General features: G+C 41.3%; 9 protein-coding genes across 20 annotated transcripts in view; 6 read left to right on the top strand and 3 right to left on the bottom strand.

The window, feature by feature from the left end:
- Positions 1-36,474, top strand: part of sh3bp2 (SH3-domain binding protein 2) — a 61,462-nt gene extending 24,988 nt beyond the window's left edge. For 3 of the 6 annotated variants that reach the window (XM_028601780.1, XM_028601778.1, XM_028601779.1), the window contains 12 exons: positions 25,465-25,604; positions 25,809-25,911; positions 26,973-27,090; positions 27,475-27,542; positions 28,830-28,915; positions 30,079-30,159; positions 30,950-31,667; positions 31,767-31,890; positions 33,297-33,352; positions 33,682-33,757; positions 35,405-35,464; positions 36,035-36,474. In XM_028601780.1, coding sequence (XP_028457581.1) covers positions 25,469-25,604; positions 25,809-25,911; positions 26,973-27,090; positions 27,475-27,542; positions 28,830-28,915; positions 30,079-30,159; positions 30,950-31,667; positions 31,767-31,890; positions 33,297-33,352; positions 33,682-33,757; positions 35,405-35,464; positions 36,035-36,166 — 1,758 coding nt within the window. In that variant the 5' untranslated portion in view covers positions 25,465-25,468 and the 3' untranslated portion in view covers positions 36,167-36,474. Of the gene's footprint in view, positions 1-11,131; positions 11,501-22,158; positions 22,308-25,464; positions 25,605-25,808; positions 25,912-26,972; positions 27,091-27,474; positions 27,543-28,829; positions 28,916-30,078; positions 30,160-30,949; positions 31,668-31,766; positions 31,891-33,296; positions 33,353-33,681; positions 33,758-35,404; positions 35,465-36,034 lie in introns of those variants that run through there. The other 3 variants (XM_028601777.1, XM_028601774.1, XM_028601776.1) reach the window with 3 other exon arrangements.
- Positions 36,475-46,793: 10,319 nt separating this feature from the next.
- vldlr (very low density lipoprotein receptor) lies at positions 46,794-106,901 on the top strand. 3 transcript variants are annotated; one of them, XM_028600988.1, is made up of 20 exons: positions 46,794-47,310; positions 62,101-62,220; positions 64,122-64,244; positions 70,917-71,039; positions 74,706-74,914; positions 79,091-79,253; positions 79,480-79,602; positions 80,311-80,433; positions 83,521-83,640; positions 85,159-85,284; positions 87,721-87,892; positions 88,815-89,039; positions 89,135-89,253; positions 89,808-89,947; positions 92,714-92,855; positions 95,004-95,153; positions 100,361-100,420; positions 104,373-104,447; positions 104,791-104,960; positions 105,634-106,901. In XM_028600988.1, the coding sequence occupies exons 1-20, from the start codon at positions 47,190-47,192 to the stop codon at positions 105,667-105,669; spliced, it is 2,640 nt and encodes an 879-aa protein (XP_028456789.1). In that variant the 5' UTR covers positions 46,794-47,189; the 3' UTR covers positions 105,670-106,901. The 3 variants fall into 3 exon arrangements, with proteins under 3 accessions (XP_028456789.1, XP_028456791.1, XP_028456790.1); XM_028600990.1 differs by lacking the exon at positions 100,361-100,420 and having other exon boundaries at positions 104,376-104,447; positions 105,634-106,321; XM_028600989.1 differs by lacking the exon at positions 100,361-100,420 and having other exon boundaries at positions 46,795-47,310; positions 105,634-106,321.
- Positions 106,902-109,771: 2,870 nt separating this feature from the next.
- kcnv2a (potassium channel, subfamily V, member 2a) lies at positions 109,772-122,252 on the top strand. The gene is made up of 10 exons (XM_028602128.1): positions 109,772-109,864; positions 112,195-112,375; positions 113,069-113,206; positions 115,224-115,402; positions 115,517-115,688; positions 117,156-117,347; positions 118,046-118,300; positions 118,413-118,529; positions 120,431-120,556; positions 121,357-122,252. Exons 2-10 carry the CDS (start codon positions 112,238-112,240, stop codon positions 121,633-121,635), a joined length of 1,596 nt encoding a protein of 531 aa, XP_028457929.1. The 5' UTR covers positions 109,772-109,864; positions 112,195-112,237; the 3' UTR covers positions 121,636-122,252.
- A 2,057-nt stretch (positions 122,253-124,309) lies between these two features.
- Positions 124,310-141,463, bottom strand: pum3 (pumilio RNA-binding family member 3). 2 transcript variants are annotated; one of them, XM_028601211.1, is made up of 18 exons: positions 141,356-141,463; positions 139,675-139,742; positions 139,377-139,592; positions 138,152-138,335; positions 136,371-136,446; positions 135,728-135,821; positions 134,072-134,138; positions 133,788-133,962; positions 133,369-133,472; positions 132,089-132,167; positions 131,703-131,801; positions 131,006-131,059; positions 128,779-128,859; positions 128,424-128,566; positions 128,059-128,281; positions 127,472-127,559; positions 126,876-126,966; positions 124,310-124,697 (listed from the first exon to the last, which is right to left on the bottom strand). In XM_028601211.1, the coding sequence occupies exons 1-18, from the start codon at positions 141,379-141,381 to the stop codon at positions 124,565-124,567; spliced, it is 2,001 nt and encodes a 666-aa protein (XP_028457012.1). In that variant the 5' UTR covers positions 141,382-141,463; the 3' UTR covers positions 124,310-124,564. The 2 variants fall into 2 exon arrangements, with proteins under 2 accessions (XP_028457012.1, XP_028457013.1); XM_028601212.1 differs by lacking the exon at positions 141,356-141,463 and adding an exon at positions 141,258-141,343.
- Positions 140,435-177,360, top strand: cfap44 (cilia and flagella associated protein 44). Its single transcript, XM_028602175.1, has 35 exons — positions 140,435-140,717; positions 141,700-141,816; positions 142,629-142,782; positions 142,911-143,073; positions 144,203-144,305; positions 144,396-144,612; positions 145,132-145,246; positions 145,760-145,924; positions 146,728-146,883; positions 146,992-147,039; positions 149,105-149,204; positions 149,304-149,398; positions 149,481-149,690; positions 150,785-150,895; positions 150,989-151,141; positions 151,575-151,787; positions 153,098-153,240; positions 154,200-154,479; positions 156,419-156,474; positions 156,667-156,829; positions 158,388-158,518; positions 158,915-159,123; positions 160,546-160,690; positions 160,891-161,068; positions 161,966-162,207; positions 165,210-165,468; positions 165,870-166,073; positions 167,931-168,126; positions 168,212-168,328; positions 169,067-169,197; positions 169,352-169,468; positions 171,254-171,455; positions 173,195-173,317; positions 174,815-174,903; positions 176,952-177,360. Exons 2-35 carry the CDS (start codon positions 141,741-141,743, stop codon positions 177,234-177,236), a joined length of 5,349 nt encoding a protein of 1,782 aa, XP_028457976.1. The 5' UTR covers positions 140,435-140,717; positions 141,700-141,740; the 3' UTR covers positions 177,237-177,360.
- Positions 177,361-181,888: 4,528 nt separating this feature from the next.
- Positions 181,889-183,406, top strand: LOC114571290 (tripartite motif-containing protein 16-like protein). The gene has a single exon (XM_028602174.1). It carries the CDS (start codon positions 181,889-181,891, stop codon positions 183,404-183,406), a length of 1,518 nt encoding a protein of 505 aa, XP_028457975.1.
- Positions 183,407-189,594: 6,188 nt separating this feature from the next.
- brcc3 (BRCA1/BRCA2-containing complex, subunit 3) lies at positions 189,595-191,757 on the bottom strand. The gene has a single exon (XM_028602529.1). It carries the CDS (start codon positions 191,609-191,611, stop codon positions 190,826-190,828), a length of 786 nt encoding a protein of 261 aa, XP_028458330.1. The 5' UTR covers positions 191,612-191,757; the 3' UTR covers positions 189,595-190,825.
- Positions 191,758-194,060: 2,303 nt separating this feature from the next.
- Positions 194,061-196,225, bottom strand: LOC114570923 (E3 ubiquitin/ISG15 ligase TRIM25-like). Its single transcript, XM_028601561.1, has one exon. It carries the CDS (start codon positions 195,953-195,955, stop codon positions 194,288-194,290), a length of 1,668 nt encoding a protein of 555 aa, XP_028457362.1. The 5' UTR covers positions 195,956-196,225; the 3' UTR covers positions 194,061-194,287.
- Positions 196,226-196,543: 318 nt separating this feature from the next.
- Positions 196,544-274,285, top strand: rab27b (RAB27B, member RAS oncogene family). Of its 4 annotated transcripts, none has more exons than XM_028601448.1 (8): positions 196,544-196,603; positions 201,528-201,585; positions 204,153-204,530; positions 260,009-260,180; positions 265,386-265,474; positions 268,726-268,829; positions 268,982-269,105; positions 273,184-274,285. In XM_028601448.1, the coding sequence occupies exons 4-8, from the start codon at positions 260,028-260,030 to the stop codon at positions 273,368-273,370; spliced, it is 657 nt and encodes a 218-aa protein (XP_028457249.1). In that variant the 5' UTR covers positions 196,544-196,603; positions 201,528-201,585; positions 204,153-204,530; positions 260,009-260,027; the 3' UTR covers positions 273,371-274,285. The 4 variants fall into 4 exon arrangements, with proteins under 4 accessions (XP_028457249.1, XP_028457248.1, XP_028457250.1 ...); XM_028601447.1 differs by lacking the exon at positions 196,544-196,603 and adding an exon at positions 198,148-198,186; XM_028601449.1 differs by lacking the exons at positions 196,544-196,603; positions 201,528-201,585 and adding an exon at positions 203,340-203,445.
- The last annotated feature ends 14,073 nt before the right edge of the window (positions 274,286-288,358 follow it).

Below are 288,358 nucleotides of genomic sequence, written 5' to 3'. Positions count from 1 at the left end.
CTGATAGCTCCGGTTCAGACTGGTCCTCATCCTCAACACGTGCGGAAAATACTTTTCAATACTCATCTGGATTGAAGCAGCAAACATTGAGCGTAAGAGTAAAAAATGACATTATTTATAATAAGTTTATTTGATTCACAGCTGCTAGATAGTGTTTTGACCTCGACAACCTACTTTAGATGAAACCACGCCCACGTATATATGACGAAACTCTTAGCTTCTGCGTTCCTATGGTCCAGCCAAATACAGCTACAGTAGCTTGAAAAATAGCACTTTTCAAAGATGACTGGCGATCCCAGTTCTGCAGAGCTGAGGTAATTGATCTGTTAATGTTAATAAACCACAGTTATAAGTTAGACAAATATATAATATCCAATAGTCTAACGTTAATTCTTGCTTCTCATACAAATTTTTTACAGCGTGCCAGACGTCCTCAGTACGAGCAGGTAGCTGTTACGTTAACATCACTAGCTAGATGTGTGTCAGGTGGTGTGGGTGTTGGTTTTGCGGATGCGGAGTGACGGCGATAAATCAGCGCTGTAATTTTGAATAACAAAGTTGAGATTGACAAGTTTGAGAAGTTCCGGTATCAGTTTAAATGTGAATGTTACCCAACCCTATTAAATATTGTTTGGTGGTAGTATATTCTTAATATATAACTTAAAACAGTGGCAAATCATTACCAGATCAATTTGTCAGCAGCTATGTAGCTTACTTAATGTTAGCTCTGTGAGTTGGTAGGACGCTCTGACTGTGATTTTTAACTGTTTCGACCAGTCGAACGACGAACGCCGTGCTTGAGCTATGTTATTGGTTAGCTACTGGTTACATGGCGTTCGTCGTTCAACTGGTTATGACTGTTTTCCCAAGATGGCGCCCGCCTGTATACGTGAACGGTACTGTCTGTCTAAACAATCTTTTTAATAAACTGTCACACTGTCACTGTACACTTACAAAGTTCTCAATGCTTCTGTTTACATGTAGGGACCCTCATTATGCTACCGTGGAAGTGTGGTGCTATTTTGAGCCTTGTTAGTGGTGTAGAAATAGCGATTTCTTTTTACTTTCCTCGTGCCCCGACGACTAGCGTTATAAGCTAGTTAGTGGTTTGTGCTAAAACTGGTCACATTCGATTAGCATGAAGAAAATCCCAGAGAACGGTCGACTCAGTAGGCTTCACATGTTATAAACATTAACATATTAATTTTGCGCTGGATTTGTCCTTTAATCTGTGTTTTGGTCATGGAAAGGTTATTAAAAAAATAATAGGAGCATATAAAGCTTTCACATTTTAAGTATCAATCTTAATACAGCCCCATGCTTTGGCAGGCTAAGAAATCTAAACCTGACAAGCCTACCGTGCCTAGGTTGCTAACATATGATTGGATAATCGCTAGTGAAGGGGTTTAGCTTTGACCCTGAGATTATTTTATATTTTTGTACACATGCAATACTTTTGATATATGAAAATATCTTTATTTATACAGTTGATAAATATTTGTAAAGCTTGTTTGTTGCCATGCTAAGCTATGCTGGTGGTAGCACTGGGGACACAAGTGTGTGTGTTGATCTGTTTTTCACTCTTTAATGGCTTTTTATTGGGTAGTTTGCGGTAAGAAGATAATAAACTTTGTTTACTCTTGTTGAAACACGACTTCACACGACATCTGGTTTATATGAAGTCATGTAGCCATGGTTCTGCTGTTGTCTCCTTTATAAATGGATGTCAAATGTTTTTTCTATACGTGAATGTTAATTGGTAAACTATATGTAGAGTTGGATTTAACTCATTAAATTCTACTGCACTAATATAAAGGAGTTGATTAAATCATAAACCCTAGGACTGTTCTTAATACAAAATAGTTTTGAGCGTATAAGTTCATTTTGGCCTTTGGGAACTTGGTAAGTGCAACAACACAATCCAAACTCACGAGTCCACTTACTAGCTTTCTGAGCTTCCAGCCGTTTCAAAGTGTGAAATTTAAGACGCACAATAACAAGTAGTTGTGTACTGTATTGGGATGGGGATCATAGCCCTTGTCTCTGTTCAAATGTGTTAGATGTGGATCTTTCAGCCGTCAAGTGCATGTTGCTTTCTATCAGTGTGTGCAACAGTGTTATCATAATGTAGCCCTTCAGCTAGTCCTACTGTTATTCTGTAGGTTCTTTCCACAGGTAGGGCTAATGAACCTCTGCATGTACTTGTGGAACACAACTGTAAACATGGAGAAGCCAAGAGGATTGATGTTTTATCCACTGAAACATGGTTCTCTGCCTTTCCTCCCGTTGTCGGCCGCGGCAGGCTACGAAGGCGGGGAGAAGCAAGCATGTTAGCTAGCAGGGCGAGCTAGCTACCGGCAGGATGTCTGAGTTGAAAACGCATCTTGTTGTCACGTAAGGGCCCTGTTCATGTTGCACAGACATTTGAATTGTATTTTGTGTCTGAGAGGCACAAAGGCACTCTTTAGACCATGCCCCCACAACCGCCGTTTTAGCTAAGTTGGAGCTCTACATGTAGCTGCAGCAGCTCCGTGTTACTAGCACCGATTCAGCTTGTTTTTTTTCTTCTATCGACTGTACTAGCATATTTATAGCGATCGAGATTAACGTAAAAATTGGCCGGAGTTCTCCTTTAACTGACCAGAGGCTTGTAGTACAAAGCAAGATTTGGCGTTAACGAGGTAACTTCAGGTTCAACCCAGAGTTTTGTGTATCACAACGGTGGATCAGTTGTTACCAGGTTCAATCGCCGTGGTATCTTTTGCTGAACGCCTAACCTGCTCGGGAGCAGGTTATGTTGGAGATCAGAGATCAACCGGTGTAAAACCACCGTCTACTGACCAATCAATACTTGATTGATAGCGGCGTCACCGTTCTTAGAAGATCAGGTGGAGCTCGGTGCGCAGAGAGAGAGAGAGAGAGAGAGAGAGTGAGAGAGAGAGAGAGAGAGCTGCGCTCAGAAAAAGTTAAACAATTTAGAGACCAACAACCTCGTTAACATTCCCTGATGGGTATCTTTATGAAAAGATATAGATTTTCAGTGGAGGGAATTACGCATAAGCTATTTGTCGGCTTGTTGATCCGTGTGTTGCCAGTGCGCACGTCGGTTTGAATTATGTTTTTATATTTTTTTTTATTTGCTCTCACGATCGCTTCCCACTGCCAGGGTTGCAACTGAAATAATAGGTTAAAGCAACGACAGTTTATGGAACGCACAAGTATAATTATGGTCAGATATTGTGTCTGACTGATGGGGGAAGTGATATTGATAAGCGGTTGTTAGGTCTTAGTACGGGCCTCTGCTAACGCTCGCGCTAGCTGGCTAGTTCGGTTGGAAGAACTCTGAAGACGACATTTCTAGCTGACCAAAATGTTCCAATTAACTTTGATGAAGTGAAAACACACAGTGAGAGGGTCAAAGTTTAAGATGAAAGCATGGACAGTCATAGTAGGCAGTCACTTAATTGATTGGATACAGTACGGGCAGTAACCTGATGCATGAAGAGTGTGTTAGGCCAGCCCGGTATTGCTTTGACTCAGTCTGGTTATGTTGCTTGCTAACTGTGGTTGGAGACTGGGCAGATGACTCACTGTAATCGGAATCCAGTAGTCCTCACTAATATGACTATCATAAGTCACACCATACGCTTCATTGTGTCTCTGCAGTGTGTTACAGCACTGCGGTGCAAATGTTCTTAATGGGCTCATACTGTATGTAGATCTGTAATCTGTAACTGATCATCATTAGTTCAATCTATGTTCAGCTGCAGCTGCATTTCCTGTGGTTAACCAGCATGCTTGTCAGTAATTGCAGTGACACGCTCTAAAGTTAAATTCCAAAACAACTGTAGCCTGAGGTCCTTTTACGTCATCGATATCCTGAAAAAAAAAAAAAAACTATTTTTCTTTTCTTTTGCGATTCTATTTTCTAAGATTTTATACAGGTGTAGGCTACTTGACAAGAATGTAAAGTTTTAAAAAATAGTGTCATAAATTGCTGGTTGGGACGTTGTAGTTTCCTCTTTTGATCTGAATAACCACTCTAGACTTGACTTACATAAAAAAGATGTAATGCCCAAATGTGGGCAAGCACTTCTTTTTGAAATATGGAATCATTTCATTGATGAAAGTTAACATTTTTGGAAAATAACTGACAGACAACCCCCTCCATCTCCAGCATTAATCTTAAAGGGGCTGTACTCGAAATACTGAAAAAACTAAATAATTATTAATACCTATTTTTACGGCCATATGCACGCGCAGCCGGACCGGCTATCAAAACAAAGAACAGAGTAGCTCGAATTACACATACACACACAGAAGGAGTGTGACATTCTCTGCTCAGGATACCATTACTTACTTACACTACATCTTTACATATCAAATACTTGTTTGATGCTATATTAATGTTCTGAAAGTAAAGCCCCTCTAATGAAATCTAACTGGAGTTGAAAGGGATAATTAAGACAGGATGCAGAAAGTACTGGGCACAAGCTTCTTCTTTAGCATTTACCGATCAAGCTTCAGTTCGGTCAACCACCTTGCAAAAAAACAACAAAGGCTTTTGCAAACTTGCATGTAACCAAGTTGACTATCAGGCAGGTGCTAAGCAAACTGTGTGTGAAACTGTTGTTTAGTCGCTTAAGATGATCATGTTACCATAGACCGCCACATCATCTAGAAACAATACTGTAACACTGTAACTGTAAACAAATGTGTGCCTCTTTGATTGGGAGCTTTAACCCAATAAAAAAAGGTACACTTAGGATTGACTTAACGTAGACTTAACATAGCCTTTCTTCTTTTTTCTTTAAAAGATCGGAGACTGGTACATATTCTGCAGTACCCACCTGATCCACACCCACCTGGCTAGTCATCGTCTAGTTGGGGAATCTGAAAAGAAAAGGATAACTTCAGACTGATCAGTTAATCTGTCTTTCAAACAACATAAATTATGAAACTTTTCTAAACGCGATTGTTGAGTCGACTCATCAAAATAGCATCATCATGTAAAAAGATCACAAGATGCCTCACATTATACTGTAGTATATAATAATAATAGTACATAGTACTCTAAGGCATCGCATTCAATTTCACCAGAAATACCCTCTTACCAAACATAATTAAGGCTGCAAAAGATTGGCACGACACACCTGAGTGGACTTTCTTTTCTACTTGGTGTTTCTATTATATAGTTGTGTTTCGATAAATTACTGAATCGCACTGAAAGGATGCTGAAATTTATAGTAACAGTAGATTTCAGGGCTAAAACCGATCGAATGGTAGAAAATGTAGTCCTCATGAGAGACATGAGCACTACATTTTCTACCATTCAATCATGTTTCATTCCAATGCTGTATGGTGCCTGCTTAGACCCATAGACCTAATCTGTTAAGTGCTGCTGAGTACAGAGGACTGTATGCTGTGTGATATAGTCTCTGACACTTTGTCTTAAACCTGGCGATGCAACTGAGCAGCAGCAAAAGTAGCAAGAGAACCTGCTCTTTAGTTGGTTTCAAATTCTAACTTTAGTGTAACACCTCAGTTTTAGCTGAGACAGTGGTCTTGCAACCAAAATTAGACGTTGTCAGGCTGAGTTGTTCATTGTAGTTTGCAACAGAGGTCAGATCACATTATACAAAGCAGCAACTAACCGAGTTGCTTTACAAAATTGCAAATAGATAGATAGATAGATAGATAGATAGATACTGCAATTGCATGCACGCGCGCATTCACACACACACACAGACAGACACACACACACAGTCGATTTGTTTTAATGTATGTATTTATTTAGCCTGTAAATGACTTTGTACTATATAAATTGACTTTACTTACTACTTACTTACTTACAGTAAGCACAATATCCAATTAGGTCATTAAAAAAGAGATTCTTCATGCTGGCAGTCTTCTAGGAATTGAGTGTAACACCACTGGTCTGCCAGCCTCATGACCAGTGGTGGAAGAAGTATTCAGATCCTTTACTTCAGTAAAAGTACTAATACCACTATGTAAAAATACTCTGTTACAAGTAAAAGTCCTGCATTGAAAATGTTACTTAAGTAAAAGTATGTAAGTATCACCTGGAAAATGTACTTAAAGACAAAAAAGAAAGGGGGAAAAAAAAGTCTTTAATCGTTTAGTCATCTGAGCTGGACTTGTAAACCTATGTATTGTTGGGTAGTTAAATTGATAATGAAACTTAGTTTTTTATAACCTACATGTGTTTTGTGTGCAGGTGTGAGTGGCTGCTCGTTGACATGCATATGCATGAATCACTGTAACACCCACATGGCTATTTTAGTTTCAGATTTATGAGGGGCAGGGGGTGCAAAAGCATGCATGGCACCCTATGTTTAAAATTTCCCAATTTAAATTTTGTAAATAAATGCTAAGTGTAATGGTATTTTTAGGTGCACAGACTGCGTAGGTGTTTCCGTGCTCAGCCTCTATTTTGGTTTGTGTACAGTACAGGCCAAAAGTTTGGACACACTTTCTCATTCAATGCATTTCCTTTTATTTTCATGACTATTTACATTGTAGATTCTCACTGAAGGCATCAAAAACTATGAATGAACACATATGGAATTATGTACTTAACAAAAAAGTGTGAAATAACTGAAAACATGTCTTATATTTTAGATTCTTCAAAGTAGCCACCCTTTAGGCAAAGCAGTTGACATCAAGTGGAAAAGGCAGTTTTAAACAGATGTGTTTTGAGTTGCAATTTGAAGTGCGGGAATGAATCGATGTTTCTTAGCTGGGGTGGTAATGAATTCTAGAGACGGGGAGCAGAGCTGCTGAATGCTCTGCTCCCCATGGTGGTGAGACAGGCGGAGGGGACAGACAGGGGTATGGAGGAAGAGGATCTGAGGGAGCGGGACGGAGTGGGAACCTGGAGGAGATCAGATAAATATGGGGGGGGGTGAGGTTGTGGACGGCCTTGAATGTAAACAAGAGGACTTTGAATTGGATACGGAACTGTACCTGGGAGCCTGTGGAGCTGTTGGAGGACAGGAGTGATGTGGTGGATGGAGGGGGTTCAGGTTATGATGCATTCTGGACCGGTTGAAGTTTATGGAGGGATTTGTGAGGGAGGCCAAAGAGGAGAGAGTTGCAGTAATCCAGACGGGAAGTGACGAGACTGTGGACAAGGATGGCGGCAGTGTGGGGGGTAAGGGAGGGGCGGAGGCGATTGATATTTATTGATTATGGAGTCCAGTGTTGTAATGAGAGACCAGCTCATCGGGGGTGGATAGGTTGTGAGGGGCAGGGAGGCAGGAGTAGTGGATACTTGACATGAGAGTGGCAGGGTTGATATTCTTTATATTCCGAAATGAAATAAGGCGTGGTATTTTTGAGATGGAGAGAGTGAGTTTCACTGTAAATGAGAGGACAAAGTGGTCAGTTATGGGGAGTTCATCAGCTGTAAGGTCAGAAGGGGTGACACCAGAGCAGCTGATTAAGTCCAGAATATGTCCTTTGGAGTGTGTGGGGAAAGTGGTATGTTGCTGACATCCAGAACTCTCTAAGCAGGAGGTGAAGTCTTTGGTGAGAGGCAGATTGATATTGTCCATGTGGATATTGAAATCGCCCAGCAGTATTATGTTTGGTGAGAGAGAGGATAAGTGGGTGAGAAAAGCAGCAAAGTCATTTAAAAATTCACTGTTCGGTTTAGGGGGGTGGTAGACAGTAGCATTGATCAGTCCCTCCAGAAAAACGCGATTATGCAATTGCATAATTCAATGCATAATAAGCCAAAGTCCGCATATTTATGCGGGGGCCGCATTTTTTCAAATACGCTGCACTTTCGCTGCATAAATTGCCGATTTCTCTGCAAAATATGCGGGGCTTGCATGATTTCATGATCCCCGCATTTTCGTTGCGAAAAAGTTACATATATAGCAGAAAGTTGAAAAATGTTGTTTACATCACACAAGAGTAGCCATTTTCCCCTGTTGCCATGGGAACGTTATGAAGTGATGTAATTCCGCGACGTGAACATCATCGAAAAGCAGGGAGTTGGGGGAATCAGTTTTTTTTCTCTTTTTCATCAAACTGCAGTTTTTGCAATTTCATCTCATAAAATTGCATAAATACCCCGCATATTCCATTGCATTTTTTAGCTGGAGAGGTGCCAGTTCACCTTCTGGGCACTGCCAAGGTGCCCTTGAGCAAGGCACCGAACCCCCAATTGCTCGGAGCGCCTTTCCATGGGCAGCTCCCTCACTCTGACATCTCTCCATCAGTGCATGTATAGGTTCTGAGCATGTGTGTGTAATTCAGACCTGTGTGTAATAACAACAGAGTGAAAACATTGGAATTTCCCCTTGCAGGATTAATAAAAAGTATAAATTAATGTATCTCGCCTCGGAAATGGTCACATAGTTTAGCAATTAATCGTACACAGCGTTTGTACTGCAGTGTATTTCAAGGATAAGACACCAGACGGTACTTTTGTTAAAAAGAAAGTTGGAGAAGAGGCTATGATGAGCCCTGTTAACTGAAAAGCAGAATATCCACTTATAAGTAGTACCAATCAAATGTGTGTAGACCAGGGGTCTTCAAGGTTTTTTAAGCCAAGGACCCCTTAACTGAGAGAGATGGATCAGGGACCCCCTACATTACTGTTTAAAATTAAGTTGCATATTAAACTGGGCCTACAATAACGTGTAGGGCGGCCTAGAGCCTTTATACATACCTTCTAGTGCAAACAATAATAAGCTATTAAAAAATAATTGTTGGCATGATTTTATGAATCATGTTTTCATAGTAAACATAAATGTGGTACAGTGAATCCTTAGGATAAACTTTATCTGTGGCTACCTTTAGGCCAATCATCCTATCATCAAGGTTTGTTTTTTTTCCAGAAATAGGCCGTCTTTAATTTAGCTAATAATATTTGGATACATGTTGAGACACTTAAGTGTTTGAAAAAAATGTAAAAACTAAAAATTAACAATAATTTGGTGCCCCCCCCCCTGGCAGTAACTCTGAGGATCACCTAGGGTTCCCGGACCCCGTGTTTTAGATCTCTGGTGTAGAGGTCTGTATGGTTATACAGTAGCAGCCTGGTGTCATTTTCAGGCGATTTAATGGTTAGTCTCGCATTGCCAGACCTTCCTCCACAACGCTGCAAAGAAGGTCTGGCTAGTTCACACAGCAATGCGGGATGGGAGAAAAACGTGCTCCGGTCTATTGGCATTCCAATCACAATCATCTTGGCCCATGACACAGTGACGGCGCCTCTGCAAAATAGCCTCAAGAAGGAACTTATTTTGGTGGGACGTGTACGTTTAAAGGTTGTTTTAGTCGTGCAACAGAAAACTCCGATTGGACAGATAGTCTAGCTAGCTGTCTGGATTTACCCTGCAGAGATCTGAGGAGCAGTTAACCATAGTCCTCACAAATCCAGTTTAAAATTCCAACACAAAGAAAGCTCAAGGTAACGGAAATGTGGCCGAAAAAGAAGGGACATCCGGCGGAATTTCCGGCAGCACCTGAATAATTCCAGAAGTAAAACGTTGTTGATATAGACCAAATGAAGGTAAAGCCAGTGAAAGGCCGTGCATAATGGCACTGTGCTCTGAGGCTTCGGATTTACTTGCTGCAGGGATTACATGAATTTATACAGTATAAAGCACATGAATATCATTTCATAAGCATGTTGGGTCAAGTCATGAAAAAAAACAAACTGCAGGATTCCAGGCCAGGTGCGAGGTTCCTAGAGGCGTGAGGCCCCTGTGTGGTCACACACTTCGCATAGCCCATGCAACGGTTCTGGTGCAAGATATGAACAAATAGTCCTAAATGTAACTTGGTCAAATGCAGTGTCGCACAGAAACGTTTTTAGCCGTGATTTAAAAGAAGTTAAAGTTGAAGCCGACCTCAAGTTTTCTGGGAGATTGTTCAGTTATGTGGTGCATATTCTGCATCTTTGTGTGCTTCATAGTTTTGAGTCTGGAGACAGAAAGTAGACCCGTCCCAGACCACCTGAGAGGTCTGGATGGTTGATAATGTAACAGGAAAAACAGGAATTTACACCGGGGGGAAAATACAATACCAGCTGTTTTTTCTCCCACTTCCCGACTCTACAGAATGTGTTGATGTGTAATTGGTCTGCAATAGGAATACAAGATATAAGATAATATGGTACATATAATATTTAAAGTGTGTATGTGTAAAATGAGGACAAGGGCACAGGGAAGTTGTTAGAGACAGTCTAGGCCAACGGTCTTCAACATTTTTTAAGCCAAGGACCCCTTAATTGAAAGAGAGATGGATCAGGGACCCCCTACTACATGTATTGTATACAATTAAGTTGCATATTAAACCGGGCCTACATTAACATGTAGGGCGGCCTAAAGCCTTTATACCCTATAGAATACTAAGCTATTAAAATAATAATTGTTGCCATAATTTTATAAATCATCTTTTAATGTTACACATACATGTGGCACAGTGAATCTTTACAATTTACTGGATATGTGTGTGGCTATCTTAGTACTTACCTTACCTACAATATTGGCCAGTAAGCCTATCATCAGTGGGGATTTATATTTGCTAATAATATGTTGAGATTATGTTAAGACATATTCATTTTTGAAAAAAAACTTTCAAAAATTGATAATAATTTGGTGGCCCCACCTGCAGTGACTCTGAAGACCCCCTAGGGGCCCCAGACCGCCTGTTGAAGATTAGAACTGGAACTAGAAAGAATCCTGCAACTTCACACAGGAACAGCTATGTTTCAGATCATATATATATTTACTTATGTGTGTGTGTGTGTGTGTGTGTGTGTCTGTGTGTGTGTGTCTGTGTACTTGACCTCTGTATTGTTCCATCTTAGGGGATGGAAAGTCCCAAAGCCTCTTTCTCAGGTCCTTTGTGTCCGAGTGTTCAAGGTGTGTGGGGGAGTGTGGGTGTGTGTGTGTGTGTGTGTGTGTGTGTGTGTGTGTGTGCGTGCGTGTGTGGAGCGGTGTGGGTTGTATCCGGCAGCCAACCACATACAAGCTCTGACAAAGCAGGAAGGAACATGTCGCAGCCGGTCGACCAATGAGAAGCCTGGGCTGGAGGAAGAGGCCCCCGTCAGGGAAACCACTGCCAATGTATTAGGGGTTCAGAGCGCCAACAGACTTCCTATCCAACACGACTGATTGTTCTATCTCCCGGTCTATTTGAAGTCACTATTTTCATCTTTTACTCCATCTTTTTCTTTTTTTTTCTTCATCTATCTGTATCCTTGCTTTTCTTCCTTCCAAATCGATCCACCCCTTAAATCTCGAATCTCTTGGTGTCTCTATACCATTCTGCTCTCCATCCAACCGTACATCCGTCCTCCGTCGGTCCACGCGGCTGAAAAGTATGGTGGTACATTGCGCCGTGCTGCCGCCCTCATGTCCTCCGACATGTCCGCCCTGTCCATGAGGAAGAACAAGTCGTTTGCGCGGAGCTGCAAGCCCAGCGCCAGGATATGTACTCGGGAACACAGGGACGTCATGTAAGTTCAGACTCTATCTTGGTTTTTTTTTCCGTGAGCCTGGCACACTTTGTCTCGTTGACTTCATCTTTCGTTGTCCGTCTCGTCTCGGCTGTCAACTTTTTGTGACTAAATGTATGTATGTGTTCCCAGATAAGTTGACTCGAGGTTGTCCTTACCTGTCTTGGTTAAGGGATCAGTTTTACAACAAGTTGAGCCTGATGTAGGATGTCGTACGTTTTCTCATGACCCATTTGATCTAGAGGCATTTTGACAGCTTTCAAATATCTAAAAATATTCTATAAGCAATGTCCATTGTATTTCAAGCAGGCTGAAGAGCAATACCCAGATTGTACTGTCTACACACTGTCTCTGTGCAGCCAAGCAGTATGACACACTGTAAAAAATAAAAGAAGAAGAGAATGGAGATAGGCATCATTGATCTACTGCAGCAGAGCAGAGAGGCAAACACGTTATATTGAATGAGCAGAGATGTAGACTTGAGACTTGGTGACTTGGAGTCGACTCGGGTCACCGTTTTGTTGACCTGACAAAAAATAAATGACATAAGACCCGACTTTGACTTATAAATTAATGACTCGAGACATTAAAGTGCTGTTAGGTGCGGTATCTAAAAGAAAAAAATTTAAAAGCTCTACCAAACACTCAACCAGTGATGACTGTGATGAATGCCTAGTTTACCACTTATTTGAACAAACGTTATATCACTTACAGCACTTTTTTAAATAGTAGGTGGGAATGAGAAATCCATATACCTACCCAAAGAGCTCGATCTGTCAAATAAATATACAAACCCCAATTCCAATGAAGTTGGGACGTTTTGTATACAGTGATTGGCAAATCCTTTCCAACCTATATTCAATTGAATGCCATACAAAGACAAGATATTTAATGTTAAAACTGATAAACTCATTTTGAATTTGATGCCTGCAACATGTTCCAAAAAAGCTGGGACATAGGCAACAATACATTTGGAAAGTTGAGGAATGCTCAAAAAACATCTGTTTGGAACATTCCAGGGGTGAACAGGTTAATTGGTCATGACAGGGTATGAAAGGAGCATCCCAACAAGGCTCAGTCGTTTACAAGCAAGGATGTTTCCAACAGTTTAAGAACGTTTCTCGGCGTACAATTTAGGGATTTCATCATATACAGTCCATAATATCATCAGAAGATCCAGAGAATCTGAAGAAATCTCTGCACGTAGGCAGCAAGGCCAAAAACCAACATTGAATGACCTTCGATCCCTCAAGCGGCACTGCATTAAAACCCAACATCATTATGTAAAGGATATAACCACCTGGGCTCAGGAACTCTTCGGAAAAACATTGTCAGTTAAAAAAGTTCAAACGCCAGCAGATGTGATGGTATGGGGGTGTGTTAGTGCCCACAACAACGTTTATCAGTTTGAACACTAAATATCTTTCCTCTGTAGTGTATTCAATTGAATATATTTTTTTTTATTTTTTTTTATTTTTACATTTTACACAACGTCCCAACTTCATTGGAATTGGGGTTTTCAGATGCATCAAGTTGTAGAATGTTATAATGTGTGATGTTGTAGTTTGTAGTTTAAAAAGTGATAGGGAGGGAATATGAAATAAATCAATACTAATTTGTTTTGGCTTTTGATTACATTCATTTCACTAAATTCATCAGTCATACTTCTTTTGTACTAGTTATACAAACTAGCCAATCATTTTATTAGATGGGCTACTAATACCTTGTCCTTTCTCTTTATAAAGACCGGATACTACAGGTTAGAGTGCTTGACTTGCCTTAACTAAAGGACTCGACTTGGCTTGACGTAACCTGTGACTTGACTTGCACTAAAAGAATAACTGGAGACTTACTTGGGACGTGAGAAAAGATAACTTGGTCACATCACTGGGAATGAGGCCTGAATACAGAGGCTGGATATGATGTAACCACATTGCAAAGCACATTATTACGCACAGAAGTAGGTTGTGCAGTAGGTCACATCCTATTTTTTGGGATATTTCAGACGCTAGTCAATTTGTGAATACAGTCTTAATTTTTGTGTTGTCTTGTTCTGCCCAGTTTAATCCAAAGGGACTTGTTATCTGAAGTTCAGAAACCATGTCTGAGATGTAAGCAGCAGGGTAACTAGGAGAAGGGGGAAGTCACATTAGGGGGAGTTGACAGGTTTGGTTCCCACTAGAGAGGCAAACTTTTCTGTCATTTTGGGCAGAAAGTTGACATCCGTGGTCATTTTTCCAAAACTTTTGAATTGAGAACGCTGTGTGACCAAATCAGTCAGTAAAATACAAAGTGCCAGTGTCACAAATGGGGTTTGGTTTACATATGCAGCCAACGCTTGAATATCTACGCAAAGCATGACGCAGGCATCAAACCTAAATCACGGCTGTCTGGTGTCGTTCTCCTCAGAGACACATTTTATTTTCCAGTAGAGATAAGCACTCGATGCTGGTGCTCCAGTCACGTCACCTGTCAGTTGCCACGGTAATTTCTCAGCAGGGTTTTTGTCAGAGACAGAGAAGAGAAAAGGGAGCATTTACAGGAAATGTGTTCTCATTCTCGACCCCATGTCAGGGGGGGAGGGGAGGGGTGGGCATACAGTCAGGGCAAAATCTCAATGCTGTCGCTCTCTCTTGCTGCCTCTGATTCTCTCTCTACCTCTCTCTTCCTCTTTATACATATCTCTCTCTCTGTGTGTGTGTGCGTGTGCCTGCCTGTCTGTCTGTCTGTGTCTTTCTCTCTCTCTCTCTCTCTCTCTCTCTCTCTCTCTCTCTCTCTCTACAGGAAAATTCCTTCCTGTAGCAGTTATGGAAGTGTGACAGTTCCTGTGTAGTGTAATGGCCATATTTGGACACAGGAAGTGATGATGCATAGGAAAAGCTAAAGGTAGAGAAAGAGGACCTGGTTTTTCAGCTTTCATTAAGTCCACTGTTGCAGGTGTGTGCGTCAAGTATTAAGTTAACTTTCTGTTCTTTTTTTTTTTTTTTGTATTCTGTGTTTTGTTTTTTTGATAAGGAACCAGCAACAATATGTGTAAATCTTGTATGTTAATGTCCACCAATCAGATGACACCAGCAGCACCAGGTACTAGGAATAGACAGATTATCGGCCCTGGTCGATTATTGGGCCGTTTTATTGGCAGTTTGCAGATTATCTGTAACGGTGTTTAATTTGCTTGCTAACTAATAAAGTTGAAAAGTCAAAAAGTGCGCTACTTTGGCTCGGCAACAGCTCCGTGTCTGTCCCTCTGCTTCGGTTCCACTCACCACTGAGTCTGACTTAACCCTCTGAGGTCTAAGGGCATTTTCACATATCTTCTTAAAGGTCCCAAGACATGGTGCTCTTTGAATGCTTTTATATAGGCCTTAGTGGTCCCCTAATACTGTATCTGAAGTCTCTTTTATATAGACCTTAGTGGTCCCCTAATACTGTATCTGAAGTCTCTTTTATATAGGCCTTAGTGGTCCCCTAATACTGTATCTGAAGTCTTTTTTATATAGACCTTAGTGGTCCCATAATACTGAATCTGAAGTCTCTTTTATATAGGCCTTAGTGGTCCCCTAATACTGTATCTGAAGTCTCATAAAGTGACATTTTCATGCCATGGGACCTTTAAATTTACCTTTTAGGGTATTTGCGTAAAACCGATCCCCCATGTGTTTTATATTGAAATGTTCAGAACAAACTCAGCTTTCCGTATAGTGATGCCCAAATGTAAAGAGATAATTTGGCGCTAAAGCTGAAAAGTTGATTTTGTAATTCCTCAATCTCTTCTGAAAACAACCCTTAACTTATGATGTGTTGTACGAATTGTTTCGGTGCTTGAAATAAGTTTACCAATTTGTTTTGTATATTGCATATTGGTTCCAAATATCTGTTATCGGCATTGAAAACCAGTATCGGTCAAACCCTACCAGGTACCCTCACAAATTAAGGTATTCCCTGACCATGGTCATAACTGCGTCAAAACTGTTGCTTCTTGCACACTGGAGATGCAATTTTGTCTTGATTCTTTCCAAATGTTGGCACACACAGACTGTTTCTCAACCTATCATGGTCCATGTCTTGATTTGTGAATGATCTGTGTCACCACCACAGGCTGAAATCATTTGCAACAAAAACAATCAATATTGGCATTTTCAATACCATACCAAAAATTCAAAGTCATCGTTCTAACTTGTTGACTTAGTTTTCCTGTCAGTGTTTACAGTGTGCAACGATCCGTCACAGCCCTGTTAATCATTCGCCTGGACAAATAAACTGATCAGTTCACATTAACCTCTGTGAAAGTACTACTCTCAGTTTCTATTCACACCTACCGTACGTACACGAAAGCAGTGGAGGAACCGTTGTGGTCAGTCGTCAAGGGGAACAGGAAGCTCTTTATGACAGCCTCTGATCCTGGGCAGGACAGACACTTCTCTGTGTGGTGCTGCAGCTCGGACAGCGGTTCACCTACGACCTTTCCATCTGCTCGTGGTCATGTGATTGCATGTGTGTTTCCGGGACGCAGTGGGTGCTTGATGATCAGGTCTGAGCCTAAAACACACACTTTCCTCATAGCACAGAAAAGTCATTGGTTAGCCGCACACACCTGGCAGCTGTTGTAATCTGTGTCATAGCATTGCAGATGTTGAGGTAGCATGTACACATGTCAATTGAAATATATTTTGGCCCACAAATAACTAAGTACAAACAATTAGGCCATGCTGCCAAACAGAACAGCTCCAAATACCCTGTGTGAAATACCCTACGACAGTTGAGAGATTCTATGCACTCCACCTCCAATTTTCATTCAGTCTTCATCAGTGGATGTGGACTTTGCTCCATTTTCCTGCCGACGGATCTGCTGATTAATGATCCCGCTCACGGTTACATGCTATTTTAGGTATCAAATCGAATTTGTGGTTACTGAGAAGTCTGTCTGTTTATTAATAGGCTTCAAAAAATTTCAGACTTAGCAAGAAATCTGCTTATGTTCTTCAGTATTCACGTTGTGTTGTTTATGATGATGCTTTTCAGTTGCAGTCTATGTTTAGTGGACTTTTTTCAACCCGGGTTTTGCCTCGCGGACACACACACACAGGCTGCCCTAATCCCCTGATTAGTGGAGGTTGTCTATTGGACCGTTTGGATTTTCGTAAAGCTATAGTGCGTAGTTTCTGTCGCCCCCCGTGAGGAATTCTAAGTAATAACAACAACACTGTTGGTGCATCCACATGACGCAAGCCTTTGGTGATCGTGCCGCACCCCCACCCCTCCTCCACGCAGTTGCTTGTAGCGTTTATCCCTACAAATCAAGGAGGATTAAAATGAAAACATGACAAACTCTTCAGAAGAGGTAATTATCTTGTAACTTGTATCGTCTCCAACGCTGCTAAAAACGCATCACTCAAGCTGCTGCGCGCGAAAGTCGCTGGACTACTCCATTTTGTAAACATAGCCATACAGAGAAATCCAGAGAGAGTTGTGTGGAGCGGATAGTCTTAATTAGCTTTGTAGCAACTCATTTGGCAACGGCTTGAATGTAACAGACGTCCATTAATATAAAATAATTGCACATTTTAGCTTTAAGTGGGCATGTATGAGTTACTTATCCATAGTCAGTGTATTATTTAGGCCCGCCTAAAAAAAATGGACCTTAGTTTAAGTTATATTCAGAATATTTTCACTGCTTTACTGTCAGACAGCGTTTTACCACAGGGCACTGAAACCTCAATCTTCTAAGCCATCAAAATCTCAGACAAAACTTTTTTTTTTTACCACCAGGACACGGGAGTTGCTAGGCTACCGCTGCCTCAATCAGTTAGTTTGTTTATGTTATTGTATGACTTTGGTGTTTTTAAAGGACACTCTGAGTGTTCTGTGAGGTAAAATATTGGTTGTTTTTTTTTGTCTTCAATGGAGTCTGGTGGCTTTAAACAGAGTATAGATAACGGTTTCAGTTCCTAGTGGGACAGGGCTGTCTGATAGCAAGGAAAAGCGGTGAAAGAAATTCTAAATATGGCGTACACTTAAACTAATTTAGATTTTTTTTCAAGGTGGGCTAAAATACGTTTAGCTGCTGCCCCCATCCACAGCAGTTCATTGCTTTGCTTCTGTGCCGGTACTCCTGTCTGCTTTTCCAAACTGGGTTTGTGCAGATTTCCATCTACTGTAGCTAATACACCGACTATAAATAAGTACCCATGTTCCAAAATTAACTTTTTTGTCCACCACCCAACTGGCTAGTGAATGATCAAATTTTACCAGCCGCTCAATAGATTACCATTGTTTTTTTTTTGGCTGGTTGTTAGTGAAGAAAATCTACCAGCCACTTATATATTATACCGGCATTTGGCTGTTAGGTGGTGCTAATTTTGGACCCTGTAAAGTACCTCATACAATTCCACTTCAAAAAAATCTGAGCTGCTACTTTTAAGGAAAAACTGCAGACTCTATTCGGGGTGCCCAACATGTTTTGATGGTAAAAGAAAATGACAGTATTTGAATATAATATGCTTCCAAAAAGATCAGGTTTGTTTGTTTGTACAGAATGTCCTTTTCAATCTAATTTCACCCAGTTTTTCCACAATATGTGACTAGCAAATGACCAATTTGGCAGACTGAAGGCACAACGCCTCCCAAAACCAGCAGGATGTGATGCAGGCTACAGTCCAGGCCTGACAGAACAACAGCAGGGAAGCATGTGCTGTTGTCTGTAGGTCACAGACTTAAGACAGCCACTGACACCAAATATTAACCTGTGTATAGACTGTGTACAATATGGATGTAAACGTCCTTAAATTAGAGCTTAATGTTAGAATGGGGGTGGTGATTGCTTTGGTGTGGGAGATCTGGATGTGATTCCCACTGCGATACATCAACCAATGTGTCCCTGAGCAAGGCACTTAACCCTGAGTTGCTCCAGAGGCGTACGACCTCTGACATATATAGCAATCTGTAAACTGTCATGTTGTCATGGGGAAATTCAACAGGAATATGTCCTGCGACGTGATTCATCAGGGGTTTTCTATCTCACAGTTTGCACTAGTTTCATTTTCTGTTACTGTGGTCAGTCCATTGTTTGCTGTAAGAGACAGCTTTACAGACTTACAGATAAGAGGTTTGCCAACTCAGAAGAGACACATGCTTTTTCACTACACGACAGCAGTCAGAAAACTGATCCATCATGTTGGGTTGTAAAGCAACTTCTGGAAACGTAGCCTCTCAGATAGGATCGGAGTAGTCTATATCCACGACGTTCCACTTCCGGGGATTGCTCCGTCGCCGCTGGAAATTCCGCTAGATGCGCCTCTTTTCGGCCCTTCGTACCTTCCGCTTCCTTTGTGTTGGCATTCTAAACTCTGGTGGATTTCTGAGGACTATGGTTAACTAATCCTCAGTTCTCTGCAGGGTAAATCCAGACAGCTAGCTAGACTATCTGTCCAATCTGAGTTTTCTGTTGTACGACTAAAATAACCTTTGAACGTACACACATTCCACCAAAACAAGTTCCTTCCCGAGGTTGTTTTGCAGAGGCGCCGTGGCTCCGTCTTTCTTGGTGCCGCCAAAGACGATTGTGATTAATTTAAAGAAATGCCAATTATACCAGAGCACGTTGTTCTCCCATCCCGGAAGGCTGTGTGGACTAGCCAGACCCTCCTCCGCAGGGCTGTGGAGGAATGTCTGGCAAAGCAAGACCCTCCTCCGCAGCGCTGTGGAGGAAGGTCTGGCAAAGCGAGACTAGCATCTGAGGGATGGGGACCTGTTGTCAGCGTGTGTTGTTAGGATTTCTGTAGTGTAGCAGCTTCTTTGCTGTATTCACATTTGCCCTGTATCCATTTTAGTTTTTCATTGGTTCAGATGAAAACTGTTTATTTTATTATTTAAAACAAAAAAACATAACAGAGGATGATGCCCTTATGTTGGTTAAATTCCCACCCCAACATCTGTCAGTTATCTAAACTTTTAAACATTTTTTGTCTGTTGCTGCTCTACAGCCACTGAACTTACTTTTCCATTAAAATGGACTCACAACATCACATAATAGCCTTGAAAACACAGTGTTACAATCTAAACTATGAAGGGGACTTTAAATCCCTGTTGAAGCCAGACATTGTTTTACGTTGTGTGTGTTTGTGTGTGTATGTGTCTAGGGAGGAAATATGTTTGAATGAGTCTGGTATGTGTTCAGCTCCTGTGCTTTCCTTCCGTTCCGGAAAAACTCTGCTGCTCTCTGATTAGCATCTCTGGCTCATAAACCTCTGCAGAGTTCAGGATGCGGAACTTTGAATAAACCAGCAGGGTGAGAGGGTTCAAAGCCACAACACACTTTTATTCTCTTAAAACGCGACATCGACGTATTAGACTGTATTCTGTGACCCTACTGACAGACTTCTCATTTCTCATTTCGTTCATTATTTCCTCTGAGTGGAGGAAGTCCCTCAAGAATGCATTTGAACAAACCGAGTGAATCCCGAGTGAATCCCCTGGATCTCATTCAATTTATCGATGACGGAATCCCTCTTTTCTGTTGCCTCTGTGCTGTTTTTCTTTCATTTGTTAGTTTTGTATAATTTTCCTGAAAAAGAGACTTTTCTTTTTTTTTTAATTTTAACAACATATTTATTTTATTACCCCAACGGTTCAGTGTCACGACAAAGCGCAGAGCTATGTTTTCAGTAACAACAATTTAGATATTAGTGTGTCATATTTGTAATTTTGTAACTTTTCAACATTTCCTCTTTGGTAATAGATAGTTGTAACATCATACAAATCACAACTTTCTTCATTTACAACTATCAGGGCAACTGTTGGGTGGAAAAAACAGATAAAGTCTGTCCCTTGTGTGTCTGCCTGTTCTGTCACCCGAGCACATCTTTTTCCTCTATCTGTGGGAAAGGGACCAATGCTTAAACGTATAGAGTTGCAGGCCACTTCCTCTAGAAAACAGTGCAGTCAGTGTCATCATGTTGCTTCAGTGTTGTCTGCTAAAAGACACAGTTAATCTGTGTGTGTGTGTGTGTGTGTGTGTGTGTGTGTGTTGTAGCCTGCGTTCGCTGGTTAGTCTGTGACTAAAAACTCAGCGACATTATGACAGATTGTCTATGACAGAAAACCATGTGAGAGGTCACTGAGATTACCGAAAACAGGACTAAAATTCATACTTGTAACCCAAGTGTGTGTGTGTGTGTGTGTGTGTGTGTGTGTGTGTGCGTGCGTGCGTGTGTGCGTGCGTGCGTGCGTGTGTGGCCTGCGTGCGCTGGTTATCAGTTTACAAACCGCATGATAACACACACACAAACTACAGGTCACCCAGGGGTCAGAAACTAGCAGCAGCTCCACCCTAGTTATTTATTTATTTATGTCTTACATCAGGCAGGTTTTTCGCCTCCATTTTTATTTTTTTATTTTTATCAGCTTTCCGTTCTCACGCCCTCCTCCTTTTTCTCTCTCTCTCTATTGTTCTTTTTTAATTCTTGAAGCCTGACTCAACGTTGCCTTTTTTGCCAACAGGGTTGCTAAAAGGTACAATTTAAAGCTATTTTTTTATTTAAAGCTATTTTTTTTATTTGAAGCTATTTTTTTTATCCTCCGTGTCCCCCTTGGCTACAAGTAACTGCGTGGAGGAGGGGTGGGGGGTAGCGCACGATCACCGAAGGCTTGTGTCATGTGGATGCGCCGACAGTGTTGTTGTCATTACTTAGAATTCCTCATGGGGGGGCGACAGAAACTACGCACTATAGCTTTAAAATGAAAGTGATTGGTTGAATTTCTTTGAGCAGGGTTTAAGAACAGACGCATTGTTTGGCATGACATTTATTGCACATTCAGCTACATTTAAGTCAGTATTTCTTCATATTAGAGCAGCGCTGTAAAGTTCATCCGCTCGTGCAAAATCGGTGGTGCTGGAAGCTTGGTGATGAAGTGACTACAGGGCTAGGCGGTGAATTACTATAGCTGGCATAACTAACACACTTCCCAGCCAGGAACATGCTGGCCTTAGTCAATCAGAGCAGCTCTTGAGCTGTCACATAGCAAGCTAACAACCTGCCAGTCATTGCATGTCAAGGTCCCTTCACACATAGAACAGGTGGAGAGGCAGATTAGTTTAAGTACACTGCGTAGACAACCATTCCTGCAGGGTTTTATCTCTGGGAAATGGAGTGGATTTTGGTAAGTCCTTGTAAATATTGAGTTCATTATTTCTTAGCGCGCACACACACACACACACACACACACACACACACACATCCTCCCTTCTTCCTCTGAGGTCAGCAGATGATGCTGTTGATAGACTGGAAATTACACATAAACACATTAGAGGATGAAGAACTTCACTTGGGATGTTGATGTTGACTACTGCTATCTCCGTCACTCACACACACACACACGCACACACACACTCTCACACACACACGCACACACACACAAACACAAAGCCTTGAACGCCTAAGTAGGCTGCACTATCTACGTTTCAATGTGTGCTATGTGCGAGGGAGGGCGAGAGAGATAAACATCATCAAAGGCAGCCAGAGAGAGAGAGAGAGAGAGAGAGAGAGCGAAAGAAAGATCATCAGAGAGAGAGAAATGAAAAGGGAGTGGGATCAGAGGAGGCAGAGAAGCAGAGAAAAAAAAAAAAAACCTCTCAGTTTGGATCAGATGAGACGCAACAGTGAACCCACTGAGGACAGAAAGAGAAGGAGTTTTTGGAGTCTGTCATGGACCTGCTGCCGCCGCTAGCGTCTACAGTGTTAGCCTCCGCAGTCAGCCTGCTGAGGGACAGCGCTGCTGTTCAGAGCATCACCAGGAGGCTCAACAGGAGGTAGGCGACGCATGAGCAGGTCAGGATGACTTTCTAAAGAAAAAAAGAGTTTGGAGACTGAGAGATATGAAGTAACTGTCCATAGCATCAGCCAGTAAATCCAAATAACTCCATCCGTCCAATCACTTTATCCATTTATAATAATGACGACTGGAATTCTGGAAACTCAACTGCATGCCTCAAGGTTGTGTTCATGACAAGCATGTATAGTGAATACACACACCCAGTGGTGGAATGTAACTAAGTACATTTACTCAAGTGCTGTACTTATAAGTACAAATTTGAGGTACTACTTTTTAATGCCATTTTCTGCTTCTGCTCCGCTACATTTCACAGAGAAATGTTGTACTTTTTACTCCACTACATTCATCTGACAGCTTTAGTTACTAGTTACTTTACAAATTAAGATTTTTTTTGCACACGAAACACATGTAGTTTATTAAATATGATGTTTTATTACAAATTAAACTACCCGACAATATATCGGCCTACAAGTCCAGCTGAAATGATCAGACCATTAAACACACAACGGTTTGGATCGTTTCCAGTTTCTAAAATGTGAGGATTTTTCGGCATTAAGTACTTTTACTTTTATTACTTTTAAGTACATTTTCCTGATGATACTTATATACTTTTACTTAAGTAACATTGTCAATGCAGGACTTATACTTGCAACCCCTGATGAGTGGATCCTCCATGAACTGTATATCACAAGATCTTGCATGGTGGCTCAGTGGTTAGCACTGCTTCCTCACAGCAAGTAGGCACTGCTAAGTACTGGTTTGGATCCCCAGGCAGGGTCTTTCTGTGTGGCGTGTGCCTTTTCTCCCCGAGTTTCTGTGGGTTTCCTCTGGGTGCTCTGGTTTCCTCCCACCATAAAGACTCCTGCCAATACCCTTCCCTTAGTCTCGCTTTGCCAGACCTTTCTCCACCGCGGCGCTGCGGAGGAGGGTCTGGCTAGTCCACACAGCATTCCGGGATGGGAGAAAAATGTGCTCTGGTTGGGGTCAGCCCTATGTTCCCACATCCCAATGATCCTACAGCCGTATTTTTCCACATTTCGAAAGATTATTTTTTCCCACTGAAAATTAGGCCCTATGTTCCCACAATTCTAGGACATTTTCAAAATAAGGTCTTGCGTTCCTACATTTCCCTTCAAGGGTTTGTGTTAGGGTTAGGGGTTAGGCAAACATAGGGCCTAATTTTGGAAAAAAATCTTAGAAATGTGGGAACATAAGGCCTATTTTTGGGAAAAAATCTTAGAAGTGAGAATTTGGTCCTAAATTTTCAAGCAGGTTGTGTTGGCTCTGAATGTGTCTGACGGCGTGATTTTGGGTTGAGGACTTTAAATTAACAACCAAACATTTCCAATTTCAATCCAAGTTAACTCCCATGTGGGACAGTCAGAAATAATACGGCACAGCCTCACAGGGGCCTGTCATGATGTATACAGTATAAGTAAGTTTGCACCTTGTCAGAGCACAAATATCTATATTACAAGATACAATAAGAAGCCCTTATTGTCATGATTTGACAATGAATCAACGAAATTGCAAATGCCCATCCCAGTGGCGTTTAAAAGAAACTATATTATATTGCACACATCCGTGTTTAGAAGATAAAAAGAAGAAAATTCATTCAACAACCAACATTCATCATAAAACGTCTTGGTTGTGATAATAAATAAATATATAGCACAGATTTTAATACTAATATAACACTACACAGAAAATGAATGTAAGAACAATAATAAAATGCATTATGTGTGTAGATTTAGAGTGTGGACGGCCTTAGGAAAAAAAACTGTTCATTAGTCTGGTGGAAGGTGTTCTGATGGACCTGTAGCGTCTCCCTGATGGCAGGAGGTCAAAGAGATGGTGGCCATGGTGACAACTGCAATCTTTAATGACGTGTTTTTGCTTCAGAAAGGTAGCGGGTGTTTGCGATGTCCTGGAGCGAGGGGCGAGGGCAGCCGGTGATTTTTCTGTGCAGCGTTGAGAACCCTCTGAAGTGCTTTTTTTGTCTGCTGCTGAGCAGCCAGCATAGCACGCTGTGAGGCAGTATGTTGTGATGTTCTCTATTGCAGAGTGGTGGGAGGCTGCCAGCAGCTTTCCACATATCTGATACTGGAACTCGCAGTGAGTGCAGACCCTGCTGGGCCTTCTTGACAGCAGCTGTAGTGTTGGGAGACCAGGAGCGATATCTCCTGATGTGTGGATTCCCAGGAATTTAAAAACTGTTTCCACACTGTCTCCATTTCTGAAGATGGGAGTGTGTGTGGGGAGGGGGGTGGGGGAGATCAGCTCTGCACTTTTGGGGGAGTTTTGTATTTTGCGTTAAGGTTGTCGTCGGGACACCACACCGACAGTTTTTGAACCTTGTTTTGGTAGGCCGACTCATCCTCTCCCAAGATGAGTCCCGCTAAATTTAATAACAAGAGTTGGAGGTATGGATTCCTGTGCAGTCATCATGTGTATAAAGTGAGTACAGTAGTGGGCTCAGCACGCAGCCTTGCGGGGTGCCAGAGCTGAGTGCGAGGGTGGATAAGAGGTGGCGGCCAAAATGTCATATAGGCCTATGTATTAATGATATCATAGTTGTATTGATACCAATGTACCAATGACACTAGTAGTCTAGTAAAACATCTATTTTTTGTCAACTAAAGATAACAGTGGCACACAGGGATTACAAATGCCCCCCCTATATGGACAGTAATGCTGTGTCTTGAAGCAGAGTTAGTTTGTATTGAGTTTGTACTTTTTATATTTAAAGCTTACAGGAGACTGAGGAACAAGATCATTTTTACTGCTAACCCAAATCCAGGTGCAGATACATTTTTTAAAAGACAATGAGGTTCATTTTGAGGTTCTGACTTCTTTTTTTTAGGAACTACTCCACTTCTTTAAATAAAATGTATCCCACATACTAAAAGCTTAGCTGGTTAGGAAGCAAGTTTGGTAACAGAGTGGTTATGGGTTTGAATTCTTTCTGGATTTTTTCTTTTATCCGCAAAACTAACTTCTCCACGAGAACAGAGTTGCTGTTGTTTCCGCTGGGATTCAAGCCTAAATTTCCATGATCTTGTGCGACTCCTGAGGTGATCTGTCACACAACGATGCAATAATGATAACGTCTCCTGTTTCTTCCTCTCTGGTAGAACCATGTCGTCTCTGGAGATGTGCTGGCCGGTGCCGATGCGAGCCATCGGGGCTCAGAACCTCCTCACCATGCCGGGAGGAGTTTCCACTTCAGGATACCTCCACAAGAAGGGAGGCAGCCAGTTCAGCCTGCTGAAATGTGAGTTCATGTTGAAAAAATTAAGTGTGGGTGGACACAATGAGCAGAAGATCTGACAATGTATTGTAATCTGCAGTTATCTTTTTTTTTGCATTCATTTATTGAGCCAGCAACTTTTGCACCTCAGTCAAACCATGTTCAATTTCATTACCCAGGTGGATGGATGGATGGAAACGTTTTTAATATCTGTTGCGTGTCTTACAGGGCCACTGAGGTACATCATCATCCATAAGGGCTGCGTTTACTACTTTAAGAGCAGTACCTCTCCTGCACCACAGGGGGCGTTCTCTCTCAACGGCTACAACAGGTCAGTGAAAATTCTTCAGCTGCTGACAGTCCTTAATCGTAACGTTGTAGGAAATGAATACATAACATTGTACCCTGTCTTAGCACAAAATGACTAATATAGCATAGGTGTATTGATAACAACCAGGGGTTGATGCATAGACTGTGTAAGTGAAGCCAAAACATCCTGCTCGCAAGATTGTTTCTGTCACTTAAGGTAGTTTTGATCACGCTGATGTTTGTTAAAGTGTTAATTTTTGGCATAAGTTTGTTTTTTATTAGTTATTTAATGCTATAAAACTAGGGTGAAACTTCATGATTGAAAGCTGCGATTGTCTTGCGATTGGCTCCACCGCCTGATCACTACTGCGCACACTCTTGCTCCAAAATCACAAGACGGCAGCGCCTGTATCTGGGATATTTTGGCTTCACACTTATACAGTGGGGGGGGGAGTAGGGATGGCATCATCCGTCTTTATATACAGTCTCTGATAAGAATATAAGAATAAGAATAATCTGATAACTCCACCATGTGATGAGATCTGGCTTTCAGAACTCATTCTCACTCCAAAAATAAGCTACTCCAATAAGAAAACAAAAGTTCAGCAGCAGAACCTTCTCATACCAACATAGCAACTGACAGAGTGCTTTTATAGTTGTCATGGTGATAAATTAACTATTCGCTCAGCGTCTCACCAGACTGTGGACATGTCCCCTTTTATGGACATAATGACAGTAGCTGGTAGGGCTGGGTACCAAAGATTGGTACCATAATGTCTTTTTTTTTTTTTTTTTTGCTAAAATGGATTTTATAAAATTGGTATGGAAAAAAAAAAGTTTAGGAACCGGTATCGAAGTCACTGTATCGGTATCGCCATCAGTATCAAACATCTTTGAACGATACCCAGCCCTATCTACGGGACAGACAGCCACCAGTAGAGGTAGTTCATTATGGTAGAATAATGGTAGAAATTCTTGTCTTACTATCACAAGGATGGATTCAGGCTCACAAACAGAGTTGAAATTAGCATATTTTCCTTCGTGGATAGAAATATTTCTTCCCACATTTCTCCTCCTCCACAGAGTGATGAGAGCAGCAGAGGAGACGACGTCCAGTAATGTCTTTCCTTTTAAGATCGTCCACTTCAGTAAGAAACACAGGACGTGGTTTTTCTCTGCAGCCAGCGAGGACGAGAGGAGGGTGAGGACAACCACACATGTACTCATACATACTCTCTGTGTGTGTGTGTGTGTGTGTGTGTGTGTGTGTGTGTGTGTGTGTGTGTGTGTGTGTGTGTGTGTGACGTGTCCCCACAAAGATAGTGCCACAAACCTGTGCGTGTGTGTGTGCGTAGTAGCTCACATAACTGTTATGCCTTTTTAATAATAATATAATTATTAATAACTAATATTACTATTTTTTGTGCCATTTCACACATTGGAATTTGTCCATCTTATACAATGAATTTTCAATTAGTTTCACTAGTGTTTTTTAGCCCTATATGAGCTATTATTGGCTCACAGGCTGTAGGGTGCAAAAGTCACACATTGTCTTCTCAATTGTCCTGTTGTTTTGTTTTTACAGAAATGGATGCGATACCTGCGAAGGGAGATAGATCACTATAACGACAGAAAAGATCCCCAGATTTCAAGGTAACGACACACTCTAGACTCTTAACTGTCATCCCATGTGTGATACGGAAAGTATTTAATATACGAATAATAGTTGTCTTGATATTAGAAAACAGTTAAAGCATCAACTATATACGATACAAGACCCAAAGCACACTTGAACTGAAAAGAGAAAATGCAACGGCGGTGCAAAACCTCAGCCGACTTTATCGGTGTGACCTCGGTCAACCCTAACTCTTGACTAAGAACTTTGCAAACTCATCGATAGGTTGCGACAGCCCAGTGCAACATTTTCCCAGCAGACTAAAGACACTTAAAAAAAAAATGCATTCTGGAGGCTAATTTATAACTTTTGCAGGCAAATAAAATGGTTGTTTTTGATTACTAATCTACCAGCATGGAGATTTTTTTTTTTTATTCAGAACATTTAGCCGTTCATCTGTCTGTTTTGTAGGATATAATGCCAACACGTTTCCATCTTGTAACAGCCTAATAACCAGCATTAATGGCTGCGAAATAGTCTCGTTGGTTGAGCTAGATAAAACTAAACAGAACAGAACAATACAGTAAATAGAAGCCAAAAGTGATTGGATTAGATGTTAGCTTTTGGCTAGCTGGCAAATTGGGATAGTAAATGACATAATGAATAGCATAAGAAAGAATGTGAGAATGAAAGAAGAATGACTTTGAATGAAAGAGTGTGTCCTCTTTTGTAAATCATAATGATGTAGCCAGGGCTGCAACTAACAACTATTTTCATAGTCGATAAAAAAATAATAAATCATAGTCGAGCTGTCGATTGTTTTCTCGATTAATTGATTAGTTTGGTCTATAAATTGTCAGAAATTGGTAAAAAAAAAAATTTCAATCAGGTTTCCCTAAAGCCCTAGATGGACACCCTCAAATGTCTTATTTTGTCCACAAGTCAAAGATATTCAGTTCACTGTGACAGAGGAGAGAAGACACTAGAAAACATACACATTTATCATGCAGGAATCAGAGAATTCTGAAAAAAACGGCTCCAACCAATTAACTGATTATCAAAATAGCTGCCGATTCATTTAATAGTTAACAATTTATCGATTCATCTTTGCAGCTCTAGCTGGAAGCTAAGCTAACTGGCTATCTTATAGCAATAACAGCTAGTTTTAAGAGCAGACTAGCAGCTATCCATATATCTACATCCTGCAGAACATTTCATGAACCTATAACGGCCAATAAAATCCACTCACACTTGATGTATGTACCTTTTTTATTTTTATTTATTTTAAATATGTATTAATGATAACATTTTCTTTGTTGCCATAGTGACTCAGAGTCAGATGCCGACAGTTTCTATGGCAGCATTGAGAAGCCCATGGATATTAAGCACCCCTTCAATAACGCAGAAGATGGTAAGACCACCTTCATGAATACAGTACATACCTGCAGGGTGCAATTCGTGAAGAAAACAGGACGGGGGGGGGGAATGTTTTTTTGATAATGCACAACAAAACAAATCATGCAAGAATTAAATCCCCCTTCCAATTCCAATATCATGGATATAGTGCCACTCGGCCGGCCACGCCAAAACGCTTCACACTTCAATATTCAATGGCAAATAATCTCAAAACGAAGTGGCACAACATGGTGTCAACATAAAACACAGCGCTTTCACTATGCGGCAAAAACACAAATGCTTTCACCCAGGAAACGCTCGTTCGTTCCTCGGGAGTGTTTTTAATCCAAACCACGATCTTTTTCCTAAACTTAACTAGTCGTTTTTGTGCCTAAACTTAACTGTCATCGCCGCATGACGCTCCCTTTTTCTGGCTTAACTCCACCACGTGGCCCCTGAAAGGAGCGTCACCTGGTGGTGCCTGTAGCCGGCTCACAGTCACCTGTTGGCGGCTAAACAACCGCCGCTGGTAGCCGGCGTCCCGGAGCTCTGTAGCGGCTAAATCCAACCAGCAACTGCTGCTCGGATTTTATCGTTCTACGGCACTACAGACTGTTCACGGTACAGCGCTTTACTTAGTTTAACATACGTCTCAGTCCTTCCAGAAAAATGTTTTTTGTGATTGTTGCGGGCGAAAATCCTTGATTATGCGGCACGTTTTTCTTAAAAAATGCGATGGAATATGCGGGATATTTTTATGCAATGAAATTTGGGGTTGATGAAAAAGAGAGAAAAAAAGTGATTCCCACAACACCCTGCTTTTCGATGATGTTCACGTCGCGTAATTACGTCACTTGGCAACAGGGGAAAATGGCTGTTGTGTGAAGTAAACGCATCATTTTTCAACTTTCAGCTGAGATATATGTGACTTTTTTGCAACGGAAATGCGGGGATTATGAAATCATGACTTCGATTTTAGGTATATCATTAATATATGGTCGACGCTATTGGTGAAGTAGATGATCACTTTGAGGAGCGGGCTGAATAAATTTTTTCCGCAGAGGCAGGGATATGTAGATCAGAAAGGGGGTAAACAGCAAATCGCACCCTGCAGACACGTAACGCACCCGTTCTACCTGCGTGTTATTACACTGCGCTATCTCTTCTTTCTGTGTGTAGATTACGGGGAGGATGATGATGACGATGACGATGAGCCAGACTATCTGAAGCCAGACGGTGACTGTTCGCCGACATCGACAGGTGACGCAACCCACCACACATACACACTGTACCGCCTGACTCTCTGACATAAGAACTGATAGTAGTGAGGTCGAAGGTCACGTGAGGAGACACAGAACCCACAGTGTCTTCGTCCCGCACTACCTCTCACACGCTCTGGGACTTCCCTGTAAATGGACTACAAGCTGAGGTGAAAGCGACAGCTAGAGGGAAATAATTTGGTTGAAGGAAGCGAGGACAATAAAGAGAACTGCAACTGGAAAAACACCCACACGTTTTTTGGATATTTTCGTAATTTTCAGTTTCTATTTTTTATGAGAGTATTAAGAAATGTGTGAAGATTTGATTTTAAATATACAACATTTTAAAATGTAAATGAAAATCAATTAGGAAAAATACTGTGTGATTGTTAAAAAAACAACAAGGTTGATTTAACATGTATGTATTGAAAGATTCACACTAGTTGATATTAATTGAGGTGTATTCCAGCTACCACCAGCGGACCTTGTTCACTGTAAAACAGGAAAGATAACCACTTATTTAAACAATCGGCACATTTTTCAAGGAAAATTTATAAAAAATTGGAAATGTATTAAGCCTCAGATGCATAAAATGTGCAGTTATGCACATAATATAATATACAGTAACACTTTATTTTGATAGTCTGTTGACACTCTACCAGTAGCTATTGGACATATAGGGAAAATCAGAGTGCAATAAACATTTAGGGAAACAAACATTTACAAAAAAATACTTGTAACCAAAACAAACTAGTCTGATTTTTATTTTTTATTTTTTTTTACCTCTTCAGGTCGACCCGCGGTGCCGCCCCCCTCCTACCCTCCTCCCCCAGTGCCGGCAGCATTCCAGCTCCGTCAAGACTCCAGTCCAGGTTTCCACAAAGGCCCGCCTCCTGCCGTCCCGCCTCTACACAGAATCCCGACCAGCCCGCTCCCCAAAAAAACCCCGCCCTGTGCCCCCCCTCCCTCCATACTGAAGGACCCCAACAAAGGCCCGCCCCCTCCTCTGCCCTATGCCCCCCACCTGCACAGGTCCATTTCCCCCACCCCTCCGACTCCTCCTCCCCCCAACGCAAAGAAAACTCTTCAGAGCCAGGTGGCATCAGTGGGGGGGCCTGGGAACAATAAGAGAGACTGGAGGTCCCAGACCCCCGCCACTCTGCCCATCTGTGAACAATTAGAGAGCAGGATGGTCCTAAATGGTCCCGCCCACCGCTCCCTTAATGCTTTGGGGAGCCAATCAATGGGCAGCAACCACCACAAGGAGACGAGCCAGCCCCGCAGCAAGCCGTGCCTGCCTCCTCAGGTAAACGTTGGAGGGGCTAACCTCAGACCTGTGATGTCAGACGCCCCGTCACTCAACAAGCCGCCACTGCCCGGCCACCCTTCCCTCTCTCCTCTACTTAGAGCTGGACTACTAAATAAGCCGCCGGTACCTAAACCTCCTCCGCCAACATTGAAACCCGCGCTGCCCGCAGCCAAGTCCAAGCAGCCGGGCACACCGCTTCAGTAAGTCGACTTCAAAGAACACATAATAACAGCGGTGTCTAACACAAAAGGTGAGTCTGGTTGAAGCAGCAGCACTTAAGGCTTTGTCTTCCCCCCCAGAAGAGCATCTCCAGACGGCCAGAGCTTCCGTTCGCTGGGAGACGAGACGCCCACAGATTTCAGGAGGAAACGAGACTCGTCCAAACACAGCGGAGGAGACGACTCCGACGAGGACTACGAGAACGTAAGAGAGACCGAAGTGATGTGACAACTGACACGGGCTTTCACTACGGGCCTCTCAAACACATCCTGTATAGATCCTTTATCCCGCGCGCAGGCTACAAGACTCTTAAGTCAAATGCGGCTCATTTCACACGATGTTTTTGTCCCCGACTGTTGTCCTGTTTACGGGAAGGTGCCCCAACTACACAACTTGCTGGGTTTAGGTATGGGGTCATGAGCCATTTTCTCAGGGGATACCCAGAGTCACTGCTTAAGGATGAAGCTGTCAGTCTTGGCCCCTGGCCATTTGATCACATTCATCACAGCGTTTGTTTTGTTAAGGTCAGCATCAACGTACAGTCTGGGCGTGAATCGAGCGAGTGAACTACACGACCAAGTATGTCGGGGGAAACCGGCAAATCTGGTAGAGCTTCTGACGAGTCATGTTTTGTTGCTCATGATTAGTTGGAAACATTACATAATCGCTAAAGCGCTGACATAACGAAAGAGCGACTGCTCTTATTGCAACACACACACAGTGGATTTATGCCCTTGAATTGAATCACCACCCGGGTTTTGAAATGATTCTGTAGCAAAATACCGTAGCAGCAGACACACTTGTAGAGAAGGACTGAGTGCCCCGTTTCTGTCCGTGTCATGTTGTAATGCAGCTGCCAGCAAGTCGGTAATTCGCAGCATCTCAGATTTTATGGAGGACTTTACACATACTGTACTAAGGGCAAGGTGTAAGATTTAGGTTGTAACTTAGGACTACTTTGGAACTATTTCAACTGGTGCGACCGTTAAAAATGTTAGTTGCACAATAAACTCCGTCCTAAGTTAGAACTTATGTTTAAACTAGTCTACGTTTGAATTTACCCATAGCTGGTGCAACCCAGCGCTGATTTCAGACCAGGTGTACTGAGAGATTATAGCATACAATTTAAGACCAAAGTCTGACACTATCTCATATCTTAAGACTATCTTTCATAATGTCACTGAGTTTTTAGTCACAGACTATACAACAAGACTTTTGATATTGTTGGAGCGTCTAGATGGAAAAAAGAGTTTTATGACCACCTTACACCAAACGATTGAGATGAGGGGAGCGCTGCTCCAACTCTCAGGATTTCATTCCGATATTGGAAATTTGTCTGCGACAGCGGAATCACTTGAAAAGTCGTTAAGCGTAGATGACTGCATTCAATTCTCGTGGCATTACAAGAAAACCACGTGAGAGGTTGCTGAGATTGCCGAAGACAGGGCTAAAATGGATACCTGTAACTTAAATATTTCTACAACTACAATTCAATTCCTCAAACTGAATTTTGTGCATTTCTAAATCTCAGTATCTTAATGACCTATATTTGAGCCAATATCAGTGCTTCAATAAACACATTGTGTTTAACCAGGTGTTTCTATCTGCAGATGCAGCTGCCAGACTCCGTGTTCATTGATACGACTGAATCCAGCTTCGTGGAAAAGTAAGAAGGATGCCCTTTTTTTGTAATATAGAGTTGAATAACTGAAATGTTCCTTCAGCAGGCCCCAGCTCTGCTACTTTGCAGAACATTTCTGCCCTCTAGTGTTGTATTGCATGCAATTATTTTTTTCGACATTGCCTTTATTTCCTTTATTTGTGAGGTAGACGCGTAGTAGTTGCTACATGTATTCTGGTTCAGTCTTTCTTATTTGCAGCAGTAACTTCATTACAGCTCATAGCAATAAAGTAATCTGAAATAAAAGACAATATTTAGCCTGTGATAATGTTTTCACAGTATGTGCCCCTATTGATAACCTGTCACCTGTGCAGGTTGTTCAGAGAGAGCCCCGTGCCTCCACAGGATGGACTGTACGCTATCAGGAACTCAGGAACCAAAACATCAAAGGTAAAAAAAAAAAAAAAAGTGGTTGCTGTGGTCAGTGACTTAAAAAATTATGAAAAGGTTTCCTGTCCACTGCAGAAATGAGTGTCGCTACATAGAGACAGAGTGCAACGCGTCATACTCTGAAAACCACGCCCTCGGGAGGGGAAAACAATCAGTGTCACAATATGCAAGGGCTGAAACATTAGAAAAGTGCCTGCCTGAGGCGCCTGGGTAGCTCACCTGGAAGAGCAGGCGCACGTATATAGAGGTTTACTCCTCGACGCAGCGGTTGCGGGTTTGACTCTGCCCTGTGGCCCTTTGCTTTCCTCCTCTCTCTTTCCACTTTCATGTCTTCACCTGTCCTATTAAAATAAAGGCCTAAAATGCCAAAACAAAAAAAAACATCTCTAGCTAGCTACATGCCGGTAGCTAGCTAAAAACATCACATTTAAGCATGTCAAAGGATTATTTTAGCAACCTATGTCTACCAAAGAGGACAACTTAGCTGTTTGTAAGCTAATGTTAGCTATGTGTTAGCAAGCTAAGGCACCTCCAAACATAACACTATAACACAAGTTGCAGACTGTGTAGAAAACGTTTTAGCTTCACTTACGGATATATAGTTAGCTTAAAACTGTCATTTGGATATTTGACTTGGTAACAAAATGCTTGCTGCACACATAGCATGGGCATGTCGTTGTCATGTTATGGTGAGAATCCCAGTATTTCCATTTATTCTCCTGATTCCTTACACCTGTATCAACTTTTGTCTTCATAAAAGTTTGTTTTTTTCAGTTCAGCAGCTTAAAAAAAAAATTCCACCACGCAGCAACTTTTAGACATTTTCCCGTTGCTTGCTAGTAGACGGAATTGACAAGGAGGCCCCTCCACGCAATACAAGTCAATGGAGAGCCATGAATTGTTTTAAATGTGCTGTCTCCATAGTCATAACACTAGCACCAGCTACTACTCAATTATATTGTGTGTAGCAAATGGTAATGCTTACACGCTAGAATAATCTGGTGAACATAACTTTATACCTGCTAATCATCAGCGTGTTGTCAGTTGTGAGCATGTTAGTATGCTCATTTTAGCATTTAGCATTGTGTCTAAGTACAGCGTCACAGCGCCGTTAGCATGGCTGTAGACCCTTTGTGCTGTTTGAATGACACTTGGTGAATTACTCACAGGCTTCTCCTCTTAGAGTGTATTTAGAGACAGTTACTCCGGCTCAGTGTTCTCTACAGAAAATATACAGAAAATTAATATTGTGTATATTAATGCTCTACCCTCAGCTCACTCTGTACGAAATAAATACTGAGCTCAATTGTGTAGACACAGAGAACCTAAACCCAGTTCTCTAAATGAAAATATCACTCAACTATAACACCGCCTCAAGGGGCCTTATTATTTTTCTTAGACAGATAAATCTACCTGCATGTACCGTACTGTGTAATATATCAAATTGTAGGCCTGCAGTAATTATCACATCCTCATTTAATCACTCCTATGGTTTACTGTATATTCACAAAAGGTCATTACAGAAGGGCAGAAAGAGGAAACTATTCCTCTGATCTATTGTTCTGATATCTAGCATGGCATTAAAGTCAAAACATCACCTGTTACTGACAAATAGGTCCTAATAAAATCATTTGGTGTGTTTTCCAGGTGCTGGTGGTGTGGGATATCAGTATAGCCAAAGCCAGAAACTACCGACTGTTTGAAGAGGTAAGAGGACTGCTGCTCTCTGGCGTTCTTTGACTTATTTATATATAGGCTACAGTTATAATTATGTATGTTTAGACATGACAATGTAACTAAGGCTGCACGATATGAGAAAAACATGCGATAACATTGTTGAATATCACGATAACCGTATCACTTGCAATAAATAATTATTGAAATGTATTCAGTTCTCCATTTCTGCTGCTTTCAGTATTCTCCTAAAATACAACAAATTGCTTGTTGAATTTAAAACAAATAAAAGGAAATCATTTCCAACATTCTTTTTTTTTTATCAAACAAATTGAACAGTAAATTAAATATAAAAGGCACCACTAAAAAAAAGTGACCGTTCCATTTTAAAGTGCCGTTTTTCTACTCATACTTTCTTTCAACTAACACCAAAAAATCTCTGAGTGTCCTTTTCGCGGTGTGTTTATTGCGGCAGTTGATATCGCGATGACGATTAAAAAAAAAAAAAAAAAAGAAGACATATTGTGCAGCCCTAAACGTAACATTTACATTATTAAAGTCTCCTGTTCGCCGTGGGTGTTTATTTTGAATTTTTCTTGCCAGGCGGACTGTGTGTTTCTGGACAACGAATTCACCTTCCCCACCCTGGCAGCTGTGATCGAACACTACTACAGCCATCCTCTTCCTCACCACGGCTCGCTCTGCCTGCAGAAGCCCTACACAAAGGGCTTCTGATCAACACCGTCGATCCGAAGCAGAACGGAGAGTCAGGATGCCTCTCCGTCAACGACACGTGGAGATAATCTCGCTCGCGCAGACGAAATAGCAGATCGTACCTCTCACTGTTCAGTGGGAAAGATCTGCGGTTGCACCAGAATGCACAGCAAAGCTTCATGTTAAACAGCAAGGACAGTAACTTTCTGACTGCTCGGACACCATGGGGTTGTGTACGCAACTTATGTCAACTGTAATAACAAGACGAAGTAGAAAAAAACATTAGCAATTAACAGTTAATGGAACATTATTTAAAGTGCTCTTATTATGCTTTTGGGCTTTTTACCCTTTACTTTATTGTGTTATGTATCTTTTTTGTGCACGTTATAGGTTTACAAAGTGAAAAAGCCCAAAGTCCACCCAAAGGGTCTTACCATCTCCAACAGAAAACACTGTTCACCAACTGCTCCAAACAGCTCTATTGTAGTCCAGCCTTTACTTCAGAGACAGACGTGGTCACTTTGGAACACACGTTATAATGCTCGCCTAGCTGCTAGCATGGCACGCCCTCATACTCTGCTTCTGACTGGCTAGTAGTCCTTACCTAGCTACTGAGCATGTGCGACTCCCAACAAAGATGGAACAGAAGTGCGATGTCTCACTCTGTAGCTAAAACAGAGAGCTCAACACACAGGGTGAAAAGAGGAGCTGCAGCAATGTGCAGTGCAACAAAAACATGGTGTTTTTTTGAAAATCAAACCATGTAAAGCTATTGTGGTACAACCTCTAAATACAATTATGAACCTGAAAATGAGCATAATATGAGCACTTAAACTCACTGTAGAATCATATCTTAACACAGCAAGCCATCGTCATCTTTTGTGCACTGACAAAATCCGCTACTGTAAACTGTAAAGTCCAGGTCAATTATTAAGGGAATATTTTAGTTTTGACAGAGATAAACCCCTTCTAAAATCTATCATACTGTCTGGACCAGAAATCTTAAAAGGGGAACTACGCCCATTTCCAAACTTCATACATGTTATTCCTATGGTCTAAGATAGTCCAAAGCTATAAGTAAACATGAACAACTCTCTCCGAAATCCCAAAAAACGAGAATGCTAAAAGTGGAATTTGTGTTGCCATCAAGTATAAAGCCTGGAACCGCTCCGTAGTTTAGAATTGGGACAGATGTAACACATGACACCGAGAGCTCCCGGGGGAATGTTTTGAGTACACGGGTAGATTTTCTGTTTCGGAACTGAGAACATTACGCAATGGGTCATGTAGAGCGAGTGGGTCATTGTTAACTAAGGGCTGATTCAAGTCCTGCATCACCCTGTTGGTAGTCTGAAAGGATAAAGCCAGACTTGGCCCCTCCGCTTCCATTCTCTGTGTGTTGCTGTTCTCAAACTACATTATCCCGCTAATTACATGGCTACATACTAATGAAATCAATAATTTAACAGAAAACATTGATGTAAAAGTGATTTTATTGATTTGAAAATGGTCTTCCAAAGTGTATGATCTGTGTATGAACTGCGACCACAGCTGTCCATCGCAGTGGTCTGCTATACAGAAATAACAGACTGTAGAATAACTGACCAATCAGAATCGAGTATACAACAAAGCCGTCTTATAAAACAGAATAAGTTAATTTGGGTTAAAAAAAAAAAAACAGAGAACAAAATCAAAGTCTCCTGTTTGTTGTTTATGGGGCAGTTCCAGACATTACACTTGATTACATCACAAGTTTGACACCTCCTCTGGTTTTCGGCTTTGAGAGAGAGTAGCTCATGTTCACACGTATCGACTAACCTATCCCAGGCCATGGAAAAAACATAATGGAATTCTTGATTTAGGCAGTGTTCCCCTTTTGAAACTGTCCTGCTGCTTTATGCCGTCTGAAGACACAGGGTTAACAGGAACGAGTGAAATGATGTGTAGTGACGAAGCCTCTCCCAGAGCCAGTGTGGTCAGATGCATGCGATGTATTTTGTCCACAGAGGGGCGCTGTGACGCCAAATTCCAAAAATCCAATCCAGCTTCACGATAGGATCCTGAGATTCTGTCTCTTGACATGTGTTTGGGTCCGTCCCAATGGCCACTCTCTATATTTGGGAGAAGTCAAGTCCCTCACTTCAACTTCAACTGCAACTGAACTGAAAAAACAAACAATCTTTTTAATGATTTCTGGTTTAATTTAAGAAAAGGATTTCTCCAAATCACAAAAGAAAAAAACAAATGTTTTTACAAATGTCAAATGTGTGCTATTATTCCAAGTCTCATCAATATGAATATATTTTTGATATTTAAGAGATAACTATCTCTGAAAGTTACTACGCCATAACTGCATATTGATTGGACAGGAATCATTTTCAGGGTGAATATCAACATGTCGAAAAAGTTCAACTTTGTTTTGTGTCTGTTGATTTTCGGCAGCCCTTAAACGAACTTGTGGGTGCATTACAGCCAACATCTGGACCAGGGTGGGACTGTGGTGAATTGTGGGAGACACGTACCTCTGAATATCCCTCTGAAGGAGTAATGGGACAATAATAATAACTGTCCTACTAATTGGTGGAGCATGGCAAGCGCTTAAGTCTTCCAACAGTTTGGGTATTGGGATGATCCTGTTGTCTCTTATAGTCTCATCATGTGACCCAAATTGGACCAGTTCCAGGACCAAACCACACAGACTTGTGTCATCCCGAACAGACGCATATACCCCGAACCTCAGAAGTCATAATTGAGAGGGCAGCAACATCTTCAAATATTACACAAATCTTCAGCCTCTCGCCCAGACTTTGTACCTCTGTTATCTCTGTGTAACCTATTTAGTTCGCGGGACACATGCACATCTCTCTTGTCCAAGTGCAGAGTCCAAAAACTAATTTGTGATTTCATGCCAAGGACTTTTTTTTTCTTGCGGGTCCATGGAGGGTAAAAACATCTCACTTATTAAAAAAAAAAAAAACCAGACCATAAATGGTGCTAAATGCCAAACTGAACATGAAGAAACTCAAATTTGATTTGTTTCTCAATTGCAAAAAATGTTGACATTCTGCAAATACAGTTTGTACACCACTGACTTTAATGCTGTAAATCACTATATTTATATGTAAATGCTGTATGTACTGTAAAAATGTAAATATATTGTTTTCTACAGAAATATATATTGAGACTGTATAAAGGATTACGCAGAGCCTCCTGTTGGTTGCCTTTTGTTAAATTTCTGTATCTAAACTTTTGAGCTTACCGATTGGCCTGTAAAGAAGTTATAGGTTTGAGCATCATAACGCACAAACTCGAGGAAGACAACACTAGAAACTCACCCAATGTAAAAATGCTATATTAATAATTTGATTCAAGCTATAGTGCGCAGCTATTTTATATTAATGAAAATCTGTTAACATTCAAGCCATTGCCAAACGAGTTGCTACAAAGCTAACTAAGACTACCAGCTCCACACAACTCTCTCTGGATTTCTCATTTCACAAAGACACATCCCTACAGTCAGGAAACAACAGCTGATAGATAGATAGATAGATAGATAGATAGATAGATAGATAGATTTTTATTGATCCCAAAAAAGTGGGAAATGCCGGTGTTGCAGCAGCAAAAGTATCAGACACGCATCACACATACAGAATATACATGAAGTAAAAGGAAACAATATACATGAAATAATAATAGGATACAATATAAGAACAAATAGTTTATAATATCTATAAAATACAATGGTTGTGAACCTTCACTGGTCTCACGATTCAATATGATTACGATTATCCTGTCAACCATTCAAATCGATTCAATATCACGATGCGTCACCTCAGTATTGTTATATTACCACACATGGCATTCATGGACAAATTCAAGCCGTCGGCCATATATGAAATGAAAATGAAAACTTTTTTTTTATCGTATCTGCTCTCTAAAAAAGACACTTTCTGAATGTAGCGGAGTGTGAAGCTCCTCTCCCTTCTCTGCCACTCTCTCAAAGGGCTAAGAAGTAGAGGAAATAAAAATGAAAATACTGAATGAGCTACCAGCTCCCCTTCGCAGAGGGATAAAGTAACTCCCCCCTTTGGCTACAAACCTCTTCAGAATCCTGGCCCAGATTTGGGCACGATTGTTATCTGCCTTCAGCCGGTGCTAAGAGCTTCCTGGTGAGATGAGGATCAAACTGTTTGGTCTGAGTCAGTGTTGATGTCTGTAGGCTGTGTGCAATTCTCTGCCTTATAAATGTCGCTTCTCAGCTGGATTTCAACATACCGAGACATTTTTTTTTTTTTTGAAAACAAAAACTCTGCCAGAGCCTGGTGTATTTTTGTTTGTTTTTTAACCATCTGGAGCTGAATTCCTTCAATTTTGTTCTGTTCTAGATGAATCTCTGTTCAGCTTGTTTTTATACGACCAACTTTAAAGCTGCTGTTTCAATGCCCTGCTGGACACTTACCTAACATTTCTCTCTGCTGTGAGCAACTCTGCAAGGACAACTTTAACAACATGTAATGTGTCTTAGTCATTTCAGGTAAAGCCTTAACTCTCATATATGTTGCACTGGTCCTTTGCAAAGACAGGAACCCCTTGCTGACTGCATAACACAGTATACAATGTATTTATTTATTTTTTTTATCTAGGGAAAACCTTGGAAAACTGCCACAACATTTGCAGGTTAACATGGACGTGGGGGTGAAGTGGCTGACATGGAGCCATCTGGTACTGTTAATGTTCACCTTGGGCGAGGGACATCTATCTGCCATGTTTAATTAGAGTTTCTTGACTGCGCAGAAAATCATTAAAGGTCCAATGTGTGGGAGTTTCTCCCATCTGGCGGTGAGATCACATATCGCAATCAACTCTCTCGCGCCACGCAGCTGAAAGTACATATGACAGTTACGGTATCTTTCACGCTTCAATATCCTTTTTTTTTTCTTTTTCTGGGTGAAGAAGAAGACTCCTGTTCCTGAAATTTGGATTTTGAATACATGTGGTCCTCCATGTTTTCCTTCTTCAAACTTGCCGGGGCCGGGAAGCTACGATACCCATTAGCAGCTTTAGCAGCACCTGTGAGTTTATCATGTGACAGCGAAAAAAAGCAAAAGGCGGAGCAGTATGTCCTGTATGTCCCTTACCGGCTAACGTAGTTCAAGATGGAGCATGAATATGGAGCGTTTGCGAATGCAAATGTCAAATTTCAAGCCAAAAGGAATACTTGGAATTGATGATGGGGGTAAATATTCATGAAAAAGGACAAGTTTGTGAACGGGCAACACAGATTTTGATAATGAACAACTAAACACGTTACTCACTGGACCTTTAAGCTTCTCGAAAGCAACCAATCAGCTTGCAGCCAACGCAGACTGGTTACAGTCACAGTCATAGTTTGTTTTTTTATTTATTTGAAAGCATTTTTAATCCATGGTATCTCTGTACTCTAACAGGACTCTGAAGTTAGAGGCCACATGCCTCTTTTCAGCCAATGTGTCCTTTTGGTTAGTTTAAGCCACTCTAGGCGGTTTCACATTGCATATTCTTTACCCAAGGCTATACTTCTAGTTGACCCTGGGGTAACTTACTGTAGTCCCCACACAAATTGTTAACCCAGGCCCAGGGCTATAGAGAGGCAAAGTCCTTAACCTTCCAGTGGACCTCATGGCACCTTAATTCGGAAACTAAATATGCATGATAGAGGCAAATTATGTTTTGATCCCGTTTGAATTGAGCCATGGATTACAAATATGAAATTTAAAGATACATTTTTCAACTGAAGAAAGTCTCAGTTTGTCGTATGACCAGTTAGTTTTGTGTGAAACCGCTCAGTGAACTACATCTCTCGTCTACCACAATTTACGTCGCCTTGCTAGCTAGAGACTTAGCTTGACACATCATATGTGTAACTCATGGCTCAATTAAAATGGTGAAAAAAATTATTTGTCTATCTCCATTCACTCCCGCTCATATTTATTCCGAATTAAGGTCCCATTGCGGTCCACCGGAAGGGGAGGGACTTTGCCTCTCTATACGATTCATACTGCACTTTCACTAGCCCTGGGTTAAATGTCCGTTGGAACACGTTACTAATGTTAACATTCTAGAATTCCAATGTTTGATTCGCCCCATTTAAACACTGGCAACTTTTAGCCCTGGGTTTAGTCGGTTTTCATGGGATAATCCCGCAAACTCTGGGCTAACCCTGCTCTGGAGCAAGGCCAGCCAGTCCTAGGCTAAAGTCAGGGTTAGCCCACTTTGGAATGTGCCAGTGTGAAAGCTTTTTGAGCCCCAGGCTAACAGGATAAGTGCAGTGTAAAAAGCTCTTCAGTTGTTGATGTAAGTGCAAAAATAAATCTGAAACCTAAATATACTAAATAACAATTCCGGCGCAAATGATCAGTCGAAAGACGAACGCCGCGTTTGAGCTATGCTTCTGGTTACTGGTTGCACAACAGAGCCTGCTTGTATACGTGAACGCTACTGTCTTGATGATATATCTTTTTAATAAACTGTCTGTACACTTACAACATTCTCAATGTTTCAGTTTACATGTAGGGACCCTCATTATGCTACCCTCCGCCCCCAAAGACTAGCGTTATGAGCTAATCAGCGTTTCGCGCTAGCTTGTTTCAAGCTAGAGACCCATTTGATTAGCATGAAAACATATCCCAGAGAACAGTCGACTCGGTAGACATGTTATTATATTATATATTATATATTATAAGCTTAGACTCTCTGCACCTGTAAACATGTAGCCACTGCACTGTAAAACATTGTGAGACGATTGTGATTGGTTTAAAGAAATGCCAAAAAACCAGAGCACGTTTTTCTCCCATCCCGGAATCCTGTGTGGACTAGCCAGACCCTCCTTCGCAGCGCTGTGGAGGAAGGTCTGGCAAAGCGAAACTATATCGTGACGTGATTTTCTATTTTTTTTTATAGCATTTACATTCAAGAAATAGTTTGGCACTTTGAAAAATATGCTCATTTGCTTTCATACCACTCTCATGGTTTTTAGCTTATCTTGGCACTAGCAATAGCTAGCCTGGCTATGTCCAAACTTTTCAAAATGTGCATTGCAACACCAGGCCATATTCCGATCAACATTAGTACTGCATAAAACATGCAATAGCCTAATATTATTTATTTTATTGAATCTGCTGCATTGGTGCAGTGGCCCCAGCCTTGCTTTTAGTGCAGCGCAAAGCAGCTTCATCTGGCAATGCACTGCTTTGGTCAAATGTGTGCCAACACATGTTCCTGGTAGATTACTTTGTAACAGGAACTTCACTGTTTACCTGCCAATCACAACCATTTCATTTCATTTTTCATTTTATTGTTTATTTTTACAGGGACAATGCACAATTAAAAGTAATTGCACCAGAGTTAGCTAATAGCTAGTTTACATCTGCTGTCCCTGGGCAGGTAAACACATAAAATAACATACATTACATATACACCACATAAAACTTCACAATACATACATATCCAGAAATATAAAGTTTAAAACCAAAATATACCAAGGAGAATACAAATGATTGCTTCTGTTTTAACTTTTCAGTGTTGTAAAATTCTGTCATTATAAACAGCATTATTAACAACTTTGCAGTGTGTCGGTGTCTGATCGGCCTTCAAGCTTATGGATCTATGACAGAAACTTTTTGGATTGTATTTCATTGTCTCCTTTTTACCTGTAGCGACACACACTGCTCTTTTTTTGTTATTTAATGATTAAAGATTGGTTGATTTCACTCAATTCTGGTCTAAGTGTTTTTTACTGTATCTGATCAACAGCCGCATCGCCCCTGCAAATATATTGTGACAATTCTCTGCCATGGGAAGATAAAAAAAAAAAACTCTACTTATTGTTTCTTCAAAACTCTAATTATTTCCAGCAGTTAGAGAGCAAATTATCAAGTGAAATAAGAGTGATCTTCATGGGTTAGGTTCTTGCTTGGGAGCCCTTCAAATAATGATTTTCCACAGTTGATTTTCATAAGAGATAGATTTTTCAACCGTTAGATCTGCAATCGTGTGGTTGTGTGTTTGTGAGTGTGACTGCAAGAAAGAGATGCTGACAGTCATAGAGAGACGGAGACACTTTGTATTTTATTTTTTGTACAGTGGTTTGTGTGTGTGTGTTTTTTTTTCAGGGCATGTAAAAATCTGGGACAGACTGAGCCTTGGGGTGTATCAGCAACCATCAGCCATCGCTGAAGATGAGGTTCAATCCTCTGATAAGAACTGATGAGAGCCTATGAAAGCTGGCAGCACGCGGCCCTCTGGAAAATCCAAAAGGCCCGGTGATCAAAATAGGGGAGAAATAGCATCAGACAGACGGAGGGAAGAACATGTTAAGAGCTGAGTTTTGGTTCCAAGATTTGGTATTCACTCTATGAGACATCTGCTCTTACAAAATGATTGGCAATGAAAGCCAAAACTACTTCCCGCAACACATTTTTGTTCACCTCTGCGTTGGTTCATTGGGTTGACGTTTCAGTCACAAGAACATTTGTCTTGAGAAAGATCATCGTGACCGAAACGTCGACCGAACACACCGAACGCAGAGGTGACAAGTGTGTGGGAATTTTCTTTGTTCTTCTGGAAATGGACCTTCCGAGAAGGATTTAATTCCCTTCTCCACAAAGGAGACAAAGCAAGCGGAGTGAATGTTGCTTTTTCTACTCAATAATACCAAACTAAACACGTTTTTTTTTTAAACTGGTAGCTACTGTACTTCAATCCTTTACTTGCCAAAATGACAACGCGTCATCTTCTGTAGGCCAAGGGCAATTCCAGGATTTTTTTAGGGGTGGCACAGGGGGACCAATAATCAGTCAGGGGGGGGGGGGGCATTTTATCAGAATATAGCATAGAAAATCTGCTTAGAAATATAGGAAATATTGGATAGGATAGAACATAATGCAATTCTGCTGAATAAAACATCACTTGTTTTCATTTTAAATAAATTGTATATCAGAATACAATGCACATTTTATTTTTTTATTTAAAGATACAGATACAAAAAACATAGATTATTACATAAATAACAATCCGATGCCCGCATCACAGTGTTTATAGCCATGGCTAATTCGCAACACCTGTCCCTAGGAGGGCTTTTAACAGTTCAAATTTTGTATAGACTTCCTGTTGTTCCTCTCTTCTAGCCCCACCACTGCTGTAGGCTAATTTTGACATTTAGAATGATGAGCTTAGGTAATTGTGATTTTTCCTATTTGGATAAAAATATCTAATATCTGATAAAAGAAATTTGTTGTCCAATCTTCACTTTGATGAATAATAGAATAAAACTCAATCAGCCTCAGTTGTCCTTACTGTAATATATGTTTATTTTAACAAATCTGACATCAGAGAAGCGTTAAGTATGGACAGCACACATTGGTAGTCTCCACCAAGAAAAACTTAAAGGAATACGCCACCGTTTGTTGAAATAGGGCTTATCACTGTCTACCCTGGCTGTAGATAGGTGGGCCAATGCATTTTTTTGTGTCAGTGCAAGTAATTAGGTTATTTTTGTCTTTTGTTGGCTCACTTTTACTCACAACATGCTAACCGGCAACATAGGATTCCATTCACTACGCTAAGCTAACTAGCGGCGGCACTGCCGGTGTTGCACCGGACTAAAACGACGCATGCACAAAAAATGCGTTGGCCCACCTATCTACAGCTAGGGGAGACCGTGATAAGCCCTATTTCAACAAATGGTGGCATATCCCTTTAAATTCTTCTTAAACTTATCTCAACTTCATATGATACCTACGCCTTAAAGAAATCCCGCCTGAGGGGCAGACCAGTGTCTGTGATGGCCAAGACCAGTTCTCATCCGTGCTTATTATGAGGATGAGGCATCTCCAAGGTCTTCAGCTTATCTACCAGACAGAGTGAAGGTCCTCACACACAGTATGCCAAGGGTCAAGGTCCCCCTGAGTATGTGGCCGCGAGTCCTGTTTGACAGGAAAGTCAGAGAATCTTGGGAAACGTATGGAAATGAAATGGGACACTGTCCTGTAATTAACACTTATGGTCATAGTGGCCACTGTTTCGTAAAGAAATTTTATGTTCAGCAAACTACTTTTCTACTGGTGGAGCTTAATTGCAGTACAGTAGCCTAATTACAGATTTCCACATGAGCCGATCAACACAAACCAAGGGATTGCACTCTTTGCCCCTTTGTGGCTGAAGGTGAAGGAGTGATATATATATTTTTTAAATTAGACTATTGTGATAGTTATAGAAGGAAAATCTGGAACTAAAGAAACGTGCTGGGTCGAACACCTAATCATTAATCATTCCCTGGTTATATTTTGCAACTGGTCCAGAGTAATTGATAAATAAACTGTAAACTGTAAGCTGATAGATAGATAGATAGATAGATAGATAGATAGATAGATAGATAGATAGATAGATAGATAGATAGATAGGCCTACTATTTAGCTATCTATTGATTTACAAATAAATAACCACGAAATATAAATAGAATTGCGTAACTCTGTAATTATATATAGTCTAATTTCTCCTATTTTATTGAGATTTGTGTGTAAATAAGATCTACTTCTTGTCTATCATTTATGCGGATGGCGAAGGGTTAACAATGTTCCAAGAACTCCTGAGGGAGGAAGAGAAATCCTCCTCGGCTGTGACGGGCTCTGTGTAGCACCACTAACAGACCGGTTACCGGGGACCGCTCGTTACCGTCAACTTTAGGAAATGGATATCCGCTCGAGAGGGGTGAACGGGAGCCCGAACGGCCCCCACTGCGCGTGTGTGTAGGAACGAGCTCATAAGGCGCGTGGTCTGCGCTGCGGCCGCCTCCAGTTTATTTCTCACTGCTCCTCTTTCGGGCACGGTTCTGTGCTGCTGGTCGGTCGGTGGCTTCGGCAGGTGCGGCTGTGGTGTTCGGTTCCGCTCTGTGTCTATGAGCGCTCGTGTCTGTTGTCTGTATGTGTGGTTTGCGCGTGAACCGGCAGAATCAAAGTAGAAGCAGGCCAGCGCGAGCCAGCAGAAAAGGCAGGCAGGCAGGGCAGAGATGCAGCCCGCGAGCGCTCAGCTAGCAACCGTGCGTACACTGAAAGAGATGGTCACGTCCACACCGGGGATCCTCTTGCTGCCCATGCTAATATGTCTCCAGCACTGCATTAACGTCCACGGTAAGTCTCGAGTCCTCCGTGTGTGTATTTGTTCGCTTATGTGTCCGTGTTTGTGTGTGTTGGGGAAACACGCACTGTGTGTCCTGTGAGGTTAGCTAACATTACCGAGCTGTACACCTGTCTTGGCTGCTCTTCTTTGAGGGAATGACCGTGCTTGGCTACACCTTGGGCTAATCAAACTGGCTCTTCTTCTTAGCATAGACACCTCCTTAAATAACATAATTCGGGGGCTGGAATTAATAATTTTCTGCCTTTTGCGTGCTTTTAAATTTATTTATAAGGAATGTGTTATGTTCTTAAATTAGTAATGCGTGTTTCAGCTCAATAGCTGTCCCTGGAAATGAAAAGGGGGGGCGATGGAGAGGCCCGTGTGGTTTGTGTTGCCTGCTGTACAGCACTACTTGTCGCCACTCATTGCTGGCCAATTAGCCCTGCGGTCAATTAACGTTAATTTTGCCCCTGAAAACACGCAGTCCTTCAGAATAAACGCCCGGCTGTTGTACAGTTTTGGTGGTTGTGCGTGTCCTGATTTCTCGTTCGCTTCCGCTGTGGGATTTTCTTCTGCCGTCACACCACCCCCAGCTAGGTTGGTAATTTATGTATTTATTTATTTAAGTCCTGAAGTGGAAACCGACAGCGGGAGTGGGGTGGCAGGGAGAAGGAAAAAAGGGGTTACAGTGGACTGATGTATCAGCGATAAAACCGGGTATGAAGCAGCAGCAGGTGAGGAGTGACCGGCCAATTACCGACCGCAGGTGAACCCAATGAGGGCCTAATTATGAGCAGAGTGGCCAAGTGGTGGTAATCCATCAAAAAATAAAATTGATGTAAAGTTTTGCTGACCTCGTCTGTTTTTATATTACGATTTTGGACCTTTCTGTTTTGAGATAAACAAGTAATTGTTGGTGCAGCCCTACATGGATATTCACATTTGGGATTCTGAAAGCAGCAAATGTTGGGTGCTTTAGCTTGATGATTTAGTTATAGAAAAGTGTTTAGTTTTTTTACTTGATCAACTAATTAATTGCACTAATTCACATCCTAAATGTTATATTAAATATGTTGCGAACCAGCCCTGATCCAAGAATATCTATAACTTAGTGAAAAATACATGGTTTTACCAGTGTTTTTACCCTATTTGTGGAAGACTTAGGTGCCCTTATTTGGCAGGGGATTTAGGGTTGTAGTTTTTTTTTTTTAAGTTTTTTTTCATTTTGGACCATTGTTATTACCATATCTGTTTCTAAAACTGTGAAAAATAGACGGATTATACAAATTAACACTCAAAAAGCTTAAAGACAAAACTTGCTAAAGAAGTCCACTGGGGACAAACTACAACCATTAGATAGAGAAAAGTATTTAGGTTACATTTATTCAGCTTAGGTGATGCCCAAAACGGCTTCTGTGCTGCATCTCTAACCCTTATAGTGGTATTGGGTTAAACCCTGTTTACTGTAAATTGAAGAGTCCCTTGTTGGTTAAGTTAAATTGTGATTTATTTAATTACTTTGCACTTGCCTAATGTTGTCCCCCCTCCCTTGCTGCTTAGAAGATTGGCTACAATCCAAGGATTTTGTTATCAGAGTTGGAGATAGAACTGTAGGACTTTTCTTGCCCCAGGTACATAGTTTTTTTTATTTTTTTTATTAATGCAGTTACTATCATTTCAGCAGTAGTTTGCACGCAGGCTAAATCACATTTCAGCAGTATACTTTGCACAGGCTAAATTATGTAACCGCTCAGAGGCAGAGAGCGGTGTTGGCTGCCTGTGTCTTATACAGATCAGTCTCTCGAATTCCTACCTACTGTGGGAAATGGCCTTTGAAGGGGAATCGGTGAATCAAAGCTAGTCCTTTTTTTTATAATGTGCACACACTCCCCATAACATGCATACACCCACCACCTCTTTCTCATTCTCAGTGGGAAACCCAAACACACATGTACACGCACACACAGATTGAGGTTGTGTGAGCCTATTTGAACAAGACGTAATGCAAATTGGATAGCGGCAAGAGCAGCAGCAGCAGCAGCAGCAGTAGCAACGCTGGCCTGATTTAAAATGGATGTATTTTCCCTCCACGGTTACTGTGATACCATGCTAGACCCAGATCCGCAGCTATATGAGTGGGGGGGTGGGCTGTGTGGGGGTGCGCTTGGTTCTTGAAGTGGGCGGAGTGGTGGACAGAGGGAGGAGGAGTAGTACACTGCAACAGTTTCTGTTACTGGGGAAAATTGCATTACCATGACCTCCAGTGTGACAGTGTTTTATAAAGCACACAATGATCTATTATTTTGGGATGTAGACGGTTTGCCTGTTGAGTCTGTGGTTTGAAAACCATGGGGAGTACAAGCAGGTGAATAACTAGCATGTGGAATAATCTGTCATTTCAAACTCAAGCCTTTTTAGTGAAGAAGAGTTTGCTCTTTTAGTTAACATACCTACAGTATGATCAACACACGCATTCATAACCTTTAAAGATGGTGGACTAGGGTCTAGGGCTGTGCAATTTATTGGAAATTTTAATCGCGGTTACGATTTTGGCTCCTAATGATCACAAAACCAGAATAATTGAGAAACTACGTTTTGCGAGTATACTTATTTTGTCTTGTGTTCTGAATATAAACATGTTCAAACGGGAAAAGTATAAAGGGATATTTCACAGTTCTAGGTGTTTTTACTGTTTTAACCTTCAGTTGTTTTTTTTTTTTTTTTTTTTTTTTTCTTTATATGCAACATCTTTCCAAAAGTCAGTGAGTTATCCTGTTACATAATTGTGATTATTTATTTTTTCATCATAACTGAGCAGCCTTAATAGTCATTGTAGGACAAAAATTTGATTTTAAAAATTGTTAGGCTTAATATTTTGAGTCTTTTTAATGAGAAATGTTTTGAAAAGTCACAACATTGCAAAGTTGTAATACTTTCACAATAAACTCAGAATATCTTGAGTGTAATTCTGAAGCTTTCTGTGATCAGACGTCAGTGTCTTGCTGTTTGACAAACTGTGAGAAATGAAGAAAATCGAGCTAAAATGGATCCAAACATCGTCCACATAAAGTACACAAAGCTGTTTTCTATGTGGTTCTGGATTCCCCAAATTCTGTCTAGTTAATGTTTCTGAGTTTTGAACTTTATTTATATATATTTTTTTAATTTGTTTGAAATGGTATTATGCAACTATTACAAAAATATTGCTGCATCTAGCTTCCCAAAATCCTTAATTAGCTGATGGGTCCTCATGAGCTAATCTTGAAATAATTTATGCAAAACGATGACAAAAAAGGCACACAAAGGATTTTGAAGGAATAAAAGCACTGACATTTTTCATGCTTTTTTATTTTTTATTTTTTTTCTTCAAGACAAAGTACTGAAAGCTTCCTCAGCCATTATGTGGTAGCACTAGCAGTGTACAGTTTGGAGAGTTTCGACTTCAGGTGTCAGCTAAAAATTTAGTCTGACACTGCAGGGAAAAGGAGAATACTCTTGTACAGGTTTATATACTTGAGGTTGCTATCGGAGTCTGTTATAGTGCTGATTGGATCAAAGTGCAGGGTGTGCACTTTTCCTGACTGTAAGTCAAAGAGACTAGAATAGTAACTCCAGAGAATACACCCTTAAAGAACCAAAACACAGGAATATATCCTTCTTGAATCAGAATCGTTAAAATCCAAACAATGCCCAACCCTACATGTGACCTTTTTTTTTTTTTTTTTTTTTTTTTTTTTTTTTTTTTGCTCAATTTGTTCAATAAAATGTTAAATTATTTTTATTTATTTTTTTTAAATTCAACAAGCGATTTTATTTTAGCAGAATGCTGAAAGCAGCAGAACAAAGTACACTTTAACACCTGTTTATCGCAATTAATATCGTTATTGCGATATTCAACAGTATCCCATATTTTCCTCCTATCGTGCAGCCCTAATCGTTGCAGTAGGTATTGAACAGACTTGAATCAGTCACAGCTTAACCTGCCATCTTAACATATATGGATTTGCTATTTGTCCCAAAACTGTGGTTTCATATTGGCGCAGCTCTGTAGCCGCCCTTGTGAATTGCAAAAACAAACATGGGGGTGGACATGGCTGGATGGACTCAGCAAAATGAACTGCTGAATATTTGAGATTTGTTTTATCTCGAAAACACTGCTGCACCTTTTTTATGATCCTTCTGTGCTTCACATGGTGATATTGTTTTTGATCAACACGGGACTGAGCCGTCACCGGGCGTCTCCGGCTCTCTTTAGATGATCAGCAGTAATCACTGGGTCAGGCTGGTGGATGAGTCAGGACTTGTGCAATATTTCCCTGATGTAACAACTCATGATGATGACTGGTGCGTGTTGGCTACTTTTGGCTTTTCTATATTTTTAGAGTTTGTGCTTTTGCAGCATAGTTTGATTAAGTGGGTTTTAAAAGTAAAAGATGATAGTAAATGGGGCTGGGCAATATTTCATATCAACATAGTGATCGGAGACTAGATAACGTCTTAGATTTTGGATATGGTAAAAGTTTTCTGTTTTTTTTAAAGGCTGCATTACAGGAAAGCGATGTCCTTACCTGAATGTTCCATCTGTTCTATTATTTGTCTTTAACCTCTTAGTCATTAAATACACATTATTGATGATTATATATCACAAATCTCTTTGTGTGAATATTTTTGTTAAAGCACCAAATGTCAACCCTACAATATCGCCGCAATATCGAGGTATTGGGACAAAAATATAGTCCTATTTGATTTTCTCCATATCGCCCAGCCCTAATAGGAAATGCTGCGCAAGGTCACCAATTGCATGCAATTTGTAGAATGGCCATGCTTTTATGCATTCATGTGGAAGTTGGTGTAGTGGAAAGAAACTCTCGGCGCCACCGGAAAATCACGAACGCTACAAGGTCTGATTTTTTCGCGCTATGTTTTACACTTTGTGGCTGGCGCTGATAAGCGAGCTAAGCTGCTCTGTTTTGACTAGACCTGAACGCTTTGCTGTGAAGCCAGCGCTAATGGATCCCGGTTTTACCGTGCAGAATCGGGCTGTACCGGACTCCGGCGGTGACTGGCGGCGCAGCGAGGAGCCGCTGCTGTCTGGCATCAGTATTACATTACATAACCGGTTTCATAACCGGTTAGAACAGTCTCATAGCCGCGTTTTTTAAATGGTAGTCATATTTCATGTTATGTTACAGTTGGTTTTAACACCTGATGGGAGCTGTACAGGAGTACCCATGACTAGTGTAACCACAGTTGCTCTTCATCGGCATTGCCCTGACAACCTAAAGGAGCTCCGGAGGCACCGTCGTCCCGCTCCGTCTCTCTGCTGCAGTACAACTGTATTTCACACTATGACATGCTTGTCGAACTGTAGGGGTGGTCCGTTACACTAATGTATATTCAACATCACTGACAATGACAATTTATTGATCAATAGAATACATTTCAAAATAGAAATCTTACACTTCATAACGTTATGTATTAACAACAGGATTGTATTATTGTACAAATAAGCTACAACCGTAAAAGTTGTTACCTCATGTAAGTTACAGTCAAGCCCTTTTTATTAATGTGTAATGAAGTGTCGTCTGTTCCGGGCCCAGGTCCTGGATGCATAAGCCCCCCCCTTTCTACATAATATTCCATTATTATATTTGTAATTGTTACGTGCCACCAGAATTTCCACCAAAGTTTTCCTTGACATAGACATTTTCACCATTAATTGGTGCCAAAGAAATTATCAGAATGCAGGAAACAAAGTCTTACAATTTCCTGGTGGTGGATACCCAGAACCCCCCACCCCCCCACCTAATGAGCTAATGATTGATCAATCTAACGATGATCCATCACAAAACGGAGAGAACAGACGGAAGGTATTTGTCTGTGTTACTTTTTAAGTAATTATCTACAGATTAATTGCTAATCAAAATAGTTGTTAGTTGCAGCGCCCTGCGCAGGTTCTTGATTAAAAACGGTTTTGTCGGTCTCCCTATTATCTGTCAGTGGGTTTTTGTTTGATGGGTTGATGTACTCATTTTGTTCTGCTTCAAATTCAGGTACGTACGCTGTGATCCGTTAAGCTTTGATTGCGGTGATTGAAACGCTACTGTGGACAAAAGGTCGTCAGCGTATTCTATATTCTGTAACGTGACTGCAAGTACATCTGTAGTCTTGGCAGGCTTTTGGCTGTTCATTTACCTCCTCTGTGCTGAGTGGGCTCGTATCAGGCGTACCAAACAAAGGCCAAATATGTTTGGTTTACAGTGGCGTTTAATCCCATTTGTGAAGCTGCAACCAGATGTTTATGCTTGATGAATGACTTCAACGATTAATCAGTTATAAAACATTGTTAAAGATGAATTCTCTTGACTGTAGGTACACGGTCTGTAGAACCATAGATTTGAGAACGTTGGCACAACTTCAGTCATGCAGGTCTTCAGCTGCGTGTTGCTGCTTCAGTCAAAGGCCTGAAGCTCCTCCAGGTTCAAATCAAACTGCGATGTTTCTCTCTCCCTTAAGGAGCTGCTGACCCACTTAAAAATGCTCTCTTCATAATGGCGTTTCAGTGACTAAATGCAGTTCTTGGAGACTTTTTTATTTTTTATTTTTTTTTTTCATTCTGTCAAATCCCTGCAATCCCTTTGAGCCCTAAAAGGTTTTTGTCTAGTTTGGCAATTGCCCTAAATGTTTTTACAGGGGAACTTTTTATTATTTTTTTTTTTTATGAAAAGTAGTTGACCACTCAGTGGCAAAGCAATATGTGTGACCTCTTCTGGAGCTTCTGTTATCAGTGTGCTCCATTTACCCACCTGGACAGACCCACAGTCCTCTAGACTAAAGCAATCGTCAAGGTCAGACCTGGAGCGGTCACTACCTCCAGTACGACAGACTGCAGTGCAAACGCTACTTTGTACTACCAATGTTTCTTGTTGACGTGGAATTGAATCTTTGGCAGTTTTGTTTCCACTGTAGTTTCACTTACTTCCACAGCACATGAGAACAGAAAATATGAACTGCTTCAACTTGCCAAATAAGAATCAAATGCAGATACACTTCGACTTAAGCGCATAATGCTGCGGAGACGCTTTGTCTTTCAAATATCTCCTGAACCGTTCATCCGATCTACTTCACATTTGGTTTCCTAGGTACCCTATGAACTTGGCGTTTGGAATTCGGAGTAGTTTGGACAGCATTGGACATTAATGAACTGTAAAAAAAAAAAAAAAAAAAACTAAACGACCACACAATAAAGGTTGAGGGGGAAAAAAACCGCTGCTATAATGCTGGCTCTTCCGTGTTTACCCTTCACAATTAAAGCCCATCATAAATTCACTCTGAGCATTCCGCTAAGAGAAAACATTTTTTTTGCCGACACAGATATAAAACAAAAGCCAGACACACGATCATAGGAAGCTGCTGTGAGCTGTCAATTCACCACAGGTGACCGCAGGTCGCAGAAAATTAATATGATCTTCACCAGGCAAAGGGAGCAGTCTTCCTCCGTACGGCTGACCCATCTTTGCCAGTCCAATGTGGGCCGGTCTCTGTACTTGTTCCGATGGTTGATTAATGCATATTGGCTCTCATAACGGACCGGATGCATCATCCGGAGGCAAATGTCTGTGATTACTCCACATTTTTTGTTATTTTTAGTTTGTGATATTTTGATAAAGTAAACTCTGAATCTGCAACCTAACCTGTAACATTTCTCTCAGGTAAATCTAGTAGTACAATGTTTCCCTCCTGAAGTAGAAGTACACAGCGAGTGAGTAGTATACAGTGGAGTGTCATGTTGCTTTGGGTCCTTCTGTAAGTTATTTTGGGGTACAATGGTTCTGGAGAAGGCTACAAGCAGCCATACAGGAGGCCAAGCAGTTGGCCTGTTCCAAACAGGCACGTTTTGATAGGGCACTGTACTAGTTAATAAATCTGTGAATCCCAAATATCTGTAACACTTTACTTGAAGGGATCTACGTAAGAGTGACGTGACACTGTCATGACACATGAACCCTAACCATAACAAAGCTTTGGTGATAAATGATTGAATTATTCAGTTTGGTCTCGATAAGATTGGGTTATGGTTGCTTACCATTATTATATTGAGTTCCCTCCTCCACCCCTGTGAGTATTAGGCCTGCACTATGATAAATATCTGCCATAACATTGGGCTGACCATATGACTGATTAGTGATGCACCGATGTGAAAATTGTGGCCGATAACCAATATTAATGGTGTGTTCTTTTTATTCCAAATAGCTGAATGTGTACCTGAACAAGCAGATTATTGTATTGGTAGTCCCGAACTGCATACTACAAAAATCTAACCGCTGTCTAAGCTACCACAAGCTAATTTTAGCTAACGTTAGTTAGTATGTCAAACGGGATGGTCAGTCTTTAAACTGCTCTGGAGCTAGTAAATCAGCACCTAGGAGAATGTAAAGTCGCACGTCAATGTTAAAATAGCAAGGTGACCAGTAAAACTACAGCAGACGACTACCCTTGGCTAATTAAAAAATAACTTCCTTTAAGATGCTTCTTCAGGTTGGAGGTGGAGTAATTTGGAGCTGAAAGGAGGTTGGTTGCTGGCAAGCAGAGGCTGCACGGCACAGTTAGCTATATTTCATTCTCCCTGTTCGTTCTTTAATGTGAAATGCTGTTTGAATTTCCAAGATAGAAACGTATTGCTGCCCTGGCTCTGTCGTGCCGGTTCCGACTCCATTGTGACTGATCACGCAAATAGCTATTTTTTCTATTTCATATCGGGGCTTCTGGAAAATGCATTAAGTTGCCTTAATTTATTCAGAGTGAATAAACTCGTGAAACAGAAGTATCGTCATGTAATCCATTGATTTTAACAATGTAACTGTATTCTAAATACCAACTATTTAAATTGTAACTGTAACGGAATACAGTTACTCATAATTTGTATTCTGAATACGTAACGCCGTTACATGTATTCCGTTACTCCCAACACTGTTTACAGTCAACCAAGCGCTAATGCTAGTATGCATTAGCTGAACTTTATGTGTGTGTGTGTGTGTGTGTGTGTGTGTAATAGCTAAATGTAGCAGATTATAAACACAGTTGTAAATTTGCGTGAAATGTAGAACGGTCGGCATTTACTAGTCACAAACTTCCCCAGCAGTTAGCATTTAGTTGGATACAAGCAGCTAATTTCTGCACAAGTCCGTGTTAACAAAATCTCCACTCTTACCCGGCGACATGTTTCCACAACAAGAAAAACACAGTAGTCTCTGAACTCGCGATTGGAGTTTCGTTTAAGTTGGATGTACTCCAGTTTGTTGTCTAATGAGCAGACACTTGCAAACAGGATTGATGGAACAGGTGGCTGGCTAGCGTTAGCTTTCCACCTAGCTAGGTCCAGCCCCCGTTTGCTTTTCACCGCTGAGAATGTGATGATTCACATCGGCTCTATTCGTCGGCCCTATTTTTGACATCGGAACGATGCCGATGTGTAAAAAAAAATGACCATATCGGCCAATATTATATCGGCGGCCGATATATCGTGCACCACTAACTATGATAATTAAACAAATATTGATAGTGTGCATATTGGCTATACCATGTCAGCCTGGTTAATTATAATTGAATATTTTAAATATAACTAGGCAGAATGATGTTCGTAGAGCAGCAACAGTATTTATTAAAACAAGTCACTATATAAACTCATGAATGTCTCACTGGAAACATCTAAAATGTCAATAACTATTATTCATGCCAGTCATTCATCCTGTCCTCCTCCCTGAGGTCTGATATTTATTTATTTATTTATTTATTTATTTATTTATTTATTTATTTATTTATTTATTTTTCCGGGGTTGAATCCCAAAAGTTCTGTTCTTACACATTTAGGGGTTCTTAAACGTCTAAGCTGCAGTTTGCTTTTAAACCAGCTACCTTCCTCCTTGACCACCATCCGGCTACGCTTTTTAAAGCTCTCTGGCATCCTGTGGACCTACAATGCTGAACATTGTCAATTTATGTCTCCCGACTGGTGCGGTCTCCACTAGCTTTAAGAATGCTGTGGTTAAACCTCTACTTAAAAAAAACAACAACAAAAAACACACCATGATCCAAGGAGAATAGAGAGGACACGTGCTTCACAACTCGGGCGGGTGTGTGTGTGTCAGTTCATTGTTAACTGGTGATTTTCGTTGTTTATATTCTTCACCTGCGAGCTAAATGGCACGTGGCTGTTGATTCAATAGCGATTGCTGAACGCCCTTGCTCACGTTTGTATTTGAGGTGCATTATTTACATGCTAAAGTAGTTACACTGTATGTAATTTAATAGTGGGTTTATTTTTATTTGCTACAGAATGCTTAGCCTATATGTCAAGATCAAAGTTGGCCTATATAGTAACTCAAAAATTACAGTTCAAGTGTGTGTGTGTGTGTGTGTGTGTGTGTGTGTGTGTGTGTGTGTGTGTGTGTGTGAATATATTTGTTTTTGTTGCAGCAAAGTGTCAGTTCCGTTTCATTGGGGGAGTGGGGGGTGTTCGGACGTGGCCCCACTGCTAAAAAAGAAAAAGGAAAAAAAAAAATCCTAAAGGAAACCCTGCATTAATCAGCGGTTTACATGCATTCCGAATTTGTAATGTTGAGTTGATCCGTATGGAACACAAATTAACTATGGTCCGTTACACAACTGAGAGCTATGGTATGGTAGACCTACTAAAGCAGGGTTGATTGCAACTCACAGCCCTTTGCTGCATGTTATCCCCCATCTTGCTCTTCCTCCTTTCCTGTTTGATGTATACCTGTCCTATTAAATACAAGACAAAAACAAATCTTTAAAAATTATTCAGTTGGTAAATATTTGCTAAGATTCCACCTCGGTGCTTCTGGGACTGGATCCTACTGCAGCTTTTGATACTATAGTACACTAGGGCTGTAGCGATACACTAATCTCACGATACGATACACGATATTCAGCTCACGATACGATATATATTACGATATTCAGCCAACGATACGATTCGATATAATTCAATACACTTACATCATTTTCTGAAAGATTTAAAGGGGACAGAGTGATTTTGGTGACATCTTGTGAGTGTTCCATTTACTTGGATTTAATTAATTGAACTGAAAACATCAATTACACAATATATGTCTCTGACTGGACAGAGAGTCTACAGCAGGGATCATCAACTACATTTTTTTCAGAATTTTTCTAAGCACTCTGGCGGCCGGACTTTCAAATAAAATGAATTTATACCTAATACACCTATTCTTTTTCACTTTCTTACTGAATTAATGCTATTTTTTTTTTTTTTTTTTTTTTTACATGTATCAGTGTGAGCAAACTCCTAAAAAACATGGAAACTCCCTAATGATAACTGGCTCTTTAACTAGAAAAAGATCTCTGACTAGGAGGCAGTTCACTGAGGAGTGATGGTTAAAGTCTGTGATTATGGAAAAATTATTGTAGTATGCAGCATCCTGATTGGTGGAAAATGCTTGCAGAAAGAGAGGCTGTTGTCAGGTAAACATGTCATTGTCAAAGAGGCTTAAGCAAAAAAGTTGAAGTGGAAAAGCCAAAAGCACAGCTTTAATGATGATATGATAAGCAGGCTATGCACTCCCCATGTATGCAATGAAACAATGTTGTTGCAAAATACAACCAGCATCATCATCACTGAACATAATGATCGCGTCATTCACGTGCATATTAAGTAGCTCCAGATTGTCCGATCGAGCGGAGGGTTTGGTTTGTTCAGCCAGCAGTGAGGTTTACAAGAATTTGTCAGCTTTTGTTTTAGCTTGATTGTAAAAATTCGCTATTTGCAGAGTAGAGCTGTGTTTGCGTAAAACCGCGCGGTGGACTGAGCAGATTGAAATATCGCTTTCTACATGTTTATGCCGGTCTACACTAACCTGACTCCGCCAGATGGATTGCTTCGCATTTGCTCGGCATATCCATCTGGGAACTTTCCGTTGGAGGACTTTTGGGAAGGGGCGGAAATACTGGTTAGCTGATCGGATGAACCATCTGTTTATCACCTATGTTGGTGATAGACGGACCAAATCAACCAATCAGATCCACAAAGCGTATGAAAATACAACCACAAGCCTGCCCCTGCTGCTGCAGGCAAAGCATAGCTTGTTAGCTCAGCATGCAAGCAACATGTCGGTAAAGGAGATTTGCCGTTTGTGTAACCAGAATTTAGGAATAAAAGACCATTTCAGGTTCCCGGACCATATTCCAAAAGAAGGATCCAAGAGAAAAAAAGCATTAGCGAGCGGCTAACAGAATTAGGGCTACCGCTGTCTGAAAATACTGGTTAGCTGATTGGATAAACCATCTGTCTATCACCACCTAACCCACCTCAAAACCAACGCTGATTGGCCCGGTCGTTTGGCTAACTGCTCCAAATTTTCTTTGCCTCAAGATGCCAGACTGATCTGCGAGTGGAAAACTGGAGCTCGCGAGATCAGGACGGTCTCATGAGGCTAGGTCTACACAGGTGAGTGCATTGATAAGTATTGACTTTCTACTCTCAAAGGTTTAATTGTAGCCTATTTACAGAAAAGAGACCAGCGTGAGTTCATCTGCCCCAGCGGCCGTTGGTAACTCTGTATCGTTCCCAGTCAGGTGCTGCGTGTTTTAACCTTTAACGCACACACATCTCGGCTCAGCTGTGTGTGTTTTAACGCACACACATCTCGGCTCAGCGGTGTGTGTGTGGAGCTCGGTCATCGCTGTAGAGAATCCCGGCATGTGAATAGAGATGTAAATACAGGGGGCTGGGTTTTTGCTCTAAATGCTTGAAATGATAAATAACGGAACACATTTTTTCCTCTTTACATTTTGTGAATTCATGATTATTCTGCGGGCCAGACTAAAAGCTTTGGCGGAGGGCCAGTTGACGTTGGCTGCTCTTCAGCGACACTAGCGGCTGGCTGACCAAATCGCTCTTCCTGCAACGTGAACTGTGAGCTGGATGGAATGTTTCACTGCAATCTCTGAATGTTGAAGTGTAGCAGAAAGGGCTGGGTATCATTTAAAAATATTCAGTACCAGTACCGTGACTTTGATACCAGTTCCTTAACGATTTTTTTTTTTTTTTTTTTATGCCAGTTTTAAACAATGAAATTACAACCTTACACATTACGAGAGATTTTTCAGAAGAAACTGATCTGCCCATATATGGCATGAACACTATGCCACCAAAGTGTGTGTGTGTGCGCACGAGCCTAAAATATTTGCGCTGTTAAATAACAATGAAATGCTGTGTTGACTTTAGACCAGGTTTTTGTTGGTCAATGGCGCGATCACTTTCTGCTGCCTCAAGATGGCAATACGCCAAGAATTCACCTGAACACATCTCCCTGTAAGACCATGGGCCACAGATGGGCGCCGGTGCATTTGCTATTTAAACGACGTGGGCGCTGGACGGGAAATTGACAACTGCGTCGGTCTCAAACTAGCACAGACACTTGGATCGGGCGCTGCGCCGGGTGCAAGATAGGGCCCTTTTTTTTTTTTTTATTATTATTATTATTATTATTATATAACCATCTGTTTCACAGGCCTGAATAAGCAAACTCACTGGTTGTGTGGGAATTTGAGTCTCAAAGTCGGCACATCTGCCAAATTATGTTTTCAGTGTCACGTGATTACAGTTTGAGTTTCCCGTCTTTTTGGTATGGCGCACATCTAGATGGGCCAAAATCTATTGTGAACCCAAATTGATATGCGGGCCGGTTTAAAATTTGCAAGGGGCTGGATTTGGCCCGCGGGCCTTGAGTTTGACACATGTGCTTTAGAGCCACAGTTGGTGCCTAAAAAGTATTGAATTTGGTACTGTTGGGGATTTCCCTCCTCTGCGTCCCCCCAGTTTGGGACAATTTGTCGGACTCCAAATAAAAGACCTAATATATCCCCACGCATTTGTTGAATTGGAATTACATTGATCCTAAGCAAGAGCCCAATAAGACGATAAGATAAAGTCAGATACATTTGATTAATCAGTCAAGCATTGCAGTTTCAATACACAGATTTGTGGGATCACAAGGCCCGCAGAGACTTAAGTTTCCCTAGCAACAGACAAAAAGCCAGAGCAGGTCCACGTATCTCTAGACTGTCGGACCTCGTGAGCTCCGATCTGTTCTTCCCCTCATCTCTTATACTTTCTTTCTTGGGCCCCATTTTCTTCTTCCGCACCAGGACTGCTATCTATACACAACACCCACCAGGGTGGGGGCCACTGTATTATGTCTCGTCCTCATTTGTCATTATTACTCAATGTACTTTGCTCGAGGCCACTGTGACCCTAACTATCTTATATGTACCGCTTAAGCTAAACCATCTGTGCGTCCGTTGCCTTTGTTTGGGGAACCACCGTCTCGCACAGCACACAACTCAATGTGCAATAAGCGTACACAAAAACACATTTGGTCTCTTATGGAAACCTTTTACAATCTTATATTTCTCTGCAAATAGAACATTATTCTACAGTACCCAGGCCTAGTAGCAGAGGTACAGTTGTTAAAAATGTGAAGCAAGTTGGTCAAGAAGCAAGAAAAACTCAACTTTCTGTGGAAATCCAACATGTGGAGCTGGCATATCTCCACAGTGGCTAAGTGGTTGCTGGGGATCTTCTGCGTGCCAGCTAGTTTGGCTGTAATTTCAATGCAATTTGTTACTAAATTTCAACACTGCAGGGAATGTTGCTAGGACTAAACAAAAAGCAAATTGTAGCTCCCCAAAATATTTATGGGACCAGAATTGCTTCAGTTTTTTCCTCATACCCCCTCTGTGTGTTTCTTCCTCTGTAGGTACTAAGACAGAATGTGAGGCCAGCCAGTTTCAGTGTGGAAACGGTCGCTGCATCCCGTCCGTCTGGCAGTGTGACGGAGACGAGGACTGCACCGACGGCAGTGACGAGAACTCCTGTGGTGAGAGACACACACACACACACACCTGCATTACTAAGACAGCTAGAAATGCATACATATGTACAACTTGTAGGAAAAAGAGTGATTGATCACTGCAAGGGAATGTTTGTGTTCAGTTAAGCAGCATGGGTGAATTAATTAGGTAGGAAGGTAGATTGTTTCCAAATAATGGATGATAGTTGATCCGTGTTCCATACAGATCAGTGCTCATGATTCTGAATGTCGGTAGTTGAGTTACCTAATAGGGGGGCTTTGAGCCGGGTATAGAGCACCGCAAGCTGCCGGTTGTTTCAGTGGACGTTAGGTTTAGGTGACAAAAAGTGAGCGTTATGCAGTGACAACATAACGTTTAGGCCGAGACGACTAGTTAAGTTTAGGGAAAAGGCTTTTTTTTTGGATTAAAACCCTCCCAAGGAACACGCTTTTCCGGGTTGAAAGTCCTACGTTTTGTCCACAGACAGTATAGAAAAGATTGCATGTTCTCACTACTGCACATGTACGCACATAGATGTCACATGACATTCAAACCCCACCATGTTAGCTTGGCCCCACCAGAGACTTCCCAGCATCCCTTGGGACAGAGTGACCTGGTGATGTGAAGGTTGCAGATAAAGCAGAGCTAAATATGGATATGAGTCATACGACAGAGGCATGTGTGTCTCTGTGTGTCAAATACATTTCAGCTCTTTCCATTTTGTTATATTTCTCATCTATCTGGGTCATAGGAGACTGGGAGGAGGACAGAACAAGAGAAGGGAAGGAGGGGGAGAAAAAGAACAGCTGATTGTGCTGGAGGGCGATATAAGGGGAAAAAAATCCAAATAACCAGAAGACCCCTCTAAGATATTGATACATATAATATCCTGAAATTGAAGATGGTAACAGATGAATTCCCTGTACTCTAATGGCTCACATACTATGTTCTATATAATGTACATTTTCATAGCGGTTAGTGCAATGAAGCTCAACACTGCTGATTTTCACAATAAAAGCCTGCCAGAAATGGAAGGGATTATGCTCTTTGAGTAATTAGTGCTGTGAAAAACCATATACATTATACTACATTTATCCAAAGTAAAGGTAAACATGGAGGATGTGGAGTTTACATCCACAGCCAGTCAAATCATTGTTGTCTCAAGGTTCTAAAATTCTAAAATAAATCAGGACAAATTCTTTGGCTAACTGGTCACAGCTTGTTGACATCTTCAACTTGGGAAAGGAGGCTGTAAACATACTGCAATGTAGCTGTTTGCAATATATAATTCCATGATTACAGTGTATCTACAGTAATGTAAAGTATATCAAAATTGCTTTTTTTCTATAGTCCTATAAACCTGGGAGGTGCTCAACAATGTGCATATGCATTGTTTTATCCAATTGTATTCATGTAGAAACAAGATTATTTTAAAATGCAACATGGAGGCGCCTGGTTAGCTCACCTGGTAGAGCGGGCGCCCATATATAGAAGTTTACTCCTCGACGCAGCGTCGTTTTTGTAAAGCAAGAATTCCCATCTAATGGATCTACCTCATGGTCAGGACTGGAGTTAAATTTCCCTTTTATCTGTAAGGTGTGTTTTCAATCTTCCTCCTTTGATGGAAAATGAATGTATTGGTCAAATCTCCAGAGGATAGTTTTCAATAAATTTTCAATGCAAATGTGGAGTTTGAGCTTTGTTTAATCCGAAGGCAACAAATGGTAAACTTGCGACCTTTTCACCTGATAAAAAAGAGGCTTGGTTAGGTGTACTGCATTTCATATTCATGAGGTGTGAGTATTTCTTTATTTTTTTTCCTTCTCTCCCTATTGGTTTCTATTTCTTTGATGGGAGATTTTTCATTAAAGGAGCCCGTCTCCTCTTAAATGTATAATGAATCCATCTCTTTTCTCTCCCACTCCAGTTAGAAAGACTTGTGTTGAGGTGGACTTTGTTTGTCGCAACGGCCAATGTGTCCCGAAGCGATGGCACTGTGATGGGGAGCCTGACTGCGAGGATGGGTCCGACGAAAGCGTAGAAATCTGCCGTGAGTAGAACGTTTCCTCTCCGACATATATCGTGTGTGTGTGTGTGTGTGTGTGTGTGTGTGTGTGTGTGTGTGTGTGTGTGTGTGTGTGTGTGTGTGTGTGTGTGTGTGTGTGTGTGTGTGTGTGTGTGTGTGTGTGTGTGTGTGTGTGTGTGTGTGTGTGTGTGTGTGTGTGTGTGTGTGTGTGTGTGTGTGTGTGTGTGTGTGTGTGTGTGTGTGTGATAAATAAAAACTGCTTCCCAAGACGAACTTGGAAACTTAGGTTTTGCATTGATTTCCTATACCTGTCAAGCAGTCACTGAGTTTTATTTATTTCAGTAATCCCAGAAGTGGATCTGGACTGATTGAAGTGGACTACTTGTTAGGAACTTGGTTATTTCAGGCCTTTTTTTGTCTACTTAATCTTGGTTAAAGTTATTGTTCTGCAGTAACACAGATATATCAGATACTTCATTACTGCGTTTGTGGTTGGGAGATGTCAGAGGAATATTCACTTTTTTTTTTTTTTTTTGTGAAAAGGTATTAAATTCCTATTCTAGTATCAAGTCCATCTTAGACTATTATGCAAAAAAACAATTTTGTCAATTTTATTTTCCCTTTTCAATTTTATTTATTTTTTTTTTTTTTCCTGGCTTCTAAAAATGTAGAGTACAGTATGCTTTTGAGTTGGGTAATGGTACGAATGTTATCAGTAGCAGGTTGAATATATTGCCTACCTTTTTCGTTTTTACATACACATTCATTCATACATTCATTGTATTGTTTTCATTGGATTTGTGACTGTGAGAACAATGTAGAATATCTTAAATTTTATCCTTTTTAAATCATCCACTGTTAGGATAATTATTTCATAGAATGGACAAAATCACTGGAGTTCTTTTAAAAATTTGTTTACTTGCAGCAAGTAGTCCGCTTAGAACACCTCAGCATAAGTACAGAAAGTGACTGTATAGTCTAACAGTAGCTTTTTATAGGGAAGAGGGAGTAATATCACACACAGAGAACCTTGTGTCATCTGTGGTCAGGCTTGACGTCTCCTCTGCATGCCCTTCCCTCGGGAGTTTTCTGTGCTTTCCACAAGGTCAGTGATAATCATGATTATCTCCATGAGAAACGGATAGTTGCACACGGACTTAAGTGTGTGTGTCTCTGACTGACTGTGCACCAAGGGCAGGTTCTCCCATGGGTGTATTCAGAGGCGTAAATGCAGATTAACATTAAAGTATGAAATTAGGACTTGTGCACATGTGTCCCACAGGTGGTCAGACAGTGTCCATTGCTCGGTCTCAGCAATACATGGCTAGTCCATACTGCTCTAAAAGCAGTTTCTCCAATCGATTTGTAGTAAATACCATGTAAGGGAAAGGCTGGCTAATTGCTTTGAGAGGGAAATTGCCTGGTTTTGGAGCTGACAATTGGATGTTTGCTTGCTGCCTTGGCAAAGATTGTCTGTTGCTATGACAAAGATGCAACAGACACAATGAACCTCTATACAGAAGTCCCCACACTTATTTTATTACTAGTGGTGGGTAGTATATAAATACCTAGGCTGTCATGAATCTCATTAGGGTTAGATTAGCTCATAGTGTTTGTCTTGAATAAGCCTGACAGACTTGAAGTGGTCTTTGGTTCAATGTTAACCATGCATCAATATTTGCTGTACAGTTAAAACTGCCTACTTTGTGTATGCAAATTCTTTCTTGATGATCCTGTTGCTGTTGCAGTAATCTTTTCAAAGTTTCCCTTTCTACAGTGGCTTTTGGAGCAGTCAATTGACCAAACTGCAGTTCTTGGGTCATGGCTTTCTATTCGCTGATGAAAACCAAGAAATGCGGTTGAAAGCTACTGAAAGGGCTAGTAAGTGGACATTTATAGTAAGGGTCTGGACCCACAGCCACAGAACCTGCCATCACCACACAACTAGCATACACTAGCATGTCTTAATGAGTTCACCTGGAACTCCCAAACATCATCTACGTTAAGTTAGGTCTGTTTCTCTCTGCCGTTGTGTTTTCACGTAGAGCCGGGCTGGATAAATTTAACTTATGTTGGTTTGGCAGAGGTCCGCTATAACCATAGACAGTATGGCTATAACAAGCACTAGCGTTAGCTATTGTAGAACTGCTTGCGGTTTGGGAGTTCCAGGTGAACAAGCCCTTGCCTTGGATGTGCAGTAAAGCAAGAGGCCTACTGCGGCCAGTGTGCATGGACATGAAGAGCCATTCTGTTAGGCATTCTTCTTTTTTATCCTTTTACGAACGACTAGAACACTTGTAGGTGTATATGCTTTCTCCGTCAGGTCTGAAAGAATTACATTCCCTGACTCCACGTGCACAGTAGAGATTTCTTATCTCACTGTTGCAGAAATTCAGTGGCACTTAAAAGCAGTGTGTGGTGGGGGGAGGGGGGGTCCCCCAGGAGCAGCCCTGTCAAACAAACAAGTTGTTTAAATGGAACTAAGTACCGCTGCTTAGCTTTATACGGTATAACTGTGATGTGAGGCCTTGCCGAGGTGCTTGTTGAAATCAGAGATGGAAAGTGTTTATCCTGAAGTCGTCTTTAATGAGAATATCTCGTCTGCGCTGCCTTTACGGTGTTGTAAAAAACTAATGGACTATAGCTTTTCTTAGGTACAGATAAGCATCACAGGAAAAATCAAGGCACTTCATCCAATGCATGTTGGTTTGATATTTATTGCTTCCTGAATACTTAAAGCATTTTTCACTTAAAGTCAGATAAATAAAGCGTGTGTCTTTCATCCACGGTACTGTGTGTAAATGCTGAACCTCGGGTCTATTCCCAACTTTAAGCACAAAGTACCTCGATGAAACCACCATCAGTGCAGGATGAAGAAGAGGCTCGCTGGAGGGTGGATGAAACGGTGAGCACTTTAATATACCTTAGTCAGCAGCCGTTTATGAAACCCATGTCAGTAATAAGTGTTCTATTTCTTAGATGCTTAACACACGGCAGTGAGCATGATTGGTCCGCGTACAGTAAAAACAATGAGTCGGTTACCTTATTTGGCAGAAATCTATACATTTTCCTGTTATTTCTGACAATATAAACAAATTTATATTATTAACAAATGTGTATTATGCTTGAGTAAATAGAAGCCCAATTAACAAAACTGGTTAAAAAAAATTAACTTGTGATATTTAAATAAATCAGCCCAACTCTGGAGATTTAACGGAGATTAGCGCTCATATTGTTTGGTAAATTGCTCTTAAACACATTTAGAGAGGATTTGAATTGCCGTTTTTTTTTTATTCTAATTTTATTTATTTTTTATGTTCATTTTCCTTTTTGGGGCTAGCTCAAATCTCTTTGGGAGGCGCCAAAAATTCCTCTATGCAGGAAAAACCCTGGATGCACATACTAGGAGATAGAACTGACGATGGTTATCCTATCCAATAAAAGTTAAAGGATAATCTATGAGCAGTGTCTCACAGAAACGGAAGAAAAGACAACAAAATATAATAAATTACACACGAACAAGCCCTTTTTTTTTTTTTTTTTTTTTAAGATAAAGAATAGATAGAAAAGAATATGAACGCTAATGCAACCAATTGTTGAGCCAGACACTGAATGTAAAATAGAACCTGATAGCTATCCACACTTCATCTCATCGTTTGTGAAGTGACATTTGCTAGGCGTGCGTTCTTGGAGTATTATCTTGAGGCAGCGGGAAGCGACCAACAAAAACCTGGTCTAAAGTCAATAACGCAGCATTTCATAGTTATTTTAACAGCGCGTTAGTAAAATGTGCCCAGGCTCGCACACTATGCTTGTTACACACACAGGGACGCAAGTGCAGCAGCACACAAACATGCAAAAGATTAAAAATAAAATTAAAATGGATTAACATTAACCATACACGATTTAATAATTATTGAATTATTTATGCTTTAAACAGTTTTAAATAAAACGTTTGAAGCAAATGTTACAAACCTAGTATTCTTTTTGTATTCATATAAAAGTATGAATGCTGAACTTTTATTTTCATAACCAATCAATTATTTTGGTAATTTATCAAGTTCAAATGGGTCTTATGTAAATTGTGGACAACCTGTCTGCACATTTTTCCACTAGGACGTCTGTCGGTCAACAAAAGTGGTGTACGTGCTGTTAAGCCCTGCTACTGTAGCGGTTATATCATTGTACTGTTTGACCAGCTGTTACACATGACTTGGCAGCTGGGAATGGAATCTAAAGTCTCTCTCTCTCTCTCTCTCTCTCTCTCTCTCTCTCTCTCTCTCTCTCTCTCTCTCTCTCTCTCTCTCTCTCTCTCTCTCTCTCTCTCTCTCTCGGCAGTTTCTCTGTAAAGGTGCTGTCTTTGTGCTTACGTCAGTTGTATTGCATCAGGGATGAATTGAGGAAGTGAGCTGCAGCTTCTATTAACTTGATCATGGATTTAAAAAAGTTCTCCATTAACTCCAATTACAACCTGGGTTTTAGCTGACCATCTGAGTATCATTTACAGAGGCTCACACTGTTGATTTTGTTACACCCAGTGTTTTGGTTTTTTTTGCTTAAAATGAGAAAATTTCAAAAGGAAAACTGTAGTTACATGTTCTGTTCAGTGCCTTTTGGCCAATTCTGGCATTTTTGTTTGTTATATCATGCATGTTATTATTTTGCACTGTCCTTTTCCTAAATAAACTGAATTAAATTCTCATATTTATTTAAAACCTAGTGCAGTGTCCATTGAAAACCCATTGCTTAGACTGTGGTATTGCTGCTTGCAAAACCACTCCTACAAACAACTTTACACTCACACTGCGCTGCATTGAGTCCTGAGAATCTAGTGGCAACAAAGGCTGGCGGTGGCGTCGCCCCACGTCCCCTTTGGCCCAAAAATTGCACTTGACCACAACGCAAAGACTAGAGGCGCCGGCCACCTACCACGTACGTTCTGCACCTGTGGGAGAAGCAATCTCTCCATGCCAGCAGGAGGCTGTAATGCATTTGTCATTCAAAAAAAGCCTACGATCCCTCTGCTGCACCTCATCTGACATTGCAATGTGCTTTCCTACGACGTAAAAGTCACGGTTTGCTTGGTTATTCAGTGTATTAATGTGGAATGAGTTGAACGTGTCCAAACTGCACCAAAGTTAACACAAAGCCTGCCATTGGGACACCAGCAATACACCTGCCAAGTGTGAAATAGATCAGATGAATGGTTCTGGGGATATTGTTTTACAGTTAAATGCAGTGCAGTGAGGATCCAGAAATTTCATACAGCAGATGTTTATAATGTGGACTTGCCGGAGCACGTTCAACCCTGTTGGACCTGCTCAGAGACTCAGTCCGCAGGGTGGTTCATACACTTCACTGATACATCTAAACTGTACAGTACTGGGCTTCATGATCAATCATAACTGAACAGGATTTCAAAAATCCTGTTCTAAAAGGTTGAGAATTTTTATGATCCTCAACCTAATAGTCATACGTTGACCTGAAGGTGATGCTGAGAAATGCATAAAACACAAAACTGGATTCAGAAATACGGCAGCATATTGTTACCTGGCCTATCGACAAAACTACATCCTCATAGTCCAGAATTTACTGTGTTCAGCTGTACGAGCCACTTCTCAATTCACCTTCATCTACTGCGCCACTGAGCAGCTCTTATCACAGTACAGTCGATTTTTCTGTGGCACACGGCTTATCTCCCTCCACAGTGGAAGATTGCAGAGATAAGCTGGGTCTTGAAGCTGACATTTTATGGAAACAAGTAATTTGTAGTAAATGTGTATGCTGAGATAAAAAGTGGATATTAATGATGCAGGAAGATTGAGCGTTTAACCTCCAGCTGACTGATATATGAATGACAGACAAGATGGGTTCACTATTTCCAACACAAATTGTTCTGTCACTAGTTATTGTTGGCCCTGCTGCATGTAGGAAACAAGTTGCGTGTGCGTGTCCGTGTGTGTCCGTGTCCGGAAGGAGGCAGAGATGTTAATGCAAAATTAACTTGATTTGTGCCAGCAGGGCATCAAGGCCACTGGGCATATCATTTTAGAGGGGCATAAGGCCAAACTGAGGAGGCACAGCAGCCATGGTCGTTGTGGCTGCTTTTTAGGCCTTTTATTAGATCAGATAGACAGGAAAGGGTGGTGAGAGAAGGGCCACAGGTTGGAATCTAACTCTGGCTGCTGCCAAGGACGCAGCCTACATGGGGCACCCGCTCTACAGATTGAGCTAGAGGCCGTCCCGCTGTAAACACTTGTGTTAAACTGAACTATTTGATACAGCTGCAGTCAGATCACTTTTGTCTAGGTAGGAGTTATTTTGCACTGATTTGTCCTTTTTAACACAAAGTTCGTACTTCAAACTCTGCTTAGAATGAAGTGTTTTCTCAGCAGCAGCATGATCGACATCCTCCACAAATAATGTGGAGGTCACAGTGAGATTTATATAGATACCTGTTGAATGTATTAATTCCCAGCAAAGACTTGCGAGGTAAGGGACCAATCTGAACCAAAAAACCTTTGTGGACAGTTTTTGGCTGCAACATAATAATCAAAGTCCACTCCATTTTGCACGTCTGTAATATGTCATTAATAAATATATGCGTCTCTTAAATGTATTTGTTTGGTATGAATCAAAGAAAACCACAAATGAAATGATACATTTCTAACTGTTTTGGGTTTTTTGTCCATGCAGACATGAGGACATGTCGTGTGAACGAGTTTAGCTGCGGAGCGGGCTCCACTCAGTGTATCCCCGTCTTCTGGAAATGTGACGGAGAGAAGGACTGTGACAATGGAGAGGACGAGGTCAACTGTGGTAAGTGGACACAGCGTTTAGGACATTCATTTTCTTACACAACATGGTAGAATTAACTTTTCTAACTCACTTTAGTTAATCCCTGGATTTGGACTTAAACATTTGTTTTTGTAGTCAGTGAATAGGGAATATTGCATATCTTTTAGCTGAAAGGAGTGATGGGAACAACAGGCATTATTTTTCCCATGGTACTTAATTGTCCATGCATTGGATCCAGAGCCCATATACTGTAGGTAGGTGTATTAAAACCAGGAATAAACCTTCACCTTCTCCCCAAATGGTGAAACTTTTAAGTTGATGAGGACCTGAATGCTTTTTTTAGGGTTAGGTAAAGTCAGACTTTCAAGTTTATTACCAGGTAGTTGCTGTCAAATGACAAAATGGTAAATGCAGTGGGAAAGCTCATCATTTCCCATGTTTAACTAGGGGTTAGGTCACTTACAGTTTATATTCATCGAGCTTTGATTTACCTGAATTATGCCTGGCTCTCATTACTTGCGTTCTGCTGTGGTTTGTTCATTTGTCCAGATCATGTCCTGCATTTTGATTTATCATAGGTCTTTGAGTCCTAGGACTCAAAGACCGATGACGATGTGGTGACGATGTGGTCCAAAGATACTTAAACCATAGCCTCCTTGCAGCTGAGCTGTATACCCTTCTGTCTCATTTAACTGCCTGATTTGTATACACAAGACTGCTGTGACCCGAAGAAGTACAATGATGCAGCTTTTCAGAAGGGATTGAAATAGTAACAGCTGTTGTCCTATACTTGCTTTAGCACTTAAACATTTTAATGGATGTGTGTATCAATTACTTCTCATCCTCCAGCTGTTTATCCTAAACACTGTGCAGCATAAACACACCAACGGCCTTTTGCGCAGAGCATGACTCTCTGCCTGGACAAACTATAAACTAAAATAATTGGATCTGACAAACGCTAAGCAGCCCGTAGCATGCTGGTACATTTTATACGTCAGTCCAATTTCTCCCATTTATCAGGGGCAGGGCTGCTGTGGCAGCAGGCTGAGCAAGGCAGCTCTTCCTGGGGGGATCTTGAGGCATCCCAAAGCCTGGATGAGAAATACCGGTAGAATGTTATTTATTTTTTTTAAATTAAGGAAATGTCTGATTTAAGAAGACTTATCTGCCCAACTAAATTGACAAATAATAAGTTGAGTAATGATTAAAATAAAAGATTAAATTGGATTTCTAAACTTGACATTACTGCTGACGATGGAAGATTTTAATCACTCCAATGAATAGGATGTTTCATCTATACCGTCCCAGTAGTGAGTGAGTACTGGGAGTTGATTAGCATCAGTGAAATCGGCTACTTACTTTTACTTATACTTTTTTTTTTTTTTTTTTTTGGCTTGTTTTTTTTCACGTAATCTCTTTGTACCAGGATGTGTTACTGCAGTGTAGTAAAGCGCACACACACCTCTTAAAGTGAGCTGCCCCAGGCCAACGCAAATCCAAATCTCAAGACATTGACGGAAAGTGGGGAGAGAGGGGATGACCCGCAACAAAGGGCCCTGGGTCGGACTCTTGACTAGTGCACAAGGACGCACGTGCATGCGGGTAAAACGTGAATCTAAACAAGGCTGGATTTAAATAACAAAAACCTTAAGGAAGGAAATGCGTTAGTGAGGTCCAACACTGATGTTTGGTGATGAGGTCTGGCTCACAGTTGGTGTTCCAGGTGTTGTATGGGGGTTGAGGTCAGGGCTCTGTGCAGACTAGTCAAGTTCCCACACCAAAGTGGGAAAACGATTCATTGACCTGGCTTTATGCACGGGGTTCCGTCATGTTGAAACTGAAAAGGGTCCAACACAAGCTGCTGCCACGAAGTTAGAAGTGCATTTTTGTCTATGTAATTGCGTGCTGTTGCATTTGATTTCCCTTAATTGGAGCAGTTTTTCCATTAGTTTGAGCTCCATAGTTCCAGAGCATTATTTTTCCTCCCATTATTTACAGTTGGCTCTTTAGGCAGGTGTTGTTGTCCTGGCATCTGCCAAACCCAATTCCTTCCTCAGATTGTCAAATGGTGAAAACGTTTCCAATACTTGACCATCCAACTGAAGTGTGCTTTGCATTATTTATTCTTGGAATTGTGCATTGTAATCTCAGGCTTGTGTGTCATTGCTAGGCCATGCAAACACATGGCCATTTTCTACACTACCAGCAATGGTCAGGCAAGAAATTGACTGACTTATTTGAAATGTTTTATCCTGTGATGGCATCACATTACTGAGCTTAAATGTGACCCGTTCTACTGCAAACGTTTGTCAATGAAGATTGCATGGATGTCTACTTGACTGTATCCATCCATTGGTATTAGTAAAGAGTATGGCTGAACCCACTAATTAGTAGGGGTGGGGGGGGAAATTGATACAGCATAGTATTGCAATATTTTCTGTGGCAACACTGTATTGATACACAGATGCCAAGTATCAATCTTTTATTATATATGTGTTGGTCAGTTTGTCTGCTTGACAAACCGTTTTTTGCAGCAATACAATTGAAGTGAGATGAACAAACGTCTCACTTTTTAGATAAAATGGATGTTGACAAAGTTTCCTTTTGGGACATAATTTGTAATATAAGTTGGAAAAAAGTTAATGAATTGCAATATATCGCAGAATATTGCAATAGGTTTAAAATCGCAATAATATCGTAACAGAAGTATCGTGATGATATCGTATCCTTAGTAGGGGTGATTCCCACCCCTACTAATTAGATAATGGTGTCATATACTTTTTGCCACACAGGGATACCAACCTTATGTCCCCTTAAATAATACTGTATGTGTAGTGGTATAGGACACGGGGACATCTAAAAAAAAAAAACTCCAATGAGCGGCAGCAGTTAAAGGCATGTGCTGTAGATGCAGCTCAAATGTCTAAATCATGAGTATTAAGTTCCGTTTCATGATGACCTGCCTTCCATCTGGAAAGTGACCCACTTTATAATTATAGTGGATGAATTGAGTCCTGGAAATGGGTAAATTGTAACCTGTATACAGGATGAATTATCTAGATTTATTATTATTTTTATATTTGTTTATCTGACTGTATTAGCAATTTCCAGAAATAGTCAAGACTTAAATGATCTTGTAAAATGGCTTGTTGGACCTTGTGCTTGTTAATAAATCATATTTTTAAGCATATCAAATTATTATTTTAGCAACCTATGTTTACCAGAGTGGACTGGTTAGCTCGGTGTTTCTCAACGGGGGCGGTACCGCCCCCCCAGGGGGGCGTTCAGAAGATGATGGGGGGCGTTGGAAGCAATATTTTGTTAAGGGGGGGCATTGAGGTGCCCTTGGGGGGTGTTTGTTTGAAAGCTAGTTTAAACCAAAGATTCACAATAATACATGAAAAAAAGCAATCGCTGCGACGTCCTGTTGTATTCTTCTATTCGTGCGTGCGGGTTCTGCTTTTACCCTCTGATAAGTGCCAGCTTGTTTTCCGTTGGAACAATTCGATTTTAGAAAAAAGGACATTCAAATTATAGTCATCTTATGTGAATTTAGTGAAAAAACGCTTGTTGCACACAACTCAAGTTGCTTTTAGCAACTGCGCTGTTAATCCTCACAGCGCTTTTATTTGCTTCCTGTCCCCCCCCCCCCCCCCCCCCCCCCCCCACCCCCCCAACTACCTCCAGGTAACATCACCTGTGCTCCAAATGAGTTCACGTGCGCCAGTGGCCGCTGCATCTCCCGTAACTTTGTGTGTAATGGCGAGGACGACTGTGGTGACAGCTCCGATGAGGTGGAGTGTGCGCCGTCTTCCTGCGGCCCCAGTGAGTTCCAGTGTGGAAACTCATCGTGCATCCCGGCCAGCTGGGTGTGTGACGACGACGTTGACTGCCAGGTAAGATGAACGCAATACAATGCCACATATGCACGGATTCTGATTACAAGTTGTGGACACATAATTTGGAGAGATTTTTATTCCTGCACCATCAGAAGACCGTGACTTAGCAGGAGTTTGGCAAGTCATTTTTACCTGGCCTGGATAATTGTCCTTATGAATTCTAGTCATGCCCTTTTTGAATGCCCTTTTGAATCATGCAATTATTAATGGCAGCATATTTGGACAGAGAGAGTCTGACCATCCTGATTGGATGGTTGACTGCAACCACTGATTAGAGAGGCATGGCAAGATGTGGGAGTGGATGTCACGGAGCTGTGGAAAGGAGCATGAGTCCACTCCTCTGTTGTATAATGCATGGTAGATATGGATTGCTGCAATTCAAAATACTGCACCTCTCCAAATTAAAACCTCAGTAAACCCTGGCCTGTGACCAGTGTTGACTGGCGTCATTCTCATTAGCTCACGTGTTAAAATTGCCCAAATGTTGGTAATTACGGAATTAAATTCCCTGTCTCGATCCGCCACCTCTCTACTTTGTACTACACTTTTTCACCATCGACCTGCTTCTTCTCTTGTCTTTCGATTAATGAGTTTCTAGAGTTTATTTATTACCTTTTAATCAATATGTTAAGTTTCACAATCTCTTTCTGGTCTAAAGATTTGCCACTCTTTAGACTTTTTTTTTTTTTTTTTTTTCCTTACTATGATAAACTGTCTGGTATGATATCCCTGGGCACACACATTATGCACACCGGTTCTACAAGTTAAATTTTCACAACATCCTGCGGTTATTGACCTGCCTCTTGCTCTATCTCGCTCGCTCTCTCTCTCACTGACTTTGACACTCCTAACACGTTTCCTCACATGGCAGAACAAGTTCACTGAGTCGGCAATTTGCCTGTTCCTTGCTAATTGGCTGTGTGGTTATCACTGTGACGGCCTCGCAGCAAAATGAAGGAAAAAAACCCGATACTAACTCTTCATCCACAAATATATAAAGTACTGTGTTCAATGGGAAGGTCATTGTTATTCACTCTCTTGCTCTCTCGCACACCCAGCCAGTCCTGCATCAGTGTTAACATTTATGGAGCTTCACACACACACACAAGAACCCACACATTCTCACACTCCAATAATCTGTTCCTGCATGAGTCGCTGACTTCTGAAATGATTAAAGTTTGAGAAACTCGTCCTGCTGCTCCTCTTGATCCCATTCTGTCTGATTGCCCAGTTTTGATTCTAATTAAAAGGATAAACATCTGTGAGCAGAGTCCTGAAGCTGTGGCATTTCTGCCCTGCACATCCCCCAGATCACCTGTCGATCAAACAACGTGGTTGTATCAGAGCCAGAGCTCATTGCATCATACTCTAAAAACCACGCCCAACTGAGGGGAAAACACTCAGCGCCACAATATGCAACCAAGGGCTGAAACACTTTTTCTGTCCTTTGCTAGCAGGCAGAATTGACAGGAGACCTCTTCTCATAATACAAAAACAAATAATTTTGCCCTCTTGTGGACGAGTCTAATATTGTATTGTAAACTCCTTGAATAGTCGTAAAGACAATTTTGATATTAGTTGACCTGGATTTGGTCAGAATAACATTCCACTTAGCACCTCCCTTGTAGGCATTAGGGAAACTGAGTCAAGCAAGAATTAGGGCTGGGCGATATGGACCAAAAGTCATATCCCGATATATTTCGGCTGAATATCGATATACGATATATATCCCGATATTTTTTTCCGCAAAGTGAGAGCAAATGTTCAGTCAAAGCCAAAATCAAATATGACATGTCACAAGTAGTTTCATAGAGACAGTTGCAAAATCAAATACATAATGAACCGGTTTCTTCACCTGGTTCATGATTAAATGCTCAGCTGTTCAAATAACAATAAAATGTAAACCTAAATACTGTATAACAGGAGTACCTTTTTTGAAATCAAAGCTCCATATTTGTGATTCGTTCCAAAGGTCAATTAAGCTTTTGATATTAATATAATCTACTTTGTTCAAAATGTAATGCCTCATGCCTGTAAGCCTAGGTTTATAGTCCCATTCTTCCACTTGATACTGCTTCCACTTAAGTAAACTAAAAGATGAACTATCGACTACAAAACAAAGAAACTAATTAATGTGTTAATACAAAGAATATTTATTATGATCGGTTCACAGATCCAGAGTCCAAACGGAAACTTCACCCTTCTGAACTAAGAGTTTCTGCTTCAAGGTGAAGTTTAAAACAGACTGAAATGTCCAGGCTCATTCCTCCACTATTTATTTCTGTATGTATTTATGCGTTACATGTAATTTTAACGGGCACTGAGCTCCAGATCCTGCAGCCGCAGACGGTCTCTGCTGCCCGCTGTAGCTTCTCTCCGTCCGCCTGCCGCCGGCAAACTTAGTGGAACTTTCCGCCGATATCGACATACAGGTCGTCCTGGACTACGTGTAAGATCCTACCGATCACCACTCTGTCTTTGGCTGGTCCGATCCGGATCAGCGGGGACCGGCGCAGCAGCGAGGCGAAGCCGTGTTTTTGCCCGGGGGAAGAGACGCTGCGGCCGGCCACGGAGCTCTCCGCCTCCCGCTGCCGCCGGAGCTCAGGTTGCTGGTCGAAGGCGGCATACATAAATCATAAAACACATTGTCACCTGTTAAATGTTATTCATTGCTGTTTGTTCTTTTCATTTCCTCTATCGAACATAATTAAGCAGTACAAAAGTGCGGCATCTTTAGCGTTGATCTGAATGCTTCGCACCCCTGTTCCAAGATGGCGGCGGTTTTGACGTATGTTTAGAACCTCAAGGCGACATCTGTGTATATATCTATGGGAGCAAGGATCACATTTGAACTATATCGATATATGCGATATGGTCTAATTCCATATCTCATTTAAAAATATATCGATATATTTTTTATATCGATATATCGCCCAGCCCTAGCAAGAATGTATTTGAGCAGGGCAAGGAGAGCCTGCATGCTACAGCTTTACAAGAAACAGAAATCCTCTGAACACTTTAATTTGAGCAAAAGTAAACCCAGAAGTTAGGTACTGTAGCACAGCAGATCCCCTTCCTAGTCAACATGTTGGCTGACTTACTTGTCAGATTATTGCATTCGTGCTGGATTGTGGTTTCTTAGCTTGTGTGTATGCTAGAGAAGTAGCCGCAAATGCTAGGATGTGCACATATCCTATTTTCAAAAAATAAAAAGGCAAAATACACACTACGCAGTTTCAACAGCTGCCACTATGTGATACTTAAAATAGACTCCTTGGGCGTAATTACTCTACAGCTGCTGTGTAGTTTGGTACAACAGCTATAGGAATCTCCAGTGGACTACTTTCTGTGTGTAAGTGTGTGAGAGCTGTAAAACTAAAGTTTTTGTAAAGCTGTAGGAAGCTTGCCTAATCAAAGTCATTGTTGCTGGAGTCTGTTTCCCAAATGTCTTAAAGGGAAATGGTGAGTAGAATGTTGCTATAGCCAACAGATATAACATCCAAAAATATGAAAATTGCCAGTTTGACAAAGGGAAAGTTTGATTGTTTTGGAAATATGCTAATTAGCTTTCTTGCCAAAAGCGAGCAAAGAAGATTCATACCACTCTCAGGTCTGTATGGTAAATGTGTAGCTACAGCCAGCAGATAGTTAGCTTAGCAAAGCCTGGCTCTGGCCGAAGGTAATAAAGTGCGCCTACCCACACTTTTTAGGCTCATTGCAGTGACTCGAAGTCACTGTGCCTGGCAAAATAAAAATAACAAACATGCTTCGTGAGCTCGGATTCTTGTATAATCAAAGTAAACACCTTTTTGGAAATAATGAGATTTACTATGTATCTGTATGTTTATGTTCTGTCCCACACATTTCTCTTCACTCAGAGGGCCATACCAGAGCTAAACATCACACACTTATGGTGTTCAAAAATGCTATTAGTTTTTGAGTTGAACTGGTCCCAGAGCAGCGAGTGAAATGCAAATAGAAAAGCTTTCACAACTGAATGTTGGCTAAAACACAGAGCAAAACTGGCAAACTCTATAACGTGACTATATTTTCTTAAAAATTTGAAAATGGCATCCGTACCTTCATCCAAACCAATACATATAAAAGGGGCTAACTCTCAATTGTAGTTTTTCAGACGATGCATGATCAAATCCTCGTCTCTTTCCACTGCAGGACCAGTCCGATGAGTCTCCGTCTCGTTGCGGCCGTCACCCGACGCCGCCTGCAAAGTGTTCATCCAGTGAGATGCAGTGTCGCTCAGGAGAGTGTATTCACAAGAAGTGGAGGTGTGACGGAGACCCAGACTGCAAGGACGGCAGCGACGAAGCCAACTGTCGTATGTATTGACCAGCTGTCATCAACGCATAAAAAATGTAGCATTTTAAGGTCCTAATGGCATTCATTTTTGGTACCACGGCAGATTGGAATTTTTTAACTATATTTGAATGGGTTTATCGTCCTTTCACGGATATACTAAAGATTGCCAATAAGTGAATGAGCCAGTGATTGGCACAAATCATGTGTAACTCAGGTTTGTGTGTCGGTCTGTGTGTCCTTGGTAGCTGTACGCTCGTGTGTTCCGGATCAGTTCAAATGTGATGATGGAAACTGTATCCTGGGCAGCAGACAGTGTAACGGCATCAGAGACTGCGCCGATGGATCAGATGAAGTCAACTGCAAAAACCGTATGTGCTCTTTGTGTTTGCAGCTTTACAAATAACTTTTATTTATTTTATTTTTTATCCTGAGGGAATTTTCAAGGTTGTCTTGTTTTCATTAGTTCTTGCTCCAGTAGCATAAAACTGACTTTGAGAAGTGACAAATTTGTTCCTCATTCTCATTTTAGACTGCTGAAAGAGATTGTTGTCACGATTCGGTTTGAAAAGCCAGCTACTTTTATTAGACTATCTTGAAGGACTGAGAAGAGCCTCAACTGTTGCAAAGCAGAATACATAGAAGCTCAAAACCCAATATTTTCTCACACATTCAAGCCTGTAGATGGTCTGCAGTCTCTTCATATGGAGATGAAAAGTTGTGACGCTTTAATGATTGTCGACCTTAAAGGAATAGTTGAACAAATTTGGAATTGTGGCTATTTGCAAGAAAGTTGAGTGTGATGAGAAGATCGATACTACACACGTCTTTGTATTGAGTATGACGATCGATTAGGAAAGTGCCTAGTTTAGCATATGACTGATCGCAGCGGGCAGCCACTAGCTTGGCAGTTACACATACAGGAGACTGTAAAAGAGAAGTTAAATCTATATGCAATGAAGGATTATGATAGCTTTTCATGTAATTGGATTTTTAAAGGAATGCATTGTGTGTAAGGAATAAAGAATGTTGTGTAATGTGTAAACGGGACGTGTAAAATTGTGTGCATCTCTCGACAGTGACCCAGTGTAACGGACCAGAGAAGTTCAAGTGTCGCAGCGGGGAGTGTATCGAGATGAGCAAAGTGTGCAACAAGGCCCGAGACTGTCCCGACTGGAGCGACGAACCCATCAAGGAATGCAGTAAGTAGAGAATAAGAAAATAGACTTCAAAAAAATCTAATTTAACGCTTGTCTAAAGCCAGAAACACTCTACATTTGTAAATTTTTATTTTCAAGGTTCTACAGATTTTTGTTCTGTGATAAATACACTAGTTATTACTACTGCTATACTAGCTAATTTTATCGATTCTGCGATATAAATCAATTTTTTTAATTCACAAAGAAAGTATCAATTTTTATGCCGCGAGTATCGATACATAAGTCCCATTCAAATCCCCCGTGTTTACCCCCGTTCACGTTGCAGGAAGAGCGTTTTGGTCAGGCAGCCGCTAGTGTCGCTGTAGAGCAGCCAACGTCAACTGGCCCTCCCCCAAAGCTTTTAGTCTGGCCCGCAGAATAATCATGAATTCACAAAATCAAGCTAAAACAAAAGCTGTCGGTTTGTAGTCTAACTGTTTATCTTAGGTTGCCGGCAATCTGAAAATGTTGACAAATTCTTGTAAACCTCACTGCTGGCTGAACAAACCAAACTCTCCGCTAGAGCGGACAATCTGGAGCTACTTAATATGCACGTGAATGACGCGATCGTTATGTTCGAGTGATGATGTAGATTATGCTGATTGTATTATTTTGCAACAACATCGTTTCATTGCAAATGAGGCATACATGAGGAGTGCATAGCCTGCTTATCAGTCAGTCATCATTAAAGCTGGGCTTTTGGCTTTTCCACTTCAACTTTTTGCTTCAGCCTCTTTGACAGTGACATGTTTAACGGCCTTTCTTTCTGCAAGCATTTTCCACCAATCATGATGCTGCATACTACAATAATTTTTCCATAATCAGACTTTAACCATCACTCCTCAGTGAACTGCCTCCTAGTCTGAGATCTTTTTCTAGTTAAAGAGCCAGTTATCATTAGGGAGTTTCCATGTTTTTTAGAAGTTTGCTCACACTAATACATGTAAAAAAAAATTTGCATTAATTCAGTAAGAAAGTGAAAAAGAATATGCGTATTAGGTATAAATTAATTTTGTTTTCTTTTATTTGAAAGTCCGGCCGCCAGAGTGCTTAGAAAAATTCTGAAAAAAATGTAGTTGATAGTAGATGATCCCTGCTGTAGACTCTCTGTCCAGTCAGAGACATATATTGTGTAATTGATGTTTTCAGTTCAATTAATCCAAGTAAATGGAACACTCACAAGATGTCACCAAAATCACTCTGTCCCCTTTAAATCTTTCAGAAAATGATGTAAGTGTATCGAATTATATCGAATCGTATCGTTTGCTGAATATCATGATATATATATCGTATCGTGAGCTGAATATCGTGTATCGTGAGATTAGTGTATCGCTACAGCCCTATTAGCAATATGTGTGGTTTTGGCCCAAATGCAGCATGTAGACAAAATCTACTGTATACCAAATACCTGGATGGTCCGACGCATAATGGAGAATTTATTTTCTCAATCAGTGACAGTCTGTCTGCATACAGCGTTCGTTGGTAGTATGTAGTAGGTAGTTCTGAATACGGCTGTATTTTCAGCTGTTTTTGTAAATGTTAAAGATGTTTTTATAGAACATTCAATTTTTGTGAAAAATGAGGTGATGGTTCATCTGACCGAACTTTTCACTTAAACGATAAGCTGCAGCCTCAGAATCGGAGCAGCAGACACAACTCGGGTACGCAAAACCATAGCTGGTCTTCCCTACAGTCGGGACGGTCTGCAGCTTCCTGGAGTCTTGTAGTCAGTCAGGTTATAGGTTTAGGAACATTGTGCCTTGACATTTTAGTTATTTAGGATATTTTCCTTCTGCCTACATTAATGAGGAACAACTGAAGAGATGCAGAATGGTGTGCCTTTACAGGAAAGTTTTTTTTTTTTTTTTTTTTTTTTTCTTGTTTTTTTTTTTAAAAGCCAAACACTAGAGGACACTTGACAGATGATTATTAAAATATTTCCCCAGCCTTCCCAACCGCGTGGCAGAACAAATGTAGACTGATCAACATGTTTGATTTTTGTATGTTACGTTTGCACTAGAATCTTGGTAAATATGAATTATCTTGTAGTTCGAGCTGTGATCAACCCACAGTGTTTGTCTTCTGTAATTTGCAAATGTCACTTTTATCAAGACATAGTGCTTCCCCAGCTGGCAGCTTTCAATGTCAGCAACATGAAAGTGTTTGACACTAGAAATATTTGAACTTGAGTTCCCAGAATCTGATTCTCTACACGCTTTACACAAACCACACCAAAGCGATTTTTAAAAGAAGGTCCAACATTTAGATTTCACTGGACAGGTGTCTCCGTCACAAATTGCTTTTCAGTAAGTTCAGATGTCTTTTCCTGTGGGCAGGAAAGTGTCCATACCTAAAAGATTTTAATTTGGGCAAACACGGTAAAACTACATGATGTTCCTCTCTGTTGCACATTGATTTATGCTGATAATATGTGGGTTTTTGTATGAAATCCTGCCTTGTGCAGCTTTAATGAGTCCTGCATTTCAGCGTGAGCAAATGAATAGTGCCTCCTAAATAATTCTCTTTCATGGATCAAAGAACTCGGCAAAAGTGAATATGCTTGCCACAATCTGAATACTAAAGTCGGAGTTTGAATTATACTACACTTCAATCATAGAAAAAGATTGGCATATCATGTTAATGGTCAATTTAACAGATAAAATAACTTATTTTTTTCAAGTGTAATGTACTGTTGTTAATGACCTGGATAATCTTGTTTGAAGTATTGGTGCACTGTCTGCTTTGTTGAATGAGGCAAGGGAACGTGCGTTTTTCCCAGGTTTTATCAAAGAACATGGCCATCAAGAGAAATGGTAGAAGTTTGTAAAGAAATCGAAGAACTCACTGCTACGTTGTCAAAATTAGTAGGCACACAAACTAGCATTACAAAATGTACATTTAAAAAAATAATATTTCATGGTTAAAGTAAGCATATTCAACCACAACATCCTCAGTAGGGCCATTTTCAATCCAGACTGATACAGACTGATTACTATTTAGACTGGAATCTACAGTTTGTGTGCCTTGCTTGCAAGATTGAACTGTGCTCTTATAGCTTCAACAAAGCCCTGTTTCCTTCATGTGCTTCAGATCTAAACGAGTGTCTCATGAACAACGGCGGCTGCTCTCACATTTGCAAAGACATGGTGATCGGCTTTGAGTGTGACTGCACGCCGGGACTTCAGCTCATAGACCACAAGACCTGCGGAGGTAGGTGACCTTTACATTCAAGCCATTTGACGAAATATTTGCATTGGTAAATAGTTTATTTTTATTTTTTTATTGTATTGTCAGATTATTTTTTTTTATTTAAATAGCATTGTAGTTTAAGATAGCATCAATCGTAAATACACACGGATTACCGTATTTTCCGGACTATAAGTTGCACTTTTTTTCCTACTTTGGCTGGTCCTGCGACTTATAGTCAGGTGCGACTTACACTACCGGTCAAAAGTTTGGGGTCACTTAGAAATTTCCATTCCACTCCATTCCAGACACAATACCTGCTGAGATCAGTTGTATTGTTTGTTTTAACCAGGGCAGCAGTTTTCAGATTACATTATGTGCTTACATAATTGCAAAAGGGTTCTTGACTGTTGTAGAAAGAAGTGGCTGAAGAAACACTTGAAATTCATGCTTTTTGTCTTTTTTGTCTTTTCCAGTTACATTTAGTTTCATACAGGTTGTAAGCCTATTTGATCATAGACATGTGATTCAGTGAACCCAGTTTAGTCAGTTTAGTGTAAGCTAAACATTGGCAGCATTTTCAACATTACCATATATTTAGGACTCTGGCTCCATTACATTTGTTTTCAGGAGACAAAATAAACCCCACCACTTATTGTTGTTCACTGACATACTTTTGTTTCTTGGCAGCCATAAGCCTCAATTGTTTGAAAAGTAGATCAGACAGAACGGTCTGCTTTAAACATCATGGGGCTCAACATGAATCCCAAATCGCAATGTCCTTGTCAGGTTATTGTCCTGGATGGTTTGAAAATAAAACCTCAAGACTGGAGAGAGACTGAAGATGGGTTACTGCGTTTCTTTCTTAGAAAGCCCTAATCCAACGGGCTGGGTCAGACATACTGTAGGCTGGTGTTGTGACTCGGAGATGTTTGACTTCTGGCTGGTCCGTGTTCTTATTGTGCACTTCTGGCCTCTGAAGGGTTCAGTGTGTAATGGGATTGGATGTGTTTATTTTTTTTCTAAAAGTAGCAATCGTCTTGGTTATGTTAGGGAGGTACTGAGCCGACACGGTTTCATTATTGAGCCAATCTTGGCCTCAAGCACCACTTTGGACATTGAGAAATGTGTATAATCCCATCTGGAATGCACCCCACTGGTAGGCGCTTAATCTGCTCCCAGGTATAAACTACTAAACTCCTGATTTACATTTGATTGTGATGAGGGCATCTGGCTAAAGAGCATTCTGGCAAAACCTCAACCAGCAATTATAGTTGGGTATAATTTTCACTTTGTGTATCCCAAGCTCACATCGGTTTACAATCTCATACAATAGCAATCCAGGGAAAAGTAATTGTTTAAAAAAAAAAATAGAAATCTGTATTTTTGTGTTTGTAGCAGAGCAGTGTGCAAATGTCTGATTACCCAAATTGAAGCATTGAGCGGGCTTGATTAATTAAACATGTCACATACCAGCTGTATTCCCCCTGTGTTCTCTTCCTCATCCCTCCCTCTTCTTTTCGTCGGTCTCTCTGTGTGCAGACATCAATGAGTGTGTGAACCCCGGCATCTGCAGTCAGATCTGCATCAACCTGAAGGGTGGGTACAAGTGTGAATGCCACAACGGCTACCAGATGGATCCGACCACCGGCGTCTGCAAGGCTGTCGGTGAGTCAACAGCCCGGAATACAGTGCAACTCGCTGAAATGTAACAGCTCTCATCTTTTATGATGCACAGTGGGGAATTATTACACCAAATGTTTACTGTTTTTTTTTTTTTTTTTTTTTTTTCTTTTTCTTTCTTTAGTCTCAGGCTTTTATACTTTAATTTCTGCTCAAGAAAACTCAGTGAGCCACATCAGGCTACTGTCAGGCTGTTTTGGCTTGAATGAATTTAGAGATAAAAGGCTGGTGCATTGTAGCGGGTTGTACTGAGAGGTGCCTCGAATATTTTGTCCACCCATTTATGTGGGCAGATAAAATATAAAGTGGTTGAACATGAACTGAACATTTTGACCTTGGCTGTTGTATTACGCCGCATAGATGGGTGAATTCTCTAAATGGGCATTTGAGTGTACGTATAATGCAGCTTTCTAGTCATGAACAAAAGACCCAATTAACCAAAATGCCTTGGAAAATGATGGGTTGTCATAGAATTGTTGTGCTAATTTACTAATCTGGCAATGCTCTGTCACATGACTCACAAGCTCCCAAAGTCTATTTTTGTGTTTAAAGGGGTGATAGAATGCAAAACCGATTTTTACCTTGTCATAGTTGAAAAATGACAGTTTGGTGGGTAAATGGGACATGAATAGAACCTCAAAATCCCATTGACACCTCTTTCCTCTGCAAATCTCACAATTTGAAACTGCTGCTGAAAACTGGCAAATCTGAACAAAGCTAAAAGTTGACGTCAACTTCTCAATTCCTCCTCATTTGGCTCTACCTTCTATCTTTGTAATGCCCCAAAATTTACATAGGCCACTAACTGATCTGAGGTCAGTTAGTCTTCTAAATCTAGGTCGTGCAGATCTCTGCTATTCCATTACAAAATTCACTTCTGAGTCTTTTTTTTTGTACTATGTAAAGCTCAAATATTGGCCGTTTCACAAAAATTGATGGCTAATTGCAAATTTGGTAAGACCATGTCGGACTTCACGAGCTCCACAATCTGCCGGGACAAGTGGTGGCTGCTGGCCGGGTTTGCTGCCTTCCCGGTCGGCCTCTCCCCCTTCACAGACCCGCTGAGCTGGAGCTCTCATGATCTCACACACGAGCTGTGCAGTGTACTTTAGAAAAGAAGAAAGTTTGGAGGTTTTGCAAGGATATTGAAAATTAACCACGGTCGTAAATGCAGTGTTCCAGATTGTACAACTGAATAGCCTACTGGCCCAGAGAAAAGTGTTTAGGAATGGGAGTTGTTGATCTAACGCAGCGCCTCAGAGGACAGGCTCTCCTCTCCCCGCGCTTACTAGCTATGAGGTGAGTTGTGATTCTTTGGAGGGTTTTTGTCGCAAGAGAAACAGCACTAGTTATAATGAAAGTGTCGAAACGTGTGGGTGGTCTCTAATGTATTGTGTGAGTGGTTCCTCAACCAATCAGCACACAGTTTATCTAAATATTCATGAGCATACCATATTTGGAAGAAAAGCGGTCGTTCCAAATGGAGCCATTACACAGGGATGCATAAGGTCAAAAAAAATAGCACCTGGGCCATTTTCAGCCCAACCAATGTTAAATACTTATTAGGAGACCTTAAGGAACAGTGTGAAATACCATATATAATCATTCTATCACACCTTTAAGATTAAATTACAGCTCTGGTCATAGATGAAGTAAAGTTTAAATAGTGGTGGGTCGTCTTTCAGCTCAATACTTAAACAGGCTCCTTGAAATGAAAATCCAGATTTTCTGAATCTGCCAAAATTCAGATTTCAAAGAACGATATCCTTTTCTTGGATACCCCACTGGTCTCATTAAGAACATAGGCTGACCTGATTTTATGTCTCTTAAAGATCTCCTAAGATAAGGGTTTCTAGGTTGTAATAAAATAAAATGTGGAAAAGTATTAAAGGACCTGCATAGGTAAAGTCATTAGCATTTTATTAACGAATTTGAGTAATGGAAAAAAGTTATCAATATATGATAACCATTCAAATATCATCAGAGAGGCTCGAGGTGGGGATGCCATTCTCTAGTCTGGTGATCACATGCAGTCTGATTGTTTCTGCAGTAAAAGGACTTTATTGTGTTGCCCGTTGACAAAGACCATCATTGTATCCTTGAGCATGAAAGTAGTTTTTTTCCTATTGATTTGTCCTTGATCCAATCCTATAAACGGTATTTAAAACATAATTTCTCTTCTATCACACTATATTAATATTCAGACATTGGGTTGCTCTGTTCAGATTCTGAGTGACATGAAGACTCCAAAAAGAAGAGCCCACACTCTTTAACTAAGTGTTGACCATTTGATAAAAGCTTTTTTTATTTAGAGATGTTTTTAAAAGGTTTTGAAATGATCCAGCATCAGCAGGTGGAAGAGAGCAACCTGAGGTACAGTATGAAGACTTGAGCTGTAAACCAAGCCTTCCCTGTCCTCAGGTAAGGAGCCCTCCCTGATCTTCACCAACCGCCGGGACATCCGTCGCCTGGGTCTGGAGAGGAAGGAGTACACTCAGATTGTGGAGCAGCAGAGGAACACAGTGGCTCTGGATGCCGACTATAACCAGCAGATGATCTTCTGGGCTGACGTGGGCCAGAGGGCCATTTATAGGTACACACACCACACAGAAGCATGTGAAGGAACACCACTAACAGAGTCTCATCTGATTTGACGTTTCAATACGACGATTCCACTTTTTCATTCAAGTAGAGTTTCACGTTTTCTAACATGATAGAAACATGGTGGCTGCATGAAAGCAGTGACCCATAATTGTCAGTATAAAGAACTGTTACCTCCTGAGCAACTCCAAAACAACTGTGATCATTCTTTCAAAGTGCATCTAACCTTGGTGTCTGTCTACTGGATGGATTAAGATGCTATTTTTAAATCCATTGTCTGCAGAGAGAGAGATTCCTACTGGTCTTGGTGATCCCCTGACATTTCCTGTAATGCCACCAGCAGGTCTCAACATATTTTAGAGCTTGTCATGAAATTTGGTACACACATCCGTGGCCCCCTCAGGAGGAATTGTAATCACTTTGGTAATCCCCCTGACTTTTCATCTAGTGCCATAATCAGGTCATTTTAATTTGCCAAATACCTGCAAAACTAATGACATTTCAATCATCCTCAGCTGGACTCTGTTTAGTGCTGATTAGCAAATGTTAGCATGCTAATGTTTTAAACCAAGATGTTAGCATTAAGCTCAAGTTTTGGTAGAGTTATCTGAACCACTAACTTTGCCTGAAGTAAGGCATCCATATTTTCCTGAGATTTAAAGGAACTTGTTGTGATAGCAAAGTTAGACATATCCAACTTTTTTTATATCAGGCTTTTTTTATATTAGACTTTTTGAGGCACGATTGGTTAAGACTTTGCCCTGCATTTCTTTCTGAAAAATGTTATTTAAACTAATGTGGCCATGTGAAGATTCAACTGATTCATGTTTAATTGTCAGTCTTGATGGATGATATGAATCAAAAATTTTAGTGACATGGTCTGCTTTTTATTTTTATTTTTTTCTCCTCCTCAGCACTGTGCTGGACAAACGAGGGGAAGTCGGCATCCACAGCAAAGTGATACAGAACATCCAGACTCCTGTGGGAATCGCCGTGGACTGGATCTATAAGCACTTGTACTGGTCTGATCTCGGGACCAAAACCATTTCTGTAGCCAACTTCAACGGAACCAAGCAGAAAGTTCTGTTCAACAGAGGCCTCAAAGAACCGGCATCCATCGCAGTAGATCCGCTGTCTGGGTGGGTGGAAAGCTTGTTTTTGATTTCAGGTGAAAACCTTTAATTTCCATTTGACAATGTACATTTACAGGTCTGTCTGTGTGTTGGTCCTGTAGGTTCCTGTACTGGTCTGACTGGGGCGAGCCAGCAAAGATTGAGAAATCTGGTATGAACGGAGTGGACCGACAGGTTCTGGTGGCGACTGATATCCAGTGGCCTAATGGAATCTCCCTGGGTAGGATCTCGCACACACGCGCACACTCCGTTTAGTTTTTTCTTCTTCTTGTCTTTCAGCTTATACACAAACTCATTTTGTTAGTGTTTACATTTAATCTGCCAATTAAATGTTGTGCCATAGGTTATTAAAATAACTCTGCTCCTGAAATAAATTGAATTCTTTTCTTTTTATTCAACACCTGACCAGATCATATTTTATAATGAAATGCTCTCCTTTGTTCGGTCTTTTTTTCTCTTCCTGTGTTTGCATCCCCCACACTGTAGAAAAGCCATCGATTTTTCCTTAATGACATTTTGTATTGATTTCAATGTCTTTTCTCTCCTTGTCTCATCCTGCCATGCCTCATCTTCTTTCTGTACTCTTCTGCATTCTTTCATCCCCCTATTCCTTAACTCCCTGTTCTCATTTCTTCTGTCAACACTTTTGTTATTCTCCCTTGTATCACTCCTTTCCTTTGTTTCTTTTCTCCCATTTATTATCCATTCTTCTGTTATTTCTTCCATCTCCAATTTCTCACCTCTTCTCATCCTCTCCTGTTTCTTCTCCCCCAGATCTGATCAAAGGCCGGTTGTACTGGGTTGACTCTAAGCTGCACATGCTCTGTAGTGTTGACCTGAACGGAGACAACCGGAAGAAAGTACTCCAGTCTCTGGACTACCTGGCTCATCCCTTTGCTCTCACGGTTTTTGAGGTACAGCTGCCGTTATAGTCTCATTTTCACACACAACTCTTCATTTTTTTATATTTTATTTTCTGACCAACTAAAGGTGGCACACAGGTTATGATTGTCATTTAGTCTTGGCTCATTGAAACAAGTTGGACAGAAACCGCAGTCTGGGTCAGTTTGACAGTCTGGGGATAAAATCGTTTAGGGGTTGTCTAGTCTCGCATTGCAACCGACCTTCCTCCGCAGCACTGCGGAGAAAAACGAGCTCTGTTTTATTGGCATTTCTTTAAACCAATCCCAATAGTCTTGGGCTGGTCTAAGCGCTGGACAGAACATGTATACTTTCTAAAGTTTTAAGTCGTGCAACAGAAAACTCCGTTTGGACAGATAGTCTAGCTAGCGGTCTGGATTTATCCTGCAGAGATCTGAGGAGCAGTTAACCATAGTCCTCAGAAATCCACCGGAGGTTAGAATTCCAACACAAAGAAAGCAGAAGGTGATGGACATCCGGACGAAAATGAGGGACATCCGGCGTCAACGGAACAACAAATGAATCTTCGTCAATATAGACAAGGGGCTGTCTAATTGTCTTCTGATCAATATAATTATTGTATTCGTTTCTTACGACAGGAATCAGGACCCTCAACATATGTAAAACAAAACTAATAAACAGTAGCCCTGAGGACCATCATTCTATGTCGCTAGTCCCATGACCGGTCCTGAATCAGGGCTAAGCTACATTTTTGTGCAGATTCAAAGCTCACTTTGAATGTTTACAGTCCTCCCCCTTTTAATCCAAAATGTTGTTTTCCGTTCGTATCTCTGACTTCTCTGTAGAGATTGCAGTATAATTAAGCACGGCAAACTTTTTGGCAGTGTATTTTGCTGGCTGCCTTGCAAATGTGACAATAATCAGTTGTGGGTGGGTTGCCAGTGGTGTTGTCTGCATTTACTCGTCCAATATGTGCTTCTTTCTGGCTGCTGTGATCAATCTACGTTGATGGAAAATTTAGAACATTAAGAATAGCTTGCAATTTGCATTCTTCTAGTGAGCACACAGCTAGTTAAAGCATGTAAGCTTAGTTTATGTAAGCTGTTTTCTAGTGAGGGGATTAATTCATGGAAAGCAGATACACTTGGTGGATCGCTAGCCTGATGTCGTCCTACTCAGAGTCTAATCAGAATAGGAGTCTGATGCTGCTCCATTGGGCTGTTATAATGGGGTGTGTTTCAACTGAACAAGGTAAGAAAATGCCTCTGCACTCAATTGGATAGACCTACAACCAATCGGAGCAACGGAGTATGTGACATCTGATAAATTAAACTTTTGCCGACTCCCGTAGGAAGGACTGCAAAAACATCTTTCCGATCGACAAATGCCTTGATCGCGGTTCTATGTTCCTCTTTTAAAATGAATGTGCTGTCTGTTTTCTATAACTGACGCGGTGGCGGAATCTACTCATTGCAATTCTCCAACAGCAGCCATCTTTGTTGTAAACGAATTCAAGCCAAGCGCTCTGTTGATCATCTGTCGGTCATCGTATAAAGCCCGCCCTGACAATTTGATTGGTCCAAACAGCTCTGGTTTGAGCATAGTTGCTCCACAAGGGATCAAGTCCAGACTGAACTTCCCGACCTCAAATGTTGTGGGCGGGGCTAAGTTTGGCTGGCATCCAGGCTAGTGGATCACGCCTTGTATCTGAAAACTAGTTTTCTAATATCAAGTATCAACAATGATATCTGCTGGTTAAAATCTGTACTCTTCATATAGTATATGCATGTATAGGTCTTTCTTGCATGTAATCCATGTGGATTATAGAATCGTGGACATGTGGCTCTCTCGCTGTCTCTCTCACCTACACCCACTCACTCAACTGCTAACTCGCTCTCACTCAGACAGATGACATTTATTCACATGCAGACGCTTGTGCTTAACATGCAGCTCATGTCTGAACACTCTGTAGTGCACAATGTTACTAACTGTATACGGTTGTAACAATTAGAAACTTTTAAAGCCATTTTTGCGTCTTACTTTTTCCAGATGATAGAAGTGTGATCTAACTAATCAGTCCATGAAGCGTTTAAGGTTCAGTGCTCTCATCACATGCAGCATCGGAGGTGCTTCATGGGAAAAATCTTCTGCTGCACAGGACGTTCCGTGTTTTTGGGGATAAACCTGAGAAGAACAGGATTAACGTGTTAATGTGAGCAATTAAAGCCACCAAGGCTGAAGAGACCAAAACAGAGCGCAATCTAAATCGGTAGAAAATCCAAGTGGAGACGTTGATTTGACAGACAGCGGTCTCTGCAACGTGTGAAGTGCAGGAACAACACACACATGGTCCTGGCACACAGTTGGCTGAATTTGTGATGTAGTCTTTCCATCCCCATTTAACTCCACGAACATTTTTTTTAAAAAGCCAATATTGGTGAACCTCTGCTCAATCTCCTCCTCACTCTGTTGTTCAGATAGGAAATATAATTTGCAGGGAAAAAGGCTATGTGAGGTAGTGTAAGATCAATGTCTTTGAAAGGATTTATTACTGAAGAAAGATTTGATTATATTGTATTTGCATAATATAATAAATACCACTGACAAAATAAATCTTAGTTGACTTAAGACCAAAATGGCCAATTACTCAACTAATTTAGAGGGGACAGCCCTAGTGCACTTTAGCCTTGTCGGTTATTTTTTTTTTCTATAGAGACGGCTTCAGCATTGTAGTTACACAAGCTTTTAGCTATTAATGGGAATGTAAGCTGTATTTTTTTTTTCTGTCCTCTCTCCAGGATAGAGTCTTCTGGACAGATGGTGAAAAACAAGCCATCTTTGGCGCAAACAAGTTCTCAGGCTCGGACGTGGTGACGCTGGCCAGCAACCTGAATGACCCCCAGGACATCATAGTGTACCATGAGCTGATCCAGCTGTCGGGTAAGAAGCTGCTGGGACGGGAAGCGAGCAGAGAGGCGAGAGGAAAGGATGGACGTTGTTGTGGAATGTTTTTTGAGCCAGAAAATCCTATTCATCATTCCTGTAGGCTAAGTGACATCACCGCAACCTCAAGTTATAAAAGATGTTGCGGACTTTTTTTTAACAGTAGCTGCAGTTACTTAATGAAGGTTAATGGAGAGAGTTAATCAGAAATGACTGTAATTATAGTCATAATTTACACAGGTCTACTAGCCACTGATTTATGGAAGGAAAGGGCAAATAGTTTTTTGCTTTTTAACAAAATAATGTTGTCCTCTAGCTATCAGTTGGATTTTGCTGATTTAAACTTGAAAGTTCAACTTTTAAGCTCTTGAGTTTTAGCATTTGCAATTTCATACCAACTGAGCAAAAGGCTGTGTGATACGATTGAACACAAGCTAGTAAGTGGACTTTTTAATTGTGAATCTGCTGTTTCCAAGGTTAAAGTTAAATTTCAAACCCGGGTTCTTTGTTACACATTTCAATTTTGAGCTCTTTCCTCTGCCATTGAAATCTTCTTGTTTCACTTTGTTTTTCTTTAATTTTGGATAGCAACAGCGTGTGGTAAAGTCCTGCATGTCGGTCTGACTGCCCGGATTTAAAATGTTTTTGTGTATGTGTCAACCAATACGTGACAAGCAAAAGAGGTTGGCGAAGACGTTATCGTGCATTGTGAGAGATTAGCCTGTTCAGCACTGACTTAACACTAGCACCTCCGGGCATTTTAGGCATACGATAACCGGCAAGTCTGCCGCCCGACAGCGTCTGCATCTTTTTGTTATGGCTGATGGGCTATCAGCACATCGACCCTCTCCATCTCTATAGCACTGCATTAATCTCCTATCGAAGCAAAAACACACGCAGCCCCTCGCACACTATTCATAGCCAGATAGCTGATGTAACCGCCGACAACTGCTGTACTCAGCAATGTACAGTAATGTGTGCTATTTAACTACATGTACAGGCTCATCTATTGATTAGGCATGTCCTTTTTTTTTTTTTTTTTTTCCTTTTCATCCAGCCGTCCCACATCCAGGTAGCAGGGATAGAAATAAAAATTTTTTTGTTCACCTGCTACTGTGGCTGGTGGATTCCACAATCTACCAGCCACTTTCTTTGCCTCTTTCATGTGAAAAATAATACAACCAGATCTACAATACTCAAGGGGAGACCGAAATCTAGATGTGACGCCGCCTTCATACACATACGGCTGTGAAACGACCGGAAGTCATTTATTTCCTATGGAGATTCGCAGACCCCATGCGAATTGCGGCGTGAAATGAATCGTGTCCGTTGGTCATCATGATGCGTTTAAATTTGAACTCTTACGACGGGCAACAGACGGTTCCTATCAGACAATCTGAGCAGAAGTTAGCGTTGCTATGGTACTGAAACAAATTTGAATTAACTTTTAAAAAATTACTATGTTGTTGTGTAATCGATTTCATTTTGGAGTATAAGAAAAGTTCTTCGGTTCAGAAACAATGCATAGGATACTTGCTATGGCTAAGTTGGTTAGCAACAGACATCGAACTATTGACATTATACCGCTATATCCCATTTAACCGACCTGACGTATCAACATCCTGGGCAACTTCTCTCCACCCAGCAGCCAGAGGTCATAGAGAATTGGACATTCGGACACTGACTGAATTAATAGTTCTAGTCTCTCTGCCATCTTCTTCCGACGCTTTCAACTGTGTAATACGACGTACACTGGGGGCGCGTTGCGTATTACGGAGCTGATTTCAAGTGCCAGTGTGAAGGCGGCGTAAGGAGGCAGGTTGGGTTGGTGGATGGGTCCAACAACTCAGAACTTTCAGCCAGGAGACCGGGGTTCATAGCAGAGCTGGTGAACTGCCACCGATGAGCCTTCTAGGGGGATGTAGCTCCCTGCCCCCGCTGTGGTGTACACACACACACACACACACACACACACACACACACACACACACACACACACACACACACACACACACACACACACACACACACACACACACCTTTATTTATAGTTAGATGGGATGAAGGATTTCTGTGCTACAACTTGGATCGCCCATTTTCCATATGTTTGTCAAAGTACTGAGAGCTACTGACTCTTGTGTGCAGGTCCTAACTGGTGTGCAGAGAAAGGTGCAAACGGAGGCTGTAGCTACATGTGTCTGCCTGCGCCGCAAATCAACAAACACTCCCCCAAATACACCTGTGTGTGTCCAGAGGGACAGGAGCTGGCTGCTGACGGCTTACGCTGCAGACCTGGTGAGTCACAGCACCACAGTGGTGAAACCGATTTTATTTACTTGCATGTATTAATGTCATGTTTACACCTGAACCAGGAGCACACATTTGCAACGTGCAAGCTACAATTTTCAGTACATAATTTCTCATCCCATTAATTTTGGTTATCACCACTGATTTCCCAAATTGATTTAGTTAGGCATGTTTTATTTACAATACATTCTTTCTTGGATATAAATAAGATTCCCAGAGAACTAATGCTGTAATTTTTTACAAAGAGTCCTTTTAACATTATTAAAAGTATAGTAATGTTTACATTAAGAATTGACCCCAAATAAGAATTAAATGTACTTTTTTTTTTTTTTATAAATTTTTTTTTATTGAACAAACACACTACCGCAGCCAACAAAATGAAGTGCAACTCTGCAGACTTTACAGTCAGTGAGTATCTGTTGACCAGAAAGAAATTGACATGGATGGTACCAATGGTAGCATTAGGTAGTCTTTTTATTTTTTTTCCCCACATGATAGTGTTATCTTTCCTCCTAGCTTTAAAATGGAGGCAGTTCAAATAGATATTGGAATCATTCAGTATACACTACTTCATGTTCTTCTGTGGATCTGGGGTCATCTTGCTTGTTTGGCTATTTTTAGCTGAAACCTTAATAATCCATAGAGAATTATGACCGTATATAGGGACAAATCTGGACATATTTTTACACAAATGGGTCGGGTTAAACCACCAAACGGATGGTAAACCTGTAGCTGGCAATCGTGTTTATGTGCATTTTAATTGCTAGACATCCTGTGCATTCCTCCTTGCTTCATCTTCCCTTTACTGTGCTGCCTGCCTCAAATGGGCCTCTTCTTAAAGAATTGATTAAAAAGAAAAGGCTAAAGAGAGATGGGCTTTCACAGGGGATCCCCCAAAACCGAATCAATTCTAAGAAACCAAATTAATTCATCTTAATTCTTTGGGTGGAACTGGCTTTTAAAGCGTTTTGTCACTCCCTCCCTTTTTCCTCTGCTTCTCAGCCACTCAAGCATGTTTCCTTGGTGTTAGTGTTCCCTCTGTGAGTCTTGACTATCTGTATCCATGCCAGCCGCAAACCCAGCTGTCTGTTTGTGTTAGTAGTCTGACAGCTGAACAGTAGCTGAGTCAGTTAGTGTTTTGATCCAGTTTTTTTTATTTATTTTTTTCCCGGTCTCTTTTGCAAGTCTCAACACCGTGCTGCTGCACATCTCAGCTGCAGCTCTTTGTTTGAAAGTGTCTTTGTGGTCTCATCCTGACAGCTGAGTTGTGTGGGTTCCCGAGATTGATCCTTCTTGAGGCCTTGCTCCCTGTAGCTGGCCTGGCTCACAGTCGGCTCTCCAGGTCATCCCAAAGGTGTTGGATGATTGAGGTCAGGGCTCTGTGCAGGATAGTCAAGTTCTCCCACACCAAACTGGGAGAAAACCATTTCTAAATGGACCTGGCTTTGTGTTCAGTGTCATGTTGAAACGGGAAAGGGCCTTCCCCAAACTTAGGTCACAAAGTTAGAAGTACACTTTTATCCAAAATTATAGTTGCATACAGTAGCCTTAAGATTTCCTTCCACTGAACATAAGTGGCTGAGCCCAAACCATGAAAAACAACCCCAGACCAAAAGTACAGTGTAACGACGGAGGTGTCCTCTTTGGCAGCAAAACCAATTATTTCAGTGTTATCCTGATTAACTGGATAAAATGTTGGCCCATCCAGTCAATGCATTTAATCCACTTGGATCATAGTCCATAGGAAATGTCATGTAAATCTTTGTTGCCAAGAATGAACCCTTAGGGGAGCTCAACATGTCAAAATTAAAGACATGTCCGCAAATATTGAAAATGTTTAAACTGAAGAAATTATTTGCACTTATCCTCAAGCTGTTTGACTCTCTTTTTCGTTTCAGCTTGAGAAGTGCAAATAATTTCAAATTTTTTAATATTTGCGGACATGTCTTTGCCATTATTTTTGCACCAAACTGCAACTCGGCCCTCCATCAGTCTCTTTTTCTTTCCTGTGAAAAGGTTGTTGGGGAAATGCTGCCCCCCCCCCCCAATCTACTCTGTTCCAGTTGTTTTTGTCTTTAGCAGCCCAGCTCCTTTCTGCGCTCCCACAGATTAGCCTTTTCATACTCAAGCAGCATCGGATAGGAACCTGACAGCTGAATTCTGTGCACATACTCTCCTAATTGGACTCAAACTTTAGACCGAGACGCTGGTGCACACAAAGTACTGGAACATCTCCCAAGCAACTCTCTGCTCCGTCCTCCTGCCCTCCTGAATGAAAGTCTGCCTAGTTAGCCTGTTCACTTTTCTTTAAGACTTCTGTTCTTTACTTTCCTTGATTTCCAAGTGAGAACGGAGCGTCTGTTTCCTGAGTTTCTTGACCGCTTGTCTTTTTATTTTATTTTATTTTTCCTGCTCCATTTATATCTGCTTCAAATGGGTTTGTCTGGCTCATGTTGTATATTGGTGGAATAGGTAACTTCAGAGTTCCTCTATTGTAAATTAATTTGGACTATCCTGATGTACAGGGAAAATTCTGACGGTACTTACTGTATTTAAAGTATCATTACAACTATTTATAACCTGGGGCTTATTTTGCAGTAGCCAAGGTTTTACTGAGAAAAAACAAACCGCCCACCTCTTTGTCCCTTTTGTCCTGAATTATAAAGTAAAGCTGTACAGTTAACTGATGCTTTAGTTTGACCTGGTTTGTTCAGTCTATGTGACCAGTGGTTTAATGCAATTTCCCAAATCTCCATTTTTATTTTACCACAACAACCAGTTCTATTTGAATCGTTGAAAATTTCCCAGATACAGTAAGGGTGGTAGGATGAGATGAACTCTGTACGCCAATAAAAGTCTGCCAGCTCTGTATCAGGTTTTACAGCCTGCCTCGTCTACAGAAATGTAATGGCCTTTTATATAGCAAACGTCCGTGCAGCCTGACCCGCCTCCTTATGGCCTGTTTGGGAATCTGGAGCGGCCTCCAGGCTCTTTACAGCCGCTGGGATGACTGAATGTACCACCCAGACTGTGTTTTGTTTTTTTTCTTTTTCCTCTGCATAATTTCATGCAGCTTGTGTGTCTCTTCTGTGTGCGAGTGCATGGTTCCAGGTTGTTTCTGAGCATTTGGATTAATGCAAACTTGTTTCAATCCGCGTGCGTGTGTGCGTTAGTGTTTACATGTGAGAATAGTGTGGGAGAGGTTAAAGAGGGAATGCCTGTCACTTGCTGAATGCTCCTCCACCTTCCTCCGAGTTGGGCTGTAGCCAAAAGACTCTCAGCTCTTTACTAAACCTCAAGCTAACATATTTATCCCATTTTACAGCCATTGCAGCTGAAACAAATAGAACTGTAATGCATTGTGCAATTGCAGCTTTGACTGGCTCTAATCTTGTTAGTAAAAGAAAGTAATAAGCAATGCGTTCACTTCAGGGTTGAACCTGAAACTACCAGTGAGGGATTTATATAACAGCCTTTAGAGGCAACTGCAGAGTGTTTTACTTCAGGCTAAACCATCTCAGGCTGAAATACAGGATGCTGTTGGGACTCCAGTTTGTTTTTATTATTCATCATTACTCTGACCTATCTATAGTTTTAGATTAAGGGTTTCACAGTGAGGTTTTGTCCATATCTTAAAGCTCAATTCTGACTCAAAAATGCTAATCAAATACAAATAATTTCCTATCCTTATTTGCTTTATTTAGTTTTAGCTTTCAGCAGTCTGGTATCCCGTGTTATTTTTCACTGTTTCTCAACAAAGTCTCTCTCTCTCTCTCTCTCTCTCTCTCTCTCTCTCTCTCTCTCTCTCTCTCTCTCTCTCTCTCTCTCTCTCTCTCTCTCTCTCTCTCTCTCTCAGCCGCCCTGTTTTTTCCTATGAGAATGTTGTATGTTTTGCTTGGCTTTGTAATCTTAATATGATGAATTGTATAATAAAGCGGCACACACTTTTTGGACTGTCTGTTCTCAAAGGCTATACAGATGAAAAATGACAAATAGATTATGAGGAGAATGAGAAAAGAGGGCTTCAAACCTTGGCCCTTGTCTCACATGGTCATTGTCGGATTGTGTTTCTGACAATCTGAGGTTGGGGGCTGGCTGGCTGATCCCCGCTGACGTTGGGTGGTACGCCCTCCGTCACCAGTCAATCACAGGGCTGACCCAAAAAGGACGCATTCATACCGAGCATCCGGTAGGAAACATGCAGGCACAAGACAAACCTACAAACTCCACACAGAAGGACCCCTTGCTGTGTGGTGACAGTGCTATCAATTTACCACCGTGTAAGGTGTCAGTTCTCAGTGTTGGTATAAAAAAATAACTTCAAATTGAAGTTGAGGGGAGCACTACTGTGTGGGGGGATAAAAAATTGTGGCTCCAGAGGACCTGGTGAAGTCTGATAAATTGCTTCAAGTGAAGTCTGTTAAGTTAGGAGTTCAATTACTGCTTCTACTAAATCAATTTTGATCTTTTTTGTCTTTTTAAAAGTCCAGTGTGCGTCCGACAATGTTATAGGAGTGCAATGACGCACAATAGTGTCCTGTAGGTGAAGGTTTTGGAAACTGTTAGGCTGTTCAGGCTGTGCTTACTGTTGTATTGGTTGTCAGTAGGTATTTACCTGTAGCAGTAAGCCTTTCCAACTCCTACACAGGAGACCTAACGGCCCTTAGATTTTACAGTAAACAGCCTCACTGCGCTGCCTCTGCTAATCAACGCTGCATTGATTCGCCTGAAAGGATTTTATTGTTGCTGCAGCCGTCTGTCGTGGTTGTACAGAAACTGATAGAGGCGTTGTGATCAATACAGTTTACTGTGCGATGTGGCTTTACACATTTTTTGTTTTTTTGGAATGTTCTCTTACTTTTCCAGCTTTTGTGTACATCTGGCTTGATTGTTAACGGCGAGGAACCATAAGGGTTGTCTTCATGTCAATCTGTAACACTGCTGCGGTTTGTGTATGCTGCCTATGGTGTCAATGACTGTTGGTTTTGTCTTGTCTCTTGGCTCAGTTATTGCTTCTTTCCAATTATACAAAATGGATCCTGCTTTCATCAAGCGTTTATTTACAAGTTTAGTCTCCAGAGATCTGGTCTATTTTCAAAGAAGGCCTACTTTTGTGTGTGCAGTTCAAAAATGGGACAAGTTCTGTAGCCGGTTTTTGTTTTCAAAAGGATGACTCTTGGCCCTCTCTGTGACAGAACATTCTACCAAAGGTCCCTCAAAGGAGGATGGAAAAGCCTTGATACAGCCCCCCCCAGGTAAAACCATCGGCTGTTGCCTGCACCGCTGCCGTCTCTGACTCTCTCTAAAGCATGTTGGGCTTTTTCAAAAATGAAATAACATTTACAGTTTTCCTCCCTTACTGTGGATTCAGGAGGGGCTTTTCATCTGACATCTGTCTTTAATTGTTTTTGGCTGCAGCCTTAGAAGTTTATTTGCCTTTTTCTTTGCCACATTTACCCTTGAATCATTCCTTTCTTAAATCTACTGCCTATATTAAACTGTAAAATCACTTGTGTCCACCGTGCCTTATTGAGATTTTTAACCTTCTGGGTTGAATGTCTTTTTCCTGTCAAACCTATCTTTTAATGATGGCTTCTGGCTGTGCTTGTGTGTTAGTTGACGGTTACATTCAGATGTGTTTATAGGCCTTGGTGCACTTCTAATAAGTAGCCTGAGGTTTTCAATCGGTAATTCCATTCCAGCAGTCTTCTGGTCTATTATTTAGGCAACAAACGGCGCCACTAAACATTATACTTCATGATTTCATTGCCCAAAGAATGATGGAACTGTAGTAGCCAAAACTCAAAAGTGCTGCATATGGCTGTAAGAAATCTTGCTTTACTGGTGTGATTTCTAGTAACGGATTGTTTGAGGCTACAGTTTCCTTTTTTTTTTTTTTTTTTGTTTTATGATGGGGTTTTGAGATTTAATTTCTTTATCTCACTGCACAAATGTTTCCTTTCTTACTTTCTACATGTTTCTCTTTGGAAACATGAAAGGTATTGTGGAGGATTTTCCCGAATTTTAGAAAAGAACCGCCCTCTGTACTTTATGAAAAAATGCACATGCGCAACACTCCCGCTCCCGAGAGGGAACGCCTATTAAAGGTGTGCACGAGAGTGCACTGTTTACAAGTTGCTGTCGGCATGGATCATACAAGCCTACTTTCCAAAAGATTTGCACTTTTTCACAAATTGAGATGTGTACCGTGTGTGCGCAGTGCGTGACTTGTGCCAGGGCTAGCATCGCTAATCATAGCTTACATCAACTTTTACTAGCAGTGATTTTAAATGGATTTCTCCAAATAGCCAAACTTTACCTGTGGAGTAGAAACTTCTCGACTGAGGCATCAGTGGGAAGCCCCACCTGTGCTTTTAGCGCACGCCAGCGTGTGAAATATTTTCCCAAATGCTTCAATGAATGGCTGAAACCGTAGCTCAAGCTCACCACACATATACACCTGAAAGCTAGGGACGTGTACGTACAACGGCCTTACGTAAACATATCACCAGAATGATTGACAACTAGGAGGACCAATAGTCTTGATGATCCACCCGGAAAAAGAAAAGGGTGAGGCTATTTGCACCCCTGGTACAATTAGCAGTATATGCTATTTGTACCGTAGTGCAATTAGAAATGGGTGAGGCTATTTGCACCCCTGGTACAATTAGCAGTGTATGCTATTTGTACCCTAGTGCAATTAGAAATGAATGCTATTCGTACCCTGCCGGTGCACACAGCAATGTGTTCTATTAATACCCTGTCTGGTACAAATATCAATGTATGCTATTTGCACCCTTGTGCATTTACAGTACCTTGGCATATATTTAGTTATTCATACTACTCATGTATTACACCTTTTTGGAATATTATCGCCCTGACATTCTTACCTTAACCATAACAATCCCACTTCTCTTGCCTAAAACTAACCAACCCAACCAGAGCAGGCATATTCATGACTTCCCCTACCATCCTACGAAAAAAAAATCTTGTTCGCGGGTCCTGACTTGCGCAATTGCATGCAAATTATCCAATCCAAATTTAAAAAAATAAGCTCACCACACAGGGGAATCAAACTCCTAACTCCCATACCATAGGTAAGCGTACTAACCACTCACCTAGCAGTTCTTTCAGGAGGTTGAACAACGGTTTACCACTTGGTTTCTTAAAGCCTCGGTTGCTAGGTAACCATACTGTATACAATAAAATAGGTACTTTCACTGAAGACAGCGCAACTGTAGTATCCATTTTCTGCTAGAAATTCAATTGCTATAAACTTTAGAGACAAAACGTTAATATGCCAGTTTCTGCGGTCATGGGAGATGAACGTCCGCCATGATTTCGGTGCACGCAAGCAACGTTTTGTTGTTACGTCACAGGGTGTAAATTGCTCAGCTGTGTGGCCGAGGCTATTCGTACCGGGGGTGCAAATAGACACTCCGAAAAGAAAATCCTCCACTATACCTTTTTTTAAAACATGAATTGTGATTAAATCCAAAGAGAAAACAAACACAGGCTGTGTGCTGTGATCGCAGTATAGTTCTGTATTCCATGTTGTGAATCCAGTACATTTCAGGTCTTTTTTTGCTTTTATCACACCTGCTGAGCCCCTGAGGTGAGACCAGAATCTAAACTGGGAGGCTGATACCACATTTTAATTAATGATTTTAGTGCATGGTATTTAGTCGGGCCTAACCCACGTATGGGCTTTGTGTCCGTCTTAGGTCAGATTTCTGGCTTGACTTCAGCTGCATGTTGATCAACCTCTGCCTCAGAAGGTCGAAATGTGATTAGAATGAAGTGTTTGCTCACTCTGCCCTAATCCTCTGAAAAATGCAGTCGGTGAAGGAGTTCCACATAGAAACGGGGACTTTAATCAGCAACACGAGGAGCACAGACAAAGTTTGCTGATGAGATCTTGTTTGTGTTGGATTATAGCACTTGTTCTCATGACTTTTATTCAGTTAGTTGGACCCTCGTTTTTGTGTTCATGCCAGAATGTTGGAAAAAGCTGTCTGCTCTCTTCTCTCCACACATGGAACGCTGTGGAGGATGCATCTCCACAGGGTGTTGACCATTTCATGTTTTGATCTTTAGTTACTTTAGGATGAGCTGGTGAGGAAAGGTTGTCTGCATATCAAACCACAGTTTAGCATCTAACTCTGTGCTGGCAGATGTTTGTCTGCAAGCGCAGCCCAGGAGCAGCACCTAGTGGTAGCAACAAGAAAGTGTCCCAAATCACCAAAACCATTCTGGATCAGCGAGAGTTCCACTATGGCTCTTGTTAAAAAGTGTTATAGTTGTATTACTGTGAGACATGCAAAGTCTGTGAACTCGGCAAAGACCACCAGGGTGTCCAATCAAGTCCTGATACTATGGTTAAAAGGTTAGAGAAGAGACCCATATTTAAAACTTATGTAAGCAGGTGGATGCCTAAATCATTGTGGAAGTAGAATGTATGGTGTATTTGTACAGTTAATTGTTGACATTGTTTGTCTCGATCCTTTTCTTGGCTGAGGGGCATGTCGATTACGTCGCCAAGCCTTTTGGCAGCAGAGCAGACAAGCTGGCAGGAAGAACCCAACTTAACAAACCGTTTATTTGTCCTGAAGTCTCAGCTTGATTTCAGCCAAGCTGTTTGCCATTCATGTCACTCACTCGTCGCTGACACCAAAACCCTGCAGCCTGCTGCATCAACACCCTGAGACTGGAGGATGACGACGATCCAGGGAAAAAAAAAAAAAACCTTTTCTTTACACAGTGCTGTACCAACGTTTAAGTTTGGAGCCAATGTCAAATTCACAACTTCAACCTGGCGGGATGTGAAAATGAATTTAGATGAGATTTACAGCAGCTGACATTTTCCCAGAATGAAAAAAGTGTTTTTGTTTTTTAACATTTGGCATTTTATTTTGAATCCGCTTAGTTTGCGATCATTGTGGCCCCTCAGTATCCCTCAATAGAGACGTCCCTTGCCTTGAGGCATTTTAGATCAGCCCGTCATAGTAATGCTCCAGCACGCAAACCAGCCGTCTTCTTGACCCGCCCAGCCCCACTCTCCTCCCTGGCCTCCCTGCCTCTCAGGACAATGTGCCAGTCAAACTTGTGACTAAACCTTCTTCCCTTAACATGTTGAAATGCGTGTGCATTCTCAAACTAAACAAGTAGAGGTTTAAAGTGTTGACCTGTGGTTTTGTTTTTTTTCAGAAGCCATGAGCACATCCATCCAGGTGAACTCCACAGCCAGAGGGTCTGCTGCTGCCTGGGCCATACTTCCTGTCTGTACGTAGCTCTCTCTCTCGCTCTCATCCATCGGCCATGGCTTGGTTACCTCAAATAAGTAATATCTGTCTAAAGTTAATCATACTATATGTGCATTCATGCAGTAATTTGTGGAAGCCAGGGTTTTAAGGGTATCTGTGTGTGCTGGTCATGTATTCCGAACACCACTATCACATACCTATATTACCCCGAAGATATTTAATGGGCTGCATAGAAACACGCACAAGTACAGCCTATCTGCCCTCCTGCCCTGATACTGGATGATCTGACAGTTTGTCCCTTTGTCTCCCCCGACCCCCACACACACACACACACACACACACACACACACACACACACTCAGTGCTGCTGGCGATGGCAGCGGCAGGCGGCTACCTGATGTGGAGAAACTGGCAGCTGAGGAACCAGAAGAGCATGAACTTTGACAACCCCGTCTACCTGAAGACCACCGAAGAAGACCTCAACATCGACATCACCCGGCACGGCGCCAACGTGGGTCACACCTACCCTGCAGTGAGTAAACGACCAAACCACCTGAGCATGGAGCATCATGGGTAAGAATGGTCGACAAACAACCTCCAGAGGCTGGATGTACTCATCCCAAAACGCACTTGTCTCCCATCAATAATTCTCAGTAGAGAATATGTGAACTGGAATGCACAAAGTGCTACACACGGCACCCTGAGAGCCCTCTTAAATGATAAAAGGATAAAAAATAAAAATAAAAAATCTGGTGCTGTAGAGTTTCTGAGCAGCCATGCAGTTTAAATTAATTTCATCCTGACACGGGATGGAGACTGAATGTCAATGAGCTCTCCTCTCACCCTGACCTTGTGGCCTTTAGTAATCCTTGGTGCACTGTGGGCCGTCCACAGAGCCCATCTCTCTGTACACAGATTAAAGAGATTAACCTAAACCCGGCCAGAGCCACGAGAGGGACACTCACCTCTGCCGTCTCCAGCTGCAGCAAACTGAACACAGAGAAACTCATTTTTTTACATTTCCCTTTTTGTTTGCATGTGTAACCCAGGAGATGCGGCGTGTTGCTAAATGAACGTTGGAGGTGTTGGTAGCGGTGTGTTGACGTTGGCCAGAGCCAGGCTAGTGGTTTCTCCTTGCATTCAGTCTTCACTCAACTCAAAATAAAATCTTTTTCTCTCCTCCCCCTCCCTCTCTCTGTCTCCAGATTTCGATAGTGAGCACAGATGACGATTTATCGTGATTGCCGGAGCGTTGCTTGGCGCCACGTTGTTCCCATGCCGACGGTTGTCCGTAGCAGCAGCAGCAGCAGCAGCCCTTACAGTACGACCACATGCCTTCTGAAGTGCATTATGTCATTGCCTCTTTAGAGAGGATGACTTGAGGAAATGTTATTATGTGAATACTACAATGAATTATGTGTCCATAACTGTTTTCACTTGGTACGTCCAAAGTGTTCAGGATTTCTTTTCCTTTTGGTCTTTATTATTTTCGGACCACAGCTTTTCTTTTCTTTTGCCCCTGCCCCTCTAAAGAAGTCTGCCATCTTTTCACAAGGGATGAAAGAAACGCAGCGAATTTCCTCAATTTGATCACCTCTTACTGGGCTTTGTGGGTTCAAACTGACAAGAGGACTGCGTACGTTTCAATCCAAACGGATCGACTCTGCTGGACAGGATTTAAAACTGGATCGGAGCTCTCAGTATCCGACGCGACGTGTGTTAAAGACAGCGTGAGACTTTAGATTATTATTCAGAGTACAGAGGGGTCAAGGGTCATCGGGAAGTGAGGCGTTCATGGGCAAACTATAAACCAAACTTTGTCTTGCCTCCTCTGATCCAACAGGCTCAGATGTGTTAATATTTATGTACGATCATGTTTTGGGCAGCAATATCTAAGATGAAATTTCTTTTATTTGCTAATTTTATTTAATGTGTTTTCTTTGCAATGGTACCTCCTGGAGTGCATTCTTACAAGAGTTTTTTTTCAGCCAGTGCGTTGTTGTTGTTGTTATTATTATTATTATTATTATTATTATTATTATTATTATTATTATTATTATTATTATTATTATTAGCTGGGTAAGCATAATTATGGTGACAGCATTTGTAAACATTGTAAATATTTACCCATCATCCCTCAGACATGACCGTCAATCAGGACTCTCTTCAATGCACTTTGATCAAATGTTCCTCCGTGTAAATAAAATTGTATACATTTGACTTGAAATACATTTTTGCTATGGTTGGGCATCGTACCAGGGTTAAAGATCAGAAGTATTTAACAAGAAAGAAAAGCTGAAAACGTGAAGAAAAACGCAACTCAATTTGGTAAAACTATTTTGTATGTTTGTGTGCTGTTGCTGTGAACTTTTTCTAGCCTTGTACAGTAAGGGGGATACTATTACAACTAAAGCTCTGTATCTGTGAAGAAACTGATTGGACCACTTGAGAAATAAAACCTAGTCCACAACATTGTTCAAAACATCGTCCTGTCTCTTCTAGAATGCATGAGAGGATCCACTATGAACAGCGCGGTCTACAAACTAGAACATGTAGCTTTGGTCTGGGACTGTTTTCATGGTCTAGGCCCCTTGGTTCCACAGAATCCAGTGATATTTAGACAATAGTAATTCCAACTTCAACATGACAATGCTCTCATAGGTGAAGTACACCGGTTCTTTGCTGTATTGGTTCCCTTTTTATGAAGTAATCTAAAATTAAAAGTCCTGCATTTAAAATCCTAAAATAAAAGAACATAAGTATTATCAGCAAAATGTACATAAAAGAGCTCTTGTGGCTGAGATATTACAGTGCCTGACAAGTCTTGTCGCTTATCGGAGTTGTAGGAACAACAAATTATAACTTGACTTGTAGTTGATAAATTGGAATCAGAAATGGCTTATATGAAAGGCAAAGTCTTCTGGATTATGCTTATTCTACCAAAATAGTCTTATCATTCATTGAGTTTTATAATTGAATTAGGACATGTCAGATTTGGCTTGGACAAAAGTCTTGTCTCATACAAAAAATACAGTAATGTACAGTAGAAGTTACTTTATTTTGAATACACAAACATGTTACAATAACCTCAGCATATGTAAAGTCACGGTGCCTTGGGGAAAAAGAAAACTAGCTTGGAGGATTCCATCCATACGTCTCTGCAATGACTCCTAACTTATTGATGAAGTCCTCTGGAATAAAATAGAAGGCAGTCTTGCAGGACTCCCAGAGTTCATCAGGATTCTTTGGTTTCATCTTCCAAGCCTCCACCTCCATCTTACCCCAGACATGCTCAATAATGTTCATGTCTGGTGACTGGGCTGGCCAATCCTGGAGCACCTTGACCTCCACTCTGCAGATCTCTTGCACGCCCCCATACTGGATGTAACCCCCCCCCAACCATGATTTTTTTCCCTCCACCAAACTTGACTGTTTTCTATGTGAATCTTGGGTCCATGCGGGTTCCAACAGGTCTTCTGCAATATTTGCGGCAATTGGGATGCTGTTCAATGGACGATTAATCAGAAAAATCAACCTTCTGCCACTTTTCAACTGTCCATCCTTTCACCAAGCTGTGGGCCTTTGCAAATGCAACAGTTTTTTTTTTTTTTTTTTTTTTGTTGTCTTCTGTTTAATGCTAGTTTGCGAGCATTAATTTGGCCATGGAGACCACCGCATGAGAGAATTCCACAAACTGTTCTCATTGATACAGGGATTTCGGGTGGCCAGCCCAGAAAAAGGGCTGGCCCTGGACTTTCGAAGCAATAAACGTCTTACGGGGTTTGCCTGACCTGGCCTTGTCGTGAACTTCACCAGTTTCTTCAAATCTTTTTCTTATCCTTTCCACTTGATGTTTGGATACATTGAAGATGTCTGCCACCTGAGCAGCAGACTTGGTCTTCAGGCTGTTGATCAGCACTTTGGTCTGTGGTTGAATCTTTGGCATATTGTGAGAGGTCAGGTTGCACTTCACATGAAGGTCTGGTGTGCTGGAGTTATTTTTTATACACACCTGGGAATGTGTTAATTACAGTATTTGTCACCGGTATAGCTCTAATCTGTGATTGGTTGAATCTTTTAAAGACAAGACTTTTGTCCAAGCCAAATCTGACCTTTCTGTCCTAATTCAATGATAAAACTCAAATGATACAAGACTTTGTTGGTATAATAAGCATAATCCAGAAGCATTTGCCTTTCATGTAAGCCATTTGTGATTCCAATTGATCAACTATAAGTCAAGTTATTTGTTGTTTGTACAACTTAGATAAGTGACAAGACTTTTGTCAGCCACTGTACATGATTATATCATTAATATTGACTCATCAATGTGCAAATATTTTACTGTTGTGCCATGTGGATCTCCTTTGATCTACTTTGTATATGGTTAGATAGATAGATGTTTTCTTTGTTTTTATTGTATGTTTTATTCTTGGTTCTTAATGTAAAGCCCTTTGGATGCCTGCTGGTTGCTGTGAAGTGCTACATAAATGTTGACTGATTATATAATTGTGACATCACAACTGCACAAAAGTCCTGACTGCTCGTTTAAAGGCACGGTTTCTGAATGTGGGTTATGAGCCAGTGTTTATATAGCACCTAAATCTGCTTTTTAATCAAGACTCTTTACAATATGTAGTCTTAAGTTGTTAAGAAGCGTGACTGAGGATCAGAGACTGGCAAGGACGAGTCAAGAGGAAAAATTCAACTAATTCAAACAAGCTGCACCCCCGCTTCTCAAGGATCGGTTTCAGAGAGCAGGGTAGAGCAAGACGTGAAGACGTCGGGTATCAAACTTAAAAAAAAAAAAAAATCCCCCATCCTGACTCGTCATGGCCGGGTCAGTCAGCTGAAGGATGAACAGGAGGAGTGTTTGTGAAGTGGGTTGAGACGGTTGGAGAGCTGTTAAGTCGTTTTTATTTGGAACGAGTCGGGGCTCCATCAGTTCATTATCCCAGTTTAACTGCAGCAAGGATTAATCTCCACTTATCTGAATACTTGAGTTATCATCAGTGGGACATATACGTCAAACACGCACTTGGATTAAGACAGAGGTCAGATTTGTGGCTCTAAGTTACATAGAAAGGACTGCGGCAGTCTGCCTCATCTACATTTTAAAAATAACATCAGCAATAAAAGCGAGATTGAACCACTTGATGTCTAATTTAACCAAAATAAATGAAGCTTAATATACCCCAGTCTTTAATAACTGTTACATGTAAAATGCATACATTTCACGGGGAATTGCCTTGCTGGCTTTCCAGTATTGTTTTACATACGCAAACAAAGCCAGAAGTTACCTAACCGTAAACTGATAATCCGCCTATCTGCCCTCCATTCAGGACTTATACCCCTCCAGAGTCAGGAAACAGGCAGGACCTACACTTCTTCAGACCCATCCCACCCTGGACCCAACCTGGTTCAGCTTCTCCCCTGAAGGTAGATGCCACGGACACAGGCCCTCACTAGTGTCGGGATCAAGATCTGTTCAATAACCCTCTAACGCAAAGCAGCCACCATTCACTGAATCATATATATATTTAATACTGTTAGAAACATAATTTAAACATGTAAACTCCATAACACCTACCTCTAATATATCCGCAACCTGTTATATGAAAGGTCCCATGGCATGAAAATGTCACTTTATGAGGTTTTTTAACATTAATATGCGTTCCCCCAGTCTGTCTATGGTCCCCCAGTAGCTAGAAATGGTGATAGGTGTAAACCGAGCCCTGGGTATCCTGCTCTGCCTTTGAGAAAATGAAAGCTCAGATGGGCCGATCTGGAATCTTCTCCTTATGAGGTCGTAAGGAGCAAGGTTACCTCCCCTTTCTCTGCTTTGCCCGCCCAGAGAATTTGGCCCACCCATGAGAGAGAGAGAGACATCATGGCTTTCAAATGAGCAAAGTGGCACCTTGCCCCCCCCCCCCCCTCTCCTTCTCAATAGCTACAGACACAGAAATGGCACATCCTGTAAGTAAGGAAAGCTCGTTGTGGGACTAGCTCTAGACTGAATTTTGGGAAAGAGACTTCAGATACAGTATTAGGGGACCACTAAGGTCTATATAAAAGAGACTTCAGATACAGTATTAGGGGACCACTAAGGTCTATATAAGAGACTTCAGATACAGTATTAGGGGACCACTAAGGTCTATATAAAAGAGACTTCAGATACAGTATTAGGGGACCACTAAGGTCTATATAAAAGAGACTTCAGATACAGTATTAGGGGACCACTAAGGTCTATATAAAAGAGACTTCAGATACAGTATTAGGGGACCACTAAGGTCTATATAAAAGACTTCAGATACAGTATTAGGGGACCACTAAGGTCTATATAAAAGAGACTTCAGATACAGTATTAGGGGACCACTAAGGTCTATATAAAAGACTTCAGATACAGTATTAGGGGACCACTAAGGTCTATATAAAAGAGACTTCAGGGGATACAGTATTAAAGGGGACCACTAAGGGGACCACTAATATAAAAGACTTCAGATACAGTATTAGGGGACCACTAAGGTCTATATAAAAGCATCCAAAGAGCACCATGTCATGGGACCTTTAATAACATATTCCAGCACCATTTGCACTTCTGCATTTCCCCATTGTCTTGCTGTTTACAATCCTCGTAGAGCTGTTTCTTTACAGTACATTTATGTATGTGTATGCGCATGCATGTGTGTATGTATCAAAATGTGTGTATGTGTGTTTATGTGTGTATATATATATATTAGAGCCGTCAGTCTTCCTCTATAATATTATTTAAATTTTTTGTTTTTTTTAAATATAGTATTATATTAGTGTATGTGTATTTCTTTTTTTAAATCAACATTTTATTAGGTTTTTAGAACATAAAGGACATTTAAAACAAAATACACACATGACCGCAATCACAGATACTGCATGAGATAATCATGCATTAAAGTAGAAAATAATAATAAAAGAGCAGCATGGTCTACAACATAGGACCTTACATGGACATGTCTTTTAGGACCTTTCCAATATTTGTTAGTGGCACTACACCAAAGAAGTTCCAACGTTGAATAACCAAAACTAAAATGGGAGCGCACACGCAGATATTCAGGAGAAAGTGGACTAATCCCAATTTCACCAATTTATGTTGCACAAATGTGCTTTTTTTTTTTTTTTTTCCTTTTTTTTTAAAACACAAATGTTGGAATGCTAACACACTCAACTAAACAGGGACCATATAAACATTACTTGTTATGCATCAGCATGTTAGCATGCTGACATAGCATGCTAACATAGCATTTAGCTCAAAGGCCCATTCTGCCAGTACAGCCTCGCAGACTCACTACCATGGCTGTAGACTCTTAGTATTGTTCCTTTATTTCATGACCTGTCTGGGATCTGATGCAGGGAAAAAAAATAATAAAATATATTAAACATTGCTTGTAAAACTATGTTGTCCAGTCCGGAACCAAGTAACCAGATTGGTAAAGTTATGATATGTTGGAGTTAAGTGGGAGGAGAGAAAGAGAGAGATCAAGAGATGAATGAAATGAAAAGAGGATAACGGTATTTAAAACTTTAAGCACCCAGATCATCTCAGTCAGCTGCATTAGAGGACGAGAGTCACTTTCTACCTCGTGTGTGTGTGTGTGATGTGTGATGTGTGATGTGTGTGAGAGAGAGAGAGAGAGAGAGATGAAGGTCAAGGCACATGTGCAAGATTCCAGCTGTTCCAGTGTGTTGCTGAGATTTAGGTGGTGTTAGAGCTGCCAGCATGTCTCTATTTGCAGGTTAATTGATTTTCGGTTCATATACGCATACCATACGCGGACCATGCTGACCCACCTCAGGGCCCGAAGCAGGAGTTTGTTCCCCAGCTACAAGATCGGCAGCTGGACCGAAGCCGTCCAGGAACCGGCCGACTATCTGGACTTTATGAACACCTTTGTCAAGCCATGGAACTCCATGCAGGTCAGACACTTTATTTACTCAGAGTTTGATGTTGTTTCTTTTCATTTGTTCCAGTCTTTCTCTAAATTCCTCTGCGCTTCACTAGACAGGATTTTGTTTTCTGATCCGAGAGGGGGAGATTATGTCCCTCTGTCAAGTTAAACTTGAATACATTGACATGGTAGATCCTCTGAGCAAAATGTTCAAAATGCAAGACTATTTTATTATTATTGACATAAAACTCTGTTTCAAAGTCAACACAGTAAGTAAGAAAAGAAAGTAAGAATATAGAAAGTAGAATATTTGTAGTACTGCTACTTATGAAAATTTTCATTATTGATTAATGTTGCAGAGCCCGAGCTTGATTTTTCATTTATAACCCAAATATATTCAATCCACAATGCTATTAAACTGAGAAAAGCAGCAAATTCACCTTCACATTTTCTGATTAACAGACTAATTTAAGGAGACAATCAGTCAGAGCAGACTGGGGGGGAGGGAGGGGGGATCCAACAGAGCATCTCAGACAGAGGGTGATACAGGTGCAGCAGCCATGGGCAGTATTAGGAAAAAAGAAAAAGTGTTTTTTGAATATTAAAGCATGTGTTCTAGTAGAAACACAAAATACAAGTATGAACCTGAATTGGCATAATAGGTCACCTTAAAAATGCTCAATTCATCATCAACATAATGTTTTTTGTGTTATTATTGAAGGATCTGAGCAGAGACATCTATGATATTTATGCTGAGTATGAAATCGATGAGGAGGAAGATGGACTCCCGGTGTCTCCTTCCCACCTGCTGCTCTCTCCAACCAAATACTTTACTCTCAACATCAACGTTGGAGGAACGGTAACTTGACTCAACTTCTACCATGAACATACTGCTTAATTACATATGTTGAAAACCAGACTGACACCACCTTTTATTGAAGTCTGTATCCACGACATTCCACTTCCGAGATTGCTCCGGTGCCGACAGAAATTCCGCGGGATTTCACTCATTTCGGGCCGGATGTCCCTTACCTTCCTCTTTCTTTGTGTTGGCGTTCTAAACTCCGGTGGATTTCTGAGGACTATGGTTAAATGCTCCTCAGATCTCTGCAGGGTAAATCCAGACAGCTAGCTAGACTATCTGTCCAATCTGAGTTTTCTGTTGCACGACTAAAACAACTTTTAAACGTACACACGTTCCACCAAAACAAGTTCCTTCCTGAGGCTATTTTGCAGAGGCACCGTGGCTCCGTCTGGTGCTTAGCGCCAGCCATGACTATTGTGATTGGTTTAACGAAATGCCAATAAGCCAGAGCACGTTCTTCTCCCATCCCGGAATGTTGTGTGGACTAGCCAGACCCTCCTCCGCAACGCTGTGGAGGAAGGTCTGGCAAAGCGAGACTACATTTATTGCAACTCGCACACAAACTCACTTGCGTGCCTTTAACAGGATCTAGAATTTCCACCAGGAGGAGCAGTTCAGTACAGATGTAGATATGTAGATATGCCTCCCACAGCCAAAGAAAGAAATAGCTCCTGTCATTTTTTTTATTTTTGTGCCACCTGCTGGCAATGTGTGTTACAGCTGCAGTTTTGATTTCTTCTTTTATAGCTGCTATTCCACACGATACAAAACATTCTATGGATACGAACAGACCCGGCGGCAGACACAAAACTGTGGGCAGGCATTTGGTTTGCCGCTTTTTATGCACTCAAAACGTAAGCCCTGACAAAACCGTTACCGTAGTAACTCACTCCTGCCTGTGATGCACACGGCGAGAGAGGAGATGGAGGGAGACAGGGTGTGCTGCTGAAGCTGACTGGCATCACCATTAGCAAAAAAAGGTTCTGAAAAGTCGCAAAGTCTAGCGAGATAGTCGGCACATTGGCAACACTGTGTGTGTGTGTGTGTGTGTGTGTGTGTGTGTGTGTGTGTGTGTGTGTGTGTGTGTGTGTGTGTGTGTGTAATATTGATTACATTTAGCTAGTTCGGGGACGCTGGCTGGTCCAGGGCAGGCTGGTCCAGGGCAGGGGGGCAACGATAACCTTCAAAGTCAATGTGACTTCTAATGTGACTGTTATCACCACTGTTCATCACGCCCCCAACCGGCCCGTCAGACACCGCCTACCAAGAGTCTGGGTCTGCCGAGGTTTCTTCCTAAAAGGGAGTTTTTTCTTGCCACTGTCGCAATAGCCACTGCTAATGCTTGCTCTTGAGGGAATTACTGTAATTGTTGGGCTTTTGGAATTTATAGAGTGTGGTCTAGACCTACTCTATCTGTAAAGTGTCTCGAGATAACTTTTGTTATGATTTGATACTATAAATAAAATTGAATTGAATTGAATTGAATTGAATAGTGCCAAAAAGTGAATCCGATGCAGAAGTGCCGAAAACCTGCAGTTCATCGAGTGGCCACTTGAGGCTGGCTCCAAAAGGGAATCAATCACCATAGACCCCTTGTTAAAATGCCCAACTTTACAGCAGAATTAAATGTTTATAGCCTGGTGCGAAAAAGCTATTTTTGGTCTGTATAGCTAAGCTAAACCACCGGGACCGCCCACTTTGTGCTTCATTTTTTTGCTCTTCAGAAACCTCTAGGTGACTGGGAGACTACGTCCATATTTTATACAGTCTATGATCCAGGGGGGGCACAGTTGACTTAGTGGACGGGCCCGGACCCCCAGTGCACCATGCTGGATACAAATTCCATATACTTCAATGTCCCCGTAGAGAAATTTGTCTTGGTCTCAAATGCTTTACACATCGATGAACATTTTAAAAGCCTCCTAGTGTGTTCATTCTCAAAATGGTTTATTTTTTTGGTTTACCTTATACTATATTTAACTTTCTTGTCTTCTGTTTTCCTCTTCCCCAGGTGTACCACTTGCCCTACAGGTTAGCTGCCAGGTACCCCAAGACAAGGATCGGCCAGTTGGCCACGTACACAGACCACAGGAGGAAGTTGGATCTGTGCGACGACTACACCGTCCAGAGCAACGAGTTCTTCTTCGACCGGGACCCTAAAGTCTTCCATAACATCTTCAACTTCTACAGGTTACATAAACATACTTTGCAAAATGAAAGAAGAAATGAGATTCCCTCTTTTTTTCTTTTTTTTATATAATGACTTCTTGAAATAATTCCTCCTATCTCTGTCCTCTCCATCAGAACTGGGGTGTTGTGCATTAAAGACGAGCTGTGTCCTCACAGCTTCCTGGAGGAGATAAACTACTGGGGCGTCAGAATCAAAAACAGCCAACGCTGCTGCCGCATCTCCTTTGAAGAGCGGCAGGACGAGCTGAACGAGCAGCTGAAAATACAGAAGCAGCTGATAGCCGAGGTGGGTCGGCAGTGTGCGTTCCCATTGTTTTGTAAGGGGACGTAGAGGAGCCCGTACCTGTACCCTGGAGACTTGCAGAAGATAGCCTGGTTCCATTTGTTGACGTGTCGACATTTGTCAGCAAAAACCCACGTGGTGTTCTGGGTGAATGGCTGTTTGTGACATTATCAGATAGTGATAAGTGACTGCTTTTTATCAGTGATCATGATACTAAACCATAGATATGAAACTACAATAGAGCAAGGGTGACCAACCATGTGCAATGGAGGGCCAACAGTCTGCCGGGGGGTCGCGAACACCAACCTTATTATTATGGGGGGTGGGGGGGGTCGCGATTCGAAAAGGTTGAGAACCACTGGCTTAAAGTAGAACACCATCACAGAAAATCATACTAGTCAAAGTAAAATCCTCCTGCATTAATCACGTTTTATTTAAAAGATAAAAATAACCTTTTTTGTCACTTACACTAGTGTTACCTATCAATGTATATAGTTTTGGTGTTATTTATTCAGGTTGGAGAGGCCTGCCTCCACCCCAAAACAATGAATGTGAATGGAAATTATTAGTGTAGTGCTGTCATTGAAAAATTACATTTTTAAAATAAAAACATAAAATCAGTGTCCCAGTTGCCACAGACAATCCAAAGAAGCGCAACTTGAACTATGTAATGAATTACTATTTTGTACACACTAATTATTAGCCTATACTCTCCCCATCCAGGCTTTATATCTTTATACAGTACATGCTGCAAATAGGGTGTCAAGAAGTCACCCCCTTCTCAGTGGTTCAGCAGTTTATGTTTATGTCTTGATTAAGTTAGTAATCTGCTGGCTGACCTACATTATAAATCACTGCTCCGCGTCGCCCGTCTTAACAGATGGAGAGCACAGAATAAGCTTTTTCTTGGCACAGATTTAGACAGATGTTTCCGTCACAGAGGTCCCACTCTGACGCAGTTTGTTGTACCAACTTCTTCCCCTTTGTGCCCTTGACATTTAGTTTTTGCTTCTATTCAATTCAGTTTTATTTATAGTGTTAAATCACAACAGTAGTTATTTCAGGACACTTGACCGATAGAGTAGGTCTAGACCACACTCTATAATTTACAAAGACCCAACAGTTTCCTACGAGCAATGAATTCAATTGGTTGTAGTTTGTTTTGCGCTCTTCATTTAAAATGAGAATTTTTCATAAACCCTTAACTCTCATTCATTGCTTAAATACATACTTTTTTTTTTTTTTTTTTTTTACATAGACTACTGTATCATTTTACACTTAAGTATTCTGTTTTGTTTTTGTGTTTTATCCTAAATAAAAGTTACATATTTTAGAAAAAAAACAAACAATCCTTTCATTTCCATAGTTGTCCACTTTTTAAAATGTAATTTTTGTTGTTGCCATGAACGATGATGTTTCTCCTGTTTCTATTGTGTGATTGGGATGTATTTCTGCCCCCGTGTCTTCCAGCTGGAGATGGAGGAGAACGAGGTGTTATTCGATGGCTTGGCCTTCGGGACGGCCCGAAAGATGATCTGGAACCTGATGGAGAAGCCGTTCTCCTCGGTCACCGCTAAGCTGATGGGCGTCGCCTCCTCCATGTTCGTGCTGGTCTCGCTGGTCGCCATGACGCTCAACACCGTGGAGGAGATGCAGTACAAGGTGTGTGTGTGTGTGTGTGTGTGGGTGGGTGTGGGGATGCGGGTGTGAGTGTAGGTGTGCGGGTGTGATAGAAAATTGCATATCTGACAAACTTGTTTTGAAGTGTTATTGCTTGAGTCTCTCACAGTTTCTGCCTTCAGCACAAATTTCAGAACTGGTTTAGACCAGATCTCACCCCTCCTCTCGCCCTCATACAGCCTTGTAAGAACTACATAAGGATGCTGCTACATTTCTCTCAGACTCTCCTGATGAACGGAACCTTCTTTGCGCAAAGAATAAGTTCTTAAAAGACTTTGTTGACCGAAGCCTTATTTTAGATAAGTGTATTAGAATTTCCACATCACAAATGCAATCGGAGCAGTAGGGCATTAAATGCAAGCAAACGCAGGATTTATTTTTATTTTTAGAACGTCTGCTATATCCATAGATTCATTTGCATTTGATATAACAAAGAAATCCAAAGCAAATGTGTAAGAAAAGAACAAAAGAGAAAAGTGTAAGAAAAGAGAGAGAAGAAGACAACATAAACAGGCGTCATAGAAAGTCCCAGTTAAAATCTGGACATTCCAAAAACAGTGCTCACTAATCTCACTAATCATACCATAAATGTTAAAGAAAATAAACAGTACAAGAAAGCAAGTAGTTGATCCAGCAGTCCACTTTTCATTTTTTTTTGAATTCCTATTTTTTTCTTCCAGACAGCGTCGGGCCAGCTCAGCGGCCGATTCTACGGCGAGTACGCGGAGACGTTCTGCATCACCTTCTTCACCCTGGAGTACCTGCTGCGCCTGGTGTCCACCCCCGACCTCAAGTGTTTTGGACGCAGCATGCTCAACACCGTCGACCTGGTGGCCATCCTGCCGCACTACCTGCAGATGGTGCTGGAGTGCTTCGAGGACCAGGACATGCACCTGCACTCGGGGGACATCGAGGCCGTGGCGCGTGTTGGGAAGGTAAGAAGGGGGGCTGATGGGAGAGGTTAGCACCAGATGATTGGATTGATTTGGTCTCGCCCATATCCATTGGTTTTTCTTCTGTTTTTTTTTTTTTTTGCCTTCTCTGTAGGTGGGTCAGGTCCTGAGGATCATGCGTCTGATGCGAATCTTCAGGATCTTGAAGCTGGCTCGTCACTCGACAGGCCTCAGAGCATTCGGCTTCACACTGAGACAGTGCTACCAGCAGGTCTGACTAGAGCTGAAGATCTTTGCCGGTCTTAATTTCTATCATTTTACACGTGCTCGGACTGGGCTCGGGCTTGCGCTCCGGGTCGCGCGTTAAATGAGCGGTCAGGTGGTGTGTTCCGATTAGCGTGAAAATGGATGCTGAGGAGGTGAAGCGGAGGCTGGCCTCTGGAGGACTTATTTCCTTTCTTTGTTCCAACTTCCAAGTGGCCTATAGCCTACGTTAGTCATGAATAAATGATGTTAAAAAATGTAAAAATGACTCATTCTTGACAAGGCATAGGAGCTGTGTGTGTGCGCACATTTGAATAATGCCGGGTAAACGGGTTCGGGCTTTTAAAAAGCTGTCAATCAAAATGTAGTTGTCAGGCTCAGGCCTTGTCGGGCCTAACTTTTAAGGCCCGAATACGGCGCTAGATCTGGCTATACCTACAGCTGAGAACAGAGGGATTACTTTACTCGTGTTTTTTCATACTTAGATTTTCTATACCTAAAGATTGCGCATTACACGCTGCGTAGTCTCGCATCGCCAGACCTTCCTCCACAGCGCAGCGGAGGAAGATCTGGCTAGTCCACATTAGGCATGGGCCGGTTACCGGTTTGAAGGTATACCGTGATATATAAAAATCACACACTACAATTTTCCGTGATACCGTTCTTATGTTCTTACCGTGATATGAGCTGTTTTTGTCTTCAAGGACAGAAAGTGCAGTTTAGAAATCCCTCTGCCTGCCAGTGTGCAGTGTGTTTTAAAATAAAATACATTGTGTTCAATGGGGGAAAAAGTTGTCGTTTTTTCACCCAGACATTTTAAAGCTGTCATTGCAATACCGTGAAACCGTGATATTTTTTCCTAAGGTTATCATACCGTCAGAATCTCTTACCGGCCCATGTCTAGTTCACACAGCATTCCTGGATAGGAGAAAGACGTGCTGTGGTTTATTGGCATTTCTTTAAACCAATTACAATCGTCTTGGGTGGTGCTTAGTGCCGGACGGAGCCACGGTGCCTATGCCTCGGGAAGGAACTTGTTTGAAAGTTGTTTTAGTCGTGCAAGAGAAAACTCCGATTGGACAGATAGTCTAGCTAGCTGTCTGGATTTACCCTGCAGAGATCTGAGGAGCAGTTAACCATAGTCCTCACAAATCCACCAGAGTTTCAAATTACAACACAAAGAAAGCGTGACATCAAAGAGGGACATCGGGCGGCACCGGAGCGATCCCGGAAGTGGAACATTGTGCGTATAAACTACACGCTGTGCCAATGAAAGAAACGGTACACGCTTCCTGTCTTCCTGGCCTCGTCTGAAAGTGTAGTGAACGTCTTGTGGATGGAAGAAAAGTTATATTTGCATAATTTATTAATACTTTTTTTCACTAACATTAGTATTTACACAGCTAAAAGACATATTTATCCTTAGGAAAATTAGTTTTGTTAGGGCGTTTGCTAACGTTAGTTGATGTTGGCGTATTTGTGTTGCCAGATCTCGCGAGAGTTCAGTCCTGAGACAGAAACAGATCTCGACAAGTTAATTAAGTTTAAAAAGCCATTTTATTGTCAGAACGTTGAGAGGTTTGTGGGTCCAATATTTAATTTGGTGACTATGGGTCAAAAGAATTGATCATAATCTGTGTTCACGTTCACTTCTCTCATTGGAATCAATTCACTCAGGACGTCCCGCTAGTCTACTAAAGAGGCGTGGCCGTAGAGAAACCCATGTGACACAGATACAGGAAACTAATTTGAGTTGGGGCTTCTCGATTCTAAACCGTCTCTGGTTCAAGTAGGCACCAAATTAAGAATAAGATGAAATTTAAAGGAGGAACGATGAAGAAAGAGTTTAAATGCCTGAAAAACCTACGCCTCACAGTTATACAAAATAAAATGTGTTTGTGTGTGCAGGTGGGCTGTTTACTGCTCTTCATCGCCATGGGCATCTTCGTGTTTTCAGCCATGGTGTACACTGTGGAGCATGACGTTTACAACACCAACTTCACCTCCATCCCACACGCATGGTGGTGGGCTGCTGTGAGTCAAACAAACTGTTAATACACTTTAAACTGCTTTCTGTCTGTTTTCTACCTGTTCCCTTCAGCCAGTGGGGTTTTCCAAAATACAGCCAGTCAGTATACTCAGTTTAGAAAACACACAGACAAGTAGCTACGATGTGAACTCTCTGCCTTGAGGTTACTTTCTGTTAATATTGAGATTTACCGCTGCAACTAACGGGGGACAGGTCAGGCTGTATGGTTCCATGATGTTACAGGACTATTTTATCTGCCTTGGGCCACCCCAAGACCCTTGGAAGAGGGACGACCCGTTGCAGGTCCAGACTGTTTCAGAATGGTAACGTTGAGATATTGGACTGAATAAGTGTGGCAACTTAGTGAAATGAATATCGGCCCTTTGTGAAACCTATTTGGTTCAGGTGAATTACATGGGATGTGACTGATTCTAATGTTGGCTAGCTAGGTCTGTAGCTTGAGGTAAGGTGTCCTTGCCGGCTTTAAGCGTGATCAAAATAAGAACCTGAGATTTTAACTTAAGGAGTCTGGGGCTGGCTCAGTCCGTAGGTGTTGTTATTGGCTGGGGGTTAATTCAATTCAATTTTATTTATAGTATCAAATCATAACTAGAGTTATCTAATTCATACATATTTGAGATGAATGACTGCTGTCAGCGCTAACTGTGGTAACACATACATTTCCTTTGACTGAATCAGAATAGGATTTATATTTGATAGAGAGAAATGATCACGTCCTCAACATCTCATCCGGTCCTTACATTTAGAATGTTCTGGTTTCCTCTGTGTGTCTTTCCTCCTTCAGGTGAGTATTTCCACCGTGGGCTACGGCGACATGCTCCCCGAGACCAACCTGGGCCGCATCTTCGCCTTCGCCTGCATCTCCTTCGGCGTCATCCTCAACGGCATGCCCATCTCCATCCTCTACAACAAGTTCTCCGACTATTACACCAAGCTCAAGTCCCACGAGTACGCCGCCGTCACCAAGGCCCGCGGGAAGGTGCACTTCGCCAGGAGGGCGGCCAAGAAGTGGGCCGAGTGCTGCGAGGACGCCGCTCGGCCGAGGACATCCCGCCTGCAGTGAGCCGGGTCGTAGATCTCCAGTTCTACAGTAAGATGTGTCTGGAAAGGCAGGAGGGACAGGAAGGGATGCGAAATGAACCTGGCACGTTCCGCAAAGACTATTTAAACCCGGTGGCAGAATTAGACTGCAGCAGACATGGCGGTGTGAACCAGTTACCTGCTGAGAAATCTCTAACTGTCTACACCTCAGTTAAGACTCTTTTGAGATAAAAAAAAAATGTAACTCTAAGGTCAGGACTGTATTTCTGCTGAAGAGAAATTTGAATATGCATCCTTTCACCCATCGGATCCATCCAACCTACATACCTGTGCGTTGCTGTTAAGCCTATCCCAGCATGCACTGCATAGGGAAACACCCTCCGAATCAGTGGGTTGGGTTAGGAGTAGGTTGGAGGGGAGGGGGACAAATGTTGGTTAGAGCTGCAAAGAACGTCCGTTACATTCAAGCCATAGCCAAATGAGTTGCTACAAAGCTAGTTAAGACCATCAGCTCCACACAACTCTCTCTGGATTTCTCAGTATGACTATGTTCATCATAGATAATCAGATGTTAAGATTGTGGCGTCCGGCGACTTTCGCGCGCAGAAACTCGAGTTTTTTTTAATCCTCCGTGTCCTCCTTGGCTACTAGCAACTGTATTGAGGAGGGGTGGGGGGTGAAGCGCGATCACGGAAGGCTTGTATTATGTGGATGCACCGACAGTGTTGTTGTCATTACTTAGAATTCCTCATGGGGGCGACAGAATACGCACTATAGCTTTAAATGTGAATATGTTCTAGTTTCTTCTCTCCTCTGTGACAGTTAACTGAATAGCTTTGAGTTGTGGACAAAACAAGACATTTGAGAACGTCATCTTGGGCTTTAGGTAAACTCTGTGTATAGACCAAACTAATCGATTCATCGAGAACGTAATCGACAGATTAATCGACTATGAAAATAATCGTTAGTTGCGACCCTAATGTTGGTACATTTCTTTCTTTTTTTAATTTATTTGCCAAAATGCTATCTTACACTCTTTAATCTACATACCGTACTTGTATGCTAAAGCTGTCCGTGCCATCATCGTCACAGACCTCTACTCTTCCTCCATCCACTAGTCCATCCGTCCATTAATCTCTAAATGTCACAAGTAATCCAGGTTTCAGGAGCAAACGCCTACGGGACTGAAATAAATCATAAGTTGAAGACCTGACATATGGACGATGGATATTTGAACGGTTTATCTTCCTCGTGCGTTTCATCTCTTATAATAAACCTATGTCTCTTTATCATGTCGTCATAAAGCTGCAGCCTGTGTGTGTGTGTGTGTGTGAGTGAGTGAGTGAGTGAGAGCGTGCAGAAGTGGTTACCAGGGCCATACGGAATCTGTGGACGCAGAATTCTGTAGATATTAAACAAATAAATAAAAACTCCAAATATTAACACATCTTCACCCTAAGCAGAAAAACTGTCTACTAAATTACCCCGATTTTCATATTGAGAACTGTATAAAACTAACTGTGTGTGGATCACTGCTCATGCACACACATTCATTCTCCCTTGTGGGTGAAGGGGCTTAGAAATTTTGGGCTTTAGCAGAAAGGGACTGAGAAGTTGTTGATGATCAAATTATTTGGCTAAGTCCTGGATCTTCCCAATCCTACCTATGGCACCTTTAAAATAGCATTTATTACAGATTAAACAAAGATAGAGCAAGGTAATCGGGGAGCTTTAGAGGTGTGTGTATTTGGACAGAAGCCGACTGTTCCCCTCCTTTCCGGCCTCTAAGCTGCCTCCTGTAGCTTCTTATTTGACAGACAGATGTGATGGTTTCTATCTTCTCATTTAAACCAAATGTTAAGACACTATGTGCACGGAATAATAAAAATAAAAATGTAATCATGATTTAATTGTTATAGCGACAGGCCTGGACGTTTTAATGTTTGCTGAGTTAGAAAACAGTCAACGTTTTTAATTACTCCCCATCTGGTCTAAAGCACGAGATCATGCAATTAAATACTTCCAATAATCTTTAATATGCGAACACTTTCTTTTCAGCTGATACAGTTCTCACTTACCAGCTAAAAAAAGAAAACTCTTAGAAATAAAATCTGAAACAAGAGGATGGCACAAACATTCAGGACTATTGGACATTTAGAAACGGGAATGCTGTATGTATTCACTGACTGTGCAGCCCCCCCCCCCCCCGGGTTCACTCAAATCACCACAAGAAAGCCTTCTGGTTGTAGGTTGCCATAGAGACGGTTTTGAGTTATACTTGTCTGTCTGTTTGGTACTGAGCCACAGGGACACTGTTCCTGTAAAAAAATACATGTCGCTGTTGAATAATCCAACAGTCATGTCACATTCACAAGTCGGCTGCTCTGTTTCTGTTCTCTCCCCTCTAACTGAAATACTATTTTAGAATTCGTTGTTTTTTATTTTTCCATTTGGTGTTGAGTGGATGTCAATAAAACTCAGCACTTCCTGCAGATGTTCCACTTTAAAAGCCTTCAGCGGCTCCAAGGGCCTAGTTTTTCCTTTTGCCACGTAAGCTTTTAATGTGAAAGAGATGCTTCAGTGCTTCCATCAACAGCAGCTTGACAAGTGATAGAAAAAAACTCTAAGTATGTTATATGTTATATGTCTACGTTATGTGCAATGTTGCTGCCTGCACACAGGTGGCATCGGTTTTCTTGAAACATCGCCTCGTTCCTCCAAACACCTTTATTTCATCATTCACAGATACAATGGTCAACATTTCCACACTAATTCAGGTCCAACAACGGGTGCTCCAAGGTTGTATGCACTTTGTGAAAAAGTTTCCGCCGGCAGCTGCAAGCGCTCGCAGTCGTGTAGGCGTTTTCTGGACGATAAGAGAAAAAAAAGGCCCACTGCTGCACGGGAAGTGATATGTTTAACATCACCAGTCTGTTTGAAATCCAAAGTCTCTACTTGTTCAGGTTCTCCAGCAGGATTTCTGCTCCTTTGTTGGTGTTGCTGATGCTGCTGAGCTCCGGTTTGATGGACTCCAGCGCCGCCTTCACCTCTGCTGCCACCGACTTGTCACAGCTGTTCAGGAGGCTGCACACGAAAACCAAAAGGGAAAGATTTCACAAAGGTTAGATTGGGACCTATCATATATATTTATTTTTTTCATAATTACATTCAACTATTTAAAATGTTAATCGTTTATGTCCCTTGTGACCTTTTAAACAGTGCAGCTCAAATGATGTCATGGTTTAGACATTTGATTTTGGTTGTTAAAGGGTCAGTTCACCCACATTTTGGGGCCATGTGGTGCAGAACGCGGCTCAGCACACTTGGCGTTCCATTTTCAATCCCTCCAGGATTTTGCAGACTTATTTTTTTGGGAGATTGTGGCGGCCCAAAATGTCTGATTTTTGCGGCATCTTTTGTAAATAAATTGCGATAAAATTTGCGATGTCTTGTGTTTTTGTTGCGGGAGAAATCGTTACAGCGTGATGTTAAAAATGTGTACAGGTTGGCAGGACGGTCTGGATTGTTTTGCGCGGTCTTTCGCTGTAACGTTTCGTTGGCAAATGTGAGATGTGATCTTTATATCACAAAAGAGGAAATTAATTTGGAGACATACGTACGTGTGTTACGTCAACCCGTTCTCGCTCCCGCTGGGTCAGTGGCTCTCACGGTCACATACTGAAACAAAAGTCTGGCACATGGGACAGCTGGGATTGGTTGAAGTTGCGGGGAAACTCTGGTTATTGGTCAAATTTGCGGTGATTGGACAAAATTGCGAGTCGCGCTGAATTCATGGAGATTGGTTGAATTTGCGTGAATCGTGATCGCGACATCCTGGAGGGACTGACTTTTATTGGGGTCACTTTCTTTGTGAAGGCACACCCATAAAAACCTCTCTAAAATCATTTTGTTCACCTTTCCACTTGTGACACAGAAAAAAAAGTTTTATTACAATTATGGCATTAATGCCAGTGAGGCAGAATAAAGTTTAATGGGCGATTCTTACCAGCTCTGTCATCCACGACAGTTACTGTGGTAGCCTTTACTGAAGGCCTTTCATCTTATTTGGCTCTTTAAAAGGTCCCATGACATGGTGCGTTTTGGATGCTTCTATATAGACCTTAGTGGTCCCATAATACTGTATCTGAAGTCTCTTTTATATAGACCTTAGTGGTCCCCTAATACTGTATCTGAAGTCTCTTTTATATAGACCTTAGTGGTCCCCTAATACTGTATCTGAAGTCTCTTTTATATAGGCCTTAGTGGTCCCCTAATACTGTATCTGAAGTCTCTTTTATATAGACCTTAGTGGTCCCCTAATACTGTATCTGAAGTCTCTTTTATATAGACCTTAGTGGTCCCCTAATACTGTATCTGAAGTCTCTTTTATATAGGCCTTAGTGGTCCCCTAATACTGTATCTGAAGTCTCTTTTATATAGGCCTTAGTGGTCCCCTAATACTGTATCTGAAGTCTCTTTTATATAGACCTTTTATATAGACCTTAGTGGTCCTTTTAATACTGTATCTGAAGTCTCTTTTATATAGACCTTAGTGGTCCCCTAATACTGTATCTGAAGTCTCTTTTATATAGACCTTAGTGGTCCCCTAATACTGTATCTGAAGTCTCTTTCCCATAATTCAGCCTTGGTGCAGAATTACAGCCACTATAGGTTATGCAATAGAGGTTGTTTGGGTTGAAATTTGACAAAAGACCAATGTTTTTTGAATTACTACTACTCCTACTAATAATACTAATAATAATAATAATAATAATAATAATAATAAATAAAACAGTCAAACTGAACTGAATGCGTAAGTCCCCACCTGCTCTTGGCAGTATTGGCGGTATATTTGAGCTGCTGTAGTCCTGTGTCAAAGTGATTGGCCATGATTGTAACAGCCTCTAACACGCCCACCCATAATGTAGGATATTATTTCTGATCCATCTGTGTCCACTGCGATCTGCACACAGAAATATAGCCTACTGTCTCACTTCCCTCTCGTGGCATCGATCCATGCAGATAGTTCTGGTTTCATCTGTCTGACATTTCTGCCTTAACCCAATTGCAATGGAGTTAATTTGTGTTGTGCTGGCAGTTTTGAATCACTATGTCAATAATCTACAGACGGAGAGAAATAGTTCCTATTAACACTGTCGACCGACACGTTGTGGGAAGAACTTCCTTTCTGTTGACGTTTGTAAATGTAATTTTTTATTGTTGTGAGAAATCTCGGACGCAGAAGTGTGTGTGTGCGCTGACCTGCAGAGCACCATGGCTCCTCTGTTGACTTTGACCCAGCTCTTCAGCTTGTCTGTTCCCACAGTGTCCACCAGTATTCTGCTGAACCGCTCTGAGGGGGCCGGGGAGGGGGGAGAGAGGGAGAGGGGAACAGAAGAAAATGCTCAAGTTATCAATACTTATATTTAGCCCGAGAAAGTTATGTCTTAAACTTGACAGATTTCAATGCAATTCTGGTGGAAGGTTGGGCCCTGGGTCAACTGTCTTTGGTGCAGTTGGCACCCTCCTGTGGCCATCATTTTGCACTCACATAATCACATTCGTGGCTGAGGCCACCATTATTTCTTATTATTATTTTCTATTTTCTCTCCCAGTTGCCCAACATGAAGTACATGGTATTATTTTTGTGTCTTCAGTGCACCAGAAAATAAATTGAACAACAAAAGGAAGTTTTTCAGTGACTTCAAGTCTCTATAAATTCTTTTTCATAGCATGCTGTAATAAACTGATGGGATTATTTAATGTTCTGGCCAGTATAGTGCTTTAAGAAGCAGATTATCTCCATCTCGCCCAGCAGGCTGAAGCCAAATTACAAGGGTGTGTGTGTTTCTGTTTACCTTCCTTGCCGGCCTCTGCCAGCGTCATGTCCTGCTCCATGAGCCATTTCAGCACCAGGTGTCCTGCTGGATGCTCCGCCATGTGAAGCTGCAGCACAAGCAAAAACTCACAATGAAGAAGAGCAGCACTGCCACTTTGTTGGATTATACGTTAGTGAGGAAACCCGCTGCCAGGATGGCTTCTTCTGGTAGCCATCCTACTAAAGCGTGATTTATGCTTCGTACGTAGGTACATGGAGATACCGACCCTTCCCTATACCGTTGCATCCCCCCGACTCATTTCCTGGTTCTCCTTCTCCACAAACATGAAATCAAGCAGAGGGTTATCTTCTCCTGCTCCAGATTTCCCACCGTGGTCAGAAAGAAGAGAGGAGACACTTTGTTCCTCTCACTATGACTCTAGAGTCTCTACTCGCTCCGAAACTAATCCCTGCAGCTCTCTCTCTTGCTCTACCATACACGCCAGTCATGCTACTAGATCGATGCACACACCAACGGACAAATATAAACTTCAGGCCACGGCAAAAGCTCTGCAGAACCATAAATCACATTACACACCCAACCAACCACCCACCCACACACACTACCTGTCCGTTGGTCCCTCCTGGCACCAACTCCTGGTTGGCCAGCTGAGCCACAGCTGTCATGGCGGGCCGCAGGTCCCCACAGGCCGACGCCAGGATGTCACTAACTGTGACGCTGGACGCCTTGTCCATCACCATGGCGGCGGCGTTGTCACGGAGATGCTCCAGCAGTGGGGGGGAGACGACTTCCAGCAGCTCCTTCCTCCGAAGTGCCATGTCCTTTTTACTGACGAGAGGAACACAGCACACTCATTTATATATTTTTACACAAGTTGTTTGTTACCCCTTTCATATTTTACACAGTAACTTTCTGTGAAGGATCAAGTCTACCCACACACCCGGCTGTTACACCCCCCCACGGCTGTTACCTGTGTGCGTTCCCGTCTCCTTGCTCCAGCACCTTGATGATCTCGGGCAGCAGGTGAGCGGGGTCTCTGGGGCTCAGCAGGTAAAGCAGCACCTTCTTACCGTACTTGTTACCGATGACCTCATCCAGAGACGACAGGATCTCCTGCACAGGTGGGAAACAGAGGAGCCGAGATTTTTTAAACAAGAACCATGTCATCTCTGCATCTCCAAACTGTTGATCACAACCTGGCAGTTTCTTTAAACTATCGTTCACGTTGTATTTGGGTTTGACTAAAGTGCAGTCCCTGTTTCAATAATCAGGATAATCATTGAGTCTCGTAAAGCATCATTAAAAGCACATGGCGTCAGACTCACCGAGAGCACGGCCTGTTTGACCAGCTTGGTGTCGTCCACACAGTCGAACATGGCCAGAAGAACCAGGTGACCAAACTCTCCCTGTGGACAAACGACAGCCAGTTGGTCAGTGGGAGGAGGCATCGACAACACGAGTTTAGAAGAGACTTGAAGAGTTCCGGTTATCTAATCAGGTCTGGACTGATGATCATACCTGCGCTACATTAAAATCAATGCGACACACCTTACAAAAAGCCTGGAGGTTGTCGATATGACTAGGTAAGGTGCATGTAAATTGTTCCGGTCAACACTGTTGAAATTTACAGCTATATTTCGATTTCTTTGCGGGAACACCACCTTCACATGCCTTTTTTTCTCGCTTCGGGTCTGAACTTTCTGCGAAGCTTGCGCAGAGATCTCTGCGCAACTGGGTTATAGGTTGCCAGGTTGAGGTGACAAACGGGTTGAAAATTGTATATGGTGTGTGGATTGTGTGAATAGGAATGCGTTTCATACAAGATCTGGCAACTGGTCAACATTAGTATATTAGTCCGATTATACATAAAGGAGTTTGGGCCATGCAAATTTCGGGAGTTTCCCCGGGAGAAATAACAAACCGGGAGGGGTCCTAGGTACGCATTTTGTTGCATCTCTCATTTCTCCGGTTTCAATTTCTATGCAATCTACATCTATGACGTTGATTCTGCCACTGAGGAGTGGAGTGAAAAGCTTTAGGCCAATCAGAGCGCTGCTCTCTTAACCCTCCGCCCACCTGCCCCTCTCTTCTTATATACTGTCCATGGCCCCTCCTAGCCAAATGCTTCGCGCGTTTAATTCAATTCAGTGCCTCAGCAAGCCAGGCTGTCCATATATATATAAGCCAGACCGTATATATCGGAACGATTTCTTATCGGGAGAGATAGCCTCTCCTCCACAGGTCCAGACTACCTCACAGAGACAGTATATAGAACCTCCTCACGCGTTCTGCACCGCGTGCAAGACAGACATTGACATCGGTCACCGAGGGGCAACAGGTAACAAACACAGTCCCATAAAAAAATACTCCCCACCCCCCAAAACATAATGATATTAAAAATAAATGGATGATAAGAAAAAAGCGTTCATAGTCCATCAGTGATGGGAGTAACGCGTTACGATTCAGTGGTTGAAATGACTGCAGAGACGGATACATTTGCGACATGGACATTATTTTCCGGAGTTGTTTACGCTGCGTTGAAGCGAGCTGTCCTGTCCCTGTTCCCCGTGGTCAGAACCAGATCCACAGACGGTTACTCTGCGTCCTGTCAGTGACTACAGCAATGTGACCGAGCAACTGACAGATAACATGTCGAGAATTAATGTTTAGTCTTGCTACACGTAATATTACATTTTATCAGCGGTGGAAATTAAGTCTTCCGTCGGCTACTTTGATTCAATTTTAATTGGGTATTTTTCATTTAATCCTACTTATTATCCTACTTCTAGTCCACCACAATTCAGAGTCAAGTAGGCTATTGAACATTTTACTTAACTATTTATTTATAATAGCTTTAGTTACTTTGCAGCGTCAGATTAATAATACAAAATAATATGAATAAATTATGATGTATGTACATGTAAGTGGATAAAGATGAGACTTTTTTGACCCCGTGGTGAAATTCACAAGCTACTTGCCAAGAATACTTCTGCTTCGATTTTGGTAAAAGTAACGCAACAATAGTGTAAGCATTACAATTCGGAGACAATAATATTGTAATATAATTAATTACTCTCAAAGACAATAACTAGTAATCAATAATGTATTACATATTGGAATTAACTTGCCCAACACTGGTGTTAATAGGCTAGCCTATCACACCTGCCATCCTTCCCATTATTTGGGGGCAGTTAGCAAAGTGGTGGAATGGCTAGAAAACTAAAAGGTTTTAGAAAGGCCAGGTGCTGATTAACGTCAGATAAAGGTCACAGTTAGGCTATTTATGTGATGGCAACTGACATAATGCAATGTCACCCATGTAACATTTTTAAAAGCGTATCTGAAAATATCTGACCCATGTTATTTATTAGCCTATAATTGTGTCTCTGTCAGGCTTCAATCTTGTGCTTTTTTAGTAGTTGCTTTAGGCCTATTTAAAGTAAAGAATTGTACTCATAACATTTCTACAAGGTTGGCAGGTCTGCAATGAGCTGATAAAGTTTTGACAGCTTGTTCCTAGAATGAAAGAGTGGAGCAGCGTTGAGAACTCACCGTGGCAAACTTCACCATGTAGGTCTTCATGGTTTTGATGATGACCTTTCTGTCCTGAAAGACGGGGGGGAAAAAAAAAACATTTTTACTTCAACATTTTTATTTCCTGCCGATCTTCTAAATCTTAAAGCTCTGCGGTTTCTCATAATATTCTGCATATAGTCTCACAATTTGTTGTTTAAAATCTGTTAATGACCCACATACAGAGTGCGTTCGCTGAATTTTTTGTCTAACATTAGGAAATATATAGGCAGTATTTAGGACACGCACTTAGTGAAGACATTTCATGTTACACAGATGATGATGTACTGTATGTAGCAAACAGGTTGATACAGTAATACTAGATTCTAGTTCATACTGTAAAGATGGTTTCTGTCATTTTAGGTAGTTCTTATTAGGTTGATGTTTGTTCAAGTGTTCACTTTTGTGATAAGTTTGTTTTTTTATGAATTATTTGACATTTTAAAAAAACGGGTTGAAACGTCATGATTGACAGCTGTGACTGACTTGTGATTGGTCAGGCGGGTGTATGGGCGGGACTTCTGTCCGGCTCCTCCCCCGCCCGATCACTATTTATAATTTTGATATTGGTATTTTTTTTTGAATATTTGATATTGCTTGCAGGTTTCTGACAATAGATTAGTGTTCACTGCTGTTGATGTAGTCCTCCGATGTGTTCTGGACATTAATAACTCACCTTGGCCGTCCCGTGCCACAGACAGTGCATCGCCACTCGGGCCCCGTCGTGTGTGTGAGCCATGTAGACAACCGCCTCTCTGATGGACTCGATCATCTCCTGCTCACATCAAAACAAATACAAATGGTTAATGAAGCCAGAACTAAATACACTTTTAATCGGTCTTTTATTTTGAAATGATTTTGCGCTCCTATGAACGTGTAATATTTGTCTTCTTCGCAGCTCGAATGTCTGCTGATGTTTTGCTTCCTTGATTTTCGTTTGATGCATTTTTTTTTTTATTTTACACCACACAAATTATTTTTTTTTTTTATAAGCATTTATAGAGAAACGTGCTGCTTTTCAAATACTGACAACATTGTGTGAGACGTCAAAGAGCTGCTTACCGTTCTCTGTTTGTCCGGCGCAAACAGGAAGAAGTCCAGGAAGACTTTGTGGACCAGAGAGTGTTTGATCACTTGTTCTCTGAAACAGAACAAAGGTTGCAGTTACAAGGTTTCAACTCTACATATTAATAAAATGCGATCAAAGTAAGTGAAAAGGTAAATTAAGATACCCTATTAATTCAAATTAGATAAGGAAAAGGGGGAGGAAAGGAAGGAAATGAAATAAATGGCATATATATATATATATATATATATATATATATATATATATATATATATATATATATATATATATATATATATATATATATATATATATATATATATATATACTGTATATTCAGAGTTCCTCATTACCTTTAACTCATCCAAGAAAGAAATAACTAAACTTTGCAGCTGAGAAACCTCAAGAAAACTTTTTGAAAAATGTATGAACGCAATCGAAGCTTTCAAATATGTTCTAAACTTAAAGCAAATGTTAAATAACAAAAGTAACATGGACCACATTATTCTTATCCTTTACTGCGGGCATTTTGTCTTCTCTTCCTTGTTGTTGCTATTTTGCTTGCAATTAAAGGTGCCCTGCCACACGTATTTCATTATTTTGTGGTAATATCTGAAGTTCTACCATGGTCTAAAAAGTTTTTGGGGAAAAAATGCCTTGGTTACATTGTTTCAAGCCATTCTAGCGTGGTATAGAAAGGCTACAGGAAGACTCTGCTCGTTTTGTGCCAGTTCTCATTAATATTCAACAAACTAAGCTGTTTGAATCTGATTGGCTAACAGCTAGCCAATAAGAGTTAGAATCCTTTACCCAGCGCAACTGGGCCAGCTCATGAATAGTAATGAGCTCAGGCAATATGATATCAGACTGACCAGCTTTTGTAATTTTCCTGATTTCGCCGCTTATTTCTTTTCAGTGGCTAGAGCTGACAGAGTAGGTAGCAGTTCAATTTCACATTCTCCACATAACACACACATATGGACCTGACATATTTCAAAAAATGCAAGTAAAAACGGTTTTGTATGGTAGGGCACCTTTAACATGATGTTTTGTTCTCTATTTCTTTACCCTAACGCAGAGCTGTAACTAACCGTTATTATTTTTATCAAATATTGACAAAGAGATTTAATTTGCAATGATGAATCACAGCAAAGTAGAAAATCCTCTCATTTAAGAACCTGGGAGCAGATAACGCTTTATGTTTGCATTCAGCTGCTTATATTTCATTTCACATTTCAGTTCTTCTCTTATCACTGATTTGGTTTTCCGGTCTTACTTCTGGGCCATGGGGGTGAGAATCTGCTTCATCTCGTCAATGATGTTTTTCAGCTTGTCCGGGTTCGCCTCGGCAACCTTTTCGATGGTGTTGCACACTGTCGACTGGACACACGGCAGAGAGATGTTAACAGCCAATCGGTGCGTCGCAGATATTCCACAAACATAACCACAGTTTATCCAATATGGACACCACTGATACCATCAACATTACCGTATACTGTACCATGGTGTAGAATAATATCTGGAAGCAGCCCAATGCTATGGTGTGTGTGTGTGTGTGTGTGTGTGTGTGTGTGTGTGTGTGTGTGTGTGTGTGTGTGTGTGTGTGTGTGTGTGTGTGTGTGTGTGTGTGTGTGTGTGTGTGTGTGTGTGTGTGTGTGTGTGTGTGTGTGTGTGTGTGTGTGTGTGTGTGTGTACCTTGCAGACAGTGAAGGTGTTCCCGTACAGCCCCTCAGTGAGCATGAGTCTCTGTGCGAGCACAGCTTTGTCGTTGTATGCATACTCGATGATGGACGAGGCGGCAGCGTGGCGAAGCATCGGCCGGACGTGGCCTTTAAACGTTTGCATCACCGCCGCCACCAGCTCCTTGTTCCTGTGGAGGAAAGACATGAACACAAATCACACACACGACTAAAAACGGCCAAATCTGATCCGAGCCCGATTTAAATATGCAGAAAGAACGAAAATCCGAGCCTACTCACCCGTACATCAACATTTTTTTCACCACGTGTTTGCCGTACTGCGACTTACACAACTCGATGATGTCATCTGCGGTAGACAGCAAAACAACAACAGTTAATGCTGGTTAATTAGCTGCTCGACTCGTAGGGCACAAAGACTACAGGTCACTGTGCCGAGGGCACAAAGAGTACAGGTCACCGCGCCGAGGGCACAAAGACTACAGGTCACCAAGACTACAGGTCACCAAGACTACAGGTCACCGCGCAGAGGGCACAAAGACTACAGGTCACCGCGCCGAGGGCACAAACACTACAGGTCACCAAGACTACAGGTCACCGCGCCGAGGGCACAAAGACTACAGGTCACCGCGCCGAGGGCACAAAGACTACAGGTCACCGCACCGAGGGCACAAAGACAACAGGTTGCCGAGGGCACAAAGACTACAGGTCACCAAGACTACAGGTCACCGCGCCGAGGGCACAAAGACTACAGGTCAGGGCACAAAGACTACAGGTCACCGCGCCGAGGTCACAAAGACTACAGGTTGCCGAGGGCACAAAGACTACAGGTCACCAAGACTACAGGTCACCGCGCCGAGGGCACAAAGACTACAGGTCACCGCACCGAGGGCACAAAGACTACAGGTCACCGCGCACCGAGGGCACAAAGACTACAGGTCACCAAGACTACAGGTCACCGCGCCGAGGGCACAAAGACTACAGGTCACCGCGCCGAGGGCACAAAGACTACAGGTTACCGCGCCGAGGGCACAAAGACAACAGGTTGCCGAGGGCACAAAGGCTACAGGTCACCGCGCCGAGGGCACAAAGACTACAGGTCACCGTGCCGAGGGCACAAAGGCTACAGGTCACCGCGCCGAGGGCACAAAGACAACAGGTTGCCGAGGGCACAAAGACTACAGGTCACCGCGCCGAGGGAACAAAGACTACAGGTCACCGCGCCCATAGTTTTGTTGTCAATACTAAGAATTCCTCTTTGGTGAGACAGAAGCTACACACTATAGCTTTAATAGTGGTCGCAGCATAAGTTTAATAGTGGTCCTGACTGCTGGTTCCTCTGATGAATAGTTAAATAGTGGATCACAACATAACCTCAGCCCTCTGAGACCCGTGATCTCGGACGTCATTAACTCGCTGTAGCGGGCAACTCTTTAAAGCTTGATAGAAGGTATTGCTATAATGTCATGCGAGCCTATCCTGAAGGGGGCTAAATAAATTGGCACCGGAAAAACTGGTCCTTATAGTTTTGGAAATGTATCCAGACATATATAGTGGTTGCAGTTGCAGATTTGCATGTCATAGAAGAATGGACTATTGGCCTTGGCGGTGCCCTTCTAGTTCCGGATTATAGTAATGACAGCATGTATGAAAATCCTGCTCCCTTTCACAGACACTAGATACTGGATATGGATAAGTTAGTTTAAAAAGCCAGTAGATAGACAAGCACGTTTAACCTTTTAGGATACTGGACATCTTTCGCACATTCTCTATGTCTCTGTCTACCCATAAGCCCTCAGTTTGTTTTCAAACCAGAACAACCATCTTCAGTTCGTCTTATGATGTGAACACCTGGGAATCACAGAGACGTCGACAGACACAGTGACACTAAAGTTACAAAGGCAGCAAATGGAAAAAAAGAAAAACAGGTGTGCTCACCTTTGAGCTCCTTGAACACTTCCTGTCTCTGCTCGTGGCTGCCGAACTGGATGAAACACTGCAGCACGCGCACCGAGTCGTGAGCAAACGCCATCTGGAGGCAGGAGAGCAGTCAGAAACGACAAGTCCACACAATGTCATAACATTACGCCAAAACACAAGATGGATCTCTGTTTTCACCTCATATTATCCCCTATACAGTACCACTTTACAACAATGTCGGCTTTGGAACATTAATGGTGTATCTGTGTCTTTAAATCACAGCGATTAACCTGATGAGTCCAATGTTGTTACTACTGATAGAACTGATGGGCCAAACCTGGGAAAATAATGCCCAAGTTGTAATAAACCAGACATATTCTTTAAAGATAAGATCCTTATATAAATAAACCCTTTCTATTGGTACATTTGCAGATGTTTAAGTGAAAATGCCCACTGGTTGAATGGCAGCTGGATTTTAAAAAATGCATCCATAGAAAATCTTAAGACATTCATGTCCCATGCAGGTTTTTTTTTTTTGTACACACCACTTCCAGATGGAGGGAAAGGGTGTCTTGTTTACGACCCAAAGCTGATGCTCTGTGTCAAATAAACAAAATAACAAATCTGCAGTAAACCGATGAAGAGGTGGATTGAGACTCACCTGTTTGATCTTCCCACGAATCAGATCATGAAGCTCCTTCATCAGTTTCTGCTTCAAGTCGTTTTCGCATTTCTTCCTGTTAACACGAGCACGCACACAGACAGACAGACAGACAGAAAGAGAGACACACACACACCTGTCAGTGAGCAGGCAGCGACATTCACGTTGCATCTACCAGGAATGTGGGCTTGCATGTGTTTGATCGGTCAATGCAATGTGTTGCTGGATGTCTTTTTCTTAATTCAATTCAATTTTGTGAAATCATAACAGATATTCTACAGCTGTAATATTATTAGGTACACCCCTTGTTTAAGAACTCATGCAACATAATTTAGTTGCCTTCAGGGCCCGGTGTCATCTCTCCTTTGACTGCAGCAGAGATTTTAGCCCTGAGCTGCTCCTACACTAGCCTGGCCTACGCCCTCCTACGTACTTCCATTCAATTTTCATTTTCCTTCAGTACACCGTCTGGGTTTGCGGAATATCCTCGGGTTTTCTCGGGTCAAATCTTTACCGGTCCAATCAGCCAACAGAGGGAGTGGCTGAGAATGATGACGTTGAGGTTGTGCGCTAGTTTGAGCTGTAGTTCCGTAATGGCGGCGGAGAAAGATGCGAGCGAAGCCATTCGGTACGTTGTGGCTGCCGAATATCCAGAAGTTAAAGCCCGAGCAAGAACAATCTTTGCTGAGTTTTGTTGGTGGCCGTGATATTGTGGCCCTCCTCCCCCACGGGGTTCGGGAACAGGTTGATTTTCCAGCTCGCCCCATTAGTGGTGAAGGAGTTAAGGCGAACGTTAGCGATGCTAAGCCGACGTCACGACCAAACGTTAGCGATTGGTTATGGCAGATCCAGAGTGGCTCTTCAGCAGAGTACCCGCCTTAAAGGAGGTTAACACTTGTCAATGGACAATGGCCAGACTCTCTGGACAAATTAAATGGACCAGAGTCTGGTAGGACCAGGCTACTCCTACACTGGCCACTACCAAAATAATAATAATAATAAATTATAATACTATGTTTACTTGGATAACGTTTGGCAGCTAAAGTTGAGCTGGCAACAACTTTTTTACCAGTAAGGGCAAGTTCAATCTCAAAGCGGCGTGCACCGTTTTGTTGCGGTTTCCGGATTAAACGACCCGCTTCCCCGGGACGGTGTAAAAAGATGAGCAACGGCTTTGAGATGGGTTCTCTCTCGTTTTGGTGGGTGTGTCACGGGTGGTACCCAATCAGCAGAGACGTAAACTCATGGTAATGGGGTTCACCGCACCCCCGTTCACTTAAAAAAAAAAAAAAAAAAAAAAAAATGTGTTGCTAAGTTTTGTCGGGGCTGAACGTGGCCCTGGCTACCCCCCCAGTTAACACAGTGGCCTTGTTAAAAGAAGGGTGGGGTTAAGGTTTCAACTCTAACTTTGTGTGTGTGTGTGTTTGTGTGTGTGTGTGTGTGTTTTACTATATTCGTGGGGTCCAAAAACCAGGGAATACAGTATACTTGTGGGGTCTGCACAGCCTTGTGGGGCCCAAAATGCTGGACCCCACAAGGTTAAAGGGCTGTTTGAGGGTTAAGACTTGGTTGTAGGATTAGGGTTAGAATTAGGTTACGGTGAGGGTTAAGGTTAGGCATTCAGTTGTGATGGTTAAGGTTAGGGTAAGGGGGCTAGGGAATGCATTATGTCAATGACGGTCCCCACAAAGGGAGTGAAACAGGCATGTGTGTGTGTGTGTGTGTGTGTGTGTGTGTGTGTGTGTGTGTGTGTGTGTGCGTGTGCGTGTATGTGCGTGTACCTCCTGAGGTCTCCCCACACACGTTTGCACTGACAGATGATCTGAAACATGTCCTTCCTCTCCGCCTGCTGTCTGCTGGTCTTCAGATCCTTCTTCCTCTGCTGCCTGTTCTTCTTCAGCTCCTCCTCCGTCAGCTCCGTCTTTGGCTTGAACTCACCTTTCTTCATTTTCTTAGCCACCGGACCTACACCGCACAAACACGCAGAAATTCCGTACCATGTTTTGACACTTCAGTGGTTTTTGACCAATAAAAGGATTCCGGCTGAATCCAGGCGGTGGAGGAACTGCAGCTGAAGTTCAGACACCACTGCTTGGAGCAGAGCAGCAAAACAGGCAACCAATCACAAGCCCCTGTTCATGTTTTTCAAGTATACAGTATTTCAAGCTGTATTTGTACTACATGTGTACTGTGTATTGACTGTAATTGTTCCTTGCAACTTGAACTAACTAGCCGTGTTGTAGGGCTGCGCGATGGGAGGAAATGTTGCGATAACGCTGTTGAAAGTCGCGATAACCGTATTACTTGTGATAAATAAACAGATATTAAAGTGTACTCAGTTCTGCATTTCTGTCGCTTTCAGTATTCTGGTAACATAGCTACAACAAATTTATTGTTCAATTTAAAACAAACGAAAGGAAATCTTTTCCAAAATTCTTTTCTTGAACAAATCAAACATTGAATTGAATATAAAAAAGGCACCACTAAAACAAGAATGACAGTTAAGGCCGTTTTATGGTTCTGCAGAGGCTAGACGCAGAGCTTTCGCCGTAGCCTACGTAAGTGGCCTGATGTTTATACTTGTGCGCCGGTGTGTGCGTCAAGCCGGTGTGTGTGTGTGTGTGTGTGTGTGTGTGTGTGTGTGTGTGTGTGTGTGTGTGTGTGTGTGTGTGTGTGTGTGTGTGTGTGTGACTCTAGAGTCATAGTGAGAGGAACAAAGTGTCTCCCCTGTTCTTTCTTTCGCGATGTGTTTATTGCGCAAGTTGATATTGCGATGCTGATTCAAATGAGAGAGAGAGGGAATGACATGCAGCAAAGGGCGGCGGGTCGGACTTGAACCCCCGGCACACGCTCAACCAGATGAGCTACCAGGGCGCCCCTGAACTGTTCATTGACGTGCAACATGTAGCACTTAATGAGAGCCAAATGTGAATGCAAGACGAGAACAGACACAAGAAGGGAACTGTGAGTGAGTATACTAACTAAAAGAAGTAGATGTTTTCTCACCTCCACCCTCTTCTTCTGTATTTTTCCCTTTAAATGGCATTTTTCTCTTCTGCGGGCCCGCCCCGTCTTTGGAGAAAGCAAACTTTTGTCCTCGCTTGGCGCCATCTCCGCCCTTCTCCGGTCTACCCTTCCTCTCTGCGCTGTTGTATGATTTGAAGGGCTTTTTACCACCTGGCTTACCGCCTGGTTTTCCACCAAGTTTGGTCCCTATGGAATCTGGACAGAGTGAGACTTGCCAATTACAAACCTGGATGAAGGTAACTGTGTACATAGCTGGTTAAGGTGAACGGCATCTTACCTTTTCCTTTTTGTGTAAACTTCTTTCCACCTTTAGGGGAAAAGGGTTTTTTGGATTTAGCCTCCATTCTAACATGCATCCCAGGGAGAAATGGAGATGAGGACAACAGCAGAAAAAGAGACAAAAATAATCAGAAATCTGGGCTCCAAAAAATGTCACATACGGTACAGAAAAATATATTTTTGCCTGAAGATGGTCTAGAAAGGTTTCCTATTATTAAAACTTTATATATTTTTTTGCAAGTTAGACAGCGTGTGTGAGTTTTTCTTTGCAACATACCAAAGTCCCACATATTTCCAGGCCTATTTGGTGTGTCATATAGTATTTTTTTTTTTTTTAAGTGTCTGATTTGGACAAAGCTTGCAGGAAATTTTTATTTGATTCGACCAGTATGTAGGGAGTTAGAGTGACGTAAAATAGGGCTGTTCCCAACAGGTACATGCAGTAGAGCAATACTAAATGTATGCATATTAGGTTCAGCATCGAGATGAACATTAGGGTTGCGTTGGGCTTAGTCTATATCCTATCTAGGGTTAGGGTTCATCCCTCTCTCTCTCTCTCAACCTGACTGCAGTTCGTCATTGTAACCGACTTGAGTGGGCAAATGCTCACATTCGAAGGCGTCTGGCACATTGGAAAGGTGTTCTCTTCACGGATGAACCCTAAAACCAGAGACTGACTGACTGCCCCCCCACCCCAATACAGTAAAACTGCACATTTTTAGAGTATCCTTTTTTTGTGGCCAGCCTAAGTGACACCTGTGCAATAACCACGCTGTCTAATCAGCATCTTGATATGCCACACCTGTGAGGTGGATGGATTATCTCAGCAAAGGAGAAGTGCTCACTAACGGATTTAGACAGATCTGTGAACAATATTTGAGAGAAATAGGTCTTTTATGTACACAGAAAACAGTCTTAGATCTTTGAGTTGAGCTCAAGAAAAATGGGGGCAAAAACAAGTTTTGCGTTTATAATTTTGTTCAGTATATGAAGCTAGGTGGAGATTCTACCAAAATCACAACACAGCAGCAAGTTTCAAAAGTAAATCCGTCATCACGTAACGTCACATATACTAATTTATGGTATCTCTAAGTAACTTTAACTGACGTTTTCCACATATAATATTTTTTTTAATTCAATTCAGAGGGAAATGTTCTTTTAATCCGTTAAATGTATAATTTAGCTAGTCGATTTTAAACGTTAAATAATAAGTGTTTACAATAAGAGGCAGTAGGAAAAGAGTCAGATTAACGTTACAAACAAGAAAATATCGTAGTCTAGCTAGCGTCACCCAGAAATAAATAAGCTAACGTTAACACTCAGAACTATGAAGAAACTGTGTTTCACGACTAACTCACATGTTTGATACTTAGCTAGCTACGCACATTGTGCTGGTACAACGTTACTTAATTTTTACATTGTAATGATGCACATTTACTTCAAACGACCTAGTTTTAGACTGTGTTGTCGCTACTTTCGCTCGGATAACGTTAAAGGGTTTGGGTACTTTTGCCGAAGCTAACGTTAGTTAACCAAGCTAACGTTAATAGCATAGCTATATATGTCAACAAATCTGATTACCGGTATACTATCGATAACGCCACGCGCTTCCGTAGTTTATCCGTACTGTAAACGATAACAATAACAAGGCATAAAACATTTCTACTGGTGTAACTTACATTTCAGATACACACGCTCGTCCCATGCGTTCTGTAAACCAACACGGTTTACGGCACTAAACGTCCAATCAAACTGAACTGAACCTACGCTGCCGTAAAACGTAGGCGAAAAAAGGGTTTAGAACTACATTAACCAGCAGAAGGCTAGTTGCAGGTGACTTTCCTTGTTGCCTGGCAACGCCACCAAACTAAAACGGACTTGCGGAGTCAGAAAATTACTTACTAAATTAAGATGGTGTGAAAATATATTTGCTAACGCTGTAGCGTTATTTTACTTTGTTTAATGTCAGTTTGGTCAAGTTGGAAATACCTTTGAATATTTATATGCCCTCTTTATTTTACAGATAAAAAAAATAACAGAGCAGCAGATGTTTTAACAGCAGAAATGTCGGAAGAAAACACTATTTGTGTTGGTGAACAGACTGAGAGCATACCGACAGCTTCACAGGAAAACACCGAAGGTAACGTTAGTGTTTGATTAAGTTGATGTAGTTAGCTAGCTAGCGTTAACGTTAACTGTAATCACATCTAGCGTGATGCTAAAGGCCTTCAGGTTCAGATTCTCTGGAGACCATAACGTTAACAACATATAAAACGAATTAGCATAGCTACATTACAACAACAAAAAGGGCATTTAAAAAAAAAAAAAAAAAAAAAAAACGTTTAATTGACGTTAGCTAAGTTAATGAAATGCTGTGGTTACGCAGTCGCAATAACGACAATAATGACATGATTCCAATTTAATTATGAGATTATGAATAAAGTGAATACAACGTTAGTAGAAGTGTAACTAAGCATTTAAAGTTGAGATGTCAGGTGGAGTCAGTGGTGTAGTCTCATGTATTGTAGTGGATACTGTACTTTATATGTATATGTATGGGACATAAAAAATTTTTTGGGAGGGGGGGCGGTCTGGGTGTCCTCCCGCTGGGAAATTTTGAGCGTCAAAGACTTCATTTCCTGCATTTTGATACACTTTTATGCACCAATTCACAGCTAAATTCAAAATATGTCAAAAATATCATTGCGCATTTTTAAGTGGGTATTTGGAAATCCTGGAACTTTCTTAGTGAGTATACTGCGTATACTTGCGTATCACGTAGACTACACCACTGGGTGGAGTGTACTCTCTTAAAGTAGATGCACTCTCAGTTGACGTTATTTAAAGAATAAGAAATTAAAGCAGTGAAACAGTTGATGTGTAGCGGTACAAGCAGTTGAAGTGAAATCGCTGGTGCCTGAAAGCTGCTGTCAAATGTTTCCTCCCTCACAGGACATGATGGTGAACACTCTGAGATACAGCAGCAGGCTGAGGAGGGATCAAACAAGCAGCTCTCTGCAGACACCTACTACAAGTATGAAGATATTCACTCCAGACCCTACATCACACCCGACTCTGAAATCCCAGAGAACCTCCTGTTCCTCTCGTATCCTTCTTTTAAAAAAGGGTTTCCATGAGAAACATTTTAACACCACCATCTCTAACTTTATCTCATCATACTTAGCAAATAAGCACGGGAATCTGATCTTCATCCTTAACCCGTCCTGCATTCAGTCACTCCTTTGGCTACGACAGTAGGCGCAGGGGGAACCTGCAGCTGCTGGATGACACAACTCTGATCTTTATAGCAGGTAACCTGCTCGTCCTGCTGGACATTTCCACCAAGGAGCAGAGATACCTCCGCTCCTGCAGTGGAGGAGGAATTGGCTCCATCACGGTAAGATAGGTGACCAACTTACACGTTGTGTAAGTGAAGAGTTACTCTTGAGCCTCCAGTCCGTCTGTGACTGATTGCAGGAAACACTGATGAGATGGATAAACAGACAAATAACTGTACTAGGGCAGGGTATCCCCAATAGATTTGATTCCGATTCACAAGGTAGAGGTTCGAATACATTTACGATTGCATTCTACATCAATAAGGTTAGGGGAAATTTCAGTTACAATTCCAATTTTGCTTGGATATAAAAGAGATACTCAGAGAACTCATGCTGTAAATTGTACGAGCAAGAAGCAACCCTCAAATATTTTTCATAATGCACCAGGTTACTGTAATGTTTACATTAAGAATTGATCCTAATAGTTTAAAACTACTTTTCACTTATACATCCACGGTGAAAGGGCATATATTAAAAGATCAATTTCTGGATTTTATGAATTGTTATCAGGTCTCTCCAATAAATAATGATGGAATTCAAATAGCCCCACATCATCATAACCTTCACCATACCTAAAGATTGGCATGGGATACTTTCCATAAGATCATCTCTCAATGCAAATCAAACCAGCTATTAGGCTAACTGAAATAAAACCATGTCAATCTCTAGGTATGGTGAAGGCTATGTGGTGATGATGGGGGGCTATTTTAATTCCAAAGGCCAAGGGAACTTTATCAAGATGCATAATATCCTGGATCCATGAAATAACTGGCCTTTAAAAATAAACATCTGCCTGCCTCTATGGGAATTTAACATAGGAGTGTGTATTCTTATACCCCCTGTATTTTAAGGAAGAACATTTATGTATTTATGATACATTATTCATTTACAAAGAACATGGGTGTTCTTAAAGGTTGGACTTTTCCTATTTTTTTTATTTAAGGCATTAAGATCAATTTCTAAAAGATGATTTTTTATTCCTCTTTTTAGTCAACTTTAGCATGGGTTCATAAACTTATTAGCACTACCAGGTAACCATTTTGCAAACCATGCTGTGCTGTTATCATCTTTTTTGTGTGTGTGTGTGTGTGTGTGTGTGTGTGTGTGTGTGTGTGTGTGTGTGTGTGTGTGTGTGTGTGTGTGTGTGTGTGTGTGTGTGTGTGTGTGTGTGTGTGTGTGTGTGTGTAGACACACCCTAGCAAGACGTACTTTGTTGTAGCAGAGAAGGGAATCCAGCCCAACATCATAGTATATGAATATCCCTCGTTACAACCGTTCAGTGTCCTCAGAGGTAAAATGGGACCAAGATGCATTGAGTCAGACCTTTTTCAAATGTGATGTTTTTTATTGATGCTCATGTTTTTACCTTCATGTTTGTAAGGCGGTACGGAGCGGGCGTACAGCTTTGTGGATTTTAACCGCGATGGGATCCTGCTGGCCAGCGTGGGGAGCGCCCCCGACTACATGCTGACTCTGTGGAATTGGAGGAAGGAGGAAGTGATGCTGAGCTGCAAGGCCGTTTCTCAGGAGGTCTACAGAGTCAGCTTCTCCCCGTACAACCCTGGACAGCTCACATCATCAGGATCTGGACACATCAAGTAAAGGACACACTGAATTAGGGCTAGGTTCAAATAATCGATTCTCCCATTAAAATCCATCTTTGTTGATCTGATATCGATTCATAAAACACAGAAATTGATCTTTTAATATATGCCCTTTCACCATGGATGTATAAGTGATAAGTACTGTTAAGGGGTAAATTCTTAATGTAAACATTACAGTAACCTGGTGCATTATAAAAAATATTTGAGGGTTGCTTCTTGCTTTTACAATTTACAGCATGAGTTCTCTTATCATCTCTTTTATATCCAAGCAAAATTGCTATTGTAACTGAAATTCCCCTAACCTAAATGATGTAGAATCGAATCGGAAATGTAATCGAATTGGGATTGAATTGATTTGGGCATTGGCGATACCCAGCCCTACACTAGCCCTCCTAAAACCCTTTAAGCCTCTTAAAGCACTATTAAAATGACTTCAGACATCAGAAGTTGAATTATTCCCTTACACTAATATTGAATATTTCTGTTTATACCTTCTTTCCTTCTTTCTATCAGGTTCTGGAAAATGGCCAGCACATTCACAGGCCTTAAATTGCAAGGGCTGATGGGACATTTTGGGAAAACTGCAGCGACTGATGTTGAGGGCTATGTGGAACTTCCTGATGGAAAGGTGTGTATGGAACATGACTTTGAGTTTACAGCCACGTTTGGTCCGATGACTGATCCCTCCAAAGATCTGACATCATGAATGCTGATTTTTCTGCCTAAGGATTATTGCATGACACCGTTTATGGCAACAAAATGACTTTAAAAATACATCATAGACCATAGTCAAATCTAGGCTTTAAGGTTTGGAAAAAGTGAAATAAGACACAATATAATCATTGTCTTCTTTATTTTGTATATGTTTCTGACAAAAACAATCTCACCCAGTAGCTGTTCTGGAGCTGTCAGGCTTGTTTGAGCATAAATTAATGAAGATCGTGTGATACGATTGGAAGCTGGGAGGTCAGTCAGGACAACTACAGGGTGGACTTTGTTGTGAGATTGTTTTCGTCAACTGTTGTTTGCAAAGTCAAACTTTCAATCTCCAAAATATTTAGTTTTCCAAAAATCCTCTGTTAGAATCAAGAAAACAAATAGTTACCTCTGACCCTCGTCACTCTTTGTGTCCTCCTGTTAGGTGGTGTCCGGCACAGACTGGGGCAACTTGCTGCTGTGGGACGGGAATGCCATCAAGGTGGAGATTTGCCGTAAGGGGGGGCGAAACTGCCACGCTGGGATGGTCCAGCCGTTTGCCCTGGAGGATGGACAGCTGATGACGATTGGCGCTGATGGTGCGGTCCGGGTAAGATACTGGCAATAATATAACTTTACAACATCAAAATGTGTCTGCAGTGGGGGAATGTAACTAAGTACTGTACTTGAGTACAAATTTGAGGTACTTGTACTTTACTTGAGTCTTTTCTTTTCATGCCACTTTCTTCTACTTCTACTCCGCTACATTTCAGAGAGAAATATTGTACTTTTTACTCCACTACATTAAAGCTATAGCGTGTCGTTTCAGTCTCCCCCACCATGAGGAATTCTAAGTAATGACAACAAAAGTGTTGGTGCATCCACATGATACAAGCCTTACCCCCACCCCTCCTCCACGAAGTTATTAGTAGCTAAGGAGGACACAGACGATTAAAAAAACATGATGGACTCTTCAGAAGAGGTCATTATCTTCGCAAGAAAGTCACCGGACGACACCATTTTCTCAGCCATACAGAGAAATACAGAGAGAGTTGTGTGGAGTTGTGTGTGTATATATATATATATATATATAATAGACCATCTTCATTATTTTCCTGTTTATCTTCGTATTTCTACTTGTATCCTACAATGTAAAGCATCTTTGTGGACTTTGAAAAGCGCTATATAAAATTTAAAATATGTTTTACTTGCTCTTTATATGTGTATTTACTGTGAGTTGGCATCAGGTTCCAATCTGAAGATCCTAATTGATTTTAGGTTTTTGAAAACTTAATTGACATGGCATTCCTAATAAACCTTATGGAGCAGGAATGATGATCGTAATGGAGATTTCCAGCAATCAGTTTTATAATCAGTATGGCTTTGTAACCCCCCTCCCCCCCTCCCCCACAGGGCTGGGACTTTGAGAGCATCGACAGCGCCGACAGTAACAGCGATGGCAGCAGGTTTGAGCTGGAGCCCATGAATGAGATGGTGGTCGGACACAACGTCTGCCTCTCGTCTCTGGTGAAGAGATCGCTGCCCGAGTCCTGCATCTGGTTTGCTCAGGTCAGAGGGCAAAAGGGTCAAGGGTCACAAAAAAAAAACATTTGTAGTACGTGATCCAGCCTGACCTCGATCAAAACGCATCTCTCCATTATGGTTTTTGTCTTGTAGGATTCCAACGGAGCCATCTGGAAACTGGATCTCTCATTCACCTACACGGTGAGTATCTCACACTGACTGTGTCTAATATTTATGTCATGCGTACATTAGGGCTGCACCATGGGAAGAAAATATTGAATTGCAATTATTTTGACTGATATTGCGATTGCGATATGATTCACGATATTGGAGGGAATGATCATCTTTCTGTCATTACTCTCATTTTCATTGAAAAAATATTCAAAATGAAAGTGATTAGTGCGAGGATCTGTACCAAACAATGTTTTTTTTCTTTAGTCTGCAGGATAGTATTTGTAGGCCGAGACGTCTCTGTAGCACCACAATGCTATATTCAGAATGGTTTGACACATACAATATTTTGCCTTTAACAAACATTGTGCCCCTCCTGTGATTCGGATATCGCACGGATATTGCAATTTCGAATAAAATTGCGATTGCAGCCCTAGTGTATGGCATGATGCCATGTACTCCATACTTGGCTAGCTATGGTGTCACTCTCAACACTTCAATAATTCTGTGATTGATGTAAAACTAGAAAACTCTTCACATCACAGTGAAGTGGAAAAAGGTTCTATACACAATCATTGATTTTACCTTCATACATCTATGTACAACTTATTGATATATTATTATTTTAAAGACAAAACACACACCGTTTATTGACAGAAAATGTTAAATCAGGGTCCTTATTTGAACTTTTCCTGAGCGTTGTCCATCATCTTCAAAAAAGAAAGGCCTTTATCTGTGTTTATTTTGATCATTAAAACAGGGCAAACATCCCATATGTAAAGATATAGATACATATCAGATAACTATCAGATAAAAAATAAATAATACAACTATTCTGGATAGAAATCTCTTCTTGGTTGTTTACTTACTATGTATAATCAGCAGCTTCTTTGGGTTTTTCTCTGCATCTTGTATAATTGGAAGATTTTCTCCACTGTGATCAACAACATCTTTTTAAAAAAAATCTAACTAAAAATAGTTTACACTGATCTGAACCTTTTTTTAATGTCTATATCCTTGACATTCCACTTCCGGGATTGCTCTGGTGCCGCAGGAAATTCCGCCGGATGCATGTATTTTCCGTTTCCTTCTGCTTAACTGCTCCTCAGATCTCTGCAGGGTAAATCCAGACAGCTAGCTAAACTATCTGTCTAATCTGAGTTTTCTCTCGCACGACTATTTTGCAGCAGGTCTGTGCTGAGTTTAGCACAGACAGTGCAACAACAACAATGTATACCATGCAGTGTTTTCCCTAGGTTTGTGGAAAACTCAGGTGCACATATTTAGCAGGGGGTTTAGGGGTCCTCCCTTTAAGAAAATGTTGTTTTTCAATAAAAAAAAAAGATTCAATATCAGCTCATTTTGGACCGTTATTATTAACATATCTGTGTCTAAAATGTTGGAAAAGCTAGAGCAGATAATAAGAAGTCTACTGGGGGAAGGACTAGAATCATTAATCTGAGAGAAGGCATTTAGTTAGTTTTGATGCTCACATTCATTTTTACATTCATTCGGCTTAGGTGGTGCCCAAAATCCTTAATTCTTATAATGGAAAGAAAAATCTTGCCATGCATATATTATTTTTTTAATGTCACTTTCCTGTTGGAGCCAGCTGTCCTCTGGCTCAGTACAGAGGTTGGCTGCCCTTCCAGTATCTTCTGTGCTGATCAAAACACTGCACAAAGCCACTGGAAAATAGGGTTGTATAATGAGCCTCATTTCTTTAATTACCAATGTAATGAAACTCTTACTGACCTAAATCTACTCATGAAGCAAATTATCTATTAATAAATGGCCTTTTCCCATATAATTAAACTAAAAATGCCTTTAACTACCAATTACATCTCACCAATAATTCAGTCAGCCAATCGGTCCACTGTCCCGACATCCAGAATCTTGAATTGGAATCAGAGGTGAGCTGAGAAAGGTAGAAAGTTGTGTAGAAATGTATTCTTATTGAGGTGAATACATGTTTATAGTGATCTAGGTAACATGGTCTAGTCCTAATGGAAAACTATAGTGCAAACCGTATTGTATATTGAATAATTGGGCGAGTGTTCTCGCCCAGTGAAATAGCAGTTGTCTGTGTGTGCAGACTCCTGACCCAGAGTGCCTGTTTACCTTCCATGCCGGGCCGATCCAGGCCATGGACGCGTCCAGGAAATCTCACCTGATGGCCACGGCCGCTCTAGACCGTGAGTGTCGCACCTGCACACACACACACACACAGACACACAGACACACACAGACACACCATAACAGTAACTCTGTCTGCGTCTGGCCCTGCTCTCCAGGTTCAGTCAGAGTTTTTGACTTCCTGGCAAAAAAAGAGCTGACCACCACTCGCTTCAATCAGGGTGGAACTGCTCTCGGCTGGGCTCCACCTGTGGTAAGTGTAAAAATTTATCATCTATCATATTATGTGTACTGACAGAAAAATTCAGCCCTGAGGCTCTGGTGTTTGTCTTCAGGTGAACCAGAGTGGTAGTTTACTGGTGACGGGCTTCGAGGATGGGGTGGTCCGGTTGCTGGAGCTGTACGACCCTCAGAGGCTGCACATGGTCAGCGGGCGCAGCCCCAAAGGAGACGCCATGCTACGCCTCAATCAGGCCTTCAAACCCCATAATGCCCCTGTAACTGCTGTTGCGTATGAGCGAAATGGAGAGATCTTAGCCACGGGGGTAAGAGGTTTTCCAAGAAAACACCTGATTTTGGAAAATGTACTTTTTTAAATAGGCTTAAAGGTTTGAAAGAATACCTAAAACTATCTGTTTTTCAAATCGCTATGTTTTCAGTACGAACACTCACTGCTTGTGGACTAAAAAGGTGCCTCTGAAAGGTTGGTATTTTGCTCCTTCGTTAAAGACGGCAGCTTTGGTCAGCCTGGACTCTTGAAGTTTGCCCTGAGGTAGTTAACCTTTATTTTTCAGGAGAAAGTCTCCATAAGATTACAGTAGGATCTTTTTTTTTTACAACAGAGACTTGAGAACAAATTACAGATACGCACAATCACACATCCATTTTTTTTTTTGTATATGAAGGAAAAAGAAGACTTATATCTGTTCCTGTTCCACCTTAGTCTGGCAGCTTTTGTTGATACAGGTGATCTCAGCCTGTGGATCTTACCCTCAATCGCATAACGTCATTAAACACACATGGATTTCATTTGTCACTTGCTTATTTCTGTCGTCTTTACTTTAAAAGACACAATAAAAACCAAGGGGAATAAACCACCTGCTTGCTATCGTGTGAATATCTTAGTTCGGGAATACTTGAACCTATCCTGTGATCTGGTGTCGTGTTTAGAACTGTGAGATGTTAATTATGCCACAGGAGTGGTTTGAGAAGTTTCTATAGACACGTTATTAATCCATAGTTTAGTTATTTTTCTCCTTTTTTTGCTATTCGTCTCACCTTCACACCTTCACAGTCTTACCCCCCAACCCCCGGACTTTCTTCTACCCACCTACTGTGCAATCTAATACTTTTGATAATATTGATAATACTGTGCAATTTCATTACTGTGCAATATCTGTATACTGTGCAATATCATGCTCCACACTGCATATCACACTGTATATAAAACCATATTAATCTTTTTATTTTTTTATTTATGTATAAAGCGTCTCAGAACTGTGCACCTTACCCTTCCTGTACGTGTTGGCACTGGAAAAGGAGTTGCTTTAAATCTCGTTTAACATGTGTATAGTGACAATAGAAAGCATTCTATTCTATTCTATTCTTACTGACCTCTCGCCTCCACCCTCCTGCTCAGAGCTCCGACAGCACTGTGTTCTTCTTCACCATCGGGGAAAAATACAACCCCATCGGCTTCGTCAGGGTTCCCGGGCCGGTGCAGGCGCTGGAGTGGTCACCTCATTCCCACGTATGTTTGGTCTCCGACACCCAACTGCACCCAAAATACTTTCTGCAATGGAACCTTATTGATTCAACCGACTTCTTTCATGATTTTACCCAGAGTGAAAACAGGCTGCTCATCCTGTGTCAGAGCGGTCACGTCGTCGAAGTGCAGAGCCCTGATCCAGAGGCCGAGAGGCCGTGCAATACCTTCCAGCTGCCGGACCTGTCCAGCAGATCTTTCAGGTTCAGGAGCATCAAATCACGAATCAAGGTCTGGGATTGGTCTGATAAATTCAGAAAATGACATCAGTTCACTGTAATGCAGCCTTTAAAAGCAGGAAAAGACAACACTTGTGTCATATCACGATATTACGATATCAAAAATGTAAGACGATATCTAGTCTCGTATATCAATGTCGATATAATTGCCCACTTGTAATTTCTTTTTGTTTTTTAAAATTGGTATTGAAAAAAGTATCGTTTAGGAACCGGTATCGAAGTCACAGTGTTTGTATCGGTACCGGTATTGAATACCCAGCCTTACTTCTCTCTGTGGCCTTGTCTCATTTAAGTATTTATCTTTCCTTCATTTTCTGCTATCTTAAAAGTTACTCAAAAGCAAATCTGCATGTTCATTGTGAATAACTAACTCCATGTTGGTTTCACACCATTTGGGCTTTTATTTGTGTGTTTGTGTATTTCAGAGAGAGGCGGAAATCGCAAGACGTCAAGCCGCAAAGGAGAAAAAGAAGAAAGAAAGAGAAGAGAGATTGAAACAATCAAAGAATCCAGACATAGAGCCAGAGGAAGAAGAAGAGGAGGAAGAGGAAGAGTTGCCCTCTATCTACATCCCCGAGTCTCCCAGTCCTCTCTACTGTGGCTTCTACTCACAGCCTGGCCAGTTCTGGCTCTCCATGGTACACACACACACACACACACACACACACACACACACACACACACACACACACACACACACACTATAATCAACTGAAGCAGTCAATTTGTTAATCGATCAGTATAAAAAAGCAAGAACCCACGCTTCATCATGGCCAGGCATGGAACACAAGTACTTTTTTACATCCCGATAAATGTCCAATGTCAAAAGTATTCAAATGTTATTGTCATCAGACAATTCCTGATTTCATAAAAATTCACACAGAACTGACTAAATACAGAGATGTTACACTAATCATTAGGTAGGCCACAATTAAACATTTTATAAATAGATAATTACCATGAGAGTTGGTCCTTGTGGGGAAAAAAATAAAGAAACTGAGGAAAAACATTAAATTTGGATGAGCTAGTGGCTAGAGAGATGAGAGATGAGAGAAACATGGCCCGGAAACTCTACAAAGAGTGCAACTGGATCAAAAGACAAACAATTAAGAGTCCTTTTACACCACACGCTGCATGATTGTATTTCCTTACTCAGCACCAGCTGTTCCAGACTAGAGCACATGCAGTTCTACTTGGTCTGATCAGTTGTCCAGCCCATATGCTATTTGTAATACACTCCCGAATCAAATAGTGTACCAGTACCAAAACACAGGTATAGCTTCAAAACTATTATAAGAAATTGCTCAAACAATACCCAGCCCAACACTTTATTAAAAACAAGACTGATCATAACACTTAAATGACAAATCCGGCACAAAATGAACCTAGGGGTTAATAAGACATGATTACAGAGTCAACAGTTCTCTGGGATCTGTTTTCATGCTAATCGAATGTGACCAGTTTTAGCCCAAACCGCTAATTAGCTTATAATATAGCTAGTCGTCGGGGCACGGATAAAGTAAAAAGAAATCGCTATTTCTATACCACTAACAAGTAGCACCACACTTCCACGGTAGCATAATGAGGGTCCCTACATGTAAACCGAAGCATTGAGAACTTTGTAAATGTACAGACAGTTTATTAAAATGATAGATTATAAATACAGTACCGTTTACGTATACAGGCAGGCGCCATGGTCGGGAAAACAATCCCGACCAGTTGAACGACGAACACCACGCCTGAGCTATGTTGTGCACCGACGACTAGCGTTATAAGCTAATTAGCAGTTTGTGCTAAAACTGGTAACATTCGATTACCATGAAAACATATCCCAAAAACGGGCAACTCGGTACACGTGTTATTAACCCCTAGGTTCATTTTGGGCCGGATTTTGAACAATTCTTTACTTAAAGTCTGAATCCATTTCTCTCTCTTCTCTCTGGTGCAGGGTGGCTATGACTCAGGTTTCCTGTACCACTGTAAGTTCTCTGAGAAGCAGGACCAGGATCCGGACCAGCGGCAGGATGAGCCCTTTGACTTCCTGCCCGTCCACAGCACAGACAACGACCCCATTCGCTCCGTCACCTTCAGGTAGCCAGAGGGCAAACTTACAAATCAGTATTCTTTATATCAACAATGAATCAAATGACAGAATGCAATGTGAAAAATGGAGTTCGTGGGGCTGAACGCACAGATAATTCTCACCAACTCTGGAGTGCTGCTGAGCTTTTTTGCGTTTTTATAGCTCATAGTTTGACTTTTACAGCTGGCTGGTTCTCTTATCAACCCCTGCTCAGCACCGAACAGCAGACAGACGACAGTTATTGAATAGCTGGTGAAGAAAGAGCCAGATATTTATCACAGGAGTTGGTTTAGACCAAAACAGAGCTAAAAGGACAGTGGATATTTGACTACATGCATCAGTTGGACACAAACACAACACCTATCAGATGAAATAGTAATGTTGCTCTGTGTCTGCTAGATGTGTAAAAAACAGTGTGCTTAAATGTTAGCCATCATAATGTTATAAGGTCAGGGTTTTTTGTCTGCCAGCTTGTTTTGGAGTTGCAGAGTGTGCAAAAATCATTTAATGCAGCTTAAATCCACCAAGAGTCAGCACAAAAAAAATCTTCAAAATAAAAATAACGCAAACAATTACCTCAAGATAATATAACTTAAGATAAGATAGACTCATTGATCCCAAACCGGGGAAATGCCCTTGTTACAGAAGCTCAAAAAAATTCACACACATCAGAATAAGACAAATACACATTAAATAGACATAAGAAAAATATACAAGAAGTATTATAAGAAATAATAATAGTAATATGTAGACTATAAATACCCTTATTATATCCAGACAGGTAAACAATTTAAAAGAAATACAGATTTACTGATGAGATAGGGTGCGGATGAATAGAAATGGCATATTGCACAGTAAGAGTAATAAATATGCCTAGTGCAGAATATTGTGAAGAAGTAGGAGTGTGAACTAAAGCCAGAAAACACAATCATGTTCCCTGTATAAGTTCCCCTCCTGTTGTTTGTAGCTCCAACAGGCAGCTGCTGCTCTGCGGCATGCACTCCGGCTCCATCAGGGTTTTCCCTCTGCAGCCCGCTGACCACAGCCTCACCTCCATGCAGGCCTACTGGGCTCTCAGTGTCCACGACAACAAGTACGGACCCCTGCGGCACATCCGCTGTAGCCATGACGACCTTTTTGTGCTGACGGTGGGAGATGACGGGAACATCTTCTCCTTCAGCCTGCTTCCTCCAGAGGAGCTGCAGAAAGGCCTGCAGAGGTCGAGGGCCAGGGTTCCTTCACCCAGGGTCAGTCAGTATTTTATTGACTCTCTCAGCGGGGGCTCTATGGATGACAAAGTCAATCAGCCGGTCTGCCAATTCAGACATTTTGAAGACATTCATGTTCCCCCAGAGGATGAATCTTAGCGACTTTGGTGATCCCCTGACATTTCCTCTAGTGCCTCCTTCCTCTAGTATCTAGTAAAATATATCTATATCTAATGGATAGATTGGCACAATTTGGTACCAGCAAGTTTGAAGTTTCTATTCTTATTATTAATGCACAACAATTACAAAAGCAGTCGTTGTCACTGAAATCCTCGGGTCTCAAGTTCCCTCCAAAAAATGAAAATCAAAGACCGAAAAGAGTGCAATATAAAATATAGGGATAAAGTATGACATAATAAATGTAAAATGAGGTAATATAAATTTGTGGAGGACAGAAATTTCAAATAAATAAGCTGAATGTAAACATGAATGTAGTAAATGTATATGCATAATAAGAAGTAATATATCATATTTTGATATATACAGTAAATATAGAGGTGAAACAGTTACCATATATTATATACCTAAAATTGAAGTGTTTTAAACTAAGTAAAGCGCTGTACCGTGAACAGTCTGTAGTGCCGTAGAACGATAAAATCCGAGCAGCAGTTGCTGGTTGGATTTAGCCGCTACAGAGCTCCGGGACGCCGGCTACCAGCGGCGGTTGTTTAGCCGCCAACAGGTGACTGTGAGCCGGCTACAGGCACCACCAGATGTGGCTCCTTTCAGGGGCCACGTGGTGGAGTTAAGCCAGAAAAAGTGAGCATCATGCAGCAATGACAGTTAAGTTTAGGCACAAAAACGACTAGTTAAGTTTAGGAAAAAGATTGTGGTTTGGAAAAACACTCCCGAGGAACGAACAAGCGCTTCCTGGGTGAAAGTAAAGTGACATGCGATGAGCTCATGAGTTCAAAAGTCTTATGGCCGGTGGAATGACATTCATGGTTTCCAGAGGATGTATTCTAATGACTGTGGTGATCCCCTGACTTTTCCCCTTGTGTCACCATAACACACATTGGCATTAACTTTCAATCTTGTGCTGTCATCAAGTCAAGATTTCAATTCATCCAATACTTGTAAATATCTGCAAAACATTACCAAATGGCACTGTGGGTGTGTTAGCATGTTGACATTAGCATTTAGCTCAAAGCTCTGCTGTGCCTAAGTACAGTACATCCTCACAGAGTTGCTAGCATGACTGTAGACTTAAGGCCTTTTTATGCTTCTGCGTCAAATCGACGAATAGACCCCTCTGTGTCTACGCAGGACCGTACGCCGTAGCCTGACGTGCACCTGTCGATAACTACACATCGCTCAGCCGTGGCTTGGTAGCGTTGCATTTCCTCCCCCGACTCATTTCCACGTTCTCCTTCTCCATAAACAACATGAAATCAAGCAGAGGGTTATCTTCTCCTGCTCCAGATTTCCCACCGTGGTCAGAAAGCACAGAGGAGACACTTTGTTCCTCTCACTATGACTCTAGAGTCGCTACTCGCTCTGAAGCTAATCGCCGTCACTCTCTCGCTTCTCCCTCGCTCACACCCCCCCCCACACACACACACACACACACACATGCCGGCTCGACGCACACACCAGCGCACAAGTATAAACATGAGGCCACTTACGTAGGCTACGGCGAAAGCTCTGCGTGGAGCCTCCGCAGAACCATAAAACGGGCTTTAGTCTTGTTTGTCTGTTTGTCAGTTTTTGTTTTAGATCCAAATCGGGGGTTCCAAGGATGGAGGGTGTTGTATGTTGTACAGATTGTAAGATGTTGATTGTTAAAAAATTTGTTTAGCACATGATTTAGAAATCTTTTGGGAGCAAAAAAACTATTTATGGAAGGTATGCTGCAGGGAAGCCAAATGCATGGTTGCTTGTAAAGTACTATCTTTTTTATTTGACACGTTTTACACAGGTGGGTCTTGAGAATGAGGCGTTGGCCCAGGACATTGAGGACCCAGCAGCCTACAGGTGAGCGTGAATAATCTGTTTAAGGATAATTTGGTCCTCCTCTTTTTCCCTGTCACTCTATTTGTGTCTTACGTGTCACTTTTCTTTTGTTTTCTTTTTTTCTGTGTCACTAATTATAAAAGAAAATCCAACTCAAGTTCTATCTTATCTGACTTTCCAACCCCTGCCCCCCACCCTGCTGTCTCCCTCCAGCATTGAGACGGCTAAGCAGAAGCTGGAAAAGGACCGTGTGCGTCGAGAGGCCGAGCTGAAGATTGTGGCGAAGCAGAAGAAGCTGGCTGAGCTCCAAAAGCAGTTTAAACAGCTGCTGACCGTCAACCAGAGTCTGCCGGAGCAAGTTCGCCTGAAACCTGTGGTACACACACACACCTCCGTCATCCACTGTCATCTGACAGTTCATGTGGTTTGACATTGCAGCTTCTGTTAAGTTTTAGCATAAAACTAAAAGAGGCAGCCAACATTCACACCAGAAACAAGATACAGCGTCTTGACTAGAGCTGTAACAATTTAAAATTTGACTGCACAATTAATTGTCTCAGAAATCAGATAAAATAAAAAGTAAAAATATGTATTCATGTATTACTTTTGCTAACAAATTTAAAAGTTTCGAATGAACCCCAGAATACATCTTTTGGTTATATCACTGTGACGTGACCCAGATAATGTTATAACACAAGTACACAGCCTATGACGTAACCATGCCTCTTTATTATCAACGTATTTTTGTTTTTAAATGACCATCAAACCGGCAATAGGATCAACAGCCATACCGTTCAGGACCTTAGCTAATGTTAGCAATTCATTGCGGTTAAACAAAGAAACGAAGATTATGTAAAAGGATTGCGATTACAGAACTAGCTCTTCCCTTCAGAACCAGCTGTCCTTAGCAACTGTCATCACAGGCTAACTAATATCAGATATGCCTCTATTGGTCCGTTCAATTGACAAAAATAGTTTGTTAAATACGCAGTGGATGGAATTATTTAAAAACAAGAAGGCATCCTGACATGACATTATCTGTCCTCATCTGCAAATCTAGCGGGGGGAAACAGGTTCCTCTAATCTCCTTTCCCAGCTGTGGAAATGTGTTTCTTATTGATATGTTTACTGTAGAAAGCCAATTGCAACCAGGTTACTTAAGTGCTGATGGTAAGGGTTAGGTTTAGGCATATTAGAACAGAGTTTTCCCTACCGTTATAAGGCTTAAGCGCAGCACCCAATGCGTTTTGGGCACCCCCTTAACCAAATGAATGTGAAATCAGTGTGAGCATCAAAACTAACTAAATTACTTTTCTCAGATCTAATGATTGTAGTTATACTGAACCTGAACCTTATTTGAACCAGTTCTGCATCAGGTTTAAGTTAAACCTCAGATTCCAAGGTTTTCCCTACCACTGTAAGGTTTAGGTGCAGCACCCGAGCCGTTTTGGGCAGCACCTAAGCCGAATGAACGTGACTAAAAGACTTTTCTCCTCATCTAATGATTGTAGTTGGACTTCTTAAGAAAGCTTTTTCAGTGTTATTTATTTATTTTCTGCTCTAGCTTTTCCAATGTTTTAGACACAGATATGTTAATAATAATGTAACGCCTGCGCCAAATGTGTGCACGTAAGTCTTCCGCAAACCTAGGGAAAAGTCTTTCATATCATGAGGGTTTGGAAAAGTCTTCAGGCAAGGGTGTGTGTGTGTGTGTGTGTGTGTGTGTGTGTGTGTGTGTGTGTGTGTGTGTGTGTGTGTGTGTGTGTGTGTCTGTCTGTCTGTCTGTCTGTCTGTCTGTCTGTCTGTCTGTCTGTCTGTCTGTCTGTCTGTCTGTCTGTCTGTCTGTCTGTCTGTCTGTCTGTCTGTCTGTCTGTCTGTCTGTCTGTCTGTCTGTCTGTGTGTGTGTGTGTGTGTGTGTGTGTGTGTGTGTGTAGGAGCTGCAGCTTGATCAGCGTTTCAGGGAGCAGGCCGAGAGGGTGAAGGCCCAGCGGGTGAGGGAGGTCAGAAAGCAGATGGCCTGGGAGGAGGAGCGCAGCAGCATAGCACTCCGCAAACTACAGGACTGGTACTGATTACACACACACACACACACAAACACACACACACAAAGCATACTTGCTGTATCATTGCTGAAATACAGTTAATAATAATTGATCATTATTGTCTGTTAATGATGCTTGGATACTGTTTTGCCATTTTGAAACTTGTCTATATTAAAACTTTGGTAAATAAGTTGTAGTTATTTTTCTAATTACTGCACGTTTTAGCTAAAGATCCTCGCAACTCAAATATGAGTTTTTCTTATGTTTATGTCCCCTAAAATGTCTGACCTTGACTATACTGACTCTTATCTGTGCACACATCTGTCACTAGAGGCGTGTTGTCCATGTGGGTAGAACGTAAGGCGGTAAAGTGAACCATCCCCCGGACTGAAACCCTCACCTCTAGTGTTTGTTTTCAGGTTCAAGGACTCTCTGGAGGCCAACGTGGTCACTGTGGTCGCTATCCGCAGCGACCACAGAGTCTCCACCTACCGTCTGCCGGCTCTCGCCAGGCCTTCAACCGGTCTCAGACATCACAGACCCGGCTTGCCTGACGAAGACGAAGCTGCTGCACCAGAACGCAGAAAATCCAGAGCCGAGCCTGCAAAAGACAGCAGCGTATTAGAAGGTAGGAAGGTGGTTTTGTGTTTGTTTCGCCTGTCAAAGACATAGAGACCGAGCGCATTTAAGTCCCGCCCCCATCGAAAGGGAAAACAACTCTACACCCTCCATTGACTTGTATTGCGTGAAGGTTCCTTCTCATCAATTCCGCCTGCTAGCAAACAATAGAAAAATGCCTAAAAGCTGCTGTGTGGTGATGTTTACTAACAACAATGTAGAGGAACCATAAGTTTTTAATCTGCCGACTCCAAAAAAAACTGAGCTTTTATGAAGACAAAACTCTAACATAATGAATGTTCAATGTGACGTGTGTGAGCCTTACTTACAGACATAGTTGGCCTAAAACTGACATTTTGATATTTGACTTGACAAAATGCTTGCAGCAAAGGTAACGTTGAACATATCGTTAGCTTAGTGTCAGGATCCCACAGCCTTCCCACTCTCCCTGATGATTCCTCATGTCTGTATTCACTTTTGTCCTAATAAAATCTCAGTTTTTCCAGTCGGCAGCTTATAAAAACTTTAGTCCTGAGTTATTTACATTGTTGGTAGTGAATAAGTATCACCACACAGAAGCTTTAAGGCATCTGTCTGCTGTTTGCTAGCAGACGGAATTGACGATGAAGCACCCTCACTCAATACACAGGGTTTCCGCGGGTTTTTAAAAAGTCTAGCATTAAAATATCTAAATTTTGGTTTCAGAAGATGTTTCTGGACTCGACTTTATGTCGTGATGTGGGTCTTGAATTTCATTCACAATGGTCCATATAAGGTCTTAAAAAGTCTTAAAGTGCTCATAGTATGCTCATTTTCAGGTCCATAATTGTATTTACAGGTTATATCAGAATAGGTTTAAATGGTTTCATTTATTTTAAAAAACTGCACATTGCTGCAGCTCCTTTTTCACCCTGTGTGTTGAGCTCTCTGTTTTAGCTACAGAGTGAGGCATCGCACTTCTGTTCCATCTTTGTTGGGAGTCGCACATGCTCAGTAGCTACGTAAGGACTACTAGCCAGTCAGAAGCAGAGTAAAAGGGGGCGTGCCACACTAGCAGCTAGGCGAGCATTATAACATGTGTTACAAAGTGACCACGTTTGTCTCTGAAGTAAAGGCTGGACTACAATAGAGCTGTTTGGAGCAGTTTGTGAACAGTGTTTTCTGTTGGAGATGGTAAGTCCCTTTGGGGTGGACTTTGGGCTTTTTCACTTTGAAAACCTATAACGTGCACGAAAAAGATATATAACACAATAAAAGAAATCGAAGAAGCATAATATGAGCACTTTAAATTTGACTTGGTCAAACCTGAAGAAACCGTAAATACAAGTCAATGGAGAGCGAGGAGTTTCCTCTCCGGTGGGAGTGGCTTGTAGAGTATGACGCAATGCGCTCTGTCTCTATGTTCAACCTATTACTTGTTTGTCTTCTCCAGAAGAGGAGGTGCTGCGCCCCCCGCCGGCTCGTCCAGCGGGGATAAAGCTGGCGGATAGGCAGGTCGAGAGGCTCCGAAAGGCTGCAGAGAAAGCTGAACAAGCTCGAGCCAAGATAGAGAAGAGAAGGAAGGAATGGGCCCAACTGTGAGTGTCATGTCCAACAACCTCACCTCGGTCCTCTGGGCTCTAATTAGATTTACATGGCATTCTCCATTTTGTTTTATGGTCTGTTTCCTGTCATTAAAAAAAAGAAAAGAAAATGCAGTGCCAGAGTAACCCGCTAGGGGTCTCAGGTGCAAAAACCGAGCCGTTGAACTGAACTGTGATGGATTGTTGTGTCTCAGTTACGCAGAGAAGCCAGACGAGAACTGTGAGGATCCGCAGGATGTGCAGGCCATCCGCGAAGCCAAAGAGAACATTGGAGACTTAAAACTAAAGTCAGCCAAAGACTTCACGGTGCCGAAACACCTGAGGGTGAACGCTGAGAGGAAGAGAGCGCAGCTGATAGGCCTGGAGGAAAATGTACTCACACACACACACACACACACACACACACACACACACACACACACACACACACACACACCTCTTAGCTCATTCACAACATAAACTTCTTCCCTGAAAGCATTAAAGGTGCAGTAAGTGATGCTAATCCAATAATACACTTTTTGTCAAATACAGTGAATATCTCCTCACAGTCACCTAGCTCTCTATTTCTGTGTGCGCTGACAAAAAAGCTGGTGTTCCTACACAGCCCTGGCTCTGTAAATGGAAAACAACAGAAAGGAGAGCACAAGCCACAAAACACTATTCCAGCCAATCGGCAACAGGCAGCGTCCGTTGATGGTAGGGAGAGAGCATGTGAATGTGCCGCCCGGCCAGGAGTTGCGTTATGTAATGTCCGTGAATCTGGGTAGCGGAGCTTATGTGTTGTATTTGTTTGGCAGCTGAGTCCAAATATCGACTTTGAGCAGCATCGCTTACTGCACCTTTTAACCGACTAATAAAAATACTCACTAGATTCATGTCACTAGATTCATGATTGAAAGAACATTAGTTGTAGGGCTGCAACTAAGGATGACTTGGATGACTTATATTAGGTCGTACTGATTTCTCTGCCTCCGCCGAGTGTTTCAGAACGTTACGTGTCTCTCCGGTCTCTCTCCGTATTTCCTCTAACCCCGCTCTGCTCTTTTTTTCTTTTCTTTCGCTCCGCGCTGCTCCTCTCTGCGCTCAACTCAATTTTTTTTTTTATCTCCGCGACTAGGTTGCCTAATAGTTGCGCGACACAACGAATCGATAATTAAATTCGTTGCCAACTTTTTTAGTAATCGAATTTTATCGATTTTATCGATTCGTTGTTGCAGCCCTAATTAGTTGCATGCATAGCAGATTCATTCCATGACTCCCTCCCTCTAGATGCGTGAGAAGCAGACTGAGATGAATAGACGGATCGTAACCTTGCGGGACTCCAAGGTTCGCCTGGTGTCTCAGTTGTGCGCTCAGGCTCAGCAGGTCCAGAAGGTCCAGCAGCGCCTGGCGGCCATCCATCACCGCCCTCCACCCACCCTGCCCACCATACTACCAGAGGAAACCCCAGAGAAGAGGCTGCAGTACAGCCACGCTACCCTGGAGCGATATCGGCATCTGAGGGAACAAAGGTAATTTTTCCCAAATTATGTATATGAATGCACAAATCTGGCAGACCCTTTATTTTTATGTAGGCTTTTGGATTCTTTTAAACAAAAAAACACACAAAGTAGTCTTTCTGGATGATAAAAGCTGTTACGGTGGGCTTTCCCAGACAAAGAGAATAAACAGACCTAGATAATTAATAACCGTGGTATTCGTGCATGTATAAACCTTAACTCGGGTAAGCTTTGGATACATGTCTGCTCACACTCCATAGATTATACAGTACCTGCCCCTCCCCACTCCGCTGCAGTGGTTTTTAACCCGGAAATAGAAGAAGAACAGTTAGAACAACGGCAGCAAAAACAACAGCAGGAACACAAGCTTTATACATTTAAACTCACTGAGGACTTCGCCATGGCATACAAAGTAAATGTATGAAATATACAGCGCTAAAAAGTCGTCCATGTTCTCCCCGCTTTCCAAGTTGTTGCGATTTTTACAAAGGTCAACAGGACGAAAAAGCCTTATTCGGACAAATTATACGTTCGCAGAGCACTGTACCGGAGGTAGAGTTAAGCATCAGGTATACTCAAGCGTGACACCGAACCTTAGTGGTCCCCTAATACTATATCTGAAGTCTCTTTTATATAGACCTTAGTGGTCCCCTAATACTGTATCTGAAGTCTCTTTTATATAGACCTTAGTGGTCCCCTAATACTATATCTGAAGTCTCTTTTATATAGACCTTAGTGGTCCCCTAATACTGTATCTGAAGTCTCTTTTATATAGACCTTAGTGGTCCCCTAATACTGTATCTGAAGTCTCTTTTATATAGACCTTAGTGGTCCCCTAATACTGTATCTGAAGTCTCTTTTATATAGACCTTAGTGGTCCCCTAATACTGTATCTGAAGTCTCTTTTATATAGACCTTAGTGGTCCCCTAATACTATATCTGAAGTCTCTTTTATATAGACCTTAGTGGTCCCCTAATACTATATCTGAAGTCTCTTTTATATAGACCTTAGTGGTCCCCTAATACTATATCTGAAGTCTCTTTTATATAGACCTTAGTGGTCCCCTAATACTGTATCTGAAGTCTCTTTTATATAGACCTTAGTGGTCCCCTAATACTGTATCTGAAGTCTCTTTTATATAGACCTTAGTGGTCCCCTAATACTGTATCTGAAGTCTCTTTCCCGAAATCCAGCCTTGGTGCAGAATTACAGCCACTAGAGCCAGTCCCACAATGAGCTTAGGATGTGCCATTTCTGTGTCTTTAGCTATTGAGGAGGAGAGGGGGGGGGCAAGGTGGAGGGTGAGGGTGTGGCCTTGACCAACTGCCACTTTGCTCGTTTGCAAGCCAAGATGTCTCTTTCTCTCTCATGGGTGGGCCAAATTCTCTGGGCGGGCAAAGCAGAGAAAGGGGAGGTAACCTTGCTCCTTATGACCTCATAAGGAGAAGATTCCAGATCGGCCCATCTGAGCTTTCATTTTCTCAAAGGCAGAGCAGGATACCCCGGGCTCGGTTTACACCTTTCACCATTTCTAGCCACTGGGGGACCATAGGCAGGCTGGAGGAAACTCGTATTAATGTGAAAAAACCTCATAAAGTGAAATCTTCATGCCATGGGACCTTTAAGGCTGTTTGACTCCCTGGTCTGTACATGATGATCTCATATTTAGAAGATACAGAGGTGATATGATTCAGGTGTATAAGGTTGTACAGGGAATATATGATGTAACAGTTGGAGCAATAGGTATGAGACACAAGGGAATTCTTTAAAACTTTACCCTAGAACATGCCTGTATGAAAAGAGAAAGAATTTTTCACACTCGGTAAAATCATGGTAATCATCATAACACGCTTCCAGAAGAAGTTGGGCGTTCCCCTTCAATTCATTCTTTTAATAATAGGTTGTATGCATTTTGCCTGTCAAAAGGTGTAATGTATAATTATAAAGCTTGTCAGTAATTTATTTATGAATTGTTAGAAAATATCAATCATGCAATAAATGTGTTTTAAGAAAACAACATGTTAAAATGTGAATATACAGTATATATTTGTTTTGTGTTGCTTGAGTCTGGAATAGAGGATTTTATATCCTGTACCAGAATTTTTTTTCAATAAATGAAGAATCATACAGATTTTTGTAGAGACGAACCCTGCTCTTTCCAGCCGACCATGTTGAACTGAAAGCGCAGCGCACGCATTGGGCACGTAGTTACAAACATTCAGAGGTGCACGCACCGCGACAGTTTGTGGGGGCCTTCGCGCTGGAAACGACAAGCTGTGGTGACTTTGTGTTATGGCTCGCACACCTCGCGCCAGGAACACAGCGGCTACCATAAACCAAGCTTTACTCTCGTCATTCTTCCCATTCTTCCCCGCTCATGTATACGGGGAGAACTGGCATAACCCGGTTATTCTTTTAACCGGGGTAAGACCATACCGCAGTTACTGCTGAGGGTTTTTCCTGACATTGTAAGGTTTAGGTGCAGCACCCGAGCTGTAACTGAGTTTTCTCAGATGTAATTTCTGATTTTTGTGGGACTTCTTTAGCAAGTTTCTCTTTAAAACTATGGTGCGTAGTTTCTGTTTCCCCCTTGAGGAATTCTAATGACAGTAATGACACTGATACAACCCTCCCGTGATCGCTCACCACCCCCACCCCTCCTCCACGCAGTTGCTAGTAGCCAAGGAGGACACGGAGGATTAAAAAACATGCACTTTAAGGTTTTTGAGAGTTATTTAGTTATTATGTGCTCTAGTTTTTCAACATTTTCTTGCCTAACCCCCCCGCCAAATATGTGCACCTAAGTCCTCCACAAAGCTAGGGAAAACACTGCTGCGCATGTTAACACTAATTGTTACCATCACTGTATATGTGTTGCTGCACACTTTATAAAATAATGAAAGGAGGTGTAAAAATCTGTTTTTATACTGAACTTGAACCTCAGAATATTTTGATTAGCTGTTGATGGCATATTTTTAAAGACACATATTGACTTTTTTTTATTTTCAAACAGGCTCAAGAACATGGAGCAAGAGGAGCAGGAGGGAGCCATGAGTTTATTGGAGCAGCTGGAGAAAGAGATGGAAGGAGAGGACGGGAAAGAGGAAGAAGAAGAGGAGAGAGGAGAGGAAGGGACTCCAGGTCTGTCACCTTCATATTTAACCAGAGAAGAAAAAGAAAAGGAAGAAGCAAAGCTGAGCAAGCTGGAGAAGGAGCTCCGGATGGAGGAGGAGATCAGACTGCTGCGCGAGCAGGACTCTCTGCTGGAGCAGGTCTGTCTTCCATTGAATGATGACTCTGTGATTAAATAAAAGGTAGCTTCACATAGCCAGACCTTCCTCCGCAGCGCTGCGAAGGAAGGTCTAGATAGTCCACGCAGCATTCCGGGATGGGAGAAAAACGTGCTCTGGTTTATTGACATTTCTTTGAACCAATCACTTTCGTCTTGGGTAGCGCTAGGCAGGAAAGTCGTCAGAACGACACAATCTTCTGAACACAGCCATACTGAGGAATACAGAGAGAGTTGTGTGGAGCTGATAGTCTTAATTAGCTTTGTATCAACTCATTTGGCAATGGCTTGAATGTAACAGACGTTCATTAATATAAAAATGTTACTCACTAACATTTTTACACTATAGCATGTAATCTGTGGATGTGTTTTTGTAATCTTCAGATGGAGAGTTGGGTGTGTCAGTTTGACGCCGAGCTGCTGCTGCTGCGTCACCAGAAGCTGCGTCTGGACTGGCAGCTGAAGATGGCCGACCTCCACCAGATGACGCTCTACCAGGAGCTGCTGCTCCTCAAGGAGTTCGAGAGGAGGGAGGACAAGCTGCAGGAGAATCTCAGCGCACGCATCAAGGAGGAGAAAAGCATCATGGTGGGAGAGAGTTTATGTGCATGTTATTGTAATGTAATAAAACTAATGTCAGTTAATATCTACTTTATGCTTTTTATCTACTAGATAGATAGTAGGTGTGATTTCTTTATTCTCAGCATTATCTGTAAATGCATGGAAGAAATTCAGTTTTTGCAAGATATAAGCAATAATATGATTAATCATGCAGGCCGCAAACTTTCTAAATCACAAACTCATGCAGTTGATTACCAAGCCTCATTACAAGAGGCTGCAGGTGTTTATGATGTGTAAAAAGCAGTAATAATACTTTTTATAAACAGTATTTGTATAGCGCCTTTCATACAGGAAATCCTTTACAATAAAGAAGTTGCATGACATAAGCAGACATAGAATGAACATAAAAACGGGGATAGAATGCCATAATTAATAAAAAATAAGACGCGTGTTGTAGCGCTAAGCCTACAACTCCCGGTCGATCCATATAGTTTGGGCTGAAAGTGAACAAAGGCAGGTGCGTGTCATTTCAATCCCCCACTTTCCCTCTGCTCTCCGTGGGAGTGGCCTCCGTGCGACGTACGTATGCTATTACATCATACCAAGGGCTGAAGGGAACAGAAGGAGGGCATGTTGAAACGCTAATGTAACGCAGCGACGGTAACACTGCAGGCCTTCCTCAGCTCACCGGTAACGGCTATTTGATCAAATTCAAATTTGTTCAAAGATTATAGGACTACTTGTAGCACATTTCAGGAAGCTCACAATAACAGTATGCTCAGACTGGCCAGGAATATTTCAAATGACTCCTCACATGTTTTGCACAGAGAATATCAGCTTCTGCCTTCAAACGGGCGCTTTAGAGTTCATTCTTTCAAACGCATCAGACTTAAAAACTCTTTTATGCATCAATCTATCCTATTATTAAATCTGCTACATTAAATCCAGTGCAATATTTATTCAGGGTTATAAGTCTCCTAAGACCTTGTCTGTGTGTAATTTCATGTCATTTTCTGTTTTTTGTATTTATTTATTACAGGGACAGTGCATATTAATAAACATTTCTGTCAATATGCCAGAGCTAGCCAGAAGGCTATTTTTCATCTGCAGTCCCTAGACAGATGGTAAAAGTCACCCTAAAACAAAGTAAAATTACATATTTACATAACAATATAACAATTACAATACATTTAGTAAAAAGTACTATTAAGCTAAAATGTACAATAGAAACATAGCACACCAACAATCAGACAAACATCAGACAAAGACATGAACACACAAGGCAAGAAGCCAGCAGGGGGCAGCGAGAGCAGGTCAAGAAGTTAATGGTAATGTTGACAGCTCTGATTATCAATGAGCCATTTCTTTAACTGGATCTTGAATGTACTGTATGTGTTTAGATTTCTGATGGTTATGGGGGTGAGGTCCCACTCAGTAGCTGCTCGAACAGAAAAAGCAGTTTGTCCAAATCCACTTTTCCCGAATGGAATGATACAATCTCCCCTCGCTGCACCTCTGGTTCTGCTGTGATCAGCTGTTCGGATGTTGACAAACTGGTGGAGAGGAGGGGATGATAAAGCGTGAATAATTTTAAAGACAAGACATAGATTTGAATATTTGACCATGTTTTCCCAGTTGAGTAATCTGTGTTTATGTAATATTGGACAATGATGAAAAATGCTTGGTTTCTTGTCCAGGATTAATTGTTGTACATGTTTGCTTTGTTTCCTTACTTGGGTGTTTATGTAATTTGTGGTAATGTTTCATTAATGTTTTTTGGTGTTATTCATCTTATATGTACCTGTATGTGTGTCTATGTCCTCTTTTTTTTATATGAGCTACCCAGGGATCGTATTGTTCCTCATCCCCTTTCTCTCCTCACAGTCTAAGCTGGAGGAGTATAATGAACAACTGGGACTGAGGCGGGGAGACATCGCCAAGCTGCAGGAGAGAGAGAAGGCTCTGATCGCCGCCTTCCACGCTTCGCTGGGCGAAGAAAACAAGTTTGAAGACTTTCTGACCAAAGTCTTCAAGAAGAAGGTCAAACGTGTTAAGAAGAAGGAGCAGAAGGAAGGTGGCGGTGAGCGGGACAGGAAGTGTGATTGTGCGATGCTGTGGCGGGCGTATATCAATGTCTCCCTTATTATCCAAACGTGTGTTTGCAGAAGAAGAGGAGAACAGCGACGATGACTCTGATGACGACGATGAGTGGGATGATGATGATGACTATGACAGCACAGAGGAGGGAGGAGCTGCTCTGGACAACAATGTTTGCCCTCCAGGTCAGTCTTGTGCTGGGAATTATTTTTTAATTTGGACAGCTCTCCAAGTAATACTTTTTTTATTGGAACATATATATTTTGGGCAAAACTCCCTTCTTCAATGTGTTTTTCTCAACCTGAAGAAGGGCTTCTTGCCCAAAACTTCCATGTGGCAATAAAAAGTATTTATTGGTGTGCAGTCCAAATCACCTTTATATATTATTGGCCACCTTGAAGGCAGGGTTGGTAATGTTGAAAAGCCAGCTAGAGTTGATAGTAGCAGCTCCTCGGGTCTCCGTCTAACCCCTCCCATTGAAATTGAGGTTCCACCCACACACAGACCTGCAAATACACCCACCGTTCACCCCTCCCTCCACCTCCCCCCTTACCTGTCCAGCAGGATGTCGACCATGACGCAGTGGTTACTTTTTATTTTTTTTTTAAGATAATTTTTTAGGGCTTATCCCTTTATTTGAAAGTGACAGTGGATAAACAGGAAAGGTGGGAGAGCAATGACACCCCGGGCCGCTGGAGAGGACTCAGCCTATGTACACGGGGCGCACGCTCTCACTGGGTGAGCTAGAGGTCGCAGTGGTCACTTTTATTTAGTTTTTTCCTCCATTCTCCAGTAGACTTGCAGTAACTCCTCGCATTAACAGGCTTCGACTTTAGCTTTGGCTATAACTGTGTGTGTGTGTGTGTGTGTGTGTGTGTGTGTGTGTGTGTGTGTGTGTGTGTGTGTGTGTGTCTCTCTTTCAGGCTGTGAGCCAGAGTTGTTTGAGAACACAGTGCAGCTGCGTGAGCGTCGGCTGGACCTGGAGGAACTGCTAGCGGAGGAGAGGAAGAGTGCTGAAGCGCTGAAGAAAGAGTGTGACACCCTCGTCAAGAAGGTCACACTCTGCTTTTGTTTTCTGCGTCTTCGCCTCATCTCATCTGACTTGTTTTCCTGTTGTCGTGTGCTGTTTTTGTCACTCACATCCTGGTGTGTGTGCGCGTGTGTGTGTGTGTGTGTGTGTGTGTGTGTGTTTCTGCTTGGCTCTGCAGGAGAAGTTGGTGAAGAGCAGTCGGAAGGCAGCAGAGGACGACTTGGAGTTGGTGAACAGGGAGAAACAGCAGAAAATGAATGAGCTGGATGTGGTGGTTCCTATTAGACTGCATCAGGTTAGTCTATATCCACGACGTTCCACTTCCGGGATTGCTCCGTTGCTGCCGTAAATTCCGCCGGATGTCACTCTTTTCGGCCAGATGTCCGCTTCCCTTCGTTTTCTTTATGTTGGAATTCTAAACTCTGGTAGATTCATGAGGACTATGGTTAACTGCTCCTCAGATCTCTGCAGGGTAAATCCAGACAGCTAGCTAGACTATCTGTCCAATCTGAGTTTTCTGTTGCAATACTAAAACAACTTTTGAACGTACACGTTCCACCAAAAAAAGTTCCTTCCTGAGTCTATTTTGCAGCTGCTCTGTGCGGTGCTTAGCACCGCCCATGACGATTGTGATTGGTTTAAAGAAATGCAAATAAACCACAGTTTTTCTACCATCCCAGGAATGCTGTGTGGACTAGCCAGACCCTCCTTTGCAGTGCTGTGAAGGAAGGTCTGGCAAAGTGAGACTAGCATCAGGTGAACAGACCAAAACTGTGGAGGTTGACAGGTGACAAAACAACAAGTTCTAGTCAACAGATTTGTAAGCACAGTTTTGGTAACTTGATGGTTGGCAGTGCAGTATGACCAAGATAAATCCGACGTGAAATATAGCAATATTTAGCTTGCTGATATTATTATAATCATCAAGAACATTTAAAATCTCTCGCACAGTGGGCATCTTGTTTTACCAACAGCCTTAGCCATTATATTTCGTTAACAGCCATTCATTAACAGACACTATATTTCATTGGAGGTGGTCCTGTGCGAGAGCCAGACACAAAGTACAAGCCCAAAGAAAGCATGGTAAATTGACAGGTAAAAATGATGCCTAACCTGCAACCATACCACCTCACCTTTACTTTCAGGCATATCCCAAGCAAAACAAGCCCACGTTTGCTAATAATAGGCATACATGGCAACCCTGGCCAGAAACAAGAGCGGTGGAATTGTCTTCTCTGATTGGTGCCCAATACCCAGCATTTCAATTAAGAGGCCTGGAAGAATTCTGCCATTATGAAATTGACCATAAGGAAGTACATTTGATTTTCATTAGAAATGAGCCAAAATCAGAACTCAAATTCTCAATAAAAGTCCAATTTAGAGCCGCAACTGACAATTGGTTTCACTTTTGATTCCTATTTTCTCGTTTTTAACTAAATAATTGTTTGTTCCAGAATGTCAGAAAATAGTTTAAAAAAATGCCCCATTGCAATTTCCATATCCCCAGTTATATATATATATATATATATATATATATATATATATATATATATATATATATATATATATATATATCCCCAGCCCAAAAGCCAAACATTTTTTAGTTTAATAAATAAAGGACTAAGAAAATCTACGAATTGAGAAGCTAGAACTAGTCATTTCTTTTGGCATTTTTGTTTTCAAAATTATTGAAACAATTAAGTGGCCAATTAATTTTCTCTCGTTTGTTTCGCAGCTCTATTGTAATTTCATTTTCAAGTTTAACTTTAGTTTTTTCTTCAATTTGAAAATAAAAACTTAGTCTCACATTCAAGTTCATTATCATTATGGCAGAGTTATGTGCTGCTTATCGTCCTCCTGGTTCAAAATCAACACCTTTTCTGACGTTTAAAATTAGGTAGTTAACAAGAAACTCATATTTCTGATATAGAAATTTTTTAAAAGGGTCAAATTTGACCCAAAGATAACACAAGGGTTATCAGGTACTATAGAAGTTTGACGTCACTCAGTAAATGCTCTCATTTGATCTCCTCCCGTGATTAGTCTTCTCTTCCTTCCACCCTCTCCGTTGGTCCACCAGATTGAGTTCATCGCTAACGGCTCGGTGCCGTGTGACCTGAGCCCGGCGTTGGTGCTGGACATGAAGGAGCTGAACAGGCTGCGGGAGCGCATCAGGCAGCTGCAGGCGGAGAAGAGCCATCAGAGAGATCTGTACATTCAGGCCCGCCAGCAGCACGTCAGGCTCATCCACGACCGCAAGGACATGGTCACCCAAATCCAGGGTAAGACCCGCACAGGCCAAAACCTGGGCCTAGAAGAACTCCAGCTCCCGTCCAGCTTGACCTGAAAGCTCTGACCATATGTTAGATACGTGTGAAATTATTAATAATAATCATTTTATTTATATAGCACTTTTCAAGCATTAAGCACAAAGTGCTTTCCAGATTTAAAGATTTACAGGATATTAATTAGGAATCAGAAACCCATATAAGCCCCCCTCCCCATGACATACAAACATTAGAACATGAGAGCACACATTTCAAGCAGCAATTCATAAAACGGTGACAGTGCAAGATAGAATGTCAATAAAAGAAACATGCATCTAAAAATACTAAAATGATAATGCAAATTAAGAATAATGTAAATACGCTATGCCAGTGAAGTTCAAATAAAACACCATAAAAAAGTAGCAAAAAGAGGAAATATGCAGTGTTGCGATGGAATGGAATAAAAGCAGTGGTGGAAGAAGTATTCAGGTCCTTTATTCAAGTAAAAGTACTTATACCAGGGTGGCTGGGTAGCTCACCTGGTAGAGCGTGCATGTACAGAGGCTAAGTCCTCGACACGGTGCTCACGGGTTTGATTCCGGCCTGTGGCCCTTTGCTGCATGTCGTTTCCCCCCTCTCTCTCTCCCCTTTCATGTCTAAAGCTGTCCTATTTTATAAAGGCCTAAAATGCCACTATAAGAATCTTTTTAAAAAGTACTTATACCACACTGCAAAAATACTCTGTTACAAGTAAAACGATCCAAACAGTTCTGTCAATCAACTAAGTGTTTAATCGGCTATTGTTGGGTAGTTTAATTTATAATAAAACATATTTTATAAACTGCATGTGTTTTGTGTGCAAAAATCTCAATCTGTAAAGTAACTAGTGACTAAAGCTGTCAGATGAATGTAGCGAAGTAAAAAGTACAATATTTCTCTCTGAAATCTAGCGGAGTAGAAGTAGAAAGTGGCATGAAAAGAAAAGACCCAAGCAAAGTGCAAGTACCTCAAATGTGTACTTGTATACAGTTGTTGAGTAAATGTACTTAAGTTACATTTCACCACTGGATACAAGACATGCTTAAGTGTAGGCCAGCTTATGAAAATTAGTTTTAAGGAGGCACTTAGGCCCCGTCCACACGTACCAAAACAATCTTTTTTTACCCATCTTCCCTGGATTCGTTTCAAGAATAGTTGCGTCCAAACGAATCCACTTGTAAATGACTCAATACGCTACTTCATATGCCAGGCCTATAGGCGGTGCTGTTTCTGCTACAGAAATTCATCAAAAAATTCATTAAAAAACTTTTAGCATTAGTATTATCAACTTTTATTGTATAGGGCCAAATCTCTATGTATTATTCATAGCTTAATCGTTTAATCTCATTTTAGGGTGACCTCTTACCACCAGTCCAGAGACAGCAGATGTAAAATAGCCTCCAGGCTAATTCTGGTACATTTTACTTTTATGTATTATTAGTGAGCATTGTCCCTGACAAATAAACCTGAAATAAATAAATAAACCACTGCAGTCAGTGATGCTAAAATTGTGAGTTATATGAAAGAACCTCCTAGACTTAGTTAATATACCAATCTGGCTGCTGAGTTCTTAATAGGTTGCAATTGTGAGTCTGAGTGGGACTTTTAAACAGGTAGAAAAGAGAGTTGAAGAGAGAGTAAAAGTTCAAATGCCCCCAGGAATGATTATTGCCAGGAGGTAACATTCTTAGATACTGGTCTGTGTGTTGCTGTAGTGCTGGAGAAGGTGTGCAACGAGCAGATGAGGATGAAGTTCGGGAGGCCGGTGGATCTGGAGGCTCTGCAGACGCTGTCAGGGAACAGGACCATGGAGGAGCTCAAGCAGGAAAAACTTGTCCGTGAGGTCGTGACGGAACAGGAAACAAACATGGGATGGAGCTGACCTGTGTGTGTGTTTGCAAAAACTTGTCGTGAGATACAGTGGTGTGAAAAAGTGTTTGCCCCCTTCCTCATTTCCTGTTCCTTTGCATGTGTGTCACACTTAAGTGGAACATCAAACCAATTTAAACAAAAGTGGGATGTAAACACAAAATGCAATTTGTAAATGAAGGTGTTTATTATTAAAGGAGAAAAAAAACCAAACCATCATGGCCCTGTGCAAAAAAGTGATTGCCCCCTTGTTAAAACATACTATAACTGTGGTTGTCCACACCTGAGTTCAATCTGTACACCCAGGCCTGATTGTTTTGTTCAATCAAGGCATCCTTAAATAAACTTGACAAAAGGTCAGAAGATCCTTAAAAGCTACACATTTTGCCGAGACCCAAAGAACAGGAACAATTGAGAAAGATTGAGATCTATCAGTCTGGAAAGGGTTATAAAGCCATTTCCAAAGCTTTGGGAATCCAGCGAACCACAGTGAGAGCCATTTCCACAAATGTGGTGAACCTTGTGTGTGTGTGATATTCAGGCAACCCAAGAAGAGGCACTTGCCTCTGGGTTCGAGGAGAAAACCACTGCTGCCAGGCAAAATCTGCATGGCAGAGATGGCTGAGCAAAAAAGAACATCAAAGGTCTCAATTTCTCCAGAACACATCTTGATGATCCCCAAGACTTTTGGGACAACATTCTGTGAGACAAAAGTGGAACTTTGGAAGGTGTGTGTCCAAGTATATCTGGCGTAGAAGGAACACTGCATTTCATAAAAATGAACATTATACCAACTGTAAAATATGGTGGTGGCAGTGTGATGGTCTGGGGCTGTTTTGCTGCTTCAGGACCTGGAAACCGTGATAAAAGGAACTATGAATTCTGCTGTCTACCAAGAGATCCTGACCAGTACTCAAGCTGAAAAAAGGAGGACAATGATCCTAAACACACCAGCAAGTCCACCAACGAATGGCTGAAGAAAAACAAAATGGCAAAAGACCTGAAATGGTATGACCTTAAAAAGGCCGTTCATGCTCGAAAACCCTCTTTAACTGAATTAGGACATCAAAGATTGGGCCAAAATTTTATATTGTTATCGCAAATGGTTTGATGGCCCAACCAAAGGTTTAGGGGGCAATCCTTTTTCACACAGGGCCATGATGGTTTGGATTTTTTTTTTCTCCTTTAATGATAAACACCTTCATTTACAAATTGCAACTTGTGTTGTCCTTGACTATTGTTTAAATTGGTTTGATGTTCCGAAACACTTAAGTGTGACAAACATGCAAAGGAACAGGAAATGAGGAAGGGGGCAAACACTTTTTCACACCACTGTATCTGTATCTCTGCCTTGTTTTGTTCTGATCCCTTATAAACTTCAAAAGTCATTTTTAAGAACAACTTAGATTGGTTACGATTATTGATCTTTTGTGGTGTGTGTGTGTGTGTGTGTGTGTGATATTCAGGCGAAGGTAGAAGAGGCGCGCCAGGCTCTGATTTTCCGACCAGAAAAAAGGAACTGGAGCAGAAGCTCAACTCTAGGCAAAAGAAAATGGTAATTTCTGTGCATCAATTACATTTTATATGTAATATTGATCAAAGCTGAGATCCACATTAAAGGGAAACTTGAGTATTTTTCGAAACTGGACCCTATTTTCCCATGTTGTGCTGCGGTCGACAGCGGTGAAACAAGCTGCAATGTTATGTTGTATGGCAGTTGCACACCTTTTAATTTCCATACACTAAAAGCTGTTTTTACCACTGATATGCTCAGATAATTATTCTAAGTGTCTGACAACATTATGGAAAGGATTCCTAGAGAAGTTGTGCGAAGATCCTTTTTGTTTAACATGAAACGTCCACAAAATCACTATCGCAAAACTCCCCACACTCCATGTAAATAAACGGTAATTTTATCATTGTAAAAAACACTTAATTTAAAGTCGACAAAAACAAAATAAAACCATCAAAAGCCATCTTGGTTTGTCTCCACTGTTCCAACAATCACCACTCTGGTTTGGTTGAAATAAACCCATAATTCACCCTTTTTACTTGTGGAAATATAATTATATAAAAATAATTGTTTATTTAAATGGAGTCTGGTGAGTTTACTCTAACAAAAAGGTCTATCTCTGTAGGGATCCTTTCCATAATGTCAGTTGCATAAACAGCACTTTTAGTAGACGTAAATTGAAGGTGTGCATTTGCCCATTAATGTTACATTGCAGCTTGTTAATTTAAAAGAAATGTTGTTCCCATTAGACGCTTAGACACAAAAACATGGAAAAATAGGGTCCAGGTTGAAACATACCGAAGTTACAATTTAAATGGCTATCTTTTTTTTTTAATCCGATTCCGATAAGCAGCAGGGCTAAACCTCTATGGGGTAGAAGAACTACTGCAACAGACACACTCTGACATAATCACCTTATTAAGTTGTTATTGCAAAGCCATTTACACATCCAGCAGACACAGGGCAACATTAGCATCCATGTGAGTAGTGTTTGTGTCCATCTGATAACTGAGAGCACAAGTTTTTCCTCCAAGTCTAGTTTGATCTCCACCAACTCCTGAGGAAAATGTCTGGCTCCTAAATGTTCAATTTTCTTAACCAGCTTTTGTCTAACTGTGTCTGTGCTGAGCAGTTAGTGTACAGTGGTTTTAGAGCTGCCTTCTGTTGGTTGAGGTTGAAGAAAGTGCTGGGACTGAACCAATTAAAAATGTGCTGTCAAACCAAAGAAAGCTTAAAGGCTCTGCAGAGCTGCAGGGCTGGAGAGGATTCTCCGCAGGTTCAGCACTGCATGTGACACCTTTCACATGACACAAATATTTAAACAGTGACGAGGCGTTTTCATCTGAGGTAAATAGCTCAATAAAATGTTTTTAAATTTGCCTTTTTTCATTTCCTGAAAACAACGGTTGGACAATTTTTTTTCTACCCGGCAGCAACGATATATTAAAGTGCTCATATTATGCTCATTTTCAGGTTCATAATTGTATTTAGAGGTTATATCAGAATAGGTTTACATGGTTTAATTGTCAAAAAACACCATATTTTTATTGCACTGCACATTGCTGCAGCTCCTCTTTTCACCCTGTGTGTTGAGCTCTCTGTTTTAGCTACAGAGTGAGACATCTCACTTCTGTTCCAGCAGTAGCTAGGTAAGGACTACTAGCCAGTCAGAAGCAGAGTATGAGGGCGTGCCACGCTAGCGGCTTTATAACGTGTTACAAAGTGACCACGTCTGTCTCTGAAGTAAAGGCTGGACTACAATAGAGCTGTTTGGAGCAGTTTGAGAACAGTGTTTTCTGTTGGAGATGGTAAGTCCCTTTGGGGTGGACTTTGGGCTTTTTCACTTTGTAAACCTATAACATGCACAAAAAAGATATAGAACACAATAAAGGAAAGGAAAAAAAGCCAAAAAGCATAATATGAGCACTTTAAAACATAAAATAATGTCATCACTTTAGCCTGCTTCCCTTTATTTATGTGCACACAACTGAGTGAAGTATCATTTGTGAATATCGCGGTGTATGAACATAAATGTCTGTTTCCATCTGTATACCACATGCCTTTCTAGATGTCTGTTTGTGTGTATCCAGGGCAAACAGTTCCAGGATTACAGGAGACGTGCGGACCAGGAGGAGATCCGGAGGCTCCAGGGGCTGGTGAAAATACAAGCACAGCAGGCTGAGGCCCTCAGGAGAGAGATTGGCCTCCTGTCCCGTAAAGGAGTCCACGTGCTGCCCCCCAGCCAGGCCCCAAAGCCCCTGCTCGCCCCCATGCCCACCCACACATGTCACACCCACACTAGGAGACAAGGACCACGGCGTCCGTCCAAACCGCTTAAAGCACACAACTCAGCCAGCAAACAGGGAGCTAATTAACAAACACATACAGTCACTGTAAAGTGTGCTCACTAATAGCACTTAGTCATGAATTATTAGATACAAAAATACTTCAGTTTGGTGACTACTGTGTTCATTCATAATTAAAAGTCTTAAATGATGAGGGTGTTCGATTTTGACTTCAATTATACAATTTAAAAATTGATCTTATAAAGAAACTGTAAACAAATTCAGGGATGCTAAAAGCAGAGTAATGTGATCTCCTTTCTTGGTTTTACATAAACCTCTAGCAGCCTCAAGAAGCCATCTCTATGAGCCCAATTTTAACAATCTAAGCCAACGTGTCAAACTCAAGGCCAGATTATGATCCGGCCCGCATATCAATTTAGGTTCACAATAGATTTTGGCCCACCTAGTTTTTGCCGCTTTTTCGACTTTATCCAACGTTTTGGGCGCTTTTTTCCTATGATGGCTGAGGAACTTTTTCCTGACTGTCGACCAAACTGTAAGTGAGAAGACTACGGTATATCCTATCCTGAAGATCCAATACTTTGCCAACAAATTTGAACATCGACAACTTCTCAGTCCCTCCCCCCTTTCTGCTGCAGCCCAAACCGTCTCTAAGCCCCGCCCACACAAGGGAGTTTGACAGAACTGCCGGCATGTCATACAACATTTTCAATAACTAAACACTAACACAATGTTAACTTTACTCACAAACCGTAAAACAATGCTAAGTAGCAGGCTAGCGTTAGCCATTTCAGCATCATATCAGACCAACCACTGTGCAAACGTTACTATTATCCTCACCAACGTAGATTTGTGGACTTTTGACTACTAATAACCAAGTGAAAGATAAATCATTTATGGTAATTATGTTACCTGTTAAGAAGAAATGTGGCTACATCCAGAGGTGTCAAGTAACAAAGTACAAATACTTCGTTACCTTACTTAAGTAGAAATTTTGGGTATCTATACTTTACTGGAGTAATTATTTTACAGCATACTTTTTACTTCTACTCCTTACATTTTCATAACCTGACTCCGCCAGATGGATTGCTTCGCATTTGCTCGGCATATCCATCTGGGAACTTTCCGTTGGAGAACTTTTGGGAAGGGGCGGAAATACTGGTTAGCTGATTGGGTGAACCATCTGTCTATCACCTATGTTGGTGATAGACAGGCCAAATCAACCAATCAGATCCACGAAGCGTATGAAAATACAACCACAAGCCCGCCCCTGCTGCTGCAGGCAAAGCATAGCTCGGTAGCTCAGCATGCAAACATGTCGGTAAAGAATATTTGCCGTTTGTGTAACGAGAATTTAGGAATAAAAGACACCATTTCAGGTTCACGGAGCATATTCCAAAAGAAGGATCCAAGAGAAAAAAAGCATTAGCGAGCGGCTACCGCTGTCTGAAAATACTGGTTAGCTGATTGGATAAACCATCTGTCTATCACCACCAACCCACCTCAAAACCAACGCTGATTGGCCCGGTCGTTTGGCTAACGGCTCCAAATTTTCTCTGCCTCAAGATGCCAGACTGATCTGCGAGTAGAAAACTGGAGGACGGGAGGCTAACATTTTCACGGAATTATCTGTACTTTCTACTCCTAACATTTTAAAAATTGCCTCGTTACTCATATTTCAGTTTGGCTTGTTTTCATTCTGGCTCGTCATCGTTCAAAAAAACACACAAAAAACCCAATCCAAATCGCTCCATCCGGAGAGAGTGAATTTGATTTTGGTTGGATGATAAGTATAAACATAGTCATTCCGACACCCTATTGGTTTGTACGCGATCCATCAAACCTGCACAGACCCGGTGCTAATATGCCACCGGTGCTTTAACGACCGTTATCTACCGGACCGAATAGCAACGCGGATTTCGGTGCCTTATTTAGGAGCCACTTAGATGCCTGCGCTTCTCTCTGATGAAAACGGACGTTAGAAGGAACTGAAACATCGCCGCACGGGACGCTAGTTAACACTACAGTTGGCAGCAGCTAACGTTAGCCTACGGTTAGCTAGCAGCTGGAGTAAACACGGTTAAAATGCTGAGAGCTAAACGGTGTAAAAGTGTGTCTGTATTTCTCTGGAGAGGATTATAACACCAGACTGTAGCTGCCGTTGTCTGAAAAACACAGACTCAGAGATGTTTCACCTTTTTCAGCCCTTCTGAGTTTGCAGGTATGATTTTAATATTACATTATTATAGTCATATGATTTTGTCCTAGCTAACGTTTTGGGGTTAAGCTGTTGTCCTTAATGGCATTGTTTCCTCCTTACATCAGGGGTCTTCAACGTTTTTTTAAACCAAGGACCCTTTTACTTAAAGTGAGATGTAGCAGGGACCCCCTACTACATATTGTATGAAATTAAGTTGCCTATTAAACTGGGCCTACAATAACAGTTAGGGCAACCTAAAGCGTTCTTACATACCCTTTTTTCATAAGCTATTAAAATATTGATTGTTGGCATGCTTTTATAATATTTTAATGTTACATACTGTATGGGGCACAGTAAATCTAGGATTAACTGTATCTGTGGGCTGATGTTTTAGGGACTACCTTACCTATAGGCCAGTAAGCCTATCATCAGTGGGAATTTATATTTGCTAATAATATGTTGGAATTATGTTAGGGCATTTTAATTTTAAAAGACTCCAAGATAATAAAAAGACTCAAAAATGTACAATAATTTGGAGGCCCCCCTGCAATGACTTTGAGGACCCCTGGTTGAAAATCTCTGCCTTACATTACTTTTATACTTTAAGTAGTTTTGAAACCAATACTTTTACACTTTTACTTAAGTAAAAAGTTTGAGTTGATACTTCAACTTCTACAAAAGTCTTTTCAAACCCTAGTATCTATACTTTTACTTGAGTAATGAATGTGAATACTTTTGACACATCTGGCTACATCTGCATCATTCTTCAGATCCTTAAAATCCCGGAGTGTTATGCGTATAATGCGTGTGCGTGCATGTGCAGTGATTGACCGGCAGATAGACACCCCCTGTGGCCCTGATTGGAGAAAATCAACCGGGAGCGGTGGAATTTTGCCAATCGCACTACCGGCTGTAGGAGGTGCCAGAGGAGCTGGATTTTTTTTATATTACATAATTCATGTAGTTCTACTGGAACATAAGGTCAGTTTCAGCAAATATAACAGAAAGTTAGTTTTATAAGACTTACCTACGATTTTAATCTTGATCGCTATATGTATCTGAGTACTGTCGATAGCAAAAAAAAAAAAAAAAAGAGCCAAATAGGTGTTAGCAACACAGAGCTGCTGCAGCTAATGCCCAGAACTCACTGCTTAATTATGGGGGCATAAGATAAATAGTGCCTTTGTGCCTCTGAACAGACACAAAATGCAATTAAAATCTCTGTGCAACATGAACAGGGCCCTTACTTGACAATAAGATGTGTTTTCAACTCAGACATCCTGCCGCTAGCTCGCCCTGCTAGCTGCTAGCTGCCGTCCGGGAGTGTTCAGCCCGGTTCAGCCGGGCTTCTGTGGTAATCACGCAGCAGTTCCGTGTGTATTTGTAGCTCATCTATTGTGTGTGACATACATGGATCTGAGGCCTGTACTACGAATCAGTATCAACAGGCCCTGGATTTCTTTCAGTTATCCGGCTTCACTAACCCTAACAACCGCGGTCCCGCATAACCCGTGTCACGACGGTGGTTATCAACAAGAACACGGGCACGGTTTTACAGGCAAAACGCAATACAGTCACTGCTGTTGGTAACAACTAATCCATCGTCGTGGTACAGAAAATCCTGGGTTGAACGTTAAATTAGCTCGTTAACGCCAAATCTTGCTTCGTAGTACAGGCTTCTGGCGTTGGTGAGTAGGAGTCTTTGCAGTGGCGAACTGTGTGGTAGTTTCCTTAGCCCGGCTAGGATGTCCTCCAGAGGACAAGAAATAACTGTCTATTGTGGACAAACGCCTCTGCCAAGAAACATACACAGACATAACATGTTTGAAATTATTCATAAATAGGCCTATGTATAAAAAAAAAAACAACAACACCTTATCCGTGTCCTTTCCCGTTCGTTGTTCTGCGGATAACACAAACAAACACCTGTCCATGTGCTGTTTCCTGATATTCCCAGGTGGCATGAACGCACCACTAAGCCCCAGTTTCCCGCCTCTGATTCCCACATGAAGTGACGTGAATGATGACGTTTTCACTGGGGAAAATGTTTTTCCGATGCCCATGTACGCACGGTCAGGTCACACCTTAAATAGTGTAGTGATGATGATCGGGACCAGGGGTCTCATTTATAAAACTGTGCGTAGGATCCTTACTATAAGTGTACGTACGCCCAAAAGCCCATATTGGCGTACGCCTGTACACGCCCATTTTTAACCATATATAGTCAATGTAAAGCACCTCGTGAATGCTGATCATTATGTCAATGACCCTGGCAGTTGTTTTTCGTTATACCGAAACATGCCGAATCATGACGACTGGGTGATCCTGGAATTCCCGTCTTGCTCAACATGCTCAAGGGGATGGGCTCGTGACATGCCAATAGAGAACACACCTGGTATTAACTCCTCCTCTTTCTGGAAAGGAGCACAACCTGGAAACCACCCGCTCTTTGCTTCCCTCTTGGCATATTGATAATCACAAACTCTATGATATCACCGTCAGTCTATCAGTGAGAGGTGAAATGGCACAGCCAGGAGATCAGCTCAGCGAGGAAAAACTCTGCTGTTCCATCTGTCGGAATCTACTGAAGGATCCAGTGACTATTCCCTGTGGACACAGCTACTGTATGAGCTGTATTAAACGCCGCTGGGATGAAGAGGATCAGAAGAAAGTCTACAGCTGTCCTCAGTGCAGACGGACCTTTGAACCGAGGCCTGCCCTGATTATAAGCACCATGTTGGCAGATTTAGTGGAGGAACTGAAGAAGGCAGAACGGGAGCGACCCCAGCCTCACTCTGGAGTTGTTCCATTTAAGAAACAAAAGCTGGGGGAGGCTTCCACACAGCATCCGAAGAAAACCTGCCCTCATCAGTTAGAGGTTTTCTGCCGCACTGATCACTATTGTATCTGCTATAAGTGCGCATTTGAACAACATAAAGGCCACGACACTGTTTCAGCTGCGAAAGAAATGGCCGAAAAGCAGAAAAAGCTCGGGGGGATTCGGCAAGATAACAAGGAAAGAATCGAGAATGTAGAGAAATATGTGAAGCAGCTTCAGAAGGAGGTGGAGGCTACCAGTCGCTCTGCTGATAAAGCTTTGGAGAATTGCGAGATGATGTCCACTGAGATCGACCGTCTCACGAAGAAAAACGCTGATGTAAAGCAGCAGATCAAAACAGATCAGGAAAGAGAAGTGAATCGGGCCAAAGAGCTACAGAAGAAACTGCAGCAGGAGCTTGCTGCGCTGAGGAGGAGGGAGGACAATCTGGAGAAACTCTCTCACACACGGGACAACGTTCAGTTTCTGCGTGTTTACTTCTCGCTTCCAGATATCAGTACATCTGCCATCATACCCGACATCAACATCCGCCCTCTGCAACACTTTGATGATGTGACAACAACCGTGTCCGATGCCATAGCTAAACTAAAGGACAGTTATGGTAAGGAATTGAACAAGATCTCAGGGGCAGTGAGTAAAGTATATGTTTTACTGCCACAAGACCCCAGGTTCCAAATGGATCCAAACACAGCCAGCACGACGATGGTACTATCTGAAGAGAACAGAAAAGCAACCTCAGTCCAAGATGATCGGTCATATCCTTGTCACCCAGACAGATTCATGGACAGGCCTCAGGTTCTGAGTAGCAGACCTCTGCCGTCTGGACCTCGTTACTGGGAGGTGCTGTGGGGTGGCTTAGGAGTTACAGTAGCTGTCGCATACAAGGGCATTGCTAGAACAGGAGAGGAAAGTATCTTTGGAAACAATGACAAGTCTTGGGCATTAGAGAGTGTGGCCAAAGGTGCTTATTCTTTTAATTTCAAACATAACGGTAAGAAAATTTCCCTTTCTGGCCCTCAATTCTCCAGATTAGGAGTTTACGTGGATTACAAGGCAGGTATTCTGTCCTTCTACAGCGTCTCCGAAACTGAAACTATCACTCTCCTCCACAAAGAGAAGACCACATTCACTCAGCCTCTCTATGCCGGACTGGGAGTTTTTTATAAGGGGTCTACAGCAGAGTTTTGTGCCGTCAAGTAGACAAGAGTTAGATTTTACCCAGGAAACAGAGAGGGCTTTCACATGACAATTCATTTAGTATGCCTGATGAGAGGGCATGAAACCTACATGAATGTTTTTGTGGTGTATACTGTATACTTCTCTAATTTGTTCTATATTTTTGCATTGTTGCTGTAATATTTTCTACTTTGCAGGCTACTTGGGCTTTAATTGAGCAGCACTACACATTTAATAGTTCATTATGGGTTATTTTATATAATGTCACATTGTCAATGTATTCAGAAAAGTAAAGTTAAGCCTTATTTCTTTTAAGTCATTTTTATTTAATCATAGATCGTAGATGGAAAGATGAGTCCTAAAATGAATGTGCTGATTCATTATGTACGGTCAATCAAGTAAAGTGGTTTTGTTTTCCTTTTTGTCTGGTCTTTGTCTCCGGGTGGAGTCCCAGGCTACATGTTGTTTTTTTCCTCTGCTTCCTACTGTATGAACTAAACCACATGTCTTTTTAATAGTTTCATATTTGATCATATTTGGTTTTTTTTCCTGTCCCTTTTGTAGTTTAGAAAAGTGAATCTAACTAGTCAATAGTTGCATCATTGCTTATTTAATGTGAACCTGATTGCATATGTTAATAAAGTCAGAAAGTAAAGAGAAGTATTAGCTTTTCTGTTCTATGTCACTGTGACAACAGACAGTCTGGAACCTGTTGTCACAGAGACATAATCCCCAAAGATTCTTACACTAACAGAAACTGGCCGGAGGGTTTTTAGTAATTGAACTCAGAGATTTTCTTCAGACAGTGGTTTGAATTACATTACACAGGCATGACAAACAGTACAGGCCATTGTCAAGAAACAAGAATAAAGACTAAGAAAAGCTGAGGTGTGAAACTGAGGTAAATAAAACAGGTTTAAACACTGGTGAGAACTGTAATTAACACAGATGGAGACAATAATAACTGCCACCAAGGGAAAAATCAGCCAGTGGGGACACCTAGTGGTACAACACAGACATGACGTACTATTATTATCACAGCCGTTTAACACATACACACAATAAACTGGGATGGAGATGGATGTAGCAACACAATCAACTTGTATAGCAAAGACATGGTTTTCTTATTGAAACGCATGACAGCAAATATGCCATTGCAGGCAAAGCAAGTTATAGACAACATTAATACTGAATAGGTCATCTTCACTGCAGATATTTTGACTGGTCATAGTAGGGAAAGAACAGATGGTTCTGTTCTATTCCAGTAGCCATAGTGTTACAGAGTGCCAGCATGCACAATACAAGGACCCTGGAACCAAAACAGCGTAATGGAATTCAGTTATCATTCATTTTCTTATTTACACCTGTAATGACAATGTCTTCTGTCAAAAAGGCCTGTCCCCTTTGGCTTTAGGAAATTGAGGTGGCAACATATTCCCCTATTCTGTGACACTATATGACTAAACCAAGACGGATTGAAGTTAGGGCTGGGCGATATATCGATATTATATCTATATCGTGATATGAGACTAGATATCGTCTTAGATTTTGGATATCGTAATATCGTGATATGACATAAGTGTCTTTTCCTGGTTTTAAAGGCTGCATTACAGTGAAGTGATGTACTTTTCTGAACTTACCAGACTGTTCTAGCTGTTTTATTATTGATTATTTATCTAAAATCTAAGTGTGAAGATATTTTGCGAGAGCACCAACTGTCAACTCTAGAATATATCGCCGCAATATTGATATCGAGGTATTTGGTCAAGAATATCATGATATCTGATTTTCTCTATATCGCCCAGCCCTATATTAGAAAATATGGGACGTGGAAATAAGTGCTGAAAATGTGTAGAAGAAAAATTTAACAATTTAAAACGTTGGAAAAAACTAAAACAAACCTTATGGCGCTTTGATTTCATAAAAGGTACTCCTGTTGTTATACTGTATTTATGTTCACATTTTATTGTTATTTGAACAACTGAGCATTGAACAAGGTGAAGAAACATGTTTATTATTTATTCATTTGATTTTGCAACTGTTGACTGAAATAGCCGGTTTCTATGAAACTACATGTGACATGTCATATTTGGCTTTGACTTTGAACATTTGCTCTCACTTTGCGGAAAAAATATCGGGATATATATCGTATATCGATATTCAGCCAAAATATATCGGGATATGACTTTTGGTCCATATCGCCCAGCCCTAATTGAAGTTAAACCCCTCTTTTTAATCATATATTTGTTTACATTTTGGCAAATTGGAATCATTTAAAGTATGCTGAATTTGCCAATACCAGTTCTTGTTTGCAATGTTCCCATTGATGTACAGACAAGCATCACCGGAATAATTTCAGATGTAAAGCCCAGTCTGAACTGCTGGAAGTCGCTCTCTTCCTGCAGGAACAATTCCTTGATAAGGAAATATAAGCAAATACATTTTCAAATGACTATACTGACGTTGCATCACTGATCATAGACCTCTTATTATGAGAACATGTAAATAGGCAGATTTAACCTGAGCTTTTTTTATGTTAATTTGCTGATTGGATTATGCTAACAAAGTCAAACAGTTGAGTTAAGTTGACTTTTAAGAATGAATAAAGTATTTGGCTTGTTTGTTCTGATGTCTTTGTCTCTGTTATGACAGGCTCGCTGGCCACACCATAGGAGGGAGACGCCAAACATAATTTTAAAGTTATGGTGCGTAGTTTCTGTCTCCTCCATGCATGAGGAATTTTAAAGAATGACAAAAACACTGTCACCCCCACACCTCCTCCACACATTTGCTATTGTCTTAAGGAGGACACTAAGGATTAAAAAAAAACATGATGGACTCTTCAGAGGAGGTAATTATCTTTTTTAAGCAAAGGACCCCTTAACTGAGAGAGATGGATCAGGGACCCCCTACTATAATGTATCAAATTAAGTTGCATATTAAACTGGGCCTAAAATAATGTTTGGGGGACCTTAAGCCTTTATACATACATTTTTAGTGGGTAGAATACCAAGGTATTAAAATAATAATCATTGGCATGATTTTAATAAATGCAATGTTTTTTTTGTGTTTTTATTAACTTTCTTTATTGGGAGAAAATTCACAGGCAACAGCATTACAGTTCAATGTAACAGAAGACTGGGAGGGAGTGAGAGAGTGACATAAAAAGGCCTTAATTTGACAGCGCATGCGCAGCATTTAGCATATGCGCTGCAAATACACACAACACAACCTAATACACAAACAGAAAAACGCTGCATCCAGTTTACACAAGGGACGTTCTCCAGGTCTCTAGGGGGAGTGCTACGTGGGACAGCTTGATTTTTGACCCCACCGAGTGTCACAAGTTGCAGGGAATGGAGGACCCAAATGCAGAGAGCAGGAGGGAGTTTGTTGCTTGAGGATTTATTTCCCCAACAAAAAGGAAGTACATACCAAAAGAGTGCAGAAAGTAATAGGCAAAAACTAAGTCCAGAACAACAGAACAGGATCTCAAAACTGGAACTCCAAGACAAAAGGTAGACTCCATGCACAAACACAGCAACAGACTACACAGCAACAGACTACAATGAACCGACAAGGGACAAAGACAGAACAGAGACTAAATAGACAAGGTAATGAGGACTAACAAGGGTAAAACAAGTGAAACACATAAGACAATCACAAGGGTGGGAAACTAAAGACAGGAAGTTAAACTAGACAAGACAAGGGAGAAAACAGATTTCAAAATAAAACAGGAAATAGAACATAACAGAAACTTACAATCATGACACCAAGAGAGAGACAGAGAGAGAGAGAGAATGCAGACGAGAGGCTTGTTTTGGAAACGGAAAGAAAAGTGTAGTAAAGAGGCGAAATAAAAAGGTGCATAGTCATTTTTACATCTGGCCCTAGTCTTTTACAATATTATAAAAGAGCAACAGGTTTACCGTGTTAGAGACTGATTTCTACAAGAGCTTGCCAGCTAACACTAGTTTAAAGGTGCTCTAAGCGATGTTGGGTGACGAAAACGTGTGACTTCGCTTAGAGCACCTTTAAAAGCCCATATATGTTACTGACAAATAGAACCAAAAACTTGAAAACAAACTATCCGCTCTCTCCGACATAATCTCGCCTTCCGTTGTGTAAACTGAATGCAGCGTTTTTTTGTTGTTGCATTTGTTCTTCGGGGTTTGTGTGCTTTTCATTTTGCAGCGTTTCTGTATTTGCAGCGCGTTTGTGTATTTGGTTGTGTGTGTGTGTGTGTGTGTATTTGCTAAATGCTGCGCATGTGTTGTTTTTTCTATTTGCGTGCATGTGTTTCCTTAAGTAGCATTGCGTTTGCCCCTGTCGGCCACCGTAGTATTTTTACTGTACCTGTGGATGGCTGCCTTGGTGTCTAGCTTACCTATTGGCACGTAATCCTATCGTACATTTTAATTTCACAAATAGGCTAATTTATCTTTGCTAATAATATGTTGGATTTATGTTAAGACTTTTTCATTTTTTATAAAAACTATGAGGAGCTCCTAGGGGTCCCGAACCCTCTTTTGAAGGTCGCTTTCCTAGTAGCTCAGATTCATGACACAGGGCCCCCCAGGGACATTTAACAAACCGATAGGAGGTTTAGGATTTGGAGGCAGTGGCACGTAAGGGTAGCCTTTTGATCAGGCTTTCATTAAACAGACACTCCCCAAATACTTCAGTACAACAACTAGAAACAAGAAGAAGAGAAATTAGGTAAATTAGGCAGGTATGAAGTTGAACACATGTGGGACATTGCCTGTAGCCTGTAACAGAAAACTGAGCCAATGGGGTCACCTGGTGGTACAACATAGACATGACAAAGAGGTCCAACCCAATAAAACCGTGAAGTGGCTTCAGTATGTTTGTAGCATTCCGTCCCCTTTTTCTAAAGGGATAGGGATGGGGGGAAAGGGAATGTTTAGGGGGAGATAGCAGGTCAGCAGTAAATGCCACATAGACGTGTATAGTGTACAGCATCTGATTAGCTGGGAACCTGACAATTAGCTTGACATGCAACACAGCCTTGTTTGTCCAAGTTTTTCTAGTCCTCATTCAGAAAAATAATTTATTGAATTGATCAATTCATTACAAATAAATCGTGAAATACTATAAGGGCTTAGTACATTATGATATGAGTTTGTGATGGCCATTCTTCCGCCCACTTATGTCTCATAAGTTGTTGCAGCAGTTTAGGGGTTGATATTATTTCTTACGTTTTAACCATTTTTTTTTACCACTTGAGCATTGATAAAAAATGGTCAAGCCTACCTTCAAAGTTCAACCGTAAGACACCAAGACCTTAAGGAACACCATAGAAAAATGCCTGTATTTTGGTATGAAACACTTTTGACATTTAGAGATTTCTGCAAGAATATCAATTAGGCGATTGGAGGGCGAGCACTTTGTTTTGGAAACCTCTGAGACAGTGGTGTAGTGGGGGGGCGGGGGGTTTCAATGAATTGAAGAACTGATTGTGTAATAGGCTATATGTATCCGCTATTTCATCAAATTACATGTTCACTGTCGGGATTGTTTAGTTCTACTTTTTACAATCCCATTCCAGACCTTAATGGGGGAAAAAAATAATTTCCCCCTGTGAAAAGGCAGTCACCCCCAGATGTTTTCTTTGACTTGGCGCCACGCACCAATCATGTTTCTAACAATGGGGATTTATTGTGTCCTTTTTAAGCTTTTTAACATTGGTAAATGGGCAGAGGTAAACTCAACAGGAGGCATTGTATCTCCCTCCACAAGGGACATCCTACTCTGTAAAACAGAACATCAAAGTTCTGAACTGTGCTGAGTACTTTGGTTAATTAGCTCTGGAGGAGAGTCTTTGTCATATGATTTCTAAGCAGATTTATGGACATTTATTCACAGAGGATACCGGAGATCATGACTCTGACAGTTAAATTGAATTAAAAATGTGTACAGAACGAGTATTATGTCTACCTTTTTTTTTTTTTGTCTTAGTAAACCAAGCACTGCTGGATACTGAATGTGCCTAGCACCTGGAAATAAAGAATTGCTGTAAACTCACAATACTATTAAAACCAACTCAGTTAGAAGACTGTACTTGGCAAATGTTCAATATTTTTTAATACTAATTCCATAAATTGTTAAGAGAAATTTTAAAAGAAATTTGTTTGGGTAAGTATTACAACCTCAATAATTCAAACTAAAGTGAAGTGACAGCAGAGTCTGTGTATCTTTAGGACCCAGTAAAGTAACACAAAGGGGGTTTTATTTTACAGTAGGTGGATGCAGAGAAAAACACCACACTAGTCACACCTGAATAATGCTCCTTTACAAGAAAAATAAAAATAAAATTCAGGCTTTCTAAATCTGGGATAAGACAAGACACAAGAAAAAGACTAATCAAACAGAAGAACAGAAGCCAACCAATGGCATTAGAGATGTTACAGACCCCCCACACACCCTTTACATCCAATAACCCTCATTTACAATACGCTACAATAACACTTTGTTAGTCCAAAGGCACTTTCCTCATTCTCACTTGTCCCTCAGTGGGCTCAGCTGGCTCTGATTCAGAGTGATTATAGTGTGGGACGGAGGATCTTAATGTACCCAAACTGTAGCTTTGAATGTTTTTTCCCCATTGACCACAAATAATGTTTTACACCATCAATTCTCCCTCCAGGTAGTTTCCATTATAGGCATGTGATAGCTAACATCTTCCATTACATTATGTAAAACAACCACATGAAAATATCTGGTTTTGGCAGAATTAAATAGCCCTAATATAGATACCACAACTATACATTTTGATACCTTAGAGATAGTAAGCATTGGTATAAATGCAGTTTAGTGTCCCAAATTCCCCATAACGTAACCACATTTGTTCAGGTCCTATCCCCTGACCAATCGACTATCCTAACCTTAACCACTCAAGGTCAAATGCCTTACTAACCCCAACCAATCGAGCTGCTTCGTAGGGCGGGTCTTGGCATGGCCATAGTGGGATTTGGGACTCTAAACTGCACGTAAACCGTAAGCATTATTGTTTAAGCAAACCCATTTTTTATTTTTTTTTTAAACAACATGAACCTTTGAACTTCTTAAATAATTAAGTTTAATTTTGTATCATCATAAAAGAGCTGTACAAAACCCCCAAAAAGGTTGACTTATTACCTGATCAAAGAACAAGTCATCCAAACTACAAATCCGACCAGACTTAAGAAACCAGCTCCAGGGACTACAGAGCTGAAACTATTAGTCAATTCATCGATAGATTGACTTGATTTGATTGACAGAAAAACTATCTGCAACAATTAGGTGATAGATACATTTTTCAAAAGAAATTTTCAAAAAAAAAAAAAAAAAAAAATTACGAAAAACATCCTGTTTCCAGCTTCTTCAACGTTTTTTTTTCGGTTTGATATCGTTGTAAATGTAGCATGTTGTTTGTTTCTGGGCTCATGGCTGAACAGCCAGCTCCTGCAGCAGCCTCTCCTTTTCCCGCTGCAGCTCCGCGATGCTCTGCTTGTTCTGCTCCAGCCGGTCCTCCAGCCACTGCAGCAGCGGCCCGCTCACCGCCGACATCTGGCTGCACAGGTTCTTGGTGAACACCGAGCCGTTGTGGATCTTGGTGACGGGGTCCAGGTGCGCTAGGCTGTGGATCTTGCGGTAAGTGTCCTGCTCCTCCTGGCACAGGATCCGCGGCAGCTCCACGGCCGACTCCAGGCACACCTTGCCGATGGCTTCGCGGGGCACGACGTGCACGGGGATCTCCACGCGCTCGTACTCGGAGCCCTTCTGCGCCTGCACGGACTGGAAGCAGGTGTACAGCAACCGGCCCGTCTTGGTGTTCTTGTCCTCTATGAAGCAGGAGAAAATGAGGCCCACGAAGCACTGGTCCAGCATCTGGTACATGGCCTGGGTCCTCACGTCGACGTGGGAGGGCCACACGGTGATGTGCGGGTGGGAGTGGTACCAGCCGACCACCCGCAGCGGCCTGCCGGTGATGTCGGCCAGCCTCTCCGCCTCCGTGGAGGCCGCGGACAGCTGCTCGGGGGAGATCTCCACCCGGTCCTTCCTCTTGTCCGAGCGGCGGAGGATGATGACGGAGTAAATATGGACGATACGGGTGACCTCCACTTCTCCGATACACAAACCCATCACCTCTTCTTTTTCCGTGCTCAGCGCGTGATTCATACACACCAGAAAGGCGTCTGACTCCAGGTGAACGGCGCTCACCGCCATACTGTCTCACAGAGGAAGCCGTCTAGCTGCGAAATACGTAAACATAAACACAACCTGACACAACACAGGAGCAGCAGCTTCTCTTCCGTGTTCAGAAGTGCCGCACGCAAACATTCCGTGTTGTTGCAGCCGGGCTCTTCCATCGACTGAAGGTTCCGCTTATTTTTCAAGCGTTGTACATTTTTTTTTTTTTTTTATAAATAATAATAATAAAAGTTGATAGGCCATATTTTTAATCGATTTTTGTGTCTCCATGTTATGTGTATTCAGACATGTACATCATGAGTTTATTTGGGTGAAATAGGTTCTGTCCGAATCCACTGTGATTCGAATGTTATAAATTAATGCAAAATAATAGGCCACATTACAAACGGACAAATGTCCACTGCAAGTATAAATCCTGCATTCAAACGGCAAAGTGTAGCCTACTTGAGTAACACAAGTAAAAGTCCTCAAAAGGCAGCACAATAATAGCCAGTGTCATATTATTAATGCTATTATGATTATTATTAATAAAGTAAAGCATTAAAAATGTACATTGTAATGTAGTCAGATCAGCAACTGTTGAGTAGTATAGCCTACATAGGGTACAGTGTGTTGTATGCACAATCTACAGCTGTCAAATTCATATTTTTAAAAATATGCTATATTTGCCTCTGAATGCAGTGAAGTGTAGGCTACTTAAAGTGACTATATAGTAACTTTTAAATGTTTCTGAAACTTTGTAATTTTTCATCTGATGATCATAAATGACCCGTAACAGCAAACATGACTTACAGTGAAAAGAACACTATTTTTATATAGTTTTTATTAATAACTTTTCCCGGGTCCGATTTTTCCCACAAAGTCACAGAATGATTTGCGGCAGAGCACACATTCTGACGGGTCGCAGATTTCTTTGTAACCCCGGAAAAGCCTGAGATTTCTTTATATAGGCCTAATTGTATTTACATTTTATTTTAGAAGTTATCTGTTATAGTTATGGCTGATACTGGAGCAGGGCCATCATATGAAAAAAGGAAATAAACGAAGAACAACTAGAAGCTAAAAGGGAAAGACAACGGGCGAAACCGAGTCAACTTCGGTCAGGTTTTCAACAGATGGAGACAATTACGGGATTGTAAATGATTCCAAAAACGTCCCCGAATTGGCCCTCAGATATGTAAAATGTCTATTTCAATCATAAAATAATTTTAGAATCTGGTTATACATCAGTAGCCAAATTAAATTACATCCCCCTTCCATTTAGCGTGGACGTTTTATTCCTTTTAGTCCGTGTTTGTGTTGACTTACTATTTCCTTCTACCTTGTCCCCCTCTAGTTGTGTAAATTGTCCTTGGGTTTCATAAAATACGCTATATAAATCATTGAGACATTCAAAGTAGACTAAGTTACACTGGAAATGCAACGATACCTCTAAAACATATTCTCTTATTGTAAATGAATGATTTTCTGTCTGAGCAAAACATTCATCGCAACTATATGACCTCCCGGTAACGCTCACTCAGTAATCTACAGTGGGCAATACAGCACCATAAAGACAAGACCTTTACGACCATTGTTTTATATCTGTTTACGACAGCAGGTGTGGTAAAAAAATTACCGCTTTTGTCCAAAGGGGCCGCTAGAATCAACACAAACTGAAAGTTACATATAGCCACTTTAATACAAAAAACATTTAACTCACAATTTTAAAGGACAAATCCGGCGCAAAACGAACCTAGGGTTTATTAACTGATGTGTACCTACTCTGTCGCTCTCTGGGACATGTTTTCATGCTAATCGAATGAGTTTGGAGCTTTGACGAGGCTACCGCGGACCGCTGGTTAGCTTACAATGCTAGTATTTGGTGCATGGGGACACTCAAATTAAATCGTTATTTAATACCACTAAAAAGGCTCGAAATATCACCACACCATAACGTTAGCATAATGAGGGTCCCTAAATGTGAACCGAAGCATTGACAACATTTTAAGTGTACAGATAGTTTATTAAAAAGATAGATTATAAAGACAGTCGCGTTCATGTTTACTTGCAGGAGCCATCTTGGAAACCAGTCATGATTAGTCGAACGCCGTGCAACGTGGAATCTCCATAAACAGTATGGGAATCTCAGACTCATTTGCACGGCACTCGTTTTTTCGACTATGTGGTCGTGAATGTGAAAATGAACTACTACCTCCTCTGTCAGCTCTAGCCACTGAAAAGAAATAAGCAGAGAAATCAGGCCAATTACAAAAGCTGGTCATTCTGACGTGGTGTTGCCTGAGTTCATTGCTATTCTGAGCTCGCCCAAGGATGCTGATAGCCAATCAGAGTCAAGCAGCTTAGCTCGTTGAATATTAATGAGAACTGGCACAAATCTTCCTGCAGGCTTTCTATACCACGCTAGAATGGCTTGAAACAAGGTAACCAAGGCATTTTTTTCCACAAAAAAATGTTACAGAGTCCATGGTAGAACTTCAGACATTACCACAAAGTAATGAAATACGTGTGGCAGGGCACCTTTAAGTTTATCATAAGGATCCCCAATAGCTGACACCTAGACGACCAGCTAGTCTTCCTGGAGTCCAAGTCATCAGTTCAAGTCGAGTCACAAGTCCAGAGAATAGCAACTCGAGTCAGACTCAAGTCCAGGACTCAAATACTCCATCACTGCTGCCTCCTAACTTCTATCTACTCAAGTTTAGAGAACGTAGCAGCAGAACCATTTCTATATGTAGCAAAAACTCCCAGTGCTGGATAGAGAGGCTGAGTGAATGTGGTCTGGACTCTGTGGAGGAGAGTCATGGTTTTAGAGACGCAGTAAAAGGATAGAACACCTCCCCTGTGATCCAGGTACACTCCCACTCTGGAAGACTGAGGGCCTGAGATAATAGTGGTAACACTGTTGTGTCTGAACTCATACCTGTTGTTGAAACACTCTAACGCCCAACACTTGTCATCGTTTCCAAAACCACTTTTGTACCCTGTCCTGCTGATATCCCTGTATGCGACTGCTACTGAAACCTCATATCCGCTCCTCTCCACCTCCCAGTAGTGACGTGCGCTCAGACTCTCTCTACTCAGAACTTGAAACATGTCAGTAAATCTGTCTGGATGACTAGTATACACCTGTTTTCCAATCGTCACTGTTGCTTTTGTGTCCCCTTCGGATAACAACAACCGCGTGTTCGCTGTGTTTGGATCCAGTCTGGTCTGATGTGAACATCGTAAGAATTCAGCTCGGGTTTTCGGCTCTGCCCGTGGCAGCAAAACATCCACTTCAGGCTCGGATATCTTGGTCCACACGTCGCTCAGAATGTCCTGTAGTTTATCTCTGACTTCCGACACAGCTGCCGTCACATCCTCAAAGTATTGCATAGGGCAGTTAATGCTGGGCGAGTCTGTAGTTTTCCTAAGACACGACAGCGCGGGGTACTTCTGTAGAAACTCGGCGTGGTCCTTTCTGTGTGAGAGCTGCTCCAGCTCAGCGTCGTTCCTCCTCAGTTGGGTGATCTCCTGCTGCAGCTTGTCCTGAAGCTCTTTGACTCGACTCACTTTAGTTTTCTGACGACCTCTGATCTGCTGCTTCACATCTGCGCTTCTTTTCTCAATCAGACAGACGAGATCTGTGAAGATCTTCTCGCTGTCCTCCACAGCTTCATCAGCGGAGTGGTCGATAGCCTCCTCCTCCTGCCGAAGCAGCTTCACCTCTTTCTCTCGGGTCTGGATTCTCTGCTGGATCTTTTGCCGACTCGCCCCGAGCTCTCCCTGCTTCTTGGTCCTTTCTGTTGAAGCCAGGACTGTGTCGTGGCCTTTATGATCATCCAAGGAGCAGTGAATACATATACATTGCTGATCAGTGCGGCAGAAAATCTTCATCACCTCGTTGTGACGAGTGCAGACGTTCTCCTGGAGTTTCTGGGAGGGGTCAACCAGCTTGTGTTTTCCAAAGGCAGGGGATTCGTAGTGAGGCTGGAGGTGCTGCTCACAGTAAGAGACCAGACACTGCAGACAGGACTTGAGAGCTTTCAGCTTTCTCCCAGTGCAGAAATCACAGGCCACATCTTCAGGTCCGGCATAGCAGTGATCAGCCGGAGCCGGTTGGAGTCCTGTCTTCTTCAGTTCCTCCACTAAATCTGCCAACATGGTGTTTTTCACCAGGGCAGGCCTCGGTTCAAAGGTCTGTCTGCACTGAGGACAGCTGTACGCTTTCTTCTGATCCTCTTCATCCCAGTGGCTTTTAATACAGCTCATACAGTAGCTGTGTCCACAGGGAATAGTCACTGGATCCTTCAGTAGATCCAGACAGATCGCACAGCAGAGTTTTTTCCGATCCATTACGGTTTGTTGCTGTGCCATTTACCCTTCGAAGAGACGGTGAATGTGAAATAGTTTCACTTTCTCATCCAAGACGAAAACCGAGAACTGATCCAAACGCTTGCTGTAGTTCCCTTTCTTCATGTTTGCTTGCTGATCTGCAGTGAATGGGGATTCCCTTTACAACATGTGGTCTACACTCATCTGTACACTGGTAGATCTGCGAAAGAGGCAGGAAGCAGGACGTATCTGGACTAAATGGGACTGGCTGTACTGGACAGCAGGAAGAGGAGGGAGGGGTTAGTACACTCTGACTCATTCCAGGAAGAGGGGCCGTTAAAACTAACCCCAGGATGAGGAGTTTGTTGACTCAATCCTCTCAACACTTTGGTCTGTTTGGCAAGGGCGTAAATCCCAGGGGGGTCGGGGGGGGGTCACGACCCCCCCATCTAAGGGTTGTCACCCCCTAGAAATATCATTAAAACAATGCTGAGTATTGTAAATACCATAATGATGTACACTTAAATATCTGTGTAAGCAGTAAAACAATACAAACCCCAAAAGTGCTTTTTAAGTTTAGAAACATTTTGAGTCCCCCCTCCCTTGCCTCAGAGTGGTTTGGTCCACTGCATGCTTTAGGATCTGCGCTACACTCACGGTGACAGTCACATCGGTAGTGACAGGAATGTAGTAAGTAGACGATTCAAAGCTGTCTTATTCACATTAAAGCCCATGTTGCAAGTTTAATTTTCCAACGAATTTGTGGTAATTGCTTGTTGGTAATAAACATTTAAACTGTTATTCATGTATTTGATGTTGTTAGGTATCACAAAACAGAATATAACACGAAAAAGTAGGTACTATTTTACAGCGGTTTGTCTTTCCCCCACAATGCATTGCATGACGTCACGTTGGGGAGACGACAGGCGAAAGCCCCATCTCGGTTCACTGTCCCGGTCACGGTTTCTGCTACTGATCTGGCAAAATATGGCTTTTGGTCTCGACCGAGTTAATGTGTCTTTATTATGTGTATAATAATATTGGGGGGGAAGTGAAAGGCAGCTTGGACGGGGATGCTGTTCGGCTTTTCACAAGTTTAAACAGCTATCGCTAGCTAACGCTACGCCGACGTTTCCTAACGTTAGCGCAACAGCGTTAGCTTAGACTGCTAGTTAATTACCGGTATTACAACTGCCTTCGGAGCTGCGTCCACGTTGTCAACACAAGACATGTGGCGTTAGTGCTCCTTTTGTATCATACTTTTATTGAATGAAATATTAAGCTTCGCTCCTACGAAATATGTGTTTTTTTTTTTTAACATTACACACAAAGCTAACTGGCTATAGTTAGCCTGTACGTATGCTAGCGGGACGCTAACGTTGCGTAGCCAGCCAGCAACTTCGGCAATCGGGGGAACACTAACACCAAAAATGACAAAAACCGGCCTTTAACACTATTTGGAGACATTTTTAACAATGATATACATATATTAAGTGCTATATGTACCTATTAATCAACAGTGGTGGTTAACCTGCAACATGGGCTTTAAACATCAGATTAAGTTTTGCTTTTCTCATATAGAAATGATGCTGGGTAATAAATGAATTAGTCATGACAAAAAAGTTCGCTATGTTAGTGTAATATAGTGTAACGTTACCTAGCTTGTTGGATAGAAATGCACCCACTACAACTAACGTTACCACGGCGATAAGCCTTACGTTGTGTGTGTGAACTTATATTAGGGTTAATTTTGGAGATCTACAGTTTTTTGCTCAATATGAAATTAAGTGGCTGATCAGTTAAGTATGTATCCTCTGTCCCAGACATAACCTAATATTTATGTGGAGGACGCAAGATCATTTTATTATTATAATATGACTGCGTGGTGAATCTTTGAACCTAACTCATATTCACACATCTGACATTAGCTAAAGATTTGTGTTGTTGTTGTCTAGATAAAATGACAGAGAAAAGAATAACAGACATAAGATCCTTTTTCAGTAGCCTACACCAAAACGCTGAGTAGGTACAATAAGTCCTCATATCAAGACAATTTGGTAACATCTTTATAAGAATGGGTGCTTATGGAAATACTAACGTCTATGTCACAGGCAAAGGAGACAGAAAGAACTGAGGAACAGGGAGACCAGGGACAGTCAGGTGGAGAGTCTCAGGGAGACCAGGGACAGTCAGGTGGAGAGTCTCAGGGAGACCAGGGACAGTCAGGTGGAGAGTCTCAGGGAGACCAGGGACAGTCAGGTGGAGAGTCTCAGGTACGTGTTGAGCTTAGTTCATATTTTTGGAGGTGTGTGGCTGTCAGGGTTAGCAGATGAGCTTTACCAGTGGCTCACTAATTTACATTATGATCAGCTAATTTAACAAGTGTACAAAAGTATTGTATTTCTTTTATAAGGGTACACTTTTTCAAAATAAGCCATTATGTTTTAAGGTATTTTTGTGGCTTGATTATAAACAACTTAAAAATAAATACATGATTTTAAAGAAGAATATTTCGGTCAATTTAGTCAGCTTTTTTTATTGAATCACGAGAAACACTGAAAAGAAGGATAATGGTACAGTCTCCATGCTACACTAATGATAGTATTAAGGCTTTCTTCTGTGTACGCATGACTTCTACGAGTATAATTGTGGCTGTATTATTTGTGTCCCCTTCAAAAATTGCTCTTCAGAAATTTTATGTTTATTGTCCCCCCCCTACTGTTAGATCAGATTTATGCCCTTGCTGTTTGGAGCAAGGACTCCGTTCAAGTTTCCTCGATTGCTTCATCACCCCACTCAGAACCTTTTCATGTCAGCCTTCAGTGCTGACCCAAATTCATGAAATGTGTTCCACACACTCATCTTTTATTAACTTGACATGCGTACAGAAGAAATGTTAAGTTAGTGTAAGTGGTGCAATATAGATAACTCAATGGGTTGTAAACAAAATGCAGTTAACCTCATTAACCTCATTGTCCATTAAAAATGTGTCTGTGTTGCCATTGCTTTAGTGAATGATTCACTTATTAGAGCGCAGGGACTGTTACAGTGGATACCGATTGACCAATCAGAGAGCACCTCATCCCACTTTGTTTGTGTCTGTTTTAATGTATGAAAAGCATCTTCCTTGCAGCCTGTCAGCCAGTTGGTTTAAATGTTAGGGCTATTTACAGGCTATTTCACATTCTCATGTCTGTGTTTCACCACCAGGCGTCCCCCTTGGCTTGATGTCCATTCAGGGTCACCAGTTTTAGTCCTCGCCGGTTTGATTCCCTCAGTTTGCTTAGCTCATCTTTGCAGCTCAGTTTCTTCCTTTCTGTTATGTGTCTTGTTGTTGACCTGTTTGCTTAATTCCATTGCTCATTTACCTTAACAGACTATTGTATTCCCATAGTGCACAGCACAGTAATCAACTAACTAACATTACATTAGAGTTACACTATTGATATTCCATCATCTACATCTACAGCTAACAATGAAGCAGGGCTCAGCTACTGGGAATCCATGTATTCACTATCTAAAACGTTTTATTTTGTTAACTTGGTAAATGGAGCATAAGGTCACCAATGCTGACTGATTAACTTATTTGGGGAATGCCTCCCCTAAAATCACTTAATGCAAATCTAAATAGTAATATTACTATTTCTATGTGCGTTAATTCATAAGGAGTGAGAAAGTGGAATCTGTGAAATCTCATTATTTTTGCCTGTCTTACTTGAGCCTGTCCCTTTACCTGCATTCAAGCCTAGTTGGGAATAATAGGATGGGTTCAACTTATGACTTTACTACATGTTATTCCACTGCACTCGCTACGGCTTTGGGAAACAACAACAACCTTGGAGCGAGCAAGCTACACGCTGAAAATGGCAAGTTTTCAATTCAGTTCAATTCAATTTTATTGATAGTATCAAATCATAACAAGAGTTATCTCTAGACACTTTACAGATAGAGTAGGTCTAGACCGCACTCCATAATTTATAAAGTCAAAACAATTCTAGTAATTCCCCCAAGAGCAAGCATAGTGCGACGGTGCGACAGTGGCGAGGAAAAACTCCCTTTTAGGAAGAAACCTCGGTAGACCCAGGCTCTTGGTAGGCGGTGTCTGACGGTGCCGGTTGGGGGTGTGATGATCATTGGCAATAACAGTCACAATAATGATAAGGGAACATTGACTAAAAATGATAGTCGTAGTAGTTTGTGTCATAGCAGGGCACTGCAGGGCGTTACAGGATGTAGCGTGGCAGAGCAGAGCATATCTGGACGTAGCAGGATGCAGCAGGGTTCAGCAGGGTTCAGCAGGACACCGCAGAGCGTAGCGGGGTGTAGTGAAGCAGGACCACGGCGACAGCTGCAACCAAGATCTTGGTGCCATCCTAGTCCAAGGAAAAATGCTGGGAAAAAGAAAAAACAGAAGGACTACGGGGAGTAAACTCCCCAGAGCTAGGTTATTAAAAAGCATTTCTGCATCTCCTCACTCCCTAACTATAAGCTTTCTCAAAGAGGAGGGTTTTCAGTTTATTCTCAAATGTGGTGACACTGTCTGCCCCCCGAACCCAGACTGGGAGCTGGTTCCACAGGAAAGGAGCCTGGTAGCTGAAGGCTCTGGCTCCCAGTCTACTTTTAGAGACTCTAGGAACCACTAGTAGCTCTAAATGCTCGGAGCGTAGTGCTCTAGTGGGACAATAAGGTACTAAGAGCTCTTCTAGATATGATGGTGCTAGACCATTTAGAGCTTTGTAGGTCAGGAGAAGGATTTTAAATTCAATCCTGGATTTTACAGGAAGCCAATGCAGGGAAGCTAATACAGGAGAAATATGATCTCTTCTCTTAGTTCTCGTCAGAACACGCGCTGCAGCATTCTGGATCAGCTGGAGAGTCTTAAGGGACAGTAGGGAATTACAGTAGTCCAGCCTGGAAGTAACAAATGCATGGACTAGTTTTTCAGCATCGTTTTGAGACAGGATGTTCTTAATTTTGGCAATGTTACGAAGGTGGAAAAAGGTTGTTCTTGAGGTTTGTTTTAAGTGAGCGTTAAAGGATATATCCTGATCAAATGAATGCATGCGTGGTGTTGCCAGACCTTACTCCACAGCGCTGCGGAGATAGGTCGGGCAATGCGAGGTTAGTTAGCCCAAAGTATGTAGGATATATTAAGACAAAAGGTATTTTTTAGCTTGACGTCATCATACTCCGATTCTAGTCAGAATCGGAGTCTGATGCTGCTCCACTGGGCTGTGATTATGGGGCGTGTTTCAACCGAACCACGTAAGAAAATGCCTCTGCACTCAATTGGATAGACCTACAACCAATCAGAGCAACGGAGCTGATGAATTAAACTTTTGCGAAATCCCGTAGGAAGGACGGCAAAACCATCTTTCCGAAAAAAAAAATACATTGTGGGGTGAAGCTGGATGTCACATTCAGGTTCCGTGACAGACGTTGTAACCTTATTGTTTACAAAATGCAAATCCACATTTGCAGTTTCTCCAGTTTTTTCTTTTGTTCAGTATCGTTTGGATTTTGATTTAACACGACAGAGTCTCTGTGTTTCCTGAATAATTAGACTCGAGAAAGATGACACACTGTAACCACTTTCATGTCTCCATGGCAACAGGTTGTGGTGGTAAAACTTTGATCCCGAACGTGGCTTGACATTACATACATGATCAAATGTGAGTTCACTCAAGCATGCCTACATCACACACACACACACACACACACACACACACACACACACACACACACACACACACACACACACACACACACACACACACACACACACACACACACACGTACAGCACAGACCAACACCGTGCCAACTAATAGTCACAATTAGTTTGCTAGAAAGATGTGTGTACGTGTATTCAGTATGCAATAGTTGATAGAGCATTTGCTTTGGCAGCTCACATGTTTGCAGAGGCGCTTGGTATCCATGACGACTAAGATGCTGCCAGTAACACTTAGTATTATTAAGTATGGTTTGAAATGAAAACTATTAGACATTTGTGAAATCAAACAGTCTATTAGGACTGCAACAAATGGTTATTGTCATAGTCGATTAATCTGTCGATTATGTTCTCGATTAGTTGTTTGGTCTAAAAAAATGTCGAAAAATGTTGATCAGTGTTTTCCCAAAGTCCTCAAATGTCATGTTTTGTCCACAACTCAAAGATATTCAGTTTACCATCACTCAGGAGTGAAGAAACTAGAAAATATTCACATTTAAGCTGGAATCAGCGAATCAAACCGATTAATCGGTCATTAAAATAGTTGGTGATTAATTTAATAATTAAAATTTTTCACTTTGTAAACCTATAACATGCACAAAAAAGATATATAACACAAAAAAGGAAAGGGAAAAAGCCAAAAAGCATAAAATGAGCACTTTAAATTAAGGGAAGCCCAAGGACACTGCAGGTTTTGGAGTAAGTGTACAGTAAATGTTGAGTTAATGAGTCAGCTACTGATGAGTAGAACATTTGACCTTTTTACACAAATTAACGAGAGATAATTTATTACTCAAAAATGTGCCTGGTTTGCTCATCAGTGTGCTTTAAAAAAAATGTAACCTGTCAAAATGGGTCCGAGATTATTTCCTGTTCCAGTGTTGGCAAATATCAAGCAGTGACAGGAAATGAAGCTGTTTCCTAGCAACCTTTTTCCACTATATGGGTCCTTGGAGATTGACCTTGGCATCGTGTTGCACAAATCAGATTTTATTCATCTTTCTTCATTGTTAACAAACTTTTTTTTTTTTTTTTTTTTTGTTGGGCAGACATTTTTTTATTTCATGACAATATGAAGACAAGGTTTTTATTCATCTTTTCATAATGCACAGGCTACTGGATCCATTTCAGCACGCATCTGCATATTTGAACATCTCATTCACCGCCTTGACTTTATTTTTCTGTGAATTAGAATTAGAAAAAAATTTAATATCTGTGTTTTTAATATATAGATTAGCTGAAAAAAAATATACTGTAATTTACTGCAAACCACAAAAAAGCATCCCATTTTTTTTTTATTCTCTGCTTCAACATCCCAAAAAAACCTTTTTTTTCAATTCTTATCTTTTATTTAGTCATGTACAGTATCAGTATTGTTTGTGTTTCCACCTGTTGAACATTTAGGCCACTGTGAATGAGCAAGTAATTGGTCGGCGCTAGGACCCTGTTGGCTCACGTCTTTTCAGGTTACACGGTTGCACACACGATGCTGCCTTCAAATGCTGCAGGAATGATCAGCTTTACATTTCGTATGTGTGGTGACTTCTAATTTGGTAAAAAAGTGTGAATTTTCTTAATAATCAACCAATATAAAAAAAATCAGTGAGTGCACTTAAAGAGGACAATGATTTCCACGAGTTTTGAAAAGTCTACACTTGCAAGTGATGGCGGTTATGCTGCAAACAAGATCACACAGGGCCAAGCATCGGTTATGGCATTCATTTACATTTTATGACAGATTGTTGGTGTTTTATTTTTGAACAAACAACCCGAGAAAAAAGACATCGGACATTCGACATGGGGGTAGGCTACGTAGTTTTTATTCTTTTACTTTTACAAAAAAAAGGCCCAGAACAACGTCAAATTAAATTCCGGTATAATGTATAACAGCTCTTCTGTTCACACTGTTAGCAATAAAAGTAGCCTATAGTTTTAATTTCATGAACCAAAGAGAAAGAAAAATGAGTAGCCTATTACTAGAGTAGACTGTAGCCCTATAGTGTAGCCGACATTTATTAATACATTTGGCTTTAATTAGGATTCAAATGAATCAGATCAAATCCATTAAAATTAAAATATACAGCATTGACAGTACACAAAATGTCAAGAAACACAATTGTTTTTAAATGTAGTTTAAATTAAAAAAAAGTTTTAATGAATCCAATTTTGAAGAAACATATTTGTGGGGTAACCTACTTTCCAAATATTGGAAATAAAGTTATTATTGTACAAAGTTGCATATACGTAGAGTGCATGAATTAGCCTACTCTGTTGTTCTTTTTTTGGATTGTAGACAAGCATATTTTACCTGGTTGGTCAGTCGTCTGAGTCCAGCAAGAAATAGGTTTATTAGTTACATGTTCAATTGTAAATGAAAATCTGATTCGCCAGTAAAATTAATCAGAAATAAAAGACTGACTTTTGTATGGCACATAGCCCATAACGATTGAACATTCATGGCGGGAACATTTGTGCTTGTGAATAACACTCTTTTAACGTTACTTTAACAGCAGCATTAAATCATCAGAAGCACATAGCGTAGCCGAGAAATCCGAGTTTCCGAGGAGTCCCTGAATGCTGCAAGAGCGTCAACCCTCCACCCCTCGAGGAAGCCGAGCGACATCCATCAGACTCGTTGCAATCTCAGAGGAACTCTCGAGCACTTCTCAGGCGGCGCTCCACTGAACACTTCACCGGGCCGTCACGTCGAGCTCCGGCCAAGTCTCGGTGGTCTGTGGCGGGTTTCCCCTCTCCTTCAGAACTGTGGGAGAGATGCGACGTCTCGGAGGAGGAGGAGACCAACTGGCCAAGCAGCAGCAGCAGCAACAGCAGCAGCAGCACACACCTGCGAGCAGGGTCTGAGTTTGTTTCGATAACGTCAAAGAAAGGTAAGTGTCAAAGGAGGAAGAGAAAGGAATGTTCCCGGAACATCCTTCGGGCTCGTTTTGGGCTTGTTGTTTATTGGTGCGTTTCGGTATTACTTGTCGTTTTTCCATCAGTAGACGGCAGGCGGTATGAGTCATAGCCCGGCGCAGGGCTGCTGGAAGATCTGCTGAGGAGCAGAGTGTCTGCAGCCTCCTAACCCACGGTCCGTTATCAGGACTGTGCTGTCTAGGCAAATGTGTGTGTGTGTGTGTGTGTGTGTGTGTGTGTGTGTGTGTGTGTGTGTGTGTGCGCGTGTGCGCGTGTGCGCGCGCGTGAGTGACCTGCCATGTGTTGGTTGTGTGTGTGTGTGTGTGTATGTGAGACATGCTAATTCAAGCAACAGTGGTGGAAGAAGGATTTAGAACCAGATCCTTTGGGCTACTGCTAAGTAAAAGTAGGCCTACTAATACCACACTGTAAACATACTGTTGTTACAATTAAAAGGCCTGCATTGAAATGTTACTTAAAATAAAAGTATGTAGCTGAGCATCATCAGGAAAATGTGCTTAAAGTAGGCTATCAAAAGTAAAACCGCTCAATGCAACAACAAAAATCCTCACATTTTAGAAACCGGAAAAAAAAACATTGTACTTACTTTGTAAAGTAACTAGTATCTAAAGCCGTCAGATTAATGTAGTGCAGTAAAAAGTACAATATTTCCCTTTTGAAGAAGTAGAAAGTGGCATGAAAAGAAAAGACTACAGCAAAGTACCTCAAATTTGTACCTAAGAAGCTTACAGAACATGAGTAAATATATTTAGTTCCATTCCACCATTGCTTTGAGTATACTTAGTTCCATTCCACCGCTGTTTAGCAAGAATTTGCGTTAGTTTAGATTCTCTGCCCAAGCCCGAGCCTGAACTTGACCCAATATTTCCCGACACTATCCTCGGGCCGGGCCGTGCCCTTGATTAAGCATTTGTGTTTTTTTTAATCATTACTTTATTAGCCTAATTGGTTGGGGAGAAAGCTATGCCATAATCCGAAATAGGCTATTATATAGCCTATATTTTTAGGTCTAAGTAACAAATGTGTACAAAGTTGCACAAGTTAGGCTACGAAGTTTATGGATCTTTGAAAAGGTGTACCTGCATTATTATGCTATTATCATTATATTGGATGAATATGGTGTCAGAACGACAATATTATCGTTTATCGCAATAATTTCTGGGACAATTTATCGCCCAGCAAATTCTTTTATCATGACCGGTCTAGTTAGAGTGTATGAGAATAAAATCCGTAAGGGTCTATAAGAAATGAGGTGTTAAGCGTCACAAAAGTAGAAATGAATTTCGGAGGTCAAAAGTGCTGTATGTGGACAGCCGTGGTCTGGTCTGGGGCTGTTTAGTGATGGTTTGGTTTTGGCCCTTTAGTTCCAATGAAGGGACTTCTTAATGCTACTGTACAGTGTACTGATATTTAAGACAACTGCTGGCAACAGTTTGAGTTTGACCCTTTTGTTGACGTTCCCGTGCATGAAGCCAGCTGTGTTAAGAAATGGTTTCCCCGGTTTTGTGTGGAAGAACTTGACTGACCTCAACCCCGTCCAATACTTTTGGGATGTTACTGGAGCGCCAACTGTGAGCCAGACCTTACTATCAGCCAACGTCAGTGTTGGAGCTCACTAATGCTCCTGTGGCTGAATGGAAACATGTTATAGCAGCAGATGTATGCCAATGGTTTTGAAACGTGTTCATCTGTCACATATGGGTGCAATGTTTCAAGGCCCTAAATGTGAATTTCACGTAATCAATCAGCTTTTTACTATGATGGATGGGTTCCTAAATGAAACGGAATGAACAGTTTGGGGTATTACATAGGGGTGTAAGAAAAAATGTATACACTTGAGTATCGCGATATTGTATTTTGCAATACTGTATTCATTTTCAAAGAGACAATATCACATTTTTTTTAAAATTATTATTATTATTTTTTTACGTTCAAAAGTATTTGTGTTAAGACAGTTGTTCACGTTTATGTTGTGTTTAAACCCCCCTACCGCTAGATGCCTATGCTGAGACGCACCACTAGTGTCCTTGCCTAACCGTGCCTAACAGTCCCTAGCAGTGCCTGACTTTTTGCTAGAAGCTAACAACGTAGCTATGGTTGAACTTTGGCTACTTTAGCATATCAACATTAGCTCACTAACAACCTGTGAACCCCAATCCCAAACTGGCAGTTTATTTTTCTGTGTATTGAATTTTTTACCTGAAGTAAACTTATTTGACATTTATGAACATCATGTCTTTTAGTTTTTCTAAAATTATACTAAATTTAAAAATCCCAATATATCGCACAGTATCGAAATATATTGCAATATATTGAATCGTGACCCCATGTATCGTGATATGTATCGTATCGCCAGATTCTTGCCAACACACAGCCCTAGTATTACACATAGTTCCTTCTTCTCTTCTTTTCTTTCTTCATTAGATTCCTTCCTTTCATAGATTGAGGATTCTGTTTACATCCGTACAACAGCACGCTGCGCGTGACGTCTCTCTGCATATGCACGTCACCACATTCAACCCGTTAACCAGACGGACTCACAGAGTTTTCAGCCTTTATTAGAGAGATGATAAACCATCTCTAAAACATGTCTTAGTAAAAGCGGAGTAGCTGGCAATGGTCCGGGTGGAACCTAATTAGTGAAAATAGAACCGGAGTTTAGTGAAAAATTACAAGTCAGAATTGCGTGGTTTTCTTTAAAAATAGAAGGTTGTGTATAAAATGATAGGAGGCCCAGATAAATGTAAAGTTGGTCTGAAATGTCTATGATATGGCCACATATAGCTCACGGGGCACTACTGCAACTTTTTTCGAAAGGGGAAAAAAAAAAGAGAAATTATTGACAGAAATTAGAAGGCCCTTGACCCTATTAGCATGCACTTTTGAGACGGTCCCTAACTTCAGCTGGTCGGTTCCCCTCTTCTGGTGTCAGGCTTTAATCATGAATTTAGTCATGAGGTAAAAATACTGTAATCATAGGCTCGGCTCTGCGCTGCTCAACTAATCTGGTGAAAACTGACGAAAAATTGATGACCTACCTTCCCTAAAGGCCAGTAAGCGAATCATCAATGTTGTTGACGTTGTTGTTGTTTTTTTTTAACATATATTTCGGATTCATGTTCATGTATATTTTCAGACGTATATTCATTTTGGGGAAAAAAAAAACGTACAAAAAAGTAATAATTTGGCGCCCCCCTCCTACAGTGTCTCTGTCTCTGTCGGTACCCCCTGTTGTAGATCACTGCTGTAACCTATTTGTTTACATTTTGGCATCATGAAAAGTCTGGCTGCTTTGGTGTGGTGTGAGGGACCCATATCATATTTTGTACCGTCAGCGCACCTTATCTGTGCATGTCCGAAAAATGTATTTGTACTTGGTGAAGCCCCACTCGTGGCTTGTTCACTGTAAACTGTTCAGGCAGGCGTTCGCCTGAATGAGAGATCCACGCTCTGCCATTGTGTCAGTAATGAGTATCTCTCTCCATCCCCTAGGCAGAATCATAGGGTAGTTGTTGCCCCATAAATCAGTTTGTGAACAAAGATAAAAAGGAGCAGGGGTAATTAGTGGAAGCAGCTTTTATTGGTTTGGTAATGCACTCGCCGTCCCTTGACCTGCTGGCATCTATATTGTTTCACATCTCCAGTATCCAATCCATCCAAGTTGATTGCCCGCTGATGGACTGGAAATTACACGTTGCATGTGGCTTGTGGGGTTGTTATCTCTGCTGTTATTAGTATACACTGAAGACTTTGTCAAAATTGCTATTCATTTGATGAAAAACCATGTATTAATAAACAAAAGAAACGAATGAAAAGCAAGCGAGTTGTGGCTGCAGGATGGAGATGCACATTTTATACATTGAAAAGTGTTTTTCACTTTTTTTATTTGTCATGTCCAAGTGCTAACGCTGCGTTCATATCCTGTCAGATTTGTCGTAAATATGAACTGCTAATTATGGAAGAACACATCCGGCCCTTGGTGCGCTGGTCCCCAATTTGGTTTTGGTCTTGTTTAAAGCCAAGCAATACACTCATTACTCTTTGTCACAGGTTGTGTATGCCTGTGAAGTCTTGAGCAGTTGAGCAAAAGAGTTGTTTTTCCTCCTCAGACTATTTCACTGTAATAGTTTTTAGATAGCTTTTAAAGTAAAAGTCTGTTACAGATGTCTGTTACGGGCTGCCCCGCCTGTGGCTCGGGTGGTAGAGCAATCGGACGGTCAGGGGTTCGATCCCTGGCCCTGTAGTCCCATGTCGAAGTGTCCTTGGGCAAGACACTGAACCCCAAGTTGCTCCCGATGCTGCGTGTTATATGTACGGTGTGTTAATGTGTGTGAATGTTTGTCTGAGGGGCAGGTGGCACCTTGTACGGCAGCCTCGGCCACCAGTGTATGAATGTGTGTGAATGGTGAATGGTTCCTGTACTACGTAAAAGTGTTTTGAGTAGTCATTACGACTAGTCCATTTACATCGGCAGGGAGACACTCTGGAGGATGACACTTGCCATCATATTATTAATTGAAACTACTGGCTGCCGCTTAATTTGTGACCCTGCAGCTCACACAGTCTACTTCCTTGACGTTCAACTCATAGACTGTTAATATTAATGGACAAAGCATCCGGTTCGGCAAAGTGCTGCAATTGCGGAAGTGCCTTAAAGTGCCCATATTATGAAAAAATCCCTTTTTATGGGATTTGGGGTGTTAATTTGTGTCTCTGGTGCTTCCACACGCATACAAACTTTGAAAAAAAACAAAACCATCCACGCCTTTTTGAGTGAGATACGGGTTTCTGAATGTGTCCTGCTTTCAGTCTCTGGGCGAGCTGGTCAAAATCTGCAGGCTTTCTACGTCGCTAGCCGAGACGAGGTTGCATTTTGGCGAGAGTTAAGCTTTAAGCCACTTCTACATTGGCTTCACCTTTCAGGCACGGTAGTTGCCGCTTGGTGTTAACAATGAACTACCCTAAAATTAGAATTAAAGTAATTGATGTCCTCGAAATTGGGATCAATCCAGGCTTTTTTTCAAAATTACTATTACATATTGGCAATAAATCCAGATGGATTCAGTGGAGTCACAAAATATAAAATAGCCAGTTTCAGCTATTATACGACAGTGAGCAGCAGTGAATGATGGCGTGTGAACGCAGCTGTTTGTTGAAAACCTTTTGGCTAATGCTGACGTTGAAGAGTAGTCTGTCTAAATCGCATCCTGCCAAAGAGCCACACTCACATTCTCTCTCAGGTATTATCATAGGACAATATACAAAATATATATATATATATATATATATATATATATATATTATATGTTTTTGTTTTTTTTCCAGCATTTTTTCATTTTGTTTTTTTTTATTTAGCTGTAAAACACCTACAGTATGTACTGTATGTAGAATTAAAATGGGTATTAGTCATGAAACCTGTTTGGGACATCCGTAAGTGAAAGTCTGACACGGAGTATCTGACACAGACCATCAAAAACCTGGTATAATGTTTGAATCATACAGGGATATTAATACCCACCTTACGTTCTTTATCATATCCCAAACATGAATGAAACCAGAATAAGACATACAGTAAGTAGAATAGTAAAACATTATACGATTATTGTTATGAAAGCCTGGTACATCCCAGAAACGGCCGAGGGTAAAAAAAAAAAAAAAAGTCTGAAAAAACATAGACAGTATATAAACTGGACCAAGAGATCCTGTTGCTCTGGATGGAGACCAGTGAAGGATATTAGAAGCACTTTTCCGGTGAAACTTAAACAGCTCGTGTAAGTCGAAACTGCCTGTGAACTTCTCTTGTACTGTACGGTAATTTGTCTACTATGTAGTGCTGCTCGATTGTGGAAAAAAACATAATCCCGATTATTTTGGTCAATATTGAAATCACGATAATTTGACACGATTACTCGTTAACTTCTGGAAAGATGTTGCAATTATTGAACTTAAAAAACAATGTAAAAAGTTAAATAAATCAACAGTAAGAAAACACATACATCTGTGAAATTTGCCTTAATACTTTTCCTATTTAAACTTTTTTTCATTCAGAACACAAGAGAAAATAAGAGTTTACTTGCAAAACGTAATGAGCTAAATAATAGTTTTTGAGAACAAAATCATAATCACGAATAAATTTCAATTAATTGCACAGCCCTACTACTATGCGACAGTAAGTCGACACAATCGTTAGCCTATTTTTACAAAAACGTCTACTACGGAGCCATAATGTGAGATCCAAGGCAATGGAGCCTTTTATACATTGTCGTGTTTCTTTAGAAATAAACAACGGACAAATAGAGTCTTTAAACGCTTCAGATGTAACGTTATTCGCTGTCAAAGTGACGCCAAAATGAATGGGAGTCAATGGGATGCTAACGGGAGGTGATGGCTTGTTAGCATCAAAATGGCGCCATAGGAGCTACGGGTTGTGGAGAGAGACTTACCCCCTTAAAAAATCTGCAAAAAAGTGTTTGTAGCATAGATGTTTTGTTTTTTCTTCTGAACAACCTCTGTCCCTCCCTCCCGTCAAACTATTTGCACATGTTCCGGGGCCTGTAGACCTTTCATGCCATTGTCATTTAGTTTTTCATGAGGTGCATCAGCAGTTACCATGGTAATGTTTGAACATCTAGTTGTACTTTTGAGGTTTATCGAGGGGGAATGGCAGCCTGCGAGAATACAGGTTGGATGTGTTGCTGCTATGATTCTCTGTGACCTTTTTAACGCTAGGAAGGCTCTCTCTAAACAGTATGGCCTTTTCTTTTTGCTCTCCGTCTTTCTCCGTCTCAGCCTTGCTCTCCTTCCTCCTGCCACCCACCTGCAGTGTATTGACCAGAAACAGCAGGATTCAGCCTTCCTAAGATGATTAATGCATAGATAAGATTGCCGCCTGACTGCAGTAAACACTCTCCAAGACCAAGCATGGTGTGTGTGCTTTCCTGGTTGGTTGCCACCCGAATTGAGTTTTAGCGATAGAGAAGTTGCTTGTCAGCAGTAATCTGGTTGCGTTAAAGCCCAGTAGCCGGTTGAAGTGGAATAACCAGACTGTAACAAGTTCACTGGAGACAGTGCTTCTGCCATACTGCAGTTCCCCTCAGCTCTACAGAGATTTATTGCGTGTAAATTCATTGTTTGAGTTTTATGGCTGCAACGTTTCAGTTTAGGTTCCTTCTTAACTCTCTCATCAGCGTTTTCAGAGAAAAAGCTGTGATAAACCCCCTTGTACACTACCTGCTTGGCACCAAACAGCAGACAGACACAGTTAGAGACTAGCTGATGAACATAGTGGAGCATTTAGGAGCTTAAAAGGTATTTCCCTCAGCAGTAGGTGACTAAAACAGAGCTTAAAGGAAAGGGGAATCTTGGACATTCATCTGGTGGACACAAACTGGAGATTAGTGTTGCTCGGTGTGTTTGTGCATGTTGCTTTAATGCTTTAATGTGACCTGTACCATCGATACCAAGACTCATCCCTGGTGTGTGTAAACATACTTGGCAATAAAGCTTTTCGGATTCTGTGTCTTCTGAATGTGCACATCGTTTGCTAACAAGTAGAGCTGGGCAATATATCGATATATCGATATCGTGATATGAGACTAGATATCGTCTTAGAGTTTGGATATCGTAATATGGCATAAGTGTTGTCTTTTACGGGTTTTTAAAGCTGCATTACAGTTAGGGCTGGGCAATATATCGATATTCTATCGATATCACGATATGAGACTAGATGTCATCTTAGATTAGGGCTGGGCGATATGGTTGAAAACTGTATCACGATATAAGTTTTTCATATCGGTCGATATCGATAATTATTGATATTTTTTATGACCTATTTAAAATAAGGACCAGGAGAAAAATATATTAAATTTAAACATTTTTATTTTAAACTTAACCCTGCTCTGATTATAATCCCCTCAGTTATAAAAGCAGAAATGTCAACACAACCATGGAAAACACTCATAATTAAAATGTAAACAGGTCTAAAATCACAATAAACACTTAACAATTATCTCTTAACATTAAGGTGCAAAATTAAAGAATAAGTAAGAAATGCTTAATAAAGTGTCATAAAATAGTGCAAAGTATTAGCTAAATATAAGAAACCTGAGAAGGAACTATTTTCTGCAGGTTTAGTGCTAGGTTGGTAACCTGGCTTCTGGACAGTGCTCAGCATGTCTACCTTCGTTATTTCTTTGTAGTGTTTAGTAAGGCGCTGATGCAGAGTACCTCTCCATGGTGGTCTGCTGCGTGTAGCGTTTAGTAAGGCGCTGATGCAGAGTACCTCTCCATGGCGGTCTGCTGCTTGTAGCGTTTAGTAAGGCGCTGATGCAGAGTACCTCTCCATGGTGGTCTGCTGCTTGTAGCGTTTAGTAAGGCGCTGATGCAGAGTACCTCTCCATGGTGGTCTGCTGCTTGTAGCGTTTAGTAAGGCGCTGATGCAGAGTACCTCTCCATGGTGGTCTGCTGCTTGTAGTGTTTAGTAAGGCGCTGATGCAGAGTACCTCTCCATGGTGGTCTGCTGCTTGTAGTGTTTAGTAAGGCGCTGATGCAGAGTACCTCTCCATGGTGGTCTGCTGCTTGTAGTGTTTAGTAAGGCGCTGATGCAGAGTACCTCTCCATGGTGGTCTGCTGCTTGTAGTGTTTAGTAAGGCGCTGATGCAGAGTACCTCTCCATGGCGGTCTGCTGCTTGTGCCGTGTTGCAGCTGCAGATGTTGTTGGATGTTGATGGCGAATACGGCTGTGCTCGAAAGTGTGAGCGCGGCTAAAGTGGTAAAACAAGTTTGTGGTATTACCAGTGTTGGTGGGGACGACGGTCTGACGACATTGGTCTGACTACGGTGAGACTTATAAAATTGTCAATCCTAGAATATCGCCGCAATATCGATATTAATGTATTTGGTCAAGAATATCGTGATATCTGATTTTCTCCATATCGCCCAGCCCTAATTACAGTAAAGTGATGTCATTTTCTGAACTTACCAGACTGTTGTAACTGTTCTATTATTTGCCTTTACCCACTTAGTTATTATATCCACATTTCTGGTGATTATTTATCAAAAATCTCATTGTGCAATTATTTTGTGAAAGCACCAATAGTCAACACTACAATATCGTTGCGGTATCGATATCGAGGTATTTGGTCAAAAAATATCGTGATATTTGATTTTCTCCATATCGCCCAGCCCTTCTAACAAGTTTGAATTTACATTTATTGAGGTTTTCGAGGGGTGAGTTCGCTACGTCCACAAGATCTCTTAGCTTGGCTACGTCCATGTAACGCTACCTCTAATACTTAATGAAATGCTCCTGCAGCGCTTTAGAATGTTTTATATTTTTTGATTCCGTGGGGTTGTAGTTTTTTCTATCGCTAGTAATATCATTCGCTGTATTACGACTACAAATGAGACCAACATGCAACTTAAATTGCGGCCAATAAGCTTTCGTGTTATTGGCGCGAGTCTCTTTTGGATAGTAGCAAAGACATAACACTGATTTTATTTATATTTAGTATGTGGAAGTGCAAGTTTAGCGATACTTGGCTTGAAAAACTGAATTTAGGGCAAAATCCAGTTGCTTCCCAATGTATTTGAAGCCTACTGCTTCTTATGCGAGCGAGAGAGCAATTCAACTGGGAACAGGCGCTGGTTAATTTTCAAAATAAAATCCACCGTGCTCCCGGTGGATCATATTTCCCTGCACTACACCTTAACATATTCTGCTTAAACATGTCTGAAATGATCGTGAACTAAATATATTTTGGTTTTCAGCTCTTGGTTGGAAGACAAAACAATCCGTTTTAAGTAGCGCTTACGATTCAAATCGGATTTGGCTGTTCAATACGTAGATTCAAGTATTTGTTCCTTTTTTTTTTATATGGATATATCGGAAATACTCACTTAGATTGGTTAAAGTTTAAATGCACTGTGCAGTTTTGACACTGTGAAGTTGATATGATACATGATAAACACACAAACTGAAAACTAATGGAACCATGTGTGTTGTTTTCAGCTCCCTGTAGCGGTTGCGCTTGTCCTTTGGTGTGAGACTGGAGATGGTCCGACACATTCAGGTTAATAATTTGATCTCAAGTGTCTCGCTGAGCTTAGCCAGTCAGTTCGGATACTTCACAGCCGGATAAGCAGGAGAGGGGGTGAGGGAGAGGGAGACACTTAGGATGACACGGAAGACTTAGGAGGACAACCGTTCATACACAGAATAACCCACTCAGACCAAGTTCAACACGTGGTATTCAACTGTTGAGCAAAGTTGACGCAACATTTCCACAAGTAAGTTGGTGGCGTTGCTTGGTCCGTTTTGGAGCATGAAGAAAATGGCGTCCGGATCCCAAACTTTCTCAAATTGCAACTAAACGGTACACTCAAATGTGTTTCTGACAACATTTTAGGCGAAATATATGCAATACAGTAACCGAATCTTGATTTGTATTTGACCAGCACCGCCAAATGGCATTCAAAAATGTGCTTAATTTTCTGCCTTGAAAATATACATATATGTGACATCCCGCCTCAAAACCTGGTGGGAGGTTGTAGGGGATGGATGGGTCAAGAAGGACTCTGACACTGACACAGGAGAATGATCACATTCACATCCTGTCTTCCACCAACATTTAGTTTGACCACGTTTTTTTCCGCTAAACTTAACCAGAGGCTTGGTTAGATGTTGAGGTGGCAGAAAATGGCTATTTGAATAGTCCTATGCATTTTGGAAGACCCTGACAAACAACATTGTCCTGCCGAGAGGACAGGTAATGACTTATACCAGTTGCGCAGCCACAATGTTCTTTGCATTGCCGTGGACACATGCAGCCCCTTTCCTGGAACCGCTTGTTCTTGTCTGCGGCGTGTATGTCTGATCTTTTAAATCCCACTCCTGCCTGCTCCTGGTGTTTTTTTTTTAACATTACCGCCCGGTCCTGCAGTGTGTGTGTTCTGCTCCTGCTGAAAATTCCCAGTAATAAATATGCATAGTCTACCTGTTGGTAATAAGGAGCAAAGTTAAGTTCTAGTGCATAATTACATTCATACAAGTGCAGTAATTAGTTAATATAGTTCAGTAAGGGCAAAGTGACATTTATTTATTTCACTTACTTTAGAACGTGTTGTTGGCAGTAGTTTGTTCTGCCCAGCTTGGTTTATTTTGCTTTGTTTTCCTGTCTTTTAACGCACTCTAACACATGTCATGTTAACTTCCGTGTTGATTGTATCCCTCAGGTCGGCGTAGGAGAAAGGGGCGGGGCGCAGTGCCCCGCGAAGTAAGGGAGAGGAGAGGAGTAGAGGAGTGTTACTGTACGTACACACCGCCGCCGACTTGAGCTTCAGAGTTACAGGAAGTCATCCATTTTCAATGGAAGCCGGCTTCTCTCAGCTGCAAGAAGCGGAAAATCCGTCGGCATAGCGTTTTTGGGCGTGTTGAGCGATCAGAAAGTTGAAGTTTGGTCAACTTTATGGTAATGATCTATGACGTTCAGCGGCAAACCAGCAACCAATCGGAATATAGACGTCCTTCGCGATGGCTGATTCCACAGAACATACTACGATGTAAACTTTCGTTCCTGTAAAACATTAGTTCTGAGAAAATGGAGGAAAAAGCTCATCATCGCTGTTGCTGGGTTCCCTATAAATCGCGATATGACTTTGTTTGCGTATAAGGACCAGTTACAAAAACAAAAAAAAATGAGGCATGGGATAAAATAGCTGGGTGAGTTGGTGAAGTGCGTGATGTTTTTATTATTTAAGTACGTATGCTGGTCGTCCTTGCTTGATGTGAATGTTCTGCCACGTCAGAGCGGCCAAAGCGCCAAAAGCTGCCCTGTACTTTTGGACAAGCGTCCTTGACAGGGCGGCCAGAGCGTCTTTTGCAGCTCAAGTCGGCTATTAATAAGTTAATAAAGTGTTTGGCTGGTGTTTTAACTGGATGCACCATTGCTGATTTTCTTATGAAACCTAGCTAGTCAAACCTTACAGTCGATTACAGCACTGATCTAGGAGCATCGCTCCTAAATCTCCGCTGTGGGCACCATCCAGCAAAGAGCCACAAAAAAAAAAGAACTTAAAATGCAACTTGCTAGTGCAAAGTTAGCACCAACAACTTAACTAGCAGTTCAGAAATGGATAATAAAGCCTCAATTTCTTTAACCATTATTGTTTCAATAATATTGTTTTAACTGTTTTACTGATTGTATTGATCAGTTAAAATTCCTATTGTCGGTTATCGGTTAAATGGTTAATTGTTAAAGGTCCTATGACATGCTGCTCTTTGGATGCTTTTATATAGACCTTAGTGGTCCCCTAATACTGTATCTGAAGTCTCTTTTTATATAGACCTTAGTGGTCCCCTAATACTGTATCTGAAGTCTCTTTTATATAGACCTTAGTGGTCCCCTAATACTGTATCTGAAGTCTCTTTTACATAGACCTTAGTGGTCCCCTAATACTGTATCTGAAGTCTCTTTTACATAGACCCTAGTGGTGTTCATGTTCATGCCATGGGATCTTTAACATCCCTAATGCAACAGAAACACACAAATAAATGCATTTAAAGGTCCAATATGTAATATTTGTACTGTAATAAATCCAAAAATGACACCAATGCCTCATCAGATATTAAGGAAACATGTTAAACTGAAATACTATCTTTTCTGACAACAATGCTAATGTCAGTATTTTTTTCTTTTTGAAATTTACATTCCGTGACGGAATTTATGTTTATGTTTTGATCTGTGTGTTGTTATCAACGGCCCAGTTTGACAAGCAGGCCCGGGTTGCCAGATATACCTGTAAAAACGTAAACCCAGCGCGCTACAGCTGTAACGGTAGTACAGCCATGAAAGCAGCAAACAAACGAACAGGATCAACGGAGATAGATTCTACATGACATAAAAAAAGAAAACAGCATGTTTCTAACAGTTGCGTGACCAGAGACGTAACAACCCCCTGGTAAATATTGGAGATGTATTTGAAAGATGGAGACAGCTTAGAGCCCAAAAGGACGCAGAGTTGGCTTATTTTTCAGGTAAGCATTAGCTTCAGGCTAATTTATCACAGCTACTAGGGATGGGCGTTTTTTGTCATTTCAACATTTGTGTACTCACATTGAATTATATAGCTAGAGTCTCCGAGTTGGTTACTCGCAAAAACAATTGAGACATAGCCAGTAAAGTGATCCCGACTGGTCCTGGCTAACGCCGCCATGCTAACCCTGCTAACTGTTAACGTTACCGGGAGGACCAGGCAAGCAGCCCGTGGCTGTTTACAACGTGTAGTTTAGCGGCTGGAGCCGACAACGGTGAGTTATTTTAAGCCACGAGAGGGGGGCTGTACATCGGAAAGAGAGGACTGTGAGTTTGCAGTGTGTTTAGCGATTGTTGCCGTAATTCTAAGCCAATGAAGTGTGTTCCGTTGGCAAGGTAGTGGTATTTTTAGCGTTTCGTATTGTAATTCTAAGCCGAGGAAGTGTGCCTGACTGGCGTGTGGAGAGGACAGTGCGGTTGTTGTGTTTTTAGCGGTTCATACTGTAATTTTAAGCCAAAAAAGTGTGTCTGTCAGTTGGTTACAGAGCTCCGCGTGAGCACGGGCTTTTATGACTGTCAATATAGCCAGCATCTACCGTTAGCTACTCGGCTGTGCTGTGGAGTAATGTCTGGCTATGTGAGGCTAGCATCTACCGTTAGCTACTCCGCTGTGCTGTGGAGTAATGTCTGGCTATGTGAGACTAGCATCTACCGTTAGCTACTCCGCTATGCTGTGGAGTAATGTCTGGCTATGTGAGACTAGCATCTACCGTTAGCTACTCCGCTGTGCTGTGGAGTAATGTCTGGCTATGTGAGACTAGCATCTACCGTTAGCTACTCCGCTGTGCTGTGGAGTAATGTCTGGCTATGTGAGACTAGCATCTACCGTTAGCTACTCCGCTGTGCTGTGGAGTAATGTCTGGCTATGTGTGACTAGCATCTAACGTTAGCTACTCCGCTGTGCTGTGGAGTAATGTCGGGCTATGTGAGAAACGACTCTCCAGTATTTTGAATTGGTAGTGCAGTAACTATTTTAACCGCTAGCTGCCAGTATTACATACAATATTACATATTGCACCTTTAATAATCTTTAAGTCCCAGACTTTAGTTCCTGGGTAGAGCCTGACTGATATTGTACTTTTAAGGTTGCTACTAATACAAGATAAATATACATTTTAACTTACTTACTCTGGTGGACAAACTATGAACTGCATGTCTGTATTACAATTACTTTTCGGCGAACACTTTTGGGTGAGAAGCTGAATTAGCTGATATTGGCCCAGCCAATTCACTCTAGCTCTGGACTGGTGAAAAATACAGTTCTAAAAGTTTTCCCGGAAACAGAGAGACACAGAGACTGACAGTGAGAACAGAAACGTGGGTGTGACTGTAGGAATAACAACGGAGGCTTTTCCGGACAGTAAATCAGCTCAGAAGTACTTTCCCTCCGCCCTGCTGCCACTTTTATCCTCGTTTGTAAATAGCAGGATTACAACATGTCATGATGGGCAGCTCCTCGCAGTGTAGTGCTGTTTTTAATGATGGAGGCAGCTGTTGATTTAGGTTGGTTCTCTAAGGCATCTGTAGGATGGATGGATGGATGGATGGATGGATGGATGGATGGATGCTGTTTTTCTATCTCTGGTCTCCAAACATTAAATCAGGACACAGAAGTAACTGGATAACATGAGACTGTCATCTAAATGGAAAGTGTGTCTGTCTCTGTGTCTGAGCTTCCGTTTTCCCGACAGGCGTCCATCCGATCGACTTTACACTTGGCGGGTAAATTGCTTAGGACCCAAGGAAGTGCACTGTTGACTGTGAGACACACGGGACGTATTTATTAGTGGCGCTTTGTGCATACACTACAGTGTATTGAGAGGGGACCCCTTTTATAAACTGTTACACCACCGAACGGCATGCTGGGTAGAGCTTGTTCTCCGTCGCTGTTAACAGTACATTCAAGAACAGTTGAGGAAAGGGAGACTGCAGATGTCACATTGTCGAAGGATTAAACCGACCTTACACTCAGTAAAATACCAATTTTGATATTTGAGAGTTAAAAAAAATCAGAGCAGATGTTCAGTTTTCAAGGATTTCTGACCACAATATGTTCTGAGTGGGACATTTTACAGTTACAAAATAAAGAAAATGATGTAGCCCAGTCCTCTAACTGTTTTGATAGCTTACTGTAAGTCCATCGTCAAGCATACATGCCAAACATTTGATTGGTCCAGCTTCTCCAGTGGGAGAATGTTCCGCTTTTCAGTCAAGACATTCGATGACATCACGTTGGGCCTGAGGAAATTGTGATGGGGCGTTTTTCCCAGTTCTCTTACGTTTTAGAGAGAATCCTTGTCAAATTTATAGATAATTCAAATAATCATTAGTTTCAGCCCGAATACAATACAAGTCATCCCAGGCTTAAGCATAATCTGGTGATGTAAAAGGTGAATTAATGCAGTCCAATCACACTGGAACGCTCTTTGAAGCAGTACTTTCTGGTCGTATGTAACCGGTTGTGCGTTGCTGATTTAATAATCCTTCTGACTAGGAACGTTATTACATTCTTGATAGAGAGGATGAAAGCATCTGATCAGCCAGGGAGCGGAGACTGTTTTTCAGATGAACTGACCATGAATTAATAAACTGAAAAGTAATAAGATCTATAGGTCACTGCCAAGAATGCACCATGGGACATAAACACAGTCTGTACTAGTTTGTCTGTTTCTCTCATCTTTCATTAACTCTCTCCCTCTATTTGCTTCTTCCTGTCTTTCATGTTGTAGACATCTTTTGCTGCTAGAGAATCACAGGCTTAATTATACCCCCGCTCCCTTATTTCTGTTTGGTCTTCATTTCTACCTGTACTGTACACTTCCATCTTTCACGCGAGGGGCTTTCTCTTTTTATTTTCAAGATGAAAATGTTCTTTCTTTCTGTAGCCTGTTTTGACAGATAGTGATATATATATATTTTTAAATACCTTTTGATGCAGGGTTGTGGGCACCTGGAGGCAAAAGCTCGGTACAGCATTTGTAATGTCCTCTGGTTCCGGGGGAAACCTTGACATTTAGATCTTTTCTGCAATATATATATATATATTTTATATTTTATATTTCCTCACCGCTCTCTCCACTTTGACAGGCAGGAGTCGGGCGAGGGCAGAGTGTTCCTCTATTACACTGCTGCTTTGACATTTTTTGATTTGGTACCATTCTTTTTTTTCTGTTCTTTGCCATAATGTGGGAGGAAAATGTTTCTGTTTTAGTGCTTCAGAAGGACATTTTTACAAGAATCGGATTCATATTTTTCTTTTACCACAGAGCTCAATTAGCCAAGTGGAAGAACATGGGCAAAAATGTCTTTTACTAAGCCAACCAATAACTTTATCCAAAAATTGACTTGGAGTTGTAACTGGACTTTCTTTAAGATTATTTTTTGGGGGCGTTTCCCTTTTTATTAGACAGTGACAGTGGATAGACAGGAAAGGGGGAGAGAGATGGGGGATGACACGCAGCAAAGGGCCGCAGGTCAGATTCGAACCCAGGCCGCTGCAGAGGACTCAGCCTACATGGGGCTCTTACTGGGTGAGCTAGAGGTCGCCCCGTAGCTGGACTTTTGGACTACTTGGTCAACAACTCAAACTTTCATAGAAGAAATTAAATGTAAGTGCACAAGACAGTACTAGTTTTATTTCTATTTCTGTGATGGTTAGCTTTATTTGAACACCGGAGATTCAGCCCAACACCAGAATATATTATCACTGCCAGGGTGGAAGGTTTAATTCCTTAAAGGAGAAATCTTCAACAGGGGGTTCCTAGGGGGGTCCTTAGGGGTGCTCAGAATTACTGCAGGGGCTCCATCAAATTATTGTCTGATCATTTTTTTTTTTATAAGTTTAACATTAGTCTCGCACAGCGTTGTGGAGTAAGGTCTGGCTACCACCACGCATACATTCCGGGATGAGAGAAGAAAAAACGCTCTGGGTTGTTTGCATTTCTTTACACCAATCACAGCCGTTTTGGGGCGGCGCTAAGCTCCGGACGCAGCGACGGTGGCTCCGCAAAATGTTCTCGAGAAGGAACGTGTTGGCGTGGAACATTTGCACACCCGCAAAAGAAAACGCTGGATATAATATTAAAAGAAGTTAACGGTTCACACAATTACAGCACACTTAATAAAATGTCGGGCTGGAGTGCATAAATAGGGTTACAGATAATGGGTACGGGCACAGAGAGAACTAGTGGTGTTAACTGAACACTCACGGTTTGGAATGCATGTGAACTGCGGATTAAATGCAAAGTTTAACCATAATAATGCTGCTGTTAGGCCTAATTAAAGTAGGCCGATAAATATCTTTGGAGGGTTGCTGTGAAAAGATACATGCAACGCAATTTTCTGTTCACATGAACGCCGCATGTTAAAATCAGTTCTGTCCCCACAAGGGCGGCAGTTGGTAGTTGAGTTACTAATATTTTTACATCTCTTGTGTGTTCTGTGCTTACTAATAATAAGCCCCCATGAAGAAAGCCCGACCGAACTGCCACCGATTTGGGAACTTGTGACAGTGACAGGCACCTTATCAGTCCTCTGCGCAGCATGCACTAAAACTGAGCATGTTTTATTGATACTTGAATGTTTTAAGGGAGCGTTTATTTGTCTGGTAATCAGACTGTCTGAGCTGTAAAAGGAAGCTGCAGATTTCTAACTAATGGCATCTTATTAATAATGAATGTAGCAGTAGCAGTGGATGTACTGTAGTCACAGAAATGCCACATTGGGGAGGTGTGTGTGTGTGTGTGTGTGTGTGTGTGTGTGTGTGTGTGTGTGTGTGTGTGTGTGTGTGTGTGTGTGTGTGTGTGTGTGTGTGTGTGTGTGTGTGTGTGTGTGTGTGTGTGTGTGTGTGTGTGTGTGTGTGTGTGTGTGGGGTTAAATCTTCATTTGGGTGTGTGTGATCCACAGTGTGTCTATGGATATCAATATTTCAGATTAGTCAATATGACATAATGCTATTGGCCAGTATTTATTTCTTTCTTAACACCAAACGGAAAACATAATTAGTTGCTTTCAGCAGTTGTTATTTAAATGTGATTTTGCCTACACTTGCCACAAATATTGATACCATAAAATGTCTTAATACAGTGATTTCAATCACATTGCCAAGACCCACACACTGCTGTCAAATATGGCCATCATAAAAGGATAAAAAAATCACCAAATAACTTCCCCTGATCATTCCCCTGAAATCAATCCTGAATTATTAGTATAAAGTATAAGCGGGGCTTTAAGGTGGGTAGCTCATCAAATGTTATACCTGCCTCAACAATCCAACTGCTTGCTCTCCGTAGTTATATGTCTCAGTAATTGAATCTGAATCTGTATTCGTGTTCAACCGTGAAACTCGCTGAAAAAGCTTTTTTAAAAATTAGTTTGAGATCGACCATGTCTGACTAGTCCTCCTCTTAAAAGTTCTAAGGGCCGTGAGGTTTCCACATTACTCGCGCTAAGCCCTCATCTCCCCTCTCTCACTGTGAGGAGTTTGCTTGATGTACGTCAGAAGTCTCATCGTAGAGACAGCTTCAAGGGGAAACGGCTAGTTTGAAGACAAAGAACCCCCAAAGAGAGTTGAGTGTAGAAAGAAAGAGGGGTAGAAAGAGTGAGGCAGCGGGAGGGAGGAGGCAGGGATATATGAGATTTGAAGAGCGAGAGAGGAGAGCGAGAGAATGGGGTAAGTTTTGATGTTGAAACACATTGCAAGCCAAAAGTCAAAGAAAGAACAAACACTATTGCTTTAGACTCCCAGTCAGGTCAGATCTTGCATACCAGTTTTTCACAAATTAGGGTGGTGAGGGGAATATGGGTACCATCTTTTAACACAATTTACATAAATTGATGTAACAATAGCCGGACGTTTAACATCACATGACTGTTATTAAACGGAACCACAAAAAAATGGTAATTATGCTTTTGGTTGCCGAAGCAGATCCTGTAGGGAAACACATGGAATCCATTGACAGTGAGTGTTAGGTATTAGTTCTAAGGGAACGCCGTTTTTTTAAGAGACAGGGTTCATTTAAAAGATAGATGCAGCCGGGGATGTATTACACGTCGTGTCTGAAGAGGTTTGAAGGCATGTCATTGCCGGGGTTTTGCAGACACATTTTGAATTTCGTGATCCAATCGCAAAACGCAAACACCTGAGACAGAAAGGTGTTGTTGGATCACAAAACAAGGAGGTGTAGCTGAGATGTTTTTAGCTTTTTGTGGAGTCGGTTATGAGCATAAACCCTAAAACATAGCAAGGGAACGAGGGAGGTTCAATGCATAAGAAAAAAGGGGGAGTGACAAGGATGAGAGAGAACGAGAAAAAGCAGAGAGAGGGAGGACAGGCTAGTTGCCTGGTGACCGAGGCAGGGGAGAGAGAAGGTGAAGAAAGAGAAAACGAGGAGGAGGAGGAGGAGATGTGTGGAGTTGTTTTCCAAGTGCAAAGAGTTGCTGGTCACGATGGCACATCTGCTGCTGCCATCCCTCCCACTGTGCTCTCTCTGGCTCTCTGGAGAGGATGAAGAAGAGGTGTCGGCACTCGGTCTTTACATCTTGTGCTTCGTCGAATGATTGATGGTCAAACTGGCAGCCCAAAATCACATTTTGGCATTTTCAGACTGTGCTCAGTTTTTGCGAAGTGCTGGCACAGGATTGGCTATCCAACTTTTATTCAACTAAAGCTTCCCAGACATCACAATCTCACATCCAATCAAAATGCATCCACCCCCCCATGTTCTGTTTCAACAGGCTTACATTACATCACGGTTACATCAGGAAAGCCAAGATTATCAAAAGACAGTTTCATTTCCAGTTAAAGCTCCTTTGATTGATGTAAGTTAGCTTACTGGTGGCTTATTCTCAGGCGTTGGTGGGGACCAAACACGGAGCTACAATCAAAGTGGATTTACGTTCATAAGGTGGACACAGGATCACAACTCTCAGTGGGATAATAATGATGCTCTGTGCTGTGTTTGTTGTGGAGTTTTAGACCCGGTTTACACGTACATGGTTATTTTTTTTTACAAACGGAGATATTTATGTTTGTGCCCAAACGGAGAATTCGCCTCTGAAACCGAGTCTTTCTAACAACTCCGGCCAGAGTGGAGATTTATGAAATCTTTGTTTGCACGTCAACTGAGACAAACGGAGGTTTAGGCAGCCGAGAGAGAGGAGGAGGAAGTGATTCGTTGCCGTTGTTGCTATTTTCGGGATTCTGATGGGCTAACATGGGCTTGAGCTTCTCATTACACCGCCACCTACAGGTTTGGAGTGCTCTTGACTGCATTGAAAACTGACAGCTGTGCACGATGTTATTTTTGAAAACGGAGAGGTTGAAATGTCCGTTTATGAAAATAGCCGGCCACGTGTAAACGTAGCATTACTGCCCTCAAGTAGGGTTGGGTACTGAAAACCCTACTAGAGTTGTTGTTGTTTCATAAACGCCCGGTATCTACTAGGGCTGAACGATTAGTCGTTTTCAAATCGAAATCACGATTTTCAAGAATGCAATTACCTAATCACGTACACCGCGATTAATCGAGTGTGAAGTATTTAGTTGAATGTTTGTAACTTTTGATTTAACATTTTTTTATTCGTCTTTTTATTATTATATTTACTGTTTTTTTTCCCACAAGATAAATGCTGGAATAATCTCACAAATGCCCTATGTTCAGTGGATCTTTCATTTATGTTTTATTACTTTATTTAACATGATCGTGTTATGTCATATAGAGCCGAATCCACTGGGACTCACTGCCGTTTCCAGCTATGCACCTACACTGTAGTTCCTACAGTATGTATAAATCATCCACAGCATGCAAGCAAACTATTTTAATACATTTGATTCAAGCACATGCTGACATTATGTAGATTATCCAAACATATTTTAAATTCTAACAAATACCTGTTGAATGGAAACATGCCATTCAATTTCATTCACACAATAACCCATTCACTTGTTAACTAAATTGAATTATTTACTTAATTTGCTCCCCTTGATAGTAAATACCTGAGCTCTGGCTGTAATCTGCATTCGACTTGTTAAATTGACCCATTAGTATTTCAATGTTTCTGGCTGGAGTTGTTTACAATGGTATTGCCAATATGATAATAATCTTCCTCCTGTTCCTCTTTCTTTTTATACATCTCCTCCTGCCCCCTTGCCTCTTCCTCACACCCCCTCTCTTCCTGCTCTTGCATCTTCTGGTCTTTCCTTTCCTCTTTCTCTAACTCCTTTCCCTTCATCTCCCTGTGTTCCTCCTCCTCTAACTCCTCTCTTTTCCCCTCCTTGGCTGTGCGGTTTTCCTCTTCCTCCTCATCATCTGAGGCCTCGTGACTTTTACGCTGAGCTCCAGCCGACGTGACTTTATTATAGGTCAAACAGAGGCGTCTCGTTCTCTGTCGCATACGTAAATATCATCAGCAGGGAGTGTGTGAAATGTTAGAAACAATAAAATCCTCTGCAAAACAAACACACACACACACACCCAGGCAATCTGCTGGAGGCTGGAGACTCATACATTTTTAAACGGCAGTGTTGTCGTCAGCCTGTTCTTCTCTCTCTTCATCCTCTGTCTCTTCTGTTCCCTCAATGTCTTTCTTTTTCCTCCTGCATTCCCTTCCTAAGTAAAAGGTCACATGTTGTCTTTTAGACTCATGATTTGATGCTAATGAATGAAGGAGAAACGACAGCATAAATTGTTTGTGAATATGTTTACATGGACCTGATAAGGGCGTCTAGTCTCCTGTCGGTCAGGAGCAAAAGCAGAAATGGTGTGTAATTGTTAGAGTCCTAAAATGTAAGTAGGGAGGGGGCAAGGTGGTTGGATTGGTTTGACAAAGTGTTGGGCTTTGACATGGGAGGGCGCTCTTTGTTTCCCTTTTTTTACCGACAGCCAATGTTGGTTTCTTTTGAACATGGCCAAAATCATTGCCTAACTGTAACCAAGTTGTTTTTTTGTGCCGTAACTAGGGACTAAGGTTAGTTATGGTTAATGTAGCTTTTAATGGCCCAACACCCATTAACCGTTAATTAAAAAAGAAAAAAACAAAATATCTTCACAATGAGATTTTAGATAAATAGTCTTCAGTAATGGAGATATAATGACTAAGTGGGTAAAGGTAAAACTAATAGGAGAGCTAGAACAGTTGTTTAAGTTTGAGTTGTGCAGTCACATCCTCCAGGCAATTTTACTTAGATGATGGTGAAGTCTTTCTCTATTTGAGGACAACCAGTTGTCAATCTCAAGCAAGGATTGTAGTTGGGCCATAGCTGCAGCTTGGTTAGCAGTGAAATTTAAGTCCTTGGGGACCGCCCAAGATATGTCGGTCAGCGGGTGACGATCAATAACTATGTTACATGCAGTACATTTGAATGGGAATATAAAAAAAAAACCTGTCTGAAAGTCCTCCGGTGGTTTTAAACATCGGCCCTAAAGACAAAAGCTCTAACCTGTAGATATCGGAGGAAACTCTGTCTGCAGTATTTGCAATGAGACCGAACATAATGCCAGAGGCAAAGGGAGGTGGGAATAAAGTAGTTTTGAAGGAATGCAGCCCATGGGCCCACCACCTGTGGGAGGAACCGTTGGGGTCGGGTGCGATGCCACATGGGTGGCAGTGAAGGTCAGGGGCCTCGACGGACCAGACCCGGGCGGCAGACGCTGGCTCTGGGGACGTGGAACGTCACCTCTCTGTGGGGGAAGGAGCCGGAACTGGTGCGGGAGGTGGAGCGCTACCGGTTAGATCTGGTGGGGCTTACCTCTACGCACAGTCTCGGTTCTGGAACCATACTCCTGGATAGGGGTTGGACTCTTTTCTTCTCCGGAGTTGCCCAGGGTGTGAGGCGCCCGGGCGGGTGTGGGGATACTCACAAGGCCCCGGCTGGCGCCGCTGTGTTGGAGTTTACCCGGTGGACGAGAGGGTCGCCTCCCACGCCTGCGGGTTGTGGGGGGGAAAACTCTGACTGTTGTTTGTGCATATGCACCAAACAGGAGTTCGGAGTATTCGGCCTTCTTGGAGACCTTGACTGGAGTCCTGCATGGGGCTCCAGTGGGGGACTCCATTGTTCTGCTGGGGGACTTCAACGCACACGTGGGCAATGATGGAGACACCTGAGAGGCGTGATTGGGAGGAACGGCCTCCCTGATCTAAACCAGAGTGGTTGTTTGTTGTTGGACTTCTGGGCTAGTCATGGATTGTCTATAACGAACACCATGTTCGAACATAGGGATGCTCATAAGTGTACCTGGTACCAGAGCACCCTAGGTCAAGGTCAATGATCGATTTCATAATCGTTTCATCTGATCTGAGGCCGTATGTTTTGGACACTCGGGTGAAGAGAGGGGCAGAGCTGTCAACCGATCACCATCTGGTGGTGAGTTGGGTCAGGGGTGGGGAAGACTCTGGACAGACCTGGTAAGCCCAAACGTGTAGTGCGGGTAAATTGGGAACGTCTGGAGGAGGCCCTGTCCGACAGACTTTCAACTCACACCTCCGGGCGGAGCTTTTCGTGCATCCCTGTGGAGGCTGGGGGCATTGAACCCGAGTGGACAATGTTCAAAGTTTCCATTGCTGAAGCTGCGGCGAGGAGCTGTGGTCTTAGGATCTTAGGTGCCTCAAGGGGCGGTAACCCACGAACACCGTGGTGGACACCAGTGGTCAGGGAAGCCGTCCGACTGAAGAAGGAGTCCTTCCGGGATATGTTATCTCGGAGGACTCCGGAGGCAGTTGCAGGGTACCGAAGGGCCCGAAGGGCTGCAGCCTCTGCCGTGAAAGAGGCAAAGCAGCGGGTGTGGGAGAAGTTTGGAGAAGACATGGAGAAGGACTTTCGGTCGGCACCAAAGTGTTTCTGGAAAACTGTTCGCCACCTCAGGAGGGGGGCGGGGAACCATCCAAGCTGTGTACAGTAAGGATGGGACACTGTTGACCTCCACTGAGGAGGTAATAGGGCGGTGGAGGGAGCACTTTGAGGAACTCCTGAATCCGACTAATACGCCCTCTATGTTAGAGGCAGGCTGGAGGATAACGGGGATTGTCGTCGATTTCCCAGGCGGAAGTCACTGATGTAGTCAAACAACTACACAGTGGCAAAGCCCCGGGATTGATGAGATCCGTCCAGAAATGCTCAAGGCTCTGGGTGTGGAGGGGCTGTCCTGGTTGACACGCCTCTTCAACATTGCGTGGAAGTCTGGGGACGGTGCCAAAGGAGTGGCAGACTGGGGTGGTGGTTCCTCTTTTTAAAAAGGGGGACCAGAGGGTGTGTGCCAATTATAGGGGTATCACACTTCTCAGCCTCCCTGGTAAAGTCTACTCCAAGGTGCTGGAAAGGAGGGTTCGGCCGATAGTCGAACCTCGGGTTGAGGAGGAACAATGCGGATTCCGTCCTGGTCGTGGAACAACGGACCAGCTCTTCTCTCGCAAGGATCCTGGAGGGAGCCTGGGAGTATGCCCAACCGGTCTACATGTGTTTTGTGGATTTGGAGAAGGCGTATGACCGGGTCCCCGGGAGATACTGTGGGAGGTGCTGCGGGAGTATGGGGTGAGGGGTCTCTACTCAGGGCCATCCAATCTCTGTATGACCAAAGTGAGAGCTGTGTCCGGGTTCTCGGTAGTAAGTCGGACTCGTTTCAGGTGAGGGTTGGCCTCCGCCAGGGCTGCGCTTTGTCACCAATCCTGTTTGTAATATTTATGGACAGGATATCGAGGCGTAGTCGGGGTGGGGAGGGGTTGCAGTTTGGTGGGCTGGGGATCTCATCGCTGCTCTTTGCAGATGATGTGGTCCTGATGGCATCATCGGCCTGCGACCTTCAGCACTCACTGGATCGGTTCGCAACCGAGTGTGAAGCGGTTGGGATGAGGATCAGCACCTCTAAATCGGAGGCCATGGTTCTCAGCAGGAAACCGATGGAATGCCTTCTCCAGGTAGGGAATGAGTCCTTACCCCAAGTGAAGGAGTTCAAGTACCTTGGGGTTTTGTTCGCGAAAGTGAGGGGACAATGGGCGGGAGATTGGTCGGAGAATCGGGCGCAGCGGGTGCGGTATTGCATTCAATCTATCGCACCGTTGTGACGAAAAAAGAGAGCTGAGCCAGAAGGCAAAGCTCTCGATCTACCGGTCAGTTTTCGTTCCTACCCTCACCTATGGTCATGAAGGCTGGGTCATGACCGAAAGAACGAGATCCAGGGTACAAGCGGCGAAATGGGTTTCCTCAGGAGGGTGGCTGGCGTCTCCCTTAGAGATAGGGTGAGAAGCTCAGTCATCCGTGAGGAGCTCGGAGTAGAGCCGCTGCTCCTTTGCGTCGAAAGGAGCCAGTTGAGGTGGTTCGGGCATCTGGTAAGGATGCCCCTGGGCGCCTCCCTAGGGGGAGGTGTTCCAGGCACGCCCAGCTGGGAGGAGGCCTCGGGAAGACCCAGGACTAGGTGGAGGGATTATATCTCCAACCTGGCCTGGGAACGCCTCGGGATCCCCCAGTCGGAGCTGGTTAATGTTGCTCGGGAAAGGGAAGTTTGGGGTCCCCTGCTGGAGCTGCTCCCCCCGCGACCCGACACCGGATAAGCGGACGAAGATGGATGGATGGATGAAGGAATGCAATTGCCAATTAACTTTTCTTTCAACTCTTAAATTGGATCATAAAATTAATCCTATCCTACCAAATTTTTTGAATAATTCATGTTACTTCTTCACTGAAATACAGCGATACAACGGATCAGTGGAGTGCATGTAAACGCATGAATTTACAGTAGAAAAAGAAAAGAAGCAGGCACTGCAATGTCAAGGTGTATTTAAGGAAGACCAATGGTGTGTTCACACCACCACACGTTTCTCGCAAATTGCATGGCGCGATTACATACAAAGTCAATACAAAGACGCGAATAGATGCAAATTCTTGGCAGGCAAAGTGAATGACGCATACGGCGGGACGTGAACATGTGGAATTCGTGTCATCCTGGAATTCACATGAGTTCAAATATTTCCACGCCCCGCGAGTAAGGCGACGTGAAGCGACTTTTCGCGGGCCGGTCTGAACACAACATAACCGTTGAATCTCTGAGACTTTTAAGGTTATTGAAAAGAAAACTGCTTGATGAACCAAAGTATTAGCCAATTTTGACCTGATGATGAAAAATCAGGGGATCACCAACGTTCACAAAGACATTAAACGTGTGTACCAAATTGCATCATTATCCATCCAACAGTTGTCAAGACATTTTAGTCAACCTCGTGGTGGCACTAGAGGTCAAGGAAAAGGGTGGACTATCTGACCGCTGCTCCTCGTAGTTTCTGTTGCCCCCACGAGTAATTCTAAGCAATGACCACTACCGCACCCCTTCTCCACACAGTTGCTAAAACAGAGGATTAAAAAACACGTTGGACTTATCAGAAGTAGGGTTGGGCATCGTTTGGATATTAACGATTCTGATTCCATTCCGATTCTTCCTTTCGATTCCGGTTCTTATCGGTTCTCGATTCCGATTCTTTGAGTGGTGGAGTTGAAACGGGTCACATGCTTATTTCACAAATAAGAGGAAAGTGATTTTTTTTAAAAACTTTTTTTATCTCGATGCCCAACCCTAATCGGAAGAGATAATTATCTTGGAATTTGTATGTCCTCTTCGTCTCCAAAGACTCAGCGGAGACGTAGAACGCATCGCTCGAGCTTCTGCGCACGGAAGTCGCCGGACTACAGCCATAGCTGAGAAGGCTTGAATGCAACTGACATTCATTAATATCAAATAGTTCCGCACTTCAGCTTTAAGGTGTCATTAATGAGCATCAATGTGTGTACCAAATTTCAAGGCAATCCATCCGGTGGTAGTTTGTTAGTTGTTTCAGTCTGGACTGACCGACATTGACATGGACATTGACATGGACATTGACATGGACATTGACATGTAAAGCTTTTTAGTTTTTCTGGGAAATGGACTGACTGACATGAGTTTTTTACTTTCACCCCTCAAAGTGCTAAAATGACAGAAATATTGAGGATAACGGCACACAGTAGGATATTTTTTTGTTCCTTTGTTAGGGGGCTCTTTATTACCTCTCTTGTTTTAGAATGAAACGCTTCAAACTGCTAATAGGAAGAACTTGAGTTTATTAAAATTCCTGAAACGCAGCATTTTTTGCTGACATTATCGTTACGGACTGTCATAATCAATAAATATTATTTCTTTCATCTCCATTAATGGCTTTGCTGCTGACTGGAGCCGCGGTGTTAATCTAAAACAGGACGTGGTCATTACATCAGCGACAGCCATTTCTGCTGACTCGCCGAACTCGCCGCAGCCTGGGAAGAGCGTGACTTTATGACACGGTGATCAGCAGTCAAGCTATAATGGTCTCCATTGTGCTGGCAGGAAACAACAATGTGAGTGCTCGCTAAAGTCACATTTTTGCCACGGTGAGTCTAAACAATTAATACCTGTTGTTCTCGGTTTGTGAGAGGCCGTTGTGTTCAGACTCAGCATGCTGGTCTCATGCAGGATGTCTCATTCCAGGGGTGACATAACCAAGCTTTTGTTACACAAACCTGAGATTCTGTCTTCCTTACTTTACATTTCACTTCTGTCGTGGGAACATTTCACTTTGAACCAAAACTGTCAAACTTGTGGTGGCGCTGGATGAGAAATCATGGGAGTCACAGAAAGTTATTAAAATCCATCCTCTGTCCCATCAGTAACCACGACAGGACCAGCGTTGTCTGACCCCGTGTTCGACCCTTCTTTTGCCAATTCAAACCAAAGCCAGTCTACACGGGTTTTATCACTGGTCATTAGGGCTGCTCCCTCTTAGTCGATTAGTCGACTAAACGGTTGTTTTGGTCTCAGTCAACTTAGATTTCTTTAGTCGATTAGTCATGTTTGATGCTTTTTTTCATGCTGAATGACTTATTTCCAAGAAACGTATGAGCACATCTCTGGTAAACGCAAGAATTAAAGTGGTGCTTTTGCGCGACTCTTTGCGGAGAAACTCAGATTTACAGATCTGTCGATTTAAATCAACTAATCAATTAGTCGGTACAATTGAATGAGTGTAAGTCGACTAAGAATTTCTTCAATGGAGCACAGCCCTACTGGTCATGAAAATTCCGATATGTTCAGCATTGAGATGGCTGAGTGAAGCATATGGTAGCGCTATTTATGGGCAACCCATTCCTGCTTTGTTTGCTGTCAATGCAAGTTTGCCATCTAATATGGGATTCTTTTTGTGACTTTAATTCCAAGCAAAACTTTCTCAAGTATCAAACAAAAAACACTAACTCAAGCAAAAAAAATTGTCCCCTCAAAGGTAAAACTTTAAAACTTGCAAACAAAACATTTGTGTAGTCGTAAACTATTGGTATTTTATTTGTTAAATTCATGTAGATAACACAGCATTTGGCTTTAGGAAAGTGGCGTGTATGTTTACGCAAAGTCATGATGCCATGTTGAAGTCTGTGCTTGCAATTCTGACACAAACATCTCACGTGGACGGGTCTTACGGGGGTGCGTCCCCATTGGCTTATGAGTTTTTGAAGTGCGTTCGAGTGACAGCTCAGTGAGTGCTAGCTAATGTTAGACTTTGGAGGACACACAAACCACTCCACAGCAGATTCCTTCAAGATTAATAATATATATATATAGTCTGTGATCTACGTTGCAAGCATGGTTACTAGACGTTTGTTGTTTTGTTGTGTTAAGTTGCTAGCTAGCTAGTAAAGCTGTGTAAGTTAGCAGTTAACGCTAGCTAACTGCTAACGTTATCTAAAACAAATGCTACCCAACTTGGCTTACTGTAGCTACGCTACTGAGCTAATTTGCCATGGGAATCATGTAGGCTCCTTACTCAATGGAGCTGTATTAATTATCGTCTTCTCTCTGTAGAACAACGAAACATGGTTTTTGGTTGAGTTAGAATTTTTTTGTTTGATACATGAGAAGTTTTGCTTGGAATTAAAGTCACAAAAATAATCCCATAATTTAATATGCAAAATGTGATTATGTTCACAACACTTGTGGCACACCGCCTCATTCTGTTAAAATGGAATGGTTCTAGACCTGCTCGTCATGCCAGATGGCTATCTGGCATGACGAGCAGGTCTAGAAAGATGTACTCTTTCACTTAAAGCAACATTGTGAAACATTGGTATTTTTTGCGATTTGGTGCCCCTACAGTTTCAGAGTGCAATTCACTTATTCACCGCTGTCCTAAATATGGACAGCCGTACACATGCATTTGTTATGAATAAATGACTCATGATCAAAAACTAGCCAGTCAACAACTTTGCTAACACAGCCAAACTAAAAATCCAAAGCCAAAATCAAGCTCAACAACACAACACAAAACATAGAAAGCCAGCTAATATAACTTTTGAATTTTTTTATTTTACTTTTTGTTATTCTGTAGTTCTTTCTTTCGCTGGCCCAAATATAATTTGCTGTACTGTATATTTATATTTTCGCTTTCTATTTAATTTTAATACGTTGATTAACTTTGCAAGTACTTTTGTGACTCTGTATTTTGTTGTACTTTTATGTTGTGATATATAGTAGGTCTTAAATTTCATTCGTTACAGTCTTAAAAAGGTCTGAAAAAGTCTTACATTTCACTTGTTGAAACCTGCAGAAACCCTGTAAGCAAGATGGCCAGCTCGGCATCTGCCTTGCAGCCTTTTATTTTACATAGCTCTCGCTAACGACTAAAAGCCAGCGTTTTACTGTTGTCCGGTGGCTTCTTGCTTGGTCACGCTTTGCTTAGTTTTATTTTATTTATTTTTTTTTTAAGGACAACACATTACTGCGGCGTATGACGTGCGCCAGAACACCTGATCCATTGTATTCTATGTAAGCTTTGCATACTGGTGTCATCGCTGGTTGATGCTTATCAACTCGTCGTGATATGCCACCCTCTTGTTTGTGGGTCTGTAACGTTTATAAGTAAAAAAAAAAAGAGATATCCTTAGTTTTTCTCCTGTTTTGTAAGGAGCAGCTCTGTATTCCTGCTGGGATTTGAACTGCTGACCTTTCGCTTACAAGCTGTCAAGCTCTTAAGAGAGAGTTGGTTGTTGTGTCCTGCTGAGTGTCTGTCCCTGTTTTAAATGGGAGAGGACATTCTTGCAGTGTTTTTTGCTGTAACAGAAACTGCATGACTGACCCATTGTTTTCCAGCTCAACTGAGACCTTACTGACTTACTGGTACTGCACATGAGTTTAGTTGAATCAAGAAGACATCCTAAAATTGTGGCAGTTCATTAATGCCACATTTACACTGCATGGTGCGGCAAGGCTCTACTTAATTCGCTCTTTTTTTGTTTTCCATTAGCAAAACACTGTATGTGAATAGTATACTTGGTACCTGGTAAATTTTTGGTAACCCCTCCAGTCGAGGTTCCAGGCGAGCTGAGCTGATACTAAGGTGGAGTTAAACCACTGTAGACCACTGACTGGTCAGAGAGAATAGACACTACAACCGTCACTTGTGCATCATGGGACAGCATGCATAAAACCCGCCATTTTTATATAGCCTAGCTGCCGTCCTATCGCAATTTTTTAAATTCTCAACCCAGATGTTAAAATATGACCACCCACAAAATAAGGGCGTACACTAAGCCTTGGAATTGACAAGTGCAGATGTTCCTCTTGTTTGGTTGCCGATGAAAGGACTCCGCTAGGGTTTTTACAGATCAGCTGAGAATCCCGTCTAATCTGAGGGGGTACTGCACAATATATGTGTGAGGTTAATTCTACCAGGCAGATAAGGACCAGAGGAGATGTCTCTACTGTTGAAGTTGTTGTTTTATGTTGGACACCAGTGATTTAGGCTATGTCTTTCCTGTGTCAGGCTGTTGGCTTTTTATTATCGGCAGTTAATGGCATACGGGTACACACACACACACACACACACACACACACACACACACACACACACACACACACACACACACACACACACACACACACACACACACACACACACACACACACACACACACACACACGAAATTCCCACCATTCACAGTCTGTTGTCAAAATTGATAGCAGTGATTACTGGCGTGTGACCAGTGGACTCTGTTAAACTGATGCCAGCTGTGTGTGTCTTTGTTGTGAGCATTAGTGCTCACTGTGAACTCATTTCCATCTCCATGTCAGTTGTGTATCTTGTGCCCTGTACCAGTGAGAGCCATCCAACATACAGTACTAACACAATCCGTTTTTAAACATCTCTTTCTGGATCACTGGGAATTGCGGGAATTGCTGTCTCTGACTTGGAGCAAGTCTTGGCAGATTGGTTTTTGACCCAGTTGCCCTTTTCAACATTCAGCCAATGGGGGAGAGGGGGGAGGGATTGTCAATGTTTCCAAGCGCCTCTGCTGCTGCCGTCGGGGGCAGAGTCTGGTGATTTGGTAAGGCCAACGTACGGACACATGCAGGAATTGTGTCTATAAGGGTTTAAGCAGAGAAGAAAGAAAAAAATATTCAAACTCAGTGATGTGAGTGGTTGTTGTGTTGTCTCAGTGAATCCATTGTTTTGGTCCAGTGGCCTTTTGTGTCTCGGCCTGCCCTCATTGCATTTTCCCTTTTTTAAACTAATCAAGTGTAACACAATGAAAGACTCCATGACATGGAGTGACGTCAATCTCCTGCTGATGGCGTCTTGTTAACCCCAACAATATTCACCCAGTGACAGACTAGACTGCTGCTGTGTGACTGAATTATGCTTTTTACTTAGTAAACCTTTGGCTTTTAGTTACAACAGTCCAAATGAAATATGTTTAGTTAATAATGTAATAATGGTAATAAAGGTTAGGTTTGTTCTGTTTTCTGAAAGACCACACCTTTTTTTCCACCAAAAGCAGCATGTAAATGCAGTTCTATTTCATCCCTGCTGACTGCAAGAGGCGGTGGTTAAAGCACTGAATATTCCCTTCGCGCATGCGCAGTTCGAGTATGTATACCAACAATGTCACTTGTGAACCCTGGATGATCAGAGAGAGACTATATCTTCCGGTGTCATCAGGGGATCTGTTCCTTTCTTCTTCTCGCGTGCAGTTGGCTGAAGCCTCGAACTTGAACGTTTTCTACGTTGCCGTCGCTGGTGGCCTTGTGACCGCGTCGGTCGGAGCCGCAACCGTTTGTTCGTCCTCCATAGAGGATATATATATATATATATATATATATATATATATATATATATATATATATATATATATATATATATATATATATAATGAATGCAGATTGTAACCTTTTCCACTGCAGACAAAAGCCAGATGTTAGTGGGTGTTAGTGTTTTTTTTTTGCCCAGTAGGAAAGAGGTATTAGATTAAGTAGCGGAGCTGTTGAATGGAGTGTTTGCTTTGATTCACTTGTTGTGTAAATGTAAAAGTATTCTATAAACTGTACCAAGCCAGATGACCACATGGTGTGTAAGCAGAAGCTCTGTGGCTCTAGCTTCTCTCAGCAAAAAAAAAAAAAAAACACCAGTTGCCAAGGCCACTAAAATATATATATATATATATATATATATATATATATATATATATATATATATATATATATATATATATATATATATATATATATAGGGCTGTCAATCAATTAAAAAATGTAATTGAATTAATTACATACTCAATGATTTAATTAATCGAAATTATTCGCATAATTAACGGTGCCTAAACCGATAGGTTTTAAGAAAGTAAAAAAAGAAAAGAAAAAAGAAGGGTACAAAACCACAGTCGGTGAAATTAAAGAAGGGCTTGTTTATTGCTTTAAGGCCATATGGTCAAAATTAAATGATTTGATAATAATCTATAACAATAACAATAATTTATTTCACTAGTAAATTGCTGTCGAATGACAAACAACCACCAGATGGGAAAAGGACATTTACAATAACTTCAAATGCACCACAAGGCTGTAGTTTACCAGTTTCATTGAACGCACCGTCTGTGTTGTTTTTCCGACGGCAGATTGTTAACCTAGAAATCTAGATGCACACTAGTGGCAGCTGGCTTGTCAGGCTAGCAGATTGTTACATACCGGTGTTGAATCCTCTACAGTAAAACACAGTCAAACTTTACACCGGTTAGCGTTAGCTGTCAGCATTTTAACAGTGTTTAATCCATCTACTAGCTAGCGGTAGGCTAACGTTAGCTGCTGGCGAGTATAGTGTTAACTAGCGTCACGTGCAGCGGTGTTTGTGTTGCCTGTATCGTCCGTTTCAGAGCATCAGAGAGAAGAGCAGACATATCAGGGGCACCAGATTTCAGTAGGCAGGGTTGGCAGGAAGAAGTAACAAGTAGCTAAATGTTCCAATCAATGATCCAGGCAGCACATTCTCGTCTCCCTCCTTCATTTTACAGTCGAATGGTGGCTAGAACGCCTCCGGGTCAAACGTCAAATATGATTAATTGCACAGCCCTATCTGGGTGTCAGGAACAGATCATTTCAGATCTTCCATTATCTTCCTCCATTTTGCACTGGTCATAGTGCATAACAATAAAATAACAATTTCAGCTCTTTATGATCACAAAAACGGAGTAGCTAATCGAGAAAAACAATTATTTTGCACATTACGTTTTGCAAGGAAACTCTTTTTTTTTTTTTTTTTTTTTTTGTCTTGTGTTCAGAATGAAAAAAAAAGTTCAAACGGTAAAAGTATTCTGGGAAACTTGACATTTCAAGGTGCTGTCACTGTTGATTTGTTTAACTGCTTCACTGTTTTTTTTTTTTTTTTTACATTCAATAATTCTTTCCAAAAATCATGATTTTAATATTGACCAACATAATCGTGATTATAAGTTTTTTTTTCCCATCATCGAGCAGCCCTACACCTAGATCAAGTCTGTTATCATCTTAAAGAAAATAGAGAGCAGAGAGAAATGAATAGATTCTGATGTAACCGAACATTGTCCCCTGCCATCAGCGTTTCCTTGCAGAGCCAGTGATGGATCTTGTTTTGTCATGAGAACTGTCAGTGTTGTGGTAAGGTGGCCTTTAAAGGCCTAAAGGTCACCAACATGAGCTGCATGATGCTTCACCGCCCGGACACGTGTGGACTCCAAACCAGCTGAGAGGACACAGGAGATATTTGCTCTTTAATTATTTTAGCTTTTATCAAACATATCTGTCCAGTAACGCACGCTTATAATTTCTCCTACACAATCCAAATCAATTCATGTTAATGGTATCCGTGCAATTAGTGCATTTGCTTGCGGGGGCAAAGTAAAATGTTTTGTGTTGTGTTCAAATTTGTTGAACTTTAAAATGCCAATTGACCGGTAGCGAGCTGTCTCGACAATGCTTTGAGAAAACGAGAGCCAGAGTGTTCCAAATGGAGAAAGCTTCACCTATAATGATAATATAAGAAAAGAAATGCTGATTAAAACTGTGAAAAAATCATGATTTAAATCAGGAACCATCTGATTCAATAACAAATAAATACAGTATTGGGTAGGGTTGGGCATCGTTTGGATATTAACGATTCTGATTCCAGTTGCGATTCTTCCTTTCGATTCCGGTTCTTATCGATTCTCGTTTCCAATTCTTTGAGTGGTGGAGTTGAAACGGGTCACATGCTTATTTCACAAATAAGAGGAAAGTTTTATTTTGATTCAATGCCGACGGGGCTTTTTCAATGTAAAATAAAGCCACACTAGAGCACCGCTTACTGTGCTGTACCGCTTATGGCTGCAACCCAACAAGCGGCTGGTCGCTACGGAAACCAAAACTTGCGCATGTTAAATTTGGAACCTATGATCAGATTTGAAACCAAATCCTCCAAACGATTCCAATAAAGAAACGATTCCGATGGAATCGTAATTTTTGAAACCATTCCAAGTAGGAATCGGTTCTCGATGCCCTCGATGCATGTGGGCACATGAAAAATATGTGTAAGTAAACTTAATTTGAAATAGAATACTGTAGTCGAAAACCTGCAACCCTGCCTACTGCTCCACTTAGTGAGTAACAGGTGATTTGTTTGTTTGTTTGTTTATTTAAAAATCCTTTCTGAAGCTGATATCTGGGGCCCGTTTCAGGAAGGTTTAACAAACTCTGAGTCTAACCCTGAACTCTGAGTTGATTTAACCTGAGATGGGAAACTCTGAGTTTTCGGTTTCAGAACAGCTGATATGAGTTGGTTCAATCAACTCTGAGTAGGTTCACGCGTGTGTACTAGGGCTGTCAACGAATATTCTAAATTCGAATATATATTCGAATGGTTTTAAAAAAAATGAATTTCGAAGGTGAAAATTAATATTAAAAAAAAAAAAAAAAAAGCGAAAAGTGGAAAAAAACGCTTGCGGTAGCAGAGGCTGTCTGGCTGTCTGCTTTGCTAGCGCGCCTGAAAGCTGTTACATACTGGATGCAGCCCAGCTGGCGCATACAAATGTGACATCATGAGATCGCCGTGACTATTTCTAGTCCTGCGCTGGTGGTCGCGACACTAGCTGCAGTCTTCTCCTGAACAGCGGTGGCGCTAATGAGCAAAGGCTACCGACGCTGCCCTTTCTACGGACTAGAAGAAGAAGAAAAAGTCAAACAACGGCAGAACTGGCAGCAGCATTGCCGTCAATGCGTTGATTTGATTCACTGACCTACTTCGTCAGATTGATCCTTTCATTCACCATAAAAGAGCTCATCTTAACCCGGTAAGTTTACCAGAGAGACCTGCAGTCACTCTGAGAGTCCTGGCATCCGGTTGTTTGTGAACTCATTCAGGCCTCCTGTTTCCGCTTTGTCGTTCGCCGCTGAAAAAAAAGAGCCGTGCGCGACCTCGGCTCGGCCGGATATTGCATCATTTTGACGTCACGATGTCGCGCACCACCTTGGACGCATGCCCAACCAGATGTTCGAATAGTTGGAATATTCTGTGTTATTTTAGAGGGAATATTCGAACATAATTTTTGAGCATATTTGATAGCCCTAGTGTGTACCACCACAATAAAAAGGCAGCATAAATGGAGCCATGATACTAAGATTCACCATGGTAACAACCATAAACAAACTGGTCGGCGGAAATACTCATTCACACATACAGCGAGTTTGAACATGAATTTAGTTAAAAAAAAAAAAAAACACAGCGGCTGCTGTAAAATAGCGAGAATTGGTGTGGGAGAAAATTGCTGCTTGAGTCAATGTGTAAGCTCTAATATAGTGTATTAATTTCATATTTAATCACATAACCTATCACATTACTGGTGAAAACTGGAATGGTAGCAGGCTACACCTATAATTTCATCTAGGTGCAATCCTGCGGGCGAAAAAGTAAACTACCACTAATCCCATTCTGAGGCACACCCCTAAGTGTCAAAGTATATGGGAGCTGTACCACTTTTAATTTGGGTATGACGTTTAGACCAAAAAGCATGGAATTTCAAGCATTTCTTCAGCCACTAATGTCTACAAGAGTCGAGAACCATTTTGCAATTATGTAAGCACATAATGTAATCTGAAAACTGCTGCCCTGATTAAAAAAAACAATGCAACTGATCTCTGCTGGTATTCTGTCTGGAATGGAAATTTCTAAGTGACCCCAAACTTTTGACCGGTAGTGTATAGCTTAGCAGAAAGTTGAAAAATGTTGCGTTTACTTCACACAAGAGCAGCCATTTTCCCTTGTTGCCATGAAGTGACGTAATCACGCGACATGAACATCATCGAAAAGCAGGGTGTTGGGGGAATCACTTTTTTTTTCTCTGTTTCATCAAACTGCAATTTTTGCAAGTTCCCGCTATTTCATTGCATAAATATCCCGCATATTCCATCGCATTTTTTGAGAAAACGTGCCGCATAATCAAGGATTTTTGCCCACAACAATCACAAAAACAACAAGTAATGCCATGTTTGGAACAAAAACATTTTATAGTGCCTAACACCGTTAATAAACCAATCCTGTTTTTTTTTTATTCATGCAGATAACAAACTGCGCTAAAATGCGCCTGGTATACAGACTGAATGAATGAATGAGGAAATGAGAGAGCGCTGTGTCAGAGAGAGGAGACCGAGAGAAGAAAACCTGCTCCCGACCAGGTTAGGTTCCCAGGCTCAGTTACCATGGTAACTGACTCTGAGGTTAAAGTTACCTCTCTTTCTGAAACCGAAAACTCTGAGTTTCCCTCATCTCAGGGTTAACAAAGTCCGAGTTTTCACTAAACCTGCTTTCTGAAATAGGGCCCCAGTTTAGTTAGATGTAGTACACGTAGTTGTGTTAGGGCTCTGATGACGGAGGAAAACACAGAATGCTTTTCCTCCATTCAAGAATTACCTGGGGCTTTCCTTTTTATCATTTCTTCCCTACTTCCTGTTTTACTGCTGCCAAACATGCACGCACAAACACATCCTCCACCAGCATGACCTGAGGCGGCTCTGCTCTTACTAACTGATAAGTGTGTGTGTGTGTGTGTGTGTGTGTGTGTGTGTGTGTGTGTGTGTGTGTGTGTGTGTGTGTGTGTGTCCAGAGCTAGCTTACCGTAGCTCAGCCCCACCCTCTCATTACACAGAGGAACAGAGAGAGAGAGAGATAGCAGAGAAGGAAGAGGGAGAAGCTGAAAAGAGAAACGTCAAAACCGCATCTGGACCTCAGTAGGTAACTAACCAGTCAGTCCGCTAACCAGTCAGCCAACCGTTCAGCCAGTAAAGCAACCAGTCGACTACAACACTGAAATGTGTAGTCAGGAGATCAGTTTGTTAGACAGACCTGGAATGGTTTCTAAGTCAGCAAATGAGACTGTGAACTAGCCAGTTGCTTAGTCAGCTACTTTAGTTAGTTGGTAAACAAATCATTTAGTCACTTAGTCGGCCATTTTGATAGTCAGTCGGTTATTTAGTTGGTGAAAGAGTCTTTTAGTAAGTTGGTCAGTCTGGTGGTTTTTCATTTAGTTGGTTACTTAGTCAGTCCGTTGGGTATTCATTTGGATTGTTAGTCAGTAAGTTGGATAGTTAGCCATAATTTTTTAGTTAGTTAGTTGGTCAGTCATTTAATTAATTTGATGAGTCAGTTAATCATTTAGTCTGCCGTTGAGATATTAACTCGGGTAGTCAGTCAGTTAGTTGGTTGGTTAGATGGTCAGATAGGGAGTTGGTCAGTTGTCATATTTAGTCAGTTATTCAGTTAATTTGCCTAGTCAGTTGGGTCAGTTTCTTGGTCAGACTTTCATTCAGTTATTCAGGCTGGATTTCAGTCGGTTAACCACCAAGACAAGGCAGAGCCATTAAACTAATCATGCATCTATCCCTCCAGCCAGGCAGCGAGTCAGCTGGTCGCTGAGGGGAGTGGCTCTCTGCTCTGCTGCTTCCAGCTGAATAGCAGTCAGTCAGTCAGTCAGTCAGTCAGTCAGTCAGTCAGTCAGTCAGTCAGTCAGTCGGTGGATGTACAGTAGATGCAGGGCTGCTGGTCAGCTGCTCTGGACGCCTCGTATCTCCCTCAGGATCTTACACTGTTGAATCAGCTGAGAAGCCACTGTGAGGTAAGGAGCTCACACACTCAAGACGCTCAGTGGGATGTTTGTTCGGCCAGTTTGTTGAGTACATTTCGAAGCTGTTTGCTGACTTTTGTAGGCATGTGACAGGCTGGCGGCTGATCCCGGAGGGAGACAGGGAGGGTTTGCGTGCCGATGTAGAGACAAAAACAAAGAGTTTTCAATAGGGAAATGCAGTTGTTGCATCTGTAGCTGTGGAATGGGATCAAGTTGATAACTGTTGTTCACGTAGTTTGGCTCAGCTGCATCAGTTATCCAGGCTGAGTGGCCGACCGGCAGGGTCACGTAAGCGGATCATGACTTTTCTCTCATGCTCAGTCTCATGATAGTGGCGATGTTCGGGAGGAAAGCAGGAGGCTCACAGCTGTTGTTTTCTACTAAAACCTGTTTTTACAAAGGGATCACTTTAATCGACTTCTTGTTGTGATCAGAGAACCAGTTTGACTTCTAGTTGTCTGTTATATGGAATCTTTTTTAGGCTTTGTTGTTCTGTGTCATCTGAAACGAGGAGAGGCTTTACCAAATATAATAATAATTTAATCATTAATAGCAAAGATATTTCAATTTCAATTTTTTATAAGAAAGCTTTAGCCCTCAGCCCAAATGATAGCACCTACATACTGCATACTTTTGTTACAAAGCACATTTCATATTATGTAATCTAAACCCAAGTACTTCTGTGTAAAGTATTTTTAACATTTTATTTGAAACAGTGGCTTTACGGCGGAAGAGACAGAAGAAAAGAAAAATGACACAAAAGTTGATGGGTGAAAAGATCAAGAAAGACGCATACAAACCCATAAGGGATGTACCGGTATTGACGATAACCGTGATATTTTCAAATTAAATATTGATATCATGTAGATAATACACACATTTAAAGATTGTGGAAATAACCCAGCGCCTCCGAAAATTAATCTTTCCGTTTGGGTTTATCAGTTCAGTTGCCTCGAGTGATGAAATTACACCATCGGTTGGAGTGAGTGTGATGACGTGATGGTTTGTGTTTCCACATTGGCCTTTCCCCCTACAAAATTAACCGCCGCATCACTCTGACGTTTGCCTTCCACCATCGCCACCAATCAGTTTGATCCACTTCCCCAGTAGTGGTGTTAACTGACTGTAGTTGATCCGTGATCCGTACGGATTCCCCCCACGCTTCCCTACGCATGCAAATATTCATTGCAACCATCATGTGGAATGCAGTTGTTCTGCCGCTGTTACTCCAAACTCCTTCTCGTCTTTGTTAAAGATAGAATAAAAAAGTAAATTATTTAGTTAATTATTTAGTTAAAGCTTTAGTGCGTAACCTTTTGATATTAATGAACGTCTGTTACATTCAAGCCATTGCCAAATGAGTTGTTACAAAGCTAATTAAAAATCCCATGGCATGAAAATTTCACTTTGAGTTGTTTTTTTTTAACATTAATATGAGTTCCACCAGCCTGCCTATGGTCCCCCAGTGGCTAGAAATGGTGATAGGTGTAAACCGAGACCTGGGTATCCTGCTCTGCCTTTGAGAAAATGAAAGCTCAGATGGGCCGATCTGGAATCTTGCTCCTTATGACGTCATAAGGAGAAAGGTTACCTCTCCTTTCTCTGCTTTGCCCGCCCAGAGAATTTGGCCCACCCATGAGAGAGTGTTACGGGGAGATTGTCAATGGCAAAAGAAAAAAAACAAAAAAACATTTGTTTATTTTGATATTTTTGGCATAGTGTTTTTTCAATGACAATCTTTTTTTGATTTTTTTCAGTTCCGAATTTAAGACATGGGGGGCGAACTAGCCTGGGAAAACCCTGACGAACTCGCGGCAAATTTGAGATTTGCTCTGCAAGTCAGTCTGGCCAAGAGCCCATTCAAGCCCATTTCCAATTTTTCGAGGCACCAATCACAACCGTTCAAAATAAACAAATGTTTTTTTGTTTTTTTTTCTTTTGCCATTGACAATCTCCCCGTAACACCCGCCCCCACCACCACAAATCCTTCACTTGTCGAAAAGCTCATTTCACTATAACGCATAACGTACCAATTTGCTATAGAAGTCGCCTGAAGAGTGTCGTCCAATAAACTGACAGCTGAATTCGTACTCCCGTCTTTGATGTTTGGTGTATTTAATTATCCAGGGCTCGTTTTACTGAACACTTTTTCAATGTGACTCAAGAACTGGACTGGAAGTCTAACACTGTGATAGGAGCCTCGTGTGCTGTGTAGAAGAAAAACAAAGCCCACTAGCTTTGTTTGAACAGTATTATCTCAAAACCGGTTTGACTGCAGAAGGGGAATTGTGTCATTTAATGCCTGTAAGGTGTTAGAAAACAGTAATTAGCTGCCTGGCTCACTGGATTTGACTGAAAGTGAAATTTCTGTGTCCTGATAAGTTTATCTTCCAAGTTCTTGTATCGGAGGCATTTCCTCTTTTATGATTTATACGAGAGGAGATTCTGAGGTAAATATTTGACTCAGGCATGCATGCTTAATGGTGCAAATACAGAAGCCATTTTCAAAATATAATCACCTGGTTGTGTTTTGTTTTTAGAATGTGACACACCGTGTGGTAATAACACAGTGAAACATAACGTAACGTAATATTGATATATTTCTCTCAGCCAAACTTTGAGGCACTAAAAGAAAATATTTTTTAATTTCAATACATAGGCTATCTACTTACCTAAAACAACAACCGTACTAATATTCTAAAAAATACCACTAACAAAAGACCTGCTTTGGTTTATTTTGTCTAGGCTTACTTTCTTAATATTAAAGGTCCCATGACATGGTGCTCTTTGGATGCTTTTATATAGACCTTAGAGGTCCCCTAATACTGTATCTGAAGTCTCTTTTATATAGACTTTAGTGGTCCCCTAATACTGTATCTGAAGTCTCTTTTATATAGACCTTACTGGTCCCCTAATACTGTATCTGAAGTCTCTTTTATATAGACCTTAGTGGTCCCCTAATACTGTATCTGAAGTCTCTTTTATATAGACCTTAGTGGTCCCCTAATACTGTATCTGAAGTCTCTTTCCCGAAATTCAGCCTTAGTGCAGAATTCCAGCCACTAGAGCCAGTCCCACAATGAGCTTTCCTTAGGATGTGCCATTTCTGTGTCTGCAGCTATTGAGGAGGAGAGAGGGGGGGCAAGGTGGAGGGTGCGGGTGTGGCCTTGACCAACTGCCATTTTGTTCGTTTGAAAGCCATGATGTCTCTCTCTCTCACGGGTGGGCCAAATTCTCTGGGCGGCCAAAGCAGAGAAAGGGGTGGTAACATTTCCCCTTATGACCTCATAAAGGGAAGATTCCAGGATCGGCCCATCTGAGCTTTCATTTTCTCAAAGGCAGAGCAGGATACCCAGGGCTCGGTTTACACCTATCACCATTTCTAGCCACTGGGGGACCATAGACAGGCTGGCGGAACGCATATTAATGTTAAAAAACCTCGTAAAGTGAAATTTTAATGCCATGGGACCTTTTAAGATCTTATAAAGGCAGATAAATAGCTAACTTTCCTGCACTAATGCTCTAAAAGACACACATTTTTAGTCTTGGCCAAGATACTGTTGAAGCTGTTATCTGTCAGTGAAGGATAAGCATGACAAAACACATCAGTAACCGAAGTGTCAGCTTTAGTTTTTGTGTCAAACAACATAATTCATTGCTAAAATACTGTAATTACTATGATTTGTGAGAAGTCATTTATTACACTCCTAACCTCCCTCTTTCTCCTGTTTGTAGCTTTGTCAAGTTAGCCATGTGACATATTGGAAGTGCAAAACTCCCTTCTGTCTATTCATACTACTATACATACACACACATACACACGATGTGACTGTTAACAGCCTATTATGGAAGAGAGCTCAAATATCAGCTCCGAAATGTGAATTCCTCTGATCCCTCACTTCTTTAGCAGGAAACAAAGTCCGACATTGTCAAATTAAGTGTGTTTCAGTGTTGGTGTATTACTTGACATCTTTATTTTGTGTTTTGTTCTAAAGTCTACCTTTTTTATTGATTTATACGTGCTAATAGAGATTACTGATCTGAACTGAGAAACATGAATGACCGTATAGGAACCCACAAGGTAAAACCTGGTGTGGGATTTCAACCATCAGCTGTTTGGTCACACGTCCACTTGGTCTGAACGGAGGTGTGACGTACCTGTCCTCAGCCAGAGAGCGATGTCACAAGTTTAGTGTTTCAGGGGACTTCCACTACTTTAGTTTTTCCCTCTTCTGATGGAGTCACGTTGTATCGTATTTGATAAAATGTATAATTCATATCCTTGTGAATCTCCCAGCTGGGGATCGGGGCTGCGGTCGGAAATGTGGAGATCTATAAACAGCTGGTGGAAAACAGTAATTGTGAAACATAAAGTCTACTTGTGTTACAGTTGGAGGGGGTTAAAGAACACAACAGGGCGTCACCCAAACGGGCCCTTTCAGTGACACCTCGCACAACCCTGCGGCGAATTGTCGGATCGCTTTTTCTTATTAATGCCACACCCCTAAAGCATCCCCTGCTTTATCATCTATTTTAAAATAAATGAGACCATCATTTACAAAATGAACATCATGCTGTATTGAAGAAACCATAAAATACCCATTGAGACCATAAACTCGTTTGGAAATAGTTTATTGAGGTAATAAATCAAGTGAGAAGTAGGGTCATTTCCCCATCGACCTCTATAGAAACTGACTGGCCCAAAAGCTTCGTCCAATATTTTTACAGTCAATAGTCATCACCTATACTTTTCCAGCTGTGACAACCCAAATTGTCTTCTTGCGTATGGCTGTGTAAAAGGTCTATTGGATGAATCTGTCACTGTTCTCAAGGTCAAAAGTTAATTGTTTTCCAATTCCACTCAGTTTATCATATAGCGTCAATGATGAGTTGGATCAAGATGATCCACAATATATACTGTACATATAAAGGCTTGTGAATAGAACATTTAAAGGCAGAATTTCTGAAGGAAATAGGCTTTTGAGGATTAAAATTAAATTAACAAATTAAGCAGTGTTGCACCTGTGGAGAAATTAAAACAGTTTCTCTGCCTTAGACCAGAAATACACCGGACGCTGAAGCAAATAGCCGCAAAGCGGAGCTGTTTTCATTTTGGCGCCCATGTTATTCAATCTGTCCGGCCACACCGGCTGCCAACAGAGCAGCGATCGTTTCAGCGTCTCCTCCATTTCTTCTGCGAGCCGCGAGCTAATGTTGTCAAAACCAATTTCCAAAACCAATTTCAAAATAAAACACCCAGGTTTATGGTGATTTTGGCTGTCTTGACTTCTCAGCGGTTTCTACAAAGAGACACGCAACCAGGCACACTGTGTGAGTGTGAGTGTGAGTGTGAGTGTGAGTGTGAGTGTGAGAGAGAGAGAGAGAGAGAGAGAGAGAGAGAGAGAGAGAGAGAGAGAGAGAGAGAGAGAGAGAGAGAACACATTGCAAACCAAAAGTCAAAGAAACACTATTGCTTTAGACTCCCAGTCACATCAGGTCAGATCTTACATACCAGTTTTTCACAAATTAGGGTGGTGAATATGGGTACCATCTTTTAACACAATTTATGTAAATTTATGTCGCAATAGCCGAACATTTAACATCACATGACCGTTTTTAAATGGAACCATAAAAATGGTAATTTTCTTTTTGCCAAAGCAGATCCTGTAGGGAAATAAATGGAATTCATTGACAGTGAGTGTTAGGTATTAGTTCTAAGATTTTCCATTCAATTGGTTGAACACTTTAAGGGCGTTTTCACACATACCTCGTTTAGTCCGGACTTTCGGACTTTTTAGTTTGATCCGAACCAAAATTACAGGTGTGACACCTCCCCCGGACCGCGGTCCGGATCAAAAGACCAAATTTTGGTCCGATAAAAAGAGGTGGTCTCCGTCCGGACCAAACTGAACCATAGTCCGGTTCGTTTATAGTGTGAAAGCATTTTTTGGATGGTTCGGACTTTTGGACCAAATACAAGAAGCTCTGGCAGGCTCTCCTTGTGTTACAAGACCGGGGAAGGTCCTTTAAGGTGCTTAGTGAGAGAGAGTGACGGTGAATGGGTTCAGGGAAGACAGCTGTCGGCTATCAGAGCAGAGAATACATCAGCAGTTTATTTGTTAAGTGGCAAATGTACAGCGTAGGTTTCAGTTTGTCTCTGAATAAATGCTCCAGAAAGAAGGTTCCCGTGTCTTGCTTCTCAACATCACAACAAAACAAAAAGGGCCGCGGCAGTAGGGGGAGAGCAGCAGTCAGTAGGGGGAGAGCAGCAGTCAGTAGGGGGAGAGCAGCAGCAGTCAGTAGGGGGAGAGCAGCAGTCAGTAGGGGGAGAGCAGCAGGCAGTAAGGGGAGAGCAGCAGTCAGTTGGAAAAACTCCGACACAGAGAGAGGATATGAGAGGACGAGGAAGCCCTTCAACAAACAAATCAGTTAGAAGTATCTGGAGACGTAGCTCACGTATGTGATGACGGCAGGACGGAGGTTTGTTCACGTATAGATCTTTAGTGCGCTTGCAAAACTGCAGTGTGAAACCACAACTTACCGGATCAAATGTTTACAATGTAACAAAAACATGAACCTTGGTCCGGACCTTGGTTCGGACTTTCATGTGTGAAAACGCCCTAAGTCAAAGTGACTTAAAAGGATAGTTCAGATCAGTGGTGTAGTCTAATGCATTGTAGTGGGTATACTGTACTGTGTGTAGAATCTGCCTTTGGGGAAGGGCGGGGTGGAGGGGGGGACATATCGTGGTGGGGGGTTTGGGTGTCCTCTCCTAAGGAAGTTTTGAGCGTCAACAACTTCATTTTCTGCATTTGGATACAAGTTTATTCACCAATTTACGGTGGAAATGCCTTTATTTAGTCTATGTGAATAAAAAGAACACAGATGACAATTCAAAATATATCAAAAATATAATGGAAAGTATGTTCCATGTCATTGGGCATTTATAAGTGGTTATATGGAAATCCTGGAGCTTTCTTAGTGGGTATACTGCGTATACCTGTGTATCACGTAGACTACGCCACTGGTTCAGATCTTTTAAAGTGGGGTTGTATGAGATACTTATCCACAGTCGTAGACAGGGGGTACCATGCAGTGAGAATGAGGCATAACACTATTAATACTGTGTATTTATACTTCAACAAGACCAATAGAGATCTGTTAAAACTATCTTTAGTAGTCAGAATTTAACACAGCCTCTTTCTTCATTATGTTATGTTATGGAAAGTGTTCATGGTATAATAGCCACAGTGCACTCCAAGGCTTGCTCTAAAAATAAGATAATTGTCTAAATTCCACACTTGCTGCACATAGTTTTGTGTGTGTTTTTCATCCGTTTGTTGTGTACGAGTCCACAGCTCTAAACTGTAAATAAGTTAAACTAAACACATCAGGACTATTGGAGTCATGAGACCTGCAGGTTGCAGCCCAATGCTCCACATTAGGTTGAATTCCACTGTAACAGTGTTGTGTTCTGATTGTATTTGATCAGGTTTCATGTGGTTGAATTTAATCAAATTTGGGTCCTGCACTTGAAAGGGTTTGTTTATTTCTATTGGGACATGGTTTTCGCATTCAGAGTTTGGAGCTTGCTGGTGTCTTGAAAGTAGGGCTGGGCAATATTTCAATATTATATCAATATTGTGATATGAGACTAGATATCGTCTTAGATTTTGAAGAATTGTAATATAACATGGTAAGTTTAGTCTTTTCCTGGTTTCAAAGGCTGCATTACAGTAAAGTGATGTACTTCTCTGTTCTAGCTGTTCTATTATTTGACTTTAACCACTTAGTCATTATATCCACATTATGATGGTTATTTATCCAAAATCTAAATGTAGAAGATATTTTGTGAATGCACCAATTGTCAACCTTAGAAACCTTAAAAATATCGTGATATTTTATTTTCTCCATATTGCCCAGCCCTACTTGAAAGACACTCCTGTTAAAGTTTGACCTGTTAGTGCATGCTTTGCGTTTTCAATCTCCATTTTTGGTGTCTTAGCCGACGGGTTTTGTTGCACTGCACTTCCCCAGAAATCACTTGTCAATCAAACAAAGGGAACTGTGACAATCTTCTTTGCATTTTCTATTGTGAACTTTATTTTTCTGGAGGTGGCACTATCACGTACGTAAATGGTAAAAAGCAATTACTTCCTGTGCGGCAGCAGAGAAGTACCCCAACTGTGAACAAATAGACCTGGATATGTTGTGAGCTGGATCCCTGCTGTGTTAAAGCAACCACAGACGGAGAAGAGCAGAACTTATTGGTTTAGATGGAAATGTCACAGGTTTTTACTGCAGTACTGTAAACACAATCTGTTTAGTCACTGGTCTGTATGTGTAGATGTTCAGAGTGGAGACAAAGAAATACAACACGAAGCAGCCTTTCCTTTTACCTTTTGATCGCTTTATGATCCGCAATGTGATTTAAAAATAACACGTTTCAAAACAAAACAATGGTTTCTTTCCATTTCTGGTAGGATGTCTTCACCTGGATCATTTCAAGATATTAAAGGCACAAAGTTGACATTTTGTCCAAAGGGTGGCTGTAGATTCAAGCTTTAAGGGTGTTCAAAATCAAAAATATTTCCTGAGCATGAATGATAGTAAATTAGTAAATTTTGATGGTAGATTTTTTGGTATTTCATGGCCATCTCCATGTAGTTGGCACAGCTCTAAGGATGTCTGTCGGTCCAGCAATTTTGTCCAAGCTGAAATATCTCAACTATTTGATAGGTTGTCATGACATTGTGTGCAGACATTCATTGTTTCCAGAGGATGAATCCTACTCGTGGCTTTTCTTCTAGCTTTGCCAACAAGTCAAAGTTTTCGAAGGTACTGTGAAATATCTTAACACCAACTACTAGATGCATCGCCCCGAACTGCGTACAGACATTCATGGTTCCCAGAGGATGATTCTTACAGACTTTTCCTCTGCCGTCACCATGAGATTGACATTTATGATTTTGAGGGAAATGTCTTGACAACCATCCATCCATCCATCCATCCATCTATCCATCCATCAATCTTTGTCTGCTTATCCGGGGTTGGGTCGCAGGGGCAGCAGTTCCAGCAGGGACCCCAAACTTCCCTTTCCCGAGCCGCATTAACCAGTTCCGACTGGGGGGATCCCGAGGCGTTCCCAGGCCAGGTTGGAGATATAATCCCTCCACCTAGACCTGGGTCTTCCTCGAGGCCTCCTCCCAGCTGGACGTGCCTGGAACACTTCCCTAGGGAGGTGCCCGGTGGGCATCCTTACCATTGGATGGATTTCCATGGCATGTGGTAAAGACGTTCATGTTCCCCCCAGGATGAATTGTAATGAATTTGTTGATCCTTTAACTATTCTTCTAGCGCCACTATCAGGTCAAAATATCAACTTGTCCAATACGTTTAAGTCTATGACTAGAACTAACAACTGACACTACTCTCTTTTCAAAGCGTAACTCTCGCCAAAATGCAACCTAGGGTCTTTCTGTGAATGTACCCGAGTCAAACTTTCGTTTAAAAGCATAATTGGGACAGAAACGCCACGTTTAAGATTTACCGTATTTTCGTTTTTCGGTCAAATGGCCTCTTGAATGGGAGTTCTAGGGGCACTACTATGATTGCATCAAAATTGCTATTTTTAAAACCCTAAGAAGGCTCAAAACAACATGAAACTTTGCTCGAAGTATCACCAGGTGCTCTACACATGAACTCAGCATTGAGAACATTGTTTGTGTACATAGAGTTTACTAAAATAGGTTTTGAACGACTCACTTTAGCTGTTGGTGTTTCCGGTCGCTGCCATCTTGCCTAGCAGTCCCATTCAAAAGGCCATTTGACCGAAAACGAAAATACGGTCAATCTTAAAAGTGCCGTTTCTGTCCTAATTATGCTTTTAAACGAAAGTTTGTCTCGGGTACATTCACAAAAAGACCCTAGGTTGCATTTTGGCAAGAGTTACGCTTTAACGGCTGATTGTTGTGTGCATTGATAAATGGTTATTCCTCTCTCCTAAAATAACAAACCAGAGTTCATCCACATTTTCATAATCTCCCAAGGAACTACAGATATGAACTAGGAACCTGCCAATGTTAGTGCCTTGCTCTAGACCTGCAGTACAGGCCCAACCCTTGTTACTTGACCTCCTACTCCATCCTCTTCTGCCGCTCAGTATTCCTACATCCGTGCTGACCTTTCAGATCCAGCTGTGTGCGCTGTCTGTACAGATGTTAGCTCACCTCCCGCTGTGGGATTAGGGAGGGATCCAGGAATCCCTGGTGGGCCTCACAGATGGATAAATAAATAGATGCCGTACACCTGAGTTGAGTGTCACATTCACTCCCAGCTTGTCAAAAACCGGGTCTTTGGTGCTGGATACTGACGCAAAAATTCTCCTCCTTAAACGCAGGGGGCTTTCAACTAATTCCAGTGTAATCCCATCTGCTGCTACATTTGACGCTCTGGGTACCCCTTTGGCATTATTTTTCAGTGCACTTGGTGTCACTTTTTGATGCTCTGGGTCGGGACCCTTGGGGTCATTTTTCAACGTGCAGAGTAAAACCAATTGGTTAGGGAAAGATCATGGGTGGGGTTGAAAAATGTACGTCTTGTACGTCTTGTGGCATGCACGACAAAAACGGAAAACAACCCCTGGTCTCCTGGTTGAAAGTCCTGTGTTGTTTTCCCCCAACCTTCTTACGCGGATTTTTGGTCTTTAATACTACTCACTACCATTGTTGCACTTATGTTGCTCTTACCTTACAGCGCCGCGGTCGAGCTGCGGCTGTTATGACCGGTGTCCCATATAGATGCTAAAGGACACCTTTTGCGCTGGAATCTGACGCTGAGAGCCACAGACCAAGCGTCGGTATTAGACGAGTTGGGAGTGAGAAAGGGTTGGATCAGGTTTTTAGTCCAGAAGCCACTGGACTCGTGAATGTAGTTAGGCTCTGTGGTCCCACCAGTGTAACCTACAAGAGGACCGCTTATTCATGTCCCTATAAGAATAGCTATACGTAATAGTAGTAGTAATTACAGGTTTTGTACACAGCTGGCCACCCAGCTGCTGTTTAGATTTAATCATGCATTGATCTTTCTGCTTTGTCGTCTCAAATGTGCCTCACTTTTTTGCTAAGTGGGTCTGAAATGCTAAAAGGTTATGGACAATCTAAAGGGGCGAACCTGAATAACGTCTGGACAAATTGGATAATCAAGGGTCAATCTTCATCCATGTTAGCGGTTATTGATCGTTGACTCTGGAGAATAGATTGGAAAACAAAGCAAAGGCAGAGTCAACAAATCAGTTGTCTGACCTGTTTAAGTGGATTCAGAGGTCAGACATAAAGGTCTCTGACAAATGTCTGCTGACCTTTAATATATAATGGAATTTTGGAAAACAAATGTCTTTTAAACCGTTTGAGAGGATCATACCTCATTATCCGTTCAGATAGTTTCAGAATAGTAAATGTCTATTTTAGACTATTATAATCAGGCAAAGTTCTTTTTTTAGCTGCATGAGTTTAGACTACATTTACCAATGGACTCTGCGGAGTCCAGTCTGAAGGTTCTGGACCCCCCGTCGTCCACTATTTCCTGTTAATGGACGTGTTTAGTTGTTCATTATCAAAATCTGTGTTGCCCGTTCACAAACTTATCCTTTTTCATGAATATTTACCACCACCATCAATTCCAAGTATTCCATTTGGCTTGAAATTTTACATTTGCATTTGCATGAACTGGGGTAGATGCTCCATATTCATGCGCCATCATGAAATACGGTAGCCGGTAAGGGACATACAGGACATACTGCTCCGCCTTTCACGTTTTCGCTGTCACATGATAAACTCACAGGTGCTGCTAATGCTGCTAATGGGTATCGTAGCTTCCCGGCCCCGGCAAGTTTGAAGAAGGAAAACATGGAGGACCACACATATTGAAATCCAAATTTCAGGACCAGGAGTCTTCTTCTTCGCCCAGAAAAAGAACAAGGATATTGAAAAGAGCAAGAGACCGGCTTTTTGAAGCGTGAAGGCTACCGTAGCTGTAATGCGTCCTTTGAACTGCGTGGTGCGAGAGAGTTGTGTCAGTACCCGATCCGTTCCACCTGCACGATCCGTTCTGCGCATGCGCAAGATGTTCACGCATGCGCAAATGATAATACTGTTTTACGACCTGCCCGATCTGTTCCACGCTAGCCTAACGTTAGTTTAGCTAACAGCTAATTCGGCTAACCGCTAGCCGACAGCTAGATTCAGTCTAAAATAACGTTAAGTCAAACATAATGGGAAAAGCAGGCTACAGCTAAATTAAGACATAACAGTAATAACAATAAAGACAAGTATTGAGTGATTGTATTTTAAATAAGCACAAGTAAAGTAGAACTGACGTAACAGCTGTTATATATGTTAACGTTTATTTTCAAGTTTTATTTTGAGGGTCTTTTAAAGTTTACATGCTGTCTCAGCTAGCAGTTAGCTGAATTAGCTGTTAGCTTAACTAACGTTGGCTTGCCTGTGGAGGCTAACGGCAGACCGCTACAATCAGCTAGTGCTTAGCCGAATTAGCCGTTAGCTAGACCGCTATAATCACCTAGCGGTCCGCCAAATTAGCTATTAGCTAAACTAACGTTAGCTTCCCGGTGGAGGCTAGCGTGGAACAGATCGGGTAGTGTCGTAAATCCTTGTAAAACAGCGCATGCGCGAACATCTTGCGCATGCGCAGAACGAATTGTGCAGGTGGAACGGATCGGGTACTGACAAGTTGATTGCAACGCTAGATGGGAGAAAAATTCCTACACATTGCACCTTTCATTTAACAATGATTAGAGATGTCATACTTGAACCTCTTCAGCACTTAAAAAGTTTAGATGTTGGCCTCATTTTTAGGTTTCAATACTGTAACCGATGTAGCTGGGTCCCAGGTTACACAGGTTTAGGATTTGGTTGCAAGAAGAAACTTTCTCAAATGAAAACTTCCACCTCCGCCTGTAGAGAAGTTTTGGTCATGAGAATCAAAGCCAGGTTGTTCCATTCAAATGTCTCCGCCCACCATCTAAAGTCAAACCACCTCTCTGTCATCATTTCTTTTTCCTATAATCCTTCAAATCATCCTTTTGTTTTTCTCCTCAATATTTGCATTGACAGACATGATGCTCAATTTACAACAATCTAATCTTCGTCATTCGTCACTCTTCTTTTTGTGAGCTACTTTAAACCACAGTGAGCATTTTCAGTGAGAAGAGACAGATTAATCCTGTCGGTAGCGATCAATAATTAACACCGAAAAGGCCAAGCTGTCATCATACCCCTGCTGTTTTAGTGGTAGGGATTAAGTCCTTAAAATATCTATTGGTAGCTTTTCCTGGGATGTCTCTCTGTATAAACCAGTGCTGTTACATTTAAAAACTTCAAACATAGAGACATTTGACCGATTACGTTAAAACCTTTATTTAATATCTTGTTGGTGGACTCTCTTTAAAATCCTTCGAAAATGTGTTTTCCTCCCTTTGCCTCTGTGAAAACTAACATATTATTTCTACAACGGAGACAAAGTTTGCCCAGAACCATCTGTACTTAGAGAGAATACATTTAATTTGGAAATCTGACTTGGATTTGGATAAAAAACACATTTAAATGATATGAATTATTTATTGATTTAATTAAAAGGATTAAGAGTGCATTATGTATAAAGATCTAATGAACCTGAAACACCCTCTACGCTCATTAGAGAGTTGAGCAGAGTGTGCGCACGTTGTGAACTCGCCTACGCAGTCACATTTTACTATACTGACATGTTGCTCCAGACTAGGGCTGGGCGATATGGAGAAAATCAAATATCACGATATTTTTTACCAAATACCTCGATATCCATGGTAAAGAACAAAAAGATCTGCTTTGCACATGGACACACAGGAGTATGTATACTATGTAACCAGAGACACAAACACACACAAACAACAGGCCTTTAATGGATAACCCAATACAACTTTATTAGTTTATGAAGCTGCAGGCTGTTTGAGTCTCACTAAAAGCAGCGCCATCTGTTTTTACCTCACAGATGTAAAGGATAACAGAGGAGGAAGAGCAGATAGACGTTCTGATAGGGATGCTGATGATGTGTCCGCGTACAAACTCTCTAGTCATCTCTTCTCTTTGCGGCATACACACATAAATAATGCCTGCGGCCACAGCTGTCGCCAGAGTGGAAGCATTATGTTTTTGGTTTGTCCATCCGTCCAACCCATTCTTGAACGCCATATCTCGGGAATTTCTTCGAATTTTTACTGTGACATCATTTCAACGCCATATCTCAGGAACAGAAGGGGAGACATTTGGTTAGATTATGAATTGGTGACAATAATCTTGAAACTGTGGTGATTGTACAGATCTTCTGTGCCGCTGGATTGAAGATGTATGTCAAGCATCCATATTTTGTCAAAATAATACACTTAAATTATTTTAAAGTCTTTACTACATTATTTATTATTATTTGAGTTGGTACGCTACTTCCACAATGCGTGTTCATGACTCAATCAGCTCCTTCTTGTGGGTTATTGGCTGGAATGCTGTTTGTTGTGGTTCATGGGGCAGGTTGGCGCAGTTTGTTTTTGTTGCCATTTGTGGAGCCTGAGCTGTCTTCAGAGACCGCGTTTTTTTTACAGTGTGTTCAGGGGACAGGCAGCTAGCGGATAGTGAGGAGATGTTTGCTGTATGTGACGAAAAATGTTAAAAAATGCGTCACATCACTTAGAGCACCTTTAAAGGGATACTTTGCCAATTTGAATCCAGCTCTGTGTCATCTTTGTGTGGGAAAACAAACAAAACATTGTTCATCTAAACACACTGTTAACACTGCCATGACACAGAGCTGGATTTAAATCAGCAAAATATATCTTTAAGTCAGTATATATGTCAGCCAATGTTTGCCTCTCAAAGGAATACCATTATATCCATATAAAGTCAATTAGTCTGTGTATGTTGGTGTGTATGTTGCTCACTAGTGTTAGCCAAAAAGAAGACAAATAAATTCTGAACATTATTTTTTTTTTTTTCTGGGCAAAGAATAAGAATCCTGTTCCTGAAATTTGGATTTTGAATACGTGTGGTCCTCCATGTTTTCCTTCTTCAAACTTGCCGGGGCCGGGAAGCTACGATACCCGTTAGCAGCATTAGCAGCACCTGTGAGTTTATCATGTGACAGCGAAAACGCAAAAGGCGGAGCAGTATGTCCTGTATGTCCCTTACCGGCACAGCCCACCTCCACTAGTAGTCTTACCCGGTGACAGAGCAGCAGGCTGGATTGTCCACCGCAATATTTCCACAACAACAAAAAACACAGCACAGCCGTCTCTGAACTTGCGTTGGGAGTTTTGTTGAAGTTGGATGTAGCTTGTCCAGTTTGTTTAATGAGCGGACACTTGCAAGCACGATTGGTGAACAGATGGCTGGCTAGCGTTAGCTTTCCACCGGCACACTCGTTCAACGCTCCCCACTGATGAGGTCACTTTACCGGCCACAGGAATCGAGCACCACCGCTGGTCTCCATGCAGGCAAAGCTTGCGTAGTGTGTCGAGTATTGCGTCCGTAATAAAGTGTCCTGCCTATTCTCCGATGTGTTCCAATGTATCCCGGTGGTACATGTGTGTGGTAGTTTGAATGCACATAATTGTTATGGCTGCAGCCTGGAGCGTCCCATATCATCCCGTCCCGTCTACTTTTCAAAATAAAAGCTCGCGTCCCAAAATTTCCGTCGGGATGAACAGTTTTTGCTCCTGCTGAGAAGCTAAGCGAGGATTCAAGGCAATCTCCGGAAAAAAGCCGACAGTCCAACCCCCTTTGGGCTATGCGGAAGTGGCTCCTAATACACAATGAATACAGGCTGTAGTCTTTTGCCTCTGGGCAAAAAAGCGTCAGATGACGCAAAAATCGTCATTTTGCGTCATCTGAGGTTTTTTTCCAGACCCACAATACAGAGATCTCCCCTCTCAGGGGGACATGAGGGAGGGAAGCATGGTCATTCAAAAATACTACCGGGGTTCTACTGATACAAAGCTTAATGCTAATCGGTGAAGTTTCCCTTTAACTTGTCCATGGACTCATCTCTTCTGCCAAGCTGGTGAGGTTTAACCTGTGATGGTGGGAAATGGTGTTGGTTAAAGGTCGCTTTAACTTTTGCTCCAACTACAAAACCTTTCTATTCCAGATGTCTGGAAATAGCTGCTTTTGGTACAAACGTAAGGAATGAGCGCTGATTAAATATACTGTAGTACTATCTTTGCTTCAGTTAGGTTGGTGAATAGTGTCACTCTGATTCTCACTGTACTGTTCGACGTACAGCGAGGTTATTGTGAGGAGATCAGAGCTCCTGGCAAAATCACTGGCCTCACTGTAATAAAGCAGAGTGTTAAATGTGCTTCCTCTCAGCTGAGTAAATTACTGTAGAGTCTTGTGACCCTCTCTCTAAATATACCACATTTAGCCATGGGGCAAACTGACCCCTGACTACAACTCACTAGATCAGTGGTTCTTAAACTTTCTTCAATAATGTACACACACACACACACACACACACACACACACACACACACACACACACACACACACACACACACACAGCGTTACCATTTTCCCAGAAAGTCGTGTTCTGGTCAGTGTGACCCTCTGACCACACTGCCATAATTCAACTGTCTGAAATCACAGCACAGTCTGAAATAACAGCACACACCATCTCCTTCCTATTACTGTGTACGCTTTCTATTCATCGGCTTGTTTTAACTTCTCAAACTCGGTCAGCTTTTCTTTTCTTCTTTTTAAAAAAAAAAAAAAAAAAAAGCCGATTTAGTTTAATTTAATTTAGTTAGTGATAACTTTAAATGTATGTTAACATGCCTCTCTGTCTGTTTCCACAGATATTTTGCGGGCATCACTATGACTGATGGGGATTATGACTACCTTATAAAGCTCCTTGCCCTGGGGGACTCTGGCGTGGGGAAGACCACCTTCTTGTACCGATACACAGACAACAAGTTCAACCCCAAGTTCATCACCACAGTCGGCATCGACTTCAGGGAAAAGAGAGTGGTGAGTTCCATGTAACGTTAATCCTCTTTTAAGAACAAAAGCAGGGAAATGTATGCATGTTCATGCTTCTGGTAGATTTCAGATATTTCCGCGTCTAGTTTTGAATAAAGGCTACTTCATATTAAGATTCATCCAACTAGACGTCGGTTTTACCAATATGCCAGCCTCCACACGCTCACCTTACAGGCTGGTAATCCAGACATTTTCTTTGGGCTTTACTTCTCAAAGAACAAACACTGGGTCAGGTCTGGATTTCCTGCTGCTTTTCTGTGAGCTGAGTACAATCATTATATTAACGTGTACAGGGAGGTCAAACCTGGGTCAGATCCACCATTAGCTCGGTATACATGATCTGTAAAAAGATGGCTTAGGTTAACTAGCAAGTTTCTAACATCATGATTGCTGTGGTATTATTACATAGACAAATAAAGGAAATCATCATATGATGATTTCCTTTATTTGTCAATTCTTCACAAAAGCATCACTGGTGGAGGCAAATAACTACAGGTTTTTCAAGCTATCAAACTGGAGTAGCAAATACTGAACTGGTTAGAGCAATGGTTCCCAACCTTTCTTGGCTTGAGAACTGTAGAAGTGAAAGCATCCATTAATTCAAAAGGGGGAAAAAAAGCAAAAGGTAGAGAAAATTCCCCAAAAGAAATAGAAATGTGATACATTAAACATATTCTTTATATATATAGATATTCCTTCTCATATTTTGTGACCCCTTTGATTTATTTTGCGACTCCCTGGGCTGGACTGCTATGACGGGAACCACTGGGTTAGAGGTTGCGACTCCCTGGGCTGGACTGCTATGACGGGAACCACTGGGTTAGAGGTTAAAATGCTGCTTAATAGGGAGCTGTGTGACTGATAAATTGAGTTATAAAGTGGTGAGCTTCCCATTCCTCTGTAGCTCCTTATATCTCTGCTGCATGCTAGTGGCCCGTGGCTACATTAGCCGCCAGTAGCATAGCACACCCAAAAAAAATGTCAGAACTGTCAGTTGTCGAGTTGCACTGTGGCTAAAGTATGCTATGGGTATCGCCACTGATTTTCTGAATCGATTCGATGCCGATTCACAATGTCCCCATACAATTTGATTGGCGATTCAGTTTGATTCAATTCAATATCGATTCTTTTAGGGATATTTCAATTACAATACCCATTTTTCGTGGATATGAAAGAGATTCTCAGAGAACTATTGCTGTAAAGTGTAAAATGAACCCTCTGACCTGGTACATTATGTTGATTGACATTAAGAATTGATCCCAAAGCAGTTATGTGAATGTACTTTTTTTTCATTTAACATGTACACACTACTTGAAAATCTGTGATTATTGATTGACCAGATTTTTTTGGGAGCGTTATTTAGCATGACATTTATTCCCTAGATCGTGTAGTTTCACATGATATCCATATCTCAAGTCTAGCTTTAAAACGGAGCCTTCTTAAACGATTGATTTCAGAATTTTATGAATCCATATCGGGTCATTCCAATGAAGATCTTTTTTTAATCGGAAAATCAATTTTTCAAACCCAGCCCTAGTAATGGAGTCGCCAGGTCTTGACAAGGAAGAAGAATGCGTGTAATAAAAAAAGATGTTATCTCTGGTTCTGCTGCATCGATTTTCATCTTTTTCACTGCCCGTCGTGAGTCCGACAGTGTTACAGAAGTGCAATGCTTCAGTCTATCTTCAGATCTATCTTTCGAATATCAAAACCAACAAATCCTTTAAACTAAACAACAAAGTAGCTTGTTTGTTATTGGCTTTCAAAATGACCCAAATGAGCATTTTTCTATCTTCAGCAGTGCCTGAAATGGGCCCTTACTCACCAGTACAGAGTACCAGCACTTCGGAATTTTGTCCACGAGTACCCTTACTTCTATTTGTTATTAACAGTATTATTAATAGGCTGATATTTATACTTAAGAGGGTATTCTCATATATATATATATATATATATATATATATATATATATATATATATATATATACACACACACACATACACACAGACACTGCGACGATTCAACTGTGAAACTGGCAGTCGAATCAGGCCCCGTAGATCAAATAGTTGACTTTTCGGGTCACCCATACAAGATATACCTGAATATAAATATGTCCAAGACACATGCTATAATCATGTCGTGGAACTGCTGAATTAGTGTACGGGCACCTTTTTTTTTTTTTGGTCCACTTCAGGCACTGTTCTTCAGGGTAAATACATGGAGATGTCCAAATGGTAGATGCAGTTATCTGAATCAGAGAGTGGGTGAGGCTCGCCTTGGTCTCACCCTGATGCCATTCTGCCTTCGCACGTTGTAAATACTGCCAATGCTGCTTTGATCCCACCGCTCCAGATGACTCATATAGGATTGATTATTGTTCCTCACTGTGTGTGTGTGTGTGTGTGTGTGTGTGTGTGTGTGTGTGTGTGTGTGTGTGTGTGTGTGTGTGTGTGTGTGTGTGTTAAGATCACACCCCGTGTTCAAGGGTCAAGAGTCAAACAGAAGCAGAAGTGTGAACACAGCTGTAGCTCAGTGCTGTCAGTAGCCAAATGTGTGTAGTGAATATGTCCGTCTCTTCTGTTTTCTGAGAAAACAGCTGAATATGAGAACCAGTTTACACTTCATTTGTTCTGCTGGGCTTTACATGACCGGTAGCTTATTGTGGCTAAGGTTAGCAAACAATAAATACATTGATAAAGACTCTTGACTCTACTCGTGCTGCTGTTGGCCCAATGTATTGGCACTTCACGTTATCTTGCAATTCAACAGACCTTACATTGTCGCGCATTGAACTGACTCAAATCAACACAATTTTACATCTATGTTTAAATGATTGCGTTTGGTACAAGCTGCTCAGCTTTTCACCAGTTCAACACGACAAGATCACATCAGCTCTGTTCTGGCCACACCTCACTGGTTACTAGTCAGTTAGGAGTTGTTTTTCCCTTTATTTCATATGTTTAAATTATCGCCTTCTCGCCTAGGATCTGAGGCTGGCTGTTCCTAAGAACGCGTTTCAGACTGACTTAAGCCCTGTGTGAACGCAGCCCCCTCATTCATTCGAACGGAGCCAGTCTGGCGACACAGCGGAGGTGCCAACGCAGGCTCATCTAGCAAAAAAGTTGAAATCAGGTTTAACTTCTGCTGCAACGCAAGGTGCTTTGGCCAGTCATATAGCGGTCATGCAAGTGACCACATCCCTGGTGGGTTATTTCGCAATGTGAAGGCTGTAGAAAAAGATAAAATAAGTGTTCCAGTGTTTACTTTCCAGAGTATTAAAATCTTGTCAGTGAGTATTGCCAAGCGCTGTGCAGTTTTTTGGCAACTGGAACACCCTGTCTGAGTCTGAGGCAAGCAGAATCAGTAATCATTTTTATATTGCTTCTCTTTTTTTTAAATGACAGCCCTAAGTTTTAATTTTCCAGTTCATATTGTTAGTTTTTGTCTCTCTCTCTCTTTCTCTTTGGCATTGTTGGTTGTTGGCGTGACAGCCATGCAATCCAGTCCTCCTAAAACTTGTTTCTTGAAAAAAAGAGAAACCGATTTGAATATCTTACAAGTTACGTGGTGTTTGACAGGATTATTTAGCCTTAAAAAGACCACAAACATCTTGGAAAAATATCATTGAATCATCCTAAAATTAGATATTATGAATTGCCCTTTTTTAATGTGTCAGTGGGACTATTGCAGAGTGTGTTAACTTATTCGATGATGGAATACCTGATTTATTTTATTATTTTTGTACGGCTGTTTGTGTGAAGACGTTAAACACTGATGCATATGAGAAGTTTGTTTAATTTCATTAAATGATAAAAACAAAACGGCATTTTGTGGAAAATGTGATTATATTCACCAAAGAAAGGTATGGGGGAAAAATGGGCAGTTGTGGCATTTGTGCCCAAACTCAATCTTCAACCTTCAAGCAAATTGCACCACACGTTCCACTATAAAGGACTCGCACTGTCAGAACGGTTATCATTTTCCCACCTGATGTAAAAGTCAGTTATCATCTGGAAAACGGAACTAAAAGCCCTGCAGAGTTAATCTAATTGCTGTCAGCGTGATCGGTGTGAACGCAGCTTTAAAAAGAGTGTGTCTCATCTGGGAGAGTGAGAGGTGTGAATGACGCCAGAGGCTTCCTGCAGAGACACAAACCCATCAAGCTGCAGCACACAGGAATTTCATCATAATTACAGAGTCAGGATCACCGTCCAGATCACTGCTTAGGCCCTGTTCACACCGGCATTACCTTGTGTCTTTGGTGATCTGTGATCCGATTTTAATGTAATGTGAAAATGCGGCCAATGAATCCTCAATGTGTCTTGGGTGCAGTCCAGGGCTGGAAATTAACACCAGCCACCAGCCAAAATGTGGGAAAAATATGCAACTGGCTGCTGGATTTGCTTCACTCACCAGCCCAAAAAAAACAAAAAAACAGTGGGAATCTATTAAGCGGCTGCTAGATGTTGGAATCCACCGTGGCAGGTGGACCAAAAAGTTAATTTTCAACCCATGTGCATTCAAACCTGTACTTAGGAATGTCCACTTAGGATCGTATCACCCAAGACGCGCGTTAATGCCAGGTGTAAACAGGAAAACGCATGCCTTTCCATTCATTTTGAATGGATGTAGTGCGTATAGGCTGCAGTCTGCACACTGATTCTCTGCTCCTGCTGTTTGCATTGCCTGATATCTGCAGACAGCTGGCTAGTAAGCGTTTGCTACCCAGCAAGTACGACGTTTTTCCGCAAACAAAGTTCAGAACAGAGGATTTTCCGCACATATTTGATCTGTCAACATAGTGTGTTGCCAGATAAAGTTGAGTGAGGGTCATGCCTCTGCGTCGGCAACACAGGGGTCATTAAAATGAATAGGTGGTGGTGTCTTTTTTTTTGCATTTTAATTATGTTTTTGAGGGAATGTCATCTGCAACTTAATACAAGGGCCCAGTGAATGTCTGTAGCTTCCCCTTTAATGGGATCCTACACAACACATTTCCTTCTCTTAGTTCAAACAAATACCTAGAGCTGCAATAGATCCTACCTCCTTAAAGGTCATAATTACAATACAGAGGTGTTGCATTCTGGAGACTGTAGTTTGCATCAACAGTTGTCGAAACAGCACACCATCACCACACATTTATTGTATCCGATGGATAAAAACTAAACTAGTGTTGTTTCTTTTTTCCTCAGGTGTACACAGCGTCCAACCCCAATGGGGCAACCACGGGGAAGACCTTCAAGGTTCACCTTCAGCTCTGGGACACAGCTGGACAGGAGAGGTAGGCTGTCCGTCACACTAGACTGCCTCTTTTCTTCCATCAGTTTACAGTTTTAGCTTTTGGTTACGCACGTCACTCTATACTAAGTCCACTTTTCCGAAATCCGCTCGCAGTTGTCCATCCACGATTCTATTTTACTTTCGATTTCAAGGTCACAATCCCATTCAATTTTAGATTTAAACAATTTTCTTTTCAGCAGTGACAGCAATGCCATAATTAGAGCTACTAAATGGCAGAAGGGTCCTTTGCAACAAAAGTTTGGAGTTTCTCAAAATGAACAAAGTGCAATTACATACACCATTGGTTTGCACGTGAATGCACCATGAAGTCACATTTCGATTGTCGAAATCGAAAGCTCATTTTGAACCGTTTTTGATTTCAAATCGAAATAGTGACAACCCTAATAGTACAGCTACAGATATAGATATACAGCAGTGCTTGTCTACCTTCTTGGCTTTTCCTGGCAGTCTTCTGCAGATGTGTCCAGACATCCAGCATTCCTTTTGTCATGTTCATGTACTTTATCTGGCATAACTGTCATAAACTTAATTCCTCAATGGGTTACAGTTATTTCCCCAGTGTGGGATTAATAAAGTCTATTTTATCTTATATTATGGTCAAAGATTAAAGCTTTGGTGTGTAACTTTTTCATATTAATAAAGGTTACATTCAAGCCATTGCCAAATGAGTTGCTACAAAGCTAATTAAGACTATCAGCTCCACACAACTCTCTCTGGATTTCTCAGTATGGCCGTGTTCAGGAGATTGTGGTGTCCAGTGACTTTCCCGCCCAGAAACTCGAGTGAAGGTAATGACCTCTTCTGAAGAGTCCATCATGTATTTTTTAATCCTCCGTGTTCTTCTTGGCTATTTTCAACTGCGTGGAGGAGGGGTGGGGGCGCGTGCGCGATCACGGAAGGCTTGTATCATGTGGACGAGCCGACAGCGTTGTTGTCATTACTTACAATTCCCCTTGCAGATTTAGATCCGGCCCGTATATCAATTTGGGTTCACAATACATTTTGGCCCGCCTAGTTGTGCGCCAAACCAAAATTTTTAAATGCAATTACCTGACATTCAAAGCAGATTATGGCAGATTTACCGAATCAGACCAAAAGGTGACAAATGTCTGAGAAAGCCACAAAAAAGTCTGAACAAAAACAAATACACTTTACATGTCTGGCCCTTAGTGTGATTCTCTTGTTCCAGTGTGTGGCCCTTAGTGAAAATGAGTTTAACACCCCTGCACTATAGCTTTAAAACGATAAAGATCATTGCTGAAATCGAACATGTATAATCACAGTGAATGGTTCGAGGGGGGAAACAGCAGATCAGTATCTTTTGTGTTTGTCCTTGGGTGTCAATCATACATGCGTGAGTGTGTGCGTGTGGTCTTTAATTGAAACTGGCCTCGTTCTTATGAATCTGTTTATAAAGGCCTGATGATGACTCACTGCAGTATGAGTCAGTGCTAGTTACATATGGTGACTGTCTTTTAACTTCATTTCTTCAGCTCAGTGTAACGGAACAAATTCTTATTCTCATAAGCTGATATTCATGATCCTCTGACCCAGTCATTGTTCCACGTGACCTGTGTGATCAGCTCGTCAGACTGTCGACTGTGGACACGCCCTAATATCTTCTGCTTAATCCTGATTGTTTGCATATTACGTATTTGCCAAATGTAAGTGTAATGTTTACACAGAGTCATGCTCCTTGCTGGTGTCACACCCAGAAGCCTAGCAGGCCACAGAACATACATTACTAAGTGTTGTGGATACAAACGGGAGCACACAATATTTACCCATGGTGCATTTTGTGTGTCCAGTAGTTTTGAAATGAGCAATATTTGCATATTCGTATATTACATAATATACTGTGTGTGTGTGTGTGTTTGTGTGTGTATATATATATATATATATAGGGCCCTATTTTAACGATCTGAAACGCAAGTATGAAACGCAAAACGCAAGTAGCTTTGTGGGCGGACCTCGGGCGCTGTTGCTATTATACCGGCGGGATAGATGAGTCTTGCGCCGGACGCAAATCTAAAATGGGTTGGTCTGAAGTAGCTAGGTGTGGTTTGGGCATAACGTGCAATTAACCAATCAGAGCGTCATCTCTCATTCCCTTTAAGAGCAGGGGCGCTTGTTCCATGGCGGATTGCTATTATAACGGCGGATTTGCCTGGCGCACGCCAGCAGGAGCTGTCCGGGATGCCTCAAAGTAATAAATGCCCGTCTTGGCCGGGTGGCGATGTTGCTGCGGCCTCTCGGGCGCATCTCCTTAAGTCTGGAGAGGATTGCTGCAGCCATGGAGCGTGGGCCTCCAAACGCACCACCTGCTCCTGTTGTGCCCCTTCCTCCTCCCCCCACTCCATCTCCGTCCACCCGCTCCATCCATCAGGAGCACATCGCGCATTACTCTCGGACCAGAATGCTGCGACTTTTTGAGGACTGTACTGTAAAGTGCCTCCTGACCAATCCAAACACCTGAAGCGCATTTTCAGTAATATTTTTCCTTGTAATTATGTATGGTTTGCAAAAATGGGAACTGCTGCGTCCGTTTAGATGAGAGAAGTGTATGCGCGTTGTGCGCACGCAACACGCTACATTATGGCCAAGCATGCGCCCCTAAAATAGCATCTGAGTAACGCGCTACTGACTTTAGACTAGCGCCACTGACTTTAGACCAGGTTTTTCCTGGTCAGTGGAGGAATTGTTTTCTGAAACTACAAAATAGCACCAGGGAACGTTTGCACCTGAACACGCCTCCTCTTTTCGCTGAACCGCCCCCGGGAGCGCAAATACATTCCCTATTTTACTGACGTGCGTCTGTGGAGGGAAAAGTCCGCTGTGCGTCGGGTGCAAAATAGGAATGATACATGCGTCGGTGTACAAATTGACAAACAATTGCGCTGAGTGCAAGATAGGGCCCATAATCTCTTTTGTGTCAAAAAATACTGTATGTCTGGAGGGGATCTTTTATGTAAATAAAACATACTATTGAAATAAAACACATACCATTGTTTGTGGCCTTAATGTCTTCATGCTGGATTTAAAAAAATCACCACCAAGACAAACTTCCAAACGGAGAAAGAATTTCGGTTTTTATTTTTTTCAGTTCACTGAAAAAACCATAACAAACCATTTTCCTGCAGCACTGTTAGAGGAACTGCAGCCTCAGACACGTCAGCTCTGACTTCAGATCTCAGCTGTGATGTTCATTTTTGTTTTTGTTGTGTGTTCCAGGTTCCGCAGCCTGACCACGGCGTTCTTCAGGGACGCCATGGGGTTCCTGCTGATGTTTGATCTCACCAGCCAGCAGAGCTTCCTCAACGTCAGAAACTGGATGAGTATGTTAACATAACACTTTCTTTATAAATATAAACCGTTACCTTACAGCGAAACTAGTTTTTCTCCTTTATCCAAATTCTGCCCAACACCAGATTTCTGTTTTACATTTAATCTCATTTGTTTGCTGTTGTGTATTTGAATCCATTTCCAGGCCAGCTACAAGCCAATGCCTACTGTGAGAATCCAGATATTGTGTTGATAGGAAACAAGGCGGATCTGGCCGACCAGCGTGAGGTTCAGGAGAAACAGGCCAAGGAGCTGGCTGATAAATATGGGTAGGTCGGTTTTTCCTCGTACAGTATTTGGTCCATGCGTTTTTATTTGGAGTAAGGATTAGAGATGCACGATATGGACTCATTTCAGCCGACACAATAACCAATAACTCCCAGCTTTTCATATTTTATCAAGTGTGTTTTATTAGGGCCCTAGCACAAAAGTGTGTTTGTAAAGATCATTATTTTTCTGCTCCGCAATTGCATTCTTGGGATGCTTAAAAACTCGACTTGAATATTATAACAGGAATGCAGTTGTAAAGTGTCTCACATTACACACACACACACGCACACACACACACACACGCTAAATGTAAGTAAAGCAGTGAGACAAAACAGACCTTTACAGATAGGCAGTACATGACTCTGGTTGTCATATTAACAATATCTCAACAAATTACTTCCTGTTAGATGAGGCAGAAATCGTTTCCTGGTGTTATTCCAGCCAGCCAAGACCATTGGTCGGATGTTGCTTGGCAACACAATTCTGTTCCAGGAAGTAATAAACTCTGTCTTAAACTCTGGGGAAATTAAAAATGTTTAGGGACTTAACGTCACATACTGTAAATGAAATGTTACATTTACAGTAAAATGTATCAATTGATAATTGATAGCTTGGGTCTAATTTAAACATCCCTCAAACAAACAAGGGGAGGTAAAATATGTATCTTTCTGTCTATTTTAAACAACTATTTCAAAAAGTGACAATCAAAGTATTATTCTCAATATTCATATTTATTAAGTCATTAGAATGTTCTAAGAGAATAAGTTCTAAGCCCAAAGTGTTGTCTAACAGGGAGTCTTATAATGACATGAAATTGATTGAGAAAATTTGCAAATCTATTGATCATTTATGACACTGTAAACTAATAGTTTTCAATATTTTACTCTCTCATAAATTACTTAAACAATCTATTATTAAAATTGTCATAGATTGTTTTTTCGATGACTTATTGTCTGTTTTCGGACTAAGTGGTTGTACATGATGGTTTTCGTACCTTGGATTGGATTCCTTATTGCTGATCATTTCCCAAACAATCCATCAGTGTATAGATGGTTTAAATTAAGTGTATTCCAGTTTACTGTACTGTGACCTCAATGAGTCAACTTAAAACAAGTTCATTATCCAAGTTATGTTAGCATCATGTGTTGATGCAGTTAGCAGAGACTGTTTAAGAAACTCAGATATCTCACTGACGAGATTTGACTCTGTGACAGCAACCTTTTGTAATGCAGAAACAACCAAACACATCTTAAGTGGTTGCTTCTTGTTCTGCAGGTTTGATTGTTTAAAATGTTTAGGTGGCGGAACATGTCGGGAACAGTCCCTTCCACCAAACAGTCCCTGCTAGTCCCTACAAAGCCTCCTGAGGGTCATTCAGTAGAAGAAATATTGATTTGGAAATCTATGCAAAGTAATTACTAAACTGAGTAAGCAGATTAATAAACAAATGGGTCTTGTTGTTTTGGTGCACGGATTAAAGTGTAAGGGTAAAAAAATATTTGGAGAAGCGCTTAAGATGTGTTCACAGCAAGAAATAAGACTCCGATCTTCAGAATTAAAGATTTGGGGGTTAGACGGTTGTGAAGCTATGTAATTTGTATACTGCTTTCACATAGTTCCTGTGCTTTCATTTACTTGTACAACAACGAAATACGGCCAGATGCATTCTGTAAATCTTCCCCTCAACCTTTTGCTCAATTTATCAATCTGTGCACACGGTTTCCACCATGTTTTGACCCCCAGCATGCTCCATAAGCAACTAATACACCTAAATGACCCTTATTGTCTGTTATAAACTCTCTATCAAGATGATTTTAATGGAAATTAACTGAAATCAATGGAAGCCAATTGAAACTTATTCCACATGAGAATTCTAATGTACAAATACTGTATGTGTGTGTGATTTTGAGTCAAAATTAAAATGCAATAATAATCCAATCAGCATTTTTAACATACCTGTATTGGCGTTCTGTTGCCATATTAAATAAAATCTTTCAAAGTTGTACCCCGCTCTAGAGTGGACAGTATTTCAATTTCAAAATTAAAATGCAATATAAACAACGGAGCCATATTTTCCATTTGTTAGCATTATTTAAATCACACTTACCAGGGCCCCACACTAACTTTTTGCCTTGGTTGCACTGGTGCGCCTAACTTTTTTTATTTAGGTGCACCAGCACAAAATTTAGGTGCACCCAAATTTTTCCTTGCATCGCCGTAACGCTGAATGGCGATACACAATATATAGCTCTGTATTTTTTTACAAAGTGGGCTAAATGTTCAGTTTTAAGTCAAAGCCACTTTTCACAAGCTCTTTTATTAAAACAGATTGTGATTAAAATAAAAATCATAGACAGGGTTTCCTTTACCAGTTTGAAAATATACAGCTGCAACACATATAAATGAAAGTTATCTAAAATAAATAGCCTAGGATATATATAAAAAAATATATCTGAGAAAGTTCCTTCATAAGCTTTCAACAACAATAACAGACTGATTAAAAGAGAAAGAGGACGCCCGGATAGCTCAGTTGGTAAATATAGAGGTTTGACTCTGACCTGCGGCCCTTTCCTGCATGTCATCCCCTTCTCCCTCTCTTTCCCCTTTCATGTCTTCAGCTTTCCTATCAAAATAAAGGGCGAAATCTTTAGGAAAAAAAAAAAAAAAGAACGACCGAAAGACCGAGGGAGTGCGATGGACTGTAGCATATGCTAGGCTACTCAGAGAGTGATGGCTGACTCATTAGCGCCGTTACACCCGTCTTGTGTAGGTTATGAAATGTCTGTATTGTCACTTTTATGAACTATGATCCAGCGGGCTCCGTCTCACACGCTATTACTCAACCAACTGAAGTTAGTTGCATTTAATAACTTCTAATGTGTGTTTCGCCATGGTGGCCGCAGTAACCGAGAGTTACAAGCGGAAACACTGGTACCAATACAGGTTTCCCTCTCATACTTAACAATATACAGCTGGGTTAATAACAATTAAAACTGGAGACAAATGTCTCCATGTTGCAGGTGAGCCGGCCGGTGTGTGAGTGAATGGGGGCGGGGCTGCACGGAGGAGAGATCCAAACACAGGCACGGCTTTCCAGAAGGAATTGGTCATGTACCGCAACATTAAACCATATCGATAGAAACGACTTTGCTTCGTTAGTGGAGAGCATAAACAGTATATAATGGACCAATAGACCCCGTGTCTCTGGACGGAGACCAGTGAAGGCTATTAGAAGCACTTTTCCGGTGATGGCCAGCTTTACTGCGCAGCCTCCAACTGAGAGAATGTGACGTGAGCAACCTGTCTGAAAGTTGTAAGTCTTCTGGTAGCTGTGCCAAGAGAAATCTCAATCATTCCCAATCTTACAGATACGGAGACTGTATGTGTATGTAAGGAGATAACATGGGCACAGGCTAATTATTGATCACTAACATGCTAGTTAACATTAGTAATTAAACCTAAACATCTCACGTAAGTCGAAACTGCCTGCGAGCTTCTCCTGTACTATACGGTAATTCCTCTACTATGCGACAGTAAGTCACTTGGTTATGACACAATCGTTAGCCTGTTTTTACAAAAGCGTCTGCTACGGAGCCATAACGTGAGGTACAAGGTAACGGAGCCTTTTATACATTGTCGTGTTTCTTTGGAACTAAACAACGGACAAATAGAGTCTTTAAACGCTTCAGATGTAAAGTTATTCGCAGTCAAGTGACGTAAAAAAAAAAGGTCGGTCAGCGGAATGCTAACAGGAGGTGATGGCCAGTTAGCAACAAAATGGCGCCATGATGGCTCGAGTTCTGAAGCGAAGCTTACCCCCTTGGTGGAGAGGCTGCGGATGCGAAGACGTTAGGAGCACCGGTGCGACCCGGGAAAAATCTTACTCGCACCCTTACAAATTTTGGTCGCATTAAAAAAATGATAATGCTATTGTGTTCAAGTTTGTATTTTAATTTTAATAAAATCCCCAGTGGGCTTCCATATGACAAATTGAAATAAATCAAAAACTGATGGGAATAAAAATAATAATAATAAAAAAAAGGTCCTAAAAAGTACTTCTGTTCTGGTTGGCCACAGGATTCCGTACTTTGAGACGAGTGCAGCGACGGGAGCGGAGGTTGACAAGGCGGTCCTAACGCTGTTGGACCTGGTCATGAAGAGGATGGAGCAGTGCGTCGACAAACCGCCCGCTGAGCCAGCCAATGGGAACGGGGCCACAAAGCTCGCTGATGCGCAGCCCAATGAGAAGAAATGTGCATGCTAGATGAAGAAGGCAACGACCAGTCAGCGCTCCTCTGTCCTTCTGTCCTTTCTACTCGCAACATTCCCTCCTTCTTTTACCTTCACCGTCATCTTTTGATTGCATGTGTCTTCATCTTCTCCTGTTCACTTTCTTCTCTTTAAAACTAACCTTTGACCATCTTCTGCTACTCTTTTATTTCTCCTTTTTTCTCCTCCCAAAGTGTCTGCCAGAGGGCAATGAAACAACCCTGTCCCCCTCTAGTGGATATTCGAGGTAATACAGTCTCAGCCTGTCTGCCTTTGAGCTCGGTTTAGGAGGAAATGAAAACAGGAGGGTACAGTTTCATCACTGTCAGACACGTAATGTGCCTCGTTTAAAACATGCAGCCTGGGAATTAAGCCCTGCACACTTCCAATTTGTCTGCTCGCAAGTGGTTTGAATGACTTAAATGGATCTACACAGGCAAAAGGAGGAAGGAGATTTAAAACTTTTAATTTGAACTCCTTAAGTTCATCACTTCTAACAGGGGAAAAATGTTGCCTCCTGTTTAGTCTGTCACTTAATGATGACAGCCTGATCCGGACCGTTAAGAGTTTAACAGCTGTGTGCCTGTGTACATAAAATCCTGGTCCTCTCCTTACACTTTTCCTCCTGTACCAGGGTGAGCAACTGTGACCAATTTATTTAAATTTTTTTGCCCCCTAGTTTCACACTGTTTTCAATGCTGTACCTGTATTAGCCATGTATTGTAATTTTTCAGTGTTTCAAGACGTTTTTGTCTCATTCACAGATGCAAGACGTTTGCTAAAAATGCACCACGTTGTATTTAATGTGCAGAAGTTGGCCACTGTGCCATGGTGGAGGTCTTAGACACCTGAGCGAAAATGGCTGTTTATTAAGCTAATGTCCACTTGTTAGTTTATATGGCTAACTTTAGGATATGTAATGACAGCTCAGTCTACAATGAGCTGTGCAGATAATTATTGGGCCTATATCAAACTTTATATTAGTAACAGTAAATACCCGACATAGAGATACCCACGACACAAAGCAGAGGAGATCCTACGTTATTTTTCATAACCGAACTGGTCAGAGTAGTTTTCTGCTAATTTCCAGTTGCTAGTGATTATTATGTAAAGCAGTATTACATATATTCATATTTTGGATCAACACCTTTGATGAATTGAATATTTTTGTTGGCACTAATTCAAAAAACAACCTTGGAAGAAATGTTGATATGACAGACTCACAGGCTTCCTGTTCGCACATCTGATTAGCAGCTTATGTAGCTAGCTAGCCACAAACTGGCTAACGTAGGTTTATCAGTGTTAGCAGTGGCTACAAGTGTCATGCTAGTATTAACAGATATAATATTTTTGTATAATTCTTGCCACACAACCAACATCTTGTTATACAGACTAGCCTACTAACTAGGTTGTTGCCGTTGAGCTGTTGCTTTCTGTGCCAATATTTGAAGTGTTCTCGATATTTCCCCTTTCTATCTGACTTTTGATACCAAAACAAGTTAGGCTAACGCAACCTACCCTGCAGTGCTTTTCTTTGTCCATTCTTACAGAACTGACTGCCATAGGATTTATTAGAAATAGCATTGTTTGAATATTTTTACATTACATTAATAACATTGGATATTTTGCTTAGTATATAGGCTACTTTTCTGTTTCCTAGCCCCACTACCAACTGTTTTTAAAACTTTAAAAAAACTTAGAGACACACTAAGCTATCAGCTATCTCTCTGTTAGCAGGCCGTTTGGTTATACTTTTCTGTTGCACAGCTAACTCACCATTAGATCTCCATGGTGGTGCCAGACAGACTTGCAGATAGCATACCATTCATATTGTAGGACGATTTATGGGTACAGCATGGCACAGGTGAAGTAGAGGAAAAAAAGCCTCCATATCTATCCATCATTAATAAACTATCCTAGACAAGGATAGACTTGCTTGTTCCAAACTGATCTACTGCCTTGGCTTTTTCAAGCGTTATTCCACTGTGACGGAACATACTTTAATCTCTGTGGGAGTTTGAGATAAATCGGCTGAAAATATCAGCTGCTCTGGGGACGCAGTCACCTTAAGATAGTGGCTATTTTACAGATGGAACAAATATGGCATGTAAGTCAGTATAGTATATGCAGTAATAAAAAGTGAAATGACCTTATGAGTGGAGAGGATAATTTAATCTAATCAGCGTCATTATCATGAGAATAGACCTTTGAAAATAGACCTTCTGAAAATGGAAAAAAACGGCAAATGTTAGTTGGGTGAGTCAGCTTTTCAGGGGAGCTGATTTTTCATGTTGACCTCATCTCTCTATAACAGAAAATGAGACAAAGTGAAATATCGCTTTAAGGCCCCATACATGACCAATGTTGTTAGAATTTAAAGTGACCAGTTATTTATATTAAAATAAATGGAAAACATATTATTATTTCTGTTGTCATATTTTTGTTCTATCCTTTACATCTCACACTTCTTTCTTTCTTTTTTATTTTTATGTCGGTCAAGAGAAAATAATCTCAACTGCATTTAAATTAGTTTTTTCATTGCTATATTGCTCTTAAGCTCGGTTGTCAGATGAACCTACAAATTACAAATTCATCATCAAAATCTGTGTCTAACATGAAGAAAATAGACTATTATAAACTATAAGAAGTATAGTGGAAGTTATTTCAGACAATTTGTCTTTGCTCTGAACTGACTTTTTTGGTTCAACCCTTGAAGTTACTGTGGACCAACCTTTTGTTGCTTAACACTATATTGTTTTCTTCATTGCATACCAGACCATATAGCAGTTGCTGTGCAGAGAACCTTATGAAATCACAGCATATTTAAACTAAATTCCACTGAGTTTAGTTTAAAAGTCTGCATGTTTTGTACCATGACGCAATGCTTGACCAAAGCAAAAAAACATCCGTCTTTAGAAGCCATTTAAATGTCAAATTAACAAAAAAATAAATCCGCTTGGAGTCCAAGATGATCTCTTGTCAGTGCAACTGAACAGTTTTCCTTATATAAACACCTTATATAAACACCTTAATCTGCCTTACTTCACGAATAATCTTGAGCCAAGTTGAGTTGCACCAGAAACAAGGGAAATTATCTTTTTGCTTGCCACCTGCTGGCAACTAAATCCTTATTTTGTCCTTCAGTGAGCCAAAGGGACGTTTTACATAGGCAGTCCCAGCTCACAGCTGCATGATAGTAGTATTACTGCAGGTTGGTTTTTTAAAGTGTACTAAAACCAGGGCAACTGGCCAGCCAAATGGGTCAGCAGTAATGTACACTGTAAGTGTGGCGTATTAATGGGAAACACTACTATGGTCATGTTAAAGATATACATCAATATTTGATTATTTAATTACTTTTTTATCAGTAACGTGCTCGCTGCATCCATTAAAACAAAAATCCTAGATAAAAGCGTCATAGCGCTTTGGCTTTACCTTATTGCCACCTATATTTAAAGGTGCAATATGTAATATTGTGTGTAATACTGGCAGCTAGCAGTTAAAATAGTTACTGCACTACCAATTCAAAATACTGGAGAGTGGTTTCCCCCGCCCCCTCCTGCCCAGACTCGAAGTTCACGGGGGTTGCCAGGCTGAGACCGCAGCATTCACAACAATGTTGCTAGACACTTTTCTCACATAGCCAGACGTTACTCCACAGCACAGCGGAGTAGCTAACGGTAGATGCTAGTCTCACATAGCCAGACATTACTCCACTGCACAGCCGAGTAGCTAACGGTAGATGCTAGTCTCACATAGCCAGACATTACTCCACAGCATAGCGGAGTAGCTAACGGTAGATGCTAGTCTCACATAGCCAGACATTACTCCACATCACAGCAGAGTAGCTAACGGTAGATGCTAGTCTCACATAGCCAGACATTACTCCACAGCACAGCCGAGTAGCTAACGGTAGACGCTGGCTATATTGTCATAAAAGCCCGTGCTCACGTGGAGCTCTGTAACCAACTGACAGACACACTTTTTGGGCTTAAAATGACAGTATGAACCGCTAAAAACACAACAACCGCACTGTCCTCTCCACACGCCAGTCAGGCACACTTCCTCGGCTTAGAATTACAATACGAAACGCTAAAAATACCACTACCTTGCCGACGGAACACACTTCATTGGCTTAGAATTACGGCAACAATCGCTAAATACACTGCAAACTCACAGTCCTCTCTTTCCGATTTACAGCCCCCCTCTCGTGGCTTGAAATAACTCACCGTTGTCGGCTCCAGCTGCTGAAGAGGCTACACGCTGTAAACAGCCATGGGCCGCTTGCCTGGTCCTCCCGGTAACGTTAACAGGGTTAGCATGGCGGCGTTAGCCAGGACCAGTCGGGATCACTTTACTGGCTATGTCTCAATTGTTTTTGCGAGTAACCAACTTGGGTACTCTAGCTATATAATTCAATGTGAGTACACAAATGTTGAAATGACAAAAAATGCCTGTCCCTAGTAGCTGTGATAAATTAGCCTGAAGCTAATGCTTACCTGTTCAGGAGAAAATAAGCCAACTCTGCGTCCTTTTGGGCTCTAAGCTGTCTCCATCTTTCAAATACATCTCCAATATTTACCAGGGGGTTGTTACGTCTCTGGTCACGCAACTGTTAGAAACATGCTGTTTTCTTTTTTTTATGTCATGTAGAATCTATCTCCGTTGATCCTGTTCGTTTGTTTGCTGCTTTCATGGCTGTACTACCGTTACAGCTGTAGCGTGCTGGGTTTACGTTTTTACAGGTATATCTGGCAACCCGGCCTGCCTGTTAAACTGGGCCGTTGATAACAACACACAGATCAAAACATAAACATAAATTCCGTCACGGAATGTAAATTTCAAAAAGGAAAAAATACTGACATTAGCATTGTTGTCAGAAAAGATAGTATTTCAGTTTAACATGTTTCCTTAATATCTGATGAGGCATTGGTGTCATTTTTGGATTTATTACAGTACAAATATTACATATTGGACCTTTAAACTACCAGTGTGCCAAATTAAAAAAAGGAAACGCAGACAAACCCAAACCTCATTCTGCTGTTCAATCATAGAAACAATGCCTTCACAAATAGAGAAATGTGTTTTTATTTTGTGTTGGTTTATTTTGTTTGGAAGCTAAACCTGTTGCCTGCCAACAGCTGATCTCTGTGCCATATTAAACACTCACAGCTGTTTGATTTTAGTTCATCAAAATATGAATTTGCAACCTATAAAGATAAAAGGACCGGGCTCACATTGTAACATTCTCTCCCCGTTACTCAGCAGCATAATTGCTTTAAAGTTCCCCAAAAAAACTATTACTATAGCTTTTGTTGGTCTAAAGTCATGTTATAATGTACAGGTTACATATTTAACACTTACAGAAGCAGCTTAGTGAAATATGAGTGCTTCTGATGAGTCTAATTTCAGTGTTCACTCTCCTTTTAAGTCTGATTTGGTCACCACCACCTCTTGAGAAAAGGTTATGGCTCTTTAGCTGCTAAATGTTCCACCCATGCCACCAGCTAGTTGCTATATTTGTCTGTTTGCTGCTCGACAGATAGGGTACAGTGCTTGTTTGCTAAAAAGCCTGTTGCTGCTGGAAAGGGGATTGATGAGACTGAACAATACACGAAATGTTCCGTAAAAGCATAACAATGAGCTAAAAGAGGCTAAAAAGCTCTGTATCATGCAGCATCATTCTTACTATGGTCACTAAGTGTCACCTTTCACATTACACAATCCATTGTTGCTATAAAAATGTTGATTAGTGCAGCTCTAAAATGTGCCATACATGTTATGTAAAGTCTTACCACGTGTTGATTTCATTAAAACCACTAATCAGGTGTGTAACTTTTTCACTTTTCCATGTTTTTGGTCAAAGATCGGTGAAACAGTTGAAATATAAAAGAAAGGACTCGTCTATAAATGTAATGCAGCCTTTTTGATCAAGATGACTGGTAACTAAGTAATTCATACATTTTAATTAATTTATTTAGAAAACAAAACCAACACGACACACTAAAATGTATCCTTGACATTTAACTGGACCCTCAAATCAACTAAAGCAAGGTAGGGGCGGCAACTAAGGATTATGTTCATTATCGACTAATCTGCCGATTATTTTCTCGATTAATCGTTAAAATATAAAATGTCAAAATATAGTGACAAAAATGTCCGTCCTAATTTCTCAAAGTCCAAGGTTATTTCTTTAAATGTCTTCTCTTGTCCAAAACCCAAAGAAATTAAGTTTAATATGATACAAAACAGAAATGGGTGAGAAATCTACATATTTGAGAGGCCATTTTCTGCCATTTTTGCAAGAAAATGTATTTTAATGATTAATTGATGGTCAAAATAGGTGGCGATTATTTTTCTGTCAATCGACTAATCCATTAGTTGGCTAATCATTGCAGCTCTAAAGCAAGGACACAAAATGAAAAAGAGACTGGCTGTATTCAAAACCGCATACTACCGACCAACGCAGTACTGCATACTGTTCTACGTTAGTAAAACTTAATTAGATTTATTGGTAACACTTTACTTGAAGGTATCTATATAAGAGTGACATGACACTGTCATGAACACATGACACAGTCATGACACATGAACCCTAACTCTAACCCTAACGCGTTTTAACCCTAACCTAACCATAACTTATCATGACAAAAACCAAATGGCACTAACTAAAAGAAGCATTATATCATGAACGTTTATGACTTGTTTATAATGTTTATGACACATTCATGACAGTGTCATGTCAGTCTTATGTAGATACCTTCAAGTAAAGTATAACCAATTTATTTATCAGTATGCTAGGCCAGGCTTAGCCGGTTCCGGTTTTGGAAAGCGGAAGTAATGACTGGTTGTTGTGACCATTCCAGCGCTTTGCATTGTGGGAAACAGTAGGTAAGGTAGACTGATCTGATGCATACTGAAGATTTTTTCCAAATCATTATTATGGGTATTTTTCATATACTGTAGATTTTGCTTTTGTTTGCGTACTGCATACTACATGCAACATATTGGCCAAATCCGTAGCTACATACTACTTAGTAGGCCTTTTGAATACAGCCTTTCATTTTCAGCTCTAGATGGACAACCATTTTCCTTACCATCTTTAACCACAGCCTTTTATTGCGACAATCTTCTGAACCAATTTGTCAGCTTTCATATGAGCCTTCCTTTGTATATTGCTTATTATATTTTCTCCAGTTTTAATATGTTGTGTACATTTTTCTTCTCTGTCAATCATGTTTTTCTTGCATTATCTCCTCCATAAGCCTTGAATGTTTTTTTTAATTCACGTTGAAAGTTTACACTGTTTTAAGAGTCATGTTGTGCCTGTTATTAATTCTTCTGTCTGATCCTCTGTAAAGTTTCAGGGCTACTGAATATTTTTCATGCGTTATTGATTAGAGATTACAAAGCAGAGGCAAAAAGAGACCAGAAGTCATGATGTTTTTTTTGTGCCCTATATATCAAAACAACTAATCAATCTGAGTACCTCTAAGAGTTTTTATTTTTGGAAATCCTCTGTGTGTGAATTCTCTTTGATGCCTGCAGTCTGTACACGTTTCTTCAGTTTTCACTGCGTGTATCAATGCCTGTGTGTTTGTTGGGTTTGTTGCACTGTCAGCATGTTTGACACAATGAGAATGAAATGACCTGTGATGCGTTTTAATGTTTCTGATGTCAGAGCTGCAAATAAATCTCTGTTTGTTTTATGCTGTGTTTTTCTTTTTATCGAGAAGAGTCTGTTTGGTTTGGATGCAGATCAGAAATAGACTTTTCAAATTATTTGATTGTTGAAAAAAAAGAGTCTGATTGCGGTAACGCCGTGGTGTTTCTGTGTTGGTGAGAACACCAGCAACTTTATCCCTAAACAAAATACTTGCAAAATGCTAAATTGCAAAGCTTTTGTATTTTTATGGAACAGTATTGCCATGGCAAGGTGAGTCATTTGCATGTTTCACCACAAGAAACTGTTGTAACTTCACTACATTGTCCAATCTGCCCCAAATTTCACATGCTGGATAGGAGTTCACTTTTTTATCACTTTTTTCGACATACTATACTATGTCGTTTTATGATATTTTTCAACATACTATGCTATGACTTCGTCACTTTACTATGATTTTTAGCCAGACCTTCCTGCACAGCGCTGCGGAGGAGGGTCTGGCTAGTCCACACAGCATTTTGGGATGGGAGAAAAACGTGCTGTGGTTTATTGGCATTTCTTTAAACCAATCACAATTGTCATGGGCAACAGCCACGGCGCCGCTGCAAAATAGCCTCAGGAAGGAACTTGTTTTGGTGGAACTCGTGTATGTTCAAAAGTTGTTTTAGTCGTGCGACAGAAAACTTAGATTGGACAGATAGTCTAGCTAGCTGTCTGGATTTACCCTGCAGAGATTGTTGCATGTTGGTTAATAAGGGCGCTAAGATCCATGTATTAACATGCTGCAAACTGGTACACACAAAGTGGGAGGCCACGACAGCCCTGACTTTGCTGTTACTTATTGACATACCTGATTTCACCACAGGGTGGAGTTGTTGCCTAAGCAGTGCAACAAGACGCCCGGTAACATCTCCCTTCCTGTAGTAAGATATTCAAACATGAAATGACATTGTTAACAAACATGAACCTCAATAAAACTCAACCCAGTTAACTCTCTGCAAAAGAACATCCTGACTTAGTTAAAGACTCATCTAATTAACTCAAATAACCTTATTAACTTAAATGTTTGTACTGACAAAACTTTTGCAACACAAATTCTGACTATTTTATCACTTTTTTATTAATTTTTTGACATGCTATACTATGACTTTTTTAACCCTATCACTAAGACTATACTACTATCAATACTATGACATAATTCGACATACCATACTATGATTTTTTTATCACTCTTTTTGACATAATATACTATTCCTTTTTTCGACATGCTATACTATGACTTTTAATCACTTTTTTCGACATACTATACCATGACTTTTAATCACTTTTTTCGACATGCTATACTATGACTAAATATCACTTTTTTATTACTTTTTTTGATATACTATACTATGACTTTTTTGACATACTATACCATGACTTATAGTCACTATTTTCGACATACTAAACTATGACTATTTTATCATTTTTTATTACTTTTTTTGACATACTGTAGTATGACGTTTTTCGAAATACTATGACTTTAAATCACTTTTTTTGACATACTATACTATGATTTTTTATAACTTGTTTCGAAATACTATACTATGACTCATTTATCACTCTTTTCGACATACTATACAATGACTTTTTTCAACATACTATACTATGACTTTTGATTACTTTTTTCGACATACTATACTATGACTCTTTTATCACTTTTTTCGACATACTATAATATAATTCTTTTAACACTATTTCCAAATACTATACTATGACTGTTTTCGACATTCTATACTATGACTCTTTTACCACTTTTTCCACATACTATACTATGACTGTTTTCAACATACTATACTATGACTCATTTATCACTTTTTAAGATACTATACTATGACTCTTATCACTGTTTCGACGTACTATACTATGATTCTTTTATCACTATTTCAACATCTAACTGTTTTCGACTTACTATACTAAGACTTTTTATACCTTTTTTCGACATACTACACTATGAATGTTTTCAACATACTATAATATGACTGTTTTCGACATACTATACTATGACTGTTGTCGACACACTATACTATGACTCATTTATCACTTTTTTCGACATACTATACTATGACTCTTTTATCACTTTTTCCACATACTATACTATGACTGTTTTCAACATACTATACTATGACTGTTTTTGACATACAATGCTATGACTCTTTTATCGCTATTTCCACATACTATACTATGACTTTTTTCGACATACAATGCTATGAATCTTTTATAACTTTTTCCACATACTATACTGTGACTGTTTTCAAAATACTATACTATGACTCATTTATCACTTTTTTCGACATACTATACTATGATTCTTTTATCACTATTTCCACATTCTATACTCACACCCGTCGCTTTGGGCGGGCCATAGGGGGCCGGGCCCGCCCCCAAAAATGCTTGTGCCCCTCTCTCTCTTCTAAAAAATGACTTTTATTTTATATTATCATAGTTGCTAATTTTGTGTTGCATTAATGTTGCATTCTTTATCATTAAAACATAAACAATATAAATAATGGTTTGATTTTTGTTTGATTGATGGGAATCTACACTGCAACAGCCTATCACGGCCTTACTAAAAAGAAAGTTAAGCTACGACGTGACGTAGCCTACGTCAGTTTAGCCGCTCAATAGTTAGCGCACATTTTTGAAAGCTGGATGAGTTTTTGCCGGCTTACTCGCTTCAGTTAGTCACGGATATCCGTAAGTGGTTGAAAAGCCCACCAACATTCTCCTCTGCCAAATTGGATACGACACCGACGCCTCCTGATGTTGTCGTTGGAGAAGGAGCCCCTGGACGACAGTCTGAGCCTGATGCTAGTAGCTCCATGGAGCCCAACCCTGGGCCTGGAAGGACCTGCAGGTCAAGTGCAACTGCGACTGGGGCAGCATTTGGGCCACAGCTAACTGTTGAATCAAGGGGTGTGACGGACAAACCCAAACAGGTTGTGTTGAGGAAATATCCAGTCAAAATGTTTGGTTAAAAAAAAACGATAATTTTCCTCTAGCTGGTATTTGAACAGGGACTGGCTTGCGTAGGATACTCGGTGGAAAAGGACTCGGCATTTTGTTATGCCTGCAGGAAATTCACATATGTATCATCGGACGCCACCTTCTTCATTAAGGGGTTTAAGATTTACAGACAAGGGCTTAAATAAGCATGCAGCTTCAAATGACAGGAGGGACTGGAGAGAGGACAGGCTGCCTCCACTCAAAGTACCGGTAGGTTCAAAGTCTCTGTGCGTGCGTGTATGTGTGTGTGTGTGTGTGCGTGCGTGCATGTCTCATGGCACATGCATAGCAATGCATATCCTTCTGTTGACTGCTTTAAAATGCAATGTTTGAGATATGCTTCTGGTGTTACATCTAATATGTTGTATAGTCAAGTGTTTTATGGATATTCATAACATTGCTTCTATGTAATGTGTTGTAGGCTATATAGGCTACCTGATCATATTGCTGTTGGTTATGTTTAACGTGATGATTACGTACGAATAGTATAACAAGAGTATATGATTATTATAAATATACGTACTGTACGCTAATAATAATTGTGCCCTCCCATGTATTTCATATGCCCCCTTAAGACTGAGGTCTGGCGACGGGTCTATACTATGACTGACTGTTTTCAACATACTATACTATGACTCATTTATCACTTTTTAAGACATACTATACCATGACTCTTATCACTGTTTCGACATACTATACTATCATTCTTTTATCACTATTACCACATACTATAACTATGACTGTTTTCGACATACTATAATATGATTCTTTTATCACTATTTCCACATACTATGACTATTTTTGACATATTATACTATGACTCTTTCATCACTTTTTCCCCATACTAAAGTATGAGTGTTTTCAACATACTATACTATGACTGTTTTCGACATACTATACTATGACTTTTTATAACTTTTTTAGACATACTATACTATGATTGTTTTCAATATACTATACTATGACTGTTTTCGACATACTATACTATGACTCATTTATCACTATTTCCACATACTATACTATGACTTTTTTCGACATACAGTTTTCGACTTACTATACTATGACTTTTTTCGACATACTATATTATGACTGTTTTCAACATACTATACTATGACTCATTTATCACTTTTTTCGACATACTATACTATGACTCATTTCTCACTTTTTTTTGACATACTATACTAGGACTCTTTTATCACTATTTCCACATACTATACTATAAGGGTTTTCAACATACTATACTATGACTGTTTTCGACTTACTATACTATGACTATTTTATCACTTTTTTCGACATACTATACTATGACTCATTGATCACTTTTTTCGACATACTATACTATGACTGTTTTCAACATACTATACTATGACTCTTTTATCACTTTTTCCACATACTATACTATGACTGTTTTCAACATACTATACTAAGAACTGTGTTGTGTTTTTGAGAGCTATGGACTGACATGCATGTGACAGCCCAGGCACAATAAGGGGCACACTCTGGACTTGATTATCTCCAAGGGTGTGAACATTTCCAAGGTTGTGGTGACTGATGTTGCTCTCTCTGATCATTCCTGTGTTTTCTTTAACGGCACTATCTCTCTGCCCAAAAGTGTTCAAACAAAGTTAATCAGAAAACGGTATATCACTGAAAACACCATTCATTCAGCTTTTCTCCTCTACACCCGCCCTCACTGGGGCCTCAGTCACTGAGCTTGTAGATAATTTCAACTGTAAAATTACGAATGTTATTGATGCTATTGCTCCCACTAAGGTCAAAGCTGTCTCTGGTAAGAAAAGCTCTCCATGGAGAAATGTTATAGTTGTGAGAACAGAAAAAGAGAGTGTCGAAAAGCTTTTTCAACATAAAATCTAATCTCCAGGTCCACTATAACACTTATAAAGATCACTTTTCGCATTTATAATATGGAACTAAGGAATGCAAGGCGGTCCTTTTTCTCTGAAATTATTGCCAGAAACAATAATAATTCATGTGCTTTGTTTGCTACTGTTGATAGATTAACAAACCCTCCAGTACCAATAGCATCTGAACTGTTGTCTTCCAAGGCTTGCAATGACTTTGCCTCCTTCTTCACAGACAAAATTCAGAAAATTAGACAGTCAGTGCTTCCATATCAAGTACAGGATATGTGTTGTCACAATGTGCACGCAAAACAAATTCCAACATGACACAATTTCATACGATCAACCTTAAAAACCTGGAGGACATTATACAACATCTGAAAACCTACTCCTGTTGCCTTGATATTCTACCAACGGGGGTTTTCAAAAATGTTTCGAATTGTTTGGCTTATGATCTTCTACAGATTGTAAATACATCTCTGCTCTCAGGTATCTTCCCACAGGCCCTGAAAACTGCAGTCATCAAACCACTCCTAAAAAAGAACAATCTTGACACGACACTAATGAGCAACTATAGGCCAATATCAAACCTTCCATTTTTAAGTAAAATCATAGAAAAAGTGGTTTTTCAACAACTCAACCTTTTCTTATCGCTAAACAACAGTTTTGATGCCCTCCAGTCAGGTTTTCGACCACACCACAGCACTGAGACGGCTCTTGTTAAAGTCTTTAATGACATCCACTTAAATACAGATAGTGGCAAAATTTCAGTCTTAGTATTACTTGATCTCAGTGCTGCATTTGATACGGTAGACTATGACATATTGCTTGACCGATTGGAAAACTGGGTTGGTCTTTCTGGCTCAGTACTAAAGTGGTTTGAATCCTATTTAAAGAATAGGGACTACTTTGTGTCTATAGGTAATTATACATCTGAGCATACAAATATGACATGCAGAGTTTCCCAAGGCTCAGTTCTGGGGCCTCTTCTGTTCAACATCTACATGCTTCCACTGGCTCAGATTATGGAAAATAACAAAATAAGTTACCATAGTTATGCGGATGACACACAAATTTACATAACCTTATCGCCAGGGAACTATAGCCCAATACAACAATTAATTATGTGCAGATTAATGATTGGATGTGCCAGAACTTTCTTAAATTAAATGAAGAAAAAACGGAGGTGGTCGTTTTTGGAGCAAAAGAGGAACGATTGAAAGTCAGCGCTCAGCTTCAAACGACAATGTTAAAAACAACAGACAACATAAGAAATCTTGGTGTAGTCATGGACTCAGACCTAAATTTTAAACCACATTAATATAATTAAAAATCAGCCTATTATCACCTTAAAATATATATCAAGGGTTAAAGGGCTTATGTCTCAGCAGGATCTGGAAAAACTTGTCCATGCTTTTATCTTCAGTAGACTTGACTACTGTAACGGTATGACTCTTTACAGGTCTTTAAAAAATCAATCAGACAGCTGCAGCTGATTCAGAACGCTGCCGCCGAGTCCTCACTAAAACCAACTTTTGGATCACATCACTCCAGTACTGAAGTCTCATTTACACTTTTCCAGTGCCTCAAAGAATTGATTTCAAAATACTTTTACTGGTTTATAAATCACTAAACGGTTTTAGGGCCAAAATACATTTCTGATTTGCTACTACATTATGACCCACCCAGACCTCTCAGGTCGTCTGGGACAGGTCTACTTATTGTCCCCAGAGTCAGAACTAAACAGGGGAAGCAGCGTTCAGTTTTTTTGCTCCACATATCTGGAACAAACTCCCAGAAACCTGTAGGTTTTCTGCAACTCTCAGTTCTTTTAAATCTAAGCTAAAGACCTATCTTTTTGATGTTGCTTTTCTTTAAATAATCTATTTTATTAACTTTAATTTCTTATACTGCACTGTAACTTTTATTCTTATACTGCACTATCAATTTTATTCTTGTCTTTTAATGTTTTTAATTTGTTTATTATTGTTTTTTAATTGTTTTCTAACTGCTCTTTAATGTTTTATGTAAAGCACTTTGAATTGCCCTGTTGCTGAAATGTGCTATACAAATGAAGCTGCCTTGCCTTGCCTTGCCTTACTATGACTGTTTTCGACTTACTATACTATGACTTTTTATAACTTTTTTCGACATACTATAATATGATTCTTTTATCACTATTTCCACTATTTTTGACTTACTATACTATGACTCTTATCACTTTTTCCACTTACTATAATATGACTGTTTTCAACATACTATACTATGACTGTTTTTGACATACTATACTGTGATTCTTTTATCACTATTTCCACACATTATACTATGACTGTTTTCGACATACTATACTATGACTCATTTATCACTATTTCCACATACTGACTAATTTATCACATTTTCGACATACTATACT

Source organism: Perca flavescens, chromosome 16 (genome assembly GCF_004354835.1).
Source record: "Perca flavescens isolate YP-PL-M2 chromosome 16, PFLA_1.0, whole genome shotgun sequence".
Taxonomy (NCBI): Eukaryota; Metazoa; Chordata; class Actinopteri; order Perciformes; family Percidae; genus Perca; species Perca flavescens.
Note: the sequence above shows the minus strand (reverse complement) of the source record. Positions and strands in the feature narration are given on the sequence as shown.

Coding starts and splice junctions, on each gene's coding strand:
- vldlr (XM_028600988.1), top strand. CDS start 47,190: ATGCAGCCCGCGAGCGCTCAGCTAGCAACCGTGCGTACACTGAAAGAG. Junction 71,040..74,705: donor AGAGGACGAGGTCAACTGTG/GTAAGTGGACAC, acceptor AACTACCTCCAG/GTAACATCACCTGTGCTCCA. Junction 87,893..88,814: donor GGCCAGAGGGCCATTTATAG/GTACACACACCA, acceptor TCTCCTCCTCAG/CACTGTGCTGGACAAACGAG.
- kcnv2a (XM_028602128.1), top strand. CDS start 112,238: ATGCTGACCCACCTCAGGGCCCGAAGCAGGAGTTTGTTCCCCAGCTAC. Junction 118,530..120,430: donor TGAGACAGTGCTACCAGCAG/GTCTGACTAGAG, acceptor TTGTGTGTGCAG/GTGGGCTGTTTACTGCTCTT. Junction 120,557..121,356: donor ACGCATGGTGGTGGGCTGCT/GTGAGTCAAACA, acceptor TTCCTCCTTCAG/GTGAGTATTTCCACCGTGGG.
- pum3 (XM_028601211.1), bottom strand. CDS start 141,381: ATGGGACGAGCGTGTGTATCTGAAAT. Junction 136,447..138,151: donor GTGTGGGGAGACCTCAGGAG/GTACACGCACAT, acceptor TCGTGTTAACAG/GAAGAAATGCGAAAACGACT. Junction 128,282..128,423: donor GGAGACGGGAACGCACACAG/GTAACAGCCGTG, acceptor TCCTCTCGTCAG/TAAAAAGGACATGGCACTTC.
- cfap44 (XM_028602175.1), top strand. CDS start 141,741: ATGTCGGAAGAAAACACTATTTGTGTTGGTGAACAGACTGAGAGCATA. Junction 161,069..161,965: donor TGATAGGCCTGGAGGAAAAT/GTACTCACACAC, acceptor CCCTCCCTCTAG/ATGCGTGAGAAGCAGACTGA. Junction 168,329..169,066: donor CAACAATGTTTGCCCTCCAG/GTCAGTCTTGTG, acceptor TCTCTCTTTCAG/GCTGTGAGCCAGAGTTGTTT.
- LOC114571290 (XM_028602174.1), top strand. CDS start 181,889: ATGGCACAGCCAGGAGATCAGCTCAGCGAGGAAAAACTCTGCTGTTCC.
- brcc3 (XM_028602529.1), bottom strand. CDS start 191,611: ATGGCGGTGAGCGCCGTTCACCTGGAGTCAGACGCCTTTCTGGTGTGT.
- LOC114570923 (XM_028601561.1), bottom strand. CDS start 195,955: ATGGCACAGCAACAAACCGTAATGGATCGGAAAAAACTCTGCTGTGCG.
- rab27b (XM_028601448.1), top strand. CDS start 260,028: ATGACTGATGGGGATTATGACTACCTTATAAAGCTCCTTGCCCTGGGG. Junction 268,830..268,981: donor CAACGTCAGAAACTGGATGA/GTATGTTAACAT, acceptor ATCCATTTCCAG/GCCAGCTACAAGCCAATGCC. Junction 269,106..273,183: donor GAGCTGGCTGATAAATATGG/GTAGGTCGGTTT, acceptor GGTTGGCCACAG/GATTCCGTACTTTGAGACGA.